Genomic DNA, 288358 nt, shown 5'->3' with positions numbered 1-288358 from the left:
TTATTATTGGGCAGAGCCAAGATTGCTCTGCAAGATGTTTGCCCTAGTTTCAGTTTTTCCTATATCAAACAGGTGACTGGAGCCTCATGTTTAGTAGACAGATGCAGCATGTTAGTGTTTTAAATGTTGTCAAATAGTATGCCACACAACTGTATTTCAATGAATTATTAAGAACTGGGTGACACACAAAAACAAAATTCACACACAAACGTGATTCACTCTGTAAGACACTAATAATTGTGGGTCTTAGGAACTTAGGAAAGCCATAATAACAGTGGAGCAGGCTAAATGGCAACAGTGGGACAAATTAATTATCCATTCAGTCAACTGTCTTTGGAGGAACTCTTGTTCAGTTTGTCTCAGGACTATTGTATTGCATCCATTTACTGTATGTATTTCAGGTAATACACTGTATCACACAATAATAACACCTTAAAGACTATATTAACTGTATTGCTGAAACATGAAAGCATCACTCAGACCTTTTTTATCCTTAAATTTCAGGCACAGTGAGATCAAAACAATCGATGATCGCACATAAAATACTGCCAAAGTAATAACCCTTACTGAAACAGACCAATTAAAATGTACACTAAGCACACTAATACTTCTTCCTGGGTTCTTTTTTGTTTGTTTGTTTGTTTGTTTGTTTTTTATTGTTTTTTTTTGAGGAAGTGTACCAAGAAGAAGACAAACCTTGTTTTCACTCGTCTACCCTTCCCTGCATGACACTTGGTGATAAATAATAGAACTCAAATGCAGCCTTGGGATGCTGAGAACAGAGCAGCTCCCTAAAAATCAAGGCTCGAGATCAAAGGATTAGCTGTGCACCAGACAAAATAATGGCCGTGCATTTTTGGTGTATGCATGTGTAGGTGTGTGATTATCCCAGTAAAGTTAGAGTTAAAGAGACAGATCGTATTACAACATGGCAGGTGTACCTGTCACACCAATTGGTTGTATTGTATCTTAGCTTTCAGCATATAATCATATAATATTCATGCTAATAATATATATTGCATGACAATTCTGTACATACTAGGATGTAATTTGTCTGTATTGGTAATGGGGTAGACATACTGTAAAAGAATACGGCTCTCTCTCACAGTATCTCTTCTGTCCTGTCTCCCTCTCCTCACAGCCAAGCGGTCATGGCAGATGGCTACACCTCCCTTTGCCAGGTTCTGCTAAAGGGTTCTTCCTGTTAAAAGGGTTTTTTTCCTTCCCACTGTTGCCAACTGCTCCCACATAGCAGATTTGGAGTTTCTAACATACAATTACATTCAATTTAGAATCACGGACTCAAATAATCATAAAATGTTCTCGCTAAGGTCTCTCATCTCTTAGTAAAAAGAGATTCCAAAAGATCGAAAATCACTGGTCATGAACATCTGTGGGTACTGTTGTGCAAAGTTAATTTAGTAAATAGAAACAAAAATGCATAATTAAAGTATATTTTTTGGATTGTTTTATGTAATGCATAAGCTTTACTGCTCATGATTGACAATAGCTGTACAAATTTTATAATTACAGACAGTATAAAAATTACCAAGTGCTGTTCACAAGAGCGATATAGTCAGTGGGTAGTCAGACATCAGGACATACTTGTTAAATTCAATATGCATTTATTAAAGATACATTAGTGTTTCAAGCATGTTGGGCCAATATGAAGTAAAAACAAAATAAACATTTTTGCTGTATCAACATCAATTTGATTCCCTTGTTTCCAAATCAAAAATAGTCTAAATATTCTCTTGGTGTTGATTGGTGAACATATCTGTTTATCACTTGGGTTCAAAATCTCTCAAAATGAGTTGAGATATAATGACTGTAAAGGTCAGATCAAACAATTTACATCATTTTCACATTTATCAAACCATTTTTCAATCCTGTGATTTCATGGATGGCGGACTGTCACCCCTTTGACCAGGATAGACACGTCATCATATAGAATAAATGTGAACAGCTTTGCATTACTCTGGCAAAGTAGTGAACTAGTTGGTCTCACAGCACAAGCAAAAAACATCTGGGTATAAATCTGCAGGTCAGCTGTCGCCTTCCATGTTCCCATTATCTTCCTTCTAAGGGAACACCTGGGTCCAAACCATGCCAGCCAAATGCCTCATGCAGCAAATAGAATCAGAAGAAGTTAAGTGTTTCAGGTTTTCCGTTTTGTCACCCTTACTTTAGGTTAGAAAGAAAAACAAGACAAAAACACAATTAGCAGGGCTGTGTTTACCAGCACCCCGTGATTTTCCCTGAATAATGCAGTATGGTATTTCAGTGTCAACTCAAGTGGAAGTTTTTCTGTTTTTCTTTTTTTTTCCTTTTGTTTTTTTACTTAGGAGGTTTCAAGACTTGCAGATACAATGAAAATTAAAAAAAAGGTATAACCAGTCTAAGAGTTTCAGCTGTAAGTAGTTTCCTGTGAGCTGTGGTGGCAAAACTGAACTGAAGTCTAACAGGCAGCTATTCGGCTTGACCTGCTGAAACAGCTACGGTTTGCAGGCAGGTTTGAGTTATATCATGAAGAGGAGAAAAAGTCAGATTCAGAATTAATGTCAGCCACACTTGAAATATGAACTAAACTCATCTGAACATTTCTTTTGTACTATCTGCTTCAAAAGACATATTTCAAAGAATACGTGGGCACCACATATTCCATTAATTAAAGATGCATTGCACAATTCATCACTGCTAACCTTGGAAAACATCAAATATGCACATATAATCAAATCTGTATTAAGTACTAAGAAAAAAACATTTTATTGATAGTTGGGCAAAAACAGCTCATATTTTCTGATGGAATATTATTATATATACTATAATAAAACAACTGGCCTAAGCTAGGCCATCATTTATTTATTTATTTATTTATTATCCATTTCACCCTGTTCCTAGCATTCTCCTTGTCACACCAACCCTCTCCGTCTCCTATTTTACTACAGCCACGACTCTTCTCTGTGGTCTTCTTCTTTTCCTCTTGTCTGGCAGCTCTATCGTCAAGATCCTCTGTACATCTCAATTTGGTCTCTCTAACTTTCCCTCCAAAACGCTCAACCTCAGCTGTCTCTCTGATGTACTCATTTCTAATCTTGTCAATCCTGGTCACTCCAAATGAAAAATTAACATCTTCAACTCTGCAACCTCCAGCTCAGTCTCCAGTATTTTTTGTCATTTTGCCACCATCTCCAAACCATACATCATAGCAGATCTCACTACCATCTTGTAAACCTTCCCTTTCAGTCTTCTGGTGATCCTTCAGTCACAAAACACACTGACACTCGTCTCCACCCACTCCACCTTGCCCACACTCTGTTCTTCATTTCTCTTATCCACTGTCTGTTGTTTTGGATCATTGACACCAGGTATTAAAACTCATAACACTTGAAAATCTGTATTAGTTATTTATGGACATTTGGTAATTTAAAGGCTGAGTCACACTATTTCTGTATGCTAGTACATGTAAATAAGTAGCTTTTGTGTTTTATGTATATCTGCAAATACAGAAGCTGCAGTTCTGATGTACACTGGAAACACATAGAACAAACAGAGATTTAAGGGTTAAAAATGTTGCCAGCTTAAGACATATTTTAAGCTGTAAACACTGCATTTTGCTACATTGCCTCGATACTTCTCCACACATGCAATAATACTGTTAGAAAGCAATTAGGATATATTTAGTGAAATTACACTGATGTAAAACCAGCTGTTTCTTAGACGAGACAGACACATGGATTGGGATGTGTAATAATGATGTTAGGGATTAGAAACAGATTTTAAAAACTGCTTTACACTGGTAGATTTTTTTTTTATGTCAGTGTATAATGATCACTGATCTGTCCCGTGGATTAAATTTGATTTTTTTCTTTCTTTCTTTTTCTGTTCTTTTTTTATTTATTAAACAAGGACCTCCATGAAATTATCTGCAACAAAAAACATGTTTTGTTTTGTTTTCCCTAGTTCTAAAGAACATGTTGGGAATTGAGTTAAAGTCAAAATGAGTGTGCTGTATTCTGTTTTGACTATTTTAAGCTTGATTTTAGGCATATTTTATGATTTTTTGTAACCGCTATGCAAGGAGATATAATCTTTGTACTTTCTATACTTGTCTTTCTTTTATTTATTCATCTTATTTTGATTGTGCACTGTGCTAATAAACCTATTACAGAATCTTCTTTTCGTAAACTTATTTCCTTAAATAGTGCATTAAATAAAAACACTTAGAGCTCTCTTTATGACAATGGCAGGGGATAAAGAGAGATATCACAGAGACCATTCACTTGCTGAATCCTTACAGCCCATAGACCACTTACTAACCCAAATTCTTAAGGAAAATTAAAACCTCATTTGGCATCACGTAGTGAAGTCAGAGAGGCCACAATGTCTGTGTATATGTCTGGGTCATCCTTACATCATTGTGGAACTGGGAGTCAGATTTTAGAGTATAAATTGTCTCTCAAAGCTTCTTCACAGGTCACCAGTCAGAGACAGCCACAGAACAAAACCTCCTGGTTTTTATTTTGCTTAGGAGCACATCATCTGTGAGGTTTAGAACCCTAAAGTTGATCTGTAAACATATTTGTAGTCGTGTTTTCTGTCATCAGGGGTCATCATTTACATCTAATTAAAAATGCCATTTTCAAATTAGTGCAACAATTGGCTATGCTTTATACAGGGGTAATGGAGATTACAGTAGTGATGTCAACTGGCAATTAAGTTTCCCTTCTTATACAGCAGCAGTGACATTTTCATTTAAACTAATGCAGTTATAGTCCATTAGTTATCCAGCGACAATTAATAGGTGATTCCAGGGATGGAGATGAGAAGTGTGGGTATATCCAGTTTCTCCCAGCTTGTCCTTCTGGTTAAGAAGGAAGCACTGCCACCTAGAGGAGGAATGCATCATTATGGGGCTGTACTTGTTTTTTTCTTGCAGCCATTTTGTTGTGAATAAAACACCTTTCAAAAGTCCCACCTAACTCGGCCTTTGTGTCTTCTATTGACATCACATCAGGGTGTCTCTAGCTGCTGATTTAGTCACCACTTTACTTTTTCCTGAGTGTTTCCGTGCTGGGTTTGTTTTTTGTTTTGGGGTTTTTTTGTTGTTTTTTTTTTGGGGGGGGGGGGGGGTTGTTGTTTTTTGCCGGATAACAGGTTTTCTTTTTCCTGATGTTGTCGGACCCCCCTTTTTTTTAGTCCAATCCCAGTCCATAGCTGGCTCAGTGCATGACTTCACAGGCTTGGCCTGCTTTCTCAGCAGACCTCTCTATCACCCAGTAGGTCTCCAACACTGAAAGATGGCATGTGTGAATGAAATACTAGGTTGCAGTTTTTGGGTTCTGTAGGAAGCATCTCACTCCAAAATACATCCCTTTTATGTTAAAAATAATTTTACATGAATTTATACTATCAAGACATTCACAGCAAAGTCAATGCTGCATGGCACACATTAAAACTAGACAGGTTATTTCTTGCCTCTCAAGTTCATTTGCTTGATATTGAACAAACACAATAAATCTAAGACTAAGTTTGAGACATTTTTTTTAATGCAGAGAGAAGATTAATATTTGTCATGAATGAAAGGCAGCTATCCAGGATGGTTCCAGTTGTGAGCACCAAACAAAAAGGACTTTGTTCCAAAGGCATCAGGGGAACATATGTGTGTGGATGTGTTTAAAGAGAACTGGTGGAGAGTCACAGCAGATTTTTCCCTTCTTAGTGTATGCCACTTTAATTAAAAAAAAAAAAAAACCTTTGCCAGTAAAAAGAGACAGAACAACAGTAAAAATATTTCGGGAACAATGACACATTGAATAAATTATTACATTAATGCACTATATAGATTAAGGAGTATGGCCTATATATACGTATTTGACAAATAAAAATAGAAGAAAATATTTCGGCACTTTGTAAAACGATTTTTAATAATAACAGAATGTCATGATTTTTTTGTAGTTTCCATCACATTCTATGATTGATTCTATTATATACTTTATCTGGTAACAGCATTTAATTATCCTTTAAATCTCAGATTGTCCATATTAGATGCACATACACTGCATTATACACTGTGATAATGCATTACTGAGAAGTGACAAAGGTGATCTAAAACAGAAGAAGCAATATTTCCTGTATAATATATGAAAAAAAAACATTGTTACCACAGCATATTGCTATAAATTCAAATTTGGATGATTTCAAGTCAGACGCTTTCAAAATAGCATTATTAGCAGTCCTCGGTTCCTGCCAGGCAGGAGGAGACAGACACTGAAATGTGACCCTGGTGCTGCAAGTACAGTTGCATAGCAACCCATCTCCATCTGCAGTTAAGCTTCTCTCCGCCAAAGAAACAACTGTCATTTTTGCTTCACATGCAGTTTCATACAATGAAACTTTTTAAAGAAAAAATATAAACACCACTGAGTCTTAAGAGCCTATTTTCTCCATTCTTTACTCTGACATAATACATACACATACTTCTCTGTAGCTACAGGTAGGTCCATAACTTGTTGGACAAAGACACCGTTTTTGTAGTTTTTCACCATTTAGTTGTACACCACCTCAGTCGATTTTAAATCAATCAAGATGTGATTGGATTTCGGCTTTAATCCAAGGGGTTTTACAAAAGATTTGTATTGGCTGTTTAGCAATCAATTTTTAGACGTGGTCCCTATTTTTAGAATTTCATCATTAATTGGGAAATTGACTGGAAATGTAATTTCATGTTCAGGTGAGACCTATTTCCTTCTTATTTCTTGACAAATGAAGCAGGTTTGGGCCTTGTAGCTTTTCAATGTAAATCTAAAACGAAGCCCACAGAGATGTCAGTGCAAGTGAGGGAGGCCATCGTTCAGCTGAAAAAATGAATCTGTCAGAGAGAGCGGTTGCCAAAGAGAAAAGCATTGACAAGGAGAGAAACACCTCAAAGCATACCATATTATCTGTCAAGGTGGAGACAATATTGTAGCATGGGCACGTATGGCTGCCAGTTTATTGAGGTTGTGACTGCAACAGGACAAATTCTGAGGTGCACAGGTGTAGGGATGGGTATCGTTTAGGTTTTATCCGATACCGGTGCCAAATCGGTACTTTTGAAACGGTGCCGGTGCTTAAACGGTGCTCAAACCGGTGCTTAAAGAATGGAGAACACAAACTTTGTCCAAAAACCTCTCATGTTCAGCTGTTTTGTTTTGTTTTTGTAAAAAGATAACAATGTTAGCCTTTTCTGCAGCTATGGGGCATATATGGCATCACTCTTGGCTGGAAGCAGTGCTTAAACAATGGAAAAAAAACACAAACTTTGTCCAAAATCCTCTCATGTTTAGCTGTTTCCCACTTTTTCTTTGGTCATTTTAGCCTTTTTGTCCAGGGTGAAGGGAGTATCTGCCATCAAACAAGAGGACAGCCGCATGTAGCTATGATGATGTTTGCTAGTTCACCTTACATGCATTAATGTAATAACGTGGTTAGCCTACTCAACGTAAATTACACACGGACAACATTAAGTGACTCATGCAGAGAAGAACGGCTTCTGCTGCCATCATCATCCTCATCATTTCTGCTACACTGGCAGGGCTAGGGGCCAGGACTCTATTCTTCGGGTTTTTGGGGGATGTTGCTCCGGTCCGATAACTGGCAACCCACCCAACGTGCTCGGTGTGAGGTCTCGCAGCAAGCTATCAAATACGGCGCATTTCTCGGCTTTTAAAAAAAACGCTATGCGTCGCCAGGTGTTTCATCGGATTTGAGGTGTTACCTCCTTTGACAGTATCACAGTATCAGCTTAAAGCACTTGTTGCTGCTGAGTTTGCATCTTTTACTGTGAAGTACAGCCAGACTTTTGACCGCTTCGCCTTGGGCATTTTTAATCTGTAGCTCTGCTCTAAAAGAACGTACGTACCTGGCCCCGCCTACTATCCTGGGAAACGTAAAATGATTGGCTAGAAGTGTATCACAGCTCAGGGGGAAAAAAAGCACCGAAATAAAGCACCGAAATGTGCGCTGCTTTTCGGTCTGGTTACTACCGTTTATGTCAGAACCGGTGCCATCATGGCACCGGACACCGGTACCCATCCCTACACAGGTGTGTATTCTCTGCTCAGCTTGAGCCAAATTCTACAAAACAGATCAGACAGTGTTTCATAGTGCAAAAAAAAAAAGCATATCGCACAAGTGATCATAGAGCTTCTAAAGGTAAAGAAATGAAAAATGTTTCATTTGCCAAGTCAGTACCCTGATCTCAACCCAACAGAGCTTGTTTTTCAGTTATTAATCACAAACTGAATGCAGAAAGACTCATAAGAAAACAGCAGCAGAAGGTGGCTGCAATAAAGGCATGCATCTCAAGGGAAAAATGATGTCCAATTAATTCTGAGATTTAGAGAATGGGGGGAATATGTAATAAAATGGCTATACATGGCAAAATAAATCCTTTGAATTAAAGCTGAGAATCTGCACTTCAATCTGCACTTCACACCACTACAGAAAAAACACATGTCTTTGTCCAAACAACTTATGGACCAAACTTTATCTTTCAAACAGAAACAGATGTTTTTCAGTGAGGCTGTATTAACTAGATGGCAGATTTGCACTTTGAAATAATATTTATTTTCTTTAAGTAAACAGTCTTTAAAATGTCAAAAGCTCAAAATAAAGTAAGTATTTCTTCAGTGCACACCTGTAAGTACATAGTTTATTTAACATGTTGAACACGTTGGACTGCAGCTCAGTAGACAGGTCATTTTTATAAAACTTTATCATTCATTTTTCACTAGTTAAATGGGTTCTGGATTCTACTTTTATGAAGTGAAACTTGTTTCAGCTTAGACCTTGTTGCCATCTAGAAACACAAGCAGGTAGGTTGATATTTGTTTCAACATCCTTAATAAATCCCAGGTATATGCACAAACAGCTTATGAATGCAAGCAGACATAGGAAATATATATTCAAGCAAATCTATGAGAAAGTAAAAAACGTGTGCACAGACTGACACATAAAATGGCACACACATACACATTATGAGCACATTATAAAGAGAAGAGCAGCTGCACAGTAAACACAATCCACAAATTTTGTTTAAAAATCAGGAGACTCATTAAGGCCATTAAGAAGAGACTATTAAGGGTATGAGATGATTTTTGCATGCCACAATATAATTTGCTTCTTCCATTAGGAGCATTATACTGGTTTAATGAAGTTTGGAATGCTGAGCAAGCATGTCATGGTTGCACTGATTTCATCTTACACCTGTGCATACAAGTAATCCTCTAAAACAAACAAAAGACATCAGAGTTATAGTTTCTGGACAAGAAATATCATGTGGTCTTCATCTCCAGGCTATGTGGAATTATTCCAAAATCAGATTTTCTGAGAGCACTTCAATATTTTACCTAAAAATTAAGTTAAATGGGAAAGTAACTCAAGAGCACTGTTTCTGTTTGCACATACAAGCAATTATTTGTTGGACCTCAGTTAAGTGATCCTGTGGAGCCTATAAAATGATGTGCTGGCATATCACTTCATGTTTACGGTGATGTACATTTGTGACAGACATTGTAGAGAACTAATGATATAAAATGTGACAAAATAAGTTAAATGATGTGTCTCTCTATATTAGTATAAAGATATAACATAAGAGAGCTGGCCCAAAGTACCAGGTGTGGAATTCTGTACTCATCCATCAGCACACATGCAAGGACACACAAAAATGTGCACATATGTGCACACTTGTTCAAATACACACCTGTGTTGCACACACATAACGCAAAGTTTTGTGAAGCTCTCCTTTGGTTCAGAGCCTGACGCATTTATCTTGGCACACCTTGACATTTTTGCAACGGTGGTAATCAGATTTGTGGCCATGCTCCCGTTATCATCTAGGTCCTGGAATATTGTACTTCTGTTGATGTATGTTGCTGTACTAAGGGGCTACAGTGTTTGTTTATTTTCTTGTTATTTTTCTTTTTCTCATTGTAGTCAGAGCAGATGTTACTCACTTGATGTCATGAAAGAAAAAAAAGAAAAATGTAATTGCCTTGACATGTTTCAAAGGTCATCGCTTTGACAGACAGTTAGGCAAAAGAAACGGCACAAAGGGAAAGAGAACAATATAAATGTAAAAGGACAATTCAGTATTCGTGCATTGGTGACAACTGGAAGTATAACAGACAGTGTAGATGCCTTTCAAATATATGTCGGTTGCAGATAATATGATAACTATGATAACTGTTTTGTTTTTGTTTGTTTGTCTTTTTATGATGTAGTTAAAGGCAGTGAGTGAAAAATAATACAATTATTTACTGTCTGACTTGGATGGCAATATAATCCATCCATCCATCCATCAATCCATCTTCATCCGCTTTGTCCGGGGCCGGGTCGCGGGGGCAGCAGCCTAAGCAAAGAGGCCCAGACCTCCCTCTCCCCAGCCACCTCCTCCAGCTTGTCCGGGGGAATACCAAGGCGTTCCCAGGCCAGCCGAGAGATATAATCTCTCCAGCGTGTCCTGGGTCTGCCCCGGGGCCTCCTCCCGGTGGGACATGCCTGGAACACCTCACCCAGGAGGCACCCAGGGGGCATCCTTGTCAGATGCCCGAACCACCTCAGCTGGCTCCTTTCGATGTGGAACTGCTAATTTATATTGGATGGCAATATAAATTAGCAGTAAATTATTTAAGTTATGTCACTAGAGATGGAAAAACAGTATTACTTTAAAGGTGTAAAATTACAGTTACAAAACAAGATGGTGTCTGTTCATCGAGATGATTTGTTGAAGTTCAAACCCAGCATCAAAAAGGGGGAAAAAGGGAGATATAAGTGGCCAAGCTGACTGGCCACATTCAAAATGTGAGTATTTCACAAACTGCTGATCTACTATGATTTTCCCACACAACCGTCTCTACCAAGTCTGAAAGGAAGGCAAAATATCCAGCGAGCTACATCTTTCTGGGCATAAACACCTCATTTATGCCAGAGATCAGGTGAGAATGGCCAAACTGCCTCAAGCTGATAGGAAGGCAACAGCAACTCAAACATGAAGCTGATGGTCTAATGCAGCAGAAGAACGAACCAGGTGCCAAACCTGTTAGCTAATCTCAGGAAAGTAGGGATAGAATTCGTAAAGGGTCACCAAAATTTAGATGGTAGGGTCATAGTTCGGTCTAAACAACTTGATGGAGTGGATTAATTCTGTTATCTTTAATAGTTCAGGCTGAAGAAGTGGTTTAACTGTCTGGTTGATATTTTCTTACCACACTTTGATCTCCTTATTATGAAATGGGCATCACTGAAACGCCACAGCCCACCTGAGTATTGTTGTTAACCATGTCCATCCCTTTATGATCACAGTGTATCCATTTTCTCATAACTCCTTTTCCAGCAGATAATACACCAGTTTCTGGTTTCTTGAACACGACATTGAGTTCACTGTGATCAAATGGCCTCTACAGTCACCAGATCTCTATCCAGCAGAGCATCTTTGGGATTCACCGGAATATTCATCAAAAGATTCAGTGATGTGAGCCAACAAACCTGCAGCCCAGTTCCAAAGGTAGAAGGGCCCAAACCAGTACTATCAGCTTTAACTTTCAACATAAATTTTTATATAATGTAATAAAAAATCTAAATCTGGACAATAACTCGGTAAAAAAGATAATATTAACTTGTTGCTCTGTAATCTTTAATATATTTCACTCTGTGGGAGCACAAATCTCTGCAGATACATGTTGCTTTTATAGATCCTGAGGAAAGAGAGAGGATAAGAGGCTGAGAGCTTCACATACTCTGCATCCCTTGGAGCCAATGTGCAAGAACAGCTACAGATTTTAATACACATTATTGCTGAGTGCTGCTTTTTTTATAGGACGGCATGTCTGTACACTTGGCTGGAGAGCGTGGAGTCTATCTATTTTTATCTGGGCCCACAGAAGGGTTTCTGGGTGGTAAAACTGCCGCGCAAACAAGTTGGTGCAATTATGAAAGCAAGCCATGCAGCAAATCGTTTGACAATATTGGAAATTGTTGTTGAAATTCAGCCAGATCAGACACCTTCGATGAACAGAGTAAAGCTGCAGGTAAGCCACTTAACCCACAAATGGCAGTGAGATTTAACCTGGGCAGAGAGTACAGCATCATGCATGTGCAAGGAGACAAGCAATTTAATGCAAAATTTGTCAAATTATAATATAGTATTCTTTTTCTCCTATTTGCAACAGATTTTTTATTATTATTCAACTTTACAACAAACAGGCTGAATGAAAATTCAAACAATGAAAATTTCTCTGGATCAATTAAATTCAGCTGAACAATTAGTATCTTTTAGCGTATCTCAGTAAACGTTAAATTAAAGCCTGCAGCCCAGAAACATGTCCTTGTGTTTGTGCAGGCGCAACAACGGTACGCTGCCGCCCTCAAGTGAAAAATAAAAGAAATCGCTCTTTCTATGAATGTGCAATACATATAGTGCACTGCCAGAAACACGTTACTGTTTGTGTTCCGTGTCCTTTTTTAATTTATGCACGACGATTTATTACGTTTGAAATTGTCCCATAGGAGAATATGAGACTTTAAAAATCTCCTAATCTCTTCTGCAGTTTCACCACAATTTCTTGTTTACAATAGCAATGTTTTTATATTTATATATTCATTTATTCATTTTTAGAAAAAAGAATCAGTATGTTATTACCGTTTATGCGAAGTATTTGAAATATTATAAGGTAGGGAACAGGTGCAGAAGCTGTATAACTGATAGTCCACAAGTTATATAATAAGAATTTTAAAAAGTACCTAAAAAGTACCAAAGGTAGCCATAATTATTATTTAGAAGAGCCATATACAGATAAATTTGGATGGTAATTATTGATACACTGATGTGCATGCATCTCGTTAACGTTTTAGCTGTTTCTGATTTTAATAAGCCTGCTTACTGCATATATTTCTGGGTACCAATGAATGCACAGCTACTCCACAGAGTGTTTCTTTACTTTATCTACTCATGTTTGGTTTATTTATTTGTTTCTATTCTTATTCACGCCCTTTAATATATGCATAGACATCGCAGGGCTGGGAGGAAGAGCATATTAAGAATTTATTCACTAAAAGGAAAAAAATAACAAACCTCTTCAAGGGATGACGATAGAGTGGGAAGGAATTAATTATAAAGCAAATACATACTTACATAATCCCCTAATATATATTCATGTCTATGTACATGTTGTTTTCATAAAGAAGGACACTGCTATGAAAAATAGGTTAATGTACCTTTAATGCATCAAGTTCCGGGTACAAGCCGTGCCGCACATGCGCAAAATTGAATGTTGTGGCGGGGAACGATCACGACAACAAAACTTTTGGACTGTTGACGCACAGTTTGACTTTATATCTTGAAATAGAAAATGGTTGAAGGGCCGGGATGCACATTAAACGGAGAGAAAATCCGCTTAAAAGTCCAGAAAGGACAGAAAGTAAAAGCGATCAGAGGCAGTCTGACAACATCAGCCGTAAGTAACCTTGTGAGACTGTATGTCACGGTGGAACAAGTTATGTAGTAAATTTGGCGTGTAGGCTAGCCACCTAGCTGTTATTAAAGAAGATCAAAGACAGCCTTCGTCTGTGCTTTTTTTCTGCTAACTGGCTTATATCCCTGTACAGAAAAACAGCTCCGAGACAAACGCCTTCCCCTGTTTTTATGGTTGTCAGTACAGCGGAGTGGAAACCCTGGGAAAGGAGCTCTTCATGTACTTTGGTCTACGTGCTTTAAGGTAAGCGAACAACTTTTCTTTTCTTTTCTTTTGCTTTCTGTTTGTATAAATGTCTAGACATTTTCTGTCATTATCAACCGACTGTATGTGCACCGGAGTCTGGAGGGATGTCACCAATGAATGCTGCATTCAGTGTTTTTGAAAACTGTGACATCTGGGATTTTCTTTTCAAAGTGAAGCACATTTTTCTGAATAAGCCGATTAGCTTGCTGCTCTTTGATTCAATATTTGAGTCATCCCACTGTAAGCAAAATGTGTATAATTTGCAATATGAATCTATTTATATGATCATGCACTACTCTCATAAACAGTTTAAAAGATGGACATAGCTACTGTGCTGTCACCTAAGGTTTCTGAAGATCGTATCAAGATGAGTGTTTGTGCTGTCACGATCTTGGTGTTTTGAAACCCAATATGATGCGTGAGTGGGGCGGGTCTGATTGTGAAACCCCACGTTCACTGGCTAACAACTTGTCAATCATAAATCGTTAGCCAAAATACACATAGTGTGACCAAAAGTTACAAAGTAGGCTTATTATTAATTAATTTATTTATTTGTTTTAATTTAATATGATCCAAACAGAGCGACTGAGCCTGTGAACTAAGCAGGAAAGTGTTTACAGTGGTCATATTCTAGATGTCAATAGGACTGGAGTTATTTTTGCAACTACCAGAGCCACCCCCGGGTGGCTATTAAAAAAAACAAAAAACAAGTGCAGGTTTAAGGCACTCCAGCAATGGTTTCATTTTTTTCAAACCCAGAAGCTATGTCCATCTTTTCCTATCTGAGTTTCTAAAAAGAGCAGTCATAAAGTCTACAATTCTAATCAGTTCGTAGGAGGCTCGGGTTAACTTACAGCTTTTATAAGTACTACAAAAATGTATTTTTTTTTGTGGCAGTAAAAGCTAAGCTATTTGTTCCCTTGTATTAAAGCCAGTTATTGGTTGGTTTATGTGTTTTGTGTTTGTACACAGCACAGTGTTCAAATCTTCAGTTGTGTTTTTACCTTTTGCCAATAATGGTGATAAGGAGAAATAGTCAATATGGATAATTTTGTTAAGTATGTTTGTATGTATTTATTTATTTAATCAAAAAAAACTAGAACCAAGTGGTTTTTGGTTATTTAGTGAATAGAATAGAATAGAAAAACATCCAGATTTTCAATCAGACCAATGCAAAAAACGACAGTGGTTGCAGTAGTGTAATTTGGAGAGATAGCAACTACAACAGATATTACTGCATCTACAGGAACATATTCATTCATATAATGCCACCCTAACTGTGCTCATATTATTTTTTTTAAATGAAAATGTTATTTTGAATAATCATCATTGGACAGATAGATTCATATCTATGTAAATGAACTAGTGAGCTTTGTTGTGCAAGGCAATGACACCTTGCACGATAAGTTTCCAAGGGTAGAGTTTCCATCCACAAGACCATGATCCTGTGATCGAGTGTCGAGTGTAAAATGAATCGAGACATGCTGTCTTTAAATGAAGTTTGCCTTTTTTTTTTCTTTGTCTTCCTTGCTTTCATCCTCTAGAGTTCACTTTGGTATGAATGGATCAATGCGAATAAACCCTGCTGAGAGGAGGGATAGGAAGGACTCCACTCCTGTGCTGGAAATACACCTTACTGACGACACCGTGTGCTTCTTTGACAGCACAGTGGAAATAAGGTAACAGGGACACCAGCCCAGCCTAGATAGATTGAGGTGACAGGAGTTCACCTTGGGCTATGAGTCTCATTGAGTGAGTATGTCCTACATTAGGCTGTGTCTGAAGACAGTGGCCGTTGTTGCATGAAAAACGCAGCCTTTTTGGCTCAGCATTTGTCCCGACCATTGTCTGTAAGGTCCTGTTGTAATGCTCAGCAGTCAGACCCACATTTTTTTTTGTTCTGTGTGAAGGTTTCACCTATGTTACTCCATCCCATAACAAACACACCTTACAGAATATATGAAAGAAACAATTTTGAAAAGTGTAACCTTGAGAGCGCCAGTTGACCCCGTGGCACACTTCCAATAACTGTCGCTATATATTTTCTGCCTTTTTCCATTACTACAACTGTGTATTTGCAGGTTAACAGAAGACTGTGAGCAGAGGGTTAGGGCCATGGAGAGTCTGGATGTATGCTCCTCCAAGTTCAGCTTCTCCCACTCAGAGGAAGCAGTGAGGAGCCAGAGTAGCAGGATGCTTTGCGACGTTCTCCTTGACCAAGCCGTCATGCCGGGAGTCGGCAACATCATTAAAAACGAAGCCCTGTTTGACTCTGGCCTCCACCCAGCCGTGAAGGTATGGAAAAGATGATGGATTGTGTTCAGCAGAGGAATACAAAACTCTCACAGAAAAAGTTTAAGCCCTTGTATTATTGAGTGATGTATTGCAATGAGGTGGGTAAAATAGGGAAAAGACAAACAAGCACATTGCAGCACAGATATGCCTTTCCCTCTGTGCCTTTTGAAAATGGAAATATTTTTTACTTTCATGAATGTACATGGTCCTTATTGCAACCCGAGCCGGCTTTTCTCGATGATTTATAGCATATATTTATCCTAAAACATGAATAAAATATTTTCTAATCCTGATCTGGAAATGATATCACATGAACTGTGAAGGATTCAATACGTCACATGGCTCTTTGGGAATATTTTTTTGGTAGGCAAACTATACAAGAAAGGTGTAATTTTTGAGTGGCCTATTTATTGCAGGTAAAAGAACTTCATAGGATGAATACTTCTATTACTCAAACATTACTAGGGGCTCCAATCTGAAATGAATTTTTGCCCTCCTTAGAAAGTTTTAGATAGGATATGAGAATATAGCACACTGAAGCAAAACATTAATCTAGGACTTTTGGCCCCTTCTTCTTCTGGGACCACTGAATCTTTATGAGCTTCTCCTCTATTACCAAGCTCCTAGGAGTCCTGAAAGATCAACAAGTACTGTTTTTATACACTGTCTGAGCCAGAGACAGCTTCTTGGTGGCTGGCTATTTTTCCCATTACATCAATTTAAAACAGTCTTTCTCATTCCCATCTGGTGCTTTATTGTTTATGTGCTTGTAGTATTGATTTTGATTGTGAAGTGCTATTTGTCTCTGTTTTAAAATGAAAGGCTACACAAATAAGGTTTTGTCTCCTTTTTGTGAACTGTAACTAAATGTGCTCTGTCATTTTTAGGTTCAGCAGCTGACAGATGAACAGATTCACCATTTGGTGAAAATGACTCGTGATTTTACTCTTCTGTTTTACAAGGTTAGGCATAAATCACAAGTTGGTCTTTTGGATCTGAATGGGATCTGTATGGGTTTATGTTGATCTGCGCACATTTAAATTGGGTATTTAGCTGCTACCTCATTTAGAGTCACTTGCGAGAATAGATTAACTAAAAATCCTGTTTTGCCAGGAAAGGAGAGCAAAAGCCAAAGCCCCACTACCTAGAGAACAGAAAAAACAAATATTGCTTTCTATACATAACAGAGAAGTGAGGAAGGGTAATCTTTTTCTGTTTTCTTTATCCTCATACTTTTATTTCTTCTTGTGTGCCCTCCTCATCTCTGTCAGTGTCGCAAATCTGGCTCTCCCCTCTACAAACATTACAAAGTCTACAAGCGTTCCCAGTGCGGCCAGTGTTTTCATGTCATCACAGTCTGTCGGCTTGGAGATAACGGAAGGATGACTTACTTCTGCGAGCATTGTCAAGAAGGAGATCCCAGCAGAGTGAACATAAGGTACAAACCCTTGTAGACCATTATGACTGAGCAGGTATTATTCTTCTACAGGCTGCTCCTTTGAAGGCTGTAAAAATATCCGCCACCAATTATGTTTTAACTAAGATGGAGATTAAAAATGTACCTTGTTTTTTCTCAACAATGCAGTGCATCCTTCTTATCAGTGATATCCATACAGGGATTAGTACCCATTTACACAAGGGATCACCACAGTGGATTATCTGCCTCCATCTCACCCTGTCCCTAGCATCCTCCTCTGTCACCCCAAACCTCTTTATGTCTTCCTTCACTACATCCCTGAATCTTATAAGTTGTCTTCCTGTTTCCATCCTGCCTGGCAGCTCCATATTCAATATCCTTTAACAAATATTTTCACTGTCCCTCCTTTACACATGTTCAAACCATCTCAGCCTTGCCTTTCTGGTTTGGTCACCAGTACACTCAACCTGAGCTTTTTCTAAACCTGTCCAGTCCGGCTGTGCGATATGACCAAAATCTCATATCCCGATATATGAATTCTATCGTCCGATAACGATATAAATCACAAAAATGTAACATTTTCTGTAAATTCTGTGAATCTCAGGCAGCTCGTCTTGCGGGAAGTGTTTCCAGCTGGGCGTCATGTAGCTGGAGTCAAGTGTTTTAACAGATGCATGAAACGATACATTTTTAGACATAAGTTGTAACAGCCGCCGTTTTCTTTGTGAGTATTTATTACACGGCGTGCTGCGGGGAAAAGCCTGTTCTAACGTTTGAGTCTAAGGTTTATTTTTTAGCACCTGGCGGCTCTTTGTTAATTCTCATCCGTAAATAATCTGCTCTTTCACGTGATTCAGTTTATTTTGGAAAGTCTCAACAGGATCTTGAGCTTTATTGTGAAAGGTTTATGTGGAACATAAACAAGCAGACACGCGATGCTGTTACCGTTGTTGTTGCTAACGACAACGCATAAAAACAGGTGCTTGTCCGTTCATAGTGTGGTTATATAAAATATAAGAGAAAGAGAGAACTTTAAGAAATTAATATAGCCACTTCAGTGACCATCAAAATGATGAAAAAATATTGCTGTAAACAGTTTATTTTGCGACACCACGAAACAAACAATAGTGTAAAATGAAACGATAGACGTTTTTATATCGTCATCCGATATATATCGTTATATCAAACAGCCCTACTGTCCAGTCTGGTCATCCCCAGTGAAGATCTTCATTGGGATGTGTTTTTGTTACCACCTCTCTCCAAATCAGACATAATAGCAAAGCATAGCTTTTTAAATTCTGTTACACATCACTGATTTGCCACTAAAACTCATCTGCATCCACCTGCACTCTCTTCTTCACCTCCATTGTTTTGCACGGTTGACCTCATATATTTAAACTCATTCACCTTCACAATTTCATCTCATTACACATGCATCCTGTCTTGCTTCAAATGACATTCATTTCTCTTCTCTCTAGAGCATACCTCCACCTCTGCAGGTTCTTTTCCACCTGCTTTTTACTCTCGCTACAGATCACAATGTCATCTACGAACATCATAGTCCACAGAGACTCCTGCCTAGCCTCATATGTCAACCTTTCCATCACTATTACAAACAAGAAGGGACTTGGAGATGATCCCTGATGTATTCCCACCCCCACCTTAAGCCCATCTGTCACTCCCACGGCACACCACACAACTGTCTATCTGCCCTCATACATGTTTGTCACCACCCTCAGATGCTTATCTGCTACTCCCGACTACCTCCCTGCACTACCACAGTCCCTCTCTTGACACCCTATGGAATGCTTTAATTCCACAAAGACATCGTGCAACTCTGACCTTCTCTTCACTTCAATGGCATCAACACTCTCAAAGCAAACATTACACCTGTTGTTGTCTTTCTTAGCATGAAGCCTTACTGCTGCTCATTGATTATCACCTTTTACTAACCTAGCTTGAACAACTTATTTTCATATCTTTGTAGAATGGCCTGTCAACTTTATCCCTCTGTAGTTACTACAGCTCTGCACAGCATACTACCTTCATTAAGCTGCACATTTCCATCATCTTTACTTACATATAAGATGAACTTAATTCTATTCTCTGTTCTGTGAGGCTCACCACAACAGTCCCAGTTTTTCTTGCCCACTCCTGCAAAAAGACTTCTAGTCTTATAGAATTCTCTGGGAAAACCTAATTTTAGGACATACTGGGAAAAAGAAATCAATAAAAATCTTTTGTATAAATGTTGGTTATATTATGTTTGAAAATGTAGGACTATCTGTCTTTCGAAAGAGCATCCTCATCGCCTTTTGGAATAACGATCGAAAAACATGGTGTGGCCACTAAACACTAAATAGCCGCTGAATAGATTTACAACAAAAAGCGCTGGACTAATGAATGGAATAATAAGCAAACAGTGAAATATACTGAACTACATAAAAAGTTCACAGATAAATGGCTGTTTAAACACATTCGACTACAGGTGGTTTTGATGAATGGGATACTTGAGTCCGTTGGATAGGTTTTTGGTGGTGCATCGGATGAAAAAGGTTTGGAACTTGGGAGTCTAAGAACTATGAGTGGAAATATTCCAGTGATAGAATAAAGCGACAATTCCTCTTCTGTTACAAAATATGTACCTTTTGTATTTAAAATGCTAACACACTAACTTATTAAACATATATGGGCAGTAAAGAAACCAACATAGTAAAGCTAGGTGTCATTTTTCAGTCTTTTCATAAAGTTCCAAAGCTCTTTAGATAATATGTTCAAATTTAGAGAGGCCATCTTTGCAGGCAGATGGGCTTGGCAGGGAGTGGGAAGTGTTATGAGGGAAATTAATGCGCATATAAGGCTGTGTTTGCCAGACAGGGCACAGGCTCAACACCTCCTGGGCTGTGTTTGAGCAAAGCTTTGCGAGGGGTTAGAGTCTAAAGCCCTTACAACGCATTACACAGCTGATGAAGCAATCTGTGAGAAGTTTCCTGAAAGCCGCCGCTACTTTGCTCCTCCATGACTGTTGGCGCTGCAGATTTACCCTCTTGTCAAACATAGTCTAGCTTCATGTCAGAGCACTATCATGTACGCTTGGAGCAATTATATAAAACACATTTCATTCTTGCCTGTTTTCTCCTCTGCTTGAACTGTAATTATTTGCCTAGGTAAAAGTTTCATAGGTGTCTACATGGTTTATATCTTAATATATTACAACTGCTGTTGTAATTGGGTGACTACATTTCTGAACAGAATTGATCAGAATCGTGTTTATTTGTGCAGACAATCCCAAAAAATATGATAATTTAGGAATTATTTTACTGCTGAAAAGTTACATATATCTAAATAAAGTGACACTTACTTTTGAAAGTATAATATAGCTACGCTGGCATTTTATGGCCAATTATACATGAAATCATAATGCACCTTCATATCAAGTGTTAGTCATTTCCATCTCACAAAGTTAAAGGGGAAAAAAAGACTGTCACATATTTATCCAAGAACCTTTTCAAAAAAGTCAAACAAAAACCAGGAAACTAGGTACATAAGTATATCATTATCATCATCATTAACATCATTATCTCCCACTCATGACTGATACAGGGGTCTCTTTTGACCTCCCATTATTTCTTAAATAAGAAGCTAATTGAAATTGCTCTTTCAAGCAATCATTTTAGATTGTTATTGTCTCAATAATGTTCATTATGTCATTAAACAAAAGATGCTAGAGTCTCCAGGATACAGGACAATAAGGAAACAAAATGGGCTGATTCTGAATTCCACCTTAAATCTTATAATGACTGAAGGTGACTTTCTGCTTTAAAAAAACAAACTAAAAAAAACGTTCCCCCATGAGCCATTGTGATAACACATAATGGCTATCATTTGATCCAAAAATCTTTTCTTTATTAAATTAAATGAGCTACCCAGTCTAAAACCTTTCTGAAACTCATGAAGAACTCATCTTCATACTCATTTCACATTTAACTTCATAATGTACAGTGCTTAACAAATGTATTAATAAACCCTTCATAATAACCCACATTTAAGAAATCGATCATGTCAAAATCTCTGAGAAGTCAGAAATTAATCAAGAATAACATTCAACCATTAAAACTATTTTTTCTGTTCAGGGATGCAATTAAATAATTGTAATCTAAACTATAATAATTTTCCCCCACTTTTTAGTAAAACAGTAAATTTGACAATTCATGGATAATAAATTTTTTTTATTTGAAATAAAAATTTCTTTTCATTAAAAATGTTGCACATACATGGCCTAACCATTACAGAAGCATTAAAAAAAGGGGGGGATTACCAATACTGCTAATTTAAAGTAGCTGTAGCATAAATCTTACACTGGGTGGTGATCTAATAAATGTCATAAGCAAATGGTAAATGGTAAATGGCCTGCATTTGTATAGCGCTTTTCTAGTCCATAGGACCCCAAAGCGCTTTACACTACATTCAGTCATCCACCCATTCACACACACATTCACACACTGGCGATAGCAAGCTACATTGTAGCCACAGTTGCCCTGGGGCGCACTGACAGAGGCGAGGCTGCCGGACACAGGCGCCACTGGGCCCTCTGACCACCACCACAAGCACAACGTATATAGACTATAAAATAGAAACTAACAGAACAGTAGGATATTATCACAATGCTGATACAGTATAATTGCTATTCTTAACATTTTGGAATATAATGAATGTTGCAATGAATTTTTTAACTGCTAATTGTGTCCCCAAAGTTAAACTGTCAGTATCTGTTTTGGGGTTAACTTGGCATTTACGTATTTCTGATAATATAGCAATTAACAAGGACAAATCATTGAAAATTAAACATCAAGCAACTGTTGCTGTCTACATAAAAGAAATTCCCATTTAACAGAAATTTACATTTAACCATTACATTTGCATTCAACAACCCTGCTGTTTTTAACTGAATAATAGCTTAAACAGTAATATCTTCACCAATCTGTCTAAGAGTGATTGCAGTCAGTCCAAGTCAGACTGTGACAGGTTTGTTTTTGTTTTTTTACATTTTTTTGTAGATACAAGGAGGTTATTTTCCTGTTTTTATTGGTGCGACTGGTCCATTATTTTGCTCTGAATTAGGAGGTAGCTTTGTCAAACTAAGTGTGTCCAGTGTTAATGTTTTTTTTCAGTTATACAATATATGGCAATGCTATGCTGCATCTATCCCACCCCTATTCTAAACTATATACAACACAATATATTTACTTTTAATTTTTAACCACTTTAGAGATCTAATAATTCCAATTATTCTCAACATGTGGAACAGTAACATTAATAATACAAATGTGACTCACATTTAGTAATGTAGTAAATGTATGTCTGTGGAAACGCCACATTTTTGCACAATAAAATTCGCAGCAGCAGAAGTACATTATAATCATCACCGTTGCCCTGCTTTGTTTATTTAGTAAGCTTCCAGTCCGAAACAGCCTGATTGGTTGGGCCTGCAACAGAACCAGTGATAATGTGGCTAAGAAAGAGGAAGAGGACTGGGCCTGTCAGCTCTGCACACTCATCAACCAGCCAGCAGCAACAGCGTGTGATGCCTGCCTCACTCCAAGACCCAAGGGTAAGTGAAATGTTCTGTCTTCATAGTCACTCAATTGGAGCGAATAAAATGTCTTTGCTAACAAGAGATAAAACAGTAGCTATAGTTTTGCTGTTTAGCTGAATGATATCTTGTACAGTTAGACAGCGATGCTTAAGCACTTTTCAGAAAAAGATGGAAAATGGCAGAGTGACACTGCAGCGAGGCGACGCAGCTTCTCTGTGTGTGTTTGTATGTTGCAGTACGGATAATGAGCATGTCTGTCAGTTGGCCATTTAGTGTCTGCAAGAAATGTCCTTGTAGTGTCACTGTTGCTGCATAAAGCTACAGTTGAAGGGTTTAAGGGTTAGTTTGTATTTTGTATACAGTCCAGTTTTCTTAATTAATAGCTGATTGAACAACTGAATAGCTGTTAACCCGAGGTTGTGCTGAGCTTCAAGGACATGGACACGTTGCTATGATGGCTTCACTGTGTACCCTTAAATTGTTTTCCTTTTTTGTAATATTTTATTTGAATTAAGACTACCGAGTCTTTTTATGTTAATCATTACCAGAACAAACCCCTTTAGTCCAGTGGTATTAGATAGTAAAATATTTCCCATTTTGGGAGGATGGGAGTGGGATTTGAATCCTTAAGTCCAATATAATCATCTGAGTTTTAACAAGGTTTAAAGGCTACGTCACATATGTCAGCGTCCATCTGGACTGTTTAAAAGATGCGTGTGAGTAAGTGAGAATAGTGGTGACATTTTGAGGTTGATTTAAATGAATAACAGACACTTATTTCTCCATGGAAAGCTGACTGAGCACACTCGCTCTTTCAGTAATACCCTGATTTGCATATGTACAGTTATACATTTGCAACGGACCCCTGTGCATATCCTCTGAATCAGTTGGGGGTTAAGGGCTTTGCTCATGGCCACTTTAATGGTAGCTTTTGAGGGACTGAAGAGTGATATTTATTCACAGTTCCTTGTTAATGACTGTTATGTCAGGCTCCATAGTCCATTACTGAAAACATTTTTAAAGCTTTTGATACGGTGGTTCATTTTGCATGAGGGCATTTTCAGCACCACATATTGTGTGACATTTCATTTGACTACACAGCACGGCAATATACTGCCCACTGATAAATGATACGGCAAGCTAACCACTTAAAACTAACAACAACCTGCATTTTATGGGTGCAGTCGGTGCATCAGAATGAGCTGCAGCTGCTGAACATGAATTGAGTTTCTCTCTGTGGCTCCATCTCCCCAGTCCACACAGATGACATTAGCGTTGAAGCATCACCCTTCACTGCTGATTTGATTAAATACCCCTGCACTGCCTTCAAGAAACCACAAGAGGAGCTCAAAGTCAACTGGAGGTCTGCATTTGGGACTTCCACCCTTGTTTTCTCCGACTTAAGCAAGAAGGCAAAGCCTGCAAAAGTCCCGCTTGCCCAAGCCGGGAGTCATTTGAATTCCTTGGCGGCAGAAGGAGGTTTATATAAATACAGTGTTTGCCAAGGGACAACAAGCCCCAATTATGCCTCTGGTGGCTGGCAGAAGCAAAGAGCCGAGCTGTCCGATGGGGAATCACTGGCCTCCTACAGTCACACATCCAAGAAAATGAGAATTGATCACAGCCCCTTTCCCAGTAACAGTGCTCAAAATGGAACCTCAAACTCAAGGTGAGTGAATCTCTTACTTGGATATTCATGGGTAAGTTTTTAATAAGAGAAGGTTTTGCAACTTCAGGGAAATGAGTGAGATTTAAGAAGGGAACCCCCAAAATTTAGTATTTTAATACAAAACACACACACACACACACACAGTCATGGTATGATACTAAACATACTTTTTTTTTTTCCAAAAACACACATCAAGACAAAATGGTTAGTTTGCTAATTAGTGTTCATGTGACAGCTTTGGCTGTGTTATATTTTCAGTGCATTTCAAACTGATGACACTATCTCTATACTCCTGTCAGTACCCACAAAATGGAAGCGACAAGCCGTGCAACCTCCATTCCTCTCAGTCGCAGTGCCCCTCGCTGTGCATCCCATCGTCGCCCAGCTGTCCTCAGAGTGGTCCACAAGGAGGGGGAGAATAAGGGACGACAGTTCTACTCCTGCTCGCTACCCAGAGACACCAAGTGTAACTTCTTTGAGGTGAAAGTGGAAGGCAGCTTATCTGTTTTCGATTTGCTTCTCTTGTTTTCTACCCTTTGCACAGTCTGTTAGCAGTCTGTTCACTAAACACTTAAATAACTGAAATAAAAGTTTACAACTGTACGTCCAAGCTAACCAAACTTTATTTTCACTGTTGCAGTGGGCAGACTTGCACTTTCCTTCTTGTCACCACGGGAAGCGCTGTTTAATGAGGACTGTTCTGAAACTAGGACCCAACAACGGCAGGAATTTTTACACCTGCAGCTTTCAAAAGGGGAAACAGTGTGACTTTATCCAGTGGGCCGAGAATGGACCAGGGGTTTCCATCCTACCTGGTTGCTAATGTCATATATTGCTCCCAAGTGAAACCCTGAATCCTCAATGTTTATAAAAACAACTTGATATAGAAATGGGGTGGATGACTGGATGACAAGTATCAAATATATCAAATATACCCTTGCTCTATATTCCCGTCCATTTAAGCTTCTGACCTTCAAATCATGGCCAACTTTGTTCGTACCAGCTGTAATAAATCTCTAATAAAGTCTGTTTCAAATTATTTGGTATTATGAGTTTACCTTTAATTAAGACAAATCCAAAAATGCAAAACCATCAACAGTTAAAACAGATTTTATTTAGCAAATAAATGATCATAAAATTTGCATGTATAGTATTAATTCTAAAGATATCCATACAGTTATAAATTATTTAAAAGCAATCAACAGATTTTAGGACTGGTGTGTTTGTCTCGGAGTTTGCTACCATGAAGTGGAACTTGTCTAAGCCGGGGACTTTGTTACAAGCTGCACCTGCAGAGATGAAGAGGAAATTGAAGTACTGCAGGAACACAAACCTTTATAACCCTCTCTCATTAAGACCCCATTTAGTTGTGACATGAAATTCGACTTTTAAATGCATATGCTGTTTGACAATGAGAATTCTTATAACCTGTTAACATCTGTTTATCCAGGTGTCTCATTCAGACCTCATTTTCTCTGGTGCCAAAGTAAGAAGCAGGTGGTAACGAAAACATTGTGGATGTAGGGTAAATGGATACATTACTTAAAGATGAAAAGGTTGTCTTATTTGAACAAGAAGAGATTAAGGCTGTGCCGCTTTGGCTGACACTCTAATTTCAGACTTTGTGGTGGTTGACCTGAGAACAAAATAACTTCTAGGGTAGAACAAATTTTGTTGGAGCTGATGAGTAAAGGTAAAAGAAACAGAAGTGAAGACAGCTTCATTTAACTTTAATGTTGCTGTGATCTAGTTAAACCCTTGTACAAAAGATTGCTACAGCAATGCCTGAACTTCATTAAGGCTGCTATTTCTCAGTCCCAGAAAGCATTTGCTTGAAAAGTATGTATGCATCAAGTATGCTTTTCAGCATACTTAATGTTACTGTTTGTTAATGATATTATAGCAGTAAAATATTGTTTTAAAGCCACTGGATTATGGTTACATTTTTAATCTTTAAATTTTGAATTGTATCTGTTCAGTTCAGGTCTAATTTACAAAGGACTGCCTTGTTATCATCTCCCTCTCAAACATGTTTATGATAAAGTTTTAAGTGAGTATTACTTTAAAGAAATATGTATACATTTGTCAGTTTTTGTGCCAGTACTCTGGGCAAGGAACTGTACGATTTGTAAACTCCAACACTCACCATAATGCCCTGTTGTGTTAGCACATATGATAGCTCCAAAGAACTCAGAGTAATGCCTCTTGATTCTGGAAATGGCCGACTTGCAGGCTGCTGAGGGATCCACCCCGGCCCTCATCAACTCCACGGCCAAGTAGCTGTTGGCAGGATTACACGGAGCACACATGAGGCAAACTAACAAGTGCTGTCAGGGCCTCCAACCAGGATCATGACAGTGATGCGCTTGAAGTCATAACATGGGATAAAATAACGCAACAACCTGAATAATTACTTAATGGGGAAAAAGAAGGATTCCTGCCTCACTCTATGGTATACAAGAACATAATGCACAAAGTGTACAAAAATTAACATGAGGAGCATTTGTATTAATGTACCATTACTTTTAAATTATTTGCTCCATCCAGACACTGCTGGTGTCATTAACTCCATTAGCCTTAGGTCAATTGTACAAAACAATGAGTGACACACTGCAAATTTTCTATAATTGACCTCGGTGAAAGTATGGGGGGGGGGTTTTAAATGGAAAATTTCCAAGAGCCTTGTTCCTCAGTGAATTATTCTGACAGGACAAGTACAATCCTGCATGCTGTTTTCCAGACTGCATTGCAAGAAAATTAGTTTGTGTTAATATATATATATATATATATATATATATATATATGAGTGCATCCAACATAGGAAATCATCTCATAGTCACTTAAACATTTAGAATTCATGGATAAGCAGTTTAAGAATGATTCCAACACAGAATGCAACCGTTTCTAAAATGGCCTGGTGCTGCTGCAATTTGACAGCATAGTCCTTGGGCAGAGTTGTAATCAGACATACCAGGTATAGAAACCTGGGCTTTGAAAAGGGCTTTCTTTCACTAGTAACACGGTTCTCTAACCACCCAGCAGTTCCTGGAAGTGAATAATAATCTGATTGAAAATGGGGACCCTTCAGGTTGTGTTGTGCATGCGTGTAGCTGAATGTTAAGCTGGATTCAGCTCAGTATGTGTGCACGCTAAACTATCCTAGATAAATAAAGCTTAAAAAAATAACCCTTCTGAGACAAATATATTTTCACAGCCTGGAAACAAACAGTCGCTTTAGTGAAATCTCACTTCAGCTGTGGAATGTACAAATGACAGTTTTGGGGCAACATAGTCACACCTCCACTCTTTATAATACTATTTTTGCACTTGCAGCTTGGGGCTCAAGCCCAAAGTTGGCTGTTTAAAATCAACACACGTCCCATATGTCGATATTCTCTTTGAAAAAATAAATAAATAAATCTGTCAAGGAAAAAGCCACCCAACAGTCCTTTTATTTAAACGGTAGCTGGGAAAAAAGTCACAAAGAAGTTTCAAACCACACGAGATGTCCTAAAGAATTATAAGTACAACAACAGAGTAACTTCACATTGTTTTCTGGAATAAATATAACACCTATTTTGATTTACTGAAATAATCTATAGAGTGAAAGTAAATCTCTTCCCACCCCCTTAGTTACACTTAAGAATAAACCCCTCTAACATGAGTTATGTTGCTAAGTAGATTATTTTTTTCCTGACACAAAAGACAAAAAGCGTATTTATTATTTATTTAATAATAAAATGGTTGAGGTACCTTGGTAGAAAGCGCATCATGACATCTCCATCTCCAGTGGCAGCAGCACCACCAGCTAAGCTGTCTACGTAGGCACCTGCACCCACTATAGGAGAGTCCCCGACACGACTGCAGGACAGGAAACATGAGCATGTAAACACAGTAGAGTGCCTCATAAAAAGTACACAAAAAAATATGCATCTGGAGCTAACCCTGAGCTACAACCCTGTATGTAATCTTATATATGGATAAAAAAAAAAAACATTATAATGTACATACCCTGGAACCTTGTGAGTTAATCCATTGGTTGATGTACCAGCAGCCGCATGGCCATCACGATCAAGAGCGATCATCCCTGGTGCAAAAAAATAATTGATTCTGAAACACCAGCCACCTCTTCATAGGTTTAAAAAAAAAAAAAAAAAAAAAAAGGGGGGGGGGGGGGGGGGCTAGACAAAGTAATTACAAGCTCCCGTGTGAGCTAGTGTCGACACTGATTAAATTTTTCGAACACACCATGAAATATCCCAGTAGTTCCAAGCACACTGATCAGTAATATATAACTCTAGCTCCAACCCATTAAACTGGGAATTCATGTAGAAGCAATAAGGAATATTTATTTTTGAGTAGTATTTTTGGACAGAAATACAAATTCAAACTCTAGAAACTCTACAGAAAGCCTTCTTTATGTGGCCCATTATACAACTAAACATATTTTCATACCTGTCTGGTTTCAATGAGGTAGTTAAATACTAAATTATAACATGCCTAAGGAAAGCCGACTCTGTGTCAGCTGGTAAAAACCTACCTATGGTGTCATGGGCATGGATATTAGCATGCCGTGCCCTCTTGCTCTGTTTCCACGTTGCCTTCGGCCTGTATGGTCCACAGGATTTGGAAGGCTCTGGACTGACATTCTTTCAACAGAAGACAAAACTGCATCACTGTTTGCATAATGCTATTATCCCGAGACTCAATTACTGTAATGGCACACAAGCTAGACATGCTGATCTGCGAGCACTCTGATTTGCCATGATTTAATTACATAAAACCATCAGCGCTATTGTCACCAAGTGGTTTGGTATTTAATAACATACAGTAGGGAGTCTTCCCTGTCTTTCAGTAGTCAAACATGTCATGGTGAGACACAGACAACCTTTTGGACCACCTCAATCTTCTGGATAGTGTGTCAGCACAGAGAACAAGATGTGGATATCTGTCAGAGCATGGGGGTAGTTTAAGAAAGGGCTCCCTGCCTCTAACTCAAGGAGTCTTGTCTGCTGATATGAGTGAGTCAACTGACTGCATAGAGTGGTGTGAAAAGTTCAGTGTGCTCCTTTGAAGTTACAGGTAAGTGGAATCCCTTTGAGTTGGGTGAACAGCTGTAAAACCTGTGACTTTTGAAAACCCCTAACAACATTTGTGCTTTGGGTGCAGGTTAAATTTAACACGTGGACTAAAAAGGTCTTTTAATACAGAATGTTTAACAGAAGCAACTTTACTTCTTTACACTTTGTTCATCATGCCAAAGCTCGAATGTGTTCTCAAATTGCCTGTGCATTAGTAACAAAGCAAAGTGCTATATTCTATTCCAATAAGGTGAATTTAAAACCCTTTAAAACATCCAAGGACCCTTTAGGGTAAGAGCAAGTGATCAGTGTTATCTATTCCTCCACTACTGTGAAGACGAACTTTGAACAGGCACTTCTTGTACTGGGCTGTATAGCTAGTTTAAATTTAATCAGTTGAGCACTGGATACTCTGTAGACAGATAACAGCTGATTTAGTTTGGAAATTTGGGGAAGTTATTGGCGAAATTAACAGGAGCATTCTATAGAAAAGCAACACTGCTGTAGGGCATCACCTCTACCACAAAAGCTGGCTCTTTTATGAACTACTTTAGTATGCTTGTCAATTGTCCTGTTTAATATCAATCTTTTAGAAGCAGCACGCCTGTAGCCAACACAAGTGAGAAAAACACACAGCCTAAAAACACACACACACACACACACACACACACACACACGCGCGCACCTTTCGATAATTAGGTTGGCAGCTGCCCTTCAGCCACTCTGAGAAAATATTCACAGATTTGTTGGTAGTCAAGTCTTCTGCAATGAAGCCCATGTTTTCAGCAAACACTGAAGCTATAAAAAGAGAAGTAATACTTTCAGGTCAAGTTAGACATTCTGGACCACTCTGACCTTGGGTTATAACAAAAAACAAAGGGTCACAAACAAAGGAGGGACTTGAGGCAATTCCATCTCATTTAAACTTGTCGCCTTGGCTTTTGAAGGTGGACAAGAGGCCAATGTTCTGAATGCAAGTGACCTTACTACTTCCTGAAGAATAAAGGTTCAATAAGGATTCGCTGGATTGTTAGGATTTCTCGACATATGAGCTATGTTATTTGATTTAAAAATACTTTACATTGGGGAAGAAAAAAGATTCAACACTGGCCTCCAGATTCCTTTAAATGACTTGCATACCAGTGTGCAGTTCTCACAATGTGCTAATTTAGTGGAAAAGGAAAAATAAAAACTCTTGTGGTTTGGAATTCTCTTTATGCTCAAGACTTTTTACTGCAGGTCACGAGGTCTACAGATTAAAGATTAAACCGTGTCTGAAATTCTTTGGCTCTAATAAAACTGTATGATATTGAACAAATAACAAGAATGTGAAAACAATTCCTGCCGACGTAAACCATAATAATACCTGATTCTCCCACTAGCAATGTGTGTTCAGTGTGCTCCATCACAGCTCTTGCAACTCCAATGGCATTCTTGATTCTTCTCAGGTCTGCAACTGCTCCCACCTCCATTGTATCACTGCTCACAGAGAATCCGCAGAAAATAAACATCATTTCTGGTTTACTGGGCACAAACAGTATCTGCAAGTCATATATATCAGTCATAAACTAGTGTTAGGAATGAGTGCACGCTCCAACAATAGGTGCATGCATCACACACTGCCCTCACACTGCTAACCCCCTGTACCCCTCATAAATAGTTGCCCAGAGATGAACACAATGTTTTTCAGCAGTAAGGGAGTGTATGCACTGACACACCTGGCTTACTCAGCGGTGACTGTAACACACCATTCTTCAGCTAAATCCAAATAGAGAAATGCCTGGAATTTTCTCTGAGAGTGTGAGTGAATGGAAGCTAATTTTTAAGGGCTGCCCTTTGCGGTGGTAGTGTAATAGGCTACATTATACTGAAATGTGTTTCTAATATTTATCAAAAGAAACTAAAGCCTCTAGAATTTCCACAGAGCTAACTCCTCCCTGACACAGTATCAGAAATTCAACAATTTTGCAGAGCTGATATTTATTGCCAGACTGGTCTGCTGGATTACATTAAATTTTATGGTTTAGATTCCAGCACTCCGAGGCTACAATACATCTGCTGGTGATACCTACTGGATTTCTTATGCAGCTATATTGGATTGTGTGGAGGAGACTATCCTATCCTCGCAATGTATTCATGACTTTGTAGCCAAAAAATGTCAATTTCCCTGCAAAATAAAAGAAGCACTGTTCCACAGAGAAATAACAAACAGCTTGCCGCTTGGTTTTGTTGCAAGATTACATTTACTTCCCATAAAAACTTCTGAGTGGGTAAATGTAATATTTTAGGACATAATAATTGTTAAATGTTCAGATCCTACTGAGACTGTTTTATTGAAGAACAAGTTACAGGAAAGAACCAGTTAAGGCTCGTAAAAGCCTTAACTAAACTGTAGGAGCTTAATTAGCATGGTCAAGATCTAAGAAACTCTCTTTTAAATATATGTAATTTCCAGTTTTAAAAAATGCAATCAATCCTATACTCATTTAGGCTCAGGCATTCATTACATACTATTAAATCATAAGATTTGGGGGGGAAAGCTAGACAAATAGGAGCTAGAGAAAAACGTAACAGTTTTTAACTGCATTATCAATCTTTATTGCTTAACTGTGCTGTTATAGAAGTGGCTTTTTTTTTTTCTTTTTTTACCCCATGTTAGATTTTTACTAATAATAAAAGCACAGGACATGTCCACGGTTTACCCATTCATGATCAATGCATCCAGCGTGGTCTCCCCAGACTCATCTGGGCTCCCGCCATAGCCTACACTGCCATCACACTGCTCCATTTCACAGCGGGCACAGCCTCTCTCCACTGCATCCAACACTGAGCCACCAGACTGCAGGGCACTCCATGCTGCAGACACAATGAATCAATCAGCATGCAATATACTGTACAATGAAACAAATGCTGTCCCCATGACAGGAAGCCTCTGCCAGTCACATTTTGCAAGGGTAGGATGGAATCCCTCTGTCTAGCAAATCTGTTTGACAGAATTTTGACAAAGACACTGCTGACAAAGCCTTGAGAGATATCTTGTACATTTGGTAGTCAACCAGTGTAGCATTTGGCTGCAAAATTTTACAGAAACACTTGTCAAACAAGTGTTTTGTTTGGTTATCTTTTGTTGTAGGGTATAGAACTGAATTGATGGCATCTGCTTGTCAAATTTAAAAATCTATGAGCTAAAGTTTGTCTTAGATGACCAGTACAAAACAGAGGTATTAAACAGAAAACACACTAGCATTTGGTCACTGATCCCCCAAGTGCCCATGGGGGATCAAAATACCAACTGGTAGCCTGCCACCAGCTTGCTTCTAAATTCATTGTGTTCAGCACCACACATATTCTCCCTCTTATCATTTATGACTTATCTCTCTTGAAATTCTATTCTCAAGTTAGTGCTCTTGTCTTGAGATATAATTCTTTTTTTCTTCATATCAAACTCTGCATTACATCCTTTTCTTTTAGAAAATGCTGCTGAATGGAAGAGATTAGCCTGCTATTGTCATCTGCTTCTGTAAGCCCCCAAAGGAAAGGAGGCCTGCATGGGCGGATCAATAGCCGTGGCTCACAGACTACACCTTTAAATATCTCGCCGCAAAACAGATAGCTGGGTACATTTTTCATTTTCATATCCTCCTTGGGGAAAAGAGGTGATATGCATCTGATAAATGAAAGGGCATCCATCTATCAAATAGTGAGATTTTTAGTTAACTTTAATCATCTACAGGTCTGAGCTGTTGCTCAAAATATGTTGAATACCATTTCTATCATTTTTCATTTTGAGCTGTGCACCTGGTGAAAATCCACTTGACGGATAAGTCCCAAGCAATGCTGAAATATTTTCAGTTTCAATTTGAACATGTCCAATGTATCATCCAGAAGGAAATCAAATTGAGTATGGGCAGACGTGGCAATGGCAGCTAAGAAGCCTAGCAGGTTCTGTCCATTTCGCAGTCCCATCTAAGCCGCTAATGGCCTTACATACTGTATGGATAAGCTCCATGTGAGCCACATGAATACAGCAAACAAACAAAAAAAACAGTTCTCCTCTTGGAGAATTTTGTATGCATTTTCTTGCATTATAATGCAACAAAATCATAATGAACACAATGATTCTTGCAAGTGATGACTAATATGTACCCATAGAAAAGCCTACAGTCCTACAGAGCAACAGCAACCAGCAAACCTTTGCATTTGAGAACCAATGGCTGTGATTGTCACCAAGTACCACGATGCCTGCTAATTAATACAACATGACTCTACTGACTTTAACAATAAATTCTGCAGCTAAATAGAATTATAGACAGTTATTTTTATTTATAATTTATGTGTCATTTCTGAAAACCAAACTAATACTCTGAGAAAACTGTCATATTAGACTCAACAGGAGTGCAGCTGCTAAATCCAATTTGTCCTTCTATTCTGAAGATCATGAATTACCTTATGTTTTGTTTGTTTATTTTTATTTTTTTGTCTGCAAACCTACATAGCTGTAACTTTAGTGAAATATTGCACTAAAACCCACAAACTCTCTCTCCCTCTTTCTGTCTGTTTGCTCACAAACTTCTCCTTTAAGTGATCAGGAGTTGAGCAACCAAAACTGGTGCACAAGTACATCTTGTATCCCTGAAGGTTCCAATCGATAATAGATATTATGCATCATGTCGCTTTGCAACCGTACTAATAGGCTATTTTATATTATTTAAATTTCAGGACAAGATCTGATTTACTAAATATCGAATATTTCCAAAGAGTGATGTTTACACTATCAATATAGCATTACATCATTTGACACATTAACTTATGAAGTTAAGTTTACTGTATTAAGGAACTTGCAAGTATGCCATTATGAACTGAATGGGGTTGGCAGCTGGCTAATGAGTGTAGTAGTAGGCTTATTTTTATCTAATTTTTTTTTTTAAATAATTAGACAGTTGACGTGGCCCCTTAATCATACATATGAACACATTTCGCCGTAGATGAATATTTAATAGCTCATATTTATCATCTGTTATTCATATAAACACCATCTACCCACCTTACCTTTTCTTACTTTTCTCAACATGATTAAGTATATCAGTTTGCCAACAGTATAACAGACCAAACAATACAACAGCATGGATATACACTAGTATGTAAATTATACGTTAGGACACTTACAAGTTGGATCTCAATTTGAAAGCGGAAGTATAATACAGAGCGCAACAGTGGTATAAATTCAGTGGGCTGCAAAACCCCTCGTGACAAATCGCCCACTGATTGTTAAAGCTCAGCCAGAAAACAATCGATCAGTATATATAGATTTATTTTTTTTATTTTGGTGTGTGTGGATTCTGTTTAACTGCAATTTTAGACCACAGTGTCACGTGACTGGGCTCCAGCCTGAATGAATCTTTCTTTTTTTTGTCTAACACAATTCATAGTCGTGTAAAAGATTGGCCTACCTGCAGCCGCTGCATTCTTGAATGGCCAAGTATTGATCACAAGAGGTAGCGATGCATGTCCAAGCGTTAAAAGCGACGTTAAAGTGCAAATCAGTAGAAATGTAAACATTTTGTCCTGTCGATGCATGGATATTACTACAACACTTTTATCACTTCATTGCTATATTCGCGCGGTTACCATTTACAGCCCCATAAGACGTTAGAAAAACAAACACACAAGAGCTGCTTGAAAAACACAACTCGTGTGTTTAATTAATCTCGCATTTAAACTTCCTTGTTGGGTCACATGCTGAGTGGGTGGGTTTTTTCCATTAAAGGAACAGTCATGAAAAGCTCACGTGAACTGTGTTATCTTATGAATAATTTTATTTTTTGTCTTTTTTTATTTAAATACTTCGAAGGGGGACAAATATTAACTATAGAAGTAATATTGGCTTCAAACATAAAAGAGAACTTGTAAACCTCTTTTGCGACAGCTTTCACTTGTTAGAAAAACCAGCATATAGGAAATAGTTTGGAAAGTACTGTTGTAAATTTACAGTTTTCTAATATTTAACAAGCTAATGTGCTGCTTACTAGCACAATATTGATTCAGACTGATTAACTTTGTATGCGAGGAAAGCTAACGCCTGCTATCGTGCTAATTTGCTAGACTAATAACATCCAGTTGTATTCTTGCTAGTGATGGGATTTCCAGCTCTTTTTAGAGACCCGGCTCTTTCGGTTCGGCTCACTAAAAAGAGCCGGCTCTTTCGGCTCCGAACCGGCTCTTCGGGTTGTTTTGTTGCTTTAATTAATTTATTATTAACAATAATATAAAATTATGCACAAAAGGAATTACTAACGTAAAAACAAGTGGTTTTATTTATATATGTTTATATATAAATATATGCGGTGGCCCCTAGAGACAAAACACGTACAAACTCCAAAACACATTTCTAGCATGAACTGAACTTCCAAAGCAGAGCTACTAGATCACTTAAATTACACAATTGAAAGCATGTGTGTATTGTTTGTGTATTTATACACAGGCACTCATATATATATTCAAATAATTTAAAAAAAAAGTTCATTTACCTGTTATTACCACACATCAAATCCGGTCGTTGGTACTTGCTGGCTTGTGTAGCCACAAGATAACAAAGGCTCAACACTGCGCCCAGCATCCTGGAGCACTTCTGTTGTCTTTTGTACGTGTTTTGAGTTTTTATGTGCTTCTGAGTTTTTACGTGCTTCTGAGTTTTTACGTGCTTCGGAGTTTGTACGTGTTTTTACGTGTTTTGGAGTTTTTACGTGTTTTGGAGTTTGTACGTGTTTTTACGTGTTTTGGAGTTTGTACATGCTTCAGAGTTCGTACGTGATTTGAAGTTTGTATGTGCTTTGTCTCTAGGGGCCACCGTAAATATACTTTTATTTATTCACTCCACATAAAATGTAATAAATAAATCATATAATACAAAAATCAACTATTCACATTTCAAGTTTTAACTATTTAAATTTTCAGCTTTTTCCTTTCACAAATTTAAAGTGAAAAGAACACAAAACACTGCAAACCACAACACAATTAAATATAAATTATAATATGAAAACTAAAAGAACATGCATATTCTCTGTCATATGGACCTGCATGAATAAACTTTCTCAATCCTTTATCATCTGCAACCGAAAATAGTTGTGGATGATTACTATACCTTTCTAATGTTGTTGTCCCTGCCTCTCTTTCTCTCCCTCTGGCTCTGTTCCTGTGCTACTGAGTGTAACTACCGCCCCTCCCCCCTCTGCCCAGCGTAAAGCACAAGGCTCGTGTGCAGAGTGAAGCGGGAAAAAAGTGCGAGAGAGAGGCTGAGAGAAAAAAAAAAAAAACCCACGTGACGGCTCGCGATAAGGAGCCGGCTCGCGTCGTTCACGTCAAAGAGTCGGCTCTAAGAGCCATTTCGTTCGCGAACGACCCATCACTAATTCTTGCAGCCACCTGACCTTTTTATTGGCTCTACTCATTACTTGCACCAGTGCGTTCAGACTTGACCGCTTGAAGAGTGTGTCTAAGTATTTGCTGCTTGTGCTTTCAGCCATTGTTGTTGTTTGTGTTAGAAGGTTTAATCTCAGGACAGTCTGTTTGTGCTTGGCAAATTTCAGCAAGTTGACAAAGCTGCCCCATAGAGCTCCCCTTGTTGCTGGCTATTTTCTCAGGCTATTTTCAGCTTTGCCTGCTGTGTTGCTGCAGTTATCTTGACACATATTCAGTTTGTTAGACGTAGGGTATACAATATACATTTGTTGCAGGACTTCTATGGTTGTCTCTCAGTTTGCTCATTGTTGGTGTTAGATAGCCTTCTGTTATCTTTATCAAGCTGCTGCATCTGCCCATGTACAGTTTTTTCCACACATGCAGAAAAGGTGTCTCTTGGGGTTCAATTTGATGCTTGTTGCCATCATACTATTGATCTCTGTATTATACCCTAAAAAACTAACAAGATTGTGTGGCTGAAGATATGCACTCTGGTGACACTTTCATTGCAGGCTCTGCTCTCATTACACCTCTCCTGTCAGGAGAGGAAATAACTGAAGTTATACAAAATAAGAAGCTGTACACACTAAGTATTACAAGATAAAATGCCAACGACATCAAGTCAGCTCAACTACAAGACTAATAAAAATGTCCAGAAAGTGTCCAGACCTTTTTTTTTTTTTACAGTCCTGCTATTGTTGTAGACCTGTAATTACAAATAGATAAAAACGAGAGAAGTGAGAACCTCCAGGAACATCAGCCATATCAACAGCACACTATCAAGAACTTTTTTTCATGGGGCTGAAGCTTATCTCAGCTGTCATCTGTCCTAGGGTGAGAAGCGGGGTACATCCTGAAAGGGTTGCAAATTGCAGAGCTGACACAGAGAGACAGACAAGCATTCATGCTCACATTCTGACCTACTGCCAATTTTGAATCACTAATTAACCTAAAATGCTTGTCTTTGCACTGTTGGAGGAAGTGGGAGTACCTGGAGAGAACACACATAAACTGGGGAGAAAGCTGAGAGCTGGCTGGTGAATTCGAATCTAGGACGTTCTTGCTTTGAGGCATATCATTATGGTGTTACAAAGTTAATCATATATGTACTTGACTCACCCTGTGGGCAGTCTTTGTTTGTCCTTCAAGCTCAGGAACTTGAGGGTCCTATGCAGCAACGTATCTGTTTCTAGAACTGCCCTCATCTGGACAGAGATCAAAGATGTCATTTCTGAAATCTGCTGGAGCCATTGGTCCAGTTTGGGGGTCACATACCCAAGTGTTACAGTTACTACAGGGACCACTGTTGCCTTTACCTTCCACATCTTCTGTTGCTCTTCTCTCAGTCCTTGGTATTTCTCAAGCTTTCATCCTGATGTTGTTGTTATCACTTGATGTACCTACATCTACCACTATGACCTTTTTTCTCTGCTTGTCCACCATTAACGGGGCGATCGTGGCTCAAGAATTGGCAGTCCATCTTGTAATCGGAAGGTTGCCGGTTCGAGCCCCGGCTCGGACAGTCTCGCTCGTTGTGTCCTTGGGCAAGACACTTCACCTGCTGCCTACTGGTGTTGGCCAGAGGGGCCAATGGGGTGATATGGCAGTCTGCCCAAGGGCAGCTGTGGCTACAACTGTAGCTTGCCTCCACCAGTGTGTGAATGTGAGAGTGAATAAATAGTGGAATTGTAAAGTGCTTTGAGAGTCTCAAAAAGCGCTATATAAATGCAATCCATTAGTATTATCATTATTATTAGTAGTAGTATATAGTTGGTTAGCGATCACAAATTTATCCACCTTTATCTGGAAGTGCCGCAGGATTTTAGCTTCATCATTCATGATTGTATCCCATTTTGACCTTGGGTCTCCAGGCCATACTTGGCAGAGATGCTCCTGTTTACTATGCCAGACATTATGGCATCCCATGTATGGCTTGCCTGGTACCATCAGGTACCTCAGGCACATCTCTAAACAGCCTGCATATGGGGTCTTGAATGGTGTGATGGACCTCAACCTATGTTGATCTTGTACTTGTTCCTGTGCTGCCTTGATTAGTGCCTCTGTGCTTTATTTCAGCCTAGTTATATATTCTCTAGTGCAGACACATAAAAAAGAGGTGATTTCCTTTATTAGTTATAAGAACTTTGAAAAGTTCCTGCTGTCTGAATATAAAGTGACTACACGGGAACTACTCTATGGGTATATTGGATTCGGGAACTCGGAGCTTGCCAAACAACATTTTAAGGAGCATGTACAAAAATGAGGATGACAAAAGATAATATGGTTAAAAAGTCCAGCAACATCCTCCAGCAATAGGCACTGCTCATCAGCTGAATAATAATACTATCGTGAAACATGGTGGTGACAGCCTAATTCAATGGAGCTGATTCAGTGGAGACAGGGAGACTCATCAGAACAGATGGAGGGATTCAGAAAAAGACCTTTAGTGGCCGAGTACTCCCAGACTCATATCATATAGAATATTCTGTCGGGAGTCCCAGGGATGCCAGTTCATGGATGTATCCTGTCCACTCTGACAGAGCTTGAAAGGATCAGCCTGAAAGAATAGATAAACTTCCCAAATCCAGGTGTGGAAAGACTTTCCAAAGGATACTCAAACCTTATCCTTCCAAAAGGGGTGCTGACAAAGTACTGAACTTTGAAACGAAAAAATAAATAGATTAAAAAAGAATAATAATTTTCAAAATAATTTAAAATACACACAAAAAACTGCAATGGGTTACTGCAATGGTTTATATCCATTTGTCACTTTAAAGTGAAGAGTCACTGAATTTTAAAGCAAAGGTTTTCTTTTTTTTTTTTCTTTTTTTTTTTTTTGTGTCCCGTTTGGATCTTTAGCCATCAGAATTGTTGTCTTAAGGCCAAGAAAGATGCCAAGCGGATTTATTTTACCAAGTGGATCATCATGGCCTTGCCATATTGGTCCATTTGATTGACCTTTATTATAATTATGAATTTATTTTATTTTCAGTTGCTACAAACGGGACAGACATGACTGGGGGATAGGACAGGGAGAAAGAATGAAAGAAAGAGAGGGAGAGAAAGAAAACCAAAGGGGAGAAGAGACGGTGAGAAGGGGGGAAGAAAGAAAAAAAAAACAAAAAAAAAAAACACCTGGATCACCTGTATGGAGAAAAAAATACAGAAGAGAAAGCAAACAACAAAGAGCAACATAATAAAAAAAACGGCACCATCTAGCTAGCAGTAAATATCAGTAGATACTAAGTAATAAACAATATTGTGCAGCACGCAAGATAGACAGCGTACAATGTGCTTTGAGGCAGCAGCCAAGAAAGCTGTAGTCCGCGTCTGTGAATACCCGTGTGTACACCTGTGAGCATACCTGTGTGGATCAGCATGCTTGCATTCCAAAGGTTTCTCCATGTAACGATCTGCTAGGGAGTGTGGGGAGCCACAGCCCCGTCCTCCAGGGTATGAAGCAGGTATGGAGGAGATCAAAACTCCAGACATCCAGAGGCCCCCAGAACACAAGAGACCAAGGAAGACCAACAGAGGGGCAGCCGCGCCACTGTCCCAGTAAGAGCTGAGGAGAGTCCCAGATGAGGGCTCACTCAGCAGCCGCGGAGCAGAAGCCAGGGGGAGTTGCAGTGACGCGCCCGTGAGCTCCGCCGGCAGCCAGCTGTGCCTGAGTGACCGAGCCCCAGGCCGAGAGGCCGGGGGAACCCCACCTCCGAAGTGGCCCGAGCGAGCCCCAGGCTCCAGGCCCCGATAAGCGGCCGCCAAGGAGTGAGCCGGTGTGTACCCGGACACCCACCCCCAGACACAAAGAACCACCAACGCACCGACACCTGAGGGAGTCCGCCACTGGCAGGGGAAGTGGTGGTGGGTGGAGATAGGCCTCCAAACCTTGGAGGGCCTGAGATGTCCCCAGAGAGGTGGCGTCTGATACCCAACCTGACATATAGACAAAGACATAGAGGCACACACAGACACAAACATCCATTCCCACCCTCATGCTCTCATATGCACTTAAAAAGCAAAGGTTTTCTGAGTGATCACTTTTATCATATGATAAAGCATTATCATTTTAATGTGACCCCTGTCTAAGTGTCCTAGGGAACTGGGGATACTGAATGATTCAATGACTATGCAAATCATATGAATTACATGTTGTGGACTTTATGGTGAGAGCTTTGGAGTTCTGGACATTTTTAGAATCAGTGCTAGCATTTATAACAGCTCTACTGGTAGCATCTAATCACCCAAAACTTAAAACAAACAACATAATTAGAATGAAAACAACGGAATTTGAATGAAAACAACGGAATTAGAATGTATAGAACAGAGTTTGAATGAAGGAAACAGAATTCTAAAACAAACAATAGAATTTGAATAAAAAGAGTGGAATTAGAATGAAAACAACAGCAATTCAATGAAAACAACAGAATCTCAATGAAATGAATGGAATTAGAATGAAATGACTAGAATTTGAATGAAAACAACTGAATTGGAATGAACAGACCAGAATTTGAATGAAAACAATGGAAACAAAATGAAAAGAACAGAATTTGAATGAAAACAATGGAAGTTCAAAACAAACAACAGAATTTGAACGAAAACAACGGAATTAGAATGAAAACAACGGAATTTGAAAACAAACAACGGAATTAGAGTGTACAGAACAGAGTTTGAATGAAAGCAACAGAATTCTAAAACAAACAATAGATGTTTTTTCAAAAAGAGTAGAATTAGAATGAACACAACAGCATTTGAATGAAAACAACAGAATCTCAATGAAATGAACGGAATTACAATGAACAGACCAGAATTTGAATGAAAACGATGGAAATAGAATGAAAAGAACAGAATTTGAATGAAAACAACATAATTTGAATGAAAACAACGAAATTAGAATGAAAACAATGGAATTTGAAAACAAACAACGGAATTTAAATGAAAACAACGGAATTAGAATGTACAGAACAGAGTTTGAATGAAAGCAACAGAATTCTAAAACAAACAATAGAATTTAAAAAAAAGAGTAGAATTAGAATGAAAACAACAGCATTTGAATGAAAACAACAGAATCTCAATGAAATGAACGAAATTAGAATGAAATGACTAGAATTTGAATGAAAGCAACGGAATTAGAATGAACAGACCAGAATTTGAATGAAAACGATGGAAATAGAACGAAAAGAACAGAATTTGAATGAAAACAACAGAATTTGAATGAAAACAACAGAATTTGAACGAAAACAACAGAATTTGAATGAAAACAACGGAATTAGAATGAAAAAAACGGAATTAGAATGTACAGAACAGAGTTTGAATGAAAGCAACAGAATTCTAAAACAAACAATAGATTTTTTTAAAAAAAGAGTAGAATTAGAATGAAAACAACAGCATTTGAATGAAAACAACAGAATCTCAAAGAAATGAACAGAATTAGAATGAAATGACTAGAATTTGAATGAAACCAACATAATTTGAATGAAAACAACGAAATTAGAATGAAAACAACGGAATTTGAAAACAAACAACGGAATTTAAATGAAAACAACGGAATTAGAATGTACAGAACAGAGTTTGAATGAAAGCAACAGAATTCTAAAACAAACAATAGAATTTAAAAAAAAGAGTAGAATTAGAATGAAAACAATACCATTTGAATGAAAAACACAGAATCTCAATGAAATGAACGGAATTAGAATGAAATGACTAGAATTTGAATGAAAGCAACGGAATTACAATGAACAGACCAGAATTTGAATGAAAACGATGGAAATAGAATGAAAAGAACAGAATTTGAATGAAAACAACAGAATTTGAATGAAAAAAACGGAATTAGAATGTACAGAACAGAGTTTGAATGAAAGCAACAGAATTCTAAAACAAACAATAGAATTTTTTTTAAAAAGAGTAGAATTAGAATGAAAACAACAGCATTTGAATGAAAACAACAGAATCTCAATGAAATGAATGGAATTAGAATGAAATGAATAGAATTTCAATGAAAACAATGGAATTGGAATGAACAGACCAGAATTTGAATCAAAACAATGGAATTAGAATGAAAAGAACAGAATTTGAATGAAAACAGAATTTGAATGAAAACAACAGAATTTGATCAAAAACAACGGAATTTGAATGAAAACAATGGAAGTTTAAAACAAACAACAGAATTAGAATGAAAAACACAGAATTAAAATGAAAATGACGGAATTTGAATGAAAACAACAGAATTTGAACAAAAACAACGGAATTAGAATGTATAGAACAGAGTTTGAATGAAAGCAAAAGAATTCTAAAACAAACAATAGATTTTTTTTAAAAAAGAGTAGAATTAGAATGAAAACAACAGCATTTGAATGAAAACAACAGAATCTCAAAGAAATGAACAGAATTAGAATGAAATGACTAGAATTTGAATGAAACCAACATAATTTGAATGAAAACAACGAAATTAGAATGAAAACAACGGAATTTGAAAACAAACAACGGAATTTAAATGAAAACAACGGAATTAGAATGTACAGAACAGAGTTTGAATGAAAGCAACAGAATTCTAAAACAAACAATAGAATTTAAAAAAAAGAGTAGAATTAGAATGAAAACAATACCATTTGAATGAAAAACACAGAATCTCAATGAAATGAACGGAATTAGAATGAAATGACTAGAATTTGAATGAAAGCAACGGAATTACAATGAACAGACCAGAATTTGAATGAAAACGATGGAAATAGAATGAAAAGAACAGAATTTGAATGAAAACAACAGAATTTGAATGGAAAAAAACGGAATTAGAATGTACAGAACAGAGTTTGAATGAAAACAACAGAATTCTAAAACAAACAATAGAATTTTTTTTAAAAAGAGTAGAATTAGAATGAAAACAACAGCATTTGAATGAAAACAACAGAATCTCAATGAAATGAACGGAATTAGAATGAAATGAATAGAATTTCAATGAAAACAATGGAATTGGAATGAACAGACCAGAATTTGAATCAAAACAATGGAATTAGAATGAAAAGAACAGAATTTGAATGAAAACAGAATTTGAATGAAAACAACAGAATTTGATCAAAAACAACGGAATTTGAATGAAAACAATGGAAGTTTAAAACAAACAACAGAATTAGAATGAAAAACACAGAATTAAAATGAAAATGACGGAATTTGAATGAAAACAACAGAATTTGAACAAAAACAACGGAATTAGAATGTATAGAACAGAGTTTGAATGAAAGCAACAGAATTCTAAAACAAACAATAGAATTTTTTTTAAAAAGAGTAGAATTAGAATGAAAACAACAGCATTTGAATGAAAACAACAGAATCTCAATGAAATGAACGGAATTAGAATGAAATGAATAGAATTTCAATGAAAACAATGGAATTGGAATGAACAGACCAGAATTTGAATCAAAACAATGGAATTAGAATGAAAAGAACAGAATTTGAATGAAAACAGAATTTGAATGAAAACAACAGAATTTGATCAAAAACAACGGAATTTGAATGAAAACAATGGAAGTTTAAAACAAACAACAGAATTAGAATGAAAAACACAGAATTAAAATGAAAATGACGGAATTTGAATGAAAACAACAGAATTTGAACAAAAACAACGGAATTAGAATGTATAGAACAGAGTTTGAATGAAAGCAACAGAATTCTAAAACAAACAATAGAATTTGAAGAAAAAGAGTAGAATTAGAATGAAAACAACAGCATTTGAATGAAAACAATGGAATTTCAATGAAAAGAGCGGAATTAGAATGAAATGAATAGAATTTGAATGAAAACAACGGAATTACAATGAAGAGAACAAAATTTGAATCAAAACAATGAAATTTGAATGAAAACAACAGAATTTGAATGAAAACAGTGGAAGTTTAACTAAGGCACCTAGCATAACCTAGTTTCTTTCAATTTGCCAACCTTGTTTGTATTTTCACTTTGATGTATGTATGTTTGATTTAAGTATGGACTGATGGGAAAAATAGGCATTCTATGAATGTAAAATTAAATCAAGGCCAAAACAGTGGGCATAAAACATCAACGTGTGAATACTTCAGAATCCACTGTAGCTGTTTTGCGGTTCAGTGGCTGGATGCTTCAAAGCATGCACTCGGTCTTTCAGACATGAAATACACTCTAAGCCTGCACTTTTTTTAAACTTTTTTTCCCAAAACAAAATAATAATAATAATGAATTGGATTTATATAGCGCTTTTCAAAGCACCCAAAGCGCTTTACAATACCACTATTCATTCACACACTGGTGGAGGCAAGCTACAGTTGTAGCCACAGCTGCCCTGGGGCAGACTGACAGAAGCGAGGCTGCCATATCGCGCCATCGGCCCCTCTGACCAACACCAGTAGGAGGTAGGGTAAAGTGTCTTGCCCAAGGACACAATGACCAGGACATTCACCCAATCCCTAAAAAAATGAACAAATATGTAATTGTTGAGAAAAACATTTACTGTTCTTCCACAATCAATGTCATGCCTCGCTGTTAGTGTTTTTGATTTTGCCTAAGACAGACATAAATCATCTTGCTAGAACATAAACATATTGTTCTGAAAGTACTGAAACACACATTTTTTGTATTACAGAAAAAAAAATCTCATGTAAGATTGTAAAATCCTTGTAATCCCTGGACGATACTGTTCATAAAAATCAATGAAAAGATTGTTTCACACAGCTCACTCATGCCTGCTGCTCAATGGAGACATTATTGGCCTATTGCAGAAAAACCAAATGATGAATGTAAACCTTTGGATTTTCATTACAAGTCACTCATCAAACTAAAATTCCCTTGGAGAATACGCTTGGCATTAAGTCATCAGATGAGTATTATCTTCAGTCATTTTAGCATATAAATCTATCTTAGTGTTCCATTAGTTTTTTCCTCTTCTTCATCAATTTACCTCCTGGTAAGAAGCATTTGATTGTGACAGAGTGAAGGAAACTGTCTGTGGTGAGAAGTTTTGGCATACTCTTCAAGTCATACCATATGGTACTACTTTGACACTACGTGCCTCATGCTGGGATTTTCTTTGAAGTTCCTTGAATAACATATCCCTGCAGAGGAGGCAAAGTGTCCCTCAAAACAGCAAACTTGATAGAATTGGATCCTCTCATTTTGAATCAAACAAGAACAAAGCATGGGCCAGGCGAAGAAACTAACAATGTAGTCTAACCTTGAGACGTGGACGCCAACAGCATGCCCTCTTTTACATTATTCATATGAAAAATACAATTTCCACTTATATTTTATTCATTGGTTTTCCTTAAACAATCAGAAGTCCTAGTGTGATTTGACAGGAATCTTATGGAGAGAAAATGGATAAGAGAGAAAGAGTATTATTACTTCCACCTGTGTTATTGATCCAAATTAAACAACAGTACCTATAAGAATCTCTTTTGACTAATAACTTCATCAATCACCTATGTCTTTTCAACTTGTTGCTTAATGTTCTTTATAACAGTCTCAGAGGGCATAAACTATGTCAGAATAGGTAAGTGCAATCTTAAAAGCTGCATATATGTATAACCAAGACACTGCAGTGTTGTAACGCATGACGAACCACATCTGCTATAACCGACAGTTGCTGACAGTCTTTAGTAGTGATATGCAGAAGGTGTTTTAGAATAGAGCGCAGGTGATACTGATTTGAAGGCAATATCAAATACAGTACACTTTGCTATAAATTTTACTTTCATGAAACACCTTTCAGTTTTTGACAGGGATAAAATGGTGATGATTCCACTTCATTATCTAAGAATTTAGTGCATGGTTGCTGTTTATTGAATTGAAAAGTGTTCCTAATATTTTACAAAACTCCACTTTCTCTTTCATAAACAGTTTTCTGGTCGGCAAGACATGTAAAAGAAATAGTTAATTATTGAACATAAACATTAAAAAAACATACATTTTGAATCTCTGTGCTGCAGCGTCTCGTGAAATAGCAAAAAACAGAGATTCCTTTAGGCTGTATTTTAATAATGGATTGGAATTATATAGCGCTTTTCAAGGCACCCAAAGTGCTTTACAATGCCATTATTCATTCACTCTCACATTCACACACTGGTGGAGGCAGCTACGGTTGTAGCCACAGCTGCCCTGGGGCAGACTGACAGAAGCGAGGCTGCCATATTCCACCATCGGCAGCTCTGGCCAACACCAGTAGGCGGCAGGGTAAGGTGTCTTGCCCAAGGACACAACGACCAGGACAGAGAGCCCGGGGATCGAACCGGTGACCTTCCGGTTACAGATACGCTTCCCAACCCCCCTGAGCCACGGTCGCTCAAGGGGTTGCAACCGTCATCTCTAAGACCAGAGATGAAGCAGACTGGTTAGATTATCAAAAAATTGGTATCTGTAAATCAAAGATAGCAAAGTGCTATCTGTAATAAAGTGGTGCCCTTTAAATGTGCATATCCTAATTGGATATGTTGATTCTGAAGAATGCCCAGTAACCATGTTCACTTGAGGGATTATCATCCTGGTTAAATTATTCTTGTCAGATTTTCTAGAAAAACAAGAATAAACAATTTTTTTTCATCCTGTAACTCATACAATGCCAAACAAAAGAAGCCGACTGAAATAAAGGTTGTTTGTTTTTCTTCGTCGTGAATGACAGCTTAGGTTACAAGTTCTTTTTTAGGGTGTCCTGAACAAACGCTTTGAAGATTTGTCCAAAACCCTGCCTTTGTAACACAGTTGCCAATGGAAAAGTTCTGATCGTAGAATTGCCAGTTTTGTTAAAAGATAAGTTGTCTTTCAAAGGGCTAAAATGGGGTAAAATGCCAGTAAGGTAAGCTGCGATACCAGCTGCCAAACACAAAAACAAATATATATATATATATTCCACGGCTGGCACAGGACGCAGGATGGGCTATTCCTTTGAACAGATCTGTCTTCAGAGAAAACACAACCTAAGTCTCTCATCCAACATCAGTTAAAATACTTCTGCCATAAAAGTTTTTTTTTCATTAAGTTACAAAAAAAGTTAGGAGGTTTATCCAGCTTTTGCACCTTAAAGCATAGCCAAGAAATTCCAATTACCCAGCTAAGCTAGCTGCAAATTTATTTGACACATACCCTCTTTGTTAAGTTTGGTGACCACCTGCTATGCTTTGAACAACTGTTGGGATTACTGCTACTTATAACCTCTGAATGAAATGTGGACAAAAAATAAATAAATAATGATAACAATAATAATAAAGCGTATAAATTCATAATTAAAATGTTTAATTAAATCATTAATATACAGTATTTTAGTTGCATATGGCATATACTACATACATTTTATATACTATTGTAAACACGCATAATTTTTACATTTTCTTTTTAATTTTTTGTCATAAAAAATAACATTTATTAAAAATAAAGCTGAACCTACATGACTACATAAATGCAAATTTCAAACAAAGAAAGAAATTTAGCCAAAACAGCTACTGAAAATCAACGATTTTTAATTCTCAGAGTACAAAAGTCAATGTCCGAAACCATATTTTACCATATCTCTGAACTGAAATGTGCAACGAAAGAGCCCCCCACCCCCCAGCTCTTACTTTGTCATTCCTCCCATGTTTTCATGCAGCTTTAAAAAATAAATAATACAAACATTTACATTGCGCTTTACTGTACGTCAATTCCCTCATGTCAATGCACTATAGAGGTTTAAATATTATGCACATATGTTAAGAAAAGCCAATGTCATTCAATAACAAGCCCTCATTTGCATAATTTTTTTATTTTATTTTATTTTTTTACTTTGAGTCATGTCAGCTCTTCAGATCATGTTAGCAAATCTGCATAGTCAGTCAGCCATCTACAGAAGCTTCAGGAGCTTAGATACAGCTGTATTATTTGTGATTGAATGTTTGAATCTTGTGCAAACTAGGATCTGAGGCCATTCAATGTTTGCTTTTTCATTCAGCTGAAGCTTGCTGAACAGACTGTCAGACATGCCAGATTAAAGATACCGTAAATCCATGCATGCACTTCTAACTAACAGATGGAAGCAGGAAGACAGTGCCCAGTTAGGTGTCATGTATACTGTCCTGCTTCTCCAGTGGGAATATAAGGAAGCTTCATTGTGAAGAATCCAATGTGGACCGCTTATATTATTCCAGTTTTTCCTCAGCTCTTCCCTGCATTTTAGACATAATTTTGTTAACATTTAGTCCTCAAAAAATAGTCCAGCCTTACTTTTTCTCCTAAATCTATTCATGGACAAATGACTAATTGATGTTTTATTTTCTATCGATGTCTCAAGGCAATATATTAAAAAAAAAAGTATTTTCCAGAAGTTCCACCTGGTCAGTATGTATAAGCATCTTGCAGTGCAGTCTAGTATATGTAATAAAGCATAACATACTCCCCTTGGTGTGCTGCAGTTTTATGATAAATGATACAATAAGTTGCAGTTTGTTTGCTGAATTTATGAGAGATAGCAACAGGAAGTTAAGCATTACTCTCATTTATTTCTCATTTTGCTTAAAGGACATTCATCTCTCAGGAGTCCATTTGAGTAAAGTTGAACAAGGATGCCCCCCAAGTACATCAATGTAAAAAATTGAACTCTGGGATAAAGTTAGAAAAAATACATTAAAAGTATCTTGCAATGTTACATCTGGGACAAGGCTCCTTAATTTTGTTACGTAGATTTCTGTGCTGCTATTTCCATTTATTGAAATCACTCTTCACTTCTTCTTTTGTAGTCAACAGTGATATATTCTTAAACACCTGAGTAATGGTTTTAGATTCATTGCACATACTGCACATTTGTTAAAGTCACTCTGCTGGGAAAGGAAATTGCTGTTTAGACAAAGGAAAGTGGCAGAGCAGTGCTCATCAGTAGCTTTAGTGATCCAGCTAAGTCAATCACAATGTAATTGTGCCTGTGATCCAGTGGATGGGGCTGAAGCATTAACCACACAGTGCAATTCTGCTATTCTGTTTATGACACAGTATGTGTAATAATAAAGCTTCAGTGTTGCACTCGCATGATGAGGCCGAAAACCACTTTAAATCTGATTCACAAGTGGCTAAGGTCTAGTTGACAGCCCACTGATGTGTCTGAATTGTTTGAATGAAACTAAAACATCTGTAAATACATATTACAAAAAGAAAATGAGGTGGATGTGGGACTGTTCCCCTGAAAATAGTGTTGCCACATAGAAAATCCTGAGGTTTTTCCAGTACATTGGATCCAAATGCTGCATAAACCTGATCCCTAAACAGGGTTTGTGATGTCTTTAGTGGAAAAATGTCTCGGTAAATGTATCACAAAACCACAGGTATTACTCTGGAGATTTAAATTCCTGTTCACGCATAAGAGAGCAAGAAGAGGCACTTTTTCCAGCACTGGAAGGGGCTCATCTATGTTTTCTTCCCCTCTCTCTCTCTGTCTCTCTATTCCCTGCTGCCTGAAACATCCTGATAAGACACACTAGTATCTGGGGAGGAGTAACCTTATCACACTGAGGTGGGATTCAAATTGTTTGATCGAATGACTGATTTACGTTTTTATTTTTATTTATCTATTTTACTTTTTAGCTTCCTGATGTTGCCATGGGTCACCCAGTCTTCAAAGTGGTGAAGTTGCTGCAGTTACACATTTTCTGCCAGGGTACTAGGGAAATGATTGAAGTACAACAGTTCATAATAAAATAAGAGAACCTAAACTGTTGCCAGCAACCAGTGTAAATGCCACACATATTCATAAATTAGACTCATTTGCATTGTTGTTGTTGTTATTGGTGTATTTTGAAAGGAAAATTCTTTTTTTTTAGATTTATTAGTACCTCAAAGAGTAGTAACTTGAGTGACCTGCTGTGTGTGTGTTAGGTTCTCAGGGGATATTCTATATTATTCTATTACTGTCACTGGGGAGAAATAACATAAACCTTTTAACACATTTTTAATTGAAATGATCTGAGATGGAACTACTCCTATGAAATTGTCCCCAGCAAAGCAACATCCATTATTTGACAAACAGACAGTACACTTTACATTTTTTACAAAGCAGCTAAACTTTGTGGTTTTAGTCAGGGACTATTTTAAGTAACACTTCTGATTAGCTTAATGAAAGTAAACAAAATACACTGCAAAGGGAACACATGGCTTTACAGATGCTAGCTTTTTTTATAGCACATTAGAGAAACTTTCTGTGGCCTGTTAGTTTTGCTTTGCATAATACAGAATACGGATGGAATACTTTCACCTGAGATAGTATTACAAGAATTTCAAGTGTGTAATCTTCACATGCTTGAGTTAAAGGGAAGGGTGAATGCTTATTCACCAGTGGGATATTACCATTTCCCGGCCTCGCATTCTGACAATAAACTCTTGCAGTCTGCTTGCAGTCTTTTAAATAACCCTTTTTGATGGAGAAACTCGAAAAGAGCAATGTATCCATTATTTTCTTTATGTTTGATGAGTTTGGGGTCAAGGGCCTTTGTCAGTCACTTTCTATCTGTGTTGTTCTGAACTAAAGAAGTAACACTTGTAAGCCCTCAGTCACTGGCTCACACAGGGAATACAACCTCCCGCCAGGGATTGAGCAGACTACCTTATTAATTAGCCTTTGCAGCTTTAGGCCAACCTGCTAACCCATTTAATGAGTAAATAATTGCTTCTTAGGTCTTATGTCATCATGTCTTTTATTAATATGGGAAGTTATCTCAAAATTACTCTTGAACCCTCGGAGTGCCAAAACAAATTTGGAGCAGAGGAGAATTTGGCCCAAAGATCCATCTTTAGGCTATAAATCTTGGAGGATTTGTCCCAAAATAAGATAAATTCCTATTTGATTCCTTAAGGATTTTAGGAATTGTCTAAAGACTTCTTGAAAGGGGATTGTTATCAAATAATTGGAAAAGTACATCCAATTTAAATATCTTTCTAGAACTTGTACAAACAGACAAATGAAACTTTGGGTTCCCTTACACTAGTTCACTGTTATTCCTTTTGCCTTACCATGTTTTGCATTATCTGTGTAGAAGGCTTAGCGGTATTTTGCTAAGCTATTCCTGTGTGATTTGCAAATCAATAACTTGTCTTGGCCTCTTGGTCTACAGCTGACTTGTCATTGATATGTTGTGAATCATTTAAGATTTTTACGATGTCGACATCTTTAGAAGTCTTTCGTCTAACGTGTGCTTGTTTATGTCTCCCCACCAGTTCATCCTGGAGTCTATGAGCTGTCCTTCAGTGTCAATATATCAATATATCAGGACAGTGTAGTTTTTACTTCTAAGAAAATATAAAATCAATTTTGTTCAGAATGACTAAAATGAGTAACTACCAACAGCTTTCCTATAGTATGAGCAGTACGATTAAAATTACTGCGTAACAAGAGGTAGTAACACATATTATGAGTCTTACTAATTGTGCACAATAAGCAAACAAATATAGTAAACACCAGTTAATCCGCAGATAAAAATAGAAATTGGACTTTGCTTCTACTCTGCTGCTCTGATTACGTGACCTCTTTGCTCTAAATAAAAAATGGGTATTGGAACAAGTCTGCCAGAGATCAGTAATATCTTCCCCACTCGCTGTCTGAGGAGGGTGCACAGTATCCTGCGGGACCAACATCACCCTGCGCGCCACCTTTTCCATCTGCTGCCCTCAGGGAGAAGGTACAGGTCTATACAGGCCAGAACATCCAGACTGGCCAACAGCCTGTATCCACAGGCTGTGAGGCTCCTGAACTCTCTGCCCCCCTCTCACGGACAATAACCATATCCAACTTCTTAATAGCAATGAACTGGTCTGCATTGGTGCATCATATCTTTATTCTCTTCCCCCTCCTGCCCCCCCCCCCCCCCCCCCTCTTTCTTAAATAGATAACTATCATATCTGATATCATATCTCACAGTACAATAATATTGAATGGGTTGCATTGTTGTATTTTGTCATGTTTCTCAGGTCTTTGTCTGAATTTCTACGAACATTATTGCTAAGGATTGTCTTATTGCATTGGAGTCACACTGGGTTAAATATGTACACTTGGGTTTTAAGGGGTATTTATTATTTTCTTCTCTTTTTTTGGGTTGTATGGAAACCCCAAACGCAATTTCATTGTTCTTGACAATGACAATAAATAAATAAATACTAAATACTAAAATACTAAATACTAAAAGGCCTGGGCATCAATCAGTTTCAGTCTCTTCCTGCTGTATAAAATCTTTACTTCATTTAGCTGGTAAAGTAATGACCGTCAGTGGGTTTGTAAATAACCTACTTAGAGAAAATTATACTAGAAAATGAGCTAATTAGCAAGAACAATGCTTGCACTGGCAGTTTAAAACCATCTAATCCTTGTCCTCTATAGCTTTAATGTCCGTCTTTTAGTACTTCAGGGTGCAGTTTCTAACACTGTAAGGGTTAAGGAATCATTCTTTCGCTGTTTGTGCTTGACTAGGGATGCAAAAACGTATGCGTATGTTCATCGCACACAGCTGTTTACATTAGATAAAAAAAAGCAAACAATTCTGTGCATGTCACACATGAGCAGACAATAGGCAACATCATCTGCTCGTGTTATTTAGTTTGATGAGTTTCAGATGTTTCTAGTGATTAACAAAGAAAGCTTCCTACCAGTAGAAGAATCTTGTAATATGTAAAAGATAATAAATCTTATACATAGATTTATTGTAATAAATAAGCACTGAGTGTTTTAGATTTTGGAATTTTGTCAAAACATCTGGCAAAATATTGATGTCCCTAGTCAAATGCATTTGCTGATTGTTGCATGGTAAAGTGACAGTGCCTTTTTATAGCTTGTTGTCATTTTGGACTAAAAGAAAGCACTTTATGCATAACAGCAATTTAGGTGAGGAAGTTTTTTTTCCAGTGCACAAAAATGTACTTTTTATGCAGTTCTATATTTTGATCTCCATAGAGATTGCACAAGTAGCAACGGCAATTCAATATGAAGGCTTTCCTTAAGCTGCAGTGTGTGTAGAAACATTTTTTTACTACTATTCACACTGATGGCTAACAGGGATGACAACAGCTCCTTTTTAACTGGCTGGTTATGAAGCACTTTGTCAAGACTGTTGACAACTTAGACTAGAAATTGTGCAACAGAGGAATGCAAGTGTCAATCTAGCTGCTGGAATGTAGACAAGCAGCACTGAGTCAAGATGTGCTCCTAAAGAGTGAATATCTGACCTGTCCCAACAAGTGTGCGTACAAAATAGTATGTGTGTTTTCAATTTTCTGCACATATTTACAACTGTCTTGATGCTTATGTAATTAATTTTATGCATTAATTTATGTTTTTTTATGAAGCACCTCTAATCCAGTCCTCACCTGACTGTTTCTCTGTTGTCAAGCATATTTATCCCATTTTATCACTGATTATTGCTTTCATCATCATTATTATTATTATTATTATTATTATTATTATTATTATTATTATTATTATTATTATTAATTAACATAATCAGTTGAATGTTGCTACTTCTTTATATAAAGTCAGTGTCATTTATCAATGTTGATAAATGTATAAAGATATATAGGAAAATTCAGTCAAGTAGAGGGACCAGTAATATGAAAATAGCATACCTGGTTCTACTCAACAGTGACAAAATCAACACAGGCAAACTTTTAAATGTACCCAACAAATACATGTATACATTTTCTTTTGTGACATGAGCGTGACTTCTCACTTCATAAAAATATATATACTGGGATGGGGGTTTTTTTGTTAACAAATTATGCTCTAGAATAAAATGAATGAAACATTATCCATCATTTGCGGTCCTTGTATGTATTTTATATATAGTACCTGGAGGTGAATTATCAAGGTCAGTTATTGTGTAATTCTCCTCTTTTAGTTCCAGAAGTGGTTACTTTAAATAAACACTTAACTGAAAATTATTCAAATCAATAACCTTCAGCTTAAAATGCTCCACATTAAGTATAACGTCACTATGACAATTCCCTGAGGTCAGAAAGTAGAGAAAACTGCCCTTTGCTGTAGTGAGTTCAGCCTTTTGGACATTTTGCTGAGCAGATTATGTTATCTTCTTAGGTAACATAATGGCTCAAATGTTGTGTTTCTGGGTATTTTGCACTTCATGGTGTTTTTTAATACACTTGAGATGTAAAATTATTTAGGGCCAAGTAATCAAATCAGTCTTCTGACCACTCACCACTGTTTCCGCTGGTTCCTAAGAGCACATTTCAATTGAACTTAATTAGAATGAATGTACGGTAGTAGGAATTATTTGGACAATTGAAACAAATAACCAATCCTGGCACCACAATTGAATTGTTTTGTTGGCAATAGAGCTTCCAATCAGGGTTGAACACCTCTCCTCTCCCTGCTGACTTCAGATACCAAAAGACAATGTTCACTCATTTACTTAGTAAAGATTTTTTTTTTTTAGCCATGCTGATTTCCAAATTCAATTTAAGGGCAATTTCTTGCCAAGCAAAAGAAAAGGTCCTCTGGAGTACTGAAAGTACTGTAGTCCCCCATTTTGATCATTGTTTTCTTTCGGCTTGGAGAGAGAATTATTGATTTGGATTCAAATGAAGCTGTTGTGAAGGTGAGAGGTCCATTTGTCGAAACTCGCTGGTGTGCGTCTCTGCAAATAATGAGGAAGCATAATGAAGCATGTTAACTCTGTGTTCTGTCGTCATCAAAATTGTCAGCGGCAGCACTTTGATTGGCACCTGTCGCAGAATCAATGGAATTGACTAACATTTATGCCGCGCCATCTGTTTCATTGTCGTGCAGTATGGGTTTTTGAATCAGTGGGAACAAGCAATGATAATTCCTTTCCTCTGACAGTTTCATGGCATATTTTGCAATGGAGGGTTGTGCCCTTTTCAGATCCACACAGAGGAAATAATGCATAATGTCACGTTGTTGAGATCGCAGGAAATCACATGGGTATTTCATATCTTCTTGTGTGCTGTATTCACACACTCAGCAGGCGTGCTCTCCCATCCACATGCCAAATGTAGAATCTGTGGTTAAATCACAATGAATTTAGTTAGGCTAATGAGCCTTGGCTTACTGTATAGGTATAACAGGAGGTATAAATGAGAAAGATGTGGTATACGAATGAAATAGCCGAGTTTTTCCTCCCATGTGGGCACGTCCCTTAGATCTTTAATTAGGGCAAGTAAAGACAGAAAAATGTAATCAATCCTCTCACCTCTGGGGTTTCCGTAGTGGGATTATCCAATAATGTATATCCACAAGGGACAGTATTTTCATCAATATTCTATTTAACAAAGACATGTTTTATCAAAGACACGAATAAAGGTCTAAATAAATAACAGTTCTAGACAACATCAGAACTAAAAGTTTGTAAAATGTAATCACAATGCTAACATATTTAATGGCTGTGGAAAAGATTCTTTTATTACATGATATGGATCAACCGAAGTTAATTTGGATTTGTGATTTTTGGGAAGCAACGCTGAAATTGTTAGAAAACCACTTGCTGTGTATAAGGATACAGCAAGGTTGTGTTATAGTCCTAATTAATGCGTGCAGAGGTTTGAAGCTTCAATTTATGCCACAAGACATTTGGGATAACTTTAATTTATGGAGTACAGAGAGAACTTGTGCTCTGACACAAGCAGCAGGGGGTCTTTGAAAGCAGGCGGCATTTTGCTGTGAAAGGGCTTTGAACATCACTCCCTAAAGCAGGACAGGAATCAAAAGCAAAGGCTAATCTGCACCACAGTGTTCCAGATCCAAAATTGTCTCAAACTCTTCATTATTTAATACAAATCCTTGTTGGGTTAGGTGCATGTCTGACATATTAACAGACAGCTTGTCAGGGTTTTCCAGTCCTCTCGATTTGCACGACTTTGGCGGCAAACCTAAATTTAGCTGTTACGCTGGAATGTGTTGCTGTTGTGCTGTTTATAGCTCGGTGCTGTTTGACCCTCTGCTACCCCCTGCAGAGCAACAAAGATGTTGTTGTTCTTGTCAGATGCGCACAGCAGCTAATTAGAGAGATACTAAGTTTGGAGAGAACCAATACCACTGCCATAGGTAGTTTGATGGGGGGAAAATGTGTTCGCTTTCACTAGACATCTAAGCAATATGCACTTCATAGAATTTTCACAAATGTAAACCAAAGAAACTGATATGTGAGTCAAAGCATGTGTGACAGAACTCCCCGTGAAGTTAAAGTAACTTCACTGAGATCAAGCATGTGATGCTGAGCTATTGATGTCAATGCTAATGAGAGCTCCCATCGTAGGAGAAACATCTCAAAGGAAGAACATTTGGTTTACACATGTAAATGCTTGCTTAACTCAACAGTTAGACTACATCTCCAGTGATTGTATGGAAACAAGATGTCACATAGCACACATACATTACATGTGGATGTTTAATTTTGACACCACAGGGATTTCGCAGTGTTATTGATGTTGGCGAATCCTGATCAGATGCCTAGGAACCTATTATTTAGATGGAATAACAAGATCTCATGATACAAAGCCCCAGTCTTTTTTTTTTAATCTCTTGATCCTGCTCCGCCATTTTGCAAACTGCTGTGTAGGATGTTCTACTTCTTTTGGTATTAAGGTGAAGTGGTCATCTAACCCTCCAAACAGAGTGTAGAAGGGCTTTTAGAGGGCTAGTTCACTCAACATTCTCCAAGAACAGGATGCCCTACCATAGTGTAGAAAACCCAGGAGCAGGGCAGATTACAGGGCCAAGGGGCAGAATTAGGTCAAAGACACAGTTTGACAGTGAAAAAGAAAACTTCTGATGGCATCTACTATTATCCCCCTGGTTTGTAATGGGGAGAAACAAAGTCAATAGCAGTGGAAATAAAACTGCAGGAAAAACCTATGATCTGTGAAATTCCAAATGTAGCCTTCTGAGGTGCAGATGGTAACTGTTTTTATCTTGATGAGCCTGAGGAGTTAAATAACCTTCAGTAAGCCTTTTTCACATCTACGAGAGCTGAATACAACTCAAAGTTACTCACACTGCACTTTCTCCCGCAATAAAATCAGTTCCTTACCTAAAAGAAAACATCCTGTAGTTCGTATTAGTGCATTTCAGTTCTGTCTGGATGGGTTGAAAATACATTTGGATGAAATTAGTATAAAATTGGCCACCTCCAGTGTCTGGCAACCCTGTCTTTAGTGTTCATTGTCTTTTGATTTGTATTGTTTGACGAAAACAAAGAAACCGCACACGTATAGTCTGCAGTCTAATGTATGCATATGAAGTCATTTAAGGTCTAAGTATTATTATTAATCAGACCAGATTATTATTCAAATTCTTGAACTTAAATAGCAATTTAATCATATGTATCATTTATAGGACACTGGTGAGCAGGTAATTTTGCCACTAAGTTACTTAATGTGTTCTTTTTTTTGTTCTTGCTAATAGTAGATTCATATCGTATTTTACAATTTAAATGTTTTTCTACACAAATTAGAGAGTTATACTGGTTAATCTTTCACTGAAATTAAATGCTAAGAGCTGGCACATTTGCATGCAAAATGTGGGCTGGTAATTATATAGTAACACCAGGAACTACAGCCTTATTCCTTGACATCTAAAACACAGAGTGTTTAAGTGTTAAGAAAGAATAAACTTAACCAAGATAATCTGCGTTGGTGTAAAGTAAAAAGTGACATTTCAAGGTAAAATGCAAATGTTTTCCCTATGAATCATTTATGTGTACTGCTTTTAATGAATGTATTATAATTTATTTTAATAATATAGGATAAATAACTTGCAATTGTTTTATTTCTTGTAGTTTTTAAACCAGCAGGATCCTTCTAAATTTTGGAAGAATGTAACACAAACTATATTCACACTATATTTCATATGAAGGTAGCATATCTCCGGTTTTCTATTTCTTTTCTGCCCACAGTCAAAAAAGGTGGTTCCTAGTTAGTTATCCTGGAGAATGGAAGGAACCTTCAAAATGACATAATGCACTGGTGTCTGCCTTTCGGCTAAAGTATTTCATGTTGACAGAAATAACTTCAGCTCTTTTTTGCTGTAGAAGTAATGTGCATATATAAATCAAGCACAGGTTCCTTATCAAGAAAAAAAAATTCTACAATTATACAAGTTTCACATCGTAACATATAAGATAGACACCACACCCCTCCAGCTTCTATGAGGACTTTGAGTGTTTTTATCTGAATGCAGCTCTCGGGGGGTGAGAGAGAGAGAGAGAGACTGTCGAACGCCCACGCAGCCTTGCTGACAGCCTTCAAACTAAGCAGCAGCACTAAAGCCAAGGCGCACTACCACTGTTTATGTCATTGCAACATGCCTACTTTGACGGTCTTATGGCAAATGGATCTCCAACGCACGCATACAGATACAAGCAGCACACACAGGCTGCACGGCATCAAATTCTGATGGTGTGCATGCAACCAAAAACTGCTGAAAAGTGACCCTGGATGTGCCCTTGTCACCAACTCAGGGTAACAAGTGAATGGAAATTGGTTTTACCTGAGTCAGGTAATCATTACTAAATGAATTTGCTCCTGAGCCAAGGGTATAAGTGGGATAAATATATATCTCTGAGATGAATACAAATTTCACTTATGTAATGAAAGACAGGCCGGTTATTGATTTTGGAGGTTACACTCTGCATGCCTTTCAACACTGGCTGTTCTACATTAGAATGATGGGTTTTCAATTTGGCAGGTGTTTACATGGAACTGTCAACAATTACAGCTACAGTAAGTTTAATGTTTTGTTATTTTTTTCTCCGGACCTGCAGGTCCTTCCGTCCAGTGCCAATATGCAAATCATTTTCATTTCATGCATGCATAATGAACATAAATGTGAGTGTTGATTTTTCCAAACCGTGCTTTTGTGCACCATCATCATCATCATCGTAGCAGGCACACATCACCTTCATTATCACCCTCATCTCCACTGTCATCATCTGCATTCTAATCATCATTCTAATCACAAATATTATAATTATTACTATTGCAACTATACGGATGGCACAATGATTGCTAATGTCGTTCCCTAATAAAGTGGCAGTGATTCATTTCTCCATGGCTATGACTGCGTTCATTACGCCTCAATAACAGATGGATCCTGTTAACTGCACACGTCTGACGACTGCCGAAGTGTCGGCTTCAGCACATGGAGCAGCTGGGAGGACATGGCCTGTGTTTCTGAGCTGGTCCATGCTCTTCAATAATTCAACCCTTCCAGCTGTCTCATATCAGGCCCAAAGCTCCATGGCCTCCAAGCTCACATCAGAGCTACACCAAGGCACTGTTGTGTACAGCTATAAATGGGCCCTTGCATCATTGTTGTTACCTAAGAAAATCAATGTCTCTCACTAAAAAGGGTGCTATATGAAGTCTCATGCAGAAAAGATGTGACCTTTCATTTAATTTTTCAAAGAAATATATCACAGGACACTATTCAGTTTAACTAATTTTCTTTAAGAATTAAAGATATTAGCCATTTTAGATTTTTTTTCTCCCACTCAATGCAGGCTTTTTTGTGAGAAAAGATATATTCAATTATTGATTCGTGCCCTGAAGGATAATAGTTAAAGACTTGAATGTATTTCTTTCTCCTATAGGCTTCCTGGAAGAGAATGGATCTATGGATGTGGCATCCTGGTGAGATGAAAGTCTAATTATCTCTCAAGAAAACGAGTGGAAAGGCTTTTTAATTAGGACCCAACCGAATCTGTGCACTGAGAATTTTGTACATTGTGATGGATGGTGTGTGCATCTCCTTAGTGACTGCAGACAGAATAATAATCTGGTGAAGGGGAGTGGACTGTGCAAAGCAGGGTGGCCAGTGAATAAGAAACCAAGGGGAGGAAAGTGTTCAGTGGAGCAAGTGGGGTTGCGAATGAAATTGGAGGGGTGTGCTCGATAGTATAGAGGTTAGAGTGAGACTAAAAGAGGTGAGCGACGCCCAATCACATGATTCAGGAGGCAGACAACAGCGAAAAAGAACAGGGTGAGAAGTGGAGTGAAAGATCATTTAGGAAGAGAAAAGTAAATAAGATCGAGATGTAAGAAAAAAGGGAGAATTACAGATAAAGAGGGAGCAACAGAGCCCCAAGCAGTTGCCATGATTGGTCCTGTTCCCAGCACACAGCCGATTGGTTAGACTTCTCCACACTCCCCTCTCCTTGGCTCTTACCTCCCCTCTCATCTCAGCAGGGGGTACCACAGTCGCCAAGCCCCTTAATGCTCCCCTCCACTCTTCACTCTTATGCTGCGTGGCTGGCATGTAGAATGTATAATCACTATATAATCATGATCAATGTCTGTGCATGTGTAGGAGTATAATAGTGGCAAGATTGAAACAGTTCTCATGTTTTTTTTTCTTTCTTTAACATATTTCAGTAAGCAACAAAATTGGCATACTGTACAGTATATGAAACACACCTATCCTAAAAACAGCCTTGCATGTAAATTTACCAGGAAAAATGAACACATGATAACGTGATTAGGTCTGCGCTAACTTGATTATAGGCCTGAAAGAGTGAATGTGAGCTGTTGGTACATTAGTGTGCCTCAGAATGAGAATGCTTTGGGAAGATAGCATCCTGTTTATGTATTCAGAACAGCAAAGAAAAAGAATTGATATTCATCTATTCAAAAATAAACATGCAGGTTCTCTGTTAAAAACCAGCATCTTACTGATTTTGCTTCTGTAGGTTCAGAAACTCTCAAAAATGGTTTCTTCTTTATCCTCCTGATCTCTCTCATATGTAAGTTTGTCATCATGATTGACTGACAATTGTGAAACTTGAATTAACAGATAAAACAAACTGGTACTTAAGGACTGCACTTAACGAGCTAGACCGGGCAGTCGATTGACACAAATGGTTATTTTGACATCATCTTGATTTACCGTTGCAGGTGGGAAAGCAAACAGACGCCAACGATTTTGGAAAAAAAGTCAGGAATTAACTTCCACATAATACCAGGCAGCAGGTTTAGGGCTGAAACCTCAAAAGAATGGGAGGTTGCTTGGTCCTTGGGGTCTAAATATGATAAGTAGAACATAAAACCTTGTGTAATCTAATCGAGACATTTTTTTGCATCTAATTGTTCAGCTGATTCACATTTTTAGGTTGAACTAATGAACATTGTTCAGCCTCTGGGCTTCCTTTGATAAGTAATTAAAACAGCCTGAAACTGATTAAAAAAAGACCTTATGTTACAGTGTAAGGATATATCTATGGCATATTTCTTCAGTCTAAACCTAAAAGAAACGGGAGTCTCACAGGCTAACTATCAAGTAACCTGGAAGGAAAGGCAACAATAGAAACACGAGTTCCTTTACATCCTAATATTCACAGCACATTCACTCTGCTTTAAATCCCGGGTGAGGACACAGTGACCTCCATATAGCTGTACAACTCGTCTGAACTGTTGTGAAGATGGATTAGTAGGATTTGGTCTGTTAGGGCTTTCTTTTGATGAGCAGTAACAAGATGGTCTTGCCTCAGTGTCTGTTGACTGAAACAGACTACTATGCTGTCTCTATTCAGACATTGCACGGTATTGGTTAATAAATGGGCAATTTATCACTAGTATTTTTTTCCCTTTTCAAGGCTTTATTAACTCTAATGTCTCAAGAGTGCGTCCTTGAACAAAACATTTGACCTCACAGCTGCTCAGTGTGACTGTGCAGTAATTAAGAAGTAGCACCTCATGAATGTGTTTTAATGATGCTTTTCTTAGTTTTGTTTTGCTCAGAAAACCAGTTACACAAATGTCTCTGAAGCCTGTTTTTCTCTGTTTGTGCCATTGCAATTGAGTGGCATTGCAGCCATCAGGTACACTATGCCTTGCTGATTGTTCTGAATTTATGCTACTCCCTTCTACAGAAAGCTAAATCTCAGAGACTTTTTTGTACAGTTTTAACACATCAGCGCCTTACTGAGAACAATATTCTTTAATGCTACAAAACTTCCAAAGACTCTTCAGTACTTTTACATCACATCTTCATGCACTAGTTGCAAAGTTGCAGAGTATGCAAACGGGAGTGCGAGATAAACTTCTACTGTATGAGTGAGAGTTTATTTTTTAAGTCTTTAATTGATTGCGATTGTGATCAATATCCAAGTAAAATGCACAGCTATAGTACATTGGCTGACCAATCACATGGTTCACTGCCGTTCAAAAGTGAAATTCTGTTAACAGTGTGGTCAGAAGGTTTTCACTTCATCTGCTCTTAAAGGCTTGGAAACCAGTGTCTGTTATCTGGCCAAGACATTCCTCTCAGAGGCTATTCCATATTCGGACAGCAGTTTGGATTAAAGCTTTGTCCAAGGAGTGTGCTCATGGGTGGAAGAAGAGATACGCTGCTATGGTATGGTGAATGGTGAAATACCTGACATATGGAGGAGGGAGCAGAGGGCAGTTGTAGGTGGGCAGTTAGAGGTGTCCAGCTTGTACAAGACAGCAGCAACCTGATGTCTGATGCTGAGGACAGTTACTGCTAATTAACAACCGGCAGGACACCTCATCCACTCCAATTAAAGCCTCTATCTGGCCAAGATGGGTCGGGTGAGCACTCATCCATCTAAGTGAAGCTTACTGTATGACACCGATGACCTGTGCTTCACGGTCAGCGTGACTCTTTTTCTTCAGCTTAGAACTCAAAGCTGTAGTTGAAAGAAGCCAACAATATCTAAAAAAACATACCGGCTATGACTTAAAATATCTAAGTTCAAGTGAAGACCATATTCATACAAGACCCAATTTTTCTCTTCTTCAAATTTACGGCACATGGTGAATTGCATGGTATGCACTACACTCTTCTGGTTGCCAAGCAACTAAATTGGGGAAAATGTTGAAAATAAAAATAGGAAAAAGAAAGTATAGTTCTTTGCTTGCACTTTAATCAGAGAGTGAAGTCGTGATTTAATACAGTGTTAGTATTAGTCAGAAGGTGATGTTACCCATCAGCAGTTATATTCCTCCGGCTCATTTTATTGCCACCCAGGTGAAGACAAGTACATTGACAGAAGTATCTGCTAATTAAAACTAAAAGCATTAAGCTTAATTAATGAGATCATTGGCATAACAGGTCGTTTTCAGCCACATTACCATAACTACCCACAGTTAATGTATCATGGTGATTAATGCAGTACTTAATGAAGCGCCTTTTGCTTCCCTTGGAATGTCTGACACATAGTTCAGTGACCAGTGCTGAGAAAAATAAAGCGTTAATTGTTTGTCTTATAGAAACACATTTTATCATTTTCATCATTTTTTAAAAGGTTAAGCATCTTCGTTAAAGTGTGATGAGAGCTGCACAAGACATCTGCTGACCAACCTCTGCAATGCATCAGTGTTCTCGTGTATTTGGCTGCAGCTGTTCAGGTTGTCAGTCTAACTAGCAAAGCGTGCAAAATACATATGTTACATGTTTTTAGGGATCCAGTTTAAAAAAACAAAACAAAAAAAACCATGTATATATATTTTTTCTTGTGCTTTAGTGTAGTATGAAGACCTCAAAGTACCATGAGTACATTTACCTGTGCTTCATAGCGTTTCCAAAAGTAGAACAGCTGCTGGAGCCTTCAGCTATCCGACCTCCCTCCTATGAAACCAACTCCCATGTTGGGTTGAGGAGATGGTTAAGCTTTAAAGTTTCCATTTTGATTAGTTAAAGTTGAATCAGGTGACCTTCATCCATCCATGCTATGATAGACTCGGGCTGTTTGTGGCCCTCCCATGATGCAACAAACACTTCTTCTCCTCCACTCCATTCTTTGTCATTGCAGATGCATTTATATTCCATTACTGCATGACATATGTTTTGGTTTCTTTCTCCCATTGATTATATTTCCTCTTTGTTGTTGTTTGTATTACTGTGCTTTCTTTTGTGCTTTTCCCCAACATCCCAAAGTGCTTTGTCACTGGTGATTGTTGAATAAAGGGTGTTCTTAATCCAGTATTTTGGGGTCTTTACCATAAAATATAATGCTCCATGAGATAATTCTTGCTAGGAACTTTCTAGATCTAGTTAATCTATGTGATTGAATCTTAACTGAATTATGTACATAAGTAGAAATGTACAGAAAATATGGAATAATCAGCAACAAAAATACAACACATCTTATCAAAGCATATTAAACAGGTTGGTTGATGACTGTTCAATGACAAAATATGATGCTTTCTAAAATAATAGAAAGGAAATCCCTTTGCCTTAACTCTGAATACCATCTGCCAGCTCCATGTCAAACAAACATTGTTTGTTTTCCTCTGAATGCTTAGCACAGTTCTTGAGCAAATGCACCTTCTTCTATTCTTAACATGGCTGTGAAATATTCTAGGATTTAGCAAAAACTGGCCCCCAAGCAAGAACATTTCCTTCCCTGCTGCCACAAACACACACGCAAGCACATACAAATCCAAAATGACCATTCAGAGGAAGTTTACACTGACTTTAGCTGGAAATAGCTTTAAACAAACTTGAATTCCCCCAGTCTAAGACATGGCTAGGTAAGCATGGCTTATCTCTGGTATAATGTACACCCAGTCCAAAAGAGTCATCCATTTCACGGCCTATTTCTTACTCTCTGCAAAGTGAAATGGTCACATTCTGCTTCGTCATTGTGCAACAACTCATAGCTCAGTAGGCCTCCAGACAAATTAACCCGCGCCCCAAGAGTCACTCAGCCTTGTCACTACCATGAATTTATCATGAGAAATGTCAGTCAGTCGAGCAACAAACTCAGCAATATAGCTTCCACTTTCTTCCTACTGTTTACCTTCTCCTTGGAGCACAAAAACTTTTGCATCTAACATCACACAACAAGTACAACTTTGAGACAGCTGCAGATCTTCTCTGACTAATCATCTGTGTCTGTGCACAACAGAAAAAAGCATCGCTGGTTTTCATTTTCAAATTAACTCCTGAATTTCCAATAATTGATGTTTCGTCCTCTCAAAGGCATTAAACAACCTTTAAATATCTTATAAAGTTCGAATGGTAAATCTAATAGTAAGCTATTGCTCATTTTCACATCAACCAGGCACTGAACAACATTTGAATTAATTTGGAGTTGTGCTTGTGTCAACCTGACAAAATTCAATATTCCCTCTCCTTTTAGCTCAGCTTATCTTACTACAACTCCTGAAAGAAAATATCTGACTCATTATGCATAATCCACCATGTTTTTCTTTAACTAGCAGCAAACTTCTGCGGTCTGTTTACCAGTGGCGTAGTGCAAGAAAAACAGAGAAAGCTTTTACAGCTTTTCTTGGGCAATAATTGTATGTGTCTGCTAGAAACAACAGCAAAGCAGGAGGGAATTTAAACAGTATTGTTGCTGGTCATTAAACCAAAAGCAACAAAGTGAAAAATTACAAAGTGTTCCAAAGCACATGAAAATCACAGAGTGCATACAAAAATATGTGGGTTTTATAACCTACTTGCTTTACTTTTCAATTGTATTTATTTACTAACATAAAGGGAAAAAGTCATAATAAACAGTGTGGAAATATTTATATGACTTTAGCTACTTTAAAGAAGACAACGAGGAATTTGCAATTTGCCATTGTTTAGAAACATGCTGCCTATCAGTAACTACACTTGCTAGCGCTAACTGATAACTTCGACCTCTTGTCCGAGGTATCAAAAGACCTCTCGTATGTATAAAAGAAGAGAAAAAACAAAATTCTAAAACCGAGAGTTAAAAATGGGTCTTCTCAAGCCACTGGCACAGTGAATGTTTCCATCTCTATATATGTCTACAGCTGGAGTTGACTTTAAAAAATTTAGTATGAGATTAATGAGTTTAACTGAAGGAGTTTTACCAAAACAAGTTGGCATTAAGTGGTTAGGACTTATAGCTATTTCTATACATACTCCCCCATTTTCAGAGGCTCAATGTTAATTGGACAAACTAACCTAACTTTAAATATAAAGATTATTTTTAACAGTTCTGCAAATCCTTTGCAGACAATAACTGTCTGAAGTCTTGAACCCATGGACATTACCAAATGCTGTGTTTCCTCCCTTGAGATGCTCTGCCAGCCCTGTACCACCCAAGCTGCTGCGTGTTAGTGTGTCTTTCTGCATTCACTTTTCTATTTAATAACAGAAAAGGATGCTCTGTCGGGCTGAAATCAGATGACTGACTTGGCAATTGAGGAATACCCTATCTCTTTGCCTTTAGAAATTCTTGGGTTGTTTTTGCAGTATCCTCTGGGTCATTATTCATTTGCACTGTGAAACTGTGCTGGATCAGTTTTGACAAATTTGGCTGAATCTGAGGAGGGAGTAGCCATGTACACTTCAGAATTTCTAAATCCATGAGCAGTTATTAGCTTTAAAAAACACTAATGGCCTGGGTCCACTCGTAGCCATACATGCCTTAATTATAATCCTGCCTTCACTATGTTTGAAAGACAATGAGATATAAATTCTTGGTTTCATCTGTCCAAAGTTAGTTTTTTCCCAGAACTGTGCAGACTCTAATGTGGTGTTCTTGTTTTTGAGTGTAACCAAACCTCGAGTTAAACCCTCTGTATTTCCAATCATGAAGGCATTTCTTGATCGGAGACCTTAACAATGGCACATGTTCTGCCTGAGGAGTGTTCTTGACTTGGTTAGATGTTGTGAAGTTGCTTTTCCTCAACAATGAAAACAATTTTGTCAACATGGTCTTTAGATGGCCTCTGTGTTCTTTCAGGCTTTTTAGACAGTGCATTCCTTTTTCTTAAAAGAATGCACCACATTAATGTTTCAGCTACACTTTTATCATCTCTCTGATTAGGTTTACACATGATGTGGAGAAAAGCACAGGCGACTCCTGTTTGCGTCCGTGGGGTCTATGTCACGACAGTTGAGGGTCACAAATGCCTCGCTGTTCATGTTGACTATAAAAAGCCAAAGCCATGCCTTTTTTTCTGAGCAGACTGAGGTCCTTTAACATCTGCTGGATGATGCTCAGGGTGTTTTATGAGTCTGTGGTGACCAGTGCCGTCCTCTATGCTGTGGTATGCTGGGGCAGCATACAGAGGGTAGCGGATAACAACAGATTCAATAAACTGATCCGCAAGGCCAGTAATATTGTGGGTGTGGAGCTTGACTCTCTGAGAGATTTTTCAGAAAGGAGCACGCTGTCCAAGTTACAGTCAATATTGGACAAGGTGTCACACCCTCTCCATCTCGTGTTAGACAGCCACAGCAAATGACTCCTTTAACCATAGTGCACCACAGAACTCCTCGGGAAAGCTTTCCTGCCTGTGCCCATAAAACTTTATAACTTCTCAATGTGACACTTGGAATATTTTCACTTGTAATATATTGTCCATACAGTACACAGTACTGTTTTAACTTTTGAATGTTTAATCAGAATGCTGATTCTGATTATTTTGTTTTTTCAGGCTAATGATGGGCACTTGCACTAACTTCCTGTTTAAAATTATAGTGAAAATCTATAAAATACAAATTCAACATTTGGAATCAATTTCGGATACTCTATCTGCTTCATTTGTCATGAAGCAACAAGGGAACAGGCATCACCAGACCATGAAACTCCTTGTCAGTCAATTGTCCAATTAAACTTTATCCTCTAAAAATGGTGGACCGTGTATAAAAATGATTATAATTTCTAAACAGGTCATGAAAAATTATAGTTAAATCCCTTGAATTATAGCTGAAAGTCTGAACTTCCAACACGTATTAATTGCTTGATTTAAAGTCCACTGTGGTGGTGTGCAGAGGCAAAATTACAGGATTTTTCTCTAACAAGCTATGGCTTTCATTGTATATAATAATAATATAATATTGTGCATCTGTCATTCCACTTTATCTTTTGATGCATTTGCTTATAAAGGCAGAAATTAATGTGATATTCACCAAAAGTATATATCAGAAATTAGTTTCTGTTAAAAACACTAAAAAAAAAAGACTCTAAAGCATTTAATCAGTCTTAGAGGTATATTATATTGAAATAAAATCTGCTTGCTGCTGCATTACTTTCTCCTGAAACCAACCTTATAATAGCTGGAGTTAAACTGGCTAAAATGTTTCCAATGGATTATGAGTTCCCTGCAACCGCATTGTTATTCTTATGTAAGATTCCAGGTCACAATAACATACCACAAACTACAATAACACAGCAAGGTGTCTTGATATGGACAGAATTTTGAATCATGTATTTACATAATCATGACATCACCGAGTGACTCCCAGAATTCAGTGATCATAAGAAGCTCATAATGATGATGTGACATTGCTATAGAAGCTGGCTTATTAATCCTTTGAAGCCCGATTATGAAATTTACCACGGTGACGATGGCTTTATTTTAGTCGGACAGTACTGTCATTCAAGATAACCTCAGTACAATGACTGAAAATAGCTTGTAGCCTTGGAATTTGTTCACGTTTTAACTGTATTGGAAACACTTCTGTCAAAATCCTTTCAGTCTTGATGATTACTGAGTCAAACAACATGCCAGGACATTTGATTTTGAAAAGCGGTTGAGGAGCTTATCTCAGGGTTTTAACGGTTCCATTTGTCGGTCAAACCTATGCTTTTACTTTAATACAAAACAGAAAGAGATCGGGACCTTTATTTAGAAAGCTCATCTCCTCTCTCCTTTTAAAATCCTCTGTATCTTTGGAGACACCAGTGGAACCCCTGCAGGCTTCACTTTCTGCTCTCCCACATGCAAATATTGATCCAAAAGAGATGCATGAGAAATTGATTATTCTATTCAAACACTGGTTCAGATCAGGAAATATAAGCAAGTTTGATTTTCTGCTGCACGTAAGAACATTAGGCTTGCATCGGTGTAACACACAGACTGATTTACAACACCGTAAACAGAACTGCATATATCGTATACCTTTCCGTACATGTCTAAAATAGCATCCATTCATTTTTTTCTTCTCTAAATTCATACAAACTAAATGTGAGACCTAAATTCAAAGTGTTCAATTTTTAAATGTTACACAAAAAAGTTGTTGACATGGCTCTATCAGATAATTTTCAAAGCATTAGTGTCTGTCCTGTGTCTAGCCGATAAACCATCTTGTTATCCCTTAAGGCAAGAATTATGTCTTCTATCAAAGACTTGATGGTAGGCAACCTAATAGATGGGCCTCTTTTCAACCTGTTTTCAAGAGAAGGAATGAGAGAGATGATCGCCCAATCACTGCAGAGCATTGCCATGGGAGACCAATTTCAGCTCAATTATATCCACTCCCTGCTGCTTGTGCCCTCTGTAGTGCTCAGCCAAGCTGCTGTGAAAGTTCTTCTCATCTTGGAAAGATGTTGAGATAATTATTTTTCTTAATCGCAAACTTAAGTTCCTGTTGCTCTGCGATTTTTTTAATGGCAACGCTGACGCATCAGCTGCTCTGAAATGGCTCCTGTGCTGTCCACCATTTCCCAAAACTTGTCCATCATCACTGAATCTGATCCTGGCTTTCTATTCCTGAGAAATTTCTATTGACAGTTTGTCTTGGGATTTGGAGAGAGAAATCAATGGCATGTCTGTCAAGTGCTGATGTGGATGCTTGAGCCTTAGGGAAAGATACTACATACATGCACTCACTCACAGCTGAATACTAAGTCACTGAAAGCAGAAAGATGTGGAAAGTCATAAGGCTTCTGTTGGGGTTAGGAATAGTTAACTACTACTGTATGGTTTGAATTTCAGGAGTTTGGTTAATTTATACTTCTGCGGTGTAAATTCAAATAAAAATCCTGGTGTTACGGAAGATGTCTAGAGCAAAATCCAAACTGTTTGAAGGAGATGAACCTAAAGCTCTAACAGTAATTTAACTCGAATTCTTCCTGTTATTCTGTGTTTCAAATTATCTTACTTGAAGAGATGCTGCACTTGAACTTCAACCGAACAACAAAATAGGAGCAGGCAGGAGCAAAAAAAAAGCTAGCTGTGTGTGGAGTTTTATTTTGAGGTCCCGCATGACATCCTTACACGAGTGGAGTGTTTTCTCTGCACAATAATGCTTCAGCAACTATTTTGACAACAATGAAAACAACCCCTTTTTCCTGGTTGATACTTCAGTGTTATTCACTTCCAGCTTTTCACTTTTAAAATATGTGTCATTTTTTCTTTATGGTCTTACGTGAAAATTAGAGCTTTGTACTGATGGCTGAATAAAACAAGACATATGAATATACTGACCTTCGTTAACCTGCCATCCTTTCATATATTTTGTCATTATTAATTTTCTGTAATTAATATTTAAATGTAGTTTTGTAAAACTGTAATATAAGATCATATCGACATAATGCGATTCCAAGAGCTAATACAGAAATATTACCCACCCCCGTCCTTGTTAGTGCCACGCTATAGAGTTGACCTTTTGTTGCTGTGAAAACAGAATTGTTTTCCACCTCTTGTGTCTTAGCCACAAAGACAAATGTCAGCCTGTGAATAGGTATGAAAAAGATGCAGCTACTATACAAACTACTCTCTTTGACCAGCCATGCAATTATGAAAACTCATAAAAAAAACAAAAACATTTGAGATAAGGAAAGCATTCACATCTTGCAGTGGCTCAGTTAATCTCAAATTAATCTAAGCATCTCAGTTAGATTTCCCATTATGACAAGGTGGATGTAACCAGGTTATTCTGCTACAGTGAAATGAAATATTTTGGGGGTTTTGCGGCATTTCTGATTTTAGTGTTTTATCATTATGGATTTTGTTCATATAGGGAAAATAAAAGGTAAAACAGCAGTGGTGTTCGGTTTATTTGATGTCCAGTCTCTTGCAGTCCTGGAAAACCATTTGAATGAAAGCGCGTGTTATCGTCAGCCTGACATACTGCAGGATAGAAGAGCAGATGAGTGCAGTGCTGTTCTGAGCAGAAGTGAATGCTACATTTTGGAAAATTCACAGATCTTGGATACCGCCTCTGTGAATGGAGCTGTTATTTTTGTCAAGGTGTGCTTATGCAGTCTGCAGTGATATGCAACATATATGGGCGATGAAATTAATCGTGAATGGCTGCGTCTGTAATTGAATCACAGCACTCTTCTCACACTGCGATAATGACAAATAATTGTCAAAGAGGAACTATGTCATTAATGACTGAAGGGGGGGAAAAGGAGGCGACAAATGTGATAATGATGAATCTCAATGTGTTCCAGAGAGCCAGGAAGCAGCAGCCTCTTTTTTCCCCTCTGGTTCAGAAACAGTGCCAGAGCTAAACTGTAATGGCCTCCTGTTTGTCTGTCACTAGAGGGGAGAGAGGAAGTTGAATGAGTGGAATTAGATTGCATTTCCCATCCCCTTCATTGTTATTTTTGGTCAAATAACACATTGCTCTTCCACTCACAAGCAGGAGCAAAATGTAGTTGGTTTGTAATCAATCCTTTTTGAAGGGAACCGACGAGGAGCGGGGTGCTCGCTCCTTTGCCTGCCGCTGTGCACAAAATGGAATAAATGTGACATTAGGGGTGCGGGTATCATTACCTTGATGAATTACGAAAGGTATAACGATTATGGAAATTGTCATCGACTGATCATTCATCTCAATTTATTGCTGCTCTGTGCCACTGCGACCCAGCAGACAGAAATGTTATCATGTCAATACTTCTAAGGGCTGTTATCAATGCTTGCTTTGCTCTCACAATGGCGAAGCGCTGTAGGTCTGTCGTACGCCATCCATCGCAATCCAGAGCTCAGCAGCAGACCCCCTTGATAGTTTATAAGGTGAAACGGGAAGCTAATTGAAAAATTGACCGGACGCAGTCCTGGAATGGTCATGGACTGGGAGAAAGATGTAAAGCCATTAATGAAGAGGTCCGTGTTGCTTTTTCTTTTTTTTGTAAAGGAATAGTCTTATTCTTACTGCTGTCAATGATGAATTAAAACAGCACTAATATCTATCTGATAGTGATAAAACTATCCGGACAAAACAGCGCAGTGCCGCTTTGTTTTCTTTTGTTTCCAAAAGTGGTATTTCTGATGGCATTTCCCTGTTTGACAGTTTGTAATCGCAACTGTTCATCCTGCATCGAAAAAAATAAATGAAAAATCAATCACAGTGTCAATACCAAGCAACAAATTACACACACAACATTAACAATAGTGTTAGTGTAATTATGTCTTTGAAGACAGTCGTAATATAGCTGCATGCCGCAACACACTGAAGACAGTCCCAAAGTGATTCGTAGAAAGATATTGCTCTGTGCTCACCGTCAACAATATCAGGTCACCTCAGGGAGCTTGTTAGAGCTCTGTATGTTTGCAAGTATTATCATAACACACCTACCATAAACGAAAGAGACATTTAGCCTCTTTTACTCACATGACACATCATATTCCCCTTGTTGAGAATATATATGAATATGATTAAACCCTTGACATTCATAATTTGCAGTGCACTGGTGAAATTGGTAAGCCTCTGAGAAAATAAATCATGGTTATGTCAAATGTGCTCATTAGACTTCAATTTATGAAAATTGTGCAGGATATGAAGATTTGCAAAGGTCCGGACTCAATGAAAGCCTGTGATAGAGCCCCTCTGGAGAGTTTTCTAATCGCTGCAGCAGGAATATCGCTGCGTAATGGAGGACATATCTCTTCATTAGCCCTGTGTTGGAGTACAGTAGCGTTCACTCAGGCTTTGATAAACGCAGTGCATTTTTCCTACCCTGGCACTTTTAGCACACAAAAGTTGCCTACATTTAACCAACCCTCTTGGAGAAAATGTTATTGCTTCCTGCATAAAGGCAATAACTAGCTCGGGAGAGCATAATGGTGTACTTAGCTAACATTAGCTCACAATCACTTTTACTAGGACAGCACAAAGAATTTAGCAGTGCAGCTGCTGGTGGGGTAAAGAAAGGCTTTATTGGAACTTGTTCTTGTGCATATTTGAACTTGAATTTGTGTTGTCTTAAAATCAGCTTCACTTCTCTGCTGAATTCCAAATCGTTTCAAGGATTTACTAGAACGTGGTCTATTTCTGGGAGGACAGGGCGAAGGTCTTTAGTGACTGCATGTTTTCTAGGGGGAAGTGTGCCATTTGTCACTATATTGTTGACCTTAGAAAAGAATTTGCTGCTGCTGCTGCTGCTGCTGGGTCCTTCTGGGTCTTACAGTCCAGTTAAAATGTTGGATTTGGACTGCTCTTCAGAACCACAGCTAAGAATTTGCATACTTTTTATGGGCATTTTTAAAATTTTAGAATAGAATAGAATAGAATAGAATAGCCCTTTATTGTCATTGTACATGTGCAATGAAATTGTGGATGCTAAACAAAAAACTGTGCTGGAATAAAATATAAATAGTAGACAGATAAGTATATTTGGATTTATTTTGATTAATACATTATTAATTATTACTAAGCTACAACCCTCATTTCAAGCCATCACCTACAACAAAATAGCTTGGACACCAGTAAATAACCATAATAATCATATTTTAAGTAAACTCATAAAGTAGAAAAATAACCATTGTGGAAGCAAAGAGGTTCTTTAATTGTCAATTTTTCTTTAAAGAACTAGAGGGATCCATTTAATAATGCGATTTTTTTTCTGAGGGCACGTCTCTCGTTAGCAAGAGGATTTTCAAGTGTATTATTTAGTTTTTCAGCTTCCTTCATAAAGTGTGAATGTGTGATGCCTTGACATCAATACACACACACACACACACACACACACACACACACACACACACACACACACACACATATATATATATATATATATATATATATATATATATATATAGAGAGAGAGAGAGAGAGAGAGAGAGAGAGAGAGAGAGAGAGAGAGACCAGCAAGGTAAGACACTATTCTACAACAGTCTGACAAACATCAGCTGCTAAAAACACTGCAGTACTAATTATGCCTCCCCTGCAGTGTTCAAATCAGCTGGTCGTGTTATTATATGTAAGCAGGAGTGATAGGAATTTATTATTTCTTTTACATTAAGGTGGTTTCACAGAGGAGTGCAAAAGTGTGTTTGTAAAGGGTGTCAGAAAAAAATATTTTAACCTCATCAAATATTGTATCCAACAGATAAATAGCTGCAGCAGCACATAGGAAGCTAGTTAAGATAGTTGAAATCAAATTAATCTCATGCATGTTTTTAAACCCCCATCTCTGTGGTTGATGTGGTGATATCAGACTGTGTCAATCAGCAATCAGCAATAGCAATCAGAAATTAGGAGACAAAACTAGAAACTGGCAAGGAAATATCACGGGTGGAGGAGAGCCATGTGTTGTGAAAGGAGAAACATAAAGCTGTAACGTGTTACTGAATCCCCAGTCTTCTATGGTATCATTACCATAGCAAACCTGACAGATGCGAGTTGTTGCTACACAGATGAAAAACAAACCAGGGTTTTCTTTTGTGGGAAAGTGTGTCTTCAAACTTAGAACCAATTAAAAGGTGGCCTCTGGTTCCATGAGGTCTTGTTAGCCGATATTTTTGATAAGATTTTCCACACGCTCGAGACGGAGGTGTGACTATTGTGCGATTATTTAGAGAGCATCCTGCTTCCTTGTTGTGAGATATCTCTTGTTGGAATCAGGAGTGTGTCTGGATCTCTTTGAATTGGAGGTATTGAGCACAGACTCAAGGGAGAAGCAAACAAACATAAAAGAAACAAACAGCAGTGTTACGTAAGTAGTAAGCCTCACGCTGTTATGGCTGGGAGAGTTATAGGAAAAATACCTTTCTGCGGGAGACTGGCTTGCATGTTGGTGTATCACTGGGGAAACTTTGAAAAGCAAATCTCAAAGTAGTTAAAATGATTCATTTGACCATTAGTTAGAAAAACATACTGGATAGAAATGGAAGAAAACAGCCAAGCGCAAATATTTGGGCTGAGCTTTAATATCAAGATGCAGTACTAAAAAAATACCCTGTAGTGCCTTTTCCAAAAATGTAATAAGTGAAGTAGCAACATTTATTTCTTCCCAAATAAATAAGCTTAATAATCCAGTCTGGAAAAAACATTTCCAATGACCAATGATCTGAAAATTAATACTATTTTTTTTTTTTAATTGATTCAACCACAACTCACTTCTGCAACTTTTAATAATTTTGTTCTTTTTTGTTCTTATTTGTCATTAACATAAAACCATTTTGAACAGATAGAAAAAGCTATTTTGCTATTTTGTAGCAGCAGTAAATGTCACTCTGAAGAGAAAGAGAAAAAGACTATAGTGGTGATGATAGTCTGATGAGTGGACCAGTAATCATAATGCCAGACAAAAGCATTTGTGTAATGTCTTGTAAAGGTCTGTACTTTACAAACTGACAGCTGGAGGATATGTATTCTTAGTCCTTAAACAATATCCTTCCCTGTTTTATATATTTTTCATATGCGTGCCATTTTAACATTTTAACCTTCTTATTTTTTCCACAACAACCTTCACTACAGTAGCAGCTTTGCTTTCAGTGCAGGAAAGGCTGAGTAGGACTTTGTAAACACAACTCTTAAGACATAAAAAATCATGTTCAGACTACTGTTACATAACTATTGGGTTGTTTTAAACAAAGATAATTTTAACTTTTCATGCACACAAAAGTGATCAATCTTTATCAAAAAATTGTATTTCAGAGTGCAAGGTACATTTGTTGCCTTTTTTCCATCAGTGAGTTATTAGTGTAGAAAGATGAGTTCTGCATTTAGCTCATCTTTACAGGGCTATACTGAAGATAAGAAAATGTCATTTTCAAGTCAATCGTGGAATAATTTAGAAATTTTATTCCAGTGGTAGACTACTTTTTATTCTTTTATAAGCCCTGATATTTCTGTGCACGTTTTCCTGGGTTGTACTGTGTAGACCATCTACCAATTGTAAGCCGAAAAACTAAATAAAAATATGAAACTGTGATGGAGACGAAGTTCAATGCAGCGTCCTGATGAGTAACCAGAATGTTTTCAGCCTGTCTTTTTTTTAGGTTACACAGATATGTATTCATATGATACTCAAAGAAAATATAACAGCCTCATGTCTATTCTTCAAATGTCTGCCTCCTACCCAGAAAAAAAAGTGTCTTTTATCCTTTTATCTCTCGAGGCTGCCCTCCTTGCTTACCAGTTAATCTTTTTAAATTAAATGAATGCAGCCCACAAGGTCTTCCACCAGCAGCTTTGAGTTGCCACAGGTCTATTGCCTTTGAGGTTGTCCATCCATCTAAAAAATTCTGAATGACACTGAGCCTGTCTGATATTTCAAAAGGTGTTCTTTTTTACTGTACGTCCATTTTCAGCCAAACTGAACTTCTGTTTACTCAAAATTTAAGTAGTTGGTGGATTTAATTAAAAATTGATTAAAATTTATAAATTGATTTGTTTTTTCCTTCTGTGATATTTTTTAACCCCAAAGTCCAAAAGCTGATTATTAAAGACAACATAAACAAAAACAAACCCAGACGTGTTTAACATAATTAACCTTGAGCTAAGGTTTATATTATGTTGTCTCATAAGGCAAGGAAAAGCTGTGATTTTTTTTTTATATTTATGTCTTTTATTTCACTAATTTTCTTCTGACTGTGTGGCATTTTCCTAACATGACTTGGTGATACTGAAGGGACCCACCATAATCAATAGACGTGCTCAGAGAATAGCCTCAGAAGAACACCAAAGCCCTCCCAAACACTCCCACTCTAGGTGACTGAGAGATGTCACACCTCTGAATAAATATTAGATTCATTTGCACAGCCTGACACTTCCTTTTGATTTTAACACTATATTGAAAAACAACATTGATATTATGTGACATAAATTTGTGTTTGTGTATTAAAATCCTTCTTTTTTTCATTTTCCTTCTCCTCAGATAGAAAAAGGTGCTTCCCCAAAGTCCTCACGGTATAACCAAGGATGAAAGCTGTTTTGTCCCTTTGGAAGTGATTCATTTCCACATGAAAAGAGAAGTTCTGTCCAATCCCTTTATACATGTCCGTTTAGTTTGTGGAACACAATACTGGACTAACAAAAGGCAATAGCCTTTACAGTGTGAATATAATGTACCGCGCACATATAGGGAACACATCCATTGTTACTTTTGCTTTTTAAAACACATTGGACAAGACAAGACACAGTTTCTAACACATCAGCTTCACTGTCTAACCCCTTGGGGACAAATTCCTGCATACATAGGATGGGTAAGGGAGTGTATGCATAATTTGTCAATGTTGCTTTTTATTATGTCCACAAGTCTCTCTGTCCCCGTGGTGTGGCCCATCTGTTTTCTCTGCTGATTCTGTACATATGTAAAACATACAGGGCTCAAGAAAGATATGGTGTTTTATTCTTTAATGTATGCTGTGCTCTTGGGCTTCAATAGTGATGTTTCTGGTTCATGTTTTGTATATTCCGGCACACATCCTGCAAGCCTTACGTAGCCTCGGAAGCAAATGCAGCAAATAACAATGCTGCACGTGTCTACTACATTCCTGCAATTTGTGGACTAATATTGACTTTTATCTATCATTCTAAAAAAGACACTGTCACTTCATGTTCATACTGATAAAACGGTATCCTATTTAGAAGCTACTGATCTATAACATGTGTGCATGTAATTTATTTGTTTGCTATCAAGCACTTTCTTTGATTGAGTTTTTCATCCTATTCAAGTGCTGTTCCAGATTTGATTAATGCTCTTTTCATCATGTAAAACGCTTGTGCATTTGTGTTTGGATTTGGATGTTGAAAGTGACTGGCCTCCAATAGAGGGCACAGTTGACTGCACTGACACGCACTGTGTGTGACTAGGAGAAAATAAAGCTTTGTCTAAGGTATGGGAAATCTCAGTTAAGGATGTAAAGTTGATTCAAGTCGTAGTAAAAGAACATTTTTGTGAAACTGAATGAGCTATTTTCTTTGGTTCAAAAAACCAAAGGACTTTTAATCTATCATTAACCCTCTGGTTTACTGAACTTAAGAGAACCTTCATGTTGATGAAATGTGTGAATATGTTGCTTAGTAACTAACTTCCACGTACAGTTTCTCTGAAAAGCCCCCAAGAATATTACAAAAGCGGGAAAAAAGTAGTTTGACTTGAAGCAGGGAAAAGAAGGAGGGGTACTGGCTTCAGCAGCCCTTACAAGAATTCCTCTCCTTTTTTGTGTCCTTTCTTTCCTCTTTTTTTTTTGTGCATGCCCTTGACTGAAGATAGAATGGCAGAGTGGGAGATAGATTGTTGGGCAGTTGCCTTTCATGCAGATAATGCCATTTGATGGAGGCAAGTTTTTGATGTGCTCCCGGGTATAATAGAAGAATCAAGCATCGAAGGCTAGAGCTGATTTTGCTTGGAGAAAAGCTGTCCTCAGTGATAACTTCATCACTGCATGTGGTCAGACGTGGGGTAAATTCAGGAAGGGGATTAAAAAAAATGCCCAGTCAGAGCTGCAGTAGTGGGCCCCCTGTTGAGCTGTGGGGCCTGCAGACCATAGTTTGAAGGTCTGTGATCTACCATTGGTATTGTTTGTCTTTCTCTCTTCTCTCTCCCTCAGAACCAAAACGACTCAGCCTCAAAATGCCTTTCTAGTGGGATTAGTGGGCATTGCTTTTGTAATTAATGAAACTCTGCTTTCCGTGGTATATCCTCTAAATGCTACCATTTGAAGGCTATCAGATAGCGTCTTATATGTTTTCATACATCACAAAGCTAATTCAAAGTAAATGTGGTTTTGGTTTTAGCAGGATGGAGAATGGCTGGGAGGCAAGTGTACTTATCTCTGTAATTGGAGCTCATCAAGATGAAGTTTTCACACTTACAAAGCAGTGAAGGACTTCAATTCTTTCTATAAGATCCGCAACTGACGCTCTATCTAAGCATGCACAAAGCATGCTCGTATTTTATTGAAGGTTCATATGAAAGATGGGGAGACAAAATTCATTAGAATAACCTTTCTTAGTGTTGGTTTAGGTTGACTGAACTCAAATTGTGCATATTTATTGCATATCTCTGCAGCAGTTGATCAATTCCACCACAGATGGTGGATGGAGCAAAACAATATGAATCAATCTTTATTCGACAGCCAGACTAACAGCAACATTTTAATTTCAACACCAAGCGTCGTCGTTGTGGCCTTCTTGTTTACCCAACAGTTTAACAGCTTGAATAACCCTTAGCTGCTAGTCTTCTGTGAGAAATATCGCATTTATTTACATCACTCTGCCTTTCCCTTTGTCAGTCACACTGAAGGTGAGAAATTGAGATTTGTGAGTTAGCCAATTATGTGGCAGCGCGCGTGCGGCCATAGGTAAGCTTAATGAACAGCTTCTCAATACAAAAGAGAAGAGAGGAGCGAGCAGGCTGAAGGAAAACAGGCAGGTGGGCTGACTGGAAGCTGTGGCTCTGAGTAAATCCGCCTCTGCGCTTTCACAATCAAATTGAGGAATATATATAATTCTAGCTTGCATGCAAACTGGAACTTATTTAAGTGGCAGCAACAAACGCGTAGCAGTGTATCAAAGGTAGTTTTGGTTATTACAGTGTCGTTGGAGGTAAACGCTCTCTTTGTCTAATAATGGGACTCGTTTTCTTCACAGGTGCAGCTGTGTGCTTGTTGCTGCTCACCCGTGTGGTTGACCCCTACGGCCTAACCCGTTCCTGATAGGCAGACCAGAGGCGAGGCTGAGGGAAGCGACGGGATGCGCAGTTTATCAGCTGACAAGTGCATATCGGACAACGGAGTAGCAGAGCGGCTGGCGAGACTCCGCATCCTCACCGAGTGAGTTTTCTGCTTTTAAACATCCAGCGCAAGTGCTTGGCGACTGGAAAAAAAAATATATAACGGTGTTACCTCAGAGAGGGGACAACTGCATTGTCGGAAGTATTGCTTGAGCTCAGCCACCGGGACTACTGGGAAGATTTCTAGGCTGAAACACGTTTCTCGCGCGGAGCTGCCAGCTGAAGCTCCTTGCTCCATCACCAAGCAGCAGCACAACGTTCACGCACAAGTCGGCTGTTCCGAGCTTCAGCCTCTAATCAAGCCGAGAGAAATCCGGGGAGTAGTGAAAGAGGTCTCTCTGAAGAATCCACACTGTGCTGAATTGCAAACGCGGTCATTGTAAGAAACGTATCGCGTCGCGCTCAGCTCCCCGCTTCCTGCAAGTTTGGACTAAAGCGCACCGTTGGAAGTTTATGTGCCGCTGCTTCGGACAGGCTCGAAGACGCTTCATGCAGGTCAGTGTGTAGTTAGATTTCCCCCATTTGCATTGACTCTAAATAGACTCCATCCGCGTAATTTAAATAAGCCACAGGATCGTTATCCCCTGGTCAGTAATGGTGTCTAATTTGGTCTGCATGCTGTATTGAGTCTTTTGATAAGATGCGAACCCGAAACCCACCTGGCGCCCAGCCCCTCTTCTCCACTACCTTGAAACAAATGAGTTGGGTAATATTTGGATTATGCGTTATAGCCTATATGTTTAGCAAATGCATTGCTGCAGTGGGCAGGCTACAGATGCAAGATGTATCAATTTCTTGATATTCCGTTCAGAGTGGTGGGGGGTTATTGTATTCCAGTTTTAAGTGATGAAAAAGATGAGTTTCCAAAACTCACCTGATGTCCTTTAACGAGTGCTATATATCGTGCTATATATATATATATATATATATATATATATATATATATATATATATATATATATATATATGTGTGTGTGTGTGTGTGTGTGTGTGTGAGTGTGTGTTTATAAGGATTTTGCTGTCATAGATCTTTGAGAATTCTAGGAAAAATATATAAAAAGTATTTTATTTATTCTTTTGACATTATTAAACTCTTATTTTTCAGTAATGATAACAGTAATAACATAATTATCTCCAATCTAATCACAGTCACATCTAAACTTACACTCCATAAGGGGTCTTGAGGGATGGTCTGGATACAAAAAAATAATTTTTCCAAAAATATATTGCTACAAAAACACCCAGGAGCCTAATATAAGCGGTATGCCAACCACAGAAATGGTCTGCTTAATCTAATAATAATGTTAAAGGTTTTGAAATACATTAACTTGTACCACATTTGTGGTTTAAGCTTCAGGAGCAGAAGATGGAGAAAGTTCATCAGAAGAACCTTTTGTTTGCCTCAAAACAGGCCTCTAGAAAGGTCGGGTATTACGCAGTTGTTCAGAACCTCCAAGCATGTTGGTACAGACAAATGCCAGCAGAAATCACAACCTTCTACATGCGTTTTGGGGGTTAGGAGGAAGGGGCTGTTGCCTGGCAAAAATCATATGGAACGTGCAATTTGTAAATTGATTTTGGTTTTCAGGATTAGCAGGATTTCAAAACCGGCAAGAAGTTATTTTAATTAAATACAACAGTTTAGACATCAGATGGTTTAATTTCAACTTTCCATGTGGCTCAGCAATGTGGAATTATGACTTGTCTTAGCACTTAGCATGAGGCAGAGAGAAACGTTGATCTGATTTCGCTCTGGCAGGGATCAGACTAAACGCAATCTGCAAAAACATGCATCTGGGTCCATATGATAGCCCAGAAGGACAAGAATATCTGTCCAGCTAAAGTGATTTATTGCTATTGTCCTGAGTGCTATTGAGGAACTGCAGCAGTTGAGGCCATTTGCTGTCAAGGACTGGAACAGTAAAGCAGTGTAGATCTTCACCACTTCAGGCCTGAGTGGTGAACTGTTCCCGCTGTTCTTGTAAATCATAAGAAATACTTCTATGAAAATTTAAATAATATGAAACAGAAATAAAACAGCAAGATTAGATATTAGATAGGTAGTCAGAGGCGTATTACTTAAAAATATGTATATAAGCGATCAATATATTTCTAATCTTTAGCTTTTGGCTTTGCATCGGGTCACATAGCAACAAAGAAAGGCTTCAAACAGCAGAGACACAGTCTGTGTTTCTTGTGTAAGCCTGTAAATGCATTACAGTGACACTTATTGGGTGATATTGAACATGTGTTTTTGTAGCAGGGCCCCAGAACATGAGTGCAGCTTGTATTATCTTTTTTCAAGGCACTGGTAATAATTGAAATTGACTTTTCTGAATAAGACATAACAATCTATATGACTAATGTTCTGGTGACTGCAGCAGCATCCTGATAAATGAAGTGTGTTGTGTTTACAGTCTTCAGAAACACACCTGGAGTCAGAACAGACCTGGTGAATATTAGGCTGTCGACATATTTTACACAGCTCTGCAGAGAAAAGCAATAACCCACTGTAGTTGTCTAGTACACGCTTTGCCATAATGTGGCAGGTGATTACGCATCTGGAACTGGGATATTTTGGCTTTTCTGCTGTGACCCCTCTTATTCAGGCTTTAGCCAAATACCTCAGCTTTAAACTTCATTGCTGCTTCAAGCCCAGTAATCAAAGCAGGTGACTACAGTTTCTGATGCGGCAGAGTCCTTGAAATTCTGATTTTATTTATTTATTTATTTTCTTTTCTACGCTTGGAGCTCAAAATGATCTAATTAATTCAGAAATATTAGAAGAACTGTGTACATAACACTGCCACTCTGTGTTCCTATCCTTAAGTAATTTCCCCTTTCATTATTCCTGTGGAGAATTTAATATTCTGTGTGATGAGAACTGCCTCCTTTAGGGATAATGGCGCTTGAATACTGCCCCTAAACAGTTTTATAGATTGTTAAGGGGCAATCGAAATGACTGCTCTCCATCTGTAAAAATTACTCCTCTAAGATATGAGAGATATGGAAGGAGAGTCGATGCACAGGCCTGCGCTTATAATATTTCATCATATTACTTGTAGATGCTGACAGTGGCTCGGAAGATGACCTTAGGAATTATAACATTTGATATGGCAAACAGCATGGCCGAGTCGCCTGTTTCAACACATCAGAGCAAACACGTGAAGGTTAATGCAGCCTGACAAACTACCCACAGTTCCCTGGGCTCAACGGATCGGTTCCATGTCATATTTACTTTACATAATTGCTGCCCTCTAATCTGTTACTATTAACACACAGCCTGTCTGGCTATTGTCTGCTGTAGTCTCTTTCACCTGTTTTCTCTCTGAGTACATTTTCCCTTTCCTCCCATGAGAATAGCCAGACATCATGATGAATAGTTGGCGTGAAAGTAAAGCATGCCACGGTGCATTCTTCAGGCCTTTAGAAAGTTAAAGAAACCAAGCGTCGCGATGGCAAAACCTCCATTGACGGACCGATTTGCATATGTGCTTTAATGACCTCACCTCAGAGGATTACTGTCAGGGATGTGACTCCTGCAGCAAAGTTTACCATTTAAAGAAAAGTTGTTTGTGGTCTGCGCAAGTTGCCAAATTATTGCTGAAAGTCACCCTAGCATTTGGGAGGGAAGAGATTGCACGCTCTTGAAATGTGCTTAGAGTAGGGATATTTAGTGACAGCACTTGATGCATTACCACTGTGGTCCTTAACTACATTGTATGCTGCGTGAGAGAGGGGGTTGGGGGGGAAACATGGCATAAATGTAAGCTGTTTCAGGGGTATACGGTATATGCTTTTTTTTCTTTATATAACACCATTTTATTCTACAATTCATAACCAAGTTTTATTAAATTAAAATATGGATATCGGGAAGGGCTTGAAACAGTCGGGAATATAAATGGCATTTTATATCAGCACTAAAGATGGATTTAATTAGTATTTTTCATCTTGAATATCTGCTTAGTATAATGTGAATCCTGCCATTGCATTCTGATTGGAGAGGAGAGAGGAATGTTCTCAAAGGAACAGTTATTTTACCCAGCTCATGGCTATTGTAGGCTGACTGCATGACCTAATGTGTTGTGCGTAACACAAACTGAATTCTGGATCTCATTGCACACATGCATGCAAATACATTGGTGGTGATGTTGTGCGTAGGCGTTCAGACAAAGCAGCCAAGCTGGTAATTGTTTGTGATGAAGTGAAAGCCGTTCCCTTGGCTTTGTATGGATTACTTAAAATCAAGAAAAAGGACTATTCAAGCATGACACCTCTTGGTTTTGTTTTGAGGTTTTTGGCCGAAACAGGCTGAGATGAAAGCCACCTGCGATTAGCCACAGGATGCTGTCCTGCTGGTCCAGCTCTGGGGGCAGCACCACTTCACACTGTTGTAACCTACAGATTAACATTTATGGCTCAGCATGCTCCGTTGGACTTTCTGGGTCAAGACCAAGTGGCAAGATTGAGGAGTGGGCTTGACTTTGTAACAGTGCAACTCTCGCTGCATGCTCCAGGCTGAGGCTGGTGGGGAGAGCCAAACAGAAATGTGCTTAGTTGTGTCACAGGGAGAATAAAATAGAAATGCATTGTGCTCTCTGCTTGTGAAAATTGCTCTGAGCGAATACCTCTGCGGTGTCTAGGTTTGGCTTTCATGAACTACAGACATTATATTCGAAGGATCTGAATACGATGTCAGGAATTGTTACATTTTTAAAGGATGTTATAGCTTATTAGAGTCATACTTGTGTATTGTCCAGCTCACATTAAAATATTGATGAAACCGATTCATTATTTAAATTGAAGAATTTTTTATCTTCCCCTCGCAGTGGTCCATGTTGCCAAAATTCTAAAGAAAAACGACTTTTGCTGTTTTGCTATACTTGCATTAAGAAATACCGATCCTGGAAAAGGTTTCCCAGAATAGCTTCCATCTGCCAAGGGCCTTAGGTCTGGTCTTTTGTGGCCCCTGGACAGCCCAGTGGGAAGTTGGGCGTCAGCTACGGTTGTCGATGGAGCCGGTTGATGGCCTCAATAATTCAGTTGACGTGACCTCTCTGATGCTGAAAGCCTCAGGTCTGGTGGGTGACGAAGAGCGATGATTGGGACAAGGCAAAGGTGCTAGTTCATGTGGGAAGCCAGTCAGTAACACATTTCTGTCTCCTTATTGTCAGCAGGGTGAAGGAGAAAATATTGAATATCAGAGCATTGAAGAGTGTAAAACTGGTGCATCTGATTTGGTGTAATGGTATACAGGTCAGCAATCTTTGACTTCCAGCGGAGAGCAGTGTGCATTCAGAATTCAGGCTTGGCCGATCATTACAGGCCAGATTCTATAAGTTTCACCCCTGGAAGTAGAAAAACCAGTGTGATGTGGTGAATTTTCAGATTGATGTTTCTTTTATAAGGCCTGCAGTCTCTCAGTAGTCTGATCGTGTGCCATCATGACCTACATACGCATTAAAAAGCTGACAACAAGAGAATAAAACCCTCCAGTTTCTTTATGTATTGTAGGGTTTATGTGGCACAACTGGTCTAAAGAAGAAACGCTCTCTACCTATTATTCTCTGTAAATTGTTTTCATTGTGTGCTTTAAAATTTCTTCTAATTCGGTAGTATTGGCGTAGGTACATTGATTTATTTTGTAACGCCTATGAAGACTAACCGCTACTGCACTATGTCTGTGTTTGGTCAGATTTGATGTTTTCCAGCAGTTGCAGCAGCTCTTGAGTATTGCGCTCCCATTGCAGTATTCTCCATTGAAGCTTTCCCTTATACTCTTCGGTTGTCTAGCGCTGTTATGTGACTGCTGCGTATATTCCATCTCCTCCTGCACATCCTAAAAGAGGGAGGTTTAGTTTGTGGTACAATCGTGTGAGATGCATTTGAATGACACCCAATGTCAGCACTTTAGAATATCTCTGCGCATTTGAATTTTTATCTGGTTGCCAGGTTTGTATGCTTGCAGAATTTAAAATATAGTTTGAGTAATGATTTTCATCCACTCTCTGAGTGCTTGTTGATTGGCTACAGTAGTTCTACAGATGTCCAGATTAGACTGTCAGGCAAGACTGATGTTGGATTTATAATCTGTAATTAAACAATGCACTCCAGTCTAAATAAATAAGATGTCTACAATGAAGTTTTTATTCTTGTCAGCGTCATTTTTGTTGTTACCCATTATGTTTTGTTTACAAGTTTACTGTTGTGGACAGATACGGCTTCTTTCAGCCCTCCTCAATTGTTTTTTGATTTCTCTGTTGCATCGTTACTCTGCAGCTGCATCGCTACAATTTAATTTTATTTCCGTAACAGCGGCTCGATCATGGATTTCTCTTTAAATTGCTGCAGGACGGTAGAAGTCTGTCAGCAATGGAGTCAATTCATTTTGTGCGAGTATTAGATGATAATTGTTGACAGTGTCTTGCAAGATTCTCAATTAAGTGAATGACCATGGACATCATTACTTCTTTAGATCCGCCATTTGAAATAACACTGCAGTGATACCAATTTGAGAGAAAAGCAAACTGTGGCTCATTGAATTAAGACTGTCTCGTGTAATTGGGTGTGTGATATGGAAGGGAGCACCTATTTTGATAAGAACTGGCTTCAATAATTGTAGCCTTGGATACAGATAAATGCTGTAGCCTGTGTGTGCGAATTCACTGAATAACCCATTATTACCATTTGAGATACAAGGAGATACTGCAAAAAAACATTATAAAGCTCTGGGTTTTTATATTCCAATTGTCCACACCTAGCAATTACATTTTAAAAAATGAATCTGGCTGTGCTTGCAATTTCCCCACTAAAGATTCAATGAATATATAACTCACAGGTGAAGGATTATTTGAGGGATTTATAAACATCCACGCTCAGCTTATTGTGTTGTATCCTGGGACTGGCACATGCTTTTTTTATTATTTAATTCACACACACACACACACACACATATAACACACAAAAGGCGAACAATAAAATGGTTAAGATTAGACGTTGACCGCTGTGATTTAGAGACAGGCAGGAAAAATAAGAAAACAAAACGCTTTGAGTTCAGCTCAGCTTTTTTTGATTTATTTTTCATAGTCACAGTACCTCTGTTTGTCTTTTAAATGCGCTGCAACTATGAGGGATGAAGCTTAAAGCTCCATGTGCCTGGAATAATGTGAAGTGACTGTACCAGAGATTTGCATCACTTTACTCTACTTGTGAATATGCATCATACACCGAGACGAGAGACCTAGCATGGAGTAGGATTTTATCGTGTTTCCTAAGAGTCGCACCGAGGGTGGTAAGCTCATCCGTCACCATGTATACTAAGGATATAGCTGCAGCTAAAATTTAATTGCTGGTAAATGCTGTCATGATTTTGTTTGCTGTCTTTTCTCCACTTCCTAACTGCCTTTCTCTCTCTGAAGCTGTACATTTATAAAGACTGAATTATACCAAAATGTCGTTGTGGCATATCAGCACTATTTGGTCAGATTCCCCACGATTCACGTCAGCACTTAAAGAAAAAAAAAAAAATCACAATTTTGATGCTGATCTGGGTATTTTTAGGTAATAGTTCTACAGTTCTTGTTGCAGTGAGGAATTTAGGCATTGAGCCTCAATAAAAAACGAACACAATCTGGTTCAGATGGCATCCAGAATTCAGAGTTTGGGCATCACGCTGCAGACAAACACTTCTGTGTCTCCAAAATCACTAGTGTCAGGGGGAAACAGGCAGCATCTGATGGAACACTGCCCTGGTTCTCCCTCGCCCCTTCTCCAAGCGCTGGGAGGCACAAAAAAGCAGAAGAACTGAAGAGAAACTGAAAGAGGAGAGGCAGAGAGGAGCGTCAAAGAGGAAAGAGAGAGAGACTCGACAAGATGAATTATGCAAAGCTGTCAGAGGCGGCTATTGTTGGAGGTGCTGGCTGTGTTGAAGAGAGCCAGCCCTGATCTCCACAAGCTCCATCTACTGCTCTCACCACTCCCCGTGGCTGAGAGCCGTCTGATCTGTGCTCCGGCAAACGGCCAACAACAAGATGAGGGGGTTTGGGGGGAGTTGAGGGGCCAGCCAGGCCACTTGGTGACAGGTGAATTGTCTTGGAGGGACACACTAGGAACGACAAGTACGCTCTTTATTATCATTATTTACAGAGGTCACCAACAGGGAGATCTGAGCTGATACGTACAGCCGCCCTGCGGAAATATAATTACCGGACAAAGGCTTGGTGAATAGTTGCCACTTCAGCACTCTGGTCAGCAGTGGCTACTCTTGTTTTGCTTTGTGTGCTGAAGTAACCAGTGTCTGCCAGCTCAATTTAAGCTGGTGTAGGTGTTCATTAATCTAATTTTGCATGCTTATCAGTTCTGAGATATCTTAGAAAAGAAGCGCACTTTCGTCTTCTTAATATTTCTGTCTATTCCTGCTAAAGTTGGAACAGCTTTAGTTATTTCACCTGAGATTTATTTATTTACCGGAGTTATTTATTTATTTTATTTCGTTTTTATTTGATCTTTTGCATTTGCCTTGGCTTTGTTGGCACTCACATGCAATAATCAGAATTTAGTAACATTTGGATTGAAATGCGGTGACAGATGTTGGTTGGTCAGGTCGCTGTCAATCAAAACACACAGTCAGATGCAGATTAAAAGGAGGATGATTCTGCATTCTGCTAGAACCAAAGATGAAATCAAATCGGTTTTTGAAGAAAGAAAAAAAATACTGGTTATTTTTTGTCATTTCAATAATTAGTTATGTAATATTTGAGATCAGTGATTCAGTGGCGTCTAGAAAGTCACTGATCCACCTTAGCAATCCTTGTTTGAAGTATCAGAAAGTATCCTTTTATGTTTTTGATGATTAATGTACCGATAACATTTTTCTCATTCATTTAATTCATTATAAACCATCTTATTTAACCAATCTTAAAAGGTTTCTCTCCTCTTTGGTCATCTCTTCTGAATCCCAGCCCTGATCTGTTGGTAACATAAGACATCCCCTCTGTCATCTTTGATGAATAAAGTACTAAACGGGAGACGTGGAAAAAGTAAATCTCAATTAGAAACCTCTTCAACTGCCCTGAAGAACCAGTTGACTTGGACACGTGTCTTCACACCTTATTATACAGATGGTTTATGGTTTATGCTTCAAAAAAGTGCAGAGGTGTAGGACAGTACTAGGCGTCGGGGGGACCGTACTCAACTGGCACGGGAGTCGTTCGGACGTGTGTGGAGCTGAGCTGCGTACATCATGAACTATCTTTTTCCGTGCCTCACTGGCTTGCAAGAGGACCTCTGTGTGACACTAATTTTGCAGTGTCGACTGTTCCACCGAGTGGTCATGGGTGACTAACTGTCCTGATTCAACTGCATGATCAAAGGTAAAAGGGAATGTAGAAGTGAATGATACAGAAAAGTTTTTTTTTTTTAGGGCGGGGAATGTACCGAGGATTTTTGATTCATAATGAACCCTAAAGGTTCTCCTCATTTAATCAAACAGAGCTGGTGTACACTAGTATGTACTCTCAGTAGGGTAGCCAGAGGCAGATTTTATGTAGTAAATGCATACTACATAGTCTAGTTTATACTGCACTATACTTAAAACCTCTGAAACTTAAAGTGTGTAAGAAAAACAGAATTCTCTTAAGAGCCTCTGTGACTTCTTGTACATATTTTAAACTGTAACGAATGAACCGTTAGTGTCCCCGTGTGCTGTGAGGAAACAAAGCGAAGCAGGACACTAGGATGAGCTGTGAAGAAGATGGCATCTTTGAGTCCTCAGAGTAATAGAGGAATGTTTATGGGGACATGCCTGGTCACTTAAGGGCTTGTAGGCTGATTAGGACACAAATCTAATTCCTCCTATAGTGGTCGCTTGTGGCTCAGTGGGTAAGACTTGTGGCATTAGCTGTTTTTCAGATACCGAATCTTCTTACAAGTCCATAAAGAAGGGGGAGTTTGCAATCAAGGAGGCTTCTGGGCGTGTCCGCTTGGACGCATCCTGTGCATTAATCTGCCAATCTGGACGGGTGTGTACAATTTCCTGAAAGTGATGAGATGTGATTGAGATGGCCTGTGGCATCGTAAAACAAGTGCGTGGGGGGGAGTGTTGAGTGTTGAGTGTCAGCCTTACAAGAGAGTGTGTCACTGATTGCATCTCAGCCCATCGGGGGAACAGAGCGATATGAAGCAACTCAGGGAGAAGGGGGGAAAAATAAGTTTAAGAGGCCTAGAACAGCTCACAGTTTTCATTATCCCTGCATCCTGTACTCCACCCGCAACTGCTTCAGTTTTTGGAACGTCTCTCTGGGGCTGGTGCTATCTCGCCGTGCGACGGTACGCTATCCTGGCTTCATTGGAAGGTTTTGATGCTTGATGTGAAACGAAGTAGATCTCATTTGGGGAAAGAAGGAGTCTGATACTCAAGTCTTACAGCTCAGCCAAGAGAGAAATGAAATTGTGGTGTGTGGCATGTGTGACTCTGCGCCGTGTGTGTGTCTCAGGAAGCAGTGGAAAATGGCTGGTAATAAACACTTCTGACACACCACGGCTCCCATCCACATTCCACTCAAGGGTTTTTTTGTGGATTAGTCACATTCTCATCCCCCTTGTCCACATTTAGAGCAGAGTGAGAGTGTCTTCTCTGAATTTCTAACAAGTTAGGATTTTTAACACCAATTTATCTAATGTTTCTGTGGCCAGAGACAAACTGCATGTATAGCTAGTGCAGTGTTTGTAGTTGTCAAATATTACAGTGAGAGTTTGGGAAACAAAGCTGGTTCAAAGTCTTTGTATGATATTAGAGTCTTTTACTGTCTGCCCTGGATGGTAAATAGAGAAAGGTAGTCTTTTTGCTATTTTAGGCATGAAATTAAACACTGGTTTAAAATATGCAAATGAATATCTGTCAAATATAAAGACTTGATCACCTTGCAGTCTCTTGACACTGTGTCTGGATTTTTTTTTAAATCTCTGAGATCAAAAACAAAACAAAGAAAAAAAAACGCTTTCATTTTTGGAAGAGCTTTCATTGCTGCTAATTTAAACCGATTAAATGGTTCTTGTGATAGCTGCTTCTTGCCCACTTGTGGACTATTCAAAGTAACAAAGGCACTGTTCTGGGAAAAAAAAGATTTCTGTTATGATTTTTTTAGTACCTCAAATGAAGTTCAGTTTACCTTCACTTTATTGTTGTGGGTGCAGAAATTATGTGGAGCTTAAGAAATGGTAAATTGAAATGATCTGTGTGTATGTGGAAATACAGTATAAAAGTATAAAACGTCAACATTGATAAAAAAGCACAGTTTTATTTTCCTCTCTCTCTCTCTCTATATATATGCTATCCAGCATATATATATATATATATATGAATTTTGATAGAAATATTTAATCTTGTCATTGTTCTTCTGTGCATTTAAAGTAACACTTATTGAATGTTCATATAAAGGCTTGGCATTCTAATTTTATCAATTAAATAAAAGTCTTTTTAAAGTGATAATGAAAGTAAAAGTTTTCCTAGTCATGTCAACCTGTTGATTTATCCTTCATTTAAGCAGAATTTTGCATTCGGAGAATGTTAACTTTGGAGCATTGTCAGTGGAAAATTGCAAAGTTTTAAACTTTTAAGTTAAAAAAAAGAAGAAACTGTTTTTTTAATCTTTTTTTTTACAGAGTGCTTACTGAAATTACTGGAATTGAAAGTTTTTGAAGGACAATATTTAGAGTTAACACACTGAAGATAAACATGACTGCAAATGCAACACAGAGGTGATCTTTTAAGAGGCGAAGTCAACTTAAGGAGGTAAATATCAGTTCACGGGTGAGGTTTCAGGGGTGTGGGGGTAGAGTCGGGGGTGGGGCCATGAGAAGGGGATAAGTGTGTGCTTTAGAAGATGAAGCAGATGGATTAGTGTTATCTGAGCTCCTTACTTCCTTTCCTCATCTCTCTTTTCCAGGTAGAGTGGCTGGAAGGCTGAATGGACTGAAGAAGTGGGCGACAGAGGTTCAGAAGTGGGGAGGAGGGTTTGGGGGGAAATCGGTTACAGGACGAGAATCAAAGCCACAGGAGGAAGAGGAGAGGGGGTAAAGCAGTGAAATAATCCAGTGGTGAGTGTCTCAGGAGAGTGCCGGTGGTGAAGGGGAGCGGAGTTGGATACCCAGCATGCAGGCAGCATGGAAAGGGTGAGGGAGCAGCGGCCTTTCTGCTCGCTGTCCAAGAGCCAGAGAGACCGAGAGAGACACTGTGAGAGAGACAAGGATCGAGAGCGCCGTTACACCGCCTCCTCATCAGACCGGGACGAGGGAGCCTGCCGCGTGCCCACTCAGAAATCCTACAGCTCCAGTGAGACGCTCCAGGCCTTTGACCATGACCCTTCACGAATGCTCTTTGGAGGAAGAGTCAAGGAGATGGTCCATAAGGAAACTGCAGAGTACACAAGGCCAGGTTAGCAAGAACAAATGTTGTCCTTCTGTGGGATTTTTCAGGATTTGTTAGATGAATGTACAAAATGTAAGCTCAGAGAGGTGCGGATTGCCTGTCATTTTTTAACGTCATGGCCAGTGTCATCAGAGTTTATCATTTAAAAGGCACCGGGTACAAAAAAATGATTGTAGCAAAAAGTCTTCCATCTTATAGTGGCATTTTTCTAAATCGAACAAGAAGCTCTTAGATTTCAGTTGTTGTTAGACTTTAGTAAATACCACAAAGAACAAAATCCTTATATCCATGTTCATTTGCTGATGTCTAACAGTGTGAAACCTCATTAGTAAATGAATGCTCATGCAAGGATTTTTTTGCTTGTTTGTTTAATAAATGTTATCCCACAGTTTTATCTCCCACTTTATCTCTGCAAGCTTGACAAGAAATAACAATATGGCGCCAGTATGCTAGACAGTAGTAAACACAATTAAAGGATGTCAAACAAAAGCATAAATTAGATTTATATTTCTAAACTTTTACAGAGAATTCCTATTGAGTGTGATGTAGTGGCCTACTCTGACCTCATAAAATGCTCATGCCCTGCAGGACTATGTTAAAATAATAAGATAAAATGTACAATAAGTAACCCTCTTCTTTAATTGGCTGTTAGAAACTGCTGTAATTTCTGTAATTAAAAACTTTGGGCAGTTTATTCTATTTTATGGCACTCCTTTGGCTCGTAAGATTGCAATCACAAAAACTATCCATTACACTTTTACATTTTCATGGTGCTAATTGGTGTCCATTTTAGAATAAATGGATTTATGATGAAGTTGTGGGAAGAAGAGTAGTTTCCTTTATTTCTTTTTAAAATCCAGTCATTTAGTCTTAACGAGTGTTTCTTACATCATCACAGTAAAAGTCAGATTTAATGTTGATGATGGAAAAAGAACATGTTCTTGTTAATTAGTTGCTTTATTTGCTCTTTATGTGTTGTGCGTATAGCACAATAGCATAAGAATCCTGGTACATTTTAAAATGGCTTATATGACAAAAATCGAGCTGTGTGAATTTCACTAAAATTTTAAAAAACATTTTAAATACATCAGAGGCTGATGAAAATGTCTCATTTTGAAATGGTAAAATATACTGGAGATAAAATACATTATAGCTATGATGATTTCTACATTAAATATTAATAATGAGCTATAGCAGTTTCTGGATGAACACACATATATATTTGAGCCTGACTACAAGCATCTACTAAGCAAATACAGCTCATTTCATGGTTAAAATCAAATATGCAATGAATGAAACTGAAATATGAACTTTTTAATTCAAGGACTTTGAGGCGAACTAAGATGTTTTTGTGTTTTTTTGGCAGCATGCCTGCATCATTTAAAACCAATTGAAAACATGCTGCAGACTCTTTTAAAGGCATTGCAGGTTAATTTTTATTTTCAGAAATAAGCAAACCCTTAAGCAATGTGAAATGGAGACAAAACTAATTTAGAGCATTGCTGTGATTTATTGTTAAACAGTCTCTTAAACAGTTTCGAAAAAACTATCATAATAATTAGGTGATTAGCATCTTTACTTTTTTTTTTATCTGTAATTTAATCCAAGGATATTGATTTCAGACTATTTGTCTAATGGAACTTGGTAATCTTAAACATAGCAATTATTATAATTTTAATTAGACTATTTGTGTGATTTGAGTCAAAGAAATGCAGTTGTAGATCTTGATAAGTTGATGAGTGTTAAGTAGCTTTGGAGGAACTTGTTAAGGCTTTAATTTAGCAATTACCCCCTGCCTTGTCGCCATGCTCTTAGATGAACAGTTTTGTTGTTGTTTTTTTTCTCTTTAAATAGCCCTGCTCATGGCTATTAAATACGGTGTTGCTTGGTTTGTTAACTTTACTACTTCTGTCATTGACAGGGCAGACATTTTCGCTAAGGCAACTCGGGATTTGTGAGCCACCGGCTCGCAGAGGCTTGGCTCTCTGCCCCGAGACTGGCCTCTCCCACCCACTCAGCAGCTATTCCAGAGGACCCGTCGTTACCGAAAACCATGAACCTGTATCACCAGAACGTACCATTACTCTTTGGGGGACAGGGGCAAAATCGGGGCAGAATTCATGCCTTTCCAGCCGCTCTAACTCGGCGCTCACACTCACTGACACCGAAATGGACAATAAATCGGACAATGAGATGGGTGAGTGAGGCACACGTTTCATTATTTTACCTTAAAATGCTTATTTGTTTGTAGCCCATACCCTCATTGCTTTTCAAAGGGGGAGAAATCACTCTGTATAAAGAGCAGCAGTAGGTTGGATTATGGTGGGTGCTGGAGACAAGGCTCTGATTGGTGGAACAATGTGAAAACGCGATTGGTGGGGCTGGTATCTTGAGAGGCATTTGCAGCTGTCTTTGTTTGGATCAAAGGCGTGATTCCTTGCCGCATGCGGAAAGGAATCGGGCCTTCAGATTGAGTAGTTGCTAGTCACCTGGTCCTGCTCCACAGGAAGCAAAGGAGTTTGATAAAGTTTCCCCATGGGCTAGCGTTAAATCAAAGATAGCTTTGTGTGCCTCAGTCTGAGATTTTGCTTAGAAATTCTGCAGTGGTTGACTGGGCATGCATAATGGCTGATTAAATGGGCACAATGGTTTGAAGTGCAAATTTGATCATGCTGGAAACCTGAGATGGAGGATTGAGGTTCTGTGTTTGAAGAGGGCAAATCTTTGTTGCGTCAAATGGAGGCAATACATGTAAGATGGCTATATTGCTGTGTTGTTGTTAAACTCATTTATGTCGATCCACTCTTTTCACATTTTACTGTTGTTATGCTTGTTTTTTATTATTGCTCACTGAAAGGTTAGTTTGCACTTCGGAACATCATTTTGATCAAATCTGTTGCAAAATGACATCCAGTGCTTTTTTCACCAGTTTTTCTTCTTCCGTCATCCATCATTTTCTTTTATTGAAATGCATTGCGTCTCTTCTGTCTACGCTCAAAGTCAGCCTGTCATTAACTTTATCATCTCAGCAGCATATGTTTTGGTGTAGAGCTTCAAAATTTTCCTTCTGAAGTTGATGACTGAAAGTGCTCATGACATTGCACATCATTCATCACCATTAAAGTGTGAGCCATCGCCATTTTAACACATGCAATGTAAAACTCTAATTATTTTAAGAAACCAGTGGTCTCAAAGAGTGGCAGGCAGTTTAAATAATTAGAGTTGATTACACTTTACTGGCAAGAACATTAAAGAGAGGGTAGAAAGGAAAATGTCTTGTGTTCATGTGCTATCAATTTTTATCTAAAAACATTGGCTACAGTCTGACATTTGAGACAAGTCATTTTCTTAATGGCAGTATTCATCATAGAAAGCTTGTCTCCGGGGGAGGGGGCTGAGTAAGTATTTTACCTTTTCAAAATACCATCAGAATTCAAGTCCGTGTGTTTGTTCCTGAATCTGGCCTTTACTTTGGCCCAATACGCTGCATGCATTTATGAGTCACTAAAAGCTCCGCTCTAACCACAGAGGTGCCTGTAAACATGGCCTTCACCTCCTTAGTGCTCGATTCCAGTCATATTTGATGGTGAATACGCCAAGAGTGAAACTATATCAACAGTCATTTCTTCAATATGCTCTCTGTCTAGCTTTGATTGCACCTGGCCTCCACCATTTTAACTGTGCGAACACACACACACACACACACTTATACAAACGCCGCGGTACGCCCCTTTGGCATATCTCCTCTGGAGTTTCTTTTGGAAACTCCTCAAGAAGCTGCTGCTGATTGGCTCTAGCACAACACCCCACTGAGACTTAAACTCACTATTGTCTCAATTAGTTTCGCAGGGAAAATAAACACTTTATCTCTTTATCTGCTTTGCCATACATTTTTTCAAAAAATGTTACAAAACTCAAAATCACCTAAGAACATAATTTAATGGTATTATTGAAAAATCTACCCCCTGTTTGTTCAAATAAGCTACACACACATGCACACACACACACACACACACACACACACACACACACACACACACACACACACACACACACACACACACACTCACTATCATTATCTAGGGTTTGAACCAGAGCAAAGGAAAACCTGGCCAGTGTTCCATCTCTGTAGATCTTGGTCCTTTTTTCGTCAGGAGCATTGCACTTTTGACTTTCACTATTTAATGAAGCAGCTAAGAGAAATGACCCATCCAAAGGTTTCCATCAACTGAATATGCATGCTGAAGCTCCGACAAGGGGCCGTTCAGCCCCACTTATTCATAAATGAACTCAATATTTCATTCTAATTCGCTCTGTTCTATAGAGTGTTCGACACAGACAAGTACCGAGCCCTCAGCACATTCACAGAGAGCGTCATCTGCAAATGTTAACCTCTACGAGAAAGAGCTCCACCTTTCAAAGATGGACCAAAAGTGGTCATAAGTGGACAGTGTACAGCTTTCGATGGTCAACTGGAGACCACAGACTGAATAAGAGCAGTTGTTTTGTGAAGTGATGCATTTGTATTTTTGCAAATAAAAATGACCTTTGCTGAACTTTATTTTTCAAAAGAGACGACTGAGACTGTGAATCATCTGAGTTCAAGTCTGTTGACATTATGCTCATGATTATCCATTTTTATAATCATCTCCTTTTAATAATATCAACGTACAGCTTTTATTACATTTTCTTGTCTAATTCTTTCATGCGAAGCCCCTAATTGTATTATAACTGTTCATTGGTGGAATTTTATTGAAAAGAAAGAGGGGGAAAGAGGGGAAAACTGTTAAATAGCTTGCATTGATTTTACACTTAAGATAATCCAGAGCAACTGATAGAATCCCTGGAAAACAAAACTGATTGATTAAAGTGTTTGTCTTATTGGTCTTGTAGCTGTATGAATAGCCATGTGATAATGAGCCATCCTTACATTTCCTAATGGATTGCACCATTGTTTTGTCCTCTATATGAATGGTATGCGCCATATCATGCTTTTTACACATAACATGGCATTGGAAAAAATGTAATTAAAATAAAAGCAACAATAATCAATAACACTTTGGCTTTTTAAATATTTGCAAGCCTACAGTGATACTCTCTAAATATATGCTCCCTCTCATCATGCAGAAATTATTTACTATCATCCCCTATATGTGACAGTGATAAGTTTGCTATGGATAAATACACATCATATATTTGCACACACATATAAACACGCAGACACACACTTACTTAGTTGCTCACTTACTGTCTCATGTAACATTAGTGCTGTGACATCTACCAGCCATGAAGAGTTAGGAATCCATGTCTGTGGGGAGTGTACCGGCGCTCCGAGTGGCAAATGGATATTAAAAGAAATGTTTGAAAGAATTCTGATTTTATTTATTTATCTATTTATTTTTAGTTTCTACAAATAGGAGATTACAGTCAAATTTTCTACAGCAACAATGCTGCATGGAAATAAAAAATAATTTCTCTTGAATAATGTCAAATGCATTCAGAGACAGAACAATTATTGGAATAAAGTGAGAAGAGTTGCGTTAAATTTTTATATAATTTAACTCAGATTAATAGTAAGGTATAATGACGCTGTATTTTCTAAGCTTCTTTTTCAAACACTAAATGCACATGAAAAAATATCAGAAAGATTGTTTTATTTGGTGTCGTCTTTATATGCTAAGGTGCCACCTTTCCTGGAATGTATTCATTTATAGGATATAGAAACTCTGTTTGCATGGCCCAGAATGTGGGTCACTTCATATCCTGGGGTTTTTCAATCCCACTCAAGCACTTTTCACTGAAGTAGGAGGAATTTGTTTAAATAACTTTAAGAAATGAAAATAGATATTTGGACTAACTATGCATTTTTTTCTGTTAATGTCAGGTTTTCTTTACAGAATTAAAAAAAAAAATGAATGTAATTTTATAAGCCATTAAGCTTTGAGATTAATTAAATTTCACACCTCAAAAATGAACAAGCAGCCATTTTTGCTCCACTGCTTTCCTGCCAGTTTTAGTAACACACATTTAGAACAACACATATTATTAAAAAATATACAGAAAATATTCCCATTTCAATAAATGAACAAATTTGTAAACAAAGCTGAAGTTTTCTTCAAAGCTGACTAGACACTGTTCTTATTGGGGCACTTGCTACTACTTTACGGTAATGCATTTTTTATGTTTAATATGAAATTGTAATAGTATAGTTTAACTGCTGCTGTGATGTAAATAGTTAAATTTATTTAGGACCATTACATCAATATACAGCTACTGAGTAAAAAATGAAAACAACCATGGAGAGTGTTTTTTTTTTCACCTTAATGTTGAAGTGCAGGCTTCAAAATCAATATTGTACCCCTCATAAAACATGAATGACTGCCTGAAACAGAAACGGCATGGCCCAGTTGAGTTGTATTCCTAATAGGGTGTGAAAAAGCTCGCACTTACTTGTTAGGTACTGCAGCTACAGAACTGCAGTACCTCATGACAGCTCTCCTGGCTGTATAAACTCTTACACATAGGGTTTATTGTTAAGTAGGAGGGGCTTAATGCCTGCTGACCCCTGCTTAAGAAAAAGCAACTTCCACTGTGATGCCTGTCACTGCTGGTTAAAGGAGCATCTTTTGCTCTGACCTCAACCTTCTGTCCAGAGTAGTTTTCATGGAAAAGTGTTTTGCTTTGATGCTTTCATGGAGGATGGACACTGTGAATGTTCCATTCCCTTGTATGTCTTTTCAGACATCTGTTATCAAGGACTGTTTACTAGTGGATGTAGCAGAAAAGAATTTCAATTTGTCCAAGTCACAGGTCCACATTGCAGTCATACACATTTTACAGTTGAATGTAGCTCACAAATTTATTGTGTGAACAGTGCCAGCAAAAGGTTAATTAAATCAGTAGAGGAGTCACTGCAAAGTGTGCTGTAGCACAGCAAGCACCAAAGGCTTTTTGGGTGGGAGTATGAAAGCGTATCAGACATCCTCTAACATGCTTCCCTGTGTGCATGTATTCATGTTCTCTCACTCTGCGCCTCTTCCTCTCCTGTCTCGTGCACGCGCGTGCACGCACGCACACTCGAATATCTCACTTTGTTTCTCACACTTTATCTCTAAGATTAGAAAAATCAAGCAAGAGTGCAGACATTTGCACACACACGCACACAAACCTGCATGCACGCAGGGCGTCACGCTGACGAAGGTGACACGCCATCTGTCAAACTCCTGTCTCAGATATGCGCCTTGTATTGTGACAGCAGAATCAGCCTATTGATCGTAGCATGAAGAAAACCTCCCTCACCACTTTCATAATTCAGTGTGGCACAAGCCGAATACAAAAAGAATAAATAACATCAGAGTTTGTTTTGGGTTTCTTTCTCTCATTTTGGGGGGGGCGAGTGGTGGGGAGTGGGCGGGTCAAAAGGCCTGGCCATCTGTGATAGTTTTGAAAAACACTCCAAAGCTGGCAGAGAAAACAGTTTCATCACTTGTTAATGGGGCTAGGAAGGTGTCTGAGCTTTATCTCGTGCCTCGTCAAAGGAGGAGACATGCTTTGATTGCCATCATTTATTGTCATCACTTCCGTGCTCGCCGGCACTGTCACCAGTTAAGTGCTCACATTGTTAGTGCTTGGGGTGACAGGGGAAGTGGGATTCAGTGATGACACGCCAAGGTGTCATAGCAGGGGTTGTGCTCATCAGTCATGTGAAAAGATTCTAGATTCTATTTTTGAGAAGATTGGAAAGTCTAGGAGAGGTCACCGCTGCGGCGCAGAGGTCATCGCCATTTGAACCTTTGTCCGAGCGAACGACAAACTGACTGCAAATAATTTCAATTTAGTCTTCAACACCACGGCTCAATCTCGAGCTCCGCACTAAGTCCTAATCACTAAACCCTCAAAGACTTCATTTACGTCACAGTTTTATGACTTAAAGCCTCTCCGCCAACATGTTTGACGGTTGCTGCTGTAAGACTTCTTTTTTTTTTTTATGTCTGTTGGTTGCTCCTTGTTTGTGACATTACAGTGTATATACATTTAAAAAAATCATAAAACCCATAAACCTTTTGCTATATCTATTGCCTGCAATCGTGCATTAAATAACCACAACAAGAAGTCACCAGCTGCTGTCACAGATAAACCTTCCAGCACATTTCAACCTATCACGGCTATTACAATACCTAAGAGTCCGTGATAGGTAAACATCACTGATATCTCGGTGGGGTTCAAATATAGACTTTAAAAAAGGGCACATAATGCTGTCAAACAGTGGGCACAAGAGCCTTTATGCATGTGAAGATTTGGCAGTGGAACATCCACAAGCTCTCCTTCACGTAGTGGAAGCGTCTGTGAGTCCGTCCATGAGTGTGGAGACTGGAATCGGTCCCATGCCTCAACACCACGATACGCCGTGTGTGAGACTGTCCTTTTGTCGTGTCAGTGTAGTTTTGTGTGAAGACACTTTCTGGTGAACACATTAATACAACAGCAACACATGGTGAAAAAAAACTTGTATTCACACCCCAACATCCCCCCACAGAGAAGATGATCTGATTAGACTTTGGAGTGCCTTGTTGTATAAATTTGCATATTAATAAGGAAAAGCAGATTTTCTTGAAACCACTCTCTCCCTATAATACTTCAAAGATATTTTCCACCAACATCATCGATACGAAGACGAATGTATTATTTATATTACTTAAAAATAACCATTCCTAAAAATGTGAACAATGGTTTGGCAAAAGGGATTTTTTATTTTCTTTAGTTACTTTGGTTACTGTGTGATGTCAATGTGACAAAATGTACAAAAAGTCTCTCTTCAAAGTCCAGAATTATGATTTAATAGTTAATTTATGTAACAAAATCAAAAAAGTGTGATTTTTTTTTCAAATATTTTATCCAAATAACAGTCAGATACAGATTTATTTATTTTTTTCACAGACTTGAAAAACAAGCTCAAATGCTGGACGTAACTATGCCAACTCCGACTGTGGATTTTTTTGGGAGCAACTGTACACTTTGCTTTTATTCTCATTGTTGATGTCAGAGTTAGCCACTATTTCACCACTAAGACATTTTAGATTTTCGAGTGGAGCTCTTATCTGCAAAATTGTTAGGCAGACAGTATTTGGCTTGATCTTTGATCACACTATAGCATTACATGGCCTGTGAAGATGTGTTTGCAACTTAAAAAGCTATTTACCTGGTCCAACATCTATTTTCTGTCACACAGTCTCCGAATAACAGCACTTGCTTCTTTGACTTCCGTCTCCTCAATTTAGCCGAGCGTCACAGACGACACTGTTTTAACCCATGCTTGCCTCGATCTAATTACTTGCATGTGTTAGACTACAGGACATATTATTAAGATTAGGAATTACTCCGCAGTTGTCAATTACAAGGACCACTATTTACTGTCCTCGAGAGAAAACGGCTCATTTCATTTCATCACACAACCTAATTGAGTGATTGCATTACAGTGTAATACGGAAATAGCCAGGAAACCAATTTAGACTCTGTGAATATCACTGTAAGAAACTGGGATTAGTGCGTTGATCCATTTGTCTTGTTTTGTAGCTTCATGTATGTTTGGTATGTCTCCTGCAATTGGAGACCATCAATGTGTTTTTGTGTGAATCCATCGATCTATCTTTGCTCTCCTAAGAAGTGAAGAAAATAGACCTATAGGTAAACACTTGCTACTGATTGTTTGTAAAGTATGTAATCAAGAAGAATGTTATTTTCCAATTTGTTGCTGGCAAATTAAAGCCACCACAATGTAAAGACGTACAAAAGAAAGAAAAATAACTTCAAAAGCAAACCTTGAGGACAGTCAGGTCTCTGGGTTTATTTTTTTTCTTCATATGGGCTAAAATGGATTTTCTTCCTTCTCCTGGATCAACACAGGGTGTTCAAAAGTTGTCCCTTGGCTAGATCAACCTGCCAATTTATTTGGTCTCATGTCTTCCTTATTTTATGATCTCCTTTTTCTCCCCTATCTTGGGACACAGGAATATTTGTTATATTTATTGTCATGGTGCAGTGGTTTTATGTCCTTTATCATCCAATACTGAGGCGCACAATCAAAAAGTTGAAAGTCTTATTATTCTCCTGTTGTAGTTGTTTTACTGGAATATAAAAATGCCTCTGCTTTGCAGGTGTCACGCTGAATATATATATATTTCTAATTGCTTAGAACATATCCTCCAAGCACATAACCTGCTGTTATGGAGCATTTCTTTAGGCTAAAGGCTGCAGTGGTGTTAATAATCTCAGGAGTGTAGCAAAATTAAAAGGGAAACCACGCTTATCTAGTCCAATTAAGTGACCAAGTAACAAAAAAATGCAGAAATGTTTTGTGCTAATTGTGTTGGGCGGCACTAATTTTATTTTTGACACATGCAATTAAAAGCACATTTTTACTCCAAATTATACCGCTGGATCTTTTCATTGGTTGTGGAAATGTGTTTGAGTCTATTATACACATGAATAAATGTTTCATTAAAAGACTTTGACTTCAGTCAGGATTTCAGGGAGTTTTCATCATGTGAGTGTTTCATCTAGCTCAAACAATGCGCAAATCAAAGGGTTTCAATCTCAATTTACCTTTACTATCTCAAACAGTCTGTAATATTTGCCTGAGTTAATAATCTAAATTTTTTGATGGAAACTTGTACACAGACCATAGCCTGCTGTGCGCTGTTTCTTGTGCACAGAAGAATTTTAAATATATAAATATAGAGGGTTTCCAGGCAGGGGGCGAATGTTACAAACCTTATTCTTTGTGGTCTTTTGTGTTATTAAAACTGCTTTGCACACTGTCCTCTTGTGGTCCAACCACATTTTTAAAAAAGAAATGAGCTGATAAAAATGTTGATATGCTTGTCTGAGTTGCCTTAAATTATTGCTGTGCCCTCACAAATATTTTATGCCCTGGGTTTTGCCACTTAGGCTATATACTAGCCCTGCGCACCCTCAGAGAAACACCTGTAGTAGTACTCGGTGCTGAGACGAAGAAAATAATAAATAAAACCGAGACAAAACTTTTATATTATAGAACTTTTTAGTACTTTTTAGTTTATTATACGCTTCCTTAATTTTTATGGGGCCCAATTTGCAAAAATATGCCTCTGAATTTTGTTTTTTCCTTATTATTTATTTACAGTTAAATGTACAAATCTTGTAAAATGATTCCAGAAAAAATACCAGTAGCAGTATGAAATGTTCACATTTTACAATCTGAATCTAAAACCTTTTCTTGACGGTTTGCTCACATCAGTTACTGTATAACATTTTCCCAATTGAAGCAGTGTATTGATTAGGTTTTTTATGCTGTCTTAAAGACATTAAAGACACTGTGTACATCTGTGGTGCAGATAAAATGACAATTAAAAGTGGCATAAAAACGGCTATAAAATCTGGTCTAGACCCCTTATTGCTGACAAGGGACATTTGTGGCTAAAGCATAATGAGACGCGTTTGATAGTTATTATTTAATCTTGATGATTTATATAAGCGGATATGCAGCACGTACAGAATTAGAAACACAAGTGCAGAATATATAGAAAGTAAAGTACTAATGAAATGTCCTGATGGCTAATCTGGGAGATGAGGGCAGAAGGCAGGGTCACCTATCTCTCCATGTTCACAGCTCTCTCCACACATCATTCCCTTTTCTGTCACTTGTTATGAGAACTGAGCCATTAGAGAATCGGCCTAAAATAATCTCAGTCGTTGATATTTGCATAAAACGTTGGCAGTTGTGCTTACTGGAGTAACAGCATCAATCACCTTGTAAGCTGTTCAGGTGGTAGGATTTTTAATATATAAGCCTGATGTCACTTCCCTAACATTTCCAAGTGTGTTATCCCTGCCCAAAATAGTTCTGATGACAGCATTAACGAGACCAGCATTCTCTCAGTAGTGCATTTTTTTCAGGGCATGTTTGCTTTTTGCGGGAAAAAGGACTCTCTGCTAAAGGACATTCTAATGGATATGTAGGACTTAAAGGGCTGATTGGAAAGAAGGTGATGGCACACTCAAACCGAGAGCAACACACACATGCACGCTATAACACATTCACACACTTGCTTTCCTTAAGGTAGAAAGGTCAGTATCCAGAGGAGGAAATGGTGAGCCATTGTTATGATTGATCACACGGCAAGGTCCAAAGAGGACACAGTGTCACTTTCATTGTCAAACTCATTATACCACAGAGGAAGATTCCCCACCCCGGCTCTCAGAAATCCTTCCACTGCACGCAGAGATGAGGATAGGTATGTCGGCTTGGAGAGCTGAGTGAAATGTGCTGAACAGACAATAGTTTCACACCATACTATAGTGGGAAAAAGTATAATTTTGCAACTGGAAGAAAAGGAGAGAAAAATAGGAAATATTCAAATGAGTAGTGCGATAGTTCTCACTTGGAATATTAGCAATAGTAACAGTCAACTTACACTATAAACAATAAGGAGGACTGCCAAATCAATTAAAACATAACAAAATTGAAGTCGCGCAGCCAAAGGCAGCTTGCAGAGGTTTGGAAGGATATTCTGGTCCTGATTAAAAATGAATGGTATCAGAATACATAAAGCTTTCTGGCCAAGCGCCCAGAGCAAAGCATCCTGAAACTGTGGTCACTTCAGAGGCAGGGAAAAGGCATTAGGTATCCGAGCTATGAAGGATACTCAAGTAACAGACTGTTCTCGGTTCAATTCATCTAATCACCAATGCAAACCTAAGCACTTTGCAGATATAGATTTGAGGCCAACGATTGATACTGTATACCATGTAAACTGATTCATGCTCAAAGAAAGAAAACATATTCTCATGTAAAAGGCTCTCTTCTTCATATCTTGCCTTGAACATCCAAGCTGGGCCTTTTATCTAGGTTAAACACAACCCAACACCAACAAACAGAACATGAAACAGAATCCTTAATTTAGCCGACGAAATCTCATTTCCCCTCAAAATGAACTTCACAATGTACCAATCCTGGCCCTGAACTAGGTGTGATTGATATTTGTATAATTAAATTAGTCGTGATTCAATATAAAGCTAGCTTTTTTGTGTGTTGATCTTGTTTTACATTAGCCATTTGAATTTGAGAACACATTATTGAATTAGGGCAGACTTTTAGGTGAAATACAACTCCATCATGGCATTATTTACATTGTTTCAAGGACTTTTCTTTAGATATTGGAGTTGTTGTTGGTTTTGTTATCACCACAAAAGAGATACGGCAAGGTAGAAAGAGACTGATAATACAGAGAAATGATCAAATGCTAGTCTTTCATCTTAAGCACATAATCCAGGTTCATAAAAAGCCAATGAGCTGTTGAGTCCCAACTTCTAGACGCTCATTGTTTTGGATTGTTTTGCGTCTGTGCTATTGATCCTGCTGAAGGCTTCCAAAAGAGGTGAGGCCCGTCTCTGCCAAGAGTAGAGGTCACTCAGATAAATTGGCCAGGTTGGCTTTTAGCAGCTTCAGGGTCAAAGCCCATTCATCTTATTAGACCGATGTATCCTTTTAGAGGCTTCAGCAGAAGGATTAGACAATAGAACAGCACCAGGGCATTAGATGACAGACCATTTGGCAAATAGGTTAGAGCATTTTCCACCTATTGTCTTTTTCTATATTACCTGAAGGAGCTGTCTGGAGAGTTTTGCATGGCAGCTCTAAAGGAAAATCATTGCAGATAGGAACAGTCTGGGTGATTGTTTAAAGAGTGATTTTTACAAAGGAAATATGTCAAAATATATTGCAACATGCTCAGTCCTGATTGTTGCCAAAGCTGATATACTGCTGTGTATTCAGTCATTCAGGTCTCGTTTAACTTTTTTATTTATTTAATATGCTTACATTTAAGTAAATTAACCCATGCTAGACTTTTTGTGTTTGTTTTTATACATTACTACATTTTTCCTATTTTTTAAACTACAGATGTGAGCCTTAGATATAACAAATACATAAAAAATATAAAAATTCTGGAAACTAAATCCTAAATTAACACAGTTAGTCACATAAAACGGTGCACATCAGTGAAAGCATAACATAAAGCCTACCATCACCTCCAATCAAAATTAAGCAACCCTAATCTACACCCAAAGGCACTGATATTATCAGAAGTAACTTTATTAAATTAACAAATTTTGATCCATGTCAGAACATTTTGTCAGACGCTATCCCACCATAGAGGCGACAACTGGATTTTCTTTTGCCACAAAATGTACTACCCACTAGTACATTTTCACTGGTACATTTTCAACAATAAACCGAGTTTATATCCAGAGCAGGCTTGACCGTGCTAAGGGTGGGTGACCTGGCCAAAAGAATGTCAAAATCTTTTTAGATCAAATCACTGTGACTCATGGCTAAAACCTCACTTAAAAACTATGTTTCAGGACATCCTGTTTTCACTGCAAGTCCATAATTACAAATGTCACCAGAATAATAGTTATGACATTTGATACTAAAATTCGATGCGATTGTTCTTTGATTTTTTTGTTTTGTTTTGTTTTGTTTTTTGTTAGTATCATAACCAGTACTGTGCCTACCAGTATTCTCCTCTATCCTTACATGCTGAAAAGAAGGGTGCCCTAAAGCATACCAAATGGAAAGTACATAGAAAATGCTGACTAGTGCAGTTATTGTCTAAGTGTGTGTCACTTTATTGATAAGAATGACAGTAGGAGTCGGGTATGGGAGTATACCCCCTCACCCCCAGCCAGTTGCAGAAGATGGCCGTCCCTCCCTGAGCCTGGTTCTGAAAGGAAGTTTTTTCTTCCCACTGTCACCAAAGCGCTTGCTCAGATGAGGTCATCTGATTGTTGTTGTTTTCTCAGTTTTCCTGCGTTATTGTAGGGTCTTTACCTTACACTATAAAGCACCTTGAGGCAACTGTTATTGTGATTTGGAGCTATATATAAAGTACACTGAATTGAATTGATAAGTAATCTGCAAAGGCAATGTGCCAATGATGTCCTCGTGCTTTCAGACCAAGGGAGGAAATACTTTCAATTTAGCAAAAACCCTAAAAGATTGGTGCTGTGATCTGTTCAAAAAGTTTAAGATGAGTGAATTTAACTTCATACTAACTGTGAAGTTAGTTAATTATGCTATATATATATACTATTATATATGCTGTTTATGTATACTGACCCAAACACAATGCAACTAACACTATAGGAATCATCTAGAAATATTGTTTAAATAGAGCTGTTATGTATATCCATCCATCCATCCATTCTCTTCCACTTATCCAATTTAGGGTTACAGGGGGGTGGAGCCTATCCCAGATGTCTTAGGGCGAGAACCAGCGTACACCCTGTACATGTCGCCAGTCTCTCGCAGGACTAAATCATTGAGACAGACAACCATTCGCACTCACATTCACACCTATGGACAATTTAGAATCATCAGTTAACCAAAACCCTCTAATTGCATGTCTTTGGATCGTGGGAGGAGGCTAGAGAGAACCCATGCTAACACGGGGAGAACATGCAAACTCCACAGAGACCCTGGCCTGATGGTGGGATTGGACTCAGGACCTTCTAGGTCTGAGGACAGTGCTTTGACTGCATCTGTCAATAGCGGCCCTAGCATGCAATGGCATGAGCCATTGTCTGAAACACTGAGCTTGGAGGTTCTCCATGGGCTGAGAGCCTCATTGGAAAAACAGTTGAATGACATCAGGACAAACATTTTGAAAACATTTACCTAAACACTATATAGCACCTTTTAATGATATAATCGATATGATTTCTCTGAAAAAGCGATTGCATGCCAAATTGAGATTACCCATGATCTAAAATTGTCACATCGCCCACACTTTTGGTAGACGGGCCAAACTGGCAAACTTGAGTTTACTGTTTACAATTCATTTACATGATTTTTGTGTCCAGTTTGCAGTAATTGCCATTCGGAGCTGCCAACATGCAAAGTTGCCCAGTGCAGATTAAACAAGTCGAACTGATACTGCCACTTGTTTTTTATCAACTTTTTTTTCAACTCATAGAAGAAAGCACCTTGAAATATTGAAGAAACACTTCAGCCGAAAAATGCTTAGTCAAGTGGAATAGCATCTTAACATAGATGAAACATCCTTTCACATTAGTGTGTTGTTTCAGCTTAATTTTAAACTGCACAGTACAAACAGTGACTAAATGCAGGATGACATAAGTTGTCAAAATAAACAGTGACACCGTATTAGTTTGTTTATGCGAAAATGCTCAGTCTTTCAATCATTACTGCAGCGTAGCCTTTATGTCTGGTACATTTAATACATTGGCGAAGAAACTGAAGCGTGGTGTCAAAATGACACACACAGTATTCCAGTAATTGGCTGTCCACCCTCCTCTTCTCCTCCGTATTGTTGAGAAAAAATGTGTTGGTTCTAATTCAAGCTCTAATGTTATGCTGAAATCCCTTGTTCTTGTAGTCTTTTTGTAAAGATGTAGCAGTAATGGGTAATTTCAAATGAATCATAAAATGGTGATTATTAAAGTAATTTTTGGCACAGGATTGGCAAAACCGTTCTATCATTTAACTAGTTTTGTATGATGAAAGAGATTTGTAGACATCCCTAATCACAGCACGCTGCCGCCTCCACAATTCATACAGTGTCTTCAGTCATAAAGGTTGTAATAGTCCAAACCACCAGTTTACTGCCCATCTCTTACTCTTTTCTGTGGAGCAGTTGTTGTTTTTTTGTTTTTTCTTGTACTTCTTAGACTGCCTTTCACAATAGTGACTTGTTTTCAAATCACTCGAAAATGCACTGAGGGACAGTCAGGCTTCAAGAGGAGTTTCTTGGAGTTTGCTCTTGAAAGAAGTATGAAGATGACATTTGGGACTTCATTAAAACAGCTTGAGAGCGAATTTTTCTTCCACCCTCTGCTGCATGACACAATATATTTACCATGGCAAAAGAATATTACTCACAAATAATCCAGTGCCACAGTGTGCCTCATGCAGAAGCCATTTTGCATCTTAGATAAAGTGGTGGCTGTGTGACTGATGACTCGCTGTGTAACATTAAATCATCATGTCATTCTGTCTGGGTCTATCACATTTCCACAGAACGCAACAGTTTTTTATCATTTATGTCCTAAGTAATGTTATGTGGTTAGATTACACGGAAAATGCTTTGATAATTGCTTTGAGGAATTTGATAAGGGCTTCTGTGGTCAGGACTAGAGATAAAGAAAAAAATGTACATAGGAGTTCAAACAAATGATAACTCGTTTCCTCCTTTAATATTTCATACCACAGTTTATTTTGGGTGGTGACTCAGTTCCAAGGCTGTTACAGCATTCGCTGGAGATGAAGCGCTATCTCCATTGCGTGTGGTGCCTGCCTACAGTTCTTGAGGGTAGCTTTTCCACAGACCCTGTGCTTAATTTTGTCCATCCATGCAAGTCTCAGAGGTAGCTAAGTGCCAAATGAAAGTATAGTATTAGCTACAAAATTGAACATTATGCTAATATGTCCTGGGCGACAACTTCAGTTGTGCGGGTGAAGAGCCCTTAGATTATCTAGTAGCAGTACTTTTACTCTCCATTATACTTCATGAACAACATTCATTTCACCACTGGCTGCCTACCAGGGTGGGCTATATTCTTTCCATCATTTAGTTTGTAGATGTTAGTGTTATATGCACCAGGTGTGGGCTGACAACTACATGAATAATGTGTCTAGTAGAGGGGAAACTCAGTCAGGGGAAGCCCATTCCCTGGACTCTCCATTAATATCACAGTCCACTCTTTCAGGGGATACTGCTGACATTTTGCTCTCTGTGTAATAGAGACCTAACCTTTAAGCATTGTAAGGAAGAAGCCATTTTTCATAATCCACTGTTCATTTTAGAGAATTCCCCTACTACTGCCTTCTATGCATCTGTCCTCATTTTCCTCCCATTGTCTTATACTTTTTTTTTTTCCTGTTAGGGATATGCAGCAGTCATCATTTGTTTTCAGGCTACAATGTTTAAAATAAAACTCCCTCAACTGAATCTGCAGCACTGTTACACTTTCCCCAAAAATACAGTATCTGTTGAATTTTGTGTAATTCATGAGGCAGATTTTGCAGTGGGAGCCAGGCCATAGTTGATGACTTGGTTGGATGATCAGAGTGCACATTTTGTTGTGTCCAAGTCTGCCCTAATTCCTTAAATCCCAACTTAAGTGTTAAGCCACCATAAGAAAAACTGGCAGGTCCCTTGTGCCCTTCTTGAAGCTGAGTGGGCTGAAGGAAAGTCATTGTTTCAGCAGTCGGTAATGATGATTAGCCACAATCTGGAGGATCGACTGCACATCGGTCAAATGCGTCGACATCCTCAAAGGGAGAGATGGCCTGCTGTCCTAGCCTCGCATACTGAGCAGATTGATTGTGTTTCCTGCAGAGATTTAGGGGAAATCTTTGATGTGTGCATGGTAATAATGTGGACGGCCTCTGAATTAAAGGGCCGAAGCTTTTTTAACATATTCTGATAAAATCTTAATATAAAGGATAATTTAGCTTTTTGATACAATGCAAGAATAAAATACACAAACCGTGTGCCATTTCATCTCTGCTTACTAGAATATCTCAGTATCAAAATGCTCCTTTAAAAGTTCTTGACCCATTTTATAATATGACAAGTGTTAATTTGAATGAATATTTTCTGTCACCCAGTAGTTTACTGATAACACTGTCTGCATTGTGCCTTTTCAGTCTGCGTCCCTTGCTGTCTAACAATGCAAAAATAGCTGACAGCATTGTGTAAGCAGGCTCAGAAACAGTCGCAAACTTAAAGTAATAAAGAATTCATAAACAAAAAAGTTTGGGAGCTTGAATTCTCCACTCAATACTGATGAGCTGCTAGTGTTTAACTTTGTCGGTGCATGTTTTTTTTTAACAGCGGCTGCATGTGATCATAATGTGGTAATTGGATACCTCATTTATTTCACTTAGGTCTAACTGGAGGTCTCCATGCTGAAATTAATTTTGCATGGTAACCTACCTTGACATGATTGATGATTCACACAAATGTTTCAGGTTTTGCTGTGTATATTAGGGCAAGTGCATTCCCCATTTCAATGCAAAAGATCTTTCGTTTTTGTAATGGTATAACACTGGGCATGATTTGTGTAATTAAAGCCAATTCTGAAAGGTCCCAGTGACTAGAAGCACCCACTGGCACCATGCTTGGAAATATTGTGCTCATTTGTTCTGACTTTACTGGAAATAGACTTTATTATAGAAGCAATGATAGAATCCAGTAAATCAGGGAAAAGTATATGGTGTAGTGTTGCCATCAATAATAGATTGGAAACAAGTCGGCACTGATGGAACCTGAGGCCTTTCCTTTGTGGAGGTCTTAGTGCCGTAGCAATGCATGTGAATAATGCATGGTCCCAGATAGACTCCAGCTCCCTCTCTAGCCCTTCCACTCACTGGCTTCCTAGCTTGAAGGCTGGGGCGGCACTTTTCCCCAGCAGTGATTGGCTGTGCCTTGAGGGCAGTGGAGGAGATGGGAAATCACCTGCCCCATTTAGCCATGCTGTGCTAGCTGCCTTGGCGCCCCACTGTTCAGACCTTTGTGTCTGCTGCTGGCACTCGACATTAGGACCTCTGGTTAACTTTAGTTGGGATGCGGTGGCACAGAGCTGTCATTTGGATACTTATTATCGCCCCAGACTTTTTTGAAAGGTAAATCTACTGCACTGCACTCCCAAGGTTCTTCTTCTATTTTTTCCCCACCCCTTTTTTCTCCTCGCAGAGCAGGCATTGTGATTGGCAGTAATGCAGTGTCGCAGTTCTGCCACAATAACAGTTGTTGCTTCTGCTTCTTCCTCGATGTTTCTCACTCCAGTCACCCTCCCCCATCATTCTCCCCGCCATCTTCCTTTTCACTGTCATTTTTTTCCTTCTTTTTCTTTTCTTTTCTTTTCTTTTTTTTCGAGTTTTCTGTCACACTGACGTATGGTGCTGGTGTGGGAAGCAACCGCCACGTTCTCAACGATCCAGCCTTGAGAACCGAGAGGGCTTTCAGCGTCCTCTCACCCAGGGGTCTCGGTGGGGAGTCCGCTGAAGCTGGGCACCCTGTCCAGCCCCCCATGGAGCGAGAGCCAGGCCACGGCACCACATAATCCATATTCTAAAGGCCAGCTGGACTGAAACCATAGTGCTCTAGGAGAGCAAAGAAATCTACCACCCCCGCCCACATCCCACTCCCCAGTAACTGAGTACCTCAGACAGCTTTAGCATGTCAAAATTGAAACTGGGCTGAATAGCTGCCATTTAGCACCAGCTCTTTAGTAGAAATAAGAGTCCGTTTTCCCCCTTAAGCTGCAGAATTAAGCATATTATGTGAAGAAAATCCTGGCCCGTTTCCCATATTGTTTACTTGGGTAAAATTTACTGCAGCATCTTTGTGTGACTGCTTTTTCGCCCCTGCTTCTCCTGCCCCCTTTTGTTTGCACATGGTGCTGTAGTGGAAATGAGTTGCTTGGCTGGAGATGGTTTGGTATCAAGGGGGCTTTTAGGGTCAACTTGCTTTGACAGCAGGAGGATAAATTTTGATGGCTGAGTGTCAAAAAAGGTAGGTATTCGAACAGACTGATATTTATTTCTTGTCCAAATGAACCCTCGTGTTCTTTTGGCCATTACCAGCAACACGGTAAAACAAATATCACACAGTTTATTGGTTGTATTGTGGGCTATCTTTAAAAATAGACTTTCAATCTGATAATTGAACATTTTTCTTGCAATGGGATAAGGCTTTAACTCACCCACGTGACTGTGTCTAGTTTTAATTCTACCCTCCGCCTAAGACATATCCTGTGGGAATTATAATGAGGTTTGTTATTCCCCAAAGAATGGAAATTGACATCATATCCAAGGTATTCTAAAGTGACTAATGTAAAAATGTTTCCTTCCTAAAATAGTCTGTCCTACACTAGGTCTCAAATACCTTTTCTTCAGGATGAAGGATGAATATAATATGGGCCACTCAATATGAATTTCACTCAAGCCGTACTGAACTGGGGCACTCGTTGATTACTAGAGCTGGAGACCAAACTCCAAACAGATTTCCCTACTTGAGCCCACAGGCGTGACCAAATTCTTTGAGTCAATGTGTGGTTGCAGTGGGAAAATGTCAAATAAGCTCTCCCTTGTTCTCAACCCCAGAGGCATCACTTTTGATGTCCACCTTCAAAGAAGTCTTATCAGTTCTTTGCTGTTTTAGTTGTTGATCATTAAAGTGGATTATTACAGACGGCTGCGTCCACATGATAATTTAAAAAAACATGAAATGCCAAATTGATTGTGCAAGAAGATATGATGCACTTCAGCACTGTGTGACCTATTAGACTCCTATCAGAAGAAGTAGTTTTCTAAGTAGAAAAGGCAACAGCATTTTTTACAAATGCATTGCACATTATTTAGTTAAACAAGTATGTTTTATAGAGATTTAAAACAGAGGCTTTGGTATTAAAAACAGATACATATACAGGAGGGAGGGCAAGTAGAATTAGAAAGACCACAGACCCTTTTACAAAAGGTAAATGGCTTTTTGATCTGAATGCGAGTCCAAGTGCTTTAAAGATGCATTCTTCTCACTGTTCAACAGGGGGCAACTTATCTGCTTGCAAAAAAGTCTAATTGCAAAGAAGTCTTTGGACAAAAAAACCCACTGCTTAATTTATCTATAACCACTTTTCTGATAAGTTTATGTTTTTAATCAGTCGTTTAAATTGCTACGTAATGCAACATGATTTTCATTTTGTAATTTATGTCCCCATGCAGAGAGAAACATGGTGTGATTTTGGGTGGGATGCGTTGTAACCACGTGAGCGGTGTCTTTTGTTTCATCCAAAAATGTAAAAAACTAAGTTGGAGACATCCAAAAGCTCAGATGAGCCATCAAATGGAACTTCATAAACCAGCAGCTGCATCCATCTCATACAGGCTATGATAAAAAAAAAAAACAAAACTGTAGGTACATGGAGGCAGGGGAAGGTTGAAAAATAATCTCATGGTTTTATATCTAGCATAATCTCTTGCATATGTGATGAGAATTGAACCTTTATGTAAATATGATGACTATAGTTTCTATTTCAGACACTGTTTTGCAAGCAGTGCCTATATATTAAAGTGGACACTAATACTGTTTAGTGAAAAAAATGTAATAACCCAAAAAAGGAAACAGCTGATTCCACCGTGTGTTTTACTGCAACCACATGCTGAATAAGGTGATCTCTGGATTGCATTCACCAGCAAGCCCACACCTTTAAGCCTAAAACACATGACTTTATATAAAATCTTCACATTTTCATAGTATCTGAACACATAATAATGAATTTGACAATTTACTGGCATTTTACTTTAGCTTTAAAGGTCACTATTTTCTGATGCTTCAAATGAAAGAAAGGTTGTTGTTTTTTTTGTTTTTTTGCAGATTGTGTTAACGGTATCTTCAAAGCCAATACTGTATTAAACCATTTATTGATCCACATACACTGTAATTACATGGGCACTCACAGATTTTATCTATAGCTCTCAAAGATCTTTCCAGTGTTTTAAGAAATAACCCTAATGATGGCAGGCAGGCTGTTCTACTGTGGGCTTTAGAGCAAACACAAAGCCTGTTATGAGCTGAAGATGTGAAGTTTCTGAAGCTAACAAGACACCTTCTATTATTGGAAAGAGAGGTTTTTAGAACTTGAGACATACAATTGACTACGACTGATATTGTCTTGGCCTTTGCACACGTTGGCATTCTTTTTTTCAGCTCGTCTTCCTCTTGTTGCCTCAACAACTTTGAAGTGTAACACTGAATAGCTGTAATACCTGACTAGGTATTGTTATCACCAGGAAGCAAAGTCAAGTAAAGCTGACCATAGAATTCATTCTTATCCTGTCTGTTGATATTATTTCTGGACTTTTAAACTAAACTTAGCGTCTATAGCATCTCTCTTCTAGATGTTAGTTGGCTTTGGATAAAATTTAAAACTGAGAAATGTGTTAGGCTTTAGATAAACGATGTCTAGACAATTTCCTAAATTCCTAATAGGGGGCAGAGTTTGACGAAATATGCACGGTGGAAATATGAGTAATAAAAAAGCCACATTCTTGGGTGATATTATATAAATCACTATAGATTTGTGTCATTTGCCGGAGCAAATCAAATCAAAACCAGGATGCTAATCAACTCAAGTGCAAAAACAGAAAATCGTATAAAATTAGAAATACAACATAACGACAATAAATATAGCAGCGTCTATCAAATGAACATAGTGATGTGTTTACTTGGGTTTACAGTTCGCTTTGTTAGATTACATTTGAAGAAAACAACTTAAGAAAGCTAATTAGAACAAAGCCATTTCCAGTTCACAGTGGACTATGGAAATAAACTGTTTTCTTTTGATAAGTACAGTTTTTGAAAGTATGTCTTATATCAGAACAAACACAGATTTCTTTTTCAACAGGCTGTCAAAAGTAAACGAACAACCCTGGTAACATAATGAATAGGAATGGGTCAAAACAAGACAGCTTCTCATCCCATTGTTGACAGATCGTATAAAAGTGTGGCATTAATGAATTATTTTTGATTGTCAGTGTTGTAAACTACAAATTTCAGAGCACATAATATGAACATTTCCAATGGCAAATGCGGCTGTTGCTCCTGTCTGCAGCTGTAAGGATCACATTTATACCACTGTATATGCTATAATTAAGCTTAAGATATCATAAAAGAATAAATTAATATGCCAGACAAAGGGTATCCAATATGTAGGTCAGCAAAGCGAAGATGAATCATAGCTCGTGTTAGAATGTGATAACCAAATGATGTCAAAGTGAAAGAGAGCCATTTAAAAGTGGCACTTTAAGGTCTGCATGCCGTACCTCAGCGGCACTCTCCCTCATGAATTCACATCCAGGTTTTCTGTCAAAGCCTGTCACTTAGCTCGATAATCTTTTCTGGAAACCGCTCCATTTTTTTTCTTTCTTTTTTTTTTGTTTTAGGGTGGTATCCCACCTCTCCCTCCCGCTTCTCTTATGCCGCTGTTTCTTCGGAGGGGTAAACACACACGCAAAGCTCCTCAGCCTATCGTCTGTGACCGCCGCTACAGCCAGACAGCGTAACACGATCCATGATAGAGTGGTGCAAATCGCCCAGCGCTCTCGTCTACCATCTCGCATAAGGAGGGGGAGAAGCCCATGAGATAGGTTGAGTTTTAAAAAAAAAAAAAAAAAAAAGGAAAAGAGAAGGGGGAGGTGGTGAAGAGCTGCTGGAGAGTGCGGCAGCGGTGGCTGGCAACTAGAACGATGCTGGTGTGACTTTCCGGTCCACTAGGTTTTAACCCTTTTGACATCACTTGAGTGCCATCCATGTGTCAGTGTGATAGTGTTCTCGTGCAGTGTGTGGCTCGCTTAGCAGCAGTGGGAAGAGGAGAGATCCAGAGCGTTTGTAAATCCAATACAAGCAGCATCATCGCATCCTGAGAAGTGGACCTTGATACAGTAAAGCCTCAGTGGGAAATTGCTACAGAGATTCTTCAAGGTAACACAGCAAGTTCTTTTTATTGGAATAAACATATTCAAATAATCCAAAATCGAATCTGTTCTGCATTTCTGTTTCTTTTTACTGTATTTCATTATTGCTGTTTGTTCCTGGACATCTGTGCTGACAAATCTAGAGTTGAACATGAATTCCATCTGTCAACAACTTGGATGTGGCAAAATAATGTTTAATGCATTGCAAGGGCTGTGCAGAAGCAGATCTTTTCTTTGGATGGGCCTTATTGTTACTGTAGGAATCTACAGCCTATTGTATTCTTCTTTTTTTTCCCCAATCCCCTCATAGATCTTTTTCATGTGGGGGTGGCGTGTGTTTAAAATGGTACTGCATCCTAACACGTGTAAATTGATGATAGCATTCTGGTAAAAATCATGTCCACAGGCTTGGAAATATTTGCACTATAGAATAAGATAAGGCGCATTCAGCAGGTTCAGGTTGCTTCTTGGTAACCTGGAAGCATTTTTGTGGTGCATTGCTCTTTCGCATAAGCACATATGGTAAAGGGATTATTGTTTCTCTCAAGTCATTAGTACTAGCACTTTATTATGTGCAAGAAATGGGGGAAATGGAACCTTAATATTGTATGAAATGCAATATGAGAAAATATCGCCCTGAGCTTTATAAACAGTGTAAGAACAATTAGATATCATATGCTTTAAAAGAAACTGCTGGTCTCGTAATTCGTTTCCCATTCCGTATTCACATGATACCCATGAAGTATTATGGGTAATGTACGCAAACAGGGGACATAGGTGTTGCTTTTTGGGTGTTGACTTGCCTTTGATTAATCATTTCGGGTTGACGTCATGGCCTCGGAGACAGAGATGGATTGAAGTGCTTAGCAGACCAATAGCTACAAAGACAAAGAGTAATTGGTGTGTAGCGAGTAGTAGCCAATGTAAGCAGAGCAGATGCATCAACAGAGGAATAAGTCTGAGTACTGCAAAGGGTCATACAGTGGCAGTCCCACATACATTTACAGGTGACAGGGAAATGTGAGCAGGTAAATGCAATGAGGCTTTCCTCTGCAGGCAATGCATCTTATGAGGCATCACTACGAATTATTCTCTGGGCCATGAGGTGAGTTCTGGAGGAAGGTGAATACATATATATTGTTTAGCTGCTGGAATGAGTGAAAAATAATTGCTTGCATCCTTTTTTTTTTGTGCTTATCTTAACATTCATTAGGTTTGTAATTTCGAAGCAGCAGTCTCTTGGTGATATTGTTTTTGCTATAGCTGGATTTCGGTCCTATTTGCCTGTGCAGCTGTGTGTTGGAGTAATTGAGGGGGTGGACATGGTGCTGAGGAGGTTGGTATATTGTGATACAGCCATCTTAATATATGTCAGTGGTAATTACATTGAAAGAGTGGAGAAGTGTCTCTGGAGAAGATGGAAAATTTACCTCTGCACACGCTGAGTCGGAAATGCTAAAAAAGGGGTAAAGTTTGAACGGCATCATGCATGTGCTTTCAGAATATGAACGATAACTTTAGTATCAAATAATAGAGCACGGATGGACTATCAGTACTTCCTGCAGGCTTGCTTTTGATTCATGGTTGTTCTCAGTGGACGCCAGCTGCTCGGCACTTGCATCAACAGTGAGGTCTGAGCAATTTTGTTTTAATTTTCTTATCTCATGTTTCACCAGTCAGCTCTGCCAGTCTCATTCTCCTCTTAGTCTTACTGGCAAACACACGTCAGGACGCTCAGGGCCAGTGAGAGCCTTAGCCAACAAAGGCTGTTGTGCATTATGGCGTGGTTTCTAGATGAACTGTTCTATAATTTATGCAATGAAAGGATGAACTGTTGTTTAATTTATGCAATATCTGAATGAGGACTTTGTTCTTGGACAGCGCACAATTTCTCCATGCCTATCTCTGAATTTATGTGTGGTTCACCTTAAAACCAGGGTGAAAACAGCATCACTTGCCTTAAACGTTAAACTAAGAATCGCTAAAAAATTTAACTTTTTATTTACTTACATTTGCTAAAGTCTTAATTTAGTCAGTGAATTATAGTGAGTTTACCTTTTTTACCTAAAACTAAAATAAACCTGACTTGTGTATTTAATCAAAATGATGCAAAAACTTATATTCCAGAGCATTTCTCTGGAATAAAGTAAAGTATGCATATTCCAATGGATATATGCTATATAAAGTACAGCTGTCCACTCTGCATATACATAGATTCGTTAGATTGTGAGGTAGGTTAATCAATTAAAAATTAGAACAGCACCTGGACCTGATTCCTCAAGAGACAAAGCTTTTTTGTCCCGTGCATTATCTTCATTTCCACATCTAAAATGATCTTAATAAGGTTTTTTGAAAGCATGTGAGTGTGAAATTGTTCAGAGTGGTGTCATGTGGGAGAGAGTGAACCCTTGTTTTTAATTAAAACTCAGTCAAATAATGTGGATGAGAAATCAGCACACCTGAAAGCTTTAGCCAGTGTCTGTTGGGAAATTTTAATTAAATTTTTAAATTTAATTGCAGTAACCTAAATGTTAAATTTAATATAGCATTTACAATAATAAGAAAATAAAGAGTCACTACTGAGTCTAATAATTTGAACACTGTCGTATTAACAGCGCTGAAATGTGCTGGTGAAAAACTAAACTTTGGATTAGATGATTGTTGTTCACTGTGTCAAACAGCCAGGCTGAACTCACACCGCCGCTCACATTCGATGACTGAAAAATGAAGTGAAAATAAATGTTCTGGCAGATGGAATTGCATTCATGGATCATACGGATTTGAAAATTAACATGCAGTAGGTGTTTAAATGCCAGTGTCAATAACAGAAACACAATAGACAACTTTAAGTTACAGACTTGAAATTTGGATCAAACACTGAATTCTGTTGTTAAGAAAGCTGCAGTATTTTCATGTGTGATATTATCTAAAAATGAACGTGTTCTTTTTTCAGTTTAATGCAGAAACTGTGTAATTAAAACTATATAACTAATATTAAAATGATCAAACGACATTATAAGTTTTGACGTGGCTGTTTTTAGTAAGTACAAATGAGGTTTTAACTATATGGAGTGCAACGAATAAAATGTGCATGTTTGCTGTTAAACAATGAAATGAATATTAAATTTAAGCTTCTGGTCTTGAGTCATGCTAAGAGTACCATAGTTGTAGCAGTGTGAGAAGTACAGTATAAAATGTCATAATATGGATACTCCGGTAAAGTAAGAAAGTAAGGAATTTGTGCAGTGCAAACTCTACAGTGTCAAGAAAATATGTCATGGTGGCAAAAAAAAGGCAGATAGTTCTCCCCCGTGTGTAAATTGTAGAGTTGAACTGACAGGTGGGCAAAACTACAGGGTTCTGACTGCCTGTGAAAGTGTTGTTTGTGTTTGGTATTCTTTATCTTCATATTTGACCTTTTTAAATTCTGTGAGTTTGCTCCAGTCTTATACACTTGGCAGGGTGCAGCCAACTTTCCTGGATAATAAAAGTTCAGCATGTTACGCTGTTATTGAATTTTACCACCATCTAGTCTGTGCTAATGAGTTGTTCATAACACCTAGGTGACCAGAATTCATAGGATAATGATGGTCCTTGCCTCATGTAATGGCGATGGGAAAAGTCTGGAGCCACAGTTCGTCAGCTGTTTACTGTGGACATTTACAGGTATCATTATCCACATGGTGATACCAGTGGGTGGCTACCAGAGCTGGAGGTGAAATAAGCTATTTAGCAGCTTTATGAGAGCATCCCTAGCCCGCGATGTTTTCACATCCAGGGTCAAAACTTGGCAGCCATCTAATCTCTCTCAGTCTCAGAGCTTTCATTAGCATGTCACTTGATCAATCAAGGCTGCTGCAAGTGCCAAAGTCAGACACATTTTTAGATAAAAGGAGCATAATCATAATACCTATTTAGATCATCACTATTCACTGTCATAGCCAATTTAAGTGTTAATTTTCATAATGATGCCTTGGGATATTGGGATATTTTGAGTGCCAATATATTTTGCCACTCGAACTAAATTTTTCTGACTTTTGTGCCAACGCACTTCCAATGGGAGTGAGAACGAGTAGTGAAAATATTGATTACAACAAGTGGTTGTTGTGTTTAATATTGATTTTGTGAGGATTCCTCAGGCTAGATATGATGTTATACAGAAACACTGATATTTTCTAGAATTCCTGCAACGGAATCGTCTCCTTTTAAGTGAAGATGACAGATAAAGGTTAGGTTGTCTCACCTGCCAAATGCCAGGCTGTTGTCACATCTGGATACAATAGGACATGTCAGAAATCCGTGGCCCCTCCTATTATCCGCCTTTACTTCTTTCTTAATCAGGGGCAGTGGATGGGAACAGAGGCAAAGAGTAGCTTTTTATCCCTTAATAAAAGGCCACTTAGGCAGATATTTCTCCCCAGACTCATCAGCTTTGGTCTCTTTTTTTTTCCTGGCACCACATGAAGGAGTTTGTGGAAGAGGGCAAACATTACATCTAATTAAGGATACTTTTCATATAAGCTCACCTCTCTCCCCAGTAATTTCTCTTTTCACCCGTTTCTCCTACCTCTCCCCGCCCTGCATCTCTCCTCTCTTCTCTGTCTTTTCTCTTTCTTATCATCCATCATAGGAAGCCCAAAGGTGCCCTTCACAGTTACTGTACCTTTCTGGTTAGCTCTTGATGCCTTTTGAAATCATTGGCTTACCCATGCTTTGATGTTGCCTTCAAATGGAGACTAAGCAAAACTTTGAAGTCACGACCTAGATGTGGCCAAGAATGTCGAATCACTGCAACAAAAGTTCACAAAATTTGTTGTTTGCGAATGTGCTGCACATCATTAACATGCTGTACGTTTTGAGTGGTAGCATCTTGAAGGGGTTTTTCAGGAATCAGCAGTATTTGTTTTGAAAAGTGAAAGGGAGGGAATGAGTGCTCTGTCTGACTTTGTTCTATTTCTGGGAATGGCTGCTGGAGGATTACTGCAAGTGGCAGAGTGTTCATTATTTAGATGGCAGTAGTGGAGTTGGGAAAGGGTGGTTTTATAAACCACTTGACTATGACATGTGTGCTGCTATACTAGACGCAAAGTTTCACCTCCTTATTTTTTTCTTTTAGCCGGGGCACTTGTGGCAGCTCTCTGCCAGAGACAGTCGACACTAACTGGAATTGATGGAGCAAACTCAGATTGATGGAGTTAATGGATGAAATCGTTGCGAGTTCTCCAGGATTGCTCTCCATATAGGCTTTGAAAGTCATGAAGCGTTCATCCAGCTGTTTCATGGTGCATGTCAGATGTGGTATTATAGTTTTAAAATACAGCATCTTTCCTGCTTGTTATTACATTCAGTATAACTGAGCTGAATATCTACAGCAGGAAATCATTGTTGAGCCTGGCTGATTATGAAATGATGACCGTTTTGTCTCCCTGCCCGGCTCTGTATTTCTTCAAAAAGATGAGTGGCGATAGCAGAAGCGACATTTTGAGATGGCCTAAGAGAAAAATGTGAATCTGAAATGAGAAATCTGTGACAGTTATGTGTTGCAAAGCAAAAGATGGCGTTCTCTGCCAATGTGTTGGGACACCAGCAAGGAATATTCTCCCAGTGTTACACTACCGTCTCTATTGGTTGAAGTGTTTACCCTGACAGTTTTCAGCTTGGACACAGAGAGGGTCCCGCCGCTGTGATTAATGCACTGCCATGCCGCCATGGTACAGGATGTCTCTCGGCGGTCTCCTTCCCCTGTCCAGTACTCCTCCCTGATATTTCACTAATGTGACATGACAATAAAGAGATTGATAGTGATCATTATGCTGCTCTCAAAGAGTAATGTCACTTCCCAGCATGATCCAGCCAGTTTCTAATTCAACTACTGCTGTGGGTAGCATCTGAGCAGTGGTGTTGCATATATTTACTGTACATATACATAGCAACAACCGAGTTATGTTAAACCAGAAGCAGTGACATTTAAGAATTACCTCCCGCTGCTGTTATTTCAAAGTACTGAAGCACTGTTTGCATGTTTAGCTGTGAATACAGTGCCTCAGGATGGCTCTATCCAACTGAGGAACTTGACACTGCAAGTATCACCACAACACTTTGCGGGCTATATCACCATTTCCCCAGTAGTCTGTCTACAAATAAAGGTGTGAGGGTCATTCATTTGTTTCCCTTGCTGTAAGTCTTTATAGCTAAGTTGATTTGTTTATCTGTATGTGTTTAGCCCCTGGCCCCAATCTTCTGAGAGAGAAAGAGGTTTAGCATTTAAATTGGTTGATCCACCGCACGTTTGCTAAACCTGTTTTTAAAGCATTACATTGATGAAAAGCAGACACTAATCCCTGCGGGTGTGCGACCTTATCTGACTAAACACCTGACAATGAGATTCTATTGTCACTCCGGGAACACAAAGACTCTGGGTAAATGTGCCTTGCCATAGTTATTGACCTCTGAGGGCTACTGTAGCCGCAGGTGAACTCACTACAAGTATGATTTACAGCATGAAGTTTTGAGAGCAGAGGCTGTTGTTTTTGACGCTAGGCATTGCTGGAAAGCTTCTGATTCTTTCTAATTCATGCAGTAATAGTAGTTTGTCCGCTGTTATTATCTTCTCTGCCTAAACATTTGCTACAGTAAATCCTCAGTGTCCAGACCTGACTGAAGAGATTGGGATAGCATATTAGCTTTGAGAGGTAATCCCAGAATCTCCTGTATGCATTTCTCTTGTGCTTATATTCACACAAACTGATCCTCTAGTATCACACTTCCCATTGTGTATTTAGCCAGACAAGACATTTAGTCAATATTGCTGCTATGAATATGTAGGAGGAAAAAGGCCTTCACCTGAATGTGGCAGATTTGATTTTGAACTAAATCATAGGGATTACATTATTGACAGTGCCTTGAATAAACATCAGGATGAGGTCAAAATTTATTGTCTGACATTATTTGTGCATATCTGGAACACGTTGAGGTTTTAAATCAAGCAGAGATTGGATCTGATTTTTTTTTTCCTCATTTATTGAATTGAAAATTTACTCTGTGTGATAAATTATCATAATGTGATGTTAAACGCCCCATCTTGACATGATTTTTGCACAGACAGTGAGAAAGGATCGTCTTGTGGGATTAAATGTGTTATCAGATGATGTCCAGCGTTACGGATTGGCAGTGAAGTGTATCTCTGGACTATGAGCGCTGCATGTTGAGTTGCTGCCTATGTTGTTGAACCTTTTCAAACTGCAGTATGCTTCTTGAACAAGATTTTTTTTTCATTAGAATGGATTCTACTGTCATGATATAGCATCATAATATGCTGCAGAGATCAAACAAGTTGAATAGAAAGGAAACAAATGGCAATTTGCAGCAGTCCATTGTGGATTATGGTTGAAACTTGATATATAAAACAAGTGAGTCCAGACTGTGGTGTAAACGATGCGCTTTCTAGTGTATCAATACACTACAGTACACTTCAGTCTGAACAAGAGTAAAGCACATACAGTATTATCATACAATATTATTTCTTGCAAGAATATTAAACTAGCTGCTATATTTTTAATAGATTGACAACTTATGGTCATACTAAAGCATATGTTGCTGCTACTGCCGTTTCTCTGAGATTTCACTTCTCAGTTTCCATTGTCAGTCTTGTCTTGGCTTTTATGATCTTTATTCTGATGGATGTATTCCAGTGTGAAATGATTCAGCCGGGTGTGAATGTGGACCATCCTTTGCCTCCTACTGCTGCCATTTGGTGAGCGGGAGGAAAAGCACAGGGACCGTTGGAGGAGGCATGAGAAAGCTCGTGTGTTGATGGCGCACCTCCCTTATCTAATTGAGGCAAAGCAAACATGATTAAGCCTAATCTGAAGGACGATCTGTGTCTTCCACCACAGAGACGTTCCACAGTCATGCACGCTCTGCTGGATGAGCTGTTGCGAGGCAGGCCGGTGCAGTTTAAAGCTGATGTTTCAACAGAAACAATGGACTGCAGAGAGAAATTTATTTTTCCATCAACACCAATTCCAAAACTGTCTTTTACCTGAGCTACTGCATAGATTCAATTTAATCAATTTTACAGCATCACAACTGTTTTCAGATCTTTAGGCACTATATGATAGGGATATGGTTAAAGATAAGAAATTTATAGAAAGACCATAATCTGTAAATGTGGTTTATTAAAGATGAGACATATAACTTTGATGAGTGCTACCATCTTGTGCATCCAAATATCAACTCAGATCTCCTTACAGCTTTCCACTTTGACACTTTTGGTTACTAGCTACTAAAACATACTCTGCGGTAAAATTTGACAAACCTAAAAAAAATCACTATTGCTCAGTTTTCCCTGTCTATCAATAGGCTTGATCTTTTGAAGCCTTTGGAGGTATCTGATTTCAGCAAATTTTATTTTCCTTTTCAAAAGAGTTTTAACAACAGCAACAATTCGAGGATAATTATTGAATTTCAGTGCTGTGACAACTGTCCAAGAAAGGTTTGCTTTACTTGCCGTGCAATTTAAAAGAAATCCAGGTGCATCCCACACAAACTGTATTTTATTTCCTTACAATCATTTTGTTTCTTTTTTTCCCCACGCATAATTCAGCAATAGTGATGAATACCTTTTCAGTCTGCAATCATGAAGCACAATATCTGCTATTCAGTCTTGATTTAAAAGCCCAAGGTGAGCAATAAGCGAGCTCCCCAGTGTTGAACATTTCCTCCCTTTCAGTTGAGTCATGACAAATTCACATCATGTTCCAAGCAGCACACAACCAAATTTGATGCAGTTCAGATGGAGAGGCGTGAGAGAAGTGCTAATTGATGCCTGCTGTGGCATGAAACGCAAATTGCATAGTTTACAAGTACAGGAACCAAATTGAAGACATGCACAGCTCTGCGGAGTCGTTATGAAGGGGCTAAATAGAGAGTGTGCACAGGGAAGCATGGATGCTGTCGACACACCACTGCTACCTGCTCAGTGTTGCTCCGTTGCTCTCACCGTGTTAACATCATTTGCCCACTCACACACATTGTCACATTGAGAAACACAGATCACACATATGTGTCTGCGTGAACTTGTCTAAATATATCACAGCTATTATCGTTTAGGAAAAGATCCTTAAGCTGCAGATGTGGTTTCATTTTTGCAGTCAAAAGTTTTATCATTAGGTTTAGGGGTGTTCTATGCATACACTCATCAAAGCCGTTAAAGGGCAATCATTGCATTTGCCACCATTAGTCTAAATGATATGTTTTCCACTTATGCTGTTTGCTGCAGTAAAGTATACATTTTTCATATCAAACATTTAGTTGATGTTCTTCCAGAGTGAGTCACAATAAGGAGGCATAAAACAATTCAGCAACTTGCACAGCGAAAAGATTTAGCTGCTGCAGAAACTGAACTTCTGACCTTTTTGGAGAAGATTTCTAATATATAAATCAGTCAGCTGTAAGAAACATTTATCAGTCTGCTGTGCATCTGAATGAAGACGTTGTTCTTCCTGGTCTCTTTCATTTTCATAAATATTCAGAATATTTATCACATGCTTTTAAAAACAGAGCAGCTTTATGATGCATGCTGTTAGAGAGATTTAAGCAGGCTGAGAGATTCACAGCCAAACCTTAGTCGTGCCCTTTTAGAGAAAGACACTCTTACACTGTGTCATGATGGGGACTTCTGCTATACTACATCAAAATGTACATGAATGAACCTGGAAAGAAAAGAAGAATGGATTTTTGGGATTATTAAATCAGATTTACATCTTACTTCTTATTTATCTTTAGTGCAGAAGCAGTAGGTTTTTTTTTACTGGTAATAGACGTCATTTTTAACGCATACTCTGTTCCATAAATGTGAACCTTTTTACTAGGATGGTGACGCTTTTTCTGCAAAATAGTCATGCTTACATTGGTGTCTACTAGTCCAGTGCTTTCCAGAAACTGTTGAACAACATTTATATAATCATTTTTGATCCTAGGGGATGGCAACATGACTGTGGTGGCCTTGTCTTTTCTCATTTAATACCACAAAGGTTTTGACATTAATAGTTTTTGGTTTCACCCAAAACCTGCAACCAAGACTGTCTCAACAACTAATAGATTCATTGTTTTATATTTCATTTGCCTTATAATATTTTTATTTTTTGTTTTTGCTCTCAAATTTAAAACACATGCCATTTTTATATTTTCGTGATAACATGCTAACCTAAGCTATGAACTTGTAAACATGGTAAATATTAAAATGGCCTAAAATTGCCCAAATAATGTCTAACTGCAATCAAATAAATATTCATATATTCATAATATTCAGAAAGCGCATAAACAGTATGAACGATTGACTTGTATTCTAATGGACTCAAACAAGCAGTGTATGTGCGTTCTAATTATTTTTAAGCATCAAAACTACTAAATACTAACATATTATCATTGCCCCAGAATGCTAGCATGCTAAAATTAACCCAACATTCAATGTAAATACTTATAGACAGCCTCATCAGAGGTGTGTCATTCGCAAACATGTCACTTGCAGGAACTATACCCTCGCGTTTGTTTGTTAGAATGCCTCTTTAGATATGCATCTTTGAAGCTGCTTTCTTGTCAGTTGTACCCAGTGAGAGCCAGAAATGCATGCAAGAGGAGTGGCTAGAAAATAACTGTGAGTAAACTTATGCACCTCCAAGCAAACAAGTGTTTAATGAGACATGAAGGAGCTGATAGAGTGGTCAACCTTGTAAGTGAGTGGGTGAAATTTCCAGAGCTGACATGTAAGTTTTAGTTTGTGTATTATTTCCTCTGCATTTTTTGAAGCAGGGATGATGATTAAAAGTTGTAGACTTTGGTGAAATTCTCAGTAAATCTGGGCTATCTTAATTACTTTTGCTGTTTGTATTATTAATAAACTGCAGAAGGATGTTACCTTTAAGCTTGCTTCATAGATCATTTCTTATTGGTGCCAAATAATTCCTAAACGAAATATACTGTTGCTCTTTTAAAGCAGCTATTTGTTATAAGATTTTGACACTTAATGAATATAAAGTGTTGCTCAACTAGGCTGCAAATGTGTGTATTTGTGTGTGCGTGTAGAAAGTGGGATGGAGGCTGTGGTGAGATGGCAGTTGATAAATGGTGGTTATCTTGCTATCGTGGAAAACAATATTAACATGGATGGGGGACTGGTTACATCGACTGAAGTAGGTTCAAGGCATTTTAGTGACCAAATGTTTTGACTACTTCTGTTTTATGGTTGGGTTGTTTTTTTTTGGCTGAATGAGTTGGCATGGAGAGCACGTAAAAAACCACAATGGGGCTGCACTTGTACATCTGATGTGCTTTGATACACATCAACAATCATTTTGGAACTCTATGTGTATTTGTAATATATACTTCAGTCTGGATTACTTGCTGCCAAGCCTATTACAGTACACGAACAACAAAAATAGGCTCTGAGAAATGCTGCTTTGATAAGCCTCGGCTTATCACCCACACATTTCATCCCTTCTAGTGTCCTTATTCAAGAAATTTGGCAATATTTTAGGCTACCTTGTAGTCATTTCCGTGAGCTTTCCTTTGTGTGTGTGTGTGTGCTCCTGCAGTTCCTTCTAAAGCAGCCTCTGGAGAGACAGCAGAGGAGGTATGTATGAGTTGGATGCCTCCTTGACAACACCTTGGAGGTAAAAATCAATGTCTGCCAAACAAAGTGAAATGTTAGGCTGCAGCCAATACATGACAGATGAGGCTTAGGGTGGTATTTTCTAAGGTGAATGAAGACTGGAACGCAGACAGCCCTGTCTGCTGATGTCAAGCAAAGGAGCATTAGAGAGATTTTGAAGGACAGTACATCTGACTTCCCTGATTACTTTTATTATTGATTAACAGGATGTGGACATGTGTGAGAGCCACTCTGAAATGGAAAGGGGATGAGGTTGAAAATTAAGAACGACCGCACGCCAGATTAAACTTTAAAGGCCAGTTTCACTAATGAATTGTGATGCTGGGCCACTCAAGAGACTTTGCCTCCAACTGGGGTTGTACCAAAGTAGCCGTCTTGATTAGATTGGATTAGTCCTCAGATCAGAGCAGCGTTCTGCTTCATAGGATGACCAAAATTGTTTGATAAGTCACATTATTTCACACTTGTGTTTTGTGTCTAACAAAAAACAAAACAAAAAAACTTGCACTTTCCATGTCAGTGCTCAGCACAAAGAGTTTTAGGAGGATCCCAGATTCCTCACGGTGGAGCTCAGACTATGCAGCTGAATTGGAGCTGTAGAAGCTGCATGTCTAGCCTGGCACATTAGTGGAGAAAACACTGTGTTGCTACCTTATGCATGATCAGTCTTCTCAACTCCAGCAGTGACCTCAGCGCAGAGCCGTGGGCCATATCATGTTGCTGATTGAGCATGCACCAAGTCTCAGAGGGTAAGCGGGTTACATCTTAGTTCCTCTTGCAGAGAGAAGCAGAGGGTGTTCTGAAGTAAAATTCCAAAACATCAGTAGTGCTAGAAGGCTTTTCTCAGTGGGCTTTAAAGTGTGTCTGCATGCCTGTGTGCGCACATGTGTATAGACTGTACTGCCTAACACATGCTAGCACACATAAAGTTTATCACCTATGCCCATGGAGGATATTGACATCTGTAACACGACCCTCCCCACCACTAGAAGGCACAAGTCTGTGAATACTATAAGAATAAACCACTGATTTGTCCTATTATTATTCTTGTCCCGCGCTCTGCTCTGTGGCCAAGAGTAATGCAACAGTGGGGTATCAATTCATAGCCTTGGCCTCAGGAAAGCTCTTTGGAAAGCAGAGGGATTTTCAGCCTTTCTGCTGTAGCTCCAGCTCTCAAGCCAGACACTGCAAGAAATGTTGGCCTAGTGAATTATATGTGGGATAGTTGGAAGGTGACAGGTAAGGGGGAGATATAAAAGCAAACATGTACTGTTTGTTCATTGTAGTGCATTTGATAAAGAGACTTGGTTGGCTCAAACATGCAGTTTGCTCTATTCCTAACCAGAAGGAACAGTTTCATCTTTATTTTATGCGGCCTCTTTTACATTTCATTGTATTCCACTGTTACAGTGTCATTTATAACACTTTATTCTTGTCTGGGCCTCCCCTGAATGCATATAGTTACTATCTTAATGGTAATGGTGTAAAATACCAAAATATTACAGAGCCCTGCTTGAAATTTTTGCTCACTATAAAATATCAACATCTAGAAAAGATCATCCTATTTGTTTATTCATTGTGGTGTGAAAGATACACATTATAAATCTCCTTCTTCTCAAATTTCCTCACAATGAAGATGAAAATTAGTCATCTCTTGCAAGTGGAGTGCATCCAATTGAGAACAATATGCCAACAATTAATCAGGAAAAGATAGGCTTTCTCATTTTTAGATGAATACTCTGTCCTTTGTCTTATTTCCCCACAAACTGAGCGATTTGCACAGGAAATGCAATTATAGCAACCATTGGAAATGACTGTGCCACTACAACCAAGAGTGGTTTGTTTTTTTTCCTGCAACCATTTTCTCAAGTGATTGGAGAAGCGAGCTGTAAATGAATGAGGAGGCACATGAATAGTTCTCAGAATACACGTCATATTTTATGACCCGTAAGATCATGCAGACAACTTTTTTTTCTGTAATTACTCATTCAGATCTATATTGCTTCATTCAGGGAAGTGAGTCACATTTCAGCAGAAATGGATAACATTGTTTTGTTGCTAATGCTGAGAAGCTTGGTGCAGTCAAAAAAAAATATGTTGCTTAATGTTCTCCAGCAATCTTCTGAATGTTCAAAAGCTTTTCTGCGGTGCCTAGGACCACCCCAGCTAAAGTTTCATGTTGGCTCCGTCAGGCAGTCATTGCTGCCTCTTACTGAAGGCTCAAGCCATTCAACCCACCATGGTAATTTAGATAGAGTGAATCACTACTCTCAAGGCCAAACACTTATAGGGGAAACTCAGAAACTGGCAACTTCTTTTCAAAATAATTCCACAAGAACCTTTGAAAAAAGAGATTTCCAGCAAAAGCACTGGACTTAAACACATTCTGAGAAAAGCAAGTCTCTCCAGAGTCCTGATGTCTTACAAGCTGGTGATTTGTTTATATTGTACAGCTTGTTATATTGTAGTTAACTGTGCTCCCACTCTTCTTTCAAAATCAAACAGGAAGATGCAGTGATAGGAAATGACAGACTGCTGCAGTTACTGTCAATAGCATGTTAAAGATGTAAACAAACAGATCAAGAATTTGCGGCTATCGTGAGGGTTGCAAATTTATGCTGTATATTCGAGACTGGGAAATATGATCTTTAATGTCTGAATGTTTCGAGAAATCTAACTGACTGACTGATACTCTTAAAGCAAATGAATTGTTTTATATCAATAAATTAGATGATAATTTCTTGTGATTAATCCACAGAGAATTGCCGACTAGTAAACTTCAGACATTTTAAAGCATTCTAAAAATGGCTGTGAGATATGTGTAGACTTCCATCATCTCAGCTGATGACTCACTGCTTTATTTTGTCATGATGCTGCTACTAAAATTTGAATCCTAGTAACACTGATCATGTAATGTGTTACATTATATGTGTTTACATATAATCCCTTGTATCGATAGCTAGTTACCAAATAGTGCAGCTCCACTTTGGTTGATTATTAAAAGATTTATTTCTTCTTGTTTCAATTTCGAGTGCTTCTTTAGATCAAGTATAAATGTTAGAAAAGTGAGAACTGGCACACTTCCCTGTGGACTGTTCCTGGTTTCTTTAGGTGCAAGAAAACACAGTGGTGCGTGCAATGTCAGTGCTTAAAACTGTGCTGCCTGCGCTGAACTTAGAAACTGTAGCATTTTATCTAGGTGCGAACACGATCTCTCTGGACAAACAAGGAAGCCAAAGCTGTCCACACATGAATAAATACAACCAAGTGTTTTGTCAGCAGGCTAATTGTCAAAGCAGCTTTTGAGAAGGAGTGTAATTACTATGTAATCGGAGAGCTGTCAGAAAGAACTGCTAAGCAGTCATCATCTGTATGATGATCTGCCATCTGTAGCAATGTCTGCAGGAGAGAGAGGGAGAGAGAAGAGGAAAGATGGAAAAACAGTAATGTGAAGCTGCTCGCATTCACTGCTCTCCGATGGAATCAACTTTCTAAGTGTATTTACAAATCATACGTTAGAAATAAATGGCAGAGATTTTAAGCACAATGTGAGCTGATGAATGCCTATATGGCTGTGTAGGAGCACATTATGTGTGGGTAAATGGAATGTCTGTGTCTATAATGCAATAATTATGTAATCCCTGAAATATTGGTTACATCCTGATTCCCCTGCTAAGAAATGGCTTAAAAGAAATTTCTGTCTTTGATCAGACAGAAAGTCAGGAGAAGAGTGGGCAAGGCTGCAAAAGCACTGAAGGTACTCTGGCAGGAAATATGATGGAATTCACACAGCTGCTGCTGCTTCTTCTTCTTTTTTTTCCTCAAAACCCCCAGTCCCTGAAAATTGCCAACTCTCTTTGCAGAGTAAATCCCCAAAACTCACCTAGGGCAAGGTTGTTCTAATGGTTCCAAATTCCACTGGGTACTGCCCCCCAACCCCCCAGCCCCTCCCCATTACGAAACACCACCCTCACTCCACCTTCAGGGCTTCTCAGTGAAAAGCTGCTGTCTTTTTTCACTACTAAAGAATACTGCTGTCTTCAACAGCTGAGGTGAAAAGAAATGTAGCCATTGATGAGAAAGAATGTATTGATTTTGAACATCCTACCTAGTCTAGATGGCTTGTTTTATCATAGAGTCCATTTATTATTCATTTCACATAAAAGTCAATCTGGGATTTTTAAGTGATCTCCCATTTTTAACAGTATGTTTTCTGAATTTCAATCAAGCAGAGTGAAGGTTCTGCATTTTATTTTCATGTCTCTCTTTTTTTCACTGTTTCTTTTTGCATTTTTTCTGTAATTGTAAATATTCCTCTGTGCGTATATAAAAAGTAAGCAGAATACCTTAAGCAGTAATAGGAAAGCTACGGCCTCCATAAGTTATCTGTGATCTGTTTTGATGGAATTCTTGTGATGCACACATACTGCAATTTTCCTATTGGAGAAGGGCGAGCCAGTCAAAGCAAATGCCCTTTCAATTCCATTAGCAGTTGCATCAGTCTCTTAATGGAGAGTAAAATGGCACAAGACCTTTTGCAGTACTTATACAATGAATATGAAAAGGCTTTCACTAAGGCTGCCAAGCGTAGTGGGTGCAAAACGGCTTTTAATTGTGTCCCAACTCAGTGTTGGAACATTATGCGCTGTATTCCAGGCTTGTCAATGCTTTAATCAAAAAAAAATATTTTCAAAGGATGAACATCATAGAAACCTAATTGGTCTAAATGCCCCAGTATCAAGAAGGAGTATGAAACAGATTCTAGAAAATGTAGTGATAGCTTAACTTAGCTTACTGACAGTGATAGCCTCTGTTACAGTTATTCAGAATGGACCAAATCTGTGAACAGACACATCTAAGCTGTTTTAGGTTGTCTGCTTACCGAGCAAAAAATGTCTTCTATAAAAACTGTGTAGGGGTGTCGTCCTAGACTTTTCTGGTTCACTAATACCACTCAGTGCACTTTTCTCTTGTAAACACACTGCAGTAGGAAAGTCTTCAGATCACAAACTTCTAAAAACAGAGTATTAAAAGAAATTAAAAAGAAAGATCCACCCTCGTTGGTGTTTATGCAAATATGCAGGGGCTTCATAAATCTACATTTGATACCGCAAGCGTCATTAAGATGAGAATGAGTCTGTCATTTCAGCACTTGCATGCAGTATTAATCACAAAGGTCCTTTTAAACCATGTTGCTGATGGAGATGATGACAAGCTGAAGTTGAGGAATTATGCAAAGGAGGCATCCGTCTTGATCTGATTTCAAAGCAAAGCCCCATAAACCACACAGCTGTTTCATCTGCCTTTCTAGTCACTAAGTCTTCACATTAAAGGGCATCTTAATTCCCTCTGTGTCTTGATGGAAGACAATGCCAGGTTTCTTAAAGGGTCATTGTTTTAGTTTGCTTCTTCTTTTTTTTTTAAAACACACAGTCCAACATCTGCTAGGCCGTGGATAATGTAAATGAAATTGCTATGGCACCATAAGCCCATAATTTAGCATGGTTTGCTTTTCAAGCCTTCAAATCTGACAGTGAAGTTCACAGAGAATGTGCAGTGGACTGCTACTCTCCTGCTACCACTTTTTCCTCATTGGTTAACATGGAATCAGAAGGAGAGAGGGTGTCTCAGACCATGTCCTGAGTGAAATTCGATTCAAACTCACATCTCAAATTAGAGACCAGAAACCATTGCACCTCATACTACTCCGATATAAGAACACCTACTGTGTGCAGCGAAATTGATCACGTGAAAAAAAAAGTATGTGTTGTTATGACCTATACATACAGCCTAGGATTTCAGAATGTTCTGACTTGAAAGGCTCGATATATGAAATGTAGCATGCTATTAAAATGTTGATTCTTATAATAAAATACAGACAAGTCTCACTTAGAAGCTCACCATTTGATCTTAACCAGACAAAGATTAAGGGGATGACATATGTTGCATAATTAAAGTCCACACCGAGTTGTGTTTCAGATATAAACACTTAAAAGAGCATAACGCTGTGATATATCTCAGTGCAATTCTTCAAAGAGTTAGGTGGTCAATAGGGTTACTCCCTAGATTTATACTGTGTATGTGCTGATATAGAGAGACGCCATTTCATCAAGCTTCCCAAGGCTGTCGCTTCTCCCTCGGTGTGACATCGAGAATCTGGTATATTTACCACATTTTGAGACAGTTTTTGGCACTTTCTGTTTAGGTAAACCATTGTTTTTTGTTCAGTGCCTGCTACATCTGTCTTTGTAACAGGCACCTCAGTGGATTGTGGCACAGCAGCCTTGTAGCAGTTTGTAAAGCACTGCATAGGATGCAGCTTAATGTAGTTCATGGGGTTTTATGTTCTCTTAGTTCATTGTGGGATTATACATTCAAATTCTGCATGACAAATCCTACTCCTTTGAAGGTTTGGGGAATTTTGTGTTTACTGAGCACTTTGCTTAGCATGTGCTCTGAGATTTAAAAATAAAAATGAAACAGCTTATTTTCATGTTATAGTTCAGGCATGCCTTTAACATGTTGAATCATCAGAAATTGATTCAGGAGTAATCAAACTGATGACAGAGGAAGTGTTCAGGCTCATCTTTTTGCTTACTGTGGTGGCACTGCTCCCAAAAACCATAATCCACCTGCGCTGCGTACCACATTTTTATGGGTTTGAAGTAAGTTCCATTTTCAAACTCTCAGGGTAAGTTGCAAAATAAACAAGAGTAATTAAGGCATTAAAATAAAGATTTGTTCAGATCTCCCATGTGCAGTATTTATGATGTGTAACGGTAGGACAGATTGTTTTTACGGACTGATTTTAGTGAAATATTTCATTTGATTGGTTGGAGATTATATTCAGCTTCGTTAAAATCCTTTTGTAGTCCCTATAAAGTAATGTGCCTACGTTTTGCTTTTTAAAATAATACTTTCTTGCTGTAAACATTTCACTTGCTTCCACGTTAGATACTTCCTTGTGTTATCGTCTTGATTGTCCCCTCAGCTGCATTCTCCTTTCCTGCTCATTGACATTTCACTGGTACACTGGTGCATGCTGATTACATGAAAGTGCTTCTGCTGGAAAGTGGAGCTCACGGGTGCTGCAGGCTCATACAGTGGAATTAGACCCAAAGGTGAAGTAAAACCAGCCAGTGTTGATAGATAATCCACATTTCTATTAGCCTACTTAGCACTTTTCTAATAGGGCCCATAGTCTAGCCTGGGAGATGAGTGGGCTGCTGTGTTTTTCGTTATTACTAAGTCATGTCAACCATATATTTTTTAAAATACTCATACTGTAGCTGATCTTAGGCAATTAGCGTTCAGAACTGACTTTGAATGTGGTGATGTCAGGTGATGAGAGGCTTGTGTTTGATTGGATTTGATAAAACTCTAATCATGGGCCACAAAAAGGAGAAAAAAACCAACCTTCATCTGCGTCTGATGATTTGCTTTTATGGACTTTACAGCCACATGCTGATGCTATGTAATTGCAGTCAGGAATTAATTAGATTTTGATTGGCCTTCTGAACCAGCATTGTGGACTCTTGTCACTACTGATTCTGCTCTGTCACGTCCATCTGTGTAACTTTGTGTCTAGCTGTCTATGTGAAGACCTATCTCCTCGTTTGTGTGTCTAAAGATGAAAGTGATGTTCTTGGAAATTATAATATTAAAAAGCCATGTGTATGTGTGTATGTAGGTGCACGTTGCTACTGCATGTAAAAAAAAGCCCAATGTTTTTTTTTCCCTTTTTTTACTTACTTGAAGATTTTTCCTTGCTGTGAATGGCTTTCATGTTTCCTCTGAGCTATATGGAACTAAATGGCTCATTTGCCAGAACTGAATAGGTTGTTTTATGCATAGGGTTGCACACTGAAAAGTGAAAGCACATAGACAAGGATGCAAATTGCTTGGTCATTAAAGGATCCTTTCAAAATGATGACTTGAGTCCTTTCAATGAAGCTGTTCCTTGCAGCCAACAGCGCAGATTTTGATCCTTGTGTACATTGTTGAGTAAGCAAAGGTTAAATCATACACTGAAAATCAGTGTTCATGTGCTGTAAATTTAAACTCATAGGCTTCTAGGCTTCATAAAAAATCATGCTGTCAGTGCAAAAACAACAGGAGCTCCTAAAAAAAAACAAAAAACACAACTCCCGACTTTTTCAATATTCTTCAGGCTCTCTGTAAGGCAAGAAAGACGATACCCATTTGGGGCTCATTGGAGCAAATCAGAATTGTCAGCACTGTGGGTTTTTACCTTTTAAACAGGGAAGATGGATAGATAATCACCACATGCCATTCTGGGGGCCAATTACACAGCTTTGTGTGAAATTGGAAAACCTGTTCTCTCAGAGCTCTAATGGATGTTCTGGTCATTAGTTATTTGAGAGTCTTCTCTGGCTGTAATCAAACATGAAACATTGCGTTAAGCGCCCATAAAAGAACAGCTGCCTCTCTAAGTGACCTTCTGTTTAAGAGAACCCAACTGTCAGCCATGTGGCGTTTTGTGACAATTATTATGTGTATCGCCATAAAAGCACTTCTTATTTCCTGTTTTTTTGCAGTGGTTGCATCTCATTTTAATGTCTTGCTCTCGGTTGTATTTACCTTTCTGGGTCTGTTAAGTGGCACTGTGCTGTCATAGCTCGCATATAAGGCAAATGCATAATCTTACCCATCTGCTCTCTCTTCGCAGTCGCGTCGCTTCAGTCTGGGTGTAATTTTAATCAGCAAAATTAATTATTTATTATTTCGATTTTCCCACTATTAGGGATTCTTAAACTCCTATGCTGATGCCTGTTTTTCTCTCTCCTCCCCTCCAGGTGACCATCTGTCAAGTCAGCAAGCTCCACCTCCTCTGCCACCAGCTCCACCCCCACACAGGCAACACCCCTCCATCACTTCCCTGAGCCGCAGCTCACTGGCCAATCAAAGGAGCCCAAGTCCACCACCCACAGCCGGCCTGGCGGCTGACTTGCAGAGTACGGCGGAATGCGTCCAGCTGCAGGACAGCTGGGTCCTGGGCAGCAATGTGGCCCTGGAGAGCAGGTGAGTGAACCATGGTGACCTACAACAGAACTGAAAGATTCAGGTCCAGATGTTATACTTGATGTATTTTCACCACTTTACATGCTGCATTTTTCATTTGAAAAGTGAGGGAGGTGGAAGTTGGCATATCTGTGTGCTGCGTGTTGAATTTTAATGCCTTTTTTTTTGGTCACGTGTTTCATGTGTCCTAAATCTGGTGACCTGTCTCATTAATCCACTGGCCTGTTTGATGTGCTTTTAAGACATCAGCCCATATTTCTAAAACTTACAGTCAGAGTTACCAGTCACTCAGTCTGTCATTAATGAACCAGCAGTTTGTTTTTTGTTGCCAAAAATGAGCTTTATATTTGTGTTTTTATGCTTTCTGCACATCTTTGTGATCATTTTAATGATCTGCACGGACCCATATACAGGATCAGCGGTGGAAGAAGGCACTGAATACATGGCAGTCTTAGTAGATGATAGTCGTAGCTTGCAACTTCCCCAAGACAACAGCGGGGGACTCCAACAGCCAAGGCCGTGGAACACACTGAAAATTTCACAACACAGATTTTTAATAGCTGATGATTTTATCAATGTTTTGGTGCCATTCCTACAAACATGAGATGGTCACTCTATAATTTAAGGATTTCTCGACCAATTTTTAAAGTGATATTACACTGACACATGTTCATGACATAATATAGTTCCCTATATACCAGTTCATCACATTTCTACACTTTGTATGAATCTAAAGGGGTGATTGCTAAGTCGGAGAGACACAATGAGAAGGAAAATACATGATTAGGGAGAAGTATGTGAATATCTCTGAACTTGACAGTTATAATCAGAGAGGCCATAACTTAACAAGAAACTTGGTAAGCAGAGAGTGTGTTATACCAAAATCTGCTGCGCAAGACACTACTTTGTCATAAGAGCCACTGCCAAGTTTTCCCCCTGAAACATTAGTTACATCTTTCTTAATCAGTGAGCTCAAAATATCCTGGCTAATGAAGTGTGGTACATTGCGCTGTGACTCAGAAATGGCCTAGAGTAGATGATTGCATTCTAGCCTGATATTTCACTGGCACAGCGTCCCCTTTCTGAGGCTCAGATGAATGTAAACTTTGAATTTTGCGTGTGGCAGCATGGGGTAACAATCTCCTATGCTCTGACTGAATCAATTGGGATACGTGGTGACAGTCTCACTTTCTTGGGAAGATGTGGTGATTGAATACTAACCGCTCAATGACCTTGAGCTGTCTTAGCTATATCGACAAAACAATATGTGCACACCTATCATCAGCTGAGGCATAAATCACTATCACCACAGTGGACTCTAAATCAAGTGCTTGTCAGTGGGTGGGAACAGGGGGTTGCCGAGAACCAACTGGGCCAAAAGGGAAGACCCGGTTCAGCACATAATTATAGATGTCAAGAAAACCACCAGGTTGGGAAATGTAAACAGAAGCTCAAGAAAGTATTCATTAGGCAGCCTTCAGGGGGTTTTGGGGCTGCAAAGTCCTGGCACAGCACATAAGAAGGTGGCCCAGAGTACCACAGGGATATGAATCTCTTTTGATTCCTCAACAGTGACTTGAATTTTATTTCCGATGGAGCGTAGTAGACATGGCCATATGCGCAGACAATAAATAATTCTGTACAAGGCAGTTGATTAAAAAAGTGTCAAGTATAAATCATAATGTTATGATCTTGTTTAATATATTTCCTGTCACATCAAGACCTCCTTGAAAATAAAGCACTCATTTGACAGCATTAGCTACTTTTACAGCAATTAGCCATAATGAATTTTGTGTGTGTAACCTCCCATAAAAGTGTTGGGCTTCAAAGCACGAGTGCACTAATTTGACTCAATACCAACTAACTTTCACAATGAATAGCTTTCAGTGTTCTTTAAAATGAGTGAAGTGCTGCACTCAGTAACTACTGCTGTAACTCCTGCTCATTATTATATGGTGAGCGAAAATCACTGATCCCACTGTGATTATGCTGCCACAGCTGTGTTAAAAATCTGAGTTTGATTTTGCCTCATTTACTCCAGCAGTTTAAACATATGAAACATATACATTAAGCAGATAAAGAAAAATTAAAATGAAACAGTCATCAAATGTTTTACAACTTGAACCCAGCTATAATTTGTAAAGGAAAAATATTATCATATCCTTTTCAAATAACTGTATAAATGTATTCGAGGTGAACTTTTGTGCTAGGATCGTGTAATGTAAAGTGCTCAATTAGCTGACAAGTGCATGTTCAGCTTTATATTCGCTGTTATTCTGAAGAGCTAAGGAGACATTCAGATCCTTAAAAAAAGTGTGGAGTAGTTTTAATAAGCCCCCCAGGTTTTCCTCTTACTCATGACTTGGCTTCACTTTTCTGTGTGATATTTTCAATTAGAAATATTCAATTGAATTTCATTGTAAAATGAACTGTCATGTCTCTTAAGAGACTGGTGTACATCTGGAGTAATTATTCTTGAGCAGTGCTTAATCATTTGGGTGATATGGTATCAGTAATGTTGATGCCTTTATGGTGTAAGCTATAAGCTCTGTGTGTGTTCCACTGTAGAAAAGACATGAAGGTGTCTGCTTTCCTAAATGGAAAGAGGAAGTTTCAACATTTTTAGCATTCCATTTCAATGACATTCAAGTAGAAAAGTCGTTATGACATTTGAGGATGATTCCTTTGAAGGCCAGCATAGCCACACGTTGCAGTTATAAATGTACTGTCAATCCTCATTGGATTCATGCATCATGGGAGTCCTTTGGTGAAATGAAATTATGTCTCTGCTCTAAAATCATCATGTGTCCCTCAGATACTGCATTTTCCTCATGGAAAATGTACTAGAATTGTTCTCGGGGGTGAAAAAGAACTGCAGAAGTAATCCAAGAGGATTTGGTTTATGCGTGTGCGTGCAGAGTTGTTTGTGTGGGACGTACATGTAAATCATGACTCAGACGGTCATGCTTCAGATAACAAAGGAGAAAGGGAACTTTTCTTTGTTCTTGTACAACAGCCACTGTGTCATGATTGCACCAGAACTGATTAGTCATGTGTAAGACACCAGCCAACTAGCCTTTTGGAAGAGAAAGGAGCATGCAGCGATGGCTGGTTACCTGCCAAAATGGATGGTGGTGTAGACAAAGTGGTAATCCTCAAGACATTTTTTTCTTTTTCTGCATGTTTTGCTTTTTATTTATTTTGCCAACATCGTTGGTGCCAAGCACATTTCTATGGTGTTTCCAGGTTTCTGCATTATTTCCCTCTAGCCTTTATTTTAGACTAGTCTATAAACAACTGCTGCTGGTGCTGCTGGTGGTTGTGCTGCTACTGCTGGCAAAATGTAGTGCATCTTTTTTAAACATGAACAGTGTTACATTATAAGGAAAACTAGATTCATCTAAAAGACACATTATAAATGTAACCTTATTGGAAGGAACCACAAATATATCTCAAAACTGGGTTTCATGCAGACTGTCTCAGACATGCTGTTATGCTATAAAAAAAACACATCATTGTATACATAAACACTAAGCTATCAAACCTATTCAGATTCACTAAATACGATAAAATCCATGTGCATGTCTGGTGGAGTGACTCAAGATGGAACCATGCTGATCAATGGCACTAAAAGTGTGGTGACGCAAAAATACATTCACAGTGCAGAGCTAGCTCTAACAGATTAGCACTTGCTTGAACACCCACTGTTGAGAGGGCAGGTGCTAATCTGGAGGAGAGACCATAACTGCAGCAAGTGTGAAAACAAGTCACCGCAATGCCAACTCACATCTGTAGTCTTTTTTTGGCCGTATTTAAAGCAGCCTGATTATTCCAGCTCTCACCTTGAAATGCTAATGCTAATACTGAAAGCAGCTAATGGCCAGATTACATATTCGCAGGGCTTCGATTTACATTGTTTCTAGTGTGCTCTCTCACCCCGACAGCTGGAGGTTAGCCGTAGACAAATCCACCCACTCACTGTTTAGTCTTTTGTCCTCTATGAGGATTTTTTCAAATGTCATCATGATGACAAGCAATGTTGTGAGAGCAGAGGAGACCAGGCTGGCTGCTGCTTTTGTGTTTTCGGGCATCTCAATGGGACAGACAGGCGTGCACACAAACACACTGCGATCACACTGACACACAGCCATTCACTCGCTCTCTATCCCTTTCAGTCTCACACTCTCTTGATTGTCTCTTTTCCCTCTCGCTCACTCACAACACACCACACTGCTATCACTGGGGCTGGCTGGATTAGCATAGTAATGTGCCTTGTTGCATCACACTAGCTGTAATCAATTACAGCCGGTCATCCAGTGTCTATAGCTGCAGACATTTACACTAGTATGCTGTTTGTTAATCATGTCCAACAGCATTTCATCTTTAGACCCCTTCAGTCTGCTCTTTAGAGAAAAGTGCGGGCAAACATGAAAACCATCAGCACTAGAATTACTGAAAACGCCAAGTTCAATAAACGTCCCATATAAGAATTAGTCTTGGTAAGGCTGGTGCACACACTTTCAGACTGACCCTGCATTCTCAAGTACGAAGCAAAGAGGGATTTAACTGATGCAAGTATACCTGATTTTACAGTTTTAAACCACTAATGAATGTGCCGTATGTTCTTGGTAATTATACACTGATTAGCCTCAACACTAAAACCACTGACAGGTGAAGTGAATAACACTGATTATCTCCTTACAATGACATCTGTCAGGGGCTGGATATATTGGGCAGCGCGCGTACAGTTCGTCAAGCCGATGTGTTGGAAGGAGGAAAAATGGGCAAGTCTGAAGATCTCTGAATTTTGACAAGGGCTAATTTGTGATGCCAAGAAAACTGAGTCAGAGCATCTCAAAAACAGCAAGTCTTGTTAGGATTTCTGGCATATAGTGGTTAGTAACTACCAAAGGTTGTCTATGGAGGCACACGTGGTGAAACTGCTCCAGGGAGCCCATAGTGATCGCACAAAAAAAAAGCTATTGTAGTACAAACTGCAGAAAATTGTAATGATGGCTATGATAGAAAGTTGTCAAAACACACAGTGTGTGTCTGCTGTTGAAAGTACCTGCAGTTGGCACCGTGGAGTGTGCATGCCTGTTTTTTGCCTAGAGGAGAGATGGCCGCAAGGTTTGTACTGTGGAAAGAAGAGCCAGTGCTAGTATTCGTGTGGATGTTACTTGGACATTAAAAATGGATCTAAACATTGGTGCAGATGACATATATCCCTTCTTGGCAACAGTATTTACTGATGGCAGTGGCCATTATCAGCAGGATAATGCACTCTGTGACACGGTAAAAAATGTTCAGAAGCAGTTTGAGGAACATGACAGAGATTTTGAACTGTCATGTCGGCTCACATCGACTTGACCCGACCTTCAAATTCCCAAGATCTCAATCCGATCAGGCATCTGTGGGTTTTGTTGGAAAAACAAGTCAGATCTATGGAAGCCCCAACTTGCGACTTATAGGACTTAAAGGATCTGCAGCTAAGGTCTTGGTTCCAGTTACCACAAGACATCTTAAGAGGTCTTTTGGAGTCAATGCCTTGACGGATCAGCGGTGTTTTGGCAGCACTAAGGGGGCTTGCATACTGTTAGGCTGCTGGTTTTACTGGTGTAGCAGATCTGTGAAGGTAGATTTGCATTATTCAGTCAGTTAATCAACTAAACATTGTAAATATCTATACCATTTTGTTGGATTTGTCTAGTAGTTGCTAAAAATGATACTTTGTGTATTTGTTTTTAGTGTCTAGTAGTAGTAGTCTCTTTCCTGAGAATGAAAAGATAATGTATTCATAGCATTGCCCAAATAAAGGACACACAGATTTACTGCATTTATTTAGAGGCAAAACTGTCTCCAGATCATCTGCCTAACTTGCATTCGGTGTTCACCTTCCTCAGATAGAGTACATAACCCTTTCAGCACACACATACACGTCCATGTCTCTTTCTGTCTACCTCATCAGATTGCATCCACTTACACTTAACTCCCCCGATAGCCGTGTCTGTTTGCCTGCGTGTCTGACTACACGTCTGCCGCCTCCAACGTTGTGCAATTTTTGACCTCAATTCATACCCAACTGCATATTATAGAGTCTGCCGCAGCTACAGTACAGATTGTTCCAGACTGAGTGGTCTGAACTTCTCTTGGTTGCAGGTGCATTGTCATTCCAACAGTGAAACCTCATAACCTTTAAATGGAATCCCTGTCTGATCACAATGGCACGTATCAATTGAAGCATTGAGGAGCCAGACGATACAAATCTGACATTTGTTCTTTTAGTCAAGAATTGATCAGTGGAGGTTTTACCTCAGAGATATGCTCACAGGAGAAACAAGAAACCTGAAATATCAGCGGCACCGCTGAAATACAAGAACTGCATTGTGGTGATGATGATGTGTCCTCCTGTCACATGTGTAAAATCTGTACGCCACTAATCAACTTTACTTAGAGACTAATATTCAGTCCGGAAAAAGAAGAATGCAGCAAAAGATGAAAGAATAATTTTTAGGGGCATTCAGAGCTTCCCTGAACTATGTAGTCATGTGTTCATATTATATAATCAGCCAAAGTCTGATTATTATTAGTAAGTGTTACGACATGGATTTTCAGTCTTTAACTGCTCGACTTCAGATTTTTCGCTCAATTAGCCATTCTCAAGCTCTTTAGTACAGAATCACAGTCAGGATTAAAACAGCCTTTACAAAACTTACATTTGAGACTTCACAGATGCTGCACAAATAATTGATGAGCAAACACGGGTTTATCGGTTTACTGGTGTGTTTAAATTAGTGGTTACCGTGGCAACCAACTCCTCCAGGAGAATCTACATAACACATTAAACACGACTTGTGGAAAACATTGTGTAGGACTTTTAGCAGAATGTGAGAATAAGAAAGCAAATCAGTGCATTCTCTTGCCCTTGGTCTGTGAAATTTGACTAATTTAGCACATTTGTTCAAAGTGGTATTTAACTAACTTTTTTTTTGTCTTATGTAAGTCGTCGTTTGCCTGGGAGCCTGCATTTTATTACTATATCAGTTTAGATGTTTGTATTTAATGTATTGTTTTAGTGTTGTCCTCACCTTTTATGCAGTTTGTTTTTTTCTCATAATCTTACAGCACTTAAGCACAAGATGGCCGAGTTCAAGTTGATATTAGGTGGTACAATATGGCTATTTTCAGGTGTAATTTTGTGTGTTACAGGTGTGGGTGACTCATTCATGTATGAGTGAGTCAAGTGTTCATAAAGAGAAAACTCATAAATGAAGCTGTTAAGTATTTTCTGGAGTGCTAAACTACTTGGGGTGCCTTACATCTAGAGTTTACAATACTGGTGTGAAAAAAACATGTTATCAATTTTCTGACTGTATTCTTCTTTATTTTAACAAAAAACGGGCATTGCAATAAGATTATACAGTTGAGGATTGGAAGAACATTTTCAATGCATGGTCAATCTGTCCAATTTCCCTGGCTGTCCACATAAGCCTGAAGGCATTTAGGTATTAATCTCTAAGTAGTGGCAAGAGTGGCAACAAGGCTTAATTCATTTACTTAAGAGCTTTTCACGTGGGGTTTAAAAGTTAATAGGACGATCACTCCGTAGTGCATTTGATTAAACCCTCTTAATTACCCCAGGTATAATGGGCTATTAGCAAAGGCCCAGTTGTAAAAGGGCAAGTGGGAGATGATTGTTTTTATGAGGTACTTCTTGTTCACCTTTTCCAATGTCAGGATTATACAGGATAGTAGATTATAACCCAGTTCCTCCTGTGGTGTGAGCCATGGGGAGTTGTAGCATTGCTGGGTATATTGAATTTTGATGATTCTTTATGCGTTTAACTATGTAAGTTTAATTTTGGAACTGTATATGACTATTGGAGGCACACTGGACACAAAACCAGTAGCAATCTGGGGCCATTTTGTCAAAGATAACCACATGATAACTGTGTGAGGTAGAACCACTGACTTAATAATGCTTTTTTTTGTTTTTGTTTTTCTACAGGCACTTTCTTTTTAAAACGGGCACAGGGACGACACCTTTCTTTGGCGCAGCAGCCCCTGGGTACACCATGGCAACGGGGACTGTTTACTCCACACCTGCGCGTCCTTTGCCCAGAAACAGCCTGTCCAGGGGGGCTTTCAAGTTTAAGAAGTCCCCTAAACATTGCTCCTGGAAATGCACCGCCCTGATTGCTGTAGGCATAGCTGTGGTTCTGTCCATCATTCTCTGCTACTGCATAGGTAAGGCTAAGATAAACATAAATTGCAATGTAAAATCAGAAACAGTTTTTCATGATTAATCTCCAAATGCACAGCTCTGTTCACAACTTAATTAGCTTCTTTTTTTTTGGTTTGTTAGGGTTTTTTTTGTCAAGAATGTACCTTTTTTCAACAAAAGTTATATATTGCTGTTTAGGTTGAGAATAAAGAGTATAAAAGAAGAAAGAATGAAGGGAAATATACAATTTTAACCCCAGACATGATGCCTTGATCACGATTCTTATATTTTTCCAGTTCAGCCTTAGCTTTAAAAATGCATCATGACTATGTGGCTAATTAAAATTTTAGTAAGGGATTATTACATATGTACCTTACCAAATCTATTTTACAATTTAAATGCATGCTTCTTAAAATATGTGTTAAACAGAATATAACTAAACTCTGCTCCTGTCTCTTCACAGACAGACCTTTAAATTGAACTATTTTGTTGTCTGTGTTTAATGTCTGAATTTTGACAGCATCTTTTCAGTGCCCTATTATGTCTCAATTAGTAATGTAATGATAGCTCTTTACAAACATCCACACAGCAGCGGCACAGGTTGGGTCAGGTGGGAAGACAAAAATAGGAATATGGAACCGGGGCAGGAGATCGTGGACATTTGTATCACAGCTTTTGGTCTCATTTTCAGGAACCTTATTTAAAACTAATTGAAATTTTAAAAGCTAAAAGAGCCACATGGTATTGGTTTCAAGGAATTTAGTTCTGATGCCTGAACACCTGAACCCAGTTTAAGTGTTTCTTTATGTCACAATCATAGACACACCTCGTCTTAATTTCACAATGTATGTTCCCTATAAAATCTGCACGTCTTATCAGTTCAATACTTCTGCTATAGCAGCTTTTTAAATTCGCTTCTCTTCCAAACGTATCCTCCACACACTCGAGTACTCACAATGTTTTGCTGCTGATCCGTTTGGAAAGAGTTCAGCAGGTGAAAATGTAATCTTTAAATTGCTCATATTACCCACTACTCTTGGCTGAACATCTTCACTGAGGTCTAAAAACAAGATTTCCCCCTTGATTCTCTGAAATAGCAATTAAGAGCAGATTCAGCCTGAAAATCCTAGCATCCACTGACAATATTTTTTTGGAACCATATATTGTTTATCGTGCACATATTTACACTGTTAGATGCCAACTGTTCTCATATTTGTAAATTTAAAATTAACCAACCATCTAGCCAGACAAAATGAAGTTTACCCCAAGCTTTGGTTAAAAATATTGCCACTGCATAGTTTTTGTTATTGCCTGACATTGCATGTCACCTGATTACATGAAAAGCAATTGTTTTTGTGCCAAGAGCAATGTATGTCTTTCTATTGTAAGGAGAAAAAATATGACTCTGTCATCTTCATTGACATTTGACAACCTTCAGACAAGCCATTTGGTCAAATGGAACAAATGAGAGGCAAGCTGGCTAGTGTGAATGGAGATGGCATGCCTCTTAATCTCAATGAAGTTTGATCTCTGCCAGGAATATTGCTATTTCACTGCCTTCTCCTTTTTGCAGCAATTGGAGACGTCGCGATATGATTCAGTATCTGACTAAGCTCTCAGTCAGATATGCAGACATGCCATCAGTACACTTTCCAGCAAGACATTCATACTTGTTTCCCTTTGACAGGGGGGTGTGCATCACCCTCATGCTTCTGATCCCCATCTCACAGGCCGACAGGCCTTTCATATCTTTGGGGGTTTCTGTTAAAACGCAGGCATGGAGGGAGGTTCAAATGGCACAGATGGCAACGTCAGAATGGAACAAGTTTGGGAGCTAAACTCTTTTAACAAAGGAAGCAGTTCTAAACTCTTGAAATGTAACCTTGGTCCACAAAGCCTTTGTTGCACTACAACTAAAACTCGTTTATACTGTCAAACAGGAAATGCTTTTATCTCGGTCAGGAAGATAAACTAATGCTCATCTTTTAACCCTCCTTTGGGCAATATTTCCTTCAAGAAGGCTTTTGAATGCTCTGTTGTTGATGTTGTTGCTTTTTTTATTTATTTATTTTTTACAGCGTGTCAGAGCTGACTTCTAGCTAACCTTTATAATCTTGACCACAGCAATAAAGCCGTTACAGATTCATCTCTCCTCCTGCCCTCCCTTGTCATCCAAGCCCTTAATCTTTACACTGTGCCTTTCTCCCAGAGCGGATATATAAGTATTCATCCAGCTTGGAGGCAGGGGAAATGTGACACAGTTGTATAAGGAGAAATATGGCGATGTTGGGAAGATCCTATAACTAGTGTTTTATTGCTAAATAGAGAGGGAAGTGCTCTAGGAGGAGAGGTCATAAATGTGCTATATCAATATCAATATTCATAATCCCTTTATTGACTTAACTGTTTAGTTACTTGGTTGTGGTTCGTGATCTTGTATCATAAAATTAAAATGAATGTCTACATAAATATTTTACCTTTGCTCCTCCGTGGAAAGGAATCAGTTGCTATTTTGAATGTGTGTGTGAATGGGTGGATGACTGGATATGTAAAGCGCTTTGGGGTCCTTAGGGACTAGTAAAGCGCTATATAAATGCAGGCCATTTACCATTTACCATATTTTTGTTTGTCTGTTTTAAGCTTGTGCTCATAACAGATCTGCAGAGTTTACTCAGGAAGAATGTGCAGAAACTGCCATTTGTTCAGCTGTTGTTACTAACAGTTCTAGCAGATTGGATTCATTTACAACATTTTCATCCCAACAATCACCAACTCGTTTAATTGTAGACCTGTCGAATGCTTGGTAATTGTATTTTTGGCCCGACTCCAGAGTGTGCGCCTCATCTCGCTCGGTGCAGAAATGCGAGCGAGCGAGGTGTGCACGCATGCGAGGGAGCGTGAGTTAAACAGATGCAGCCCTCTGCCACTTGCCTCAGGTGTCTCAGAGTGTTTCCACCACTTCCTCTCTCTTTCATCCACCGCCAATTTACCTGCCAGGTGCAATGACTCAAATAGCGACAATGTGCACTCATACTTTAATACTTTTCCGCTGTCAGTTCACACAGTCCCATTGGTACAAAGACAAGCTCAAAGACAAATGCAAGCACACCTTCATCTGCAGCATGTGAAATAGACCGTGTTTCCTGCACCATATTATTCAATGTCTTTTTTGTTCTGAAACCGAGGTTAAGATTTTATTAGCAATGATTTTTTTGGAAACAAGTATAGTTTAGATAAATTGTTTGGGTTATTTTTTTTTTTATTGAATACATTTGAAGACTTAAATCCTCACCAGCAGAACAGTAACAAAAATCAGACCCTGGCTGACCGACAACAGCAGCTCCTGCAATTCAAATGAGGCAAACCTGCTGAGGTGAAGCTTTCGTGTTCCAGCTCTGCAAACTGGCCTGATTGGAAGAATTTCAGCGATTGTTCAGATATAGGGAGGCCAATCAGGACCGAGTACAGGTTTAATGCTCTGATTGAATGCAGAGGGAGAAAACCGTGTGGATTTTAGGAATGGACTTAAAACTCAACTGCATAAACAAAGCATGTCCTCACTGATTATACTGTTGAAAGTAAATGAAGATAAAAGACTTCCCTTATTTTGCATTTGTGTTTCAATGTCAGAAAACTGTAGAAAATATATTAATAATGTCTAAAAACAAACCATCCACTGTTTTGTGGACCTTTTTGCCCCGTGAAAGTGCATCTTATAGATTTCTCATTTGGGATGAAAGTCATTCACTGAAACATTGTGCCACAAAAAAAGAAAAAAGAATCAATTTTGCACTATTCATTTTATTTACTCAAAGGTTGCCTCATTAAGGTGCTGGCTATCACAACAATATACACATAGCAGGAACCTTTGGTTTTAACAAGGCTATAAAATCTACCAGGGCAGGTTCCTCCACCCATGCAAAAAGCTGAGTACTGTGTTGGAGAAACTTGATGTGCCAATCAAGTGCAGAAACTTCCCAAGACACTGAGCTTTCTTAAATTGCTACTGGACCAAAAAAGCAAACCTTGTGTTGGTTGATGTTGTGGTGGAGAAAATTGTTAAGCCATTTGAGTGTGATGGAGACACTATACCAGAGAACAGGAACATCTTAGGTGTACTCTAAGCTGTAGAGCTTATTTCACAGAATCCCCTGGGGAGATTTCTAGAAAGATGGTATGAAGCAGGTTCAACCATCAAACAGCTGTAACTCAATAATTTTGAGGCTGTTGAGTTACAAGTTGTTGCCGGGATTCTGTCACTCCAGATAAGCTCTCTTTCTCTCAGGTAAACTCACTAAAGATTTTTGGGGATATTAGGCATTAGAAAAGCTTCACCTGTTCTGACTGCTTTGTGAATCCTGTAAAACAGTAGTTTGCCTATTTTATTTATTTACCTATAAATCAGAAACATATTTCATTTGGCACTCTGTTTGTCTAGTAACAACACTAACAAGAATCGTGTGAACAAGGTGTGGGAATTTGCTCTGAGAGTAGCCAGGGGAGTATTGGATGTGTATATCAGAGCTCAAACAAACGTGTTGCCAACTCACAAATTCAGCCTCTTATTCATCGTCCATGTAGATGTTCCACAGGCCAAATTTTGACATCAGCGATTAAAGGCTAGCTTTTCCAGCTTCTTTCTCAGGAAGAGAATTTCTCATGGTTCCATAAATATTAATTGAATGGACCTAGGCTGCAGGAATAACTTATGCAAATTCATAAATTGAGGGCTATTCACCTCAAAGCAATTTGTTGATGAGGTAAGTAGGGATTCAGGCCCCAGTGCGCTAAGAGCAGAAACGAGGGAAGGGCTCTCTGTGATTCTGTGGTGCCTCGGACACACAAGTGCATACCGCCACACACAGTTTCCTTTCTGGTGGATGGCTGGTGATTCTGGACACAGGATTGCAGAGCAGATAGACTCTGCATCTACAATTAGGAGCCAACTGAGTCACACAGTTTTTTTTACAGAGGGAGAGATTTGTATAAAGATTTGCTTATTTGTTGTTTTTTCGGTAAGTGGGATTTTTGTTTGTGGCATGTCAGTTACTCTGTAGGGTCACCACTTTGCCCCAAACTACTGAATGGATTGTCTTGAAATTTGAAAGAGAAATGAATCATCCTCACAGGATTAATGGCTTTGGCAGACTTACGAGTGTTTGTATTTGTGGTTCTGAGTGAACCACATGCAATCGAATATGCTGCATATATTCAGGATCCCTGAAGGACTTTGAATTCCACGGCTATTAATTGGACACTATTGCTAATGTTTCATTATGCTGATCCTTTTTATTTTCAAATCAACCATTTCTAACATTTTTTTAATCAGCCACTGTTGGTCCATAATGCAAAATAAATAAACAAGGTTTAGAAATTGTAATGGATTGTGTACCCAAAAATTTGTAACTGGTAGTTTAATAGGGACTGTATCTACACTGTATTTGTTAGTGCACACATGCCATTCAGTGTCTCGTTTGATGAAGCAAACAATCTTCTACCAGAGTAAGATTTCTTATTTTTTTCTTCTTGCAAATACAGCTTTAGAAAAAATATTAAAAGTTATGCAAACTTTTATTTTACCTGCTTTATTTTTGATGCAGCTAATCATTTTTCTAAGCTTATGTCCCACAATATTTGTTTCCTTTTTCTCTTTTTTTTCTAGGCGGAGGGTTTTTCATTTTAGGTTAATGCACCGTGTCCCCAGCTGAGCCTTGCAATTTGGGGCCCAGCTTAACAGACCGTGTTTCTTTTGGATTCTCCTCAGTAAAAGCCACCAATATGTTGTCCTAAAAACTGAAAATATGACCATGGAAGACTATACTGTGTTTGTATTTAACTTTGAGGATACATAAGACTGTTGTAGGGTGTTCAAAATATGTTACGTACATCCTATCTGATTGTTATATTTGAACTGAGACTTACTAGGATTCTAACACTGCCAAATATTCAGAAAAAGTTGAAATATTATATGTGGGAATCGGTAGAGAAAAAAGAAAGAATGAAAAAAAGAACAGGTGTGCTCAGATCGTACAGGATTTCACATCGGGAGGTGCTCCCTGTGAAAAGTCAGACTTGTCAAAATTATTGATGAACCAGTCAGAAACCATTTCTACAGGTGATGCTGCTGATTTGTTTCAGCAGCACCTGCAAGAAAAAAAGATTCTGACACTCAGCATGGTGTTACCTGAATGTGCTGGTAAACATTATCACTCAGTGCTATCCCCATTATTTCACTGAAATTCAAGCCACCAGTGCACCTGTTCATACGATCTACCAAGGACGAGTCCTGTGTGACTCAATTGATGCCAAGCATTTCCAACAGTAGCCTTTAAAAAACACACACACTCAATTGATTTCTTAACAAAGTATCTATTAATACATTGCACATACAGTTTTCCGTCTCTTCTTGGTCTCCTTCACATTTGATAGTCTCTCTGGCCCCACATCCACCTCTCAAGTTATTTGCTGCAGTCGACATCCATCTTCCCAGCAAGCGATGGGTGTTGGAGAAAAGTTCCTCCCGCAGATCAAATGGTCGGAAATCAAGATGCTTCCTCAGCATGTTTCCTGGCTGGTGACTTTGAAGGAGATTGGCCCTCTCGCTGTGCTCACAGAAGTACCTCAGTTTCCCAAAACAACAAGAAGAACAGTTTGATTGCACCCAATACTGCGACAATAAAGCAGGTTGTCTGAATGAAAGCCAGTCACAGTTTAGTTATGTAAGAGAACTAGAGTGTTGCAGCATCTTACCCTCTCACTTCCCTCTCCTGCTGTGAGTGTCTGTCTCAATACATGGTCTTACACTTTCATCAAACTCTCTGTGTGTCTCTCTCTTCCTCCATCTTCTTCTAACACATAAAGCTGCATCTGTGTCCTTCCTGCTTTGTATTAGTGTTGGAGAAGTTACGACTTTTCCAGTGTTTCTTGTGTGCTTGTCTGAAGTGGAAGCTTTTCGCCAAAATAGAAATCCTGCCTGCTGCTTTCTTAAATACAGTAACGGTTTGTGTCCAGGCACTTTGGAGCATTAATGAACCGCGCTCCCCAAGGAAACATGCCACAGCAACGGGGTTGCTAACTATTGATTGAAATGACTCTGTCTGGCCTGTATCGGTGCTGTGTTTACATAAAAACCACCCATGGCAGCGTAGTCACTGAAAACAAAATTTAAACTGAAATATTGGAAGTTAAACTGTTGTTGTTTTCACCCTGCATCGGATTCAACTATTGTGCACTCCCACTGGTCTTTTGTGCTTAAGTGGCTTGATTGTTTCTGTGCCACTATTTGGTTATTTGTTTATCTATTTCTACAAGCCCACGCAGTTATTATTTTTTTTGTGTATTTCACAGCAATGCACCTTTTCGGCCTCAATTGGCAGCTCCAAGAGTTGGACAACCAGCCGGCTTTTGAAAATGGAGGAGTTGGGAAAACAGGGCCCACTCAGTCGAGTGTAGGGACAGCTCTCTCTGCTGATGGTGAGGAAATAAGAATGACATGTAATGCACAATATTAATATTATTTATTCTTTTGTTGGCTTCACTGGATTTTAGTTTGGATTGTATATAAAATATATTGTGTGGGTTTTAAATATTCTGAATACTAAACAGTTTAAAGGAAAGGGGAGGTGTTGATTAGTTATTGGCCAATGAATGAAAAACTTTCATCTAAAATCAAGGGTTTCTTTAGTTGATGCATTTGAAATTTAATGTCAGAACAAAAAGCAGAGTGAGTTTTAACGACACACAAATTAATTAAATCAAGCAAAGGTCTAAATAGCAATAAAGACAAATTCCGGCTGCAAAACATTTGGCTTCCACATTCAGCTCAATGCCCAGACTTTCAAATTTATTGAGATCTTTCACCTTCTGAATATTAATTAACTGATTCCAGACAGCTTTCTACTCTCTAATCATAATCTCGGACCATTGTGTATTCATCAACAAGCAGGCGGGCCATTGCAGCTCGCCTTTACAGCAAAAGCCACCAAATTAATCTCTAAGCGCACACATTATTTAGAATGCATAGCCATGAAAACAATAATTGAGTTGAGTAGGCCAGGCAAAAGCTCAGTTGTTTAAACTCAACTAGATTTAAATCCTCATAAGTACTGCTAATTAAGATAGCATGAGACAGGTTTTGGACTGTTTAAAGGCAATCAATAGTCAGCTATTATTCTCCCTGGAGGTAAACTTGGCTTCCAGTCTTCACTTTGACTGAAGCTAAAGTGACAGGCAATGGCCTCATTACACGCACAACACTGAGGCATGCAAATAACTGGGGTCTGCCACAAACAGATATAGCCACAGCTACAGTATATCTATGTCCACACTCTATAATGCGTAAGAACAGAAGAAGCAGTAAAGGTATGCAAGTGTATCATCCAGCTGCATTCCTTCCTCAGCAGAGCCTTAGATGGTAGGGGTTTAAAAATGCTTTACAGCTTTTTCTTCTTAACAATAAAATGCATTCTTATAATAGCACCTCGCAAGCTACAGTTTTTTAATTGAGTATGAGTTATATTTAAACCCACCATTTCTCCATCTTTGCCACTCGGAGGGCACAGTTTAAAGACATCGTTCTCCAAATTGTTTTGATTTGCTGTTATTGGTCTGGCAAGGTAGTGCTCAGTATATGTGACAGATTCCATTTAGACCTTATCTGATATGAAGGCTTAGTCTATGAGTCACCGGGACCAAAGTAAAAATGGAAGACTTGGCCTCTTAGTCTTATAAAAGGGCAATTATATCTGGTCATTTTGTTGTTGAGCAGTGCATCATGGACTACAGGGAACCATTACTTTTAATACTCCCTTGCTCAGTCACAATTCATTTGGAAAAGATATGACTATTATGCCCCTGTGCATGAATAAAACAATTCAATGCTGCAAAGCAAAAGATATATGAAAAATGAGAGGATAGCAAGATTCTGCGATGACTTATTTGCACTGTTGGTCAAATGGTTTAAAAAAAATGTGTTTTTTCCAGTTGTTGTTGGAACTTGCACAATGTAACTTCTCAGTGTGTCCAGCCAATGCCAAACCAGCTCAATGGGGTTTAAATATGGGGACTCTGCTGCCCTTCCATCATTGTCCACTTTTCTTCTTCTGATATTTTGGCTCATTATCGTGCTCTAGGATGACCAACCAGTCGGTCTTCCTTTTTTCCACCATTTTGATAGCATTATGCTGTACTAGTTCCTGCAGTAGAGTGTAATAATCAGAAGGTGTAGTAACAAAGTCGGTTCTGATACGGGCTTTGCACAGAGACGAAGGCTGTGTGAGCGATCATTAAAAGTTGAGGGAACTGTTTGCATTAACTTTCAGTACTTATTTCCATTGTTGTGAGAAAGCTGTTAATCCTTTTTCTTAATCCTTCAATATGTCTGCTTTTATTCATTTATTTATTTATATATTCATTCTTTGGGTAGTTTAGTTACTAGTTTTTGTATGATTTATTTGCTGGAATTCATACTTATTTTTGGAGTTCTTCTAAAACTTTTGGATGGTTGTGTTCAGTCAATATCACCTTAACTCTATGGTTTCGGGTTTGTTTCTCTCTTATAGGAAGGACTAGCGTGCTTCATCCGGAAAACAACTCCATCGATACTGGGCAGGTGGACATAGGGAAGCGAGTGGGTCAGAGCATTCCACCGGGTGTGTTTTGGCACTCTCAAATAAACATGGAGGAACCAGGCTTTCTTAAGTTCAACATTTCAGTACAGAAAAATGCACTGATTGGAGTCTATGGACGAAAGGGCCTCGCACCATCTCACACTCAGGTAAAGGCTTTGATGTAACTTCTTTAAAATTAGGATAGTGTGAAACTGAGTCAAGAAAACCAAAACACATCGTCTTATATTTGAAAAGTCCGATTGATAAGCGGTGAAAGCATATTGCTAGAGAATGTGCTTACTGGGGATAACTTGGATGGTTCTTTCTTTGTCACTAGTGTAACTAGATTTAGGACCCCAATATCTGGTCTCACCCTTGCTGCTCTGTTCAACTCTCAACAGATTTAATTACATTTAACGTCCTTCAATGGTGGATATGAACATAAAGTCAAAACAGTGAAGATATCCTGACGTTTCTGGAAATCCTTCCTTTTGCACTGCCTTTTTCTGTTGTTCTCAGTTTGTTTGCACATATAATACCCTGTATGTTTAATGTTTTGCATCAACAAAAATTATTGTACATCCAATTAAGGATGTAAAGATTTATTTTTTTAACCTTTTATCATTTATTTATTTGCACCTTTAGGGCACAACACAGTACTGACATATTAATCACCTTGTAAAGGCTTTTTAGCTGCTCAGTGCTCCATTATCAGGTTGTGTGCATTGGTTAATAGAGGCTTTTCACTAATGGGTGCCTGCTGTGTCTGGAAAAAAGGCAAACGGTGACACTGAACCAAAAACCGTAAAGTTTTACGAGCTACTGAAATCTCTCACCGAACACTTTTCTTAAGAATAATTACAGTAATTATCTGTGAGTTTATCACTACGAACAAGCCTTTTTTGCTTATATCTACTGAAGAGAGTTGTGGTGGCAGGATTTAGAAATTTGATTGCATTTTCTATTATCTGTGGAAGCCATTTCACTGTGTCCTAAAGAAGATGTGGGTGAAACTGACAGATTAAATTCAGATTACATAAGGGTTGTTTTTTTTTCCTTTGCTTTACTTCTATATGAATATGGGGGCTTTTGCAAATTAGAACTCGGTGTAGTTCAATTTTCTGCTCTCAGGTTTGATTTGCCCATGTGTGTGGGCATGCACAGCTTTCACTTCCACTAAATGGCTGCCATTTGCAAATTGAAGTGTTTCCAAAATGTCTGATGTGTCACTTGAATGGCATTTCTGGGTATCTGAATGTCCAGTGTCTAGTGATGGTGATGGAAGCACTCAGACAATGGCTATTTTCCACCACACTTGACAGCAAAAGCTCTTAGCTTCACCTTCTCGACATTCTCTCTTAGTAAAGATGGGCTTCACTCAAGTGAAGACAGTTAGGGCCACTCTTGATGGAAGAGAGTCCAATGCAAGTGACAATAGGTGAGCTGGATTGCACTTTCAAGGTGAAAAAAAGGTAGCCTAACAAAATCAAAGACCAAAGGGTACTAATTAACAAGACACTACTTTTATGTCTCGAGCAATTGTTGCACTGACACTCAAGCTTGTCAATGGTGGGCACTGTGTCCATTGTTCCAAATTACATTCTATTCAGGTACTGGGGGCACAAATCAATGCATTTACTTAACTGAGCATGAAAGACCCCAATGAGAGATATTGACTGTTCGTCGTATTCACAGCTTGGAAGACAAGACTGCATTTAAGTGCAACAGCCTTTCCACCTTTCTCAAATATAGAGTTCCTCCATCTGCTATTGAGTGTCTCTCTGTGCTGATACAAACCAGAAGTTGGGAGGAACAAACTTTCCTTTTTTCTTTTTTTCTTCTTAGCAATTTGTACTCTGTTGTACGACTACGGCTTGTCCACTCAATCTAAAGGCATTCACCGCCTCTGAGCATTCCTCCTCTGTCCATGGGGCATCCAGCAGTCTCTTCACGCTTGGTCTCTTGACTGTTACTCACCCGTATTGTTGGATTGAGATGAGTTGGGGAGGGGGCCTTTCACACAAGCTAGTCGAGATGTATGCACTTGGCCGGGGAGTTTAGGGTTTCTGGGATGAACTGTTTTATTACTTCTCCCTCAAGTCAACAACACAAAGAAGTCAACTTCCGCCAGGTTAATATCCCTACCCTGCCCCCCTGCTCTGCTCAGAACGCTTTAAATCACAGCATTGACTCTTCCTGCCCCTCGCTTAATGCTCTCTTCTCAGTCGTTTGCAAGTCAACTAAAAGGTCGCCTGGGCCTTTGAGTTTGTCACATTCCTGAGCACTAAATCCTGTTTTAATTCACCTTTTGTCCCCATTCTTAATCCATTTGGACATTTGTTGTGTTTCCGTGAGACAGAATATTCCATAGGTCCTCGATTATAAGTGTCTTTTTTTATCGCCCTTAATGTGGATTACAAAAGAATGTTAAAATTATTTGTAAATTCAGTTATTACTGAAATCAAATGATGAAGTGTTGACTTCCAGCTGAAATAAACGGAACATTTGTGGTCAAATTTTATAAACGTATGTGTCTGAATTTTCCCTTTAAAAGTGCTTCAGCTGTGGTGTCAGTCAGAAATCAATGGCTTAAACAGTTCATCAAAGCCCTCTGCAAACAGCCTCATCGCTGGATTTGAATTGGAGCTCTTTAAAAACAGCTACTGTGCCAATCTGTATGCATCCCACTCCTAAGAAATCCACAGACTCTGTTCCAGCCTGAGCCTTTCACTATAGGCTCAGTGCATCTGTGTCGCTAACAACTGCGTTAGCCAGGGGATCTGCTGTCTTCATCAGATGTACTCCTCTGCAGCCTGTAGCATGTTTGGGGATTTTTGTGTTACACTGTTTTCTGCTGCAGAGCTCTGTGTACCTTGCAGCTTCAGTCAAAATGAGGCTCAGGTGTCGAGCAGGTGCAGTGAGACCAGATGTACCAATTTACTCATTGGCAGGAATAACTCGTTACTCCTTGTTTACCCTTTAAATCAGTGTTTGTTTGGAGCTAATATATCGATATGCTGCTAAATTCCTCACATATAACAATAAAAAAGAAAACGCCTGAGGTCACCGTGTCTTTAAGTTGCATTTGTTCTCATTCACTAGCACAGTGCCTGTTCAGGGAGAGCCCAGGGCATTTTCTGTCCCTAAAATGTACACATTTTTCCTAAATGGCTGTTCGGGCAGTCTGCTGTTGTGAAAGCTAACAGATACATGTATCATGTTAAAAAAGGGAAGGAAAAAAGTTACTAAACACAGCACAAGAACATAAAATGAGATTAATGCCAATTAATGCACTTGCTAAATAATCAAACACAGACTCACCTTGCAAGAAAAAGCTACGTCAAATCAAATTATATGTGGTCATAAATGTTCATATTATAATCTCTTGCAGTCAGCGTTGGTTCTTTAGACATCTCACAGTAAAGTACTGTGTAACAAATATTTTAATCAAACTAATCACTCATCCAAATGATACCAAACTTGACAGTGCACAAGCATTGCAAAACGAATCATTGATTAGACTGATTCTTTTAATGATTTGCATCTACATTCTACTGTTTATGATATCCAATGCTGATTTGCATTCAGTACAGTGGATGGTTATTTCATGGGAATAATCTTGGAATCCATATGGTTATTTCTTAGCAATCTACAGATATCAAAAGAAAATTAGCAGGACCATTATCATCAATGATGTCGGTTTTCACTGCCTGCCAATCGAGTCTACTGACTTAAATTTGAAGAAACTGTGTAAAATGTGTATAGACGTGATTGAGAAACATGGTATTTATTTATATTCTGGACAGGTGCTCCTGAACTGAATAAATGAGAATTTTTACTATCACCATTATTACATTATCAATGTTAATTTAGCAGATTGTAATAAACACATTGCCAGCCTGTCTGTAAATTCACTCCCACCCGACGTAACAATATATTTTTGGAACATTTCTGAGCATTTGCCCTAGAGCCATATCAGCTCTATCAGTATTCAAACACCTCTCCAAACCACATCTATCAACTCCAAATAGCTTTCACTGAAAAATCAACATTTATTATACTCTGAATATTTGCTGTGTACACGAACCTGTTATGGCTGTCTTGCTTTACAACTAACTTTGAGTCCCTGTCAGACTGTGCATGCAAAGCATTCAATATTTAAAAAGATCAAAACTTTTTGAAAACTCTCTCTCTCTCCTTTACTGTCTGATTTAATTAGGCTGACATTAAAGGTCCATCTTTTGCATCTGCTGGAATCTGTTCTGGCTTTTGTTTTGCAGTATGACTTTGTCGAGCTACTGGATGGCAGTCGGCTTATCGCCAAAGAGCATCGGGCTCTGAGTGAACCGGACACAAGGGCCCGCTCAGACCCAGTTGCCGTCCACCAAGCCGGATTCATCCAGTACCTGGACTCAGGAGTGTGGCACTTTGCGTTTTATAATGACGGACGGAACGTGGAGACCGTGTCCTATAACACCATCATCCAAGGTATGAGGACACACATCTGCTATGAGAATGAGTGCAGTTGAAATAGTGCGTAATAACATGTTCAGAAGACTTTAATTTAGCTGTGCCTGCATGAACAAACACTTAGATATTTGGAAAATCTGGCTGCCACACAAACATGCTGAGCTTTTTAAACTTTGAGAAAGCAAGGAGGCAGATCTGGGCTTCCGTTGGAGGGTAGTGGATTATTGTGCTCAACACTATAATGCAAGACCATACACAGCATTGATCCTTCCCTCCTAACAACCTCTTCAGTGTTCTGAAGTCTGTGAAATTTCCTTGTGGGTTTTGCAGTAGGAAAAACACTGAGGTTGAGTTAACGTTTTTTTCTTTTTCTATTTCCTTCGGGGGTTCCATTGATCTGGCCCTACAAATATAAAGGTATTGACGTGTGAGGTCAAAATTGCCTGGGTCCGACGCTAGCTCAATGAACATCCAATACAAGCTAGAGTAATAACAAAAAAGTTTGCCCCCTTAACGCAGATCAAAATGAGGGTCCCAGTCTTTTGGGGGTGCCTTTTATGAGCGATGGTCTGTTGAATGAACACAAGATCTGTCTGTAGGATATGTCAGATTAACTTCAACTCGGAGAGGATTTGAGTTGTAAACACTCAGGAGATTGCATTGCTTGTGTGGGCATGATCAGTCATTCAAGGGTTTGGGGTGGTGGTGAAGCGTTAGAGGAAATAAGAAAAAGGAAATTGTGTCAAGGAAATACATTTGTTGTAATTTGAAATGCCTTTGTGGCTTTTACTTAACATGGCTTACATGGGAACAATTGGTCTGCAGAATAGTGTTATGGAGGCTTAGACCTTATTCAGACATGGACAAATAGCTGTAAATGTATGCCATGACTGATACAAGCACTGCAGATAAGAGATGCTTAGAAATTCTAAATTAATGCAGGGGGGATAAAAGAAAAATTGCTGGCTTGGCTGGCTTGCAGTATTTCACACATTTTTACAGTTGTCAAATGTTGTATTAAAGAGGAAATTTAGATTTGTTGTAATGTGACAATCTGATGAGTTATTAATTGTTGGAATTACATGCTGCTGTACCCACAGAATCGGTGACAGAGTGCACACACAACTGCTATGGGAACGGGGAGTGTATGGCAGGATCGTGTCACTGTTTCCCAGGATTCATAGGACCATATTGTTCCAGAGGTAATTGCTCAGCGTCTTTATTCATCTTAAAGGGTCAGTTCAGCTAAATTAAAAACAAACAAAGACAACTATATATATGTGTGCTTTAGAAAATTGGATTGCCATAATATAACTGAAGTAAATACACTTTTGTTTTTATAATGGTATGTTTGTCAGTTGGTAGGTTTCCAGCAGTCTCAAACTAGAAATGCAGAATTTGCTGTTTAGACAGTTTAAAGAGACTCCAGTGGATATATTCATGCATTGCTTGTCCACCAGAAAGAACAGCTCAAATATAATATTTGCTTATGTATTGTACAGGCCTTTTCTGTGTGTAGGTCTATCTATCTAGCTATCTGTGACCTGCTCCTGTAAGACTGAGGTGCTTCCTGTTCTGATTCTTGATACGATTTGTGTTCTGGCTTTTGGTCATCACAGGCTATAACTGTACTTGCACTTAATTGTTGCAGTTTCACATTATTGACAACTAACTCCAGCATCTTCATGACTTTCCATTTGGAACCATGCAGATGTTCCTGCTTCCCAGATCAATTTGCTTAAAAAAAAAAAAAAGTGATATATAGTTACGGACAGAAGGTCCTGAGTTCAATTCCACCACCTGCTTTCTGTGTGGATAGTGCTCTCCAGGTACTCCAGCTTCCCCCCACTGTCTAAAGTGCAAACAGCTGTCTGTCTCTAAAGATAAGAGGAAGAGACTGGATGGAGAAATAGATACATTTTTAACTACAAGTTCAGTTTAAAACAAGTGCACAATCGATACGTGACTACGAAGTTGTATCTGGGAACATAATTTGCCTACCAACCACTCTAAAGACTCGAGGAAGTTTTCATTCTCTTGGCTGTTTTTTTGGCAAGCTAAGCCTGCGGGCTTGCTTGCTTTACTTTTAAATTATAGACAAAAAAGGGTATCAGATTTCTCATGTAACTGCAAATCTACAGTATTTCTGATGTTTTTCCCATCTACATTAGATGAAAAACAAAAAACAATACAGAATGATAAAAATGTACCTGATGTCTTTCTTCAGCCGCCTGTCCAGTGTTGTGCAGCGGTAACGGCCAGTACACCAGGGGCCGCTGTCAGTGCTACAGCGGCTGGAAAGGCACCGAGTGTGACGTTCCTGCGTCCCAGTGTATTGATCCTCAGTGCGGGGGACATGGGCTCTGTGTTGCTGGAAACTGTGCGTGCAACACAGGACACAAAGGAACCAACTGTGAACAAGGTAACCTGAAAATAAGAATTCATCCCTCCGGATTCAAAGCAGCAAGATGCAACATATTCCTGTGTGAAGCTCGGGGGGAATCGACACAGTCCATTGGTGAAACAATTGGTGTTTTCGACTCCACCAAGCAGATAATGCTTTGGATGTCGTTATTGATACGGGTTGTATGAATTAACTCCCTCTTAGTGTTTCGAACACATCAGGGTACAAGCTGGAACAGATTGAGCAGAGTCTATTGATGCAGTCACCTATTGGAAGGCTCCACAGATGAAGACACTTGTTAAAATCAATCAGTCAATGGCATCTGTTCCTCTGCTTACTAAGGAAGTGCTCCTTCTTCTCTCTTGTCAAGCTCTTTCACCTCCCCCGTTCACTTCAGTACTTCAGTGCATTCAACTTTATTGATCTCCACGCAGACAAAAAGCAATTATAAGCTCAGATTTACAGCTTACAGGAGCTTTTGACCTTACATGTAAAATGCTATTAAGTTCTTTAATGAATATACTGTGGTTTTCTTTGAAGTGAAACAATATGGGAAGGAAACATTTATGGGAGGAAGCTGCTTTTGTAGCTCCAAGTAAGGGCTCCAGTTTGACAAATTGGCAAATAATCATTATCAGCGTCCGAGTAGATATAGAAATGCACGGCGCAATCAGAAAAACGTTGCAGGAAATTATCCCTTGTTAGTAATGGGTTGATTATGTTGGTCATAATTGCCAATTATTAACCTAGATCAGCAAGTTGGCCTGCAAATTGTTAATAGTAATTGATTGTATCTGTCTAGACACTAATTGTGCTGCTTTTCCTATCGCCTGTAATGGAGCATAATTATGCTGCCAGTATGTTGGAAGCACCCTATAATATACCGTAGAGGAGCTGGTTGAACATAGGGTGGAAAATTACTACTGGCCACCACCAAACCCTGCAAAAAATTTCAGCTGCGCCTCACCAGCCATCATCTGGCACTCAAGTATTTCCACTCTAAAATGATTTTTGGCTGGTAGCAGACTCAAAGTGGCCAGGGTAAATAAGTAGGGTTATATCCAATCTAAAAGTGGTAAACTGACATTGCTGTCACACTTGCTGTGTGTCCTCAGTGGACTGTGTGGACCCGACGTGCTCTGGTCACGGAGCCTGTCATCATGGCGAGTGCCACTGTAACCCAGGCTGGGGAGGGATCAGTTGTGAGATCCTGAAGAGCACTTGTCCAGAGCAGTGCTCCAGTCACGGCACCTTCAACACCGACTCGGGAACCTGCATCTGCGAGGCGAACTGGACAGGTGCCGACTGCTCCATAGGTCAGAACGCTTTTTCGCTTTCTTTCCACCTCCTAAAGCTATTGTGTGTGGGGTTTATGATTTTAGGTTATGTAATAATTATTATTTTCAAAGTCATTAAAGAATAATTCTATTTAATAATTCATTTTAATTAATAGTTTGCTCAGTGAAACCTTAATGTGATGAAAAACGGTGACACACACATACCTTAAGGTCAAGAAGAAATCTGTGAATTGGAGCTAAATATGAAATGAATAAAAACGTATCACACTGGATCTCAGCAAGACCATTTACCTTGAAAGGTGACACACTATTTAATACCGTTCTATTTCGTTCCTTTGCTTTCCTGTCAACCGACTAATTGAGCTTCAGCTTTAACTTGATTTTCATTAATATAATGACAGAAGTTTGCCTAGTTTGTGTCGCAGCTCTGCTTTTGGTCTTTTTCATATTTTAGGCACCTTTTCAAATTCTACACATTTGCCAAAATAGAATTAAAGCAAGTTGGTGTTAAATCTGTAGTCTTTTATTGTATTTGTCTGTCGCATTGCTGATTTAGTGCAGGGTTGTTCCACAAACAAGTCAATGCAGACAGTGCAGCGAGATCTATAGTATTTTTTTTTCCACTTTTTTGTGGAAGAAGTTTCTCTAACGAGTAATTGGTACCACATTTCTCTGCGTGTATTCCAAATAAACTCCCCCTCTTGCTGTGCACAGACACCGGGTATCGTAAACAGCAGATGTATAAGCCTTTATTACCGGTTTTAAGTTGAAATAAAAGCTGTCTCACACAGTGCGGTGCATCTACTTCTGGTTATCTTATTAAGAAACCTAAGCAACAATTATTTAAATTTTGAATAGAAATTAAAAAAAGGAATTAGAAGAGAAATTTGTGTGATTTATGATTTGATCTTTAATAATTTACAAAAAAAAAAAAAAATGACACAATTTGAGGTAATTTATCACTGATGTTTTTGAAATATCATTAAAAGAACATTGAAGAACAATTTGTTTTCCTAAATGAATATGCCACGTTTTGGAATGAACATTTTAAATCAGTCATAAATCAGTGTTTCTCAGCTTTCTCACACATAAAGCACAAAGGAAACAAAATTATTCATTTGTTGAGTTCCACTGAATCATAGCCTGGGACTGCACCAACAGATAATGATGAATAGGAGTTTGGCTGACTGACATTTCTCATCTGAAGAGCCATGAATACATGTTGCTTTGGTGTTTTATGAGCACTGCTGTTGGTTACACCTTTTTTATACCACCCCGTTTCTTGTTTATTTTCACAATACAACATTTTCAACTAAAGACAGTATGTTTTATGATGAGGAAGCGTTCCCAAATGGGCAAATGGGAATAACAATACCAAATGTCTGTTTACATGACACAAGCACTCTAAAATATCTGAAAAAAAAAACCCCCAAATCTCAGCTGTTTACCAAGTGAAAGTAAGAAAGTAATTTCACCTGACTCCAGGAAACAAACTCGACACAAAGGCTTTGTTGGATATAAGGAGACAAATAATGACATGAGTCACTCATGTTTGGACATAAGTCTAGACTGAAATCTGTCCTAGTTCTGCTAAGTTCATGCTTTGCTTTTCTTCCTAAACTTTCTTTGTTAAAAAACCTACAAAACCAGCATATGACTTTGCTTAAATTGGATTACCAGATCTGATGTTATGGGTTTTGATTTGCTTACCAGTTTGAACCTAAATGATTTTTTTTTTTTTTAAAAAGGAAAAAAAGGCAACTGCCTCATTTTGTCACAGGCTGAATAACTCAAACTGCCGATGTGATCACGCCGTCAAAGTTGTGTAGTGAACACTTGTAGCATGTGCAGATTATAAACGCAGCATATGTTCAGAACAAAAGCGTCGACTCCACGCTACTTTTCCTTGACCTGGCATATGTTCTTCTTGAAGAACAACACAAATGTATTTTTAACATCATAAATGCAATGTAGTTTTGCTGCAGCTTTAGGTTTATTTTCGAGGAGATGAGAACAATTAGTATTCCCAGCTGCTCACAGCACACCCTTTTCATTTGTTACCAGGTTTGCATTCAGGCGGTTTATCTCTCGACACAGGTAGGTGACATGATAGTTCAAAGGCTGGCCCCTCCCATCTGTTATCTGTGCGTGAGATGTAGATGATTTATTTGCAGTTCCCTACACTATTTCTCTGTGCGTTAAAACCAGAGAAAAACACATGCTGAGTCAAACAATTAAAACCAGAAAGTTGGAGTTTGTTTCAGTCAGTATAAAAGGCTGTTGAATATATTACTTTTGGCTGAACTTCAAGCAGAAATTAAAGCATAAGAAGGCTGGATGGTACGTTTGAGATGCCTGTGCAGGCTTTTTGAAGCAGCATGTTGCCAGTTTGGTTGGCACTCAAGAAAAAAAAAAAAAAAGGAATTTTGTTGGTGAAAAAAATTTCTTCTTTTCTTTTGTGTCTCACTTTATTTTCTGTTTTTTGAAAGAGAAGTCATTTGTTATTCTATTAAACCTTTTGACATTTCAAACACAATCCTCTCACTCAGCAAGATATCTCAGGCTTGTCAATAGTGAGGGTGGCCTCAGTGCGGTCCACAACTTAGGGAGTTTACTCACCTGGGTGGGTGGAGAATTCCTTCGCAATTAATGCTGCGGTTCTTCTTTAATTAAATAAACTTTAATTAACAAGCGCGTAGCATGAATCGACCGCCCACAACCTCTCAGTCAGGGGCATGTTAAAGGCAGATAAACACTTTTGGACTAATGAAAAATTGATTGCATAGATTCTATGGGAAGGAGGTATTCCTTTGGAATTGAATGACTCCTCTCCAGAGGCACACTTAATATTCTACAGTGTCGGCTCAGCTTAATCAGAACCATCCAAGGTCCGTCAATCGAAGAAAAACTCTATTCAGAATGCTGGAACAGAGAGTTAAAAGAGCCTCAGTAAAGGGGATGAACATAGGAAAAGCAGCAGGGGTGGATTGGTTTTAAAAACAAAAAAAACCATGAACATCTAAGACTTGTTACATTTTGGGCAGCAGAATGAAGCTGGCTAATTTGCTTTCACTGACAGCTATACCAAGTTTTAAAAAAGCACCTAACTTTTTCGTCATGTGGCTCTAAATTTTCTATAGCATTTATAGTCACTTAGAATTTGAGGACATACTTGAGCTTCTTTCGTCTCGCACACTGACGGCTATTGTCACAGCAGAAAGCTTTATGGCTCTTCTGTTCGAAAGCTTTGATAGAAGCTCTTAGTTCCAGGAAATCAACATTTCTTATTCCCAGACAAGAGCAGCCACAGATTGTTGAGCATTAGCTTTAGCCTCGTACAGACTGATTTACTTACCACCCATGGATTCAATCATTTGAATTTTGTAAAGATAACACAGATTTATAACAGCTGCTCAGTTTTTTTTCAGAACTCCATACTTGAAGACATGCTGATCTAACATTTTATAAGAACCCACTTAAATCCATAACCCTCGCCTCAGTCTGCCAAGACGCCATGCAAATGAGTGTTCGTAATATGTAAAACCTTAAAAGTGGTTGTTTTGGAAGTTTTTGGATACACAGTAATTGCAGTGTTTCATTGTTCAATGCTTTTATGGTGATGACAGGCTTTGTTTCATTTGATGGTAACCACACTTGTAAAAAAAAAACAGTTTGTGAAATAATTAGAATTTAAAAAAATAGTTACAGGAGCTACAGCAAAAGCAAGAAATTAACTGTTGATTGTGCGCGTGCTGGAAAGAAATGTCCTTTTATTACGATACTGTCATGAACATTAGTTTTCTATCAGCTAGATGTCGAATGAGTCATACGTTATTAATAAGAAGACCAAGTGCTTATTTTTATATACCTATAAAGAGTCTATAAGTGATTATTTTATACACTTTGCTATCTAAAGAAGTAGCACAAGCAACTTCTCGGGTTAAGGGGAAAAAAAGAGAAAAGTCCAAGGTGCCCATTTCTTCCAAATGCAACTTGTTTTGGGCTCGGAAAGCAGATAAACCTTCATAGACTTCCGTGTTAAAAGGCCAAACTTGAGAGAAGAAGAAAAGCAGGTTTACAGCCTGGTCCAAAAGAAAGAAGTTTATTTTATGGGATTATTTTTCTATGTATTATCCGCTGGTTAAGTCTGACGTCATTTCCAGGTCCAAAGACTCCTTTGGTTCCCAAAATCAAACACTCAGGGGCGGGTAAAAGTTAAAAACAGTCTGAATTCTTTCAGCTCCAACAAAATAATCAGTGTGGCTGTTCTCCCAGGTTTTTCAACAAAGTTTAACATCCAAGAAGCTATGAAAACAGGATTTACAAAGTTTAGTGGAGTTGGAACTTTGCAAGAAGTTAGCTCTTTAGTTTCCCGCTAAAGATGATAAAATATTTTCTGATTGAAGTATTTCGGGGAAAAAACAACAACAAAAATGGCTTTTCTATCATTATGGACATAAACAGAAATGCAAAAATAAATAACAACGACATTTGAAGAGTTAGTAAAGGTGGGTTACCTGACTTAGAATCAAATGATAAATAATATATAATTAATAATTTTTTCCCTTAGTAAAAGGTTTTGTTGAGGGTAAACGGGCAAAGCCAAACATGAAGCAAGAAAAATGCTGAAAACAGAGAAAAAACCTCAAAAAACCGTTAATAGAACGTCTAAGATCACATCCACAACACGAGGATGGTTTTGAATATATTGATGTGTTGTTTGAATTACTGTGGAAAAAGTCATGATCCAAAGCTTAATATCAAGGGTGAAGCGCAGGATAGTCGAAGAGCACCTGCTATGGTTGACTTTTGACAGCAGTACAGTATGTCAAACATTCACACAACCAATAGAAACACAGAATGACCAGAGCAGGCTCTGTAATAGACAGAAATTCCATATTACAGGCATAGCGCAGCAGCCAGTGCAACCATAATTTCCGACTTGGTCAACCTAGCGGTCGGCGCACAGCATGTCGCTTTTTGTGTGAAACGGCCCTGATTTTTTTCTGAAGCATCCACATAGTCATAGAAAATGATTCTTTCTATTAAATAAAACAGCATTACGACACGTTAAATAGACTGCAGCCTCTGTGGATGCAGCAGGATCTTGGACCACGAAACATGATTGATACAGCACTGCTTAACAAGCGAGAGGGGCTTCTCTGAAAGACAGGTGGTGGTTTGACAGACGGCTAATTTGAGTCACTGAACTGGAGCTATCCTCCATGTTTGTAGTGTTTGATCCTTTTAGCACATTTTAAATTTAATTATGTTACAAATTTTACGTTTTTTGTGGACAGTTATTTAAGATCGTGCTAGAGGTCTCGCTGTTTTTTTTCTCTTCGTATTTCTTTGTTTTTTTGTCAATCAGTGAATTTCTAGCATTATTTATCCATCCATCCACTTGCTTCCACTCGCCCTTACGACAGATGGCATGTTATTATTTATATTGGTGCTAATTAGCAGGTACTTATCTGTGAGATGCATCCATATAGTGTATGAATGCACCCTGCTAGCCTTAGCTGATAACTTGGCACTCTACCCTTTCGTCTGGCTCCAGACTACAACATGGCAACTCCCCAAATACCGAACTCAGAGATTCAAAATGGTGCAAACAAATGGCTGAATCTTATGTTTTCAGAGCTTTTTCTTTGTTTCTTTGTTTCTTTGTTTGTCTGCACCTTGCTGAGAGGCGAAAGGAATGTGGGAGGTGTGGCCAACACGAGTGCTCCAATGGGACATACAGAATATTTGAATGTTATAACCTTTAATTTTTCATTTCTTCAGTGTGCATTTGAACTAGTTTCAGTACACCCCGTGCATATTGCAGTGTACAGTCGTTTAAAGGCTACATGGGAAACATAGGATTTTCACCTGGATCCATAAAAGTGATCATGTCATATGTCAAGATTAATATGATAAATTGTAGATGAAGAAATATTATTTTTTCTTACCACTCAGTCTGCATTTTGGTAAAGTAGCAGCAGGATAAAACTTAAAAGGACATTTTTTCTATGCAAATTATTCTTTTTTTTATGTCTGTCGTGCATTCCAGTCTAACACTCTTTTTAAAAAGAATTGTTTCCACAACAAGTCCACTGAGATCCATATCGCACAAGAAAGCAGCAAAGGCCTGACATTTCCCGTGTATAACGATGCGTCTTAAACATTCTTTTAACAGATAGCAGTAATTTTGACTCTTTAGATGAAATAGTGTCAGACATTGAAGTAGTTGCCTTGCAGTGTTGGGATTTGTCTTGCACGGTTTTTATGTCTTTTTTACAGTTAAACTTATTGGCCCACTTTAACTGAGGAAGCTCACACTTAGCAAACATCAGAGCGTTTTTTTTCTGCGTTGGCAGATGCATCTATTCAGCATACAAAAATACACGAGTCTAGAAGGGAGGGGGAAAAAGGACTTTTCAAGGAACAGAAGCTACATGTCTCCATGGCTCTTTGTTTTGCGACAGAGGTGTGTGTGGTGGACTGTGGCCCCCACGGCTCCTGCATAAGTGGTGTGTGTCACTGCGAGGAAGGCTGGACAGGACCAGAATGTGAGCAGAGGGACTGTCACCCACGCTGCATCGACCACGGAGTCTGCCGAGAGGGCAAGTGTGACTGCCACCAGGGCTGGACGGGTGAACACTGCACCATCGGTGAGCCATGGTGACACATACAGTAACGTACACCTACACACCCTTGACAGAAGGGCACAAACTGCAGAGGAAATTCATTTATGGGCAGATTTAAAAGGGCAGCTCTGGAGTGTGAATGTCAGTATTTTCAGCGCAGCTTCAAGCATCAGGCACAGATTGTGGTACTGCTGTCGCTGCTTACCTTTTCAATACAACTACCTTAGCATGGCAAGTGATGAGTAGTTTTTGATGATATTCACAGAGCTTAGAGGTAAACAACTGCGTCTTGCAATCCAATTTTCAGAGATCACTGAACCAAACACTGTATCCATGATCTTTATCCTTATCTTCCTTTTTTTTTTATGTTTATTTATATATTTATATATCTTCTAAACATTTCTGTGTCTTATAACATTTCTTCTAAATGTCTGTCAGACACAGTCAGCGTTGGAGGGTAACTCAAAAAGATTTACTCTGCTACATGTTTATTACGGATTTTTAACATCAGTTTATCAAACCTGTCGCATTTTTGAAACTATATAAGACCTTTTTGTCTCAATAACTAACCAGATGCAATAACAAAGCACTTCTCGTGTAAATATTTAGGTGCTGGAGAATAATCCAAATTTTATGGTATAAACACTTTTACAATAATTACTGAGCATTTTAGTGTCAGATTTTCCTTCAGAGTGACTCTATTTACACGGTCTTGCTGCTTTTTCAGTAAAAGCTTTGAGTGCTTCCACCCCCACTAGCTTCGGTGACTATACTGAACATAATAGCACCATTTTTCAATGTATTCATTCCGTTCATTTTTATTAATTTGATGAATTTTATTATTTATTTTAAAAAAAATTTTGTTGGCTGCTGATCCTTTTGGCCACCAGCTTCTGTTCAACAAATCTATTTGTCTTTTACCTGCTGTCAAATATTGTGGTGAGTATAAATGTACTGGAGGTGGATTAAAACTAGAATTAAACCTTGGAAACAGAGAGAAACTTGACAAAATGAATTTCTGTTACAAGGTTGCCAGTTTTGCTTTTAAATCAAGATGTAACGAAACATTTTCCAAGTTTAAAAAAAGAAGCGCCGGGATCTTACGCACAGATGTTATCTCGTCTCTTTAGAGAGAAGAAAAAAAATCTTCTTGCGACGCCGTATTACAATTAACTTTGTAATTTAGAGCATCGGTTTAGATATTCAACCTTTCGCCTGCTGAAGTGACGCCTCTTTTAGTGAGTCAAGGGCAGGTATTTAGGGAGCCAAAAAGCCACGGGTAGGCCTCTTTGGAATATCATTTTCCTGAAATGGCAGTGCTTCACCTGGCATTAATGAGGATAATGAGTTCTAAGATGTCACTTCCTATTGACCTTTAACTCAAGCTTCCTTCACACCTTACCCTTTGTCAAAGGTCCTGTAGTTAAACCTTGACCCGCCGCTTCAAGCAGCATTCCCCCAAGTGTAATTTCCAACCTCTCAATGCCGACACATTCTCTCTGAAACAAAGATCTAGCACTCCAAACTCTTGAACCCTAATTATGTATTTACAAGTTCTCTCATCAGCAATCCCGCTGTCCACAGCGCATATCCATCTCCAAGGGGAGACGAGATTGCAGTGAGGGAGTTGTTGGAGGGGTCACATTCCTGATCTTATTAATCTTTCCCTCCTAAGCGCCGACTGTGCATCATCCATTTTCGCTTTCTTTCCTTCCTTCTGTTTAAGGTTCCCAGCAGGAAAGTAACTCCTTGCTTTGGATGCAGGGTCAATGAATAGGCAGTGCGTTACCTTTTCTTGGACGACTGGGAGCCTATTTTGTCTTTCAAACCCTGAATAACTGCCATTTGCACAAAGCGTCTTTTAATCACATAACATGGTCAGAGTCTGAATAGAGGACTTCCTTGGCCATTGTATTGTCACATGGATCTAGATCCTGTTTCATATGCAAGACTTAACCCATTGTCGCTGCTTTCTCAGTACTGCAGTTTTCCGCTAAGGTGTTTTTGATTTGTCTTTGTGTGCTGCTGGTTCGTTGGCACGCTGTTGTTAAAATCGCTGAAGGAGAGATGATGGGGGAAAAAAAGTATAGTATTCTGCTTCATGATGCATTCATATTGGAATGAGGCCGAGCCTATACTCCTGACAAGCAGACAGTAAAATGTTTTGAAGCAGACCCAGATGAAACTGGCTCATACACTCTGACAACAAAGAGTGTTATAACACACAGATATAAAGAGAAACAGTGCGCTCGCCGTTATTTTAGACCATCTTTCTATGGCAAAGTAAATCAGCTGGAGAGTTTTAAAATGAATATTTCACTGGGAACATATTGCCGAATTCTTTTATGTTGCTTCCTGTAGACAGAATACAAATCATTATCGGCATCTATAATTCTGATTAATCACTTAGTGCTTTAATTAACATCTACACTCACTTTTTAAATGCTAGATGTTTCCTCTTGATGTAGCAAAACTGTGGATCCATCCCTCTAAATATGCTGCTTCTCTTTCTTCTTCTTCTCTTACATAAATGTCCTACTTGTCAGTTTTCCCCCCTATTTACATATCTTTAACTAACTTTTTCTTATGTCCATTCTCTTTTCTATTTTATGTTTGTGTGCCTGCCTGTCTGTCTCTTTGCAACTCCGTCTTGGCTTACATGTATTAGCCCTGGATTCAAGAGTATCAGGTAACAAAACAAAAAAAAAAAAACACTTTACACTTGAAAATTATACACTTCACTCTAGATATTTTTTTCTGAGCCAGCTGAACACCTTTATTTTGCTTAAAAATGTGAACTGTGTTAGCAATGGGTGAGCTCACTGCTTCCCTCTCTTTCAGTAATATCAATAACATCCTGTCACTCATGCTTAATATTAGCTATTCGGCTCAATCACCATAACCACTGTGATACATTCAGAGGAGAGAGATTGAAATTAGAGCAGCAGCTAACACGTGGGGAGGACAGCAATAATCTTCGGGAAAACTACCTGCAAAGCTTCTTTTCCAAATATTTAAACCAAGTTGGCAGGTACATCAGCTTTATGCCAACCACGGTTTCCACTTTTTGTACTCCCTGTAAGTTACAATAAGTAAATGTGTTTGTCAGTCTTAGCTCTCTGCCACCACAGCGATAAGTAATTTTCTTTTCCAAATGTTTCCCTTTCCTCGGTTGTGTAATAGGAGCAGTCAAGATAGGATATAAAGGTAAATTGAACCACTACCCCCCCAAGGGAGATTGTCACGAACAATCCCTCCCTGCTCTTTGTCTTTCCTAGCACGGCGTATATACACCTGTTTTATGTCCAAGTCGATCATAATGTTTCTGCTGTGATCCTGCTCCCCTCGATATGTCCCCTCATTTCCTGTCCGTCCTTACCAGTCTCACACCAGACTCCACGGTCCCTTCTCCTCCCTGTCTTAATTCCCTGTGTCTGCCAGATTAAACGCCCTGAACTGGTGTGGTTTAGTCATGTTTGGGCTCCCTGTCTTCACCCTCCACTAAAAGGAATGCGATCTGGCAGCAAGTGCACTGTTTTCTGTAAATGTGGAGACTCTAGACCCTCCCTCCTCTTCTCACTCTTCTCCCTGCTATTTACATACACTTCCTCTTCCCTTTGATGTTGCTGTTACTTCACATGAGTGCTTCAAACATCTGCAATGTACTACTCCTGCTTTAATTATATTCAGGCAAAAAAAAAAAGAAAAAGCAATGAACTTCCAAGACAGTGTTTCGAGCTTCTTAAATGGGATTTGTGCAACTTTTAACTAAAATAAAAGAAGAAGAAGAGCAAGATCCTTGAAATTCTGATTCACATATAAACAAGAAAATTGTTGGGGAATTGACATTAAGAGACTGCAGTTCATTTAAAAATCACAGTGTGAGGATCCATGTAACCTTAAAAGATGCTACTTCAAAAAGAGCCATCCAGACTTTGATTTAAACACAAAATCACTGCTGTGAGCATTTGACTCAACAAGCATTCGCAGCATCTCCCACTGGCTTTTCAACAGTAAGTAAACAACTGAGATGGTTTGTTGTCCTTTTATCCCATGCATTTCCCTTTATGCTGTGGTTGCACATTATAGTAAAACTCATGTGAAACGACCGTAACGCCTCACAACTCCCCACCTCCCCTGCCCCCCATCCCCAGTCCTGTTGGAGGTGTATTGTACCGTACGTTCACTTATTACTGTCTTTTTTCTTCTTTTTTTTAATCATTTTTGTCCCTCCTTCTCCTCCGTCCACTCTAAAAGCCCCTTTCGCTCTTGTCTTCTCACCCCTTCCTCGCCTTCTCATCCTGATTTCCTCGTCCTGATGCGTTTGGCTGTTTGACATATACGTGATGTGTTGACAGACGGCTGCCCCGGGCTGTGCAACAACAATGGGAGGTGCGTCCTGGATCAAAACGTCTGGCACTGCATCTGCCAGTCAGGATGGAGAGGGCTGGGATGCGATGTAGCGACCGAAACGCTCTGTTCAGATGGCAAGGATAACGAGGGAGGTAGGAAGAAGTAAAAGCTTCATACAAATTGTCTTTTTAGCCTTGGGAAAAAAAACTGGTGCGTATCTCTTATTGCACCAGACAGAAAACTGGCTTTGATGTGGCTCCTCGGTGACATTGCAAACAAACAAAACAAATCAATCATACATAAAACATCACTGGAAAGAATATGCTAATGTAGAGGCAGAGCAGATTGTTAAACAGCATGCTTTAAAATATACAGTAGATCAATTATAAAGACTTGTTGGCACTATATATTAAAACTCTGCAAGCTGGATTTCTAATGAACTTCTCCTTGGCCTAATCAACACCCCAGAACTTTTGAGGTTCGCGTGTGGTGACAGACACTTCACACTCTGTGTCAGTGCAGGATCTCTGTCGGTGCTTTAATGAACTTAAGTTCATGTAAGAAGTCATCTTTGTGTATCAGAGGTGAACACAGTAATAGAGATGCTTATGTTTTCCTTCGTCAAACCCAAACATATCCAGGTCAACCGAGCTTTTCCTCCCTGTCTTGACCGCCCCTCCTGTTTTCCAGACGGGCTCATCGACTGCATGGATCCAGACTGCTGCACTCAGATTGCCTGCCAGGGTCAGACCTACTGTCGTGGCTCACCTGACCCAGCTGCCATCGCAAGCCAGAGCCAGAGTTCAGTCGCCCAGTCTTCTTCTAAGAGCTTTTATGAACGCGTCAGTTTTTTGATCGGCCCCAGTGGCAGTCACGTGATACCCAGGGATAACCCTTTCAACAGCAGGTAAGCAGCTTAACGAGTTACTGACAGCTTTTTAATTATTTGGATCCAGTTAGCTGTTTGCTGTCTCATTACCGGTAGAGAGGCACACCTGTGCAGCCCCTCGAAAATGTCGTAGGATCTCACATCTTTGTCTTTGCAGTCAAAGTGACAAGCCTGTTTACAGTCGCTTGGTTGCCACACGGTTTTATTTATTTATTCTACAAGTTGGGATTAAGTGGTTCAGGAATAAGCTTGCTCCCTGTTAAAATCAGCCCTTATGACTATAAAAACATAAGGATTAGACTGCTTAAACCCAGATAACAGGACCATGTGATTTTCCAAATTGAAAAAGGAAAGTACAGCATAATTTAATTTTTGCATCAGTGAGCTGCCCGTCACACACAGTTTGTATAACAGAGACCTGATAGAACGCTTTCTCATTTAAATCTGTTCTTCCATCAAAAAACATCAAACACGGATAATTTTGTCAAGTTATTACTGACTGAAAAAATTAGAAAAATCCTGTTGTTGCAATGTTGTACATGATGACCACTTTGATGACAATGAGTCACTTCTTTAGTTCATAACTCATAAAGTTGACATTTCTGTTTTATAAGAAGGTACAGGATTGCAGAAAGTTTCCTGTAATTATTAGCCACGGTGAAAGGCAGATTTGTCAGTTGTTTGGCTGCTCACTGCTACCAACTATGATACACTGTCATGAAATTCTGTGCAGGCAGTCATTTTAACCTGGAGAATGTAAAATGGACATCACTTTGACCCTGAAAAACAGCATCACAGTTATACCCGTTTTCTACATTCTCCTCTGCTTATCCACTTCAGGGTCATGGGGGCGGGGCTAGAGCCTAGCCCATCTGTCATACGGTGAGAGGCATGGTACGCCCTGGACAGACAATCAGTGTGTTAATTGGGTAATCACCAATTAACCAAACACTGCTCAGGTCTCTGGACGCACAGAAACAAAAACTGCACACAGAAATGTTTAGTGTAACCTCGCAAAGCTGCTCAAAAACTATTCTTTTGTTTTATTATTATTTTATTTTTTTTCCTCACATTCCTCAAGAAGTTTAGTCTTTTGGATTTCGACTCTTTGACATGCACCACTAGATATATTTACCCCACATTCTACCCACACAGATTTATTGTGCTTCTGAGACATTTTGACACTGATGGGCATAAAAGCTGAAACTTTTTGTGTTTCTCAGGACTCCTTTTATTCATTGTGACACCTTGCACTATGCCTACGTCTTTTTCTTGAGCTCGTTGCATGAATTTGATTTTTAGTGGTTTTTGTATGACTGAAAAGTTTGATGTAAAGAGCAACAAGACCTTACCTCATGATTAAAGTACTGTACAATATCTCTGTGCAAACTGAAGAGACTGTTATATTTTTCATGTAAACTTCGGTGCATTCCCACATCTGTTCAGAATCACAAGAAGACTTTGTTTTGTGACTGATGGAGAGGAAAATGATTGCCAAACTGTGTGCAGAAGGCTTTGGGAATATTTCCGCCAATAGTTTAAAGTAATCCTTATGTAAATAGCATGCTTTACTGAAAATATAGAATGAGGCAATTCCCCACAGCCGGGTTCTCAGTAATCCTCATCCTCATTGTCTTCAGCTTAATGTCGATTTCATGTCTGGCAGTGGCATTAGCTCTCTTGCTCAAAATATTCATTTGCCTTTTTATCTCCTCATAGAAGTTAGTTTTATAGTCAAAAACAGTGTTTTAGGAGCTCTGCAAACATGCGTAGTCCTAAATTTTACAAAATTAATTACCTTTTTTTAAATCTTATCGCTACATGGCAAATACTGCATACATGAAGTACATTTTGAAAGAGTCATATAATGAAGTAGAATTTAGTAGTGACAGGGTTTGTTTGGAGACCCCTTTTTGTTTTTTAATTCATTTGAGGTTATAGCGTGAATAATTTATCCACTGCCTTTGCAGAGTATACATTATGAGAGTCTCTGAAGCACTGGAACAATGCCAGAAGAGAAGACTTTCAGCGACGGTAGTGACTGTTATGCCAAGCCGTAGAGTATCTGATGTTTAAAGGTAGAGAAATGAGACATTGTGTTAGCCCAGAGAAAGGCAGCCGATTTCAGTGTGTGGTCAGGTTTCAGAACTCAGCAGTAAAGTTGTCCCTCGTATAGCACAGAGAATAAAACATGTGTTGTGGTGTAATGCCCCCCCCATCCCCCCAACCCTCTCCCCTGCACAATAGTTCCCCAGCCATATCACATGTCCCCACACAAGTCTCCCGCTGGGTTTTGAGACGTTGTTTTTCTACCGCCAGTCTGGCACAATGACAGATAAGAATGCATGAATTATATGATTCATTTCTGGGGTTTCAGCAGGTGGTGCGACTTTGCGTTTGTTTGGTGGTTCAGTTCTTGTATCATCCGTCTGCCTCTCAAAAGATTAATAGAGTCACAGGGAAGGAAGAGGGAACCTTCGCTGTGGCTCTTAAGTGGCCTTGTTCTTTGAGCCAGTAAATAAACGATGGGAGATGGTTGTACCAGACATGGAGCGGGAGGGAAATGAGAGGCTAAAGCTGTTGATCATCTTTCTTTCTCGCTCTCTCTCGCACACACGCTCTCACTCTCATATACGTAATGACCCGGAGATAAAGTGGCAAAATAGAAAATTTTTTGCCCACCGGTGAAAAATGCAGAGGGAACGCTTTTAAAATTCTGCTCCACGGCTGAGAAATTGGAACAGCTAAATGTTGATGGAGAAATATAGTTTTGTTTTTCCCTTTAACTGTACCTTCAAACAGAGGACTACCTTAACAAATCGCTTCGCACTTAAGAATATAAAAATAAAGATTAGTGTTTGACAAGTTCTACCTGCAGGCCCAGCAGTCGTGATGAATAATGGCAGAGGATGAGGATATCTGATGCTTTAAATTATGTATGAATATTCCGTGTTTGTGATTTACAAAGCAGAAATGCACAAGAAAATGCCTTTTTTTTAGGGGAAAACAGGGAATGAACTGCTAGAGGTGCTGAACCTATTGACCAGAAGCAAATCCATTTACCAGCAGGGAAAATCTGAGTTGGGGAAACTAAATGAGTAATGCTCCCCCATGCCAGACTAACTACCACAGAGGTACCCTAAAGTGAAGCATTTAACCCCCCATCCCCACCCAACACTATAACCACCACTGCCGCTGCCATTTGCTCCAGTAACATTACAGTTTGACCAGCGGTAGAGGGTGAACTACATAAATTATAAATCTGCCACCATATGTGAACATCTGGTGACAGATTTATGTTTCCAACACATTGTTGTGTTGGAAACATAGACATAGTGTGTTCAAAAATTCTCTTTTCTTCTTTTTGAACCAAACGTATACACACATTGTTGCCCACAGACTTTAAATGAGCAAAAGCCTCCGCTTTTGACTCGTCACTGCCTAACACTGTATGTGTTCTGTATTCCAACTGCATTTTTCCTTTCACATCTAGAGTACTTATGGCTTCACCTTGTAAAAAATCGCTGTGGCGATTCTGTTGTGTTGTAGAACTGCTTTTCTTTTTCAAAACCCTTCATTTTTTTCCATTTGTGACAGTTTGCCTCGAGCATTGAATTTTGTTGTTCTGAATTCCTATAAAGTGCCTTTTGACACGTCACTTGCCTGGCTTTGCAACTTCTCACATCAAGAGGATGTCTGTAACTGAGCTGAAGAGCTCATTCCAACACAATTCTTGTTGATATATTATCTTTCATCACAAGTATTACTACAGACATTTATCACGCTAGCGAACGCAAGACTTCAGTATGACACTGACAAAAGGCTCTTTTTCAGAAGCAACAGCACTTGCTGGAATAATCACACTTGGATCACACCCTCTTCAAATACAATTTAGGGGAAATTCCAAATTCAGCAAGGTCAGATAACAATACTGTGAATATTTCACTCGTGAATCTCATTTGATAGCCTCACTGCTGGGTGTATTGTACACTTCATTTACCGAGTTGACTTTACTGAGGAGACTGATAATTTAACTGTGAATGTTGTTGGCTAGAGAAGATGCTGTGTGTTTACACTTTATTCCCACAGTTTTCTGCAATGGCCTCACAAATTGAAATGCCCTTACAGCTATACGTAGTGTGTTCAGTTGTGTCTTGTCATAACAGCACCTATTTTTATTTTGCGCATTAAATGCATGAAAAAAATCTATATTTGCATTCTTGTGGAATATAAATGCTGCAATACGAGTGCAAGACGCTGCAAAATCTTAACAAGAAGCCCTCAACCGACTGATTTATGGGTCCTTAAAAGCAGTAAACAGACACAGAGAGTGGCTCTGTTAGGTGCCGTTTTCATGAGTAACGACCACTGACGTGTGTGTGTTCTTAACAATCAGTAAGTCATACCTCTTAGCTCATGCCTCGGGCAAGGGGATGACAGTTGTGAGCAGTGCTGATGCGGTGGATGCTTGTTGACACCGGCTGGCATTGTTTGTTTACTCAGCTCTTTCTGTGTTTGTTTGCCCTCACAGCCTGGCATCAGTCATCCGGGGTCAGGTCCTAACGGGAGATGGGACACCGCTGATTGGAGTCAACGTGTCTTTTCTGCACTACTCAGAGTACGGCTATACTATCACACGGCAAGATGGCATGTAAGTTAGTTTCCCCTGCTCACGTGCATCATTAGGGGCATACAACACAACGATCAACAAGTGTACAAGCAGACACCCAGCCAGCTCAGTCTTGGGTTTTAACCTTTGCCCTGGCGAAAATATATTTGTAGCATGTCCTGCTGTCCCCAGACTCGTGTGGAAAAATCCAAGAAAAAAAGGCTGTCCAGCAGAGGAGGAATTGTCCTGGCAGTTATCCAAAATGTGCTCAAAACAAATCGAAACAGCAGCACATTGTGCCCTAGAACAATTCCTCATGCAAATGTCACAGTGGTGGAGGCCATTTTGAACCAGGCTGTTTAAAATGCATTGAATCAGCAAGGGTAGAATCAATCTGCCCACAGTGTAGTAAAACATGGGATTACTGCCTGACCTTCTCGTGCTATTACCACAGACTGGCTATTAATAATGGGAGTGCAAATACATACAAGACAAACGTATGTCACACATTTTACAGCGAGCGTTCAGCTCAGGTAGGAGCTTCATTTCGCACATGGTCGTCAGAGATTATGAACCGAGCCTTCGTTCGAATTCAACAGATAGAAACCATGTTTATGTGCTGCCAATGTGGAATAAAAGGCTTATTGAGTGGCAGAGAATTGTACAGCTGTTGTTATGAATCACAATCCTTGGGTCCCCAGATAGCCGAGGATTAGCTGATTTCTTCAGATATTCCGCCCTGTAACTCTTCTGACAAGGAGCGTGATAAATGGTCGGGGATAATCACACTTGGTTAGCCAACAGATCCGCTCAGTGTGTTAAGAAGGGGGGGGGGGGGCAGCATCAAAGCCTGGCCTCTTGCAGCTGTGAGCTCCCCACTGCCCAAAGTGGAAAGAGCTTGAGAAGGAAGCTGTTTTAGGTCAGCTGCACAGCTTGGTTGTCGCTGCGTGTGCGTGTGCACGGGTCCGGGTGCGTACATGAGATGTGCGAGTATTCAAATCTCCTTGTGTGTGTGTGTGTGTGTGTGTGTGCCTTTGTGGATGTGGATACATACAATGTCACTACGCAGATGCTTTACCCCCTGGGTAGTGGAGCACGCTGAATATATAGAGCAGCACTTCAAAGACTCGCCCTTCATTTCCAAACCAGTAACTTTTCCCTGAGTAATGTTGTACTAATTAAACCAGTTCACCAGTGAAAACTCCCAGAACTCTGAACCAAATTCAACCATAAAGTGTCTTCTAACACCACGCTGAGTGAACAGAAGTCATAAATTAGATTCAGTGAATAATAATATTATATGGAGACTGAACAGAGGGATCACTTTGATAGGGAAAACTGCCTTTGAAAAAGGGATTATCAGCCTTAACATAAATATTTACTTTGCTACTTTGAACTTGAGGAGACATTTCAAAATTATATCAGTCTAAGTTTTCGCCATCATTAGTCATTAATAAAAAACAAATCCAAGGCGATGGTGGTGATTAAATCTGGAAATGTGCTAATGCTGCTAATGAAAGGTCAGTTACTTAGTCTCGATTCCTTTGGTAAAATAACTGATTATTGCAAATATTCTTTTGGCTTTACATAAAAAATAAAGGTGTTTGGATGTTATGATGAAGTATTTGACTTGTTTTCAACGTATCATGTTTAATGGTTGTCTTTTTGACAGCTAAGAAACATGTATAGTATATAGTTCTATTGTAACGAATGGAAATGAGAGTCAAAATAATGAAAATTAAGTTCAAAGATGTAAAAGAAACCTCTAAAGATTTTACTGCAGAAGATGATTTCAGTATTTTTACATAATAAGTGCAGGTTATTCAGTTGCTGTTTCTATTTAAGCATTAAAATTCGTACGCTTCTATTTCCTTCCAACATTCGAAGGTTTGACCTCTTGGCCAACGGTGGAGCATCACTGACGCTGAGCTACGAACGAGCTCCCTTCCCCACATTGCACCGAACAGTGTGGCTGCCCTGGAACGTCTTTCATGTGATGGACACGGTGGTGATGAAGCGGGAAGAGAACGACATCCCCAGCTGTTACCTGACGGGCCTAGTCAGGCCCAACCCCGTCATCCTGGCCACACCCCTTTCCACTCTTTACAAGACCTCCCCAGAGGACAGTCCTATCATCCCAGAAACCCAGGTGAGATCCATGTCATAGAGGGGCATTGGATGGTGGTCAGTCCTAGATTTATTGGTATGACGCATTGTTTTGAATGACCTGTGTTTGAGTCCAGTATTACAGACAGCAATGCTGAAAATACACAAGCACAGAGTAACAATAATGCTGTTATCTTCCTTTCACCATGGCTTTCTTCCCTTTTTTAAACTGCGTTTTTTAAACTCTTTTTTAAAACAGATTTGCCTTACACGATGCCTTTGGGCTTTGATTGAACCGAGGCATCTCCACTAAGCCATAAATTGTCTCATAGCAACACTGATAAATTCTAAGGGTACATTGCATGGAGGTTACATGCCTCAGGATTTGGTTTGTTTCCATTTGGCCCAAATCTATGTTGTAAATCCCTAAATGTAGAAGTTGACTTTGCAGCTTTTGCTGTTTTTACTGTTTGGAACAAATTCTGTCTGTGTTACATCAGAGGGATGAAATCAAAATCATTGGACATGCTTCAACATAAGTATAGTGTCGGTATGTGAGGCAACCAGGACGAAAACGAAAAAAATAAGAATGACTTCTGTCAATTATTAGTTGAGATGTTCAAATATTTTTTTTTCCCTGAGACTTTTAATAATGAAGAATTCATTTACTGCCTGTGGAGCTCAATTTGCATTTAGAAGATTGCAGTTTGTGGCTGGCATAAGTAAAAACTCTTCTTTAAATAGTTTGGCTTCCTAAAAAGTTCATAATGTTTGACTGCTTAGAATAAAATGTATGTATTTCTAGCAACAAACAAGGTTTTTCTGAGATGAAATTCGTTTTAATGTGACCTGGATAATAAATTGTATGTATGTTATCCTGCATTTGAACTTATTGTCATTAAATACATACGTTTGTTGCTCCTATTAACTCTGTTACTTAAGTCTACTCCATGCTGTGGCTTTGGCACTGGTCTGACTGCTAATTAAATCTTAGGTCCTTCATGAGCAAGTGGCCATACCAGGCAGTGACCTCAACCTGGTCTACCTGAGCTCCAGGGCAGCTGGCTACAAGCCCATCCTCAAGGTGCTCCTGACCCAGGACCGTCTCCCCTTTGGCCTGATGAAAGTCCACCTGATGGTGGCCATCATGGGCCGTCAGTTCCAGAAGTCTTTTCCTGCCTTCCCCGACCTTTCTTACACTTTCATCTGGGATAAAACAGACGCCTACAATCAGAAGGTCTTTGGCCTGGCGGAGGCTGTGGGTGAGTTCCTGCTGTGAAGCTGCCTACTGAAGATGTTGTGTAAGCATAAGTTCACCGCCAGATACTTGTGCTACCTTCAGGCAGTGAACCTTAGTTGAACTTTTAAAGATTGATTTTACTTTTTTTAAATTGAGGGTTATTTAGCTGGGGACTGCTTTTGTTATCATGTGCAATAAAGATTTAGCAGGTGGTGTGAAATCCTGAAATCCCCCTGTGCTGCATTTTTGAAGGCCATTGCTCTTTTGCTGACTTCTTTGTTTTGCATGTATGATATTTCAGCAGCTGTGCACTTACTGAAATATTGCCTCTGAGGCAGAGGCCTGGAAAAAAAGGGGGAAAAACAGCCAAGGGTCAATAGTCAGAAATACTGATGAAAAAATAAAGTGACAGAATCTTTTCATGCAGAATATTTTGATTATTTTATATTATAACTGGTTAACTGAACATACTTATTTATATACTGGTGGGGTACAGACTTACATCTAGTAGCACTTGCATCATCGCAGTTTACTGATAAAATTTTCAAAGCTCAACGTGAACTGAGAGTTCAGAGAATTTTGCAGCATTTGTGATTTTTCCTAAAATGTGCTCCATCTGAACTTTGATCATTTCAATATTTCTTGCCACCTTATATTTTGATTATTTGGAATTGTGGTTTATTTGCATTTACACAAGATAAAACAGACAAATGAGAGGAGAATACATAAACTCCAAACAGTGCAGGCAAGACACAGAAACCCCATGGGCCTTCTAAACTCATCCCAGCTGGAGAAAATTAAACAGCCAAAGAGAAGGCAGAACCAGGAAATACAAGAAATGGCGACGACATGTACTGAATGTCTTATAAGCTACAAGCCTCATTGCTGCTATAAGTATCTTATAAGGAGGTTGTAACCTTGCTCACCACAGGCGTCTGCTGTCATTACTTTCAGTGTCAGTGGGATATGAATACGAGTCCTGTCTTGATGTGGTGCTCTGGGAAAAGAGGACAGCGGTGTTACAAGGCTATGAACTGGATGCCTCCAACATGGGCGGGTGGATGTTAGACAAACACCACATATTGGACATTCAGAATGGTAAGAAATAAACATGTATACAATATGCATGTGTGTCTGCAGAGATAGGTAGCCTCTTTGGGTTACAGGCAGGTGGTCTTTACCCCGAATCACCGCAATAAATACTTGAATCAAAATGAAAGATGGTTCGTCATCCCATCTGCAGATAATAGAGGAGAGTTTTGAAGGGCCGATCATTCACAGTAATGACTGAATAAATCAGCGAGTAAGCCACCAGGGTGCAAGGCTTGCAACGATTCTACACCACTCAGCTATTTTAGGAAGAAGACGGCCTTTTGGCGCTCACGAAGGCTTACACTTTTGATGAACAGGCGTCATGTTTAATTCTCGCATTAATTCAATAAACTTAATTAATTTCTTGCTCTGTCATCAATCAGATTCTCTTTAATCGGCAAGTACAATAAATGGACATGAGTTTGTCTTTGTCGAGCTGCTGCACAGTTATGAGAAAGGGGAAACATACATAATGAAACTATCAAATATACCTACAGCAAAGTCACTGCTGGGTTACAGTACCAGGAGGTCACACTCTATAATCTGGAGATTTCAGCCAGCACACTATTAAGGGGTTTCAGTATGTTACTACTGTGGAGGCAGTAATATGACTGCAATTATAGGAAGTGTGCCTCAGGGCCTCGGGCTAGTGAGTGCATTGTCAGTTTGCCAGACTGCTGTTTTGACATTAAACCCACTTCGGCTCACAACCGTTGTTCCAGTTGTCCAACACAATTTGTGTCCTTTTCATCTCGAAAATAGTCGAGGTCAGTCCGTAGTCTCACACTGTCAGAGTGGAGTTGGTGAATACATATTTTGTTTTCATTCGAATAGGTTTTATATTTTTGTTTGGTTTTTTTGGCATAGAAAGCTGATCTTGGCTCATTTGGAAGTAAAATGAAGCATTTTTAAAATCCCTTGAAAAATGGATCTTTATAGTTAACAGAGCACAAACTCATATAAGATTCCTTTGTTTTGCCACGAGCAACAAGTGCATCTCAGAAAGAAAGTTACAGATTTGGTAAAGGTTTTATCACTTTCTTTTACCTAAACTAAACAGAATTGCTTTGAGGAAATGAATTGCACTTTTGCAATAAAATGTACATTCTTTTGGTGCAGAACAGGGTTTTTTTTTTATTATATATGCTCATCAGCTAGGTGGGTGAAACTAATCAGTATTAATCCCTTCAAAACATCAGTAAGCACGTACTGTGCTAGTGATGGGTACCACTCTACAAACATCGCCCACTCAGAGGTCAGACTCTGCACTAGCAGGTGTAAGTATTGTTCTTTACAGAGCTTTGTTTGAGCAGAACGAAAATTAATAACAGCATAGAAAAACTTTTAGCCCTTTTTTTAGCTTTTATCAGGCCACTTGTTGGTTTTCAGATATATCATAGAGTTCCATCATGTTGAAAGAATGTCAGTAATGGCTGTCACTGATGCTTTAGATCATGTGCATTAGACTGAGTGTTTTTACAATGAAAATGTATTATCGTCCATCACATGCAAAGCTTTACATTCAATATTCTTCAAAGGCTTGGATCCTAAGAGCCACGACCTCTATTTTAAAATAATATGAATTTGTCAATATGATAAAAAATGTGTATAAGACACTCTGAGTAGCTCTATAGTGAGGCTGAACCTATAAATTATGATCATAGATTTAACAGCACACAGTTAAAAGATCTGTGTGGCTGTTTGGGAATTAAAAGAAACAGTTGTTTTTATGAGTGTCTGTGATTTTAATGCTAAATTTGAAAATGTAAAAATGCAGCATGTGCTGAACAGTTACATTTCTTAAGGTCTCTGTATCGCCACAGCTTTGATGTGTTGTGTAAGGAGGTTCACATGAGTTTTGGAGCCCCCTTACAAAGCCTCTGCAACCACCCAGCACTAAAGTATAAATCTGGTTCTTTCTTGTGCCGTTTTATCCGGATCCATCAAACCTTTAAGTGAACCACTCAGATTATTTTTGTGACCAGATATTTTGGCTACCAGAGGAGGGCTTTCTGTAAGGTGAAATGTTTGTGAACTCGTTTCTGCCTCCACAACTGGCAGGTACAGAACTATTCATCCCACAGCTACTCAGTGGGTTTGCACAGTAATATCATCCATGTGTTCTTCATATATATATAACAGGCGACTCAGAAGTCAGAGATTGCGAATGTGTGTTTTGTCAGAAATGTTTGTGGAAAACATGTCAGAGAAGCAGTTTCTTTGTTCAATCCTTGATGGTACTTTGTCCTGCTTCTTTGTTGAACATTAAAAGAACAGACATAGAAACCCAATCTGTCAAGCCACCCGGAACCTGAAGTTTGTGAAGTGTGCAAAAGAACACTGAAATATGCTTCTAGCTCGACTGCTGCTGGTGCAGCGTTTCATCCCACCTGTCTCAAACTATAGCACACCCATCTCCAAAGCCTTCAGAGTGGCAGCATCACAGTTGGAGTTGTTGTGAGATGCATTTGTGATAACAGATAAGTGCAGCATGTGTGATATGCTAATGTATGCGGCATCCTTTATTAGATTGAGCTGTACCGTGTGTCTGGATTTATCAGAAAATCAAACGTTACTGTGCATGAAAAATCATCATGTGCGGGCTTATTTTTGTACATGGAAACAGTGATGACAGAAATAAAACAAGAACCAGATGGTGTTGAGTGTTTTCTTATGCAGTAAATGCTGCAGCCTCCCCGAGGCTTTTTCACACTTTTCACTTGTCCTTTTACAACGGCGCCCTGAAAATATTTAAACTGACTAAATTTAAAAGATTCAAAAATAGCAAACTCGTGTTGTTTTGTCTCATTGATTCCTGTCTGACAGGAGCAATCAATTTGCCGAAAGGGTTTCATGCTCCAATCCTATTAGCTCACCCCAAAGACGGTGTGCTTGGTAAGCCTGTGAATTGTTTTTGTTAGCGACTTTGGCATGCTAGTTTATGCAGGGTTCACATCAAAGTGTCAAAAGCCAATCTGTAAACATATCTATGTTTGCGCTCACATTAATTGTTTTTACAGAGGTAGTGAGTCGGCACCTAGTTCTGCCTTGAATTCCCTTAAATTTTCTCAGTACAAACTGAATTATTCAGTCTCGCATTCAGCTACTTTTTGACATTTGAGATTTATAGCTCATGTGGGTTTTTGGGCAAGGAATGCAGTTCGATATCCTCGGTCAGCATGAAGATGAATCCAAATATCACTGTTTGCCTTCATTGCTGCTCCAGTATTGATTCTTTAATGCTGTAAACCTTGACTAATGTCCTCACCCAACATGCTAGCAAGTGGTGGTCCTCTGCAGCCGCACAGCGGTTTAGCTCCAGACATTTGCTATCGGTCTTTGTTGTGACTCTTGCTTCATTTTTGCACTACTTCTAACATCTGAGCACTTTTTATCACATCGTTTGTGTCAAAAGACCCAAGCAAAAAGCCCTCTCCGTCTCTGCTTCCACTCCAGTGCCTGTCAAACTAGATAAGGCAAATTGCTGGTGTCTGTGCTTTAGTCATGTCCTCCTGCCCCTCCTATCTTCGTTACAAGTGGATAGCCCTTCCTCTCAATCTGCAGTTTGTCTCTATCTAGGGTAACATAGCTGATTCTTATTGGACACAGCCAGGGTTCAGCAATTCAGTATCTCTGAGTATACTTACTGTACAGCTCACGCACATGCTGCATTTGAAGCACCGAGATGTTTCCTGCCCACTTTTAGCCTCAATCAGGATCAGTGGGAGCCTCGGTGCTATCTCTGAGAATGACACTGTGCAAAGGAGAGTAGAAAAGGACAGGGTGCAATTAAGACGCACTCCCTCGCTTCCCCTACGAATCTCTGTACTCTCTATGTGTCACCAAGGTGACATTGCTAAGGGCGCTCCAATTTTCTTTCTTTTTTTTCCTTTTCTTTTTTCTTTCAGGTACAGAGGCTTGGCCTCACATTTGTACCATTAATCATCTCGAAAGCTGTGATGTTGACATTAAAGAATTTTTTTTTACCACTACATGCCTCAAATGAGCCTTTTATCAAACAAATTATTACCTTCTATAATGAGTCCAAAGAAAGAATCAATTCAGTTTGTAGGTGGAACAGTATTGTGTGTAGAGAAGAATTATAATTTCTATATACGGGCAGAAGGCAAAGTTTGTAAAGATGACATTCTGGTCCTTGCTCAAATATTCCTGTAATAACTCCTCTTCTTCTTCTGCTTATTTTTCCACTTTATTTTCTGTAAGAGAACATAGCCTTCATGGTTTCTCCACTTTTCATTCACTATAATTTATCATTATACACATCCATAGTTTTGATTGTTTTCTCTGTTTCTGCTATTATTTGGGAAATTCTGTGTTAATCCTGGAGTCTAACTGTGTCTGACTGTTTAGTAATGTGGTAAATGCTGCGTGACATGCGGTTACATTACATTATGGTTATTTGCTTGTTGGATGGAAGAGTGTTGGAGTGATCTTGGAGCAAGAGAGATAACAGACTCTCAGACTTTATAAAAAAAAATTTAAAAAGCTTTTTTTTTTTTGTCCCATTTTGCCAAGTGAAACAGTGATTTCTCTTTCACCAGCTTCTATCCAGAATTTGAAACACGCCTCCACATATTCGTTTACTAATCAGTGAGCAGACACAATCCTAACGGCTGAGCCGTTCTGCTGCCATACTTATATTTTGAGTCTCCTCTGCAAAATCTGTCGAGGGAGCGCTTTTCGTCTTTACACTTCAGCAAAGTTTTCTTGCTGCAGAAACTGTATACTCTCCTTGTCTCAGGAGCGGGAACTTATTTCTAAGAAAGTTTTTATTTACAGTATTTCTTCCAAACTCAGAGCACAGTAGAGTAAAAGCATGAAATATTTATGGACATATGCTTATGAACTCTAAAGCCATTTTAGTCTGGACACTGTAGGAGTCCCCTTATTCGGCCTGGGGCAGTAGACAGTCAGAAGCCAAATTCCCATCAGTGCAGCTCTCCAGCTGAGACTTCACAAGCTTGATCCTTGCAACAATCATCAGCAGTAATGTGTCATGACCAAGTGCCCTTGAGGGAAGAAAGCTGCACCTTAATCTGCTCTTAAGTTAGAGGCAGACATTGTGTATGTGAGAAAATCATAGCAAAAGGATATACGATGGTATGTGAAGTGATAGTTTGGGGGGTAGCGGATGATTGATAAGTATATTTAATCCATTCCATTACACTGACTTATAGCTTATGGTAAGACTTATGTATACAGTAATGTGTGATGGAAGTGTAAATAAGAGAGGACCACAGTGGCGTGCCAAAACGACCTTAGCATTCTTCTTTTTCTTTACTTATTTATTTATTTTTGGCTCAATAGCTGTACCGCTGCAGCTGATCTATGTCCTACACACTGCGGTACATCTTAGATATTAAAAATGTCTTTGTCTTTTCTGGGAATGTTAGGAAGTTATTACACAAACAGACATTAAAATTCTAGTCAGATTACATAGTTTATTTGTTATTTGTGGCTCTGATTCGGGGTGCAGCCAAAACCTTTCAGTTCACTGAGTGTTTTCATCACACTGTGTGCTTTATTCAGTGAGCAGACGCATGGATCACAGTTCAATTAAAGTCCCAAGGTCGTGCGTTTGATGGCGTCACACGTAAAGCCTTCCCACGGACCTATTCGTCTTTGTTAGAGGCTCATGTATAATGCTTTCGGATACAAAAGACAGATTGGTCACATCGTCCTGTCAGAGTCTCGCCAGACCGTGCCTTCATTTGAATTTGTCCTTCAATCAATTAAATCAATGAAAGGAACTAATCAGAGAAGGGACAAGCAGCGTGGCTGCATACTTGATTTCCCATACATCCAGGGTTACGATGGCTTATGGTACAGCGCTGTGGGAGAACGACATCATGCGACCATTCAGAGGTGTCATAGATCCACTAATTAGGACAGAGGCAGTGTGAATTCACACAAGTTGCTGGATGTGAATAATTAAGTGCTTCCAGCATGCACTTCTTCCCTTTGATGTTTTTTTCCCCTTTGAAGAGAGTCCCACTATATCAGCACCCTTTAAAAAGCCAGTTATAGCTGCCTCTTGTTAAAATATTAATCTTTAGTGACTCACCAAATACGGTGAGTCCTTAGTGAAATGCACTATTATTAGGGGGTGGTGCACTGCACTGTATTTATGTCTACCGCCTCTTTGTGACTAGAGGAGAGCAGGATCCCTGTTAAGTTAAAAGAAAATTATTTTACATAATGTATACTTCAGCTTTGCGGAGAGTTTCAAGGAACCCACTAAAACAGCTGTAGAGCATTTCCCAGCATTGAAGTATTAGGTTATATCAGTTAAAACAATGATTAAGGCTAGTTCCCCGTGTGCTGCCTTGACTCCCTGAACTATTTAAATCAGATTGCCTGAGTTTTATGCAGTATAAAATAAACCAGTCATTTGGACTATAATTTGTTACCTCTCATTTAAAAATAAACAGCAGTTTGTTCTGAAACATAATTTTCTGATGGCTTATGCAGAGTACTTTAGATCATGAATTTGAAAATTATCTTTGCACATTCTCTTTATGTTTATACCGTTATGAAATGTGCGGTGTTTGTTAGGTCTAGTGAGCTTAGCAAAGATGCTGCAAGCTGAAGTAACAAAAACACACAGTGCCACCACTGTTCTTTCTCTTTATTAATTAGACATAATATTAAAAGTTAATTTAAAGTAAGTGTGAGTCTTTATGTCAAGCTAATTGCCTCTTAGTTCCAGCTCTGTAGTTAACACCAAGCATGTTACCTAGAATGGTGAACAGTTCCTTTAAATACATTGTTTTAGCAGATTTGAACTACTTTATATTTCTGTTTTATCTGGATTTGTCTGGCTAAATTTTCAATCCTGTAAATTAGTGTTGTTGGGTTTTTTTGTTCTTTTTTTCCCCTTCAGGCATACTTTACAAAGGGAGTGGGGAGAACCAGTTTATCTCTCTCCAGCCCCCTGTGATTTCCACTGTTATGGGGAATGGACGGCGTCGAAGCATCTCGTGCCCCAGCTGTAATGGGCAGGCCCAAGGCAACAAGCTCTTGGCACCGGTGGCTCTGGCATGGGGTATTGATGGAAGCCTGTATGTGGGAGATTTCAACTACATCCGCCGTATCTACCCATCTGGCAATGTCACAAGTATCATGGAGCTGAGGTGAGGCTCATTTGTATGGGTTTTGTAATGCGCTAGACAGTTTACAAAGTATGTCATGTATTATGCAACAACATATTAATTTCAAGATTTAACTGTTAACCCTTGAATTTATTAAACATAACTAAACTTGAATCTTCATTTACGCAAACGGATAAATAAAAAACTGCATATGCATCGTCCACATTTTTATAAGAAGAAGCCACATACTGTACCCGACCCCAAAAGTGTGAACGAGAATATGAATCCCACATTTGTTCGGCGTGGAGAGGGAGACTGAAAGGGCATGGTGGACAGATTTTCAGTCACACAAATCTTTCCCCTGGCCGTAGAAATTTGAAATCTTTTACCAATCCATCTCCATAATTAGGAAAGACATCCTGTCTTCAGCGTGTAATTGGGATGATTTACGCCCTCATGCCAAGTTGGCTTTTCACAGCAATGACTCTGATTCGGCCAGTTGGCTTATTTCAGAGTAGCAGATGTTGATTAAATGTACATTGGACCGTCACCCTCCATGAGACACATACATGACAAACATATGAAAACTGCCTTAAGAGGACCAAGGTCACCACACTGTTGGCAGGTTGTGTTCATGCACTGATTTGGGAGTTAATATTAGGTTTACAAGGGTGAATGATTCTTTAAAATCTAAAATGAGCAAGTGGTTTGGGCGAAAAAAGAAAAAAGGCCACCAGAAATGAGTCAATATACCTGCACAGGTATAGTTTAAGACAGCATAGCTGTTGTGTTGGAAAGTATAAAATAATATAGATGGGGAAAACGTGTAATGCAGTAAACAAGCATGCATGCTCAGCAGCCTGTCACTAGATAAATAATACTTTAAGAAATGGTTTATGATTCTAAGCAACTATTTTACTCTGTTTACGGGAAGAGGAGCATAAAACACTACACTGAAGACTTGTGTTAGCCTTATTAAATTTAGTCTGACATAAGGAAAAGCAATGTCTCTGTTCACAATAGATGGCAGTTGCAATACATAAACCGCATAAACCAGTGCAGCAGGTGAAAGTCCATGTTTCTTTGCCTAATGTGTGGTATCATTCATAGCTTGGAGAAACAGAAGCGGCTGAGTTCGCTTATTTAGAATTTGCTGTTCTCTCTCAAACATTCAAAAACCAAAGTGGGTTGAGTTTCCGCTACGTGTCATGGAAGTTTCCTTGGTAACAGTACAAAAGTTATTCCCTCAACCTTTTTAAGTAAAGTGCAACATCTGTGTTGAGATTCTGCCTTCAGTGTTCAGCCAAGGGACAGAATCAATATTTCAATATGTGAGGTTAAAATTGAGAAATCCAGTGGTAATGGAGGATGATCGCAAGAGTGCACGCTTTCCTCTCTGCGTCTACTTTCTGCCAAACTGTCACTGACTTTCTCTAGTGGCTTTGTTGACTTCAATGAGACTACTTTGCACTCCTGTTTGTTTGTCTTTCTTCCTTTAATAGACTGTGTGAAGAAAAATGCTATTTTTAAGCTTGTTTTAGTGCAAATCTTGCTTTTAATTAGCAATAAAATAGTCAAGCCTGATTCATTCCTATGATTAAGTAACAAAAAAAGAAAGAATAATTGAGTAAAAACTTGAAAATCAAACTATCCCTTCAAGATATACCAGTTTCATTGTCTTTTTCCTCTTTTTCTGCTTCCTTTGCATCCTATCATAGAAATAAAGACTTTAGACACAGGTAGGTGTATTGTCTTAGTGCATGTTTTGTTGTTTTCTTTCTGCATGTCATCATCCTTGTAAATATATGAATAACCTTCCCCTTTACAGTCGTCTTTAGCAGCAGTGATTATCATGTATAATTGTAACAGAACAATTATAGCTTGATTACATCTCAGCAAGATAAAGAGTGCACCGACTGTCAGAATTAGTGATTATTGACATAGTGTAAAACATTCAACTTTCATGCAAGTAATCACTACGTGTGACGCAGTCCAACTCGGAGCGCTGCAATAAACAGTATCATTGTGAAGCTTATGATTACATTTCCATCTGACAGATGTTCTCTTGTAGAGGGACTTACACAACTGCTTTGTATTCCTGATTAAGACAACAGCACTCTATCAAGCGAAGCTACGGAACACATTTCATACATTCCACTGGTGTAAGAGCAGGATTATGGAAAATGCGTGTGTGACTTTTTATATGAATTTAAGATTAATTTGCTTAACTCACCTGGTGGGCTTTAATTCTGTTTTACTTCTTGAATTCAGATTCGCTGTATTTCTCATTTCAAACACTTGGCAGAGAGAAGGAGGGATATGTGGAATGGCATTTACAGATAAACCTAAAAAAAAGAAGAGAGAGACAAGAGTCGGTTATAAATAAAAAGGCAGTGAAGGGAGCATAGAGGCAGAGTGACGTGAAAGTCTTGACACCACAAGAGCTGCTGAATACTGGATCAGTCAGACAAATCAGATTGCCTGCAGAACAATGCCAGCTACCAAGAGTTTGTGATAGTTTCATCAGAGGATGACTACCACCTGCGCTTGCACCTGGGACAGGTACGGTGAAACTTTTGAGCTACAGGGGAAGATGAATAATTTGAGAACAGACACAGGTACTGGTTAATCCTATAGTCAAGCAGCAGCTTTTTTATCATTGATGGCCTTGGCACAAATGATACAATTTTATCACAAACACATGGCAAATCCTTCACAACTTACATTTTTAAAGGAAATGACCAAATAAGCTTCACACAGGTAATATTTATTATATGACCGTTTGATTGGACTGTATAACACCATACTGGTGTCTCCGTTATTACGCCCACCCCCTGAAGATTGACTGTAAAAGAAAGGGTTACTAATGTTTAACTTGTTGAATTCTTTATGGAACTTTGATAGCAGCCACCTATTTAGGGCATTTACTTTGACTCATAATAGCTGTCAAATTTTATGACTCCATCTTCATCATTTTACAAAGATGTTTCATTGCCACATTTATTTTGCCGTCACATTATCCACTTCCATTGCCGGTCAGCATTGAGAAAGGTACCATTAAGCTGGAGTACAAGCAGAGAAGCCATGTTTACGACTGCGCTGTAAAGCACTCGCTTTTTCATGTTAACTGCCTCTGTTGTATGTATCCATCCTGCCTTAACTGTAGTTCTTAAATATGTCGAGTTTTTTAAAAATGTGACAGTAAATCACAGTTTTGATAGCTTCTTTTTAAAAGTATAAATACCAGTTGATAGTGTGTTGTAAATTCGTTTGATTCTTTGTTCCATTATGTGACAATTGAATGCAAATAGAAACAAGAATTCATTAGTAGTTGCATGTTGTTAACATAAGCCAGTCATTTCTGTATTTCCAAAGGCTTCTTCCCACAGGGGAGTGATAGGAAATGAAATGATCTGCTGCACAAGTTGTCAATTTGTGCTTTGTACACCGAAACCCCACTGCAGTGGTATCCTGTTGAATTTTGTTTGACTCCCATCTATTCAACCTTCTCTCTGTTTCCACTCTTTCATCCTCAAAGGCTCTGCTCTTCTTTCACTGTTATGGAAATTTCTCACAGTTTCTTGCAAAATTCAGAATAAACATTGTTTCTTGCTACCATTTACTTTACATGCACATGACAATTTTTGCTATCTGGGTCTTAAGGTTTGTAATTTATGCAACAACTGGACCGAACAAAGTTACACTTAATTAGGAAATGAACACTCTGTATCACTGGTACTAATTAATGCCACTACACTTAAGATATATACTTTAATGTACTGCCTCTTGGATGTTCTGAAAGTACTTTCTACCTATACTGCATATACACCTATGCATACAGATGAAACGACTTGAGAAATTCACTGTGCTCTTCATATTACTCTTAACTCTTAATGGGGAGGGATTTTCAGAGAGAAAAATCTGGCTAAATTTCATCAGGGTTAGCTGAAGTTTAGAGGTAGATTGAGGTATTTCAGATATTAAGGCATCGATCACATTTTAGGAGCAAATTGTTGCCATTAAAGTACAATCTGGCTGGACTGTTAGAAAAAGGCTTTTAAAGAAAAAACCTTTCTCCAATTACAGTATATAACTGAGTTATCATCTTGAATGCAGTAACAACCCAGCACACCGGTACTACCTGGTGACTGATCCAGTGAGCGGCCAGCTGTATGTGTCGGACACAAACTCCCGGAGGATCTACCGACCCAGAACTTTGGCTGGAAGCAAGGATCTGCCGTCAAATGCAGAGGTGGTAGCGGGAACCGGCGAACACTGTCTGGCATTTGATGAGGACCACTGTGGCGATGGCGGCAAAGCTCCAGAGGCCTCTCTCATTGGACCCAAAGGTATAATTTAAAACTAATGAAGATACTGTATTCAAATGAAGGGGCTGAACACATTGATGAGTTTCTCATTCAGGAGTGGCATCTGCTAGATTTAAACTTGGGCTTTGGGCTCTGTGCCAAGAACCGGCTCACTGATTTTAATGAATGAAATTTGGTTGCGATTCATGTGTTATCAATTCAGATTACTTCCATACAACTAAGAAAAACAGAGATGCTTTGTTAATTAAGGCTCTGCACTGCTGCTCCCAATCAAAAAAGTTGTTGCAGAACTGGTTTTGAATATTTGTATATTGCTTTTAAAATCCTTAGAATTATTACTTTGTTTCTTAAAGAGGCTTTTTTTTCTCCCACAAAAAGCTCCTGCTGTCAGAAACCCACTCTACACAACCTGTTGTCCACATTCAAATATCACATGGTCATTAGTGGCGTGATTGTTCACTTTTCCATAAATTCTTCTGGAAGAAAAGGCAAGGATGAATTGTTGTGCGCACTAGTTGTTGCCCGCTCTGAATGCCAACTGCAATAGCTCAGCTTCAGCTGGGTGATAAAGGCTTGAGCGGAGGCAATCTGAGGGAGCGACTCTAATGATGGAGTGGGTGGAAGCCGGGACCATAGAAGAAACAGCAGATGGCTCCTTTTTTTCTCCTCTCAGACATGTGCTGAACTCTGCTCAAATGTGACACTTTTCATCTGTCTGAGAATCTCAGACTGTCAAATAGCCAGCTCCCTAGGATTCACCGTGGGCTCCCTCGGCTCATCAATGTTTTAGCAGAAAGCAATCTTGTGCAGACCTAGCCACAGGTCAAACCAAATCACTCACCTTCCATAGAAGCTTTTAAAGACTTCATTGAAAAAGAAATAATACTCTGGAGGTAGAAGTGAAGTTATAGTATGTTCAGACCGGTAGAAGTCCTTCAGAAAACTATAGATCATGCTAATTACAACATCCTGAAATCTCAGAAATTAAATTGAAATTGTAAATAGAAAAGCGCAGAACATTTAAATCTCTGAATGTGAGGTATGGCCGAGGTCTCATATTAAACAGCACAGTGGCATGGAAAGTGATGTGGAGGCTTGCATAGTCTGTTAATGTATTTTCCCAGTTTGGGACAAATGGTTATTGCAACTCCACACTGGCTTGGCTCCAGCTTACGACTCTGAGCTGACTCTCAATCACCGAGACAATTTAGTCCACAGTTGTCACCGAGGCAACTGCCTGTCTTTCACCTCTTTCATCCAAAACTGTCTAAAGCTGTCATTTTCATTCCCCTGCTTTATTTCTCAAATGGTGTGCAGATTGTTGATGATTGCCGACGTAAAAAAAAAATCTCCACAAAGCACCACTCATTGACATCCCTACCTCCCGAGGTCTCTTTTGGACAGGAGGGTTACGAGACAAGGCAAAGTGCATATATACCGTATGAATACAGCCTTTCCCACTTCTGCCTGTGAAATTATTTAATAGCAGAAAAGCAGACTGTGAATTATTGATGGCTTTGCTTTTTGCAGTGACCTGAATAATGGGAAGGCAAGCTTGACACATGTATCCATCGTGTTCTGTCCACTGAGTCATGCAGGCATAGATGCAGCGTATCTAACATGTTTTTTTTTTTTTTTCCTGTTATCACAAGCTTTTTCCTTTGCACTTCTCTTCTCCATTCTCTCCCTCTCACCTGTTTTCAACAGGCATTGCAGTGGACAAGAATGGGCTGATTTATTTTGTTGATGGCACCACAATCAGAAAAGTGGACCAAAACGGCATCATCTCCACTTTCCTCGGTTCGAATGACCTGACATCGGCTCGCCCGCTGACCTGTGACAATAGCATGGACATCAATCAGGTGACTTAAACACAGAAGTGCCAGCCGGTTCTTAGTATGACCAGTATGGTGCACCCATCATTGTACCCCTTCAGTATGGTTACTGACATGTGTTGTTTGACTGCTCTGTATGATATGCTGTATAACTGCATACTGTACATGCACTATGACTACTGGTTTTCAAGAGAGCGCTCCGTACAAAGCCATGTTTCCTTTGCCAAGGGCAATTCTTTGTGTGTGTCAGTAAGCAGGACTAAGCAAAAATTATGAAGCCGTATTTCATGAAAACGTGTTGTAGAGGTGGAGAATAAGAAAAGGACACATTAAATTTTTGTGGAATAAAATGTGAAATAGGGTATTAGCCTTGGCACTGTCCTTCTTCTTTTTTTTTTTTCTTTTTTTTTTAACCTCAGCATCTATATTATTATCAAGAATCCTCCAAACTCTTAGGTAAAATAGCTTTTTTACATGCAGCTCGCTCTTCCTGGAACCTTTTGCAATTAAATTTGAAATTGCAAAAACTGCTCTCTTTCAGGGAATGGAAATCATTGCTGTGGAAAGTGTATGCACTCTTCTGGCTGCTAATATTTGGTAGTATATTAGAATCTGGATGTTTTAGCATAATTCATTTATTATTTGATGGCATTAAATCAGTCTTATTTGTGCTGGTGGTTTTAGATTGCCACTTAGGCTGTGTCTGTTTTTCACAGATGTAATCTTTAAAATTATTCTTACTGGGAACTTTCTTCATGGTTTAATAATTCTGTTTTTGTTTTATTCTGCAGTTTTGAGTTATTTTGTGTCACCTGCTCTGTGATGTGGTTCTGTAATATTTCAATTACAGCATCTTGGTCAGGAGACTTGGATAGGATAAAGAGGAGACTTTAAATATATGTACAGTTCCCGTTTATACAGCCGTAAAGAAAAAAAAAAGAAAAAAAAAAGCAGTCAAATCAAAACAGTAAGATCAGTGGAATAAATTTACATTCCTAGAACACCAACATTATGAGGTGCTTGCTGAAGAAAGAAAGAGAAGAAGAAAATGCTCCTGTTTTCTGGCTCTCTCTCGCGCTCTTTGCACTCAATCCAACACGAGCAGAGCGTTTTCTCTGAAAGCACAGGAGGAAAATGTGTGCTAGGAGGAGGATGGGATTTTGCAGGAAGTGGAAACATGAAGTGTTTATTGAAGAGATGAGTTTTCAGGTCACGGCAGAAGATATGGAGGGAAGAATAATTACTCAGTTTGGGGGGCTTGTTTTGATGTGGCTGGAGCTGAATTAGTGTTTAGTGTTCCACTAGAAATTCTCAGCATTGAGGACACTTACACCGCACATGATAATGAAGCAGCACTCGGTAGCAGGCTCGCTGCACATAAAACCTTTTCTTTGGCAGTACCTGAGGAGGGCCGGCTTTGTCCGACAAAATTTACTGCCTACCCGGGGTGACATAAAACCAGCACCCTGTCCCTACGCAATAGGTTAAAGAATTACAATACCATGACACCTCTTGTGCAGATTCCCTTGCTTAAACATTAATATCTTTTCTCATCTGGCTCCTTTATTTATGAAGAAAAATAAAAACCCCAAAAAAGCCTTTTATCATATGAAAATACAGGCATTCACATCCTCTTCTATACCCTGCTTCTGCAGAAAGTGAATTCTGAAGCGAACTACATAAGCAGCCCGAGATGTGAATAGAAGAGTTTTTAGAGAACCAGTAAGCAGCAGATTGGCAAAGCTAATGGTTCAGGAAACAACTTTGTGGGTCCATGACACTGTCCATAATAGAGTCCTTTGAATTTGACCTGTCTACTGTTAGTGGTTTCTTGCAAGCCAGCCCAAAGTGTTTTCTTCTTGTTCCTTTTAACTAACCAGATTTACATTTTGATTAGATTCCTAATGTTTTAATCTAGACCGGCTTACAAAAAGGCAGAGTACAAGGCTACAAACCAAACATGGCAATGGAAATTATCTACATTCACAACCAAAATAACTCCAAGAACAGATATCGCAAGTGGTGTCCTATTAAGAGGTTAGATAATAAGAGAAACACATTTGAGTTTGGGAGAAAATAAAATGGCGTTTAAGGCAACTTAAGAACATTTTTAACATAAACAGAAGAGAAAGCAATCAGTGTTTGTGTACACGCGTGGGTGGTGAACATGAAGTGGGTGAACATAAAAGAACATGGGGACAAAGGATTAAGCTTGTCACTTTTTGCTAATTAACCAAGTCATTTGGTGTAAGCCAGTAAAAACATGGTTTTGGCGAGACTGTGTGATCTTCAGGCATCCAAGCTAGAGAAGTGGCTCAGTGCAGTTTTACTTCAGGCAGCCTCAAAGGCATCATGTTTTATTATTAATCACCCTGTGGAAAAGCACAATTCAGGAGTGTTTTGACAGTTTTAATGACACAGTTATGTATTTGAAGGCCAGACCAGTCATTTGTGCTGTTATAAATAAGCTTTTTATTCAATGACACATTTCTGACAAGGAGACTGTAATGGCTGGCTGTGGTTTTACAGTAGTTTTTGGATCATTATATAAACCTATTATTATTGCAAGACATGGTTAATAATGATGTCACTTTAAATGTATGAATTATTTTTTAATTTTATTTATATTTAATCTGCTATATTAAATTCATTACCCAGTCCCAGGTTGAAGAGCTCAGAGCTAATGTTATATCCCTTAGGTATTCATTCTCCTGGCCCATTAATATTATATGGTTTGTTCCAAGTTTGGGGGGAAAAAAATAATAGAATGAGAGCTAATCCTTCCTGCATCAGCGATATATCTTAAAATCATCACCAAAAAGCTGATTAAAAAAGTATATTTCAGCTGTGTAGATCTAAAACCCTTTATGGGAAAACGAGGTGATGTCACTGTGTGCTGAATGCAAAGGGGTGTCACATAACTACAGAATTGCACAAATGTATTTTCTGCTAGGACATCATTCTTTTTGGACAATACCAACCATGTAAACTTAAAATTCGTTTTACAGAACAGTACTTAATGTCCACATGTAACTCAGTTTAAGAGGCTCATCAGATTTGCTTGACAGATGGTCAAATATTTTCAGAAATGCCCTTCCCCTACATCTTTTCACCATCGATTTATGCACTGCTGTGTCTGTGCAACTTTCTGAGACTGACAATCCGCTGTTCAAAGCTAACTGTTTGAAGGTCAGAAAGAGGTCGGGGCTTCAACTCCTTTTTATCTAAGTCTTCATTCTTGGTACAACTTCTGCTCCTAATTAGAACAGACTCGAGAACTTTTTTATTTAGTGTGTGTGTGTTGGCATACCAAGAATTCTTTGTGGCTTCAATCTGCTCCTGACACATACTGTGAAAAACACACATCATAAAGTGCATTCTTATATACAAAAGAAATATAATTACTATGGTAAGAGCAAGGAAGTAACACTATAAATGTCAATGGAGAGAAATTGTCTGAAAATGTATACTGATGTACTGACGGGTAACATTGTCATTAAATGGGCTAATCTACTGATACCTGTATTTCAGGTGATTTTGGAGTGGCCCACAGACCTAGCAGTTAGCCCAATGGACAACTCGCTGTATGTTCTGGACAACAATATAGTGCTGCGCATTTCAGAAAATGGTCAAGTCAGCATTGCAGCTGGCCGACCTAACCACTGCCCATTGGCTGGACTGGAGCGGGGAGTGGCTGGTGGTCAGAGGGCACAATTAACCCCTCTAGAATCCGCTGTTTCCATTGCCATATCTTACCATGGTACCATCTACGTAGCAGAGACAGATGAGCGAAAGATGAGCAGGATCCGGAAGGTTTCTGTGGATGGTGAGATAACGCATTTGGCCGGGGCTCCCTCCGACTGCGATTGCAAAAATGATGCCAACTGCGACTGTTACCAGACAGGGGATGGTTATGCCAAAGATGCAAGGCTCAATGCTCCATCTTCTTTAGTGGCAGCTCCAGATGGAACACTCTACGTGGCAGACCTGGGCAACATCCGCATCCGGGCCATCTCTAGAAACGGGCCAACTTCCAGTGCCAATACATACGAAGTGGCTTCCCCTGATGCCCAGGAGCTGTATGTGTTTGACAGCAATGGTACCCACCAACACACTGCAAGCTTGCTGACTGGTGACTTGAAATATACTTTCAGCTACAGCACAGAGAATGACATCACAGCTGTTACTGACAGCAGTGGCAACACTCTGAGAATTCGTAGGGATCCCAATCGCATGCCGGTGCGTATCGTCGCACCTGATAACCAGGTGATCTGGATGACCATGAGCACCAACGGTGGATTGAAGACACTCACAGCACAGGGTCAGGAGCTGGTACTTCTTACATACCATGGCAATAATGGGCTGCTGGCTACAAAGACATCAGAGATTGGCTGGACAACATTCTACGAGTACGTATGATAGCAATTGGCAAGAACATTTTGTGGAAACCTTTCTGTGATTGCTATATTGAGTTGGGTTGCTTTTAATTAAGCTTTCAGAATATGGAAACAGCCCATAATTATGATTACACACAGTTGTGCAGTACATCATGAGGTAAAAGACAAGTATGTTTGCCACATATGTTCTTGAATGTGTGTAATGCTGTGCATGGTCTCTCTCGTCTCACAGCTTAGTACAACTTTACTCTATAATTGGGAACCACAGTTACCTGCGAACTGCTTTAGGGTGCACATTTAATTGAAATCTAATTATAAAATTTGCCTCAGATAGCAAAATAGCCTAGTTTGACTTCAGTATCTCATTGCAAATTAAGTGTTTTATTCTTTTACTGAACCGTGTTTAATGATGTTTAATGACAGTAGTGATGGTGACATTAGTGTGTTGGGTTAACAGGCACACTTTAAAAGCAAAATGACCTGCACTGTATTTCATTATTTATTATTCCATAATGACCGGGCTTTGTTTTGGTAGCATGGGCTACCAGAGATTGATTTTCTTTCTCCCTTGTCTAATTTGCTGTCATGTCACATTATGCCATGAATGATATCCTCACTACAACTAAAAAAGCAGAATTCAGTTAAGATTATAATGGCACATCAATCATCCAAATAATTGAATTCATTACAAGTCTCTGTAATTTTTTTTATATGAACGTGATAGCTGATGAGATGTGTCACTCTCCCATATTAAATATTTGGATTTTGCCTAGGGTTTATACAGACATGCCTCCACTTATGCTCAGGGAATTGAACATGTGACATTTTAATTACAAGAAAGTCGATGGTTTTACTCAACGAGTATAAAAGAGCTGATAATTGAATGCACTGTGGCACTATGAGAGCCCTCATACATATCAATGCTTTGTCATTCGATGTTCTTTTTGTCAACCAGCTATGACAGTGAAGGACGCCTAATGAATGTGACGTTTCCCACTGGAATGGTGAATAACTTGTACACGGACCTATACAGCGCTTTGACGGTGGATATTGAAAGCTCCATGACAGAGGAGGAAATCAGCATCACAACAAATACCTCAATTGTCCGTGCCTTCTACACTTTGGCTCAGGGTAAGGCCTCGAATCGCATCATCCCAGCTCAGTTGGCTATTTTGTAAGTTGTTATTTGTCATTGTTCCAGGGGTCGGCGGGGCCATGTTGAGTAAGCTGAAGTCGTGTATCATTACGAAAGCCTGACAGACGACAGTGTAAATGATTACTCTCTCAGTGTGTGGGTTTGGGTGTCAGGGAGATGTATCAACCTTGTAACTAAGTGGTTTCTGCGCTCTGCCTGAGCCAGATGGCCCAGTTATTTTAGCACGTCATCCATGATCGTTCTTCATTTTAAAATGTACTAATTTGAAATGCTAAGAACTTGTAGCATCTTCACAGACAACCATTGATCAACCCAGAAGACTGTTAGCATCAGTTCCAGTGTGTAACTGCCTCAAAAGTTTCACTTTTTGTCTACTATCAACAGACCAGTGTAGAAGTAGCTACCAAGTGGGGTATGACAATTCGCTCAGGATTACCTATGCCAACGGGATGGACACCCACTACCAGACAGAGCCCCACATCCTGGCAGGCGCTGCCAACCCGACTGTAGCCAGACGCAACATGAGCTTGCCAGGGGAGAGTGGGCAAAACTTGGTAGAGTGGCGCTTCCGCAAAGAACAAGCCAGAGGGAAAGTTATCGTGTTTGGACGCAAGCTGAGGGTATGTTAAGGTTTTTCTTTAACTTTTTTTTCCCTTGTAGCACATTTAGATAATCCAACCAACTTACTTATGCAAAATCCAGATCAAACTGTCCAAATTCATATTGGTGGCTGTCTCTGTCCTTATTATAACCTTGGAAAATATTTCTGCACTCTTTTCCTTCAATAGAGATTTATCAGTCACAACATTTACCCTGATGTAGAGGGTTATCAATATTCTAGTACTGTACATGACTCCTCCTTTTCTTACTCCTGCTTCCTAGAATCTGACACGGGTCTTATGATTTAAGGCACTTCATGAACTTAACTTGGGTGGTTACTTTGGCTCACGGTAATTTTTTGTCTCCACTGAATTTAGGAGGTTGTGATTTAAGTGTACCTGAACGATCGCCAAAGTGTCTCTCAGTTTAATGAGCCTCGTGAAGGAGGTGTTAATCTCTGTGACAACTGTAGTAAAAAAAAAAATCTATGAATACAGTTTAAAGAGCCATCCTGACAAAGACCAGTGATATCAAATCAAAGTATTTGTTCTTAAATTTGTAATGTTGTATAATCAGTCCTCATTTGTTATTTTCAAGCATCAAAACTATATTATCACTAGTTTTAGGAGAAGTTTTATTTATTTTGAATTTTTTGGTCTAACCCAATTTTAACTTGATTTTTTTTTCACCCCCACAGGTGAACGGACGGAACATTCTTTCCGTTGATTATGATCGCACCCTAAGGACAGAGAAAATTTATGATGACCACAGGAAGTTCCTCTTAAAGATTATTTATGACACCGCAGGACATCCAGTTCTCTGGGTACCCAGCAGTAAGCTGCTGCCAGTTAATGTCAGTCGCACAAGCAGTGGGCAGATCAGTGCCCTGCAGAGAGGTCCTACCACTGAGAGGCTTGAGTATGATAGCCAAGGCCGCCTGATTTCCAGGGTGTTTGCTGATGGGAAGATATGGAGCTACACCTACCTAGAGCAGGTAAGAAAATAACATGACTAGAAGAAGCAATATGTAAGATGCATTGTACAGCAGGCTCATCTGCATATATCACTACAGGGCGAGTCAAGCCCCTAACATAACATTATTTTACAAGAAAAATCAGCTACAATTTGCCAAGTACCAGAGCTTATTATAGAGGGACTAGGCAATGACTTTGTCGTTTATAAGCTTTAGAATTAAAAATGTCCAGTTGGTTTCCCTGCACAGGACAATCTGGCATGTCCATCTGTAACTACCATCCTATAACTCAACCCAGTCATCAAAATTCTGGGAGCAAAAAGACATGAAATGACTTAGTGATACTGCATTCTGGATACAGTCAATATGCAATAAAACAGTATACTCTTTAAATTGCTGTCTGTCTTACCGAGGTTCCACCAGTGAAAAAAATGCTGGGAGGCAATATTTATGTTTAATATTGTCCACAGTCTCTACAGTAGCAGTAACAAAATATGTACACTATTCCAAGGCCAGTGCTCAATTTTGCAATGATAAAGAAGTTATCTAGAAATCACTGGATTCATCAATTGGGCAAATACCTTTAAGGAATTCAGCTTAATAGAATTTGTGTGATCTTGCTAAATAACAGACAGCAATTACATACCTCTAATAGCTGAAACCTTCTAAAACTCTACACCTCACCATCTGACTCCGTCTCCACTTGCTAAAATTACAGCTGGGTTACCAAAAACAAGTTGAATTCTTGTAAGAGTGTATTTATCACATATTAATTGGCAACATCTAAATAATGCATACACTGCGTTCTAATGGTTTATTAATATGTTCGGTTAAAGCAAACCTGAACACTCAGGTTGCTGTGGTGTTTAAATTCTAAGAATGTGCTTCATTGATCAATACCAATACATTATGAGCAAACTCCATCTTAAAGAGTGTAATTTTGCATATGTATATTATGAAAAATTTACTGCAAGAATTTAAAATCTAACCTTTCAAGTGGTGCATGTCAAACAGGAAAGAGCAACTCGGTGCTATATCGTTCTCTCACTTTTTTCCACATAAATATTCTTTAGTTGTTTTGCAGTGTTTTTAAAATTGCAGAGGGACGCTCTGCTACAAACATATGCAGAGATTTTTCTTAGCAGTCGCAGGCTGCATCCTTGTGTTGCGTGACCTGGAGCGGCCATGTCAACACTCTGACACAAGTAACACAGGAGGCTCAGGGAGCACAGGAAACCTCAGTGTAGCAACGGATGACTGGGCTTGACAATTTAACAGAAAAAAAGTGGTAAATGCTTGGAAGGCAGGCCAAACTCCTAACTGCATCTACTGTAAATTAGCTAAAATAAGACTTCCTGGCTAAGATGAGTTAAAAATAAATATTACTTCTATTTGCACAGTGAGTCATTAGCATGGAACTAGTTAAGGAGTCGATTTTTATTCATTTATGTATTTTACACTGTAAACATAAAGATTGTCACAGAGGTCTATGTAGTATTTTTATTACCTTTTTCAATAATTAGACAATAGGCAGTACAACTAAAAACAGTAATACTACTCAGTCTATATTTCATATATCTTACTACACCCTGCTTGCACTCAGGATGTCTTGCATTTCAGAAATATTATCCAACTTAAGGAAATATTCCCTATTTTCTCTTTTCCTTTTAGTCCATGGTTCTCCTGCTTCACAGCCAGCGACAGTATATATTCGATTTTGACTCTCTCGACCGTCTATCTGCTGTCACCATGCCAAGTGTGGCCCGCTACACCATGCAGACCATTCGTTCAGTGGGTTACTACAGGAACCTTTATCACCCGCCAGAGAGCAATGCCTCAGTAGCGGTGGACTACAGTGAAGATGGCCTCCTGCTGAGAATAGGTCACTTTGGCACAGGCCGGAGAGTCCTGTACAGGTACCGCAGGCAGAATAAACTGTCAGAGATCCTGTATGACAGCACAAGGGTCAGCTTCACCTATGATGAAACAGCAGGTGTGCTGAAGACTGTCAACCTGCAAAATGAAGGTTTCATCTGCTCTATTCGCTACCGGCAAGTGGGTCCCCTGGTCGACCGGCAGATTTTCCGCTTCAGTGAGGATGGCATGGTCAATGCACGCTTTGATTATACTTATGACAGCAGCCTGCGTGTCACCAGTGTACAAGGCGTCATAAACGAAACGCCACTTCCCATCGACTTATACCAGTTTGATGACATCTCAGGAAAGGTTGAGCAGTTTGGAAAGTTTGGGGTGATCTACTATGATATAAATCAGATCATATCCACTGCAGTCATGACATATACCAAACACTTTGATGCACATGGACGCATCAAGGAAATCCAGTATGAGATATTTCGGTCACTCATGTACTGGATTACTTTCCAATATGACGATGTGGGCAGAGTCACCAAGCGAGAGATCAAGATTGGTCCTTTTGCTAATACCACCAAGTACAGCTATGAGTATGATGTGGATGGCCAGCTCCAGACTGTATTCTTAAACGACAAAGTGATGTGGCGCTATACTTATGACCTTAATGGAAATCTGCACCTGCTGAATGCAGGAAACAGTGCCAGACTTTTACCTCTGCGTTACGACCTGCGAGACCGCATCACCCGGCTCGGGGACATCCAGTATAGAATGGATGAAGATGGTTTTCTTCGTCAGAGGGGAGCAGAAATCTTTGAGTACAACTCTAAAGGCCTTTTGGTACGGGTTTATAGCAAGAGCAGCGGCTGGACAATTCAGTATCGTTATGATGGACTTGGCCGAAGAGTATCCACAAAGAGCAGCCTGGGCCAGCACCTGCAGTACTTTTATGCAGATCTGAGCTATCCGGCTCGAATAACACACGTATACAACCACTCAAGTTCAGAGATCACCTCACTCTACTATGACCTACAAGGCCACGTGTTTGCTATGGAGATCAGCAGTGGAGAAGAGTTCTATATTGCTTGTGATAACACCGGCACACCTCTGGCTGTCTTCACAAGCAACGGCCTCCTGGTCAAACAGCTTCTATACACAGCATATGGTGAGGTCTACTTGGACTCTAACCCAGATTTCCAGCTTGTGCTCGGCTTTCACGGGGGCCTTTATGATCCTCTGACTAAACTGTTGCACTTTGGGGAGAAGGATTATGATATAATGTCTGGAAGGTGGACCATTCCAGATGTTTCTGCTTGGAAAAAAATTGGCAAAGAGCCAGTCCCTTTTAATCTGTACATGTTCAGAAATAACAACCCCATCAGCAAAGTCCATGAAGTTAAAGAATACGTTGCAGGTAAGATGTGCACCTGAAGCTGCTCGTGCTATTGCAACAATTGCTATTATTTTCATGATTGATTTTTCTGCCAAGCATTTTTTTCTGTTTATCAAGAAGCAGCAAGAAAAAGCAAATACTTGGCAGCTTTTCCTGAAAACATTGAATTGCCAGTTAATTTTAAATCTAATCCATAATCTGCTAAACAGCTGTGATGATTGTCATTGATCTGATGATCCAATTTAGCTTTATTAACATCTGAATATTGCATGTATATTCATATAAGCTATTAATTTATTCAATATGCAGTTTTCAAAAGCATCAAATTAGCGTTAAACATGTACTAAAGTGAGTACTCAAGAAATTCGCTCTCGCTAAAGATCAGTCTGAGATGGAATCACAGCAGCCATGACACCAATATGCTATCTCACCATATTAATTGTGGAAAATATCACATTTCTTAACCAGATTCAATTCAATTCGATTTTCAATTCAATTTTATTTATACAGTGCCAAATCACAACAGTTGCCTCAAGGCGCAGCTGATGATAAGTCTCACAGGGAGTTACAAATATCCTCTAGAATATTTTTCCCCAGGACCACAGTTTGGCATCATGAAACACACACGCACTGTCACTGTGTCAGCACATTTAAACTATACCAGCCATACTCTTGCAGCTAGTTCATTTTCAAATCTTTAACTATAGTTAGAACTTTAGATTTTAACCTCAATTCATTTCCTTTTTTCAGATGTTAACACCTGGCTAGTAACTTTTGGTTTCCATCTTCACAACACCATTCCTGGTTTTCCAGTCCCAAAGTTTGACTTGAGCATGCCATCGTATGAACTGAGGAAGAGTCAGCTGTGGGATGATCTGCCGGTGGGTAAAATTAATGTCTCTCAGACAAAACTGAACCCAAAATAAACTGAAGAGCGACTGAGACAAAACCTTTGCTTCTACAGATGACCAGATTACAAAAAAGGTGTTAGTTTTTTTCCCCTCCCATTGTTTTCCTTTTACCTCTGTATTTTGAAGCTGCCATTTCCTAATTGGACTGCATTGCTTTTCATAGAAGATCTGTTTTAATTGGGCCATATTTGCATAATAATAAACAGAAAATAAGGAAAAGTTTTCTTTGCGCTGTCTGAGTTTAGTTACGAGCTGAACATATTTTAAAGCTGTCTAATTTTCTAAATAATATTCTGGTGTCTAAGGCCTTAACACAAAAAAGTGTTGCAGTAAAATTGTCATGGGGGATTTATCTACTTTTGGCTTGAGAACACAGCTTGAAAACACCATTATCTTGGATGGGGATGAAAAACTCTCTGAAGCAGAGCAGTAGCTGGTTCTAAATGGCCTGGAGAGTCAGGTTCTGCCATGTTCAGGCATTAACGTTTCACTGCACTTTTCCTACAGTCTATCTCTGGGGTCCAGCAGGAAGTAACCAGACAAGCACACTCTCTCTTGTCATTCGAGCGGCTGCCAGAGGTCCATCTCAATAGAGGTCGGAGAGGTGAAAAGTCTTGGCTGTGGTTCTCAGCTGCAATGTCTCCCATCGGAAGGGCTGTTATGTTTGCCATCTACAAGGGCAGTGTCCACACTCACACACTCAACGTGGCCAGTGAGGACTGTATCAAGGTTGCATCAATCCTCAACAATGCTTTCTATCTAGAAGACCTCCACTTTACCATAGAAGGGCGAGACACCCACTACTTTGTCAAGCCAGGCCTTCCAGATGCTGACCTTGCTGCGTTACACCTCACTAGTGGACACAAGACTCTTGAGAATGGTGTCAATGTGACTGTTTCCCAGTCCACCACAGTCATGGACAGTCGAACTCGGCGATTTGCTGATGTGGAGATTCGTGCTGGAGCTCTGGCTTTTCATATCCGCTACGGATCCACAGTGGATGAGGAGAAAGCGCGAGTTATCGAGCTTGCACGTCAGCGTGCCCTGGCAGGCGCATGGGCCAAAGAGCAGCAGCGAGTGAGGGACGGTGAGGAAGGGGTTCGCCCCTGGACAGAAGGGGAGAAGAGGCAGCTTCTGAGTAGTGGCAAAGTTTTGGGATATGATGGGTACTATGTGCTTTCCATCGAGCAGTACCCAGAACTAGCAGACAGCACTAATAACATCCACTTTCTCCGGCAAAGTGAAATTGGGAAGAGGTAACAATACCAGGTGTACTTTCTGCCAAAGAGACTTTGTTTTGGTGGAGACTCTCCAGTCGACAGAAATGAAAAGCAACTTTAATTAATAGTTGCTGGTGAGTGCCCTGAGTGTTATTGTGTTTTTGTATAAAAATAGAAAAAAAAAGGAACAAAGAAAAAAGAAAAACAAAAGAGGAGAAAAACAGAAGTAGTTAAAAACAATGCTGTGCATTGTGACCTGGACACTACAGAGTAAATGTTCAACTACGCTACGCCTTAACATGGCAGTTACAGGTCAGTTCCTCTGTAGCACAAGCCTTCTGGACTCTGAAACAGAGGAATAGTGGTGTCTTTAAGGAATCAGTGAGCTAATTTAGGTGTTTGGGTTTTTTGGTTTTTTTGTTGTTTTCATCAAGGAAAGTTGGGTCAACAAATTATTGTAAGAGCAGAGGAAATGTTTACATTATGCATATCTGCACTTCTCTAGAAGTACCAGGCTCGTGGGTACCAGGCTCGTGGGTGCAGTCCCAGAGCAAGCAGTGTCCTTGAGTATTTGTTTTGTTCTGTTTTGAAATCAGAGACTTCTGATTATAGAAATATTCTCACCAAACAACCACTATGTATACCAGATTTAGCACTGTAAACATCAAAATGTCTTATTCTTGTTGAGATAATTTTAAACAGGAAAAAAAAGAAACGTGTTTAAATGCGGTACCTGATATTCATTGTGAGAAAAAAAACAACAAAAAGAAAAAAAAACAACAACAAAAGGACAGCAAAGGTATGAAGAACTTTGCCCGGTGGGACAAAGCACAGCTTTGTCTTGGATAGCACAGGGACACCACATTTTGTAAATTATGCAAGAGTTTTATGGCATTTTTTTAAGAAACTGAATAAATGTCTGTACTAGTCATCTTAACAGTAATTTATGTTGTGTTTATACATAAATAAAGTCCAGCTGATTTTTATTTTCGTTCTTTTAGTTTTATGTGAGACATTGATTCACAGAAAAAATTATATATATATATCTATATATCTATATATATAGATATATAGATATATATTTATTTAATTATTTATTTATTTTTGTCATTCTTTCAAATATCGCTAATTTGGGGCTTCTTCACAATGCTCTGTTTAAGTAAGTAACAGAAACCTGTGCATGTGGTGACAACTATTTAGAAGTGGTGATGTATCTATAACTTGCAGTCAACTATTACTTCCACTAAATTTAATGTTTATTGGGCATAATGCCTTTTGACTTGGCTTTCCTGTCCAATGAATAATTCATCAACACAAATATTTCATGAACCCATCTCACATAAACAACAACAGTGGATACAAATATAGATCACATCCATGTTCTCGGTAGGTATCATTTTTTTGAATGTTAAATGCACTAATTAAAATGATATTGGGGTTCTTTCGGGTGTGTTGTTTTTTAGATTTCTGAAGTGAGACTTTTTTGATATTAAGGGTGTTCATTAGCAGTGTTAGGGCCAAGCTTTATCAAGGCGAGTTTGTTATTGACTTTTTTTGTCCGACAGTGTTTTAGTTCTAATTGTTAAAAATGTCAAAAAACATGTGAATCTACAAGAATCACTGTGCAGATATAGGTGAAAATGAAACTGCAACACATAATCAGACTACTACTAATCGGATGCTGATTTTGATTGATCTTCAGAAGCATTCCCAAATGGCAACATATATAAAGCACTAGTATTCCAAAATAAAATAAAAGCAGTGCCAAAACCCCATCAAATTCTCAAATTAGATTAATGATTTAAAATAAATCTTCTGAGCTACAAAGCCCTAGAAGACAAATGAAGCATTACTTTGAAGTCAGCTGCTCGAAGGCATTCTGAAGTATGTAAATTGATGAAGAAATTTTAAGTTTAATTAAGCTGAAGTATAGACAGTTGACTAAAAGTCTAGTCAGTCAGCGTCATTATCACAAAGGATAAATTTGCGTGTGAACATAAAAAGCTTATTTTCTCAAAATTACATTTAGGCTGTGATCACCTTTTCCGGTGTTTTTCATCAAAGCGCAGAAGAGTTTGGATGTTGGAATGTATAAGTCTGAAAATAACCCTTTCATATGAAAGTGATTTCTTTTTCGTGGTAAACTTCAAACAGCATTTCAAACCAAATGGGAGCCGAATATTCTTTGCTCAAAAGTTGTTTTACACTGTTGTTTTTGTCCTCCTCTCAGCTTCTCTGCTTCCCCCAGTTTCTTTATATGTTGTTGGGGGTTTTGTTTCTCCATTTAAAATATTTTATGACACACAGCCCAACAAAGGTGCATCTCTTTTAATGTTTCTCAGCACAAAATCTGAAATACATGCCTTCAAAGTTTTCATCAGAATCCCTTTGGGTATATCACACCCATTCACTGCCAACTTTTAATGAAATGTTTTATTAAAGTTCCCCTGTGAGCCATCGTCTGTTGTTCTTCACGTTGAAATTATAGTGAACTTATACGAATCCCCATTTGTTTTGATATATCCATACAAAGCATTTCAAACCCCTGCTGGAAAAAAAAAAGCGGAATTCTAATGCAAACTTGACTATGCCAAATATGAAGTATTCAAATCTTTCATTCTCTTAAAAGCCCTCTGATGCTCCCTAGTGGTACAAAGCACATAGTTCAGAAAGTCATCCGGCTGACCTGCTTTATCGCAGCACACTTGTTATAACAGCAATTATTACTGTTCCTTCATAAGGGTCAGAAATATTGTTTCTTTGAGATCCAACTTCAAATAATTTGGTGAAATTCTAGTGATTACTAAGCCAGATGTTGGGAGGGAAAAGACTCCAGGTTAATTTAAAGAGACATCAAATGGAATAGTTAAACTAGTAATATTAAAATGAACGCCAGTACTGCTGCAGTATCACACTGTGACCACACTGCCAGAGCAACAGTGCAGCATATCACTATGCAGTGCAACTAGCTCTACTTCAAAGGCTTACATAAAAGAGATGGCAGAACTTTGCAAGAACATCAAAGAACCAAAAGCATTGTGCAATAACCACATCAGAGCAACAGAGGAAAAAAATCAAGCATGTTTCATAATTCTTTTTTTCAGATGGAGGTAGCGGTATGAGATCACACCATCAAACATGAAATTATTTCACACTCTACATGTCCCCCTCTTGGATACCTGAAGATGAAACCAAAGATCATATGACACTTCAGTTTGACGTCAACGGGCTTGATTTATTTAGGTGGTTGATTTTGACTTTCAAGTGGCTCGGGGACTTTATATCAAAATAGCTGTTACAGTACTGAAGAAATATCTGCAAGTATAAATTCTGATTCAAGTCTAGAGATGTAGGGAATTGAAGCAAGCTTTGACAAAAATCTCCTCTCCTCAGATTCATATAAAATCATCTGACAAAAAGCTGAGACTAAAGACAGCTGCAGTAATTTAAAGCGAAGGTGAATTTACAGTAACAAAGCAGCGAACGTCGATGCGATGTTAAATATGTGCAATCATGTTCATCAACCGAGCTTATTAGATAATTATGAGCACATTAATAATCAACAGACGGAGACAACGCACATTTTAATTCTTAAATGTCCAGGGGGAAGTTAAATTTAAACATGTAGTCCGTGACTCATAAAAGATCTGTTTTTTCCCTTCTGCCAACAAACAAGCACACAAGCAAATGCAGTCTCATTATTGTTTTTACTCACTTTGAGCTGACAACTCGTCGAGCTTCCGTTTGATGAAAAATCAACAGGACCTGTAGAGATAAAATCAGATTGATGTGTAAAAGTATTTTTGGCAGGATTTCCAAATGCAGGAAATTTGACTAAACTTAAATAGTAGCGACTTAAAAAAGGATCAAACAGGTGCAATTTTTCTAAAGGAAAATGTTTGAACTAACAACAGAAACAGAAGGTAAAATATTAGAGTGTATAAATATTTTCTTTATGATGTTTGCCACTTAGAGGATGCCGCAGCAAAAAGAATTTACTGGCACAACTTCACCTGCTTCCAAGGTGCATGGAAAGGATAAAAGAATTCGCGTTTCGGCTTGTGGCCTTCATCAGGGACCCTGATGAAGGCCACAAGCCGAAACGCGTTGGTCTATTATTAAAGTTGTTCATCTTCCCTCAAGTGTTGCTGGAGTTCCCACTTAGAGGATGCCTACAGCAAAAAGAACAGTTATTACTTAATCTGTTTGCTACATTTTGTAATACATTTGTTGCTACATTTAAATTATAAATGCACTGATTGTGTTTAACTGTGAGGATAAAGAGTCCAGTGATTTATATATGAAGGCCGAGCTGAAGACAAAGATGACATTGATTTATTCCAGGACTTTATACCTGTTAAAGGACAGGGAGAAGAGAGGGGATGGATAGAGATGGTTAACTTTCATTTCACATGGCAGTGAGAACAAGAAAATGATTTATCCCTGCCTTTTTTAATTAGTAACTCAGTCTCAGTCTGACTCAGTAAGGCATGTCATAATACATGTCGTATTTGTGAGACTTGCAAATGTACCGTAATAGGTCTCGTGTCTTCACAAACATCTCATCCACTGTAGCCGTTTCTCCACCAGCATCCCATTCATCCCAACTAAATGAGAACAAGAACAAAGGATTTTTGGGGTTCTTGCTGCTCTTCTTGCTCAGCGTGAAGCCTTATAATGCTAGGCTTGTACCATGTCCCAATTCAGAAATAGCTGCTTGTTATCATTCCTCTGATCTTCTGAGAACTGTTGCGCACGCTGATGGGACTACTTGGTAAGAGTGTTGGAAAAAAAACAAAACAGAGAGAGCTAATGATCTCAGGGACGATTTAGAGAGAGTGGACTGTGGATTCTTAGTTTCACGCGGATGAAACGGAGTTCACTGTTGTTCAAAAGCACTGTGTGTGTGTTGTGATGTGGCTCGGGTAGTGGGGAGCAACAGAACTATTTTTACACAGACCATGTGGATTGTGAGAAGAACAAATATTTCCCATGTGCATGGCAGCTATTACAGTGTGACATGAATGACATTTTCAGCTTCCAACAAGCAGTGGACAAAAACACTCCCGTCTCTTCAAGGTATGTATATTGCTGAACCTCATTTATAAGAAGAAATACTTAGAAAAGTACTTAAAGGAGTACTATAAGGAAACATCATGTGCACTCAGTAACTTTAAAACCACGCATTTCCAATCTCCACCAACATAAATAGAATATTAACCAAACTGCAAATGTTTACAGCTGAGTTCAATGACATACAAACGGTCATCAGGGATTTCTCGTGACTTCCACACTAATACAGAAGGTCCTGAAAAATCTAATATAAAAACACTTGCTATAACACCATAGTAAACAAATTATTTCACAACAAGAAAAAACAATCTTATGATGCAAAAAAAAAAAAAATACAACGGAGACTATATATATACACTTTACATTCTCTGTCTGTGATGCAGCAATGAGATTGTGAGAGTGTTTTAAGCAGTTGGGTAAAGCAACTTCTGAACTACCTGTTTTTCTTTTTTTTGCTGGGTTCAAATAATCCAATAAAAATGAACTGTATGAACCAGTGCTAAAAGCTGGGGGGGGGGGGAACTGTAACTTTAATATTTCTAAGATAGAGAAATTGTTTTAAGGACCTTGTTGAAATGAGATTTCCATTTTTAAATTAAAGCAAAATCACTCCTATGTTTTTAATCAGTGGCTAAACCTGTTACAGCTAAAACCACCAAATACTAAAAGCAGTATTTCTCTTCCTTCTTTGGGCTGCATCTACAGAGTCCCCGTAACATTTCAGAAGCAAAAACAGATGAAGCCCATATTTGTCTTCGCAGCAAGGACAGGTGTTGTCTATCTTATCTTTATAAGTTCAGTTTTTTCATAGAGTATAAACAGAGTATCCCTGAGTGTAAACACTGAAGCCCAGTGACTAAGACAGCCACGTCTAAATCAAAACCCTCAAGCAATGCATTGCAAATTCAAAACCTTATAATGTGGAGGTCATTTGATATTCCTGATAGCTTCGTAAATGCAGAAAAATAATATGCCCATATTTTACTATTTTTGGTCTGCGTGACCCTTCTTTTAGCAGGTCAAACAAAGTCCAGACGTCAGTCCTGAGTAAAGATAAACAGCAGCTCCAAGGGAAAAATAGAGGCGGGCCGGATGGTAACTGTATACTTGTGACTGATTGGACAAGATAAGTCTTTAAAAACTCGGATTGTGTTGAAATCTCTTTTAGTAAATATTAGTCAATGAACAAGGATACATCTTTGCTGCCACCGATTTGAATAAGTCATGAGTGGATGTCCGTACTTTGAGAAGAAGCATTTGTGCGTTCATATTTTTAATCACACTTACACTCTTGGATTTTTATCCCCTTTTTTCACATACATTAAATAGAAAAATGTTACCTACATTTCTAATCTTGTTGATGGGAAAACAAGTAACCAGAGGTGTTCTCTTTGTACTCCAGGTTATTCAAAAATAAACCTCCCAAAACTGAAGAAGATGAGGATGACTCCCAGGCAGGGGTCAACAAGGCCAGTAGAGGAGGAATTATCTATGGAGACTACCTGCAGGTACAAATCTATATTTGTACTGAAATTTGCATTTGTTGTTCAATCAAAGTTTTTATATCAATTGATTTCTCTCTTTCCAACCCTCAGCTCGACAAAATACTCACAGCTCAGGTTCTGCAAAGTGAACTAAAAGCCGATAAGATCCATGATGAGCACCTCTTCATTGTCACCCATCAAGGTAAGTTGAGCTTCATTTTGTTTGAAATTATTTTTTTCTCATTTTCTCAAGAAAGCAAAATTGAATCCAGTCATGAACTTTACTTAAATGTTGATTTGATTGTAAATCATTCACCTTGTTTACAGACAGTTAGAGACAGGTGAAAAATGAAAATCAATTTTAAATTAAAGGGAGACTCTTTCACCCCTATAGTGAAGGATATGGAGGTTTTTGGTTGCATCCACTTAGTGTGAGAAGCCGCTGCACACTAATAGAAATAGTTCAACCTTTTTTTCCTTCATTTCTCTCTTTCTCCACCAGTGAATAGAAAAATGTAAAAGCCTTGACTGCTTACTGACCTTTGTCCTTACCTCAAAATAAAATACTTATATATATTTATGACGCTTAAAGATCTTTTTTTTTATTATTATTTTAGCCTATGAACTTTGGTTCAAACAGATTTTGTTTGAACTGGACTCTGTGCGAGAGATCTTCATCAGCGGTCATGTAAGTTATATTTCTGTGGTAACAGAAGGTTAAGCAATTGTAAATTCATAATTAAAACAGAGAAAAATGAAATGTATCTTGCACTGCTGCTACTACTTTTAGATGCACACTGCAAATGTTAAAGATTGAGTGCTAATAAGAAAAATGAAGTCAATAAGATGAAGGATTTAAAATGCATTTTAAAGAAAACCATCAGTGGAGAACACCGTCACAATCACTCAGTGCCTCTGTTTAAAAAATTACATTCACTAGTCATACTGAAGTTTGTGATCAGGTATTTACAGACTAATAGCAGAACAGCAGTTGTAATTTAATATCTTGCTTAGGTAGAAATATACATTATATGTTATACTTGTAAAAAATATTGTTGGAAATACAAAAAGAACTAGTTATTTAATTAGACTGTTTCCTGACCTGCAAGCTTAAATATGATCAGCAATAATTCCCCTAACATTTGCTCTTCCTCTGAAGGTCCGAGACGAACGTAACATGCTCAAAGTCAACACTCGCATCCACAGGGTTGTGATGATCTTCAGACTGTTGGTTGACCAGTTTGCAGTTTTGGAAACAATGACAGCCTTGGACTTTTTTGACTTTAGGTAAACTCCTCTCCAAAAAGCAATATAACATGCACTCCTCCACAACGTTGCACTCTGGCTTAACTGTGTACATGCATGCTTATTTGTGTATACAGGGAATACCTGTCTCCGGCCTCTGGCTTCCAAAGCCTCCAGTTTCGGCTCTTGGAGAACAAAATTGGAGTTCCAGACAACCTGAGGGTTCCATACAACAGACGCCATTACAGGGACAACTTTAAAGGTCATGACAGTGAGATGCTGCTCTCCACTGAGCAGGAACCAACACTTTTAAAGTTAGTTGAGGTATGTTTTACAGCCACATACATGTGGAAGGGCTACCATTTTTGATTTAGTTAGTAAGTAATGAAAACACATGAATTTGTTGTTCTTTGTCCTGTTGGAGGACTGGTGGGCAATTAATTTTGCCAAGGTGCCACATGACAAACTGGGACTTTTGTAAAGGGCCAAACCAATAAACTGAACCCATTTCTGCTCAATATTAATTTTGTCTCTCTATAAGCTCCATGGTGTAGCCCTCTACGACAGTCCCAATTTCTCATGTGACCCTTTGGCGAAATTAATTGCTCACCCCTGTGCTAGAGCATACATGTGAGTATAAACCCTGGGCTGTTCTTTCAGGAGTGGCTGGAGAGAACTCCTGGATTGGAGGTGGATGGCTTCAATTTCTGGCAAAGGCTGGAAATCAATATACTTGATGGGTTAAATCAGGAGAAGGAGAAAATTGAGGTAAGAGATGGCTCCAGCTTTCAGAACAAACTTTTTTTCTTTTTCTTTTTTTGCTGTCCCTGGAGTACACCGATGACTGACAGAGACGGCTGTTTTTTTCCTCCCATATTTTCTTTTAAAGAAAATGCCTGATTCTGAAGAGAAAGAGGAACTGATGGCAGAGATGGTCAGACAGAGGGAGCTTTTCACATCTCTGTTTGACGAAAAGCGCCACGATCACCTTGTCAGCAAGGGTAAGTGTTTAATCAGATGCCATAATCACCGAGGCTTTATCATGTTTATTTACAGCCTCTATTTAACACAAAGTGAAGCTTATCTTGTGCAAGGTGTGGACTTTAAAATTGAAACTCTAGTTTACAAAAGGATGTAAACACCAACATTTCTTGTTACCTTGAAAATAAAAAATTTCCCTTTCGTTAACAAGGTGAGAGGAGACTCTCTTACAAGGCTCTGCAAGGTGCTCTGATGATATACTTCTACAGGTATGTTTAGTTTGTTTTAGAAGGTTTCCTCACCTTTAATGGTCTAGTGGTGACACTGTATGTTATATTTGCTTCCTATTCATAGTTTTAAGTTGTTAACACCTGGAGGCTGCAAACAGCTTCAGTGGAAAGTCTTGCACAAGAACGCCTCAGTGCTAGTCCCTGAGGCAAGGGTACTCATTTGTTCTTCCCACATAAATTTTCCATATCACAGGCCCCTTTGTGAAACCTGCCTGAAAATGTAAGCTTTATTAAAAGGTGTGGTAACCAGCTTTTTTTTTCTTTCAAATGGTTGCGGTAAGGACACATTGTCACTTGAGATTTACTGAGTCTATGCAAAAGTCAACAGAGGTAACTGAAGTTAGTGGAAGGTGATAACAGATGCAAAATTTAATACGGTAACTTACTGGTGGTAGTGAACAGGTGATAGTTGTGCTCATGTTATAGCTGATATGTAGAGAAAATAGTTGTTTTTTTTTTACATTATAATCTGTGAAACATAAAATCTTCTTCTTTTTTTTTTACCTTTAAGGGAGGAGCCAAGGTTCCAGGTTCCCTTCCAGCTGCTCACATCCCTCATGGATATCGACACCCTCATGACGAAATGGAGATGTAAGTACCGAGGCATCACCATTGCTTGCTACGTGTAAACAGAGTAAGAAAGTTTGAGGGGAAAGGAAAGTATATTTGTTTTCTACAGTGTGTTGTTTTTGCCCAAGGGCAGAACTGGACTAACAAAGAAGCCTACAAAGTTACTAAACTTTAAAGTTAGATTTGAACCCAAGAGGCAGAAGAACCTTATAACATCCTCCATGCCCGCTGATCAATACAACCTATCGCCAATGGACAAAATAACAATGGCTATTCCTGGATGTTTTCTCCCCTACTTTTTTGTAGACAATCATGTGTGCATGGTTCACCGGATGATTGGCAGCAAAGCTGGCACAGGGGGGTCGTCTGGCTACCACTATCTTAGATCAACTGTCAGGTATTGTATGATGTAAAATAATGTTATGATTAGACATTTATTTTCACACAGCAAGTATCCGAAACACTTCAGAGTTAATTTAGATAAAGACAGCACAGTGCTACTCTGCTTATCTTAATTAACTTGTCATGTAGCAGCTCCTTCTGTAATGCACAGTGACAATATATTTAAAGTTCAAAGAAACAACACAAGAGTAAAATAAAATGTGAACCGCAGTTTATTTTTTGCTTCTCAGAAGACGAAATTCAGCACATACTAAATAAATCATTCTATATTTGATCTTTTTAATTAGTGACCGATACAAAGTTTTTGTGGACCTTTTCAACCTGGCAACATTTCTGGTGCCTCGCCACTGGGTACCCAAGCTGAATCCCAACATTCACACTTTTTTGTACACGGCTGAGTGCTGCGACAGCTCCTACTGCAGCAGTGACGACTCGGATTAGAGTGCATCTCACTCGTCTGTCCAGGCTTTTTCACTTAAACAGATCTCCCAGCAGCGGATTATTTAGTTCAATGAGAGGTGAAAATCAGGTCAAAGAAATACATTTTGTTGATGTTCATGAGAAACAATGCATGGCATCTTGTCAGTGTACCTTTAAAGAACTCATACACTGAAATATGAAGTGTATGTGTTTTCATGAATGGAGGCAATTCAACATATGGCCAGTTTTATCAAACACTATATATTATTAAGAAGGATTTCAAATCTAGGTGAGATGAAATTCGAGGTCATGTGGTATTTTAATTTGACATTAGGTGAACTGGATGTTGGAGTGAAGAATAACGCAGACGGGTTGATTTGAAGGCGTGATGTCCTTACATCACACATAAATGCACAAAAACAGTAAACGTAACAAAGTAACTACGTTTGTACATATTAATGCTTAGCAAACAAGAGAAAATCAAGATAAATTATGCTGCAGGCTTATGATGCAATGTCTGACAGATAATAAATCAAATATTTAAACAGCCAAATTAAGACTATTTTACTTTAATCTTGACAGTGAGCCACAAAGTACTGCAGATGGCTCCTTGATAAGAGGTGCTCAGATGTTTCCTCAATAAATTTATGTAAATTGGCTGAGATTGACCTGAAAGCAAACAGATCAGTGAGAGCAGTGATCAAACTGTGAGTGCAAGGACAACGCTGGTGGCGATGATGAGTTTTTACAAAAATGGATCATCTTTCATCTCAGCACAGTGATGGTGTCATGGAGGGAGCCATTTCAGACTACTCAGATGTGTCTTGAGTGCATAAAGGTGTACAGCAAATGATGAACCAATGAACCAAACACATCAACGTCTAAAACAAAACCATTTGCACAGAATAAATATGAACCATAAAATTGTACATAATGTTGTTGTTGTTTTTGTAAAGTTTTAAATTAATTTTGTCATGTATTTATGCACTCATTAATGAAATATCTTTATAGCCAAATGTATGACTCATAACCTATGACATATATCTGTATGTATTTAATAAGATGTGTTTTATATGATGGAACAATTCATGTTATTGTATTTTTGCAGTGATGTGTTTTATTGTTCTATTAAAATTCAACACTTGCCAACAGTATGAAGTATTTTATTTGGTACTTTATTAATAAAGTATTTTATAAAAGTATTTTATTTTAAAGTGGTACTCGAAAGCAAACAGATGAATGATTTGAATTTTGGCACTGGCACACACACACACACACACACACACACACACACACACACACACACACACACACACACACACACACACACACACACGTCAAAGAAAAACAGCAGCCACTGAATCTGCAATGCCTGCAAAAAGAAAAAGAAAATAGAGAAATACTGTTATTCCCCAAGGAGATTCTGGACACTTCAGTGCACCCATCTTAAGCTGAAAGATCATATAAACATAAAATGTCAAGATCAAAGGTCAAACTCACCACAAACGTTACCACCTATTTTTATATAAACATAGCCCTCATTTCCCCATCTTGTTCCCCAGGAGTTCTGCACAATCCAGTACGGAATGTCCCCTGAAAGACAACATGCATTTAAGAATGAATTATTTACTAGGTAAAGAAGATCTACTTGTGTTTAGTATGTGTGCTGCACCCACATTAGACTGTTGCATAATCACTCCAATGCTTGCGTAATACCTAGAAAACAGAAGTGTTTGAAATAATTGATGTTAATGTAAAGTATTTTTGTCTAAACTATGCCCATAAATAAAGTATGAGATAGCTGCTACCACACAGCTGTAACCAAACTAGTGTTTAGCCTCTAATATTCATAAGTGTCCACTTTCTGGATCCCAAAAGAAGTAGATAAACATCGAACTAAACAGAACATCTGGTACATCACGTCAACATGAGTACACAAATTGTTAATGATTACAATTTCAGCTAACCTTTGATCACTGTATGCTAAGAGAACAGGGCATTAGGGTACAAGGTGAAATAGCAAAATACTTAATGATACACTGTAAATAAGGCAATTTTAAAAAGAAAACTCATACTCTGCTTTAATCTCGTAAATTACTTGCAACTAGACAAGCAGGAGTTGTAAAAGAGTTGAGATGAAATAAGGAACTTTGGTTCTTAGGACCTTGAGAAATTAAAACATTTTAATTTTATTTAGTCTTCAGATCTGACATGTAAAACTTTTTCCTCCTGCTGGCTCATATTTCTCTTGAAAGAAAAAATGTATTTTTAAGGATTCGAAATAAGCTAAAAACTCTGATCAAATGCAGGTTTAAACTACTTTCACAGTGGATTACAAACCTCTAAAAATCGAAAATTGTGTTAGCTCAAATAAATTATAAAGTCATATTTTTTAAACTATTCAAAATACTTTGTCTCACTTAAATGTGACATGTGGTAGTATTTACCGGTAGTGTCATAGCCGACAATCAGAATAGCATGGGTGGACCATTGGCTGGAGCAGTGGTATTGGATGATGCCTCCCAGGTAATCTTGCCAGCTTACAGCATCCACAATAGCAACCAAAGGGCCATATTGTACTAGCTGACCCATCATTGCCTTCTCTTGACCACTGGGAAAAAAAACAAAACAAAAACACAGCACAACGTGTTCTTATAATTACGTTACTACTCTAATGTAAAGTCAGGCAGTTAAATGTTGTACAAGAATATTTAACTAATCAACTTCAATTATCAGTACATCAGTTTTGTTTGATTTTTACTAAATGTGGTGCATTTTCTCCCGTCAGTTTGTTGCTCAAAAACTGGCCTCTTCAGTTACACTCTCTGTCCTTCCACAAGATGATTCCCGCTGGGGTTATGTCACGCTGTACTCTGCCAGCCTTACTACATATGGTGCTCGAAGCCCCTGTTTGTGCCAAATCTATACCGAAGAAAGTCAGAATAAAGTCATTTGGGTTTATGGTGAGGTTGTGTTAAAACTTTATGGTGTTTTGCAGCAGTAAAAATCTGGTTTAACCATGAGATTAGCCGTCTCTGTGACCTCCCCAAGTCTCCACCCTGCAGAAACATCCAATTCCAGCAGCTTGATAAACTCCGTGACCTAACGTTGAGACCCCTCAGAAGACACAAACAGGTCTAAGGAAAATGTTTAGACTGGATCAGTGAATTGTGGATGAGAGAACATGAGGAATTTAAGTAACATTGTGTTGATATGCAATAAATCTCAATATCAGCGCTTCACTTTCAAGTTCTGTTTAGGAAGGCAAAGTGGCTTTATTTACATGGCACACTTCAAACAGAGGGAAGTTAAACTGCTTTACACGGACAAAGGGAAGCATCAAAACTGTCATTCAAAAACAGTGAGCCACAATAAACTATAAATATAAGAGCACGGAATGACAGGTAAGTATGCAAAAGGAAATAAAATGCATCCAAAGAAAATAAAATATGAACATAACAGTCCGCTATGAATAAATCTACATTGCAGTTATGCCATTAGAAGCTGACCTGAAAACAACAACTATAAAACACAGAAGCCAATCCATCACAAACAAGGGAGAACAAGTGAGTTTTTGGGTTAAATCTGAAAGTGGCTAGATTGGCGTGCATGATATATCATCAGGAAGGAAGTTGTTTCCATCTGTATGCAGCACACTAGCAGAAGGCAGCCTAACCTAGTTTGATTCTAAGTGATTTATAAACCAGCAACAGAACTTGAAAGTGTCCGATTTAAGAATATCACCTTAAATTCTAACCTCTTGTTACAATTCTGGCAGCAGCGACTGAGAGGCCCGAGGCTGTCTGACAGGCTTTGGTGAAAACAAGAAATATTTATGATATAGAAATGAAGTATCACTGAGTTTCTGCAAACCTTTGTGAATTCCAAACCTTGGTAGTCAGTATACAGAGTGAGAATCTCCTGGCTATGGCATTCATCATGTATTTAACTTTTGTCAGGTAGCAGCTGGGGTGGCTGACTGTTTTACTTTTGACTCGTTAACACAAATTTCAACTCCACTAAAAAAGATGAATGTAAAAAAGATGTTTGTTGTTGTTTGTTTTTTAAAGCACTTCATGGAGTGTGCATGTAGTTGAAATAATCAGTTGAGTTTATGAACTTCTCTGATAAATGCCTCCATATTAAAGTAGAATGAACAACATGTTGGTAAAATCCCATTACAAAAATGCTGATTGTTTTATTTGTTTCCAAAATGGATTTGGTCCATGTGTACATTTTTCATAGCTGGGTGTCCAACCCGATTACTGAGTTTAGAAAAGCAGTATATTTTTGAATCGCTCTTGAGTTAAAGAAGCAAAATCAACCACATTCAGAGTCTGAGGTCTAGTTGCTATTTCTCCCTGTAGTCTTTTACTTCCATTACTACTTTAAGTCCTTAAACTGCTGTGTGAAGATAAGAGGTTATCTAGGCCATCTCACAGAGATCCAGGGTCCTGCAGCAGCAGTACAAATCTATTCTCAAGTTTAACTCTCCTTTCTCCAGCTTCCCATGGCTGTATCCTACAAAGCACAGGTTGATGAGGCACTCTGCCTCCATGGTATTGAAGGCCAGTTGATGGTACTGCAGATCTCAGCTCACTTGTCCCCCCATTTCCCTGACAAGTGATTTGTAGTTCTTTTACTTTGCACCAAGAGAGTTGCTACTACTTGCAGAATTATTGCCAGGCAGACAGTACTCCTGTTTCTTACTAGTCGTGGTTGTGATAATTTGCTGTGTTTTAGCACAGTAAATTATCACTACCAAGACTCTTTTCCAGTATATGGAGTCTATGATAAATGAGGTTTGTACCATTCAAGGTCATGGTTGCATACTGACACTGTAATAAAAATATTAGAAGAAACATGGCAGCCCTCCATGTTTTTAACAAATTCATTCATGTTTGGCAGAAAAACATCACGAAAACAACAGTTTCAACAATTAAACAATTAAAATGTATACTATTGTTTAAAAGATTGCACATAAATAAATAATAATAAACAATAAACATCATCTTAGGTTACTTGGATGCTCAGTTAAATCTGCTCTAACAGTGGGTTCAGAGCCTAGCTATGAAAGTATTATACTGAGAAGGCAAAATAACAATAACAACAGAAGGCATTACATATGCACGAAGCAAAGTCCCTGTTCTGTTCAATTTTAAGTAAAAACAATCAGATTCACCTTTGGGCCAAAAGAACTGACCCGGAGTTAAGAACCTCTGTGCTAGTGAGTTATCGATGTCTGTGTTGACAGAGTAAACACTGTGATTGCACAGAACCAATCCCACGCCCATTTCTCCGTCCTTGGTACTTTATGAAACCCACATTAAAGTTGCATGTTATTCTCCTTAAATTTATGAAGTTAATATTTTATTCCTTGTAGAAAACTTGATAAAAAAATAAAGTCTCACCTGAAGTCATGTGTTGTAAAGTTCTTTACGGCAACACCGCCATGTGACTGGGAGAAAAAATGGCAGATATCTGTTTTGGCCTTATAGGGATACTCAGACTGACTCACCAACTTCATTCTGGTCTGCAAAGCAAATAATGAACATTAGTACACAGCATTTCTGTTTTATTTCATTTTTCTTAATGTGTATGTCTAAACAATGTTACACAGATTTTATAGATGCTAAAGTTTTAAATCGTGTGATTCTACAGTGATGTGCAAAGGTTTTAAGCCACCCACTCATTTCCTTAAATTTTGCTAGGAAAATTGGGAAGCAGGTGCAGCAATTTACTGAAACATGCAAAGATATATGGGAATATAGTATATATATGCTCTGTCAAGGTGACCCCTTGACAGAGGCTCTCTGGAGGCCAGCCCATTGACTGATAGTGTTTTGACAAGATCCCCAACACCAGTGGCTGAAATGCAGCCCCAAACCACGACAGAGCCTCCACCATGTTTTACTAATCACTGTGGTACCTCTCCTCACTTCCTCCAAACCAAATATGTCACATCTGAATTCATCACTCCACCTGTTGCCACAGATTTTCAGTCCAGTTCTTGTTTAAGCTGACATACTTCAGTCTTTTCTCACCATCTCACTCTCTTCCTTTCTTAAAAATGGCTTCTTGACAGCCACCTATCCACTGAGAACATTTCCCATGAGGCTTCAGTGAACAGCAGAAGGATCATCTGAAGTGCAGGTGCATCTCTCAGGTCCTCTGTCAGCTTTTTGCTCGATTTTTACCCATTTTTTAAGGACATGACTTTCAGATAATGTTCATTTGCTGTAGATAGATTTTTTAAGGACTGTCATTTCTTCTTTTGTACTCCATATGTCCAGTTTACTCACTTTTTTGGTTTTTGGCTAAATTTTCTTTATAAATCACCTTGGTGCAAAAATATATTGTATGCCTGTAAAACTTATCATTGGCATTTTTCATATATTCAACTAAACAGGAAACAGGAACAAAGTATTGTTGAATTACTGTTCAAGACACTTACAAAATATTAGAAAGTTTGGCACCTTGGAAGCAAAGAACAGAAAAATGAGAGGTGGCCTCGGACTTTTAGACAGTACCATATTTTCAATTTCTCCTGTTGCCTTAGTGATACAGAAATGTTAATTGCAACCTTGGTCATTTCAGGTATTATAAGCTAAGATTCTGGAAGCATCTTTTATAAGACCTAAAAATCTGTTAACGTTGTGTGACTATCAGCATACCTGTTTTAACCAGTTCAGAGCCCGAGTTGTGGAGCCTCCATTACAGCCTGCGTTTTGGTAGGAGCAGTCAACAACCTGCTGCACACTGAGCTGCTCCAGCTGTGAGCCTCCTATGGCATGGACAGACTGTATGGCACCAACCACACTAAAAGCCCAACAGCTCCCACACTGTGAAGGTAAAATTACAGAAATGAGACAAAAGAGAAAAGAAAAAATCTCGCAAGCATTATTTAGATCCAGCTCCTGACCTAGAATCTATTCACACTGTACCATCCTAAGGAGCTATTTCTTATTTATTTCTGGAAATGAACTACCTATGCATATCTGTCTATATAATCCTACTATAATAATCATCTAAAAAGCCCTCTGCCAGTGTTATAAGACTGACACGAGATTTTAGACGGTTTAATCAAGTATCTTCAGTTTCTAAATGCTCTTCGCGGTACGTGATAATGTGACTGTGACCGATTGTTTTCTGCTGCCATCTGCTGACAGAAAAACCACAGGTATGCACACGCTTCAGAAAAATGTGAATATCTGCTTCAGTTAAAGGTCTTAATTTAAGGTTTTATGTCTATGGCTTATTTATTGTATTCAGACTGCAAAATAATTTCTCATATTTTATATCTGATATAGATTAAAAAATGCTTTCCTGAAACCAGTATTGCTTTTTTTGCTGGTACATACACTAGTTCATCATGTGAGGGATTCTTCTGTGTGTTTTGATTTTTTGCTTAATATTTGCACAAGCAAATATTATTCTCCAAACGGCATCCTAATATTGCATGCTCAGTTCACTTACTTGGCATAAATGTATTCCCATAGATGTAATGAAAAACTGAGCTCTCTGTTAAAATCCAATTTTTGCTGCTCAATATGGTTTCACGGCTTAAAATCAATGCTGAAAGCAAAATCAGTCAATATTGCCTGGTCTCAACATAAGTATGTGCTGAGTATACACAATATTAGGGCTATCTGCTTTTAAAGTGATCAAATGTTCTCAAGACACAAACATGGAATCAAGAAAGGTAAAAAAAAAAATGGATCAAGAAGCATTAACAAGATGTGAGTGGTTTGATATATCGGGTCTGTGTGCATCCTACAGCAGTTTATATTCTGTCTCACCATCTATGTACTATAAAAACTCAGCAGGTCCACAGGCAGAGCTAGAGAAAAAAAAAATCTGACCGGTAAAACCGCAGCAGAGGAGAGTGGTAGGTGAGAGTGGTCATTTAGTGCATCTCCCTGGAGTGCGAAACTTTACCTGAATAGAGCAAAGTAAAATATATGATCATGATGGCGTTCAGCTGAACCGGTTATGTCTCTCCCTTAGGACAACAGTTTTACAGCAATATCATCATCCCCTATGGCAAACTGACTGAGTAAAGAGATAAAGGACAAAAAGAGCAAAAAGTGTATCTTCAGCAGGGACAAGCAACAACTCCGTCTCACTAACCCTCTCCCTTCTGTACCCCCAGGTCCATTCTGCTCCCTGAGCAACAGCTCCAGAGGTTTAGCTTGTCATTGCTCCTTTGCTCTTCCACTACCATTACCGAGGTCGCCTTTGAGTCAAATATGCCTTTTCCTCTCTGGTACTTCATATTAAATGCTTCATATTTGAAGAGCGTTCCCAATGTACTCATCTGGGAAAAAAAGTCTCTTTCCACTCACCTTAATTCTCACTTTGAGACATGTGACAACAAGAATGTTAGACTTTTTTTTTAATGAAAAAAAATGTCTGCATAAATTCTTAAATATTCTATATTTCAAAGCTACCACATTTCAGCTTGGATGATTAGGCATTCGAGATTACTAAAAAGAGTTTCAAGTTTTGATTGTCCAGAACACGGGAAAGAGTTTGGTGCCGAGAGAAGGCAAAAGAGTTTCTGGGTCTTGTTTACATACGCTTTCTCTATAGATGAAAAATAATTTTTAACTTGAATCTGTTGATGAAGGGATACACTGGGTTCAGTGACAACGATTTTCAGAGTCCTCTCTGAGCCCATGCAATGATCTTCAGTACAAAATCTCAGTTGTCCCTCACATAGATGTATATGATGAAATCCCTACATTCTTTTTCTGTTAAGAAATGTTATTCTTACACTTACAATACCAGCCACACATTCTCATGTCAACATTTGATGCGTTTTGTCTTCTCTGTGTTATTTTCAATTAGATGCTTTTAAATTCAATTCAATTCGATTTTATTTATATAGCATCAAATCACAACAACAGTTGCCTCAAGGTGCTTATGATCAACTAAAACCACTTAAAATTGCTTTTATTTTACAATTTTCACATCTTTTTTCACTTTGGTGGGGAGAAAAATAATAAATTACAATAAAAAATGTTTAAAAAGTGTTAAATGTATATTCACCCTTAAAACTGAAGCACTGAAGTCTCTTGCACAGGGCATCATAAATTTTCACCTACTTAAAAGTGAAAAGCAAAGAATCACCTGACAAGTGTCTACATCATAATTTTGACTGTGTTACTGGTGAAGACTTGCATTCATTATCAAAGCCTGTGTAGTATTTGGTATTCTGTACCTGTTTGTTGATTGATTGCTTTATTCATAAATAATGAAAAGGCATGACTTTATATGTCCAATTATGTCTCTGCATCTAAAGCATCTCCAGCTAACCTCCCACATGTACAGTATACCTACAGTATCATGTGTAAAACTTACTGCTTGCTGGTCCTGGACTGGTGCCACGGCTGCCTTGTCCCTCCAGTCAAATTTGTCTGGGAGCTCCTTTACACTCAGTCCAGAGAAGAGAGGAGCTCTCTCATAGACTGCTCCCAGGTACAGATCTGTGGATAAAAGATACAGTTCAAAGTCATTCTTTTTTTATACAAACACAAGTGTAAACTATGATTCTGCAGACTCAGCCTAGTTTAACAAAAGGCAGGACAGAAATATAAATTAATAAAATGTCCAAAGGATTCACTAAACATACCTCTATGTCAAAATATCAACCTACCTCTGAATTCCTCCTGTGAAAGGTCAGAGAATTGGTTGATACCATACTTGGCAGACTGTGTTTCTGTGGAAAATGAGTTCAGATAGGTGTGCCGTATTGTAGCTCTCTGCAATTACACAAATGAAACGGTACAATGATATTAAATGAGAGGGGGGGAAAGGAAAGAAAAACATAACAGTAAACTCTGGTCTTTAAAATAAGTTGTTCATGTAGATATTCAATACTTTTGATAGAAAGGGCAATTAAAATAATCTACATTTATGTATTTGAAACCTCTCAAAACTTTTCTTATCCAACTCTGACTAAGAAAACACACAATTGTTAATATAAAAGCCAAAAAAAACTCTAAGCATGTTATGCTGACAGATGTTAAAACATATTAAGCAGCTTATAAAAGATACCATCCATTAATACCATCCGGCCCTGTATGCTTCAGGAAAAACTGAACAGGATGGAGGTGGACCCCTGCCTGGTGGCTTGGATCTCCGACTACCTCACCGACAGACCACAGTACGTCAGGCTGAAGGACATCACGTCTGACACAGTGGTCAGCAGCACAGGAGCACCACAGGGAACTGTGCTGTCCCCTCTTCTCTTCACCCTGTACACCTCTGACTTCTGCTACAACTCTGAATTATGCCATATTCAGAAGTTTGCAGATGACACGGCCATCATGGGGTGTATCTGGGATGATCAGGAAGAGGAGTACAGAAGTCTGGTGAGGAACTTTGTCGCATGGAGTCACACAAACCACCTGCAACTCAACACCTCAAAGACCAAGGAACTGGTTGTGGACTTCGGGAGGTCCAGAGAAGGTCCACTGCCGGTTCAGATAGAGGGGGAGGAGGTGGAGGTGGTCAACAAGTACAAGTACCTCGGGCTGTGGGTGGACAATAAACTGGACTGGTCATGCAACACAGAGCACCTGTATAAAAAAGCCCAAAGCCGACTGTACTTCCTCAGGAGGCTGAGGTCTTTTAACATCTGCAGGAAGCTCCTGAGGATGTTTTACCAGTCGGTGGTTGCTGGAGTACTTTTCTATGCTGTGGTGTGCTGGGGAGCAGCACAGCAAAGAGGGACTCATCCAGGCTGGAGAAACTGATCAGGAGGGCTAGCTCTGTGGTCGGCATGAAGCTGGACACTCTGGTGACAGTGGCAGAGAAAAGGACATTAAAGAAACTGATGGACATTATGGACAATGCTGGGCATCCTCTGCACACGGCCATAAACAATCAGAAGAGTCTGTTCAGTGACAGGTTGCTTCTCCCCAAGACAAGAACTAACAGACTTAAAAACTCCTTTGTCCCACACGCCATCAAACTGTTTAACTCCTCTCTGGAGGGGAGAGGGAGGGGAAACAGGAGGACAAAGGAGGGGGGAACAACTAAGCTGTAGTGCCTCTTCACCTCACTGTACAATACCTTGTGCAATACTTTTTGTAAATAGTCAACAGTGCAATAGACTCAATACTTGAAATGTGCAATTCACTTGTATTTTTATTTTTTATTCCTATTTATTCTATTTATCCCCTTTGTATATTTTATTTATATTTGTCTCTGTATTTATATATGTGTGTGTGTGTGTGTGTGTATATAACAATTCTATAACTGTAACTTCGGTCGTTGCTGTGCTTTTTTTGGAAGTCGAATTTCCCAGAGGAACCCACCCGAGGGATTAATAAAGTTCTATCTTATCTCTTATCTTATATCAATATACACAGTATAAAACTGTGGCGACCAGTTGGGAAATAAGGAAGCAGGTAAGAGTGAAAGACTAAATTAAATGTTCTTGATCGCACAGCTGCTTTTATTTCATACGACTTCAGCTATTAAGCTGCAACTTTATGTTCACCTCCCTCATGTTACTCGGAACACCAGTGTTAACTATTGTTCCAATGTTGTAGTACAATTTTCACTTAATCTCAGTTTATGCCAGTATTTGTATGCTTTTTATATTTATATCTATATTTAATGTAACATCCACCAAAATTTCCAAAATTATTTTCGGTATTTCCTTCTTCTACGTGAGTGGGCGTGGTCTAACAAGAAGTACTCCCCCAGTTTGTTTTCAGTTTTCTGTCTGAGCACTTCACACTTGCTAAGTGTGGCACTTGAGAATTCTTCTACGCCTCCCTCACTTTACATACCTGAAAACTGAGATGACGGCGACTAAATTCCTCGCTGCTTACTTCATACGTGCGGTGAAACTGCTTTTTGTATGCCCCGAAATCAGCGGCAGAGCCGTTTAACTGAGTCCCAATTTCACTTGAGTTCACATTTTGGCAAAACACAGGAGAGACAATTAATCCGAGAGCGACCACAGCGGGTATGAACACCTGACAAGCCCTCATTTGACGAACAAATGTCAGCTGAGAAAACATCCACACGGGGAAGCACAAGCGTTTTGATGTTCGCGGAAAAGGGTGAAGATTTGTCGCGCATGCGTTGTAATCAAGAGGCGTTCCCTTGGAAACGAAAGAAAGTTTACTACGACGAGCGCTGGTTGATAAAAAAATTTGCATGCAAAAAATGTAAACTATTTAAAACGCACATAAAGTATTTTAGGTGTGTGTGTGTGTGTGTGTGTGTGTGTGTGTGTGTGTGTGTGTGTGTGTGCTGAAATGAAGTTTAATTATTCACATCAGTTTTATCTAGATTCAAATGATCGTTTATTCAACTGACTGCAAGACAATTAAACACATGTTCAGCCAAACTAAACCAGAATTTAAGCCCCTATATTTAGTTCAACTCATGCAAAAAGACATTTTAATGAAAAATATGAATTAAATGCTGCCATGACTTACATTTTTTGGGGAAATTACATCACCTCTGCAATTAAAACAAGTTTGTAAGTTTGAAATTTATATAACTTGAGCCCACCCACATCCAAACATAGTGTACACTTACATTTCAGTTGTTGCAATCAGGCACAGTAGCAGCTGCAGAGAATTTTTTCCAGCCCGTGCTTTGTCAGGACCAGCCAACTAGTCAGTGCACTGGGAGGAAAAAGCAGGCTACTCTTATGCTTTTTGTAGTGGCATCTGATCCTGCGTTCATCATAACCAAAGCTCTTCTGTATCGTGCCAGAGGAAATGTCAGACCATACAGAGGAATTCACCAACAAGCCCTTCGCAGCCCAGTTGTCCAATGTTTACCTCAGCATCTTGGCACTGTTCTGCTTTAAGCTTTTTGTTAAGATCTCTCTTAACTTGCTGACATACTTCTACATTGTCCGTGGGAATCGCAAAGAGGCTGCCAGGATATCAGCAGAGTTCTATGATTATGGTCAACAACACAGTGAGTACTCTGAGACAGGTCGTTTTAAAAAACACTAACACTTGATTTGTTATTAATTTGGTTACTTTGTTTAATAAAATATATCTGTACGATGATGGCAAACACATCTTAAATGTAACCACAATATAAATAAATTATGGTTACAAACACCCTGCAATGCATTTAACCCCAACTGTAAAAGGTCAGAGGTCAAATGTAAATGTTTTCTTTAGAATCCTACAGAAGCCTTCCATGCACACAGACACACACACACAATTTCAGTGTTTACAAATGAGCTATAAATACTGCATTGCTAATCCAATGAGTATAAAAGCCATTAATTGTGTTCACATTAATACATACTAGAAATATCATTGATAGCCCACTTTTCTTTCATTAGCTTAAAAGCTACTTAGAAATCCTGAACTGTACATTCAATATTAAATGAAGACACTGTTGGCCCGGCAGCTCTTTCTCTCTAATGTATTAATAGAACGCAGTCATGATATCCCCTCCCCCAGCCGCATCCTGCCCTAGTTTCCATTCCCAGCTATGCAGTGCACACTTTCACGCAGCCACCAAAACAACACTCCACATTCTCAGGAACAGGCGGTTCGAAGGCACATTCTGAGGGAAGACAGACACGACAACAACATAATCTGTACTATCATCCAAAGGGCTGTTTAATCTAAAGTGTACCCACTCCATGGAATACTAATTGACCAAGCTCAGGGTATTTGTCACGGTCCCGTAGAGATGGTCTTTCTTGTTCTGAGAAATCTGTTTGATGTCTCTAGCTGGTCCTGTCTGTATTTCAGATTATAATGTCAGTCAGGGAAAATAAGGTGCATGAATAAAAAAGCATGATTTAATAGAAAACATTGAGTGGATTATTGTATAATTTATAAAGAATATGGATGAAAGGATGGATGAAGATGATGACGATGAGAACGTGTGGAATGCATCAGCTGTTATTCTGGACATTGACTCAGGTGTGCCTGAAGACATTTCTTCTTTTTTCTGGAGTTCCTTCTTTTTTATTAAAAGGACACAGCCAGTTTGGCAGGTTTACTTTCATTTGTCATGTGAATGGAGTGTGATAGTGCAGAGTTTAATGCATCAGGAATTTTCAAGCGCTGTTAAGTCACATAACCATATGCTGCTGGGTGCATTAACTCTTGGAAGATGAAAGGTAAAACGTGACTTGAGAGGTTAAAACACCTACTTGCTATGTTTAGATGTGTGGCAGGAGAATGCATATTTGAAGCTTTCTCTGTACTGTTGATTTTATTTTTATTTCTCTGGATGAGAGAATAAGGTAAATAATAATACATTTAAGTGTTCAATACTGAATTGAATACTGAATTCATATTCCTGTCACAGGATCTTGGGCAGACCGCTCACCCCTCCACGATGCTGCCAGTCAGGGCCGCCTCCTGGCCTTGAGGACCCTCATTTTACAGGTGAAGAAAAACACAATTCCCTTGGAGGCAGGCGGGTAATGTGTAACCTCTCATCTGCAAACATGAATCCTGTTGTAACCATCTCTTCCACAAGCCAGTTTGGTTCAGTAACTTTGTAGATTTATCCACACCTTGATAAAGAGATCAAGGTATGGATAAAACTCTGGAGACTGCTATAAAGTTATCTGTAAGACTTGTATAAAATTATTACCTGGGTCAAGATTACAATATAGCATATGCTTGGTATGCTTGTAGCAGCAATATTTTTTAATGAGAATAACACAGTATACACCTACCAGATAAATTATTGATAACTATTTCCATATTTCACTACGTAGTTCTAGCTTTCCATGCGGCATAAAAATGCTAATAATGTTAGTGATCCAACAGGGAAGATACTGTTTCACGCTATCTGTCAATTATAAGAGTTGATGTATCAGTGCATATTAAAAAAAATATATATAAGATATAAAGCTGTTCCTTACACGGCAGCACAGTGGTGCAATAGTAGGCATTGTTTCCTCAAAGCAAGAAGGTCCAAATCCCCTGACCAGCTGGGACTTTTCTGAGTGGAATTTGTATGTTATCTCTTTTGCCTGTGGTTCTCTATGGGCACTCTGGCTTCCTCCCATAGTCCAAAGACATGCGTGATAGGTTAAGTGGTAATTCTAAATTGGCTATAAGTGTGGATGTGAGCATGAGTGTTTGTCTGGCTCACTGGGTGAGCCCTGATACAGACTGGTCACCTGTCCAGTTTTACCCTTCAAGCTTAAGACCAGTGGGATTATCTCCAGCCCCATCACGACCCTGAACTAAATAAGCCGATAAAAATGGATGCATGGTTCTGAACAGCTCCACAAATCTTGTAAATACCACCTAAAACGAATTAAAAAAACACGACATAACACACACTCTGTCATTATTTTCATGATAAAAAATTGAGCCAAAGTGCAGAAACAATTATGTACACCCTAAATGCATTAGGGTAAAAGCATCTGAGTAACTGATCATCAGCAAGTGTAACCACTGATATAAGAGCAGACATTTTGGCACTTGCTGGTCTGGAGCGTGCAGGTGTGTGTCAATGTTTAGCACATTGCCAACGAATAAGGAAAAACTAGGCGATTATCTTAAAGAAGCAATTGTTGCTGCTGATCTGTTTGGGAAGACCAAATCATTCTACAGTGAGAAAGATTATTCACAAGTGGAAAACATTCAAGACAGTTGCCAAATTCATCTCTGCAATGCCCAGAGACACTGCCAAAAACCCAAAAGCTACATCTCATTATAGTACAATTAGGAAAAGACTGAACTAATATGGTTTGTTTGGAAGGGTTGCCAGTAGAAAGCCTGTTCTCTCTAAAACGAACATGGCAGCACCTGGAACCAATGTCCTAAGTGGAGATGTTTGGCCATTATTCACAGTGCCACATCTGGCAAAACAGAAACACAACATATCAGCACAATCGCTTCATAGTGACAGTAATTGTTCATAGTAACTGTCAAGCTCAGTGGTGGAGGGGTGATGATTTGAGCTTCTTCTGCAATCACACATCCTGGGCCCCTAGCAGTCACTGAGCTAACCATGAACACCGTTCAACACCATTCTACAGTTAAAGATGAGGCTATCTGTTAGAGCTTAGCTGAAATTTGGTCACAGACTAGAACATCACCACAAGAGCAAACCTACAACAGAATGGCTGAAAAAGAAAAGACCCAAGGTGTTGCAGTGGGACAGTCAAAGTCCAGATCAACCTCTTAGCTAAAATGCTGTGGTGAGACCTTGAGGAAGCTGTGGATAAATCCCCACAAACCCTGTTCTAAAGAACAATGTCAGAGTAAAGTTTGTTCTACAAGCTATTGAATCATGGAGTGTACTTAATTTTTCACATAGTGCTAGGATTTTGGCCTAGTTTTTGGAAAATAAACAATGGCATGGTTTGATATATCATGTATTGTACAGTAGTTCAAAGGCCTTATTTACCCAAAGATTTTCTTTTTAATTCATGGCCCAAACCCCTGGAATTGTAAGAGATTGTACTTTCTATTCACTGCCCTATTTAACACTTTAAACCTGTACATACTTAACAACAGTTCATAAGTTTCAATATACAGGCTAGCTAAATGCCAACAACACAAAATGTAAATACTCAAACTTGTACTATGGGTTACAATAACCACATGGTTTTAAAAGTAATGTGATTTTTGTAGTTTTTATGGCATATACATGCCCCTTATGTATAGTGTGTGAGGGGAGTTTGACCATGGAACTATTATTTGAGCATATGCTAAGGAAAGAATAATCACAAACAAAAACAAGTACAATACTAATACAAATGCATTAAAAGTGAAATCTCCACTTGCATTTCCAGCTGCTCACAGAGTGTGCTACAAAAAAGCCTGTGACTTCAGCTACAGAGGAAACAATGCTTTGCTCTAGTCAGACAAATTCATAACAAAGTAGGACAATTATTACAGGACTTCAGATGGTAATTTATTAGCTCTTTACTGGCTTTAAGTTGGATTTAATTGGTTTAATTAGCAGGCTTGTTAATCTCTGCTGTTGAAATCATCACAGTTTGAAAATCGCTAAGAACCCTGACTGAAGAGAATGTCTGTGTTTTGTAAGAGGAGATAAACTTTATTAATGTTCTTGTTCATTTATGAGTTAATGTCCCATAAATATCCATGCCCACTAAATATTTGTGGCTATTTGATTCTGTTTCCAGGGTCACAATGTAAATGTTCTGACTATAGACCATGTAACACCCCTGCATGAGGCCTGTCTTGGAGACCATGTTGCCTGTGCCAGAGCACTCATTGATGCAGGAGCAAATGTAAGTCCTATAGTGGCCTGGTGACTCTTTAATGTTGCCATGTTGCACAGGTCAAATTAAATTTCCATGGCTGGGAAAATCTGGGTAAGGGTAACAAATGAGCAATGTCCTGTTTCAGTCACTGCAGAGCTATTAAGTTGTTGTTGTTCCCTTTCAACTGTACCCCCAGGCTGTTACTATTAGTCAACTTGCATGATTAAATAAGGCCTAAATATAAGAATAAAAGGAAAATGTGTTCACAGGTCAATGCTTCTACAATTGATGGAGTCACCGCTCTGTTCAATGCCTGTACAGTGGGCAGTGTGGCATGCACGGAAATCCTTCTGGAAAATGGAGCAAAACCCCAGAGTCTTGTATATCAACCTTCTCCGATACACGAAGCAACCAGCAAAGGTATGTCATGACCAACGATTTTACAAAAATTCACAAACTGATTATTTTCAGTATTTTTTGTGATTCAAGTTAGTGTTACATGATTATGCATGTCATACTGTGTGGGTGTATGTGAAACACAATGGAAAGATATTCCCTTGCAAAAAGAGACTATTCTACATGGACCATTTACTTCAAAGTGAGCCAGTGTTAGAGGACCAGTCCTAAGAGACTTAAGCTTGTGAGAGCCAGCTTTTGCTGATGAGAGTTATTATTTTTGACTAACGGTATAATCAGAGCACTATAATCAGAAAATAACCCAACATTATCGCAGTTCCCCTCACTGCAGATTACGCTTGACTTTCGACCTGATTTTGTGTCCTTTACTGTGCTATAAGCACGTTCTTACATGCACTATGATAAACAGCTTTAGCTATAAATCCAACAGGGCCTGAGCAGACAGCTTGGAGAATTATTTTGCATTGTCACTTACTGATTACTGACTTCACGCTTCATTACTTCCAGGTCATTACGGTTGTGTAGAGGCTCTGGTGACTTGGGGGGCAGATGTCGACATGGACATTCCTCACCTGGGCACAGCACTATATACAGCCTGCGTCTGCCAAGAGCTCGAATGTGCCAGGAAACTCCTGAGGGAAGGTCAGTTCGTAGAACTGTGTCGATGTTTACAGAAAAGTCCTATGTGAACATATGGACTTAAGCGCATTAGAAACACAAAAACAAACTGATATATAATAAATATATGCATGCTCAGAGGATTTTAGAGGCCTCTGGGGGGGGGGGGATAAAAACATTTAAACAACAATATGATAAATTCTGTGCTAGGAATATGACAAACAATGAGACTGCAAATTGTCAAGTGCAAAAGGTGTAACAAAGAGCTAATGAGAGCTCTATCACATAAGAAACAGACAAACTAATTGTTTTATTAGCAGCAGCCTTAGTAAACAAGAACTTAATACAAGCACAGCACACATTGCAATTTCAATAAGAAGTGGGACCACATTTATACCCAACAAGTGACTGATTACATATACAAGTGATTAGTGTGCCCATTTGTGTCTCACTGCAGTCTTTGAAATAAGGTACTAATTTAGGCAAGTAAAGAAAAGGTAAATTAAAAATATAATCACAAATTAACCAAAGCTACTTGTACTTAACAATACAGGTATCTGATATTGGAGTTTTCTGATTGGACTATGGATAATTATAGTCTCCTCCATGTAGGTGCAAATGTACAGAAAGGTAAATCCCTGGATTCACCTTTACATGCAGCTGCAGAAAAAGACTGCACAGCTGTAGTGAAGTTGCTGCTGGACTTTGGCGCAGACATTAATGCCAGGAACACAGAGTTTCAGAGGCCAGTGGATGTGGCTCCACCCAGCAGTCTTACAGAAGGCTTTCTACTGCTTTATGAAGGTATGAGTTTACTTTTTGCTTGGTTTCGTTCGCAATCATTGATCCCTTCCTGACCTTGCTTTGATCTGTTTCTGTCTTTTTTTTAACCACCAATTAACAGTGATAAATAATGTTTTCCTGTCTCCTTTTCATAGCTACACCACGGTTGCTTAGCCAGTTGTGTCGTCAGTGCATCAGAAACTGCGTTGGACGCGACAGACTCCACCTTCTTTCCCATCTTCCTCTGCCTAACAGGATCAAGAGCTACCTGCAGTACCAATGACAACAGACTATGAAACTGTCTGCCTAAATGGGACTTGCAGGAAGAAGCCTTGGACACCAAAAAATTATATCAACTCCACACTCCTCTTAACTTTAATTTTAGCTTCCAGTCAATCCAGTAAAAGCAATTAATTTGAATTAGCTACACGGCCGAGTAGCTGACTGTAGCAGCTGTGTTGAGCTGGCCTGATTCCCATGTGAGGATGTGTGGACCTGGATAAATGTAAAGCAGGATGCCACTAAAACAAACTTCCAGGATTAGTTTTCCCTAGGTTAATTTTGTTTGAATAACATTAATAATAAATATTTTGTTTTCTGTTCTGCAGTGTTTAGAAAATGCCTTACTAGTTGCCAGTGAGTGCTGCACTTTATATTTAAACCCCCCCATAAAAGATTCGAATATCGTGTAAATGCACACTATATGCTGTATGTTAATGAATGTTCATTGTTTCGCATTTAACATTAGATTATTAAAAATCTGTTTTGAAACCTGTTGCATTCAAATATGTCTTTCCCAGCAGCCACATGGTGGATTTGTTACTGATGTTTGTCTCAGTGGTGGAACCAGTTATTCAAAAAGTTGACAAGTTTAAGCTTGGATTACTGACCGCTGACAACTGCTCAGATGGAAATGTGTGTAGCTGAATGGAACTTTCATGCTCTAACATATTATTAACAAGATATTCATGTGCCATTTGATAATATTTTGGCCGTATTTTGATTTTTTATTTCATATATCTGAGTTTAGCTTCAGTATTTCTAATGAATTATTTCAGTTTCATTGTTATATTACATGCAGTTGTGTATGCTCTAGTATTATTTATTGGGTAGCACTATTATTTAAAAGCTTTATACAAATGTTAGCCAAATAAATAAATAACTGAAGAAACAGACCGCTCATCCTCTAGAGGGCAGCACGCCGCTACCGACACGGTTTAGCACCGCAGAGTGCCGTTGTCATAGAAATCTCAACAAAACAGGCCAGGAGCTCGTCAATTAGCCCTCCCTTAAAAAAAAGCAGATCTCGGCTTGATTTATGGAGGTGACTGGTAACAGCGATAGAAAAGTCACTGGTGTGTAGATTTCATGGCTCGGAGCAGCATATGTTTCGCAGAATGTCCCAAGAAAACAGGACTACCAAGAGAAGTAGTCAAGTGGCTGCAAACTCTGGACTTGGCATTTTATCCCAAAAATGTGCGCAGGTACAGAACCTATTTTGTGAATCACAAATACGAATAAAAGAAAAGAAGAAGAATATTTAAAAGAGGATATGTGTAATTTAAAAAATATATATATATATCTATTTTTACACGTCTATTTTCCTGCATATTGTTAGAAAAGTATTATGTTGTGTTTTTACTAACCTACTGTTAGCTAGCTAAATTGAATGTAGATACCATTTTTAGATACCATTTAATCTTTTTTCTAACTTAAAAAAACATGTAACTGCAGAATAAAAAAAAAGAAAAAAAAATCACATAAAACTAGGGTGACCAAGTGTCACGCTGTATCTAAGCCTGCACATTTTATATATGCACACGATGTCGCACTTTTTATTAGCTCCTGGACTCTTTCGACTGAAAAAAGGAGATCTGTGGATAACCTCTGAATCCCGAAGATCAGAACAGCAGCTGAACTGTTAGTTCAGCGGAATAGAGGAATAAATGAATGCACAATACATACATTCATGATATATATAAATCCACACACACACATACAGTACCCATTACGGCATTGATGTACCCCCTTAGCTGAATTCTACTGATACACATGAACTGGAAGTTAAATTCATACAGTTTGGTAAAGATAGGTTGTTGCAGTGCAATCTTAATTTCATTAGTTGGCTAACAGTGGTTTAGTGCTTCTGCAGCAATCATGGTAACCAGCATGAATGAGAAGGAAACTGAGTGGATGGGACTGTGCAGGCCAGACCTTATGAAGAAAAATGTCTCTTTGAAATTAAAAGGAGGTCATTCATCAGCTTGTAAGTTTTAAAGCATGAGGCTGTTTGAAAATTGTGTAAAAGAGCTGGCTTTGTCAAGCTAAGCGTGTCCAGTGTTGGATGGGCTTAGAGTTGAGCCAATTTAATTGAAGTTTGTCTGGCTATCATTATCTCAGGATTGTGGTGCGTGAGGTGAGTCCTCATAGTAATTCCAGAATATTTTAATTTGTTTAAAATTAAATTAAAGTGATATTTGGTGTCCCTGTATCAATACAATATCACCACACAAAATCTACCTCAATCTACCTCCCCCTCACACCCACCCACCCAATTTCCAGCACACTGTAAACTGTGTTTGTATCAATTTCCTAATTTATATACAGCATATCCAAATTCTGAACTACCATGTGGCCCATTTTCTTCCGTTTCCTCATTTAAACACAAACTTACAATGCATAAAATATGAAGCGAATAACCAACTTAAAAGGAGCAGGATTATGTGAGGTTGATTAAAAAAGAAGGAAAACGCAAGGATAACAATAAATCTGCTATGACAAGGAATAACCAAGTGCTAAGGCAAATTCCACTGGTAGAGCCAGTAAGTGCATATTGTTATTTCTGTATTTCATTTCCAGAGATTTTTCCAGCGGCTACCTTGTGGCACAGATATTTTCTCATTATTACCCCCGAGACTTTTCATTGCACTCATACGACAGAGGAACATCGCTTTCTGCCAAACAGTGGAACTGGAGCCAGATAGAGCGGGTGAGCAGAGCAAAATATTCAAGAATATAATGAGCCACGAAGAAATGCTTTTTTTATTCACTGCAGTTGGCATGTCACTGAAATGCATCTTCCAGCTACAGTTTGGTGTTTAAATAATACAAGTTCAAGTTTCTCTTACTTGTTGCAGGCTACTGCTACTGCAAGTGTCATAAATAAATGTTTTGGTTAATCTGCAATACACCAGGGGCACAGACACACAGACAGCATGGAGCTTTAAATGCATATGTTGAAGCAGGGCTGGACGTGGACTTAAATAGTTGGTACAGTTAAAAGCTAAACTTCAGCTATTAGCAATGGCTCGTGGTCAAAGTTCCTTCTTTATTATGTCCCTTCATCTATTTTCTCACCACGTCAATTTCATCTACCTCCATCTCCCCCTCACTTCTCCACAGCAGGCACTTGCAGCAACAGCGTGCTGTAACTGAAGATTGGTTACTAGTTGTTCCCGGTTCATGGTGGAGCAGCAGCCCCGACAGCTAACATGTTGGTTGTTCTTAATTTCTTTTTATTGTTTTCTTTCAGCTTTTCAGCTTCACCTTTTCACCACTTCTTCCACACAGCAAAGGGGATGGGCTGGTCACATTAAGAGATTGATTGGGCAATCCAGTGTCAGTATTGAAAATAAATGAATGGGCTGTTGTCAGTGCTTGTACAGCTGGTGCACAAAATGCCCAGTATGCCAGATTTACCAGTCCAACCCTGTGTTGAGGTCCCGCTGGGATGTGACATTTTCACTACCCACAGTGCCTGTGTTAACTGAATCGTAAAGTGGTTTCCTTCTCCATTCAAGTGTTTAAATATAATCTACAAAGTTTATTGATTCAGTCTTTAGAGAAGCGGAATCTGTACTTGAAGAAGGAGGCCATTGATGGAACAATCCATTGTAAACCAGGAGCAGCTGAGCTGTTGGTGCTGGAAGTTTACACTATTTTAACTAAAGGGAGGTATGTTGGCAGCTTTATATCTGATGTAATATTCATCTTTAAAAATAAATGTTTGCCTTTTTTGTATATGGAACTACAAATATGTGATGACACGTGTAACTATTAATGCTAATGATGATGAAAAGATCCAGAACAATACTATTGCAACTCTCACAAATATTTGTTTAGCAGTCAAAGCGATGTGACAAAGAATCATAACATATATTGTGTTTCCCTTTTAAGAGTCAGTGATGTAGAGGGCCCAGAGCCAGACTTCACCGATGAAGAATACCAGAACCTACTTCCCAGCCTGGCTCGCTCCACAGCTTCAAAAGCCATCAAGAACAACCTGACAGCAACAGAAATCAAGGCTGCGCCTGATATAAGCACAAACCAGAGGAAGGCACAAAACATCCTCCGCAGGCACCACGAGCACAAAGCTGCAGAGAGAATTCTCAACCCTGGTAGGTCATCCATGATTAAGTGGCATTGTATCTCATATTAAGATTCATAAATACAAAGAGCTAAATAGATTATCAGGAGGTGACATATTTCTCGCATATTGCAGTAGGGAAATGCTAATAACTGCATGATTTTCAGTACGGCCAGTTAAGAGTTTACAATCATTACTTTTTTTGTGTTGGAGACAAAATAAGAGAGCAGGGTCAAAACACATGCAAAGGGGAATAAATCAAATTTATTTGTGTAGAAATTTGCTTTTTTTGACAATGCCCTGTTTTGAGTACAGGACGTTTTAAAGTGAAGCCTAAGCGAAGTCCTTAGCTCCCCACAATCTTGTTCCACAAAGCCAGATGGATAAGTGCTCTGACACCTGTTCACCTGAAGGCAATGCCTTAAGTATGCACAAACTCTCTACTTTTGTTTATTTGTTTGTTTATTTTTGCAAAAGTGAGCTGAAGAGAAAATTGATTTTGTAAGAATGTTGAATGCACCAGTTGGCTGCAGTAAATTTGGGAGGTAAATATTGACACATGTCCTTCAGTGGTGGAATAGCTGGGTCTTGGTTGCTTGCAGTGGAAATGTATACCAGGAAACTGTTACATCCAGCTGTTGCCTGCACAGCAGCTGCTTTAAAAACACTGCTTATATACAAGTAGCTATTAAAGTTAATGGTTTTTTTTAAATTTAAGTATTTCTTTCTGTGATGCTGAATAACCTAATGCACAAAACAGAACTAATACACCAGTGTAATTGTAGCTGCACTTTTGACGGATGTGTTTCTGCTGTTCTAGAGCTGTGGTCTTCACCAGCATGGAGCAGAGCTTCTGTTTCCTTTAAGGAAATAAAGGTCCGTCAGCCAGCCAAACATTCATTGGTTAATTATTAAAGATACCGACTGAATAACTGCGCTGTCACTGTTTTATGTGTGAAATGATGAACTCATTTATTTTCAGTTATTCAAAACAAAGTCCTTCTCAAACTATTATACCTCACCAGTATTTACCTGACTGTAATTTGATGTGATTTGATTTGGATGATGCATGACGTAATTTCTTGTTATCGCTTATATAATGGTAAAAGGTCTCTACCATGATATATGCTGTGTCTGTTTCTGCCAGTAGGCGGCAGCATTACATCATACCATTATTTCTTAATGGCCTGTGCAGAGGAGCTGAAGGTGTACCATTTGCATTTTATAAATTTATGCAGTGGTTATACTGAGCTTATAGTGAGCTGCCTTACTGTTCACCATTGTGTTTCACCAGCATAACGAAATGTTATTTTAAAAATAACAGTTGATAATGAATGTTAGATATTACTGAATATTCGCATATTACAAAATTTTCAGACATCACAGCCTCACTGTCTCTCAATCAGTCTCTCATTTTGGGAGAAACCTGAAAAATGCTGATAAAATCTACTCTATGAAGAAATTAGCAGATTCCTTAATTGGTTTGCTAAACACCCAGTCACTGTGGCAGGAAGACATGAAAGCTTTTCCCTTTCATTTTTTTAAAATAAAAATAAATGCTCTTGGTTACAAAGCGTGTTTCAGCATTTTTATTGACTGGAGATTTCAATTTTAGAAATACAACGAGCTGAATCACTGTTTTTTCTTTCTTTCTTTTTTTTTTTTTATAAAAAACTGCTGTTAACTAAAGACCAAAGATGCTTTGGTCTTTTTTTTCCCCTCAATGTCAAAAAAAACCTCTGCCCATAGCAACATAAGTTGAATGTGCTGACACATCTTCATTTAGAGCTGCAACAAAACAAGCTGAACAGTCATGATTGTGCCTAGAAAATAAACACCATATGTTCAGTGTAATGACTCTATGTACCAGTACTCCCTGTATGCAAAAACTTGTCTAAAAGAACACTCTACTATACTGCTATGTTAATGACTTAATATTTCTACCATTACATGCACATTCCTATATTTTCAGTCATAAAGTATCATTTTGCTCAGGGATCTCCCAACAGCATCATACAGTCTATGCAAAATTCATTAACTTAATTCCATGGATAATGATTTTAATAGTCAAGCTTAAACTGGAGATAGAATAATATAATGTGAAATGTTTTCTCCACCCACCCAATATTAAATGTCCTATTATATCAATAGCTGGTGTTTCATTCTATACTTTTTCCCTTTTAAATAAGTTCCTTCATTTTGTGCACGTTATTGAGCGGTTTTGGTTTGTCATATTACATTTTTATTGAACTATTCTGTTTTATTTAAGCTGTTTTGTTATTGGTTTCCTTGAGTGTTTTTATCTGCTATAATTCAAGAATTTTCCAACCCTTGGGATGAATAAAGCTAAACTTGTGCTCACTCATTTGTGCTCACTACCGAATGACTGCTTTTTAATTTTTTATTTAAGTGGCTTTCCTGCCAGACAATGTAAAATTAAACACTGTCATTTCCTACACGTTGTACAGTGCTTAACAAATATATTAGACTTTGTCATAGAAAGAGAAAAAATAATGTTGTTAGGCAAATAGCAAACTGAATTCGTGATTTTTGTTTTTACCCAAATTTGACCCGGACTGCACTGAGAAGTCAGAAATGAATGAAGCATAATATTCAGTCACCAAAACAAATTTTTCGGTTCATGAATACAATTAAATAACTGTAATTTGGCATTTTAATGATAATGTATTAATCTGCTTCCCTTTTTTAAAATAAAAGAGTTAATTTGAAAATTCACAGATAACAGCAATAATTATATTGTAGCAAAATCTAATTTTGATTAAAGATTTTGCACATGTTGGTGGATTAACTATTACATAAAAATAAACAAAGATTTGGGTAATTACCAATAATGCTGTTTTAGGGCACTTGTGGCATAAACGTTAGATTGGGTGGTGGTTTTATAAATCTGAGTATTTGATATGTAAAATACCCAATGTACAGTACTTACAAGAGAGATCATTGGCATTAACTTCAACATCTAGCCATACTAGTCCTAAACAGAGAGTAACGCGTTACTGTAATCTGATTACTTTTTTCAAGTAACGAGTAAAGTAAGGGATTACTATTGCAAAAACGGTAATTAGATTACGTTACTTTCCCGTAGGAACGCTGCGTTACTGCGTTACTAAAATCGTGATTTTTTGCGAGAATGTCTCACGACCGTGATGTAAGCGAGTGCGCCGTTCGTGACAACAGCTGTGTGCAGATCAACAATGGATCACATATCGATTGTGGGAGAGAGCATGAGCGTGCAGCGTTTAAAGCATGGAAGTACTGACCTTACTTTAAGTTTGATTCCATAAAAAGTGACAAAAACATTAGCGTCCATCGTGCGTGGGAAGAAAACTTCTTTTTACAGCGAAAAAAACCCCTAAACTTCCAAGCAAGCACCGAGTGCGCAATGACGTAATGGGAAACTCACAGAGAAGCTCGCGGATTCTTCAACTGACTGCTGCGGCACACCTGCACCAGGGTAAACCTCCGCCTACCGTAGTCCTGCTTTACAGGTGAAAATAGAGCAACAGGACCGCTGAGTCTTTGACTGAGTGTAAACACAAAAAATATTTTATTTTATGTGCTGGAATGTGTAGAAAATAGGTTTAAATGTTAAACTAATTTATTCAAGTCAGAGAATGTTGCATATCATTAAATTTTTGCTTGATGCATAAAGTTAAAAGATTAAAACTGATAAAACAAGTTAAAAAAAAGATACTTTTCCATTTGATTACATTTTGTATGATGGATTATGTAGAAAAAGTAGAATTGGGCTGAAAGATCTATCGCTTTATCACCTCTTCAGGTTGTAAATCGTGTTTTTAAAAAGTAACTAAGTAATTAATTACTTTTGAAAATAAGTAATCAGTAAAGTAACGGGATTACTTTTTTGGGGAAGTAATCAGTAATTATTTACTGATTACTTTTTTCAAGTAACTTGACCAACACTGGTCCTAAATACTTTGTTTTTCCTCTTAGTATATTATAACCAGTCTAAGTTTTTAGTTATAAGTAATACATCCATGACATGGTTGCTGCTGTCGAAGCACGCCGGCTTCACCCGATTCTTTAGATGGCAAGAAGTCAGTCGGAGACGTGAAGTCCAACTTCAACTCTTTATTCAGCAAAGCATATGCATATGGAGATCACACACATCAAACTCTAAGCTGCACAGAGTATGTTCTAAAGTATGATTTAGAGAATGATTTGATGTATGATCTAAGGCATTTCTTCAATAAAGCTATTTTATACCTTTTCATTACACCCCTCCTTGCCAACAGGGAGCAGTCCCCCAGTCAGCCAATCACAACATGTTTATCACTGTCATCCCACCCACATGGCAGTGGAAATTCAGTTGTGCCCTGCACCCTAGTTCTTAACCTTTATTTTTCAACACGTCTCATTTGCTTTATGGTTTTTATCTTTAATTTTAACACTTGTTTCGTGCTCTTCTGTTTCCACTGGCCTACACATAGTTTCACATCCCCAATGTCTAGCAGTTTTTAACTTTTGAGCAACAACATCTATCTTGCACCATGATTGACAAAATAAACCCTTTCCACTGCCCAAACATCATCCACTCCTCCAGAGGATTGTTCACCCCTGAATGTTCATGCATTTCCTTGGATAATGTTCTCAGTCCCTCTCTGGTCACAGGGGCCGTGTTGTCTGGAATGAATGTGCAGCACATGTCTCCAAACATCCCACAGACACCCCCTTTTTCAGCCAACAGCATATCAAGGGCCATCCTATTTTGTACAGCCATCAGAGAGCTAGGAGCCACCTGCTCAGCTAATCCCTCAATTGCATCCGTAGTCAAATTGGCAAGCCTTAACATTAACATTGTAATGGACATAGTTAATCTTATCCACATTTTTAGTTGGTGTGGCTGTAAAGAAAGCTGAAAGGACTGGTATGTTTTCAAAACCTGATGCTACCTGGTATTTATTAGGGACCCCTCTGGGCCCTCCTAAAGCGTCTATATAAGTGGCTGACCCTAAAGTTGGGTCTAAATTCCCCAATGACCTACATGCTAGCACATGGTGTCTACGCCTCTGCGTCAGCGTACCAGCATTAGTGGTCCCCACCTTAACCAGTCTATCCTAGTTAAGGTGAGAAACTGGTGTAATAACACATTACACCAGTTTCTCACTGTGATCTTTGCATTGTCAACAACACGATGTCATAATAACACACTGCTAGTACATACACACAGAAAAGTGGCAACTAAAAGATCTGCATGGGTCAGAAGCTCATGCGAAACTAGGATGTCGCCTTCATCCTCTCCTCCTCCTGTAAAAACATAGATCCCTCCTTTCCACCCTGGCTGGGTGGAGTAAATAGCCTGTATTTGCATCGCACTTTACTTAGTCCCTAAGGACCCCAAAATGCTTTACACTACATCCAGTCATCCACCCATTCACACACTGGTGATGGCAAGCTACATTGTAGCCACAGCTGCCCTGGGGCGCACTGACAGAGGCGAGGCTCCCGGACACTGACACCACCGGGCCCTCTGACCACCAACAGTAGGCAACGGGTGAAGTGTCTTGCCCAAGGACACAACGACTGAGACTGTCTGAGCCGGGGCTCGAACCAGCAACCTTCCGATTACAAAACAAACTGCCAACTCTTGAGCCACGATCGATCGCGAGTAGGTGCAATCTTGGGTGTCAGTGGCAAGTCAGTCAAACTTTTGTCCCCATTGTCAGTCCAGTCAGTCCCCTCATGTTCATTGCTTTTGCTGAGAGTGGAGCCTCCCGCTCCACATACTTAAATCTCCAGTGCCAGCAATATGTCGTCATTTCAAAAAAAGAAATAAGAATTCTTTATGATTTTGGCATGGATTAATTTACTGAATCCTTTTAGACAGAAGGACTTATTGTCTGAATATGTCCCTCATAGGTGACTTTTGATGTCTGATCTAAAGGAGTTCCTCAATAAAGCTATTTTATACCTTTTCACTGCTCAGAAAATATATGAACCTTAGCAAAACACTGTTTTTTGTGTTTATTTTTTATCACAAATGTTATTTTTTCTGGTGCCAAATCTATTCAGATTCACACAGATTAAGATCGCTTTGATGGTCCCAAATCGCCAAGCTCTCAGAGATGCTCACTGTGAAGTACAGCTGAGCTGTAAAGCTAGTGAAAAATAGATGACAGGATGATAAGTGTTTCTGGCTGACTGCCTAGCTTCTCATGTTGTCCAAGAGCCTAGGCTTTTAATAGAGATAGGACAATGGTGTACTGATAGGATCTCCATAGCCTCAACAGACCATTAGCTGCAGATGACCATTAGATTTCTTTTTGCTGTAACAATACATGTGATTTTAATCAGACTGCTGAGCAGCATGGGTCAAGTGCAGTAACAGTTCAAAACAAAGAAACAAAATAATCTATTAAACTGTTTAGGAGCGTTCTGGTGGATGAGTTCTGTAACTTTCTGCTGCTGAGCTGATCTAAATGGGGACTTCATAAGGAACAGAGAACCTTTGAGCTCAGAAAATCTGACTGTGCCTCCACAAAAGATGTGATAATGAATGTTTGCTGTGTTTAGACTACAATGTCCCAAAAATGAACTACTACATGTGCATGGGCGGGGGGCACTGAAGCTAACATTTAAATCATCTATGCCACTTCAGCTTGATGATGGTGTATGATTATGGATCATGTCATTTTCTACTTTCATAAAGGATGATCCAGTGTCCTATGTTAAAGGAGGTATTAAAGGAAGCACTGGAGCGCCATTTCTTAATATTTACAGAATTGGATGAGCTTGTTATCACTGCAGAGCAGATACTACTGGAACATGAAATCTAGCAAGAGCGAAGTTCACTGGAAATGGGAGAAGCCTGAAACAAACTTTAAAGATAAAAAATTACAGCATGAAAACTATAGACATAGTCCATGAGTGTCTGCGGACTACCTTTGAGCTACACCCACTCAAAGCATAAAACAAGCATCAGTCAAAGCTCAGATTTGAGAAAGATAAAGGAGGCTTTTATCTAATGGTTGCAAAACACCAGACCATCCATTCAGCCCTTTCACTGGTTCTTAAGCAAACGTACTTTGTAAACACAGAAAAGGCATATACTGTATCCCTTGGGATGCCCTTTGAGAGGTGCATTGCTGCTATGGGCCACCAGATCCCTGTAAGTGTTTGACTCTGCCAGTTAATGTGGACTGTACCACTGATTATGTCCATAACGTTTATGGACACAATCTGTGGGTTCAGCCAGGGTTTGGGAGATGAGTTGTTGTCTCATTAGGAGGAGATCAAGCATCTTGGAGTTGTATTCAAAAGTGTGGGAAGAACGCAGTCTACGGTGATAAAATAAATATACCAGTGTGTTGTGGCAAAAACAGAGAGCTGAGCCAAAAGGCAAAGGTGAGGATTTAACCTGTGGGTAGTGAACATACGAATGAGACTGCAGATGCAAATGGCAGAAATTGTCAGGAGCCAATTAAGGTAGTCTAGGGATCAACATTATGTTGTCTTTGTTTGCTTGGAATACCTCAGGGACGCTTTGGAAGAGCTTGCAGAGCCAGGGAGTGGAAGGTCTGCACAACTCTACTCCTGTTCCCACTGCTTGGAAGAAAATAAATGCTTGGATGGATGAGTGAAAATATGACATTTAAGCGAACTCCACATCTATGATAGTACGTATCATTGTCTGCAATTGTTCAACCTCTTTCTGTAACTGTTAATGGTTGGTAAAGCCTCCATCCCTTCCTCACTCAGTAGAGCTGAAAGAATGACCTCCTTAATTTTTCAGTGTCTTTTGATTTTCCTCAGCTTGACTAGGCGTGAACACACATCAGCACTTAAGATGGAGAGCACTGTCGCCTGTTGATTTCTGCAGACACTGGCAGACAACCACTGAAATTTAGATTTTCAGTCAGAGCCTCATATTCAGAGGCATTTGTTTATATTAAAAGATCTAAAGTACTAGATACGACTGGTGATATAATATAAATGCCAAATAATAATCGTACTTTAACTACAGGTATTTTCCTTTTTAAAGTTAGATAGGCTACTTTACATTTAAAAGAAAAAAACACCAGCCAGGGTTACAGGGTAATATGTGAATTCTACATCGACTTCTACATCCAGCTTCTCCTACTCAACAATATCTAAGGCCTGGTTGCTATGGCAACAAGCAAGCCCATTCTGGAGAACAACCAGGATGCATTAATAAGCTTAGAGTGAGATTCTTTTCCTCCTTCTGTTGGTCATAAGTGCATGCAGGGGATTTAAAGACTTTTCTGCATGTGTAAAATATGTAAGAAAACAAAATTAGGATAACATACTTTTGAATTCAAATACAAAATGCATTGCATCTGTGACTGGAATCAAAGATGTCAGATAAATAATCTTACAAAGCATTTCTCCTTAAAATGCCCTAAGAAAGTGTTTCACCATCTGCTGATTTTTCCTATCAGCGTTATGGCACCCAGTGTGAAGGAATCTCTTGTGCCGACGGGATGCAGCGGGAGGAGGGAGGTCAGCGCCTCAGGGGGGCTCCACTAACCAGTGGAGATTTATAAGCTACGGATTTCCCCAGAAAAAAGCCCTCCCCCACAGCAAATCTCCCACCCTTAGCCACAGTAGGTTAGTGTGTGGCTATGTTATCCAGGCCAAGGGTGGGGCATTTTGTGTGTCTGTATGCTGGAATGGACACCAATGTGTTAAAAAATTAATTTAAAAAAATTTAGTATATTTTTGTTCTTACAGTATTAATTGTATTTGTATGGCTCAAATGCTATTCAAATGTTTTTATGGACTTTCAGTTTAACCATGTATTAGTCACTGAAGTTCCTGACTTCACAAAACCAGGAGACAAAACTCAAGTTCAACATAGACATACTTTCTATGCAAAGTGCAAACAATATCTCTTAAATGTTCAAATATTTTTCATTAAACTGGAATGCAAATCACTTTAAAGCTCTTCAAATAACATGAACAACCAATATTTATAAGCAGGCATTATACAAAGTTAAGAGCTGGATTAAAAAAATGTTGAGTGGTTGAAAAACCGTGCTCAGAGTATACGCAATGACCTGATTCAGAAAAGCAAACACATTTCAGCAACTTCCCCTTGTTGAGCTAAGCAGATAATAGTGGTGCTTACATTTAGGATTAGTAAGTGTGGGAAGAAACTAGTGAGAATGCACAATGACATGTTTGTCTTTGACTGTGTTGGACACATACTGAGAATGTACATATTATATCTAGTGCTTAAACCTCTGTAAAAGCTATTTACTTAATTAGAGATTCTAAACTCCTTAATAAGGACAATGTCCAATGTTCAAATCCACCGGGGCCTCTCTATGTGGACTTCCATGTTCTCCCTGTGCCTCTGTGGGTTTTCTCCAAGTAATCTAGCTTCCTCCCAAAGAAATGCATGAAGGTTAACTGGTGATTCTAAATAAGCTGTAGGTGTTAATGGTTCTCTTTCCCTTTGTGTTAGCCCCAATAGTCTGGCAACCTATCCACGGTGCACCCTGCCTCTTTCCCTGTGACATCTGGGATGGGCTCCAACCCCTCCCTATGGCCCTGAATTGGATAAGCAGAAGAAAATGGATGAATGGATATTCACCAGATACAAATGACTATTTAAGACTATATCGTGTGCACAAAATAAAAAAAAGGGAGCAGCCCCTAAGGAGATGGAAAAGGGAGAAAGTGGTTGAAATTGTCTCTTGATCTCATGATAAAGCAAGATGTGTAGAATCTACATATGCACAGCAGAGCTTTAAACAATATGCTACTGAGCATTCACCTGATAATATAAGCAGGCAAGCAAGCAATTTTACGAGCCCTGTGTAGACATAACAGGAATTCTTGGGCCATATATCCATATCTGCTATCTGGACATTCTGGAATTTCTGCACAATATTTCAAAATAATGCATCTGACACTTATTGAGGTATTAAAAGTCTGGACTGAAAGGTTGGATTCTTACTACAGACATCACCATCCGTTGATCCATGCTGCCAGAAAAGCTAATAAACATTTAATGCTAATTTGAATTACAAAGCGGTACTCAGTGGTATGGTAATTTTTGACACACCAGTTGGTTAGACAACAAACTAAAGTAGGCTAATTGAATAATTCAATGAATGTTACATTAAGCAATGAAACATTAATAAAGCATTATATAGAATCATTAATAAATGATCACATTACCATAATTACCATAAAAACTTTATCTTGCTTTTCTTCTGAAAGGCCTATGAGTGAAGCTTTTGGCATTCCTGGTATTACAGCAGGCACAAATAAGATAACGGATGACTAAAAGTGATTTCTAGCAAGTTAATTTGCTGAACTTCCATCCGATTAATATTTTGCAGTCTATTTAAGCTAGCGTGCTTACTTGAATCACTCTTACAACCCTCACTTACCTCCTTCGCTATTGCCTCTCAGGTCTTGGCTGCAGCAGAAGCTTCCTTTCCCCATAGGGATCATTAAAGTTTCATCTAATCCACCTGTCTGATCATCCATCCATTCACCCATCTGTCCATACTTTGTCAAGTCAGGTTTTATTTATACAGCATATTTCACTCAACAGCAGTTTAAAATACCAATTTCCAATTCCAATTACCTTGTGTCCTGTCCATGATCTAGGTATGTATTTGCATAATTATTTAGCAGTTTTCATCAGTGTGTGAGCTGTTTGTCTGCAGCTCTAGACATATAGTGCCATTTAGAATTCAAGAATCCAATGACAACGCCTTGGTGATTGTATAACTTAATCTGTAAGACTAATAAGATTAGGAGAATCCCATTTCGAAATCAGATGTACCCCCTCACTTATTTAATGAGAGGTTGTGCTAATATAGAGCAGCCGCAGCCTCGCATGGGAAGGGGGGTTGGTGGGTGATGGGCTTAACCATTCTGTCTGAGAGGGGGTGTTGTTTAGGGAGGGTGAGACAAGGAATAGTCACCAACACTCATGAACACAACTGTCTAGACAACACAGTGAAAAGATCTTGATTCTGGCTTAGGTTCTACCACCGTTGCTGCTTTTAGTGTTTTAATCCAACATTTTCCACACACCTCCCTTTTTCAAATGCATGGCTCTTTGTCACACATGCGCTTTCCTTCAAACCACAGAGACCACCCTCAGCTCAAGCCAGCCCTGCTACTCCTCTCCTCCTCCTCCTCCTCCACCAGGGACCAAGGAGGCGTTCTGCACTTGCCACAGCGGTTTGCAATGGACAGTACCACAAAGGCTAAGTGATCCTTTGCATCGCCCAGTCACTTGACAGAAACCACACCTGACAGCCAATCTAAGTGTTCAGAGAGAGAGAGAGAGAAAGAGAGAGAGAGAAAGTGAGTATAGAGAAAGAAAGGGGAACTGATGTGTGGATTACTCCTTAAATAAATACGATCTTAAACCTACACAGGACATTTATTTACTAATCGATAGCTACTTAAAAAAGAAGAAAAAGCAAAATGGAAGAAGACATGGATGAGGGGCAGACCCAGAAAGGTAAGAAAGTAAATCTTTGCATGTTCTGATGAATTCATTTATGTATGTTTGCTTTTGTCAGTGTCAGTAGTGTCTTTGCAGAGACAACTGCACAAATGTAAGCCATACCCTCTTTGAATAAAAGAGCATCTGTTTGTGGGAATTCTTTTGTCCACTGAGTATCAGCACTCCACTGAAAAGTGCACGTCTGTATGTGCTGTCTGGGTAGTCACAGGGGTGTGAACTGCTACAGCAAGGGCTGGACTGCCTTTGTTTGCTTGATGTGTCTTTCATGCTTGTCGTGATGACAGAGAGAAACACGAAGAGCATGGAACCAAACTGAACTACCATTATTACTAGTCTTTAAACCAGCAGCTTTCAGGTTCTGTCCTTTGTGTCGGAAAAACCGAGGTGCTGTATGATGCAGCAGTGCTTTGCAATATTCACTGTGCATTTGTTGCAGGAGGAGTTTTTAGGGGTTCTTTTTTCATTCACTTAGGAGGGGCAGTGTATGCTTTGTGCAGAGCTGAATTGCTATTTATACTTCACACCTCCGCATCTTGTTTCTCTGCATGAATGATTCAGTATATGGTTGCAACAGTATAAAGCAAGTGTATTTTCTCATCAGTGGATTGGAAAAAGATATTTTTTGTTAAAGAATGACACAATACCAAAGGTAAAGAGGATGCTGTTCTCATGTAGAAAACACGTTTTTATTTCACCTCCCTTGCCTCCTTCTCTCTCAGATTTATTGTGTCAGGCATATGTTTGTGTTGCCTCCTGTCGCTCTTCCCTGCAACTTAGCACTACTTACAGGCACACACACGAACTGAAACAGTTGCCATGGCGCTGGCAAAGTCATTATCTACTCCCTCTTCACCCACTCCTGTTGATGACTTTTCAGAAGCACAGGAATAGTTTGCTGTGTCTAAGAATGTGGGAGGAAGAGAGACAAGAAGAGGCGCATATGTAGAGTCAGAAATGATTGCAGCACAGAGTGAAAAAGAAAATGAGAAGCTTGGGAGAATATAGTGAGCTTAATCAAACTGCTTGACTAAGCAGCGTAGTAGGAGAAGTTCTAGAAAACCTATAGATTTTGATCAAACAACCTTTAGTGGCGTCCCTATGGGCAATTTTTGGATGACAGTTCGATAATAAAGCCATCTGTCAGATCCATTAATTTGGGCAGAATATTAATGTAATTATTTAGCACGTACTCATATAAAGCAAGCTCTGCAAGCTCATTTTTCTTGAACAAAAGCTTATTAAAACCAAATTGACTGTTAATAACCTGTTACAGCAGAGGCTCTGCTTTGACATATGCAACCTGCTTCTCACACTAGGGTGCTTTTATGAATCACTGCCCATGTGTCAACACAAGCAAGCATTTGATTTCTCCCCTTGAACTTGAAAAAAAACTAAAATCATCACGCGAATATGAGGAAATAAGCCGTGTGTTGTTTTATACAGTAAACTAAAGGCTGAAGCTCTTGGAAAGTGACCAATACACACCAACCAGCTAACCAGCTAATGTTTGTTTTTAGCCCGACGCCTTCTATCATAAGTCCGCTCTAGACAACACTGAGAACTACTGAACTGGTTTCCACAGTAGTTAAGATTGCGCAGCTTCTCCAGCATATCATCAGGCAGTTTGGTTGTTGGAATAATTTCCATGTTGTACCTTCCAATGACAAAACTGAACAATTATTCTGTAGACCATGTGTAGCAGAAATCATAGAAATTTGTGCATAAAAAGACACTGCCTGGGATCCTGAGTGGCTCGATGTCGAAACATACAGCCTTTTTCGTAAATCATAGGCTATTATTATTTAACCATTAAAAAACAAATAACACAAGAAAATACACCCTGGTCCTGTTAGTTAGTATTGTGTTTGAAAGGTTATAGCTTAGACTTTCCTTTTGAATGAAAAATCAATAGTGTCACTATTTTAAGTATTTCAAGTCACGTTTATCACCATGCGCCAAGATGGTGGTTCTGGAGACCAAGTATTATGCAACGCAATTTACATATGTTGGTTACCTAAATTATTGTATCGTTTATTAAATTATTGATTTGACAGCCCCTCTATAGTTTGTGAAGACAAAAGATAATTGCAATGACTCCTCTGATGATGGTCATGTTTTCGCCCATGTCACTTTGATTTTTCTGGAGAAATATGTAATAGTTTGTAATAATCATTGATCAGTTTTGACCAAAAACTCACAATCTAACCTTAATTGCAAAAAGTGGGATAAATCATAGAAAAGATTAAATACATACAGTTTACACTGTTAAGGAAAACATAATAACTTGACAGGCCTCTGTCTACAGCAAGCTTCTACCCAATAAATGTGCAGAAATTGGTAAGACTGGACATCTAGAAACACCAACATTTTAAAAGCTTCTCATTTTGCGTAACGCTGATGTAGAAGCAGAGCCCCCACAGTTGGTGATGTGCATTTTATCATCGTTTACATATGTATATTAAAGCACAATTCTTTATCATTTTGCTGATGAAGACATCATCCAAGCTAGCAAACGGACTGTAGATAAATTGGTACTTCCAGCTCAAAGGGGTGCAGGTGTCACTGAGTGCACTCACAGCATCCTAATGCCCTTCTGTCTTCCTCTTCTGAGGTTGCAAATCTCAGATTATGAGTCAGATGCACCAGGTGGGCACTGTTCACTTCAGCTGCTAGCCAAATGTATGAGCGCACTCTATGTACCAAAGTGGCCATTAGCAGCAGGGAGCAGTCCAGCGCCCTTCTGTTGAAAAAGCAGGTTTAGACCAGTAGGAACACACGGCTAAATATGCTAAAAGTTCTGGAAATGACCATATGGTGGGCAATACTGTGGATAAATAAACCAAACATGATTCTGCAGGTCATTTACACTTGATGTACTAACTGTTGCTGAATGGAAAAACTGAGAAAGGCACACCTGTTAGCATTTCCTGAGCCAAGAATCTACTCTGCAAGGTAGCGTTTGTCCTTCTGTTTGATTAGCATGTGGTTGCATGTTGAGCATCTCATTTTTGTCCGTCTACAATCATGTCAGTAACATCGTGTGACCGTAATACACAATGGAAAAATTGTGTTGTAGTTTTAAAGGTTCACCGAGTTTCATGCACTTTGAATTTGCAGTTGACTTGATAAATGCCAAATCGGCATTAAGCTAAAGGCAAGGAGATGCTGCTTTGAACATAGTTGCTGTGGTCAGACAAATGGTTTTCCACTACATAAAAACCACATTTGTTTGGGTTTTCTTGTTTATTTTTACCAAATATGATAAGAAATAAATTATTTAGAAGATATTATTCACTTGCAGCACATTCATGAGTATATTACTTCATGTATAAGTAGCAGCCTATCTAAGAGCTCCTATGTCCTCCTCTACTGCCCCTTATTGTTTTGAAGCCTGCCCCAGCCCAGGTCAAGAGAGTTCCACCAATTGTTCTAGTAATTATTTCTGGAGCAGCTAAAAACCTTATGTGGGGTCTCTTATTGTTTTGAGCAATGACACAATGGTATAGATATAGGCATAGGGAAAGAGGTGTTGAAAATTACTTGCATTGAGATTGATGATAAACACTAGCTCACTGTAATGATAATATCTTAAAATGATAATATGATATTGTTGTCACTCAACATGATTGTGTCTTGTGAGTTGTGTTAGCTTATGTAATTTAAATGTTACTTAAAATTTCGGTCATTCAGGGTAAAGTGTGTCGGGAAACTGTTATTGAGTAAAAATTGAAGTACTAATATGCAGTATGAAGTACTCCACTGTTGTTGGACTCTGCAGACATGCTCTCATTATGGTCTATTGTTTTGGAGCTGTGCTTCAAATCCCTGCATTCTTTGGTTTTGGCTGCTTATAAGGTTGGCAATCAGGAAAATTAAACTCATTCCACCCTGTGAAATGGAAATACCTGCATGGTTAAAATGCATAAACCTAAAGTCAAAAACCTTGTTTCTTTTGCTGTGTTTTTGACTTTTGCCCCCTAGTTCCTGGAGTGAACTTGGCTTAGACAAAAGACACGTCTACAGTCACGCAGTCCTGTTTAGACTCTTCCATCTCTCTGTGAAAAAGGAAGAGAGGAAATCAGTAGCTGAGCTTTCAGGCCTGGTGTGGAACAACCTTTTAGCCCTGAAGGGGTTTTATGTGTAATGTGTCTCGTTCACTATTGTCCCACTGAATTTGTTGACATACAGTAAGTGGGTCACGGCTCTCAAGTACCCGGTCTATTCTCAGATTTTGCGCTGTGGTTGTTATGGCAACCATGCTGGTTGATTAAACATGCGCAGAGGAGATGGGGGCACACAGGAGCTGAAAAAAAACCTGCTCACTGCAGGGGAAGGGGGGTGGGGTGCATTAAAGGAACAAGGAAAGCAACGAGACGCATGCACGCCCATTACACTCAGGCTGACACAGGCACACCATCCCCCCACTGAGATCTCGCTCTCTCTTCTCTCTCTGTCTGACCAGGCTCACCACCACCCCGTCCCCACACAAAACCCCTAATAAATGCTAGCTGTATGTGGGAAAATTGATCTCTCTTATTGGATCTCTCGTGTTAGAAATGAATGCACAGACACAGAATTAGATTGTCTTTCCTTTTTCTGTCATCGTCTTTAATGAATTTTGTTCATTTAATACTCTAATGCAGCATGCCATTTATTTTCTCAGATGCTAAAACTGCATCCAAAGCAAAGCCTCATATCTCTATATGACTTCAAAAGCAAGAAATCCTTTTTAATTAGGAATGAACCAACATAAGCAACCATCCATCTATCCATTAATTTTCTTCCACTCATCCAATTCAGGGTTGCATAAACACACATTTGAGTAAAAATCATCTTTGAAAGCAAGTATTTGGAATCTGCCCAATATTACTTTTATGTCTGATATTTCACTAGGTATGGAACTATTTTGGTTAAGAAATATTTGTGTCAATAGCGAAAAAATGTCTTAAAGGTAATCTAGCCTTAAATAGAAATTATTTTTCCAGTTTAACAGGACCACTACACGTCAAATACTGACCTATGGATGAACTAAGCAAATTTCATAATGTGGAAATGTCTGAGAAACATCACAACACTGTAATTCGCAGAATTCATCCAATTCATCATCCACCCCGTTACTCCATAAATTAACCCTGCACTGATCTGATATGGACAACATTATCTCATCCCTCATGCAAAAGTTGACTAGGTCAGAGAGAATGTGTGTATGTGTGTATCCCTTTTGCCTGTCAGCTATGGCACTGACAGATGGAGGAGAAGTGGGAGGTGGGAGAGGCCCTGGGAGGGGGTCATCCTTTCTCTTTGTATTAGGGAGACGCCTTCTGTTGATTGGGCCGCGGTGTTTGGGCTCTCACAGGCCTCAATTTCACCCCCTCCCTTTCCTCCCTTGAAAAAAACATGTGGCTTTGTTCTAGGAAAATAAAATATTTAAAACAGTGCCATCTTCTAAATCTGTCTCTTTGTTCAAAACTGAATAGCATTAATCCTGGTTTTGCTAGAGTTAAGATTTGCACCGATGAAATTTGTATTTAATCAACACGCTGAGGCAAGAAAATCCTTAAATGCTTTTTACTGATTGGAAAATAGGTTATTCTGAGTAAAAGATGTTTTGTAGACTAAGCTTACCTCAAACATTTGGGGGTGTACTCCAGTTCAAAATAAGGCAAAACAAAAACATCACATATATTCCTTCAAGTACACAGATGGTCCTTGTCACTGCAATTCTAGTCCAGTTTAAATCTGCTTGGTTGCACCAAACTTGACAGTCATTGTTTCCTATACGACACAGCCATTCAAATACCCATGACCCCTAAAGCAGGCCATCTTTTATTTTTATCACAGGTGATGTGGGGCTAAGCAGAAAGCATGAAAAATGAATGTGGGAGACTTGTGTGCCTCCGCACTGTGCCACTTCTAAATTATTGATCAAGCATCCTCTAACTCTTAGAATCGTCCGTTTGCCATTTTTCACCCACTCAGAGTCTCAAATTCATTTAGGATCAATGAAGGTTTACAGAGAGCAAATGATAGCATGCACTGGTATTTTTTAATGGGGTGAGGAAGACAGATAACATATGAGATCATAAACACATTGCTGGTGATCTTTTATCACTGCAGTTTCAAAAACAGGAAGGAACATAGTAAATGTGAAGAAGGGCAGCTAGGCTAAGAAGACATTACGTTGTAAATTCAGCTGTTTCTACTCACGTGAGTACATTTTTTTCTCTCAGACAAAGATGGAAGCCTTGTTAGTTTTTACGTTTTAACCTACATTTACAACTTTATCACTGAATCTGGTCCTTTTCTAACACACCTCTCTTTACTGGGTGTGATGAGTTTCCCTTCCACAGAATTAAGAGCAGACGATCAATAAAACATTAGTCTGTTACGTCCACTCGGTAATGCTTTTATCCTGCCTTCTAACTTCATCTTCAACTGTTTCCATGGAAACTCTTTAAGTCAAGTCACATATAGACAAATATTATCTGTGTTGTACTCTGTAGTTACATTTACAATACAATGTACAAACATACTAGTAGCCAATTCTGTTTACTGCTTAGTGGAAAAGTAGTCCGTGTAAATTCGCAGCTGCTTTATGCTGTGTGCAGAAAAGCAAGGAAATAAGCCTTGATTGAAGCCATCACTTAAATCATTGATATTACCGCTTGTCTCTCTTCATGTTAAATACAGGCTCCGCTCAATTACTGCACAAAATCAGCACCAGCATATCTCAAAGGCCGCTGCGTTCCTGTGTTTAAGATTCAAAATGCAAGAGAAAATGTTTTATATCTATTCTATCTATTTCTGATGGCTGAAAAAACTTATTTTTCCATACAAGCGACATAGTTTGGAAATAAATAAAAAATTAACTGGGAACATTGCAGTAATTTGTATCCCATCAGTACTACATACAAATCCACGTGTTTGTAGTACTTGACTCAACAGTTGACTCTTACTCTGGCTCATAAATGGGCACTGTGGCCAAGAGGATAAGTGTTTCTGAACTCTCTGCCTCACTCTCATCTTGTCAGTAATCACAGCTACATCAATAAATTCTGTCAGTGCCTGTTTCCTGAAGTGATAAGGCAACTCAACATAATGAATCTGGGGTAAGAGGTAGTGACAGACAGACAGAGGGTACTCAAGCAAAGAACAAAAATAGCTACATTCACGAGACCTTGGGAAATGAATGAGTGAATCTGATAAAGTCCAGTTTATGTAACAGATCCTTGATTTCTAAGGCATTCCAGACATTATACTGCAAAGTTATCAGGATTGTGTGTTAACATGTATTTGGTTGGTCTCAGAACCTTGGCACTGGTGCATCTGGAGACCTTTTCATGCATAAGTTGCCAGAAAAAGACAAGCTGACACCTTTAAATAATGATAACAGAAAAATTTGCTATCCAAAATATTGTAGCTGCAGAATGGAATCGTGTTAAAAACACATGCTTACACATAACTTTGCATAGTTTTATGCAAAACTAACCACACTCTTACTGCTTCCATAGGAATTAAATGTGGCGTGATTGGAAGGGTTGCATTTGAACAAACCTCAGGACTTCTGGAAAGTACTTTGCACAGTCAAAACCAAAGTGGAGATGTTTGACTATCGTCACATTTGGCAAAAATCAATCGCACCATCAGCACAAGCAACTGTCAAACACAGTTCCTGTGGATCTTGCAGTTACTAAGTTGATCGTGACCTTGAACTCGTGGACTTGTGAAAAGAATCAAAGTGTCGCATCAGCTGAGTCAAAGTCAACTGATTGAAATTCTGTGGTGGGAAGAGTGCTGAGAATATACAAATGCCCACAAACCTCAATGAACTAAGGCAATTTTGCAACATGAACTTTGGACTTTGTTCCAATGTTCCTCCACAACAATGTCACAAACTGATAAAGCCCTGCAGAAAAGAATTACAAACTGATTCTACAAACTGTTGACTCATAGGGTGTACTTAGTTTTCCACAGGACTGAATTGAGTTCTTTAAAACTGTGCTTTTTTCATTATTGTATTAGGATGCAGGTTTCCAAATAAAAACAGCTCTACTCAAAGTGAGACTATACAAAGTGATTTATATAAATTCATTTTTGATTACAATGACTAAACCAACACCTCCACTATGGGAGCTTCCCTCAAAGTATTCCTGAAATGAACTAAAACGGCAGAATTTAAGCAGCGTCTGTTTAAGGCTTGGATCCAGAGGGAGTCCAGGCCATTTAAATCTACTGCAGGTTCTCAGAGTCACATGACAGAAGGTGTGAATTAGCGTGAAAACACCTAGGAGTGCATGTCACGTGGCATTGTAAGTACCTGATAGTTACCAAGAGGCACTAAAGGTGAAGTATTCCCTGAATTTGATGTCTCTTCCTAGGTGAATCACTGGGAATGTTGGAGAATTACTAAGGCAGTGATGATAAAGGCAGACAAATGGCACTGCAGTCCCTCTATTCAATGGGGGAATCACCAGTTTGAGATATAATACATACTATAATCTTTCCTCTAAACAACAAAAGGCTTGGAAGACAATATATATGTGTACCTCATCTTTAAAGCTTAGATCTAAGCATACACTGTATGAGCTGAGAATACTTAAACAGAGACTAAAATCAGAAGCTTATTAACAGGCACAGCAGAGTTGTTTGGACTGTGTAGTGTGACGTGTGAAAAGCTGCATGGATTGTTTTAGGATACAACATTCAGCAAACACGGATATGGACAGAAACATGTTTAAAATATAGCACATAAGCTGAATAGACATTCCACAGTCTAGCAGTGGATAACATCAGTAAGGAGGTAGATAATCTAGGAAACCCTGGGTGAAGGTTGTAACTGCACCAAGCGTTTGAGTGCTCAGCACAGCCCAGCGGGCGGACCAGCTACTTGGTATTCCACTCATGTCTGGATCAGAGTCACACGAAGAGAGTTGAGGAGGAGGAATATTGGGCTGACTGCTGCTTTGAAACAAAAGTGAAGATGACTAGACAACCTTTAAAAGAATGGAGCTGAAAACATCCTGAAATCTTATCATCTTTGCAACTGACAACAGAGTCACTGCATCTCTTCTGAATGAGCACAGCAAAACCAATGCAGATGAATTTAATCATGGGCCATGATCATCTTACATCTGATCAAGAGTAACGCCGTGCTGGTCATAAAAGCACATATACCACATTTGTATACTGACTTCAACTTTAATCATTTAGGATACTTATGAAGCAGCTCTCCGATTTTAATACAGGTCTAGCTGTTTCAGACTAGTCTGGCTTTGTGAAAAATGTATCTGTCTGGATAATATACAGCAAAACACTGCAATACTGGATTTGTTTCGCACTTACACAGGAAATACCTCTGTACCTCTGTTGTAGTTACTGGGAAATGACTGACTCAGTAGCACAAAACACACACACGAGATGGAGACTCATAAATCAAAGCAATTCATAAAGGCAACCCTGGGTACAATATTTACAGACGTGGCTTCTTTGTGAGCAGTCTGTGTCACAGGAGATTGAAGATGAACCTGAGCAGTGATTTGTCACCTTAAGAACCCCCTGGCACAGGAAGCTGAGGAACGTAGAATGGGGTTAAAGGTCATAGTTACTATGTGAAACTAAGGCTGAGTTTATATTGCTGAATAAAATGTCAGCATTATCCGTAGGGCTATAGAGCTGACAGAACGAATAACACAGTTGTTTGAAAGGGTTTTGTTGTTGTTTTTTTAACATAAGGGAAAGGAGTACTGCAGTCAAACTAGCTTGCAGTGTTACATGCATAGCTGCCTCCCAGCTGGTTTAATTGCTGGAAAATATTAAATGGAAATGGAAATACAGTGCATGCAGATGCATTTGCTCAATGCTAATGTATTGATAAATAATTTAAAATGCAGCAAATGCAGCAAAAACGTCTCTGTTACTTTGTGCCACGTCTGGTGTTTTTTCTCTCAGAATTTTAACAGTCTTTGTTGGCTAATCTCGTTCTCCGCTTTAGGATGCCTTGAATGCTGCATCAAATGCCTGGGTGGGATTCCATACCCATCCCTCATAGCCACCATCTTGCTGTATGCTGGTGTGGCCCTCTTCTGTGGCTGTGGACATGAAGCCCTGACTGGCACTGTCACCATCCTCCAGGACTACTTTGAGGTTGTGAGGAGCCCTGTGGATTCACTGGATGTCTTTACAATGTAAGTAACAAAGATTCTAAACAGCCCTGCTGATCAGCAAGAAAACATAGTTTGCATACTTCCACAGTATAAAATACACAATTATATGTGCTTTGACACATCCCAGAGATCCACCGCACAATCACAACAAGCGTAGCCAATTTAAGACAGATATGTTGATTACTTCTGTTTAACAGGCAAATGTAATGATCTGCAATTATCTATATAATTTTCCTGTGAGTATTTTTGTATGAAAATTCTTGCTAACATCTTAAAAAGAAAGGGTAACTTCTTATTTTTATAAACTGCATTTCTGTTGTTCTGTATTCCTTCTCCAGGATTGACATTATTAAGTATGTGATTTACGGCATTGCATCGGCTTTCTTCGTCTATGGCATCCTGCTAATGGTGGAGGGATTCTTCACAAGTGGTGCCATTAAAGATCTGTACGGGGACTTCAAGATCACAACATGTGGACGTTGTGTCAGTGCCTGGGTAGGGCTACTATTTTACTTCATACTAACTATAAAATGTATGTCTATTACTCTATATAAGCTTTTGCTCTTGTCGGGAATCACCTAGTAAATGTCAGGTCATTTCCCAGGAACTTTCCCTTGAAGGCTGAGTAGATTTCAATAGCTGACATTTTTTTTTTGTGGCCAATGTGACACTACTCGTGCTCTCCCAAGCTCTATATGTAATAGATTCTTTTTTAGAGTTGACCCCTGTATTTGGTGAGGTTTCACTATTTTGAAAAGGCTGAAAAGGGTCAGCCACAATAGAGCCTTTACGAGTACTATAACTCAACTATCTTTATTTTCCCCTATAAAAGAAAGTATAAATAGCACTGCATTTTTCCCCAAGGAAAGAAGACATTGAAGGGAGATATACAAACCTAATGTAATCTGGGGTCATTCACATGTCTGCTCATCTCTTCTGTTTGATATATAGTACTTTCTCATAATCAATATATCAAAATCTTAGATTTCCCAAGTTCCTCTGCTAAAGAAATCTGTCTACACAGAGGAAAGTTGATCTTATCACCTTTTCTTTAGCTTCTCTTGAAGCTGTTTTTATTTAACAGGAAGAATCGAAAATGATAATGATTTGTTCTTTTAACTAACTTTTCTTGACAAGCTAATATCCTATGTAGTACTTACAGTACTCAACCAGCAAAGGACATTATAAGGTTTATTTCTGATCAGTGTTCAATATGGTAATACTGCTGAAACAAGAACAAAACAAATTATTAGCACACATCCAGAACATACAGAAGAGCATGCAGCAATCCTATAAAATAACTTGGAGGATATAAAAATATTAACTACAACAAAAACTAATCTCAGAAGACCTTGCCGTCAACATCTAGACATAGACGAGTCAACGTCTAAATGATCAGTTTTACACCAGCCACAGTGCCTTGGAAGGTGTTAATATTACAAATAAATACGGTTCCACTTCAGTAATCCATCTGTACTGTTTCCCCTTTCAGTTCATCATGCTGACATACATCTTCATGCTGGCTTGGCTTGGAGTGACTGCATTTACCTCCATTCCAGTTTTCATATATTTCAACATCTGGAATATTTGCCAAAATACTACTGTCCTGGAGGGAGCCACCCTATGCCTTGACCCACGCCAGTATGGTAAGCATGAATATTCTCCAGTCCGTCCGTCCACCCCTTTTGAAATAACTCGGTGACAGAAATTTATGCTGTATTTAAATTGCTACTTCTTTTTTACTTTTTAGAACAACTACCTGTACTGTAGCCTCCATATAGTTTTCTTTTAAATGGATTAATCATCACTTTAGGATATGGCTAAATAATAAAAATTATATTATTTTTTTTAAGTATAGCACAATGAGACTGTATGGAAATGATAAACACCATATAAAAATTCACACTAGATGTGAAAATTTGGCATAAAGAACATAAAAACACGGATACATCTTGCCTTGGGTCACATTAAACCACCGCCTGTGGCTGATTATCTACTTGGATTTCTCCACACAGCTGTTTCTAGGGTTTACAGAGAATGGTTTAAAAAAGTGGAAATATACAGTGAGAGGCAGTTCTCTGAGTGAAAATGCCTTGGTGATGCCAGAGGTGAGATGAAAATAGCCAGACTGATTAAAGCTACTACGAAGGCAACAGTAACTCAAATAACCATTTGTAACAACCAAGGTATGCAGAAGAGCAACTCTGAACACACATCACATCAAACCTTGAACCAGATAGGCTGCAGAAGCAGAAGACCACACTGACTGCTCCTCCTGTCAGTGAAAAACAGGAAGCTGAGGGTGCAATAAGTTCAGAAAAATAGCCAACAAAAGCTTGGAAAATATTGCGTGGTCTGATGAGTCTTGATGTTTGCATTTCTGCATCCTCACATTTGTGAAAGAATGGGGTGCTCTCAGGAGCTCAGTCAATTCCAGTTTGGTATCATGATAGGATGCCACCTGTGCAACAAGTCCAGTCGGGAAATTTCCTCACTACTAAATATTCCACAGTCAACTGTTAGTGGTAGTGCAACAAAGTGGAAGAGTTTGGGAACAAGAGCAAATTAGCCACAGCCACATGAAAAATCACAGAGCAGTGGCTTGTGACGCACATAGTGCACAGTGCTCACCAATTTTCTGCAGAACCAATCGTTACAGACCTCCAAACTTCATGTGGACTTCAGATTAATGCAAAAACAGTGGGCAGAGAGCCTTCTGGAATATATTTCTATGGGCGAGCAGCTGGATCCAAGCCTTAAATCGCCAAACCCAATGTAAAGCACAGTATGCAGTGGTGTAAAGCACACTGCCACTGTACTCCACTGAGTGGAGCCATGTTCTCTGGAGTGATAAATCAAATTTCCATCTTGCAATCTGCTGGACGAGTCTGGGTGGTAGCCAAGAGAACAGTACTTATATGATGGCATTGTGCTGTATAAAGTTGTTGGAGGGGGGGTTATGGTGTAGGGTTGTTTTTCAGGAGTTGGACCCAGCTCCTTAGTTCCAGTGAAAAGAACTCTTAGGGCTTTAGCATACCATATAATTTTTGACAATTTCATGCTCCCAACTTTGTGGGAACAGTTTTGGGATGGCATGTGCAGAACATTACTTTATGACTGTGCATCATTTTGAGGAACGCCAATAAAGACATGGATAGGCAAGTTTGGTGTGGAAGAAGTTGACTGTCCCCTAGTCCTGACCTTACAGACAGCACACCTTTGGGATGAATAAGAGCGGAGATTATGAGCCAGGCTTTCTCATCCAGCATCAGTCAATGGTCAATGGTAACTTTATTGTCCCTGATGGGAAATTGATTCGCAGTATGTCAAAACAAACAACAAACATACAACCAACACATTACGTACACTCATTAAAAAATACTATAATATAATATAAGCCTGATAAAACAACCTAGATTTTCCATCGAAAAAAATGCAATGTGCAATGGCAACAACACTTACAATTTAGTGTTGTTAATTAAGATAATAGCACTAGGTACAAACGACAATTTGTGTCGCTTTGTCCTCACTGCAGTCATTTTATAACGACGACCTGATGGAAGCAGTTGAAAATTGTTAAAGAGAGGATGATCTGAACACAACAGGACAGAAGTTGCCTTCCTCAGCACCTGCCTGTTATAAAAGTCCACAAGCTGGACCTGAGACCTCCCTGAAATCTTGCCCGCCACTTTAACCAGATTGTTAAGTCTGGTCTTATTATCCATGGACATACTACCGTACCAAGCAATGATACAGAAAGTTAAAACAGATTCAATAAAACTTTTATAAAAGAGAGACATCATTTCAGATGAAACATTAAAACCTCTCAACCTCCTTAAAAAGTACAGTCTTTGTTGGGCCTTTTTCACTGTAGCAGCAAGATGTGACTCAAAGGACAGGGTCTTATCAAGAACAACCCCCAAGTACTTGTAACTATCCACCATTTCAATGGCTGCACCATTTACCACTGTAAGCGCAGGATGAGGGGATGACTTCCTGAAATCAATAACCATGTCCTTGGTTTTCAAGGTGTTAATCATTAAGAAGGACTGATCACACCATGAAACAAACTCATCCACAACAGGCCCATGGGAATCCTCTTCACCATGAAGGAGGCTTACAATGACTGTGTCATCTGCGTATTTGATGAAATGCCTATTGGCCTGTGTGCTGCGACAGTCATTAGTGTACAAAATATACAAAAGAGGAGAGAGACAACAACCTTGTGGTGAGCCAGTGGAAGAGTTCAGCTGTTTGGAAAAAACAGCCGTTTATTCTCACACACTGTGATCTATCAGTTAAGAAGTCCAGTGGTTGACCTTACAAATGCGCTTCTGGAAGGATGGTCAAAAATTCCTATAAATACACTCCTAAGCCTTGTAGAAAGCCTCCCCAGAAGATTTTAAGCTGTTATAGATGCGGAGGGTAGGCCAGCATTATAATAACCCATATGAATTAAGAATGGAATTTCATTTTAGGAATATAATTTATTTTAATGTAACTATGGATCAAAATTACTGAGGGACATTTACAGTACCTTGCTGAATCTGCACTAGAAAAAATTACAGCAGTTCTGAAGGCAAAATGGGCTAGGGCTGTGCGATATGACCAAAATCTCATATCCCGATATAATAATTATATCGTCCGATAACGATATAAATCACAAAAATGTAACATTTTCTGTAAATTCTGTGAATCTCGGGCAGCTCGACTTGTGTGAAGTGTTTCCAGCTGGGCGTCGTGTACCTGGAGTCAAGTGTTTTAACCGATGCATGAAACTATACATTTTTAGACATAAGTTGTAACGGCCGCTGTTTTCTTTGTGAGTATTTATTACACGGCGTGCTGCAGGGAAAAGCCTGTTCTAACGTTTGAGTCTAAGGTTTATTTTTTAGCACCTGGCAGCTTTTTTTTGCTTCTCATCCATAAACAATATGCATACTCTTTCACGTAATTCAGTTTATTTTGAAAAGTCTCAACAGGATCTTGAGCTTTATTGTGAAAGGTTTATGTGGAAAATAAACAAGCGGACACGCTACTGTCATTGTTGCCTAACGACAACGCATAAAACAGTAGCTTGTCCATCTGTAGTGTGGTTATATACAATATAAGAGAAAGAGAGAACTTTAAGAAATGAATATAGCCACTACAGTGACCATCAAAACGATGAAAAAGTATTGCTGTAAACAGTTTATTTTGCGACACCACAAAACAAACGATAACGTAAAATGAAACGATAGACGTTTTTATATCGTCATCCGATATATATCGTTATATGAACAGCCTTAAAATGGGCTCCATTCGACAGTAGCAAGGTGCGACTAATGAAGTGACAGGTGAGTGTATATGTCACCTGTGGGACTATGTGAACAGAAAAAAATGTAATATAATACTCTGATACATGTATGTAATTTCAGGTATTGTGCCAATTGCGGAGGCCAGAACTATGTGCACTGGATCTGAGAAGTTCTACAGGATGTGTGAATCCAATGAGGTAAGGTAACTTTTGAGTACTGAATAATGTCTAATGTTGTCATGCTGTAAAATGAATTACACATGGGTTTCAAACATAAGACAAATCATTACTTAATATAGTGAAGACATCACTGTGAATAGCTTTTCCAACAGTGGCATTCCTTGCAGGTATTCTTCTAAATGTTACTTTTAAATGAAAAATAATTAACAGAACCTGCATCAACTGCAAAAAAACACCAGTTAGTCCTCATTACAGCAATAATATTGTCAGATTTGTCAGATTCACACATTCTACACCACAAAGGCAAAAGAATACAGTGCACCTATACTACGGAGCAGGAAAATCAAAAACTGACAGTATGACAGCATGCCTGAACTGACAGCATTGCAAGGTATGAACGCCATTCAAATTATTTGACTTAATAGTCAAAGTTTGACAGAAAACTCAGACTATGACCCCAAACTCACATGTTAGACAGTTGACAAAAGTATTTTTTAACACTGAAATTGCAATTTTTCTGATGAGAAACTTGAGCATTTACATACTGATGGTAAATGTGTCACAGATATCAAATGTGAATTTATGGATTTTATTCTAAGAATAGAGTCAATGGATTTTGATTGCCAAATATATCTGCTAACCCCTGAGGATTAATATGTCCTGCGGTTTGTTTTTGATCCAGCTGGACATGACATTCCACCTGTTCATCTGCGCCCTTGCTGGAGCAGGAGCTGCTGTTATTGCTATGGTAAGCCACCGATAAGAAAATGAAAACAAACTGAAACCGGTTTAAGTTTTATTTATTCATTTATTTTAAGTAATGCAGTATTTTTTTCATGAAGATCAGATTAAGCTTTGCTGCTGTTGCAGCAAACACTGTGCAGTGGTAAGACAATTTTTGAAAATGAAGGCAGGTGAGAAGAAATGCTGTAGCGGGATCAGTAGCTTCTGTTATATTTACCTGTGAGAGAATAGCTGTAGATAGGAGAGAAGGCATTTTGGCGCAGTGAAAAAGACAGTTTGTCTCCCTCCCTCTTTCGGAGGAGCCAGGCATGTCATGCCGTTGTCATGGAAACAGGGAGAAGAAAGGCTCTGAGATTGTTGCAAACATCACTCAGTAATCAGCAATTTGCAAGGAGCCATTTTCTGAGAAACAGAAAGTGTTTGCTACTCGAGATGATGATGCAAATTGTGGGCTGAACTAGTTTACTCACATCGCAGTTTTTTTTGCTGTGATTAATCCCTCCAAACTTAGCTGGAAAACAACAGAAGCACTGGTGCACCTCAATACTGAAGTAAAAAAAATCACATAAATTAATGAATAATGTTCATAAGAAATAGAAAAACAACACGTGCAATAACAACATGAACAATAATAATAACAATTATTATTATTAGTAGTAGTAGTATAGCTTCTGTATTTTAATCTCAGTCAAATGGTTCTACTGCATATTTGCAAAGCAAATATAAAACTGTCAGTCCCTGTGAAAAGAAAAGCTGTGTAACAGTCTCAGTCATTAAACCACAATACATTCATTATAACCACTGCTGCCATGGTAACACAAGTCCAACACTACAGTTAGAATTATGCTGCCACCTGCTGGACGATTGTTGTCCTTAATCCAAGGGTTCAGATCAGCTTTTAAAGTCTATTCAGTATTAAAAATGAATACATTTAAGAAATCAATAATGATAATGCCTAGATTATGAAATACAGCCCATCGTGTGTGATTTGCTAAATGGGAATGATAATTTTCTTACAGATCCACTACTTGATGGTGCTATCTGCCAACTGGGCCTACGTGAAGGACGCCTGCCGGATGCAGAAGTATGAAGACATCAAGTCAAAGGAGGAGCAGGAGCTTCACGACATCCATTCCACTCGCTCCAAGGAGCGTCTCAACGCCTACACATAAAAACCAGCGTGAGGCCTGGCCCTGCCACTCCGGCCTCTCTCACTCTCTCTCTCTTCTTGCTTTCTATCTGTCTCTCTCTACCATCCCCTCCCGAGGGGGGGCGGATGGCGCCTAGGGCCCTCGCCACTGCTGATGTCACTGGTGCGTCATATGACAAATGTGGTCTCGGGGTGGGGGAACGTCACATAAACCTCCCCAGTCACAAACAGCATTTCAGATGAAAAAAAAAAAGCCCCTTTACCTCTCTCATGGATGGTGTTATCATTTTGGCAGTTGTGTTATTGAACAAGTTGAATAAGAGTTATTTAGTGCTGACAGTAGTTTTTGTGTAGTTTTTAGCGTCAGAAGTAGCAGTAGTATTTATGTTTTTTTTTAATAGTGTACAATTGTTTTACTTTTCTTAAACTTTATTTTATACCAAGTGTCATTTTGCTTTCATGGATAATTTATTTTATAATGATTTCCTGAGGGGGTCAACAGGGGCTTCAAAGGGTTTTCAAGCACATTTCTCATGTCGTGTGTCTGAAGATTTCATGTTCAAGAACTGTGTACTGTATGTGAGTGGATGGTTAGTTTTAAAAATATTTTAAATTTCACAATACAACTATGAAGCATTGTAAGCCTTTGCCATACCAGTATTCCCAGGGATTAAAACCACTTTCACATGAAAGCAATTTAATCTGTTTTTCTATGTGAAACATAATTTTAAAAAAAAATAGCAAGACAACGCAAAAATACCAAATCAGAGTAAAATAATATTTGCTAGATGTGCCAAGCCTGTTAAACAGGAAATACTGACTTTGATAGATAGGATTAGTGAATTGAAGATAAATTGTGGGTTATTTTATGATATATTTGCCATTTAGATATATTTTCGGACTCGCACAAATGCACATGCAAACATGCTTTCATATTCTCTTTTTTAATTTCTAAAGTTGAACTTTATAAATACTAATCTCCTGCTTTGCAGTACTCTGCACTGTATATACTGATACATATACTGATAAGTATACCTATATGTTAAGCACTGACATTTAAAGACATCTCTTGTGACAGTAAGAAGAAATCAGTCCTACCTGCATCTATCAGCCCCAACCTGAAAAGAAGTTGTCTGTGTAATGGCACTCCTTGGTGGAATTTTCAGATGTGAGAAAAGTGTGCGTCACCGTAATTTTGTTCATTACAGTAACTGTAACTTGCCTATAAATCCACATACAGAGGTGGCCTGTCAGTTCATTGCCTGGCGATTTTTTTCTTTCTGTCAGTATTTCTCAAAGCTAGTTTCATGCACTTCTTTGACCATTTCTGTGCTCTCTCTAGATGTAAGCGCATTGATGTTCAACTCAAAGTTGGATAACTGTACTGTTAGTAAAGACTGTGAATTTAGATGTTTCTCGTGGCATGGACATGCATCAATATAGTCTTTTTGACTCATAAGTTACTTTATTTCACCTCTTTATTTTTACACTATTGACTGTCTTGCTGGATAAACCTTTTGTTTATATGTGCAGTACTAAACCTCCCACGCTTACTGCGTTATGCTCCTAATATTAGCGACTGTAGTCTTTGAGTTGTGTCTATTTAGTTTGTGATGAGGTTTAAACCATGTCTTAAAGCTAATACTTGTACCAACATTGCATACTCTGTAATGATCTGAAAAAACGCTTTCAGCTTTCTCCTCGTATTAGTCTTTTGTACTTTCACTACAGATGCTTAGTAGCAGGCTTTAAATCTAATCTGTTTTGTATATTCATGTGCCAACAGCTTGAAGTGGCTTATTTGACCTGTATGATCAAATTTGCTTGCATAAATAAAATTCACTTGTGTACTTGTTAATAAATACCATTGGTTTCTTGTGTCCAGTTTGTTTTGATATGAACCAACTATACAGGTAGTAGCACAGGATTTTAAAGAGTTACAATATGAGACAAAAATATAAACTCTTAGCTTTACAGTGAATCTGTAAGTACAGCCAAGAGGATTCATTTATAGACAGATTAACTAAAATGATCAAAGAGTAAAGAACACTAATAAAGGTAAGAAGAAAATCAACTCAGCAATTACATTATACCACTAGATGTCATGCTTTATTCTTAATCACTTCAAATAAAAAATGAATAACAACCTAAACGGATTGTTAAGCTACTAAACACTGACCATGGAATCATACTAGCATAAAAAAGACACCTAACTCAGAGGATGTACTGGTGTTTTGTTTACACATAACAGACAATGTAGGAAAGAACTAATTTTAAATTGAATCTTTAAACACTTGGTTACTAGCAGAAACATAATTTGTTTCATTTCTTTAGGTTAATCTACAAAAATACCAAAGACAACAAAGTTTGACAAGTGTAAAATTGTATTTTTGCACTGACAAGGTGATTCCTAAAGAGCTATTACCCCAAATCTTTTAATCAAAAACGTATCATACCTTGGCATGGGGGGCAGAGAGTCCTTAAAGGAATGTGATAAAACCAGAAAAATGTAGGACAAAAGAAAAAGTGGCACACCTACAGCATAATGAACAGAATGCGAAAATCATGTCCTTCAGAAATTGGAAACAATCCAGCAAAGACTTGACACACGACCTGAGAGATTTATCTGGCACATCTTCAGTTGATCCATCTACTGTTCACTGAAGCCTAATGAGAAATGGTTTCAGTGGAAGGGTGGCTACCTAGAAGCCATTCTTAAGGGAAAAAAACAGGGAGAAAAGGCTGATGTATGCCAAATTACACAAGAATTGTACAGAATATCAGTGGATAAAAGGTCTCCTTGAGTGATGAACCCAAATCTGAAATTGGTTGGAATCACGCTCGAAATGTATGGAGGAGGTCAGGAGAGAGGTACAGCAGAAAAAACAGAAAGTACTGTGAGATTTTGATCCGTCATGCAATACCACCTGGAAAACACCTGACTGACAAAGGTTTCATTTTTCACCATGATAGCGATTCCAAACCCACTGCCAATGGAGTAAAAGTGTACTTGGACAGAAAAAGCATACACAATGGCACACCATCAGTCACTACATGGTCTCCCCAGAGTGTGCACCTCAGCATTACTGAAGCGGCGTGGGATCATCTTGACAAAGAATAGAACAAAAGGCAGCCAACATCCAAAGTGGAGCTTTGGGTGTCCTTCAAGACACCTGGACACTACTTAAAGAAATGACAAGAAAGCTTGCCTAAAAGAGTTCTGGCTGTGTTAAGAATAAAGGTGGTCATACCAAGTATTGACTTTGAAGCTAGTTAGAATTGTACACACAGTTTTTTCAACTATATTTCCATGTATGTTTAATAAATCACTGTACCTATTTCAGGTTTACCTGGCAAAATGTAAAGAGATGAGAGGTGGCTCAAGCCACCGCTCAAGCCCTTTGCATAGTATTATATCAGCATAATGACTACCAGAAAATGTATGTCTTAGAATGACATACAAAAACATTAAAAGCAACCCTTGATTAACAGACCACTAGCAAATACTGTCTGAAAATATGAAAGCTTGCATTACTTCAAACATATCTTCAGCAGACAGGTTGAATTTGGCCACTACCTAAAGCTACTGATCCTCCCAGTGAGGCAATAAATCATATTCAAGATTACATTTTACACCCTGGTGCCAGACAGAATTCCCTCAGTCTAAAATATGGCCTCCAGCTAAATGACATATTAGTATTTGAGGAATCTCTTCAGTTAAAGGAGTTTGCATCAGATTTCATGAACATATCCACAGTGTTATCTTAGACACAGGCTGACAACAGAGGGACAAATCAAACTGCCTTATAAGGTGAACATCTTTCCAGAACTGGCTAGCGTGCCACATTGGTTAGCTTCCGTGACCCTGTCAAGCCTAAGAAATCCTTCACTAATCCCACCCCTCCTTCCCATCCCCCCGGTCAATCTGACAGGTCACCTGTATTAGATCCTCAGCCTACCGCTGCCTCTTATGTACTTTTAAAGCTCTTTTAATTTGTTTCTATTTGGTTTTTTTGGAGTGGGAAGAATAATCCTTTAGTCTCTCAAGGCATCCGAATGTCTTTTTTCCTGAGATCCCCTCGATGTGAGCATTTTGGGTGCATTCAGTGACATCATGCGACGACTTCTGTGCCTGCATGCATTCCTATGCTGCCTCACTATGGCTCATCCGTTCTGTCCATCCCAGTGTACCTGTGTTTTTCATGGACGCACCGATGGAACAGGAACCAGGTAAATAATACTTTGTGGATACATAAACTGTACGTGGCACATTTTGAAAATCTAAAAATGAAGGACAATTTTTCAATTTATGAAGAGTTTACGTAGCCTGCGAGTGTCCCTAATTAGGTCATCTTGTGAAAGGATAGTACTTTTTACTTGTAAGAACTTAACTTAACTATATGCCACCTTCAGTGCTCTTATTCTAAATAAGTAAATGTATAGCAGAAAGTTATATGTTCATGGGGATCATTTACATGCGTACTTATGGTATATGTAAAAACCACCCCCAAAAAATCCTAACTGGATAACCAGCAACCAAAAAAGATAAAGTCTTATATTTACTATGCGCTAAGAAAAGCAACTGTTTCTCAAGCATTTAATTTAATTAACTCTTCGCAGTGCAAAATGTGCAGGCCGTATTGATCCGTAATAACATAATGTATGTTACCTGGCATAGCACCGAACTATTTATAGGGCTACCTGAGAAAGACCTAATGACCCCCAGCATAATTAGTCCTATTAGTACTATACCAATAGTAGATAAAAAAAAGTTAATTGTGGAAGAATCACTTTGTATATACGGATAGATGACAAAAATCAGATATTAGTCAACCTCATGCTTCCCAAACTATTGAAATGCACCTTACTACTGATTTTACAAGTCTCTCAAACTCCACTGAAGTTATGGAACATCATTCCTCTAAAATATATTGCCTCAGATATAGTTTGGTGCTTTGTTTAATTAGGTCAAGAATTGATGACTAGAAAGGCCATGCACTGCACAATTCCCATCAACTCATTGACTGATGCATGTGAGGAAGTCAAGCTCACAGGACAAATCATAGAATGACTGCTAAAAGAAGGCTATAATAAGAAACAGCTATGTATTCATTTGTCATAACAACTCCTTCTAAGGGAGGCTAGTACAGGATAACACAGCCAAAAGATCCTCTCACTGTACAGACCAAGAGTTATGGTTTTTCCTTGAATATGTCACCTGTCCTTATATCCATGACTACAATTGATTGCAAGATTTCCACCAAGTTTACCAAGTCTCCTTGGTAACTACAATTATGTCAATTAAAGCATCATACATTGTGATATAGTGTAGATTGTTAGAACTGGTGTATGTATGAACGAATCAAGGGATGTATACCAGTGTTACACCTATTTGAAAGATCAGCGTTTCCTTAAAACATCTGTATCTGTATTACTCTTCTTAAAACAGGCATTAGCTGTTAATAGGAGGAGATCATAGAGATGAGATAAATCTCACATGAGATACATTTCTGTCTTTGATTTTCAGATCTGTACTGTGCAATGACCCAGACATGTCTGACATCCCCGTCAATGTCCCCGTGGACACAGTCAAACTTCGTATTGAAAAAACTGCAGTACGGCGAGTCCCAACAGAAGCTTTTTACTACTTGGTGGATCTACGATACCTCTGGATTACCTATAATTCCATAACCTCAGTGGATACTGGAAGTTTCTACAACCTAAAAGTGCTCCACGAGCTGAGACTGGATGGAAATATGATCTCAATGTTTCCATGGGAATCTCTCAAAGAGATGCCAATGCTGAAGACACTGGATCTTCACAACAACAGAATTAATAATGTTCCCACCGAGGCAATTCCTTACCTCCGCAACATTACCTACTTGGATCTATCCAGCAACAAATTAACCACCCTGCCCTCTGAGCTCATGGACATATGGCCACCATTTAATGGTCTACCTGTATCTTCTAATGCCTCCCAGAAAGTAGTATTAGGTAAGAATAAAATGCTCTGTCTGACTTGGTTTGTAGGACACTTTTCGGGTTATTTGTAATTACTCCAGGAACTTCTTTCTATCACCTGTTAATCTAGCCAGATTTGTTCTCACTGAGCAGTAGTGTCTGCCAGGAAAAAGTCAAATGAGCTTAATCTAAGCAGTGGCAGAGCTTACATTAAATGTACATTATTGCCTGATTAACTGCAAAATAATTAACACAATACAAGTGCATGTGTGTAGAAAGAATCAAAGAGAGAAAAGAAAAGAAAGAAAGAAAAACAAAGTAAGAAAGTTGAATTAATTTGATCACTCTATGGAAAAAAAGCTACTTGTAGTATAATCTGTGATGCATATCAAGTTGTTACAGATAGACTAAAGCCAAACCCCTTAATGTGTTTATGGGCTGTTTCCCTGCCTTTAGCGGTGCTGTAGTTTACTTGTCAGGAACAAGTTTAGACCTGTGTTGTCTGGGTCAAAGCCCAGAGTTCAGATTAATAATCCAGTGGCCTTGTTTTAACTGTGGTTAAGTCTGAACTGTTTGTCTTCTAGAAACCACCCGTGTCAGAGCTTTAACCTGAAGATTCACATTCACAAGTTCAGACACAGTGCACACAAGGCTTAACTGAAGTTTTAAACTTCAGGTTTCAGGTTTATATTCAACAAAAAGTTTAGAAATATTGGAATAACATAAATAATTTCAGACTGTTTTATTGTATGTTATTTGAAATAAATGTTGGATCAATTTACTTACTTACACTAGAAAAACTGGCTACTGACAGAAAAAAATAACCCCACATGAAATTGGAAAACAGACAGTCCAACCTGGTATGACTGCACACAAATGCCAAATATCAAAAGACATGAAACTAACAACGTAACACTATGAAAGTACGTAAACACAAATTCAACTGAGCCATCAGATATGTGGCAGTGCTAATAATTGTGCAAAATCACACGCTGTTTATTTTTTATTTAGTCTTTTCTTCTTTTGTATGCAAGTGAATGAATGTCTCTTGTACCTTCGGAGCACTGACAGTCTGAGGTTAGGGCCAGAAAGTTTATCCATGCCAGAAGAGCCCCTGTATACCTGAAGGAAATACAGGATTAAGTGACAGGAAAAAATGGGCCATGCACAGGAGGAGAACTTCTTTAGTGTATCATAAAAGTACTTTCTGTTAATATTAAATAGGAGCTATGCTAAACTTTATTATTTTGAATTAAATGCCAACTACACACAGACTTTCAGAATGTCATTAATGATGAATTGTTATCAACAACTTTATTTTCAACATGCAATAAATGTGCAATTTACACAAAAGTCTGTAGTTCTCTTAAGCTGGATTACAACTATGTTTTTAGTGATTGCTCGATATTTGTGCTAACACACCAAGCTAATGGAAAAAGTACGCTACCACAAACTGGAGGAAGGGCAAGCACAGCTTAGGTACTTTGCCACTGTTAAGACAAACTAATCTGCTTAATGGGCTTTAGTATCCATTGGTACATGTGCTCACCTATTGTGTGCACCAGGTGTTTACAGTGAGCTGTAAAGTAAACTTCATTACTCGCTTATGAAAGGCTTCCTTCCACAGTTCAATTATTATGCCTAAATTAAGACTTTAAAGCCAAAAAGAGAACTAAAAATACAAACGCATTGTACGCTGATGAATAGCATCAGTGTAATTTGTAGTTTTCTTTATAACACCATACTCGCTGCAGCTCTGAAAAGTATTGCTAGAGCTCAATGTGGACTTCTAAAAACTTCTCATAAATGTGACTTTATTATCTTTTGCCCTTTCACTGCTAGAATACCATCTCCACTTTTCTTAATGTTGAATCATATGTATCCTTTTTTCTTTTCTTCTTAAGGCCTCCAGGATAATCCATGGTTCTGTGACTGTAAAATCTCCAAGATGATTGAGATTTCCAAAATGGCTGAGACACCAGTAATTTTGATGGATCTATTTTTGACCTGTGCTGGACCAGAAAATCTTTCAGGTGTTCTTTTTCAGCATGCTGAACTTGAAAACTGCGTAAAACCATCAGTGATGACATCTGCAACCAAGATCACATCTCCTTTGGGCAGCAATGTTCTCCTACGATGTGATGCTTCAGGCTTTCCAACACCAACACTTTACTGGGCTAAATCTGATGGCTCACCAGTCAGTAACACAGGTAAATATTAAAGCTCTAGGAAATCATAATTTATCCTGTTTTTACGGTTTGGGCATTTTAGCTGCCTTGAGCCTCATTCAAAGTTTCACAGTGATATATGACATATAGCTATTTCTGCTTTTGTTCCACTCTACAGTCCAGGAGTCACCTGGAGATGGCATCAGATGGTCCATCATGAGCTTGCATGGGATACTGTACAAGGATGCTGGTAACTACAGCTGCAAAGCTAAGAATGTCGCCGGCAGTGTGGAAGCCACCATTTCTCTCACTGTTGCTGGTACCATTGGCACTACTGTCCCCCCACAAAGACCTGGCATTGACACTGGGCCAAGCAGTGTGGGCACAACAATAGTTCCACCAACATTCATTCCTGACTCATTTATGTCGACAGTTCTCCCAAGAGCATCAACAATTGCTTTTTATAGAAAGTTAAAGCCTACCCCTAGCAATGGTTTACAAAAATCTAAAGTTAAGCAATCAAAAAATGAGCAAGGAAGCAACGTGACAAAGCTTGCAGCCGATGAAAAAAGCAAGAAAAGCGATACATCAAAGTCTATTAGGGACCTAAAGATTGTTGAGGAAACAGCTGACAGTGCAGTGTTGCTCTGGACTGCAGATGGGTTACCAAATGATGCTCCACTTACAGTGGTATATTCACCCTATGGTGAGGATGACACTAAAAGGACAGTGGAGACTAATGCTGGCAGTGGAAAAGTACTCCTAGATGGACTGTCGTCTGGGATGAGGTATTCAGTTTGCCTTGTAGCAAAAGGTGCTGCTGCTGGAAAAGATCCCTGTATTGATTTTTACACACTGGACAATGTCGAGGATGGTGGGCAAAACCAACTTTTCATCATCGTAAGTGGCATTGCCTGTGCTTTGGTTTTACCTCTTATTATCCTGCTGCTCTACAAGATTCTCGCTCTTTATTGCAAGGGACGCAACACCGGATTGAATGAAGAGGACCTTGAAAAAGAAAGCTATGTCAAGTTTGAGACAATATCAATGAAACAAAGAAATCTGAACTCTCACCCAACTGAGCTTTGGGCAAGGAGACCAACTAATGAATCAGAGCGAATGCTGCTGTGTTCCAGATCAAGCATAGACTCCCAAATGACCTATAAAAGTGACAGTTCTCGGTCTGAATATCTCTGCTAAAGCAGGAAGCCATGGTAAATGTTCACGCACCATGGTAGTACCACATTATATGAGATACTCTTTACACGCCTTTTGTGACATTGATAAAAATTATCAGCTATATAATTGTTCATAAATATATATTCATTTAATTACATCTGCTCTGGATCAGAGAATTAAAACACCACCATAAGAAAAGTCTTACTACTTGGTAGTCAGGTAACTTTCCATTGCAGTTATTTTGTGCTAACAAGACCAGCTCCCAAGTTAAACTAGTTAAACTAGTTAAACTAATGGGAAAGAAAAAAAATTGCATGAATCATTGCATGTATATTTTAACAATTTAAAAGTTTGGTAACTGCCCTAAAACTACATTGTTTTTCTCAAAGATAAACCTTCAAGTGAACTTTCCCGAATCTCAATTGTACAGTTGCATGGACTGACTTGATTTTAAGTGGTTCGGCTCTTGTAAAGTAGATTATTTGGGGGCAGGATATGTGCCAAACAAACATTTTTTTGCCATTACTATTTAAATTCAGGATTTTTTAAGTGGTCTGTCACTCCTTTGTAACAGCTCTGGTTATGAATTTATTTTGAAAGGCTTTAGCATAGTTAAAGAACCTTCCCCAGACAATATATTTATGATTTCCTTATTTTTAAAGCCTTATATAACAAAATAAATTAAATGTCACTACAGCACAACACATGGTTATAAATGATATCATACAAGTAATTAGCTGTATATGATCTTTGATGTCTTTTTTGATGCCAAAGTTGCAAAGTGTCAGGTATGAATATTGTGATAGTGTCAGAGAAAAGCCCAGATTTTTCCATAACATTTCCACGATCATGTTGGCTTTAAACATTAAGCCAAACGTTGCCTTTATAGAAAAGTACTGTCAGTGTGTTTGTACATAACGGACTCATTAATATTGCCACTTTATATGACATGATGTATGTATCTAATTGTCTATAAATGCACTGTGCATTTGTTTTTAATAAACAGAACAACTGTGGAATTATAAGTTGGACATATTACTACACTATATGATCTGCGTAGATAGGTGTAAAATTTTCACATGAAGAACGCATCTCAAAGCAATTTTCCAAAACCTAACAAACTGGTTAAAGAAAAGAAAAGTTGTTGATGGATTTTAATACATTTGCTTTAAATTACTATATGTAACAATATATGTCTGTATGGTATGCTTAGTGCACATTTTTAAAAAGTTTAGAAAGACATTTTAAATGTGATAATTCAATTATCAACAGGCCGAGGTAGATTTCTTTGACAAAATCAACAGGTCACAGCTGCCATTTACTCTGATCTGAACAGTCACTGGATTAAATCCTGTTTTTCTACGATACTTCTACGTTACCAGAAATAGGAGGTTGCAGAATTATAGCCTGTTGACTGCAGATGTACTGCAAATGTCAGCACTATGTCCAGGCATATTATACTCATGAATAGGCTTTTTGTGTAGGTGTGTAAAAATTATTATATGTGTTGTGGGGTCTGGTAAACGTAGAGGCATACAACGAGTGGCACCTGAACACACAATATCCTGCACCGGCTGCATGAATGTCTTCAGAAAATCAGGATGTCTTCTTGAATCAATGATTCAGAGATTAAATCCTTTGCAACTCCATCCTTACCTGGCACAGGTGATAAGGCAACATCAGGTAAGCTGGCAATTGATTTGCCTTCACCACTGGAAAAGCAGGTTTTACCACTGGACTGTTAAAACTGATGTATAGCATAAGCACTAACTTCAGGGCATTCACACTCCTCAGCCACACTGAAGAAGAGAGTCCACCTGTTAGTAACTTCTGATAAGGGAGAAATAAAATTATTTTGGCCCATAGATAACTGAATCAGCGCTTTACCCTCTCAGAGATGTGTGAAGGTGCATGGGTGTTTGCCCAACCACTCTACATGTGCTTTATGAACTTAAAGAAGGGATATGACTATGTGCAGAGTGGGTGGGGTGTCCTGGGGTGGGTATTTTTGGTGTATGAGCTATTTGTTGCATTGTTATGGACTACTACAACAGTTTCTGTACCATTTTAGTGAGAGTATGGTTTTTCTTTTCCAGTACAAGTCAAATCTGTTCCTGGTGGGAGTTGGAATCTGCCAGGGCTACACTTTGTCACAGATTCTTTTCATAACATTTATGAACTTTTACAGAATATCTAGGAGTAGCCAAATTATGGATGCATTTCTCTTTGGCGGCCTCGGGATAACCTATTTGCTTTTTGCGGAAGGTTTGGTTCTTTGGTTCATAAATCTTATGGACAGAATTTTTAGGCACAGCCAAGTAGTGGAAGATATCTAGTGTGTGGCCTCAGGATCAACTCTTTGCTTTTTGGAGAGGATGTGATCCTGATGGATTTATCAAACAGTGAACTGTAGCTCATACTGGGGTTGCTTGCAGTCTAGCATGAAGGAGCAGGGAAGAGAATTAGTACCTCGAGGAAAAGGCTGAAATACCCATTTGGGTTGAAGTTACTGCCCCAAGTGGGAAAACACCACAAAACTCCCATTTGTTTAAAGAGGATTCAATTGTAGAATCATTTAAAGAGTCTTGGAGCATGGCTCCAGTGTTCTGCCAGTAATTTGCTTTATAGACACAATGTTTGATAGTGTGTCTTCTCCTAGTACAGTGTCTCACAATGTATTAGACTAGGGTTTGATAAAGGGGCAATATATGCTGATAAAATGTGGCTAATATTGTAACTGTAGCCAATAACCAACTCTAGATTTACATTTTCTGTCAGATTTAAACCAAAAAAAAAGAAGTAATATCTCCCAGTTCTTGAGTCCCAATATATCTTCTAAACTTAGTGTGTTACAAAAGACTGTCATTATGATAATTACTCCTTGAGGGTTTTGTTTTCAGCTCTTAGTGAAGATGCTTGCTTTTGTAAAGTTTTTAGTAACTTTGGAGGTTGAAATCCAAATTAGCAGTTGCAATAAGTGTTCATTAGGCTACATTAGGCTAATGCAAGGAAGAATTTTCTCGCCAAGAACAATGGACACATTACATCTAACTGTACAGTAAGGCCAGAAGAAAGAGGATTGCCATATTGTTGTTCTTTTTTTTTTTTGGGGGGGGGGGGGGAAGAAGATTTTGGTTCCTATTTTGCAGTTATGTTATTATTAACATGATTATGCTAGTATGGAAGCAAACACAAGCATCTGAGCTTTTGTTTAGCTCCCTACATCATGTACTTCTAGAGGTTTCACTGCAGTATTTTTATAACTTTTTGTCAGATGTAAAACTTCCAGTCACTCCCATTTGTTTTTTTTTTAGTTTTTTTTTTAATATTTTATATTTTATATTTATTTTTACTTTTTATTTCTTTCTTTATGTATGTAATAGAGCTGCCCTTATGAAGGCCATGCTTTTGCATGCAATACACAAACTACTTCACCACCAGATTGATCCTGTGTAACTGACACAGAATTACCAAAAAACAAAACACGAGCAGATGCAGCAGCGATGTTAACATGTAGTAACACACTATAGTTCTCTTTTTCTGGCAACATAAATATGTATTGTAGCAAGGGAATTGGAATTTTCTGGAACACTACTATGGTGTGGATGTAACCAGCATAATCTGTGATGTCAGCTGTGCTTCTGTCATTGACATAGCTTGTTTTTTTTTTTCACAAGCAAAATGAATACATGGTTGACTAGAACAGGCAAAGGTTTTAATGACAGCTGTCAGAGTAAGGCAAAAAGGCTGAGAGCACACAGCTGAAAAAACAGACAAAACAAAAAGATGAATCAAGAGATCAATAAAGACGTGACATCGGGGACGTCTTTAGTTTCGTTATAGGTGCTATTTACCTGAGGTGCTTGAAAAAACAACAACATTGAGACAGACCAACTGAATGTGACATGCACAAAAATACTGAAAATTGTTGACAAGGTTTCCTGATGGCTCAGGTGAACAGGAATAAATCAGACCGTGGAAACAAATAAGCCAATAATAAGGGTGCCAAAAAGGGCCGTGTTATGGTGAAGGAATATTTATAAGATCCAGGACATCTGCTACTCCCCTTTCCATCAGGAGGAAAATGCTAAATATGGTGCAGGAGTACAAATAGGAAAGGACTAGGCCAAACTACCTGCAGCCCTCTTCCGGAGGCAACTGTATTTCCTGTGGAAGCACCACTCCTTTAAAGTATGTGACAGTAATAAACTTATTCAGGGAAGCTCACTGAGGGTGGTGTTAGGCCATCTACATGCTGTGACTCAGAAGAGGCTGTTGCAAATCTTCCAATATCTCCCAACATCTACACAGTGTTCTGGCCACCCAATTAGCCATAGACTAAGAATGAATAAATCTTTTATTGAATGTCACAAGAGATGCTTCCTCACTGTGTCCATGGAGTTACTTAATCACACTTAATCAATTCTTTTTTCATTGCATTATGACTGAAACTAAAATGGTATGTTTTTTAATGTTTTTAGTTTTACAATTTACAAAAGAATCTCCCTGTGGGAATAAAAAAATCATTTTATTCTCGTCTTCAGAACTGGCAACATTTATCTTACAGAAGCAGGAGTTAGTTTTTAATACAGCTATAATAGCCACACTCTCACCGTGTCCCAGATACTGTTTCTACTTGATGATTCATAGCTATGTGTCACTGTCATCCAACACACTGTCACCTGAAGAGTAATTATGAACATTAGACTTTTATTCTTACCTCCCAGGGTGAAATTGTGGGAAAAGGTCAGTGCCCTTCAGTGTGTTTGTCTGGGGACAAGGCAACTTTCTCAGCATTATAAATCATACTGCTGCTCTTTAGTGAGGACGTTGTTCCTGACAATGTCCTAGTCAT

At 38.8% G+C, this 288358-nt stretch overlaps 9 protein-coding genes and 2 long non-coding RNA genes across 23 annotated transcripts; 7 read left to right on the top strand and 4 right to left on the bottom strand.

Annotated features, from left to right (window-relative positions):
* The first annotated feature begins 13297 nt into the window (after positions 1–13297).
* Positions 13298–25761, top strand: neil3 (nei-like DNA glycosylase 3). The gene is made up of 10 exons (XM_085469174.1): positions 13298–13496; positions 13648–13757; positions 15305–15439; positions 15842–16055; positions 16943–17017; positions 17327–17493; positions 22923–23083; positions 24323–24737; positions 25037–25217; positions 25378–25761. Exons 1-10 carry the CDS (start codon positions 13392–13394, stop codon positions 25558–25560), a joined length of 1746 nt encoding a protein of 581 aa, XP_085325300.1. The 5' UTR covers positions 13298–13391; the 3' UTR covers positions 25561–25761.
* A 70-nt stretch (positions 25762–25831) lies between these two features.
* aga (aspartylglucosaminidase) lies at positions 25832–37031 on the bottom strand. 2 transcript variants are annotated; one of them, XM_085469186.1, is made up of 9 exons: positions 36960–37031; positions 32521–32674; positions 31185–31297; positions 30504–30616; positions 29278–29386; positions 28749–28824; positions 28491–28598; positions 26884–27017; positions 25832–26026 (listed from the first exon to the last, which is right to left on the bottom strand). In XM_085469186.1, exons 2-9 carry the CDS (start codon positions 32604–32606, stop codon positions 25926–25928), a joined length of 840 nt encoding a protein of 279 aa, XP_085325312.1. In that variant the 5' UTR covers positions 32607–32674; positions 36960–37031; the 3' UTR covers positions 25832–25925. The 2 variants fall into 2 exon arrangements, with proteins under 2 accessions (XP_085325312.1, XP_085325307.1); XM_085469181.1 differs by lacking the exon at positions 36960–37031 and adding an exon at positions 35269–35628.
* A 55920-nt stretch (positions 37032–92951) lies between these two features.
* Positions 92952–212293, top strand: LOC146716864 (teneurin-3). Of its 2 annotated transcripts, XM_085469160.1 has the most exons (30): positions 92952–93343; positions 95259–95534; positions 138363–138588; positions 146597–146835; positions 154160–154285; positions 156373–156587; positions 160701–160908; positions 161991–162092; positions 163118–163312; positions 164410–164610; positions 171063–171248; positions 173893–173913; positions 174408–174431; positions 175583–175729; positions 176268–176484; positions 180998–181117; positions 182963–183224; positions 184176–184443; positions 185376–185519; positions 192418–192667; positions 194344–194364; positions 196742–196974; positions 198661–198815; positions 202320–203197; positions 204141–204316; positions 204726–204961; positions 205639–205935; positions 207586–209197; positions 209927–210057; positions 210595–212293. In XM_085469160.1, the coding sequence occupies exons 1-30, from the start codon at positions 93073–93075 to the stop codon at positions 211345–211347; spliced, it is 8190 nt and encodes a 2729-aa protein (XP_085325286.1). In that variant the 5' UTR covers positions 92952–93072; the 3' UTR covers positions 211348–212293. The 2 variants fall into 2 exon arrangements, with proteins under 2 accessions (XP_085325286.1, XP_085325293.1); XM_085469167.1 differs by lacking the exon at positions 194344–194364.
* LOC146716865 (uncharacterized) lies at positions 153201–181016 on the bottom strand. Its single transcript, XR_014922351.1, has 3 exons — positions 180873–181016; positions 163101–163268; positions 153201–153432 (listed from the first exon to the last, which is right to left on the bottom strand). It is a non-coding gene; the product is annotated as an uncharacterized LOC146716865 (long non-coding RNA).
* Positions 185268–215334, bottom strand: LOC146716863 (uncharacterized). Its single transcript, XR_014922357.1, has 3 exons — positions 215023–215334; positions 194859–194970; positions 185268–185418 (listed from the first exon to the last, which is right to left on the bottom strand). It is a non-coding gene; the product is annotated as an uncharacterized LOC146716863 (long non-coding RNA).
* Positions 215335–217536: 2202 nt separating this feature from the next.
* Positions 217537–222926, top strand: tdo2a (tryptophan 2,3-dioxygenase a). The gene is made up of 12 exons (XM_085469020.1): positions 217537–217639; positions 217783–217888; positions 217976–218066; positions 218482–218552; positions 219024–219151; positions 219247–219433; positions 219770–219877; positions 219999–220110; positions 220302–220359; positions 220892–220971; positions 221257–221347; positions 221640–222926. Exons 1-12 carry the CDS (start codon positions 217605–217607, stop codon positions 221791–221793), a joined length of 1221 nt encoding a protein of 406 aa, XP_085325146.1. The 5' UTR covers positions 217537–217604; the 3' UTR covers positions 221794–222926.
* On the bottom strand, positions 220965–234006 carry ctso (cathepsin O). 6 transcript variants are annotated; one of them, XM_085469032.1, is made up of 8 exons: positions 233577–233855; positions 231431–231536; positions 231136–231260; positions 228447–228614; positions 227184–227305; positions 224220–224383; positions 223273–223365; positions 221666–223144 (listed from the first exon to the last, which is right to left on the bottom strand). In XM_085469032.1, the coding sequence occupies exons 1-8, from the start codon at positions 233808–233810 to the stop codon at positions 223110–223112; spliced, it is 1047 nt and encodes a 348-aa protein (XP_085325158.1). In that variant the 5' UTR covers positions 233811–233855; the 3' UTR covers positions 221666–223109. The 6 variants fall into 6 exon arrangements, 5 of the variants coding, with proteins under 5 accessions (XP_085325193.1, XP_085325158.1, XP_085325160.1 ...); XM_085469034.1 differs by lacking the exon at positions 221666–223144 and adding an exon at positions 223449–223488 and having other exon boundaries at positions 223303–223365; positions 233577–234006; XR_014922334.1 differs by lacking the exons at positions 221666–223144; positions 223273–223365; positions 224220–224383 and adding exons at positions 224395–224694; positions 224791–224909 and having other exon boundaries at positions 233577–234006.
* Positions 233697–241736, top strand: asb5a (ankyrin repeat and SOCS box containing 5a). Of its 3 annotated transcripts, XM_085469081.1 has the most exons (8): positions 233697–233755; positions 234517–234726; positions 236089–236168; positions 238898–239005; positions 239248–239398; positions 239903–240037; positions 240626–240817; positions 240952–241735. In XM_085469081.1, exons 2-8 carry the CDS (start codon positions 234522–234524, stop codon positions 241077–241079), a joined length of 999 nt encoding a protein of 332 aa, XP_085325207.1. In that variant the 5' UTR covers positions 233697–233755; positions 234517–234521; the 3' UTR covers positions 241080–241735. The 3 variants fall into 3 exon arrangements, with proteins under 3 accessions (XP_085325207.1, XP_085325217.1, XP_085325227.1); XM_085469091.1 differs by lacking the exons at positions 233697–233755; positions 234517–234726 and adding an exon at positions 235176–235697 and having other exon boundaries at positions 240952–241736; XM_085469101.1 differs by lacking the exons at positions 233697–233755; positions 234517–234726 and adding an exon at positions 235736–235897.
* Positions 241737–242004: 268 nt separating this feature from the next.
* On the top strand, positions 242005–256507 carry spata4 (spermatogenesis associated 4). Of its 4 annotated transcripts, none has more exons than XM_085469127.1 (6): positions 242005–242280; positions 243656–243785; positions 244632–244750; positions 244973–245193; positions 252681–252820; positions 256278–256507. In XM_085469127.1, the coding sequence occupies exons 1-5, from the start codon at positions 242165–242167 to the stop codon at positions 252782–252784; spliced, it is 690 nt and encodes a 229-aa protein (XP_085325253.1). In that variant the 5' UTR covers positions 242005–242164; the 3' UTR covers positions 252785–252820; positions 256278–256507. The 4 variants fall into 4 exon arrangements, with proteins under 4 accessions (XP_085325253.1, XP_085325262.1, XP_085325271.1 ...); XM_085469136.1 differs by lacking the exon at positions 256278–256507 and adding an exon at positions 254632–254681; XM_085469145.1 differs by lacking the exons at positions 252681–252820; positions 256278–256507 and adding an exon at positions 245983–246094 and having other exon boundaries at positions 242008–242280.
* Positions 256348–276075, top strand: gpm6aa (glycoprotein M6Aa). Its single transcript, XM_085469114.1, has 7 exons — positions 256348–256656; positions 266654–266846; positions 267164–267320; positions 268318–268471; positions 272243–272319; positions 272984–273049; positions 274065–276075. Exons 1-7 carry the CDS (start codon positions 256620–256622, stop codon positions 274215–274217), a joined length of 837 nt encoding a protein of 278 aa, XP_085325240.1. The 5' UTR covers positions 256348–256619; the 3' UTR covers positions 274218–276075.
* A 2210-nt stretch (positions 276076–278285) lies between these two features.
* lrit3a (info leucine-rich repeat, immunoglobulin-like and transmembrane domains 3a) lies at positions 278286–283524 on the top strand. The gene is made up of 4 exons (XM_085435354.1): positions 278286–278425; positions 279723–280189; positions 282061–282366; positions 282503–283524. Exons 1-4 carry the CDS (start codon positions 278310–278312, stop codon positions 283522–283524), a joined length of 1911 nt encoding a protein of 636 aa, XP_085291480.1. The 5' UTR covers positions 278286–278309.
* The last annotated feature ends 4834 nt before the right edge of the window (positions 283525–288358 follow it).

This window comes from Copadichromis virginalis, linkage group LG2 (genome assembly GCF_057382275.1).
Source record: "Copadichromis virginalis isolate Kocher_CV1m ecotype Utaka linkage group LG2, C_Virginalis_male_GT1.1, whole genome shotgun sequence".
Classification (NCBI taxonomy): Eukaryota; Metazoa; Chordata; class Actinopteri; order Cichliformes; family Cichlidae; genus Copadichromis; species Copadichromis virginalis.
Note: the sequence above shows the minus strand (reverse complement) of the source record. Positions and strands in the feature narration are given on the sequence as shown.

Coding starts and splice junctions, on each gene's coding strand:
- neil3 (XM_085469174.1), top strand. CDS start 13,392: ATGGTTGAAGGGCCGGGATGCACATTAAACGGAGAGAAAATCCGCTTA. Junction 13,758..15,304: donor TTTGGTCTACGTGCTTTAAG/GTAAGCGAACAA, acceptor TTCATCCTCTAG/AGTTCACTTTGGTATGAATG. Junction 17,018..17,326: donor TTACTCTTCTGTTTTACAAG/GTTAGGCATAAA, acceptor CATCTCTGTCAG/TGTCGCAAATCTGGCTCTCC.
- aga (XM_085469181.1), bottom strand. CDS start 35,395: ATGCATCGACAGGACAAAATGTTTACATTTCTACTGATTTGCACTTTA. Junction 32,675..35,268: donor CAAGAATGCAGCGGCTGCAG/GTAGGCCAATCT, acceptor TTGTGTCTGCAG/CATGGAGTGCCCTGCAGTCT. Junction 31,298..32,520: donor GATGCATTGATCATGAATGG/GTAAACCGTGGA, acceptor CTCTGTGAGCAG/TGATACAATGGAGGTGGGAG.
- LOC146716864 (XM_085469160.1), top strand. CDS start 93,073: ATGGAAAGGGTGAGGGAGCAGCGGCCTTTCTGCTCGCTGTCCAAGAGC. Junction 146,836..154,159: donor CATTCTCTGCTACTGCATAG/GTAAGGCTAAGA, acceptor TGTATTTCACAG/CAATGCACCTTTTCGGCCTC. Junction 164,611..171,062: donor AGGTGCCGACTGCTCCATAG/GTCAGAACGCTT, acceptor GTTTTGCGACAG/AGGTGTGTGTGGTGGACTGT.
- tdo2a (XM_085469020.1), top strand. CDS start 217,605: ATGAGTGGATGTCCGTACTTTGAGAAGAAGCATTT. Junction 220,111..220,301: donor CGATCACCTTGTCAGCAAGG/GTAAGTGTTTAA, acceptor TTCGTTAACAAG/GTGAGAGGAGACTCTCTTAC. Junction 221,348..221,639: donor TATCTTAGATCAACTGTCAG/GTATTGTATGAT, acceptor CTTTTTAATTAG/TGACCGATACAAAGTTTTTG.
- ctso (XM_085469034.1), bottom strand. CDS start 233,951: ATGCAAATTTTTTTATCAACCAGCGCTCGTCGTAGTAAACTTTCTTTC. Junction 231,537..233,576: donor GCCGTCATCTCAGTTTTCAG/GTATGTAAAGTG, acceptor GTGTAATTGCAG/AGAGCTACAATACGGCACAC. Junction 231,261..231,430: donor TTCACAGGAGGAATTCAGAG/GTAGGTTGATAT, acceptor TTTTATCCACAG/ATCTGTACCTGGGAGCAGTC.
- asb5a (XM_085469081.1), top strand. CDS start 234,522: ATGTCAGACCATACAGAGGAATTCACCAACAAGCCCTTCGCAGCCCAG. Junction 239,006..239,247: donor TCATTGATGCAGGAGCAAAT/GTAAGTCCTATA, acceptor ATGTGTTCACAG/GTCAATGCTTCTACAATTGA. Junction 239,399..239,902: donor ACACGAAGCAACCAGCAAAG/GTATGTCATGAC, acceptor CATTACTTCCAG/GTCATTACGGTTGTGTAGAG.
- spata4 (XM_085469127.1), top strand. CDS start 242,165: ATGGCTCGGAGCAGCATATGTTTCGCAGAATGTCCCAAGAAAACAGGA. Junction 243,786..244,631: donor ACTGGAGCCAGATAGAGCGG/GTGAGCAGAGCA, acceptor TTATTGATTCAG/TCTTTAGAGAAGCGGAATCT. Junction 245,194..252,680: donor AGAGAGAATTCTCAACCCTG/GTAGGTCATCCA, acceptor GGAATACCTCAG/GGACGCTTTGGAAGAGCTTG.
- gpm6aa (XM_085469114.1), top strand. CDS start 256,620: ATGGAAGAAGACATGGATGAGGGGCAGACCCAGAAAG. Junction 266,847..267,163: donor TCACTGGATGTCTTTACAAT/GTAAGTAACAAA, acceptor TTCCTTCTCCAG/GATTGACATTATTAAGTATG. Junction 267,321..268,317: donor GACGTTGTGTCAGTGCCTGG/GTAGGGCTACTA, acceptor TTCCCCTTTCAG/TTCATCATGCTGACATACAT.
- lrit3a (XM_085435354.1), top strand. CDS start 278,310: ATGCGACGACTTCTGTGCCTGCATGCATTCCTATGCTGCCTCACTATG. Junction 278,426..279,722: donor ACCGATGGAACAGGAACCAG/GTAAATAATACT, acceptor TTTGATTTTCAG/ATCTGTACTGTGCAATGACC. Junction 282,367..282,502: donor CTCACCAGTCAGTAACACAG/GTAAATATTAAA, acceptor TCCACTCTACAG/TCCAGGAGTCACCTGGAGAT.